The 278,993-nt window shown below is 36.2% G+C and overlaps 5 protein-coding genes across 13 annotated transcripts; 2 read left to right on the top strand and 3 right to left on the bottom strand.

The window, feature by feature from the left end:
* Window positions 1–18,083: 18,083 nt before the first annotated feature.
* On the bottom strand, window positions 18,084–28,483 carry LOC138240823 (leucine-rich single-pass membrane protein 1-like). Its single transcript, XM_069192409.1, has 5 exons — window positions 28,305–28,483; window positions 26,825–26,956; window positions 22,230–22,313; window positions 20,443–20,586; window positions 18,084–20,119 (listed from the first exon to the last, which is right to left on the bottom strand). Exons 2-5 carry the CDS (start codon window positions 26,949–26,951, stop codon window positions 19,983–19,985), a joined length of 492 nt encoding a protein of 163 aa, XP_069048510.1. The 5' UTR covers window positions 26,952–26,956; window positions 28,305–28,483; the 3' UTR covers window positions 18,084–19,982.
* A 5,364-nt stretch (window positions 28,484–33,847) lies between these two features.
* On the bottom strand, window positions 33,848–49,843 carry ifrd1 (interferon-related developmental regulator 1). Of its 2 annotated transcripts, none has more exons than XM_006633451.3 (12): window positions 49,616–49,842; window positions 46,584–46,688; window positions 46,113–46,194; window positions 42,297–42,421; window positions 40,423–40,580; window positions 39,968–40,018; window positions 38,252–38,430; window positions 37,705–37,813; window positions 36,170–36,304; window positions 35,386–35,514; window positions 34,555–34,650; window positions 33,848–34,259 (listed from the first exon to the last, which is right to left on the bottom strand). In XM_006633451.3, exons 1-12 carry the CDS (start codon window positions 49,644–49,646, stop codon window positions 34,170–34,172), a joined length of 1,290 nt encoding a protein of 429 aa, XP_006633514.1. In that variant the 5' UTR covers window positions 49,647–49,842; the 3' UTR covers window positions 33,848–34,169. The 2 variants fall into 2 exon arrangements, with proteins under 2 accessions (XP_006633514.1, XP_015208147.1); XM_015352661.2 differs by having other exon boundaries at window positions 34,169–34,259; window positions 35,330–35,514; window positions 49,616–49,843.
* Window positions 49,844–65,758: 15,915 nt separating this feature from the next.
* Window positions 65,759–75,960, top strand: LOC102685197 (kinesin-like protein klp-3). 6 transcript variants are annotated; one of them, XM_069192402.1, is made up of 15 exons: window positions 65,759–65,861; window positions 66,195–66,410; window positions 67,343–67,486; window positions 67,991–68,110; window positions 68,199–68,264; window positions 68,376–68,510; window positions 68,600–68,713; window positions 68,928–69,091; window positions 70,141–70,798; window positions 71,521–71,663; window positions 72,215–72,275; window positions 73,682–73,890; window positions 74,364–74,550; window positions 75,147–75,242; window positions 75,791–75,960. In XM_069192402.1, the coding sequence occupies exons 2-15, from the start codon at window positions 66,207–66,209 to the stop codon at window positions 75,953–75,955; spliced, it is 2,466 nt and encodes an 821-aa protein (XP_069048503.1). In that variant the 5' UTR covers window positions 65,759–65,861; window positions 66,195–66,206; the 3' UTR covers window positions 75,956–75,960. The 6 variants fall into 6 exon arrangements, with proteins under 6 accessions (XP_069048503.1, XP_069048502.1, XP_069048504.1 ...); XM_069192401.1 differs by having other exon boundaries at window positions 65,838–65,861; window positions 66,095–66,410; XM_069192403.1 differs by lacking the exon at window positions 65,759–65,861 and having other exon boundaries at window positions 65,869–66,410; window positions 68,202–68,264.
* znf277 (zinc finger protein 277) lies at window positions 75,753–121,519 on the bottom strand. 2 transcript variants are annotated; one of them, XM_069192408.1, is made up of 13 exons: window positions 121,447–121,492; window positions 105,544–105,863; window positions 103,671–103,872; window positions 100,555–100,643; window positions 96,465–96,547; window positions 87,967–88,058; window positions 85,180–85,290; window positions 81,342–81,474; window positions 78,207–78,274; window positions 78,030–78,126; window positions 77,616–77,658; window positions 77,040–77,214; window positions 75,753–76,835 (listed from the first exon to the last, which is right to left on the bottom strand). In XM_069192408.1, the coding sequence occupies exons 3-13, from the start codon at window positions 103,796–103,798 to the stop codon at window positions 76,658–76,660; spliced, it is 1,197 nt and encodes a 398-aa protein (XP_069048509.1). In that variant the 5' UTR covers window positions 103,799–103,872; window positions 105,544–105,863; window positions 121,447–121,492; the 3' UTR covers window positions 75,753–76,657. The 2 variants fall into 2 exon arrangements, with proteins under 2 accessions (XP_069048509.1, XP_069048508.1); XM_069192407.1 differs by lacking the exon at window positions 105,544–105,863 and having other exon boundaries at window positions 121,447–121,519.
* A 145-nt stretch (window positions 121,520–121,664) lies between these two features.
* LOC102684801 (dedicator of cytokinesis protein 4) lies at window positions 121,665–278,064 on the top strand. 2 transcript variants are annotated; one of them, XM_006633448.3, is made up of 53 exons: window positions 121,665–121,845; window positions 175,048–175,131; window positions 180,548–180,588; window positions 181,266–181,321; window positions 182,045–182,141; window positions 183,125–183,273; window positions 184,397–184,481; window positions 193,977–194,128; window positions 201,181–201,262; window positions 201,849–201,909; window positions 202,251–202,383; window positions 204,380–204,468; window positions 207,306–207,431; window positions 210,798–210,922; window positions 212,079–212,241; window positions 213,173–213,279; window positions 214,232–214,385; window positions 218,062–218,159; window positions 218,253–218,336; window positions 218,841–218,941; window positions 220,471–220,552; window positions 220,826–220,996; window positions 226,422–226,614; window positions 229,809–229,936; window positions 230,976–231,110; window positions 231,572–231,670; window positions 234,033–234,127; window positions 234,317–234,392; window positions 234,973–235,073; window positions 235,166–235,224; window positions 235,839–235,987; window positions 237,402–237,487; window positions 238,730–238,756; window positions 238,909–239,004; window positions 240,345–240,405; window positions 242,122–242,215; window positions 242,633–242,781; window positions 245,661–245,747; window positions 246,132–246,236; window positions 249,543–249,684; window positions 250,700–250,866; window positions 251,295–251,381; window positions 253,466–253,642; window positions 255,905–255,988; window positions 256,103–256,222; window positions 257,339–257,460; window positions 257,999–258,119; window positions 259,117–259,198; window positions 260,633–260,742; window positions 265,323–265,395; window positions 270,238–270,357; window positions 271,423–271,484; window positions 275,161–278,064. In XM_006633448.3, the coding sequence occupies exons 1-53, from the start codon at window positions 121,809–121,811 to the stop codon at window positions 275,596–275,598; spliced, it is 5,922 nt and encodes a 1,973-aa protein (XP_006633511.2). In that variant the 5' UTR covers window positions 121,665–121,808; the 3' UTR covers window positions 275,599–278,064. The 2 variants fall into 2 exon arrangements, with proteins under 2 accessions (XP_006633511.2, XP_015208125.2); XM_015352639.2 differs by lacking the exon at window positions 238,730–238,756.
* Window positions 278,065–278,993: the final 929 nt, after the last annotated feature.

The following is a 278,993-nucleotide window of genomic DNA, read 5'->3' as shown; positions in this document are numbered from 1 at the left end:
ATATCACTAAATTTGATTATGAATTGATTAACCATCAATATCATTGTGGATGTTTGGTGCAAAGCCACAATCATTTGAGCTCAGTGTAAGTTAAAACAGAATTTTAAAATGTGATTGCTACATGTGCAGTACCCATTTTAAAGTTTAAAGCAAAAGTATCACATTTCCTTCAATTTTATGTATTAAAAATGATTTTCAATTAAAATCAAAATTGAAATTCTATCTCATGTGAATAATTGCCATGAAGACTCTCGTCATGAGTAGTATCATACAGTAGTTTCTATATGCTCCTTTACTGAAGTCTCACTTGTACTGTATGACTATAGAAAATGTATATTTTGTAGTGTATGGTACTATATAGTCTCAGAAGTCTGGTGTCTGCTTCTGTGAAGGACACTTAAATGGTTTAATGAATGAATTTGTTAAACATAGAAGACTGCAGTATATTAGCTGAGACGTATTTAAGATATCATTCAACCTTCGTGTACAGTATATGACCTTACATGGCTTTTCTTTTCTGACTGGATTTTAAAGTTCATCCAGATTTTGAGAGAACAGAGAAGCACCACAAATTCTTTTCAAAGGTTTTTGGTCCAATTTGTTTACTTTTATTGGACACGAGACACTGCCTTTTTAGGTGGGTCACCTGGCAGGGAAATATTGGGTCAGTTCGCTCTGACCACTTTTTCCCCTCAACAAATCCTTGTGAGAATTCCTGAGACACTTGTAATGCTTTGAGCTCATTTGGGGTTGATTTTTTTTCTTGGCAACCTAGTTACAGCGCACATTCCATGCATCGCTGCAGGAAAAAAAGCAGTGCTTCATGGCTATGTTGAAAAAGTCTAAAACTCCCAAATCTACTGTCTCAAACTACTGTCTCTATGGGAAAGGTTCTCTGAAAATGGGAATTAAACATGAAAAACATTCAGAATAACAAATGTTGTTTCAGTGTGTTAAGAAAGCTCCATAGCCAAAATGTTTTTCTTTATTGCTTTCCAGTGTGGAATTAACCTACTGATTCCTCTGTAGCAGCCTGATTCAGCTCCTCATTCTATCCCAGAACGAGGGGTCTCCAATCCCCGTCCAGCAGGTCTTAACAGCTTTTAAATTAATTTCTCGGGCTGGGATCAATTCAGCAGTAGTTGTGTTCAATCAGAGGTCATTTGGAACAAAACTGACTATCCTTCAGCTCTCAAGGCCCTGTGTTCCCTTCATTGAAGCATTGTTTAATTGATCAAGCGCTTCTAATCTTTAACTAAAGGCTGATTTAGGGTGATCCATACTCTGGAACAATAAGATTGGCTCTCTTCAACCCAAGATTGGAGACTCTACTTTAACCATATAATGCTGTAAGTTCTTTTGCTACAACTTTGTTGCACACATCCATTTTAAGGACTGCTACATTTGGTAAAATTGGGGGGGGGACTTTGTGCCCGAGTATATTTCTAAAATCTGCAATCATGAACACAAAAAAATGTACTGTTAAAGTCATGGTGCATTTGATAAGGTCAGTACTAGAACTATCATCCATTTATTTTTTTGTGCATTTAGCCTGCCCGTCCATTGAATTTTAATTAATTTCTAATGGAAACATTTACCCTTGATTTATACTTGGGGAAATTCAAAATATAGGAGTATAATGTTTTTTATTCAGACACATGATTACCTCTTCCCCACTTCCAAACACCTTCCTGTCTATATGACTGAACTTGGACAAAGGAAAAAAAGAATATAATTTTGATTTGGCACATTGCTACATCTTAAAAGTGAGACACATTCTTGTTTTTTGGTTTTACTCCAACAATGGTGATGGGCCTAGCCATATTCATTTTATTTTAATTCTTGGATAACGTTAAATAGGGGCCCGAGTCGCTACTTACAAATTGCGTTTTTAAGGAGTTCTGTTTGACAGCATGAAATATAACAAGATTAGAAAATAAATGTGTTCCTATTATCCAGAGCACCAGGAGTCCCCGGTGGCTTTCCTGGGAGCAATCCACAGCTCTTGTTACAGAAAAATAAACTGTTAATGGAATGGATATATGAACATTCAACTGGGCTGAAGGACTTGTAAAACTATTAATATCAAAGTGCTCTTGAGTTAAGTTGTTAGTTTTACAATACACAAGTACAGTATGTTTGATATAAAATCACGTTCTTTTCATTATATACACTGAATATTGTTGTCACAGTCTCCTCCTTGCAGAGTTTAGAGGCCTAGATAGAATGTAACAATAACAGTGGCACAGCCACAATTGCAAAGATGTGCAATGGTGTTTATTACGAGGAACTGTGTTCCCAAAGTCTACACCCCCAAAAACATAGTGAAAACCACAAATTAACCAGGAAAAAAACAACAACACAAAGCTATAGTACGACAATATATACATTAATGACTATACAAAAAAAATACTAGATTGTTGTAGGCAGCTCCAATTCTACCCCCATTACCCCCACACATTTAGTGCGATTTCTGTGATAAAATGTGATAAAATGAGCAGATTAAGTGTTTGTTCTGAGGATCTGTATTCAAAGACAAGCTGACAAAGTTAATTAGCATCTGTAAATTGTAAATGTATGCATGTGTGATCTGCAATGTACTAGCATTCTGTCCAGGGCCTATTCCTGTCTTGTGCCCTGTGTGTGTTATCTGTCTCTGTTTTATTTCATTGTGGAGGGCTTAAAGTAATCTCTTCAAATTAAATGGACGTTCTGAGAAAGCAATTATGAGGGAAGATGCAGTACAGTATATGACCTAGATTGTAATTGTTTGGTCGTCTGTAAGGATTAAAATAGGCACCTGAGATCAGGTACCATAGAATATCAAAGGGTCAGTCTCTTCGAAGTTTCTGCCAGTTACTGAATATTAATTGGCAAGCAGAGCATGAAATGGATTGGGATTGTCCGGAACCCCATTTGATTCCCTATTCTCGTTACTATAACAATAATGGTTTTGCCATGTCAGGACACTTAATGCGTGAAATCTTGAAAAATCCTACTGCATCCTTTCCAAAATCACCACATTGTCACTCTCTCTTACCTGGATACTGTACTGTATATCTCCTCTATGTGAATTGCTCATCGAACACATCCATTGAATTAAGGCGTAACGGAATCGATAGTCAATTTTTAGCATTCATATGTATGGGGTTAGGGTTAGAGAATGACTGAAACCAGATGACTGTGAACAATGTGAATGTGTTTTTAGTTCAAGGGGAATTAGTTTTTTAACGGAACCTTTGAGATTCTATAACGATTTTTTTTACTTTTCCTGTCACTGGTATGAGGTATTTGGCTCTACAGTAATGCACAAATCACTGTATAAAAAGTTTTCAATTTTGTTCCTAAAACCATTGAAACCCATTTATTTTGTACATTTTAAAGAATTTGATATGCTTCTTTTCTTTGGAACTTGGATACAAATTTAACCCTAACCCTAGGCAGACTTCATTTAATCCCCTATTCTCGTTACTATAACAATAATGGTTTTGCCATGTCAGGAGACTTAATGTGTGAAATCTTGAAAAATCCTACTGCATCCTTTCCAAAATCACCACATTGTCACACTCTCTTACCTAGATACTGTACTGTATATCTCCTCTATGTGAATTGCTCATCGAACACATCCATTGAATTAAGGCGTAGCTGAATCACTAGTCAATTTTTAGCATTCATATGTATGGGGCTAGGGTTAGGGTTAGAGAATGACTGAAACCAGATGACTGTAAACAATGTGAATGTTTTTTTAGTTCAAGGGGAATTAATTTTTTAATGGAACCTTTGAGAATCTGTAACATTTTTATTTTTTTACTTTTCCTGTCACTGGTATGAGGTATTTGGCTCTGCAGTAATGCACAAATCACTGTATAAAAAGTTTTAAATTTTGTTCTTAAAATGGTTGAAACATGCTTTTTTTGGCCAATTTAAAGAACGTGGTATGCTTCTTTTGTTTTGAACATTGATAAAAAATTTAACCCTAACCCTAGGCAGACCCCATTTGATCCCCTGTTCTCGTTACTATAACAATAATGGTTTTGCCATGTCAGGACACTTAATGTGTGAAATCCTGAAAAATCCTCCTTCACCCTTTCCAAAATCACCACATTGTGACACTCTCTTACCTGGATACTGTATTTCTCCTCTATGAGAATTGCTGATAGAGTAATTCTAATTGAGTCAAGGCGTAGCTGAATCGCTAGCAAATTTTCAGCATTCATATATATGGGGTTATTGTTAATTCCATTGAATTAAGGTGTACTTGATGCGTTAGTTGATTTTCATCCATAGTACAGTATGTATGCTTCAGTAAGGAATAGATGAGAGAGTCATAGCACACGAATGACCAGATCTTATTTTGTTGTCTAAATATATCATATGCATTACAGTAAGGTTTTACAGTCATGATAACTTTGAATTATTCATTTTAATTACACTTTATTTTTAGCAGCATCAATAGACTTCTTTATTGCAAATAATTGGAAGCCTTTATCTGGACCCCAGAACACTTTAGGAATGAGCTGCTGGCCCCTTTCACCTGACTAATTGCTGGAAGTCCCTTGTCAGTTGACAATTTAACAACCAAGAAACAGTCTTTCTAGATTATTGGTTTATATGTGCTGTCCAGAGGACAGTTAGCAGAGCTCGTGTATGTGGTTTCAACTGGAAGGAGATGGAGTGACCGATCCAGGAAATATTTGGACAGAGAGTCCTACAAGCAGTTTGGGCAAACAAAGGGATTTAGCCACAATGGCTCTATGATTTACCTTGACCAGGATCTTTCTACTGACTTACAAAAGGAATGGAGCTTTTTTTAGCCATGTGAAATCAGCTTAAGGACAAGCACATTAAATCCGACATTCTTTACATTGTTAGATTTAAGGTCCTTATAGACCTTATGTGATAAAAATATTAGACAAAAGATGTGGTTCCTTTACTATATCCTCAGATGTTCAGTGATTATATGATTAATTGTGTAATTGTATAATTAAAATTCCAAGGGTAGCATTATAGTTATTAAAAAGTTAAAAAAGAATCTCAATACATAATGTATGTTAACATATTTATTATATCTTCCATGTGTTCTTATTTAGCTGGTACTTTACCCAATTTTGTAAATCTGTCACTAAATCCCCTTAAATCTGTTGTGTCTACAGTAATTTTAAATACTTTTGAGCCTTTACTTAATTGTATTTAGCTACAGTGCCTTACACAAGTATTTAGACTAGTATTTAAGTATTTAGAATTTAGTATTTAGTTTGCCTACACATTTTTTAAACTTAAAAGTTCTGTTCAAAACCTCAGTGCTCAAAGTGAAGAGTTCTAAAGGTAAGATACATCACAGTAAAAGTCAGCAAAAACTAAACATAAAATATTGAAATATGTAGAGTGGATACGCATTTAAACACAAGAACAATATTTGCTAGAAGCACTTTTGGCAGCAGTTACAGCTGCAAGTCTTTTTGGATCAGCCCTTTGCAATGTTGGACTGTTGAAAAGTACAAAAATTACAATTTCTAGAATTTCTACTCATTCTTCTTCATAGATCTGCTAAAGCTCTCCGAGTTTCTTGGGTATCACTTACGAACAGCAGTTTTAAAGTCTTTTCATAGATATTTAATAGGATTTATGTCAAAACTTGAGACACTCGAAGACATTCACTGTGGTATTCTTAAACCCCTCTGATGTAGCTCTAGCCTTGCTCTCTAGATCACTGTCCTGCAGAAAGGTGAATTTTTGTCCCAGTTTTAAATCTGAAGCAGGTGTTCTCCTAAGATTTGCTTTATCTATATTTCCATCCATCTTGACAAGTCCCTGATGTTGAGAAACCAAATCATAATATAGTATTGCATCACCTTGATTGACAGGGATGATGTTGTTTGAGTGATATACAATGTTGGTTTTTATATTTATTTTTATTTAAATTTTTCATTTTAATTTGTCTGACCACAAGACTTTTTGCTACATCTGCTTTACCATTTAAATGATTTGCTGAAGACTTAGTTTTTGGGGTGGATTTACCCTTCACCATAAACATCTTTGTGGAGTGACTGGAATATTGTCGGCCCACAGACATTTTCTCTCATCTCAGGCGCTGCTCAGTTTGGAGGGACAGTCTGATCGAGACAGTGTCTAGATGCCTTCCACTTCTTACAGGGTCTTTGAAAAATTTTCTGCCCTTCTCTTGATTTGTGATTTTATGCAGCTTTATCCTTATGTTGTTGAGAACATTTCTTGATTTTCATGGCTGAATCTTTCCTTTAAATCACTGACTGAATTATAAATAAAATAAAAAGTATATATTATATTAAAAGTTGTGATGGACTGAATCTGAAAAATATGATTTCTGAAAATTTTCATTTTTTTAAATGTCTTTTTCCAAACATTCAAGTAAGGAAAATGAAATCAATTCTGCCTCTTTATTATGGTTTTCATACTTGTGGCAGCCCATTTATTTATCTGGCTACAGAGAGGTATCCAGCTGTCCAGAGCAGGAGAAAAATCTCAAGGCAGACAGCCTCATAATGTTCCCTGAGCCTATTAGAGACTAACGATGTTAGAGCTGAGCTCATTTGCATTGTGGGGGTCATCTTGAAAGCTAATAAAATTAAGCAATAAAACAGAAAACACAGCAGAAATATCTCAATGAGAAACTGTTGTAATGAAATATAAAAGCTCAGTATTTGTATGCACTTAGAGGTTGCATTTATTTCAAATATAACTCCATTTCTCTTTCCTCCTTTGAGGGAGAGAATTTGATTGTGTTTTTTAGATTTTATACCTCTCACCACTATAAATAAAATATTTTTACATATTTCTCTACATTTCCTTGAGGACTGATTGCTTTGCATTTGGACAAAGCAGATATTATGCTGGTTTCTAAATACCAGGTGCCCTGAAAGCCATGAAATGAGTGCCTAACTCACTTTACTTTTGTGTCTATTTTGTGAGTACCAGTACTGAGCCAAAAAAGCCCAACTATCGTTTAACATTCTATATAGTACTTCTAGATGGAGTTTTGTGAGTTTTTATGGAGGAAAGTTGAAATTTGAACCAAGAAAACATCATTGTTCCAAAAGAAAACCAAGTACAGTACATCAGTTTTTTAAACATTTCAAATCCTACAGTAATTTTTGTCACTGCTTTGTCTTAACTGCTATAATCTCTGAAAACAAGATACTGATACACATTGTTACTTCTATCTTAAAATGTTTGCTTATCATACTGTACATAATAATGTAATTGAACAAACACAAACACACAGGGTGAACAATATTATATTCTTTAACAGCATATAAGGATAAAAAACAATTAATACATCATGCTTTAGTTTAAATAACGCTTTTACCCAATGAGTACACAGTCATGCTCCTGTTCATTCAGTCTAATTTATTTTTTCAAAGCATGGTGAACCACTTCAAAGACAGAAATACAGTTTTATTTCTGTGGCAACATGAATATCTGAAACCTTGTTTTATGAATGTAAAGCAGGCTGCCATTTGGAAAGAAATTACTTCCCTTTGAGAATTTAATTTTGTGCTATATCTTTAAAATTCCTTAGTGTAGCACTTTAAATCTGCATTACCAGTGGCATATGAACAACACAATCTTTCAACATACACAGAAAAAAAGGTATTCAGGCATTTAAGAGATGGAATTAAATTAAATTCCAGTTTCCTTACCAAAGTTCCCTTCTTTAATGTTCTAAATCATTACCATTTTTTTTACTTTTAATTTGGCTGTTATTACACACCTAATTAATAGGTACAAAGATATGTTTGTTAAAACAGAAATATAATTTCAAATTTTCACTCTGAAAGGCTCCAAGAGTTGTGTAATGCAAGGGAAAAACATTTTAATTGCTTTAACTATGAAACAAAGAAGTGAAAAGCAAATTCAAATGCAAATTGCCAAGTAAACAATCATTTGAATTTTGCTGTGGAACTAATACTAGTTGTCAAATATCTAGGGCTTTTAGCCTGTTTGTTTAGCCTCTGAATTTCAATAGGTTCAATAATAGTATTTATATGTTATGGCTATCATTAACAGATCTTCAATAAGTCAGTTACAAGGTAAATAAAAACAATGTTTCTTGGAAGAATTTAACAATTTCAAAGGAACCAAGAAAAATCCCAGGATTTCACTTCCTGAATAGTAATAGTACACAGGAGCCTGTAGCCCAAGAACATTCCCATGAAAAGCCATATACTGCCCGGGGCTATTCAGACTCACTTGGGCAGGATTTCCTGACCACCTTCAACTCCTTAACCAGTATATTTAAACCCTGTTCTACCACTGGTACACTCCTCTGTCAGGGAGTCCCTTCCCTAGTACCTAGCAGTACTAGCCTATATCTCTGAAGCTTTCTCTACCTGATTCCGCTTGAAGAATTCCAAGTCCCAATCCACCTGTGAATCCCAATCAAAGCCAGCTACTGACAGGAACCAGGCTTTTAACACTGTTATCTAGATCACTGAAACCAACCTACAGTACACTCCAGGGAAGCACCTATACTGTTTATCTTGTTGAACCCCTTGAGCACACCAAGATTTCTTTTTTGGAAACCTTCTGTTTGCTTTAATGATTGGAGCATATACTGTAGAAGCAATATTTATAATTCAGTATATTAATTAATACATACAGTAGATTCTGAGTGTTCCCTTAAGTCCACAGCAGCAAGTCTCAAATCATAGCAAGCTGTGTTGCTCCCCACAGCACTCGAGAAACAAGGTAAGGGCTTTTGACATAAAGCTAATCGAATAGCCCAAGGCCGATGACCTACCAGCTGATAGATGCCCTTAGCAGCTACTTCAATAGAGGCAGTCATATGTTAATTGTGCCACAGCTCTGACAATATGTAGGACCAGTCAACCTTTATAAAGATAGCAAGCAGGCTTAGCAACTGGTGAAAATAATTATCATCACACATTCTTTTGACTTTTTAAGATTCTTTGATGTGTGGAGTGTTATGAAGATTAGAACTGGAGGGTCGTTTTTGAAATAGTGGACATGAGGTTTCATTGTCATCTTTGGTGTAATCCTAGTCTTTCCAGTTTACTCTCAGGGCTAATTCAGGTCTTTGCTAAAACTAGGTCTTAAATTCTATATTTAGATTGAGTTACAAACAATTAAATAATAATGTGACTGTCAAATTCAAAATGTCTTCAAATAATACATCAAAAGGTCATGTAGTTTTAAATTCCTTCTCTGTCTGATTCCCTTTAAAATAATGTGTGTTTCTTTCTCACACACTTCACAGTTTTGTAGTTTATATACAGCCTGTCTGCCTTACATGAGCCTCTCTGTCACATCCTTGTCGGTTACGGAAATAAAAAGCTCCATAAACTTTCAGTAAAGGTTGTGGCTTTGAAAACTATTTGTGACACAGACTACCACAGTTGTGTCTGTGCCTTGAAGTATAACAGATATACTTGATACTGTTAAATGCAAGACGTTATTGGATGTTTTTCCTCCCATAATTTATGGTAACATTTTAGAGGTCTATTATAAGCAGCTACAAACAATCTAACATGTCTCCAATTAACATGTTATTGACAGTTATTAAAGGATAATTTTTATGATAAGAAAATAATTTTCCTTCTAGCAAGATGCTCAAGCTTGACAAATAAAAAAAAGAAATTGTTAACTGGCCATAAAACAGTTAACAGTCTTCCTGGTTCATTCCTCACAAATGAGGGGTTTTTTTTGTCAGTCTGGGCTGTCATTTATTTAACCAGGTGAGTTAATGCCCAATATTAAATATTAAGTATACTAACTAGAATCATTTGAGCATTTGTTATTTTAACTCAAGATAGCAGTTCACTAACAGAATCCAAAGGGTGTGAAGGATTTAGGAGGAATATAGTAATGTCCATAAATTTCACCTCTGAATCTCATTACAGAAAGCATCTAGTGAGTGCAATCCCTACCAGAGAAGGATTTACAAAAGACTAACTTTTCAGGGGTCTGAAAGAATGTTATCGTTGTGTTATCTGGGTGAATGTTATTTATAACAAATATCTTTTCCATATCCGTAAATCCATCTGTTATTTGGTGTGTATTATTCCATTCATTATGGGTATGAATAGGTTTGGAGATCTCTGCATAATATTGTTACAGCTATGGGTGATGAGGAAGTGTTTTTAAGATAAAGTGTGTAGTATTTCCATCTTCAAAGCAGAGGAGATATGTCTTGAAATGTAGGGAGTCCAGAGGCTGTGATCAAAAGCCTAAAATCATAGAGTGATAAAGTTTACCATGGTTTACCTTAGTTAATTAAGTTCTGAGTAAATGATTAAGTGTCATTCAACTGTCCAGAAATACACCATATTGACTAATCTGCTCAGTGAATTCATCATTTTCATAACCCCTATTTATAACAATATATATAATTTAAATGAATGATTTATAAAAATACATTTTAGGATGTGTGCAAACAGTTTTCTCAGATGATTTGAATTGATCATATAGAAAATTGTATGTTTTATATTTTTCTTGTTGTTTATTAAACGATATGAACAGCTGCTGGTAATGTGTAACAGGTGCTAGACATTAGCAATAATTCAGGAATTATGCTTTAGTATAAAATTTAGCTTTCATTTAACAAAAATATCTGCCATTGGAAGGAAAATGAAATTATATATAAACGGTATGGATAATGTATACTTTATAAATATTGTGATACACATTTACATCAAATTATAAAGTATGTGAACAAAACACTCATAATTATAGTGGTCTACTGTGTTTCCATAAAGCTCAACCATTATCTTTGCCCATACAGTCTTAAGCTTGTTTTTGTTTCTCACTAAAAGCTCACTGAATTGTCAAAGTACTGGCAGAAAACGTTTATCAGTTTCATTTATACATTATTCTATGAAACTGCTTAAGATTAGTGTATCCTATCTAATACATGTTGATTCCCATAAACAAGAAGAACAATATCATTTGTAGCTTAGCTTTTTCTGTTGAATTTCTCTAAACAGAAGAAATTGCAAATGTTGTTCTTTCTTGAGAGTGAAAGTGTTCCTGTCTTAAATGTTTATACATTTTTCCTGTTCTGTGCCATTCTAAAGCTTTATCCCTGGGAAGGTTTGATAGCTCTTTGGTCTTCATGGATAAATCTTTGCTTGAAATTCAGTACCTGAGTAAGTTATATGAACCATTATTGCTCACAGACAGAGACCACTCAACTAATTGTCTGACTTATCAATATAATTGTGTTCACCTGAACTAATTTAGGTTTGCCACAGCAAAGAAGGTAAATATGCAATCAACATATTTTAATGTTTTATTTTTTCTTTGCAGATTCTGCTTTTATTTGTTTTATATCTGGCATATAACGTCTTTCACCAATGAAAGTGTTTAGTTTGAGTTTAAAGTTATTCAAGTTTGGATTTAAAAAAATCACTTTAAGATATGTATATATCACTTGTAGTTCAACACATGGGGCATTACTAGAAGTGGGTGAACACATTTGGCCAGGCGCCTCATACTGTATATAGTTTATTTATAAAAACAGTGTGGTTTATAAAGTTCCCTGTACTGTAAGACAATGCAAGAGCTACATAAAAAGTGATACTGAAACACATACTGTATGTCTGTTTTGTATTTCTGTCATATCCAATAAATCCTAATGCATGGCAGGTAACGGTTTACAAACCTAAGCCATTGGGGCTCAAGTCAGGATATCATGTTTTCTCAGCTTTCACATTTTTCGGGTTAATTTCTGCTGTACTCTTCTGGGACTGGAATGAAGCACCAGAGGACACCTGGTGCTGAACTGCAATCTTCATTACTCAGTGTCTCTCTTGTGCTTCTCTCACAATGTTCATCTTGTGAATCCTGCTTCCTTCATTTCATCTATCATGCTCAAATAATGGCTCTAAAAATACTATTGAAACCTCGCTGTTGTTCTACCTTATAAATCTAAATTGCACTGCAAGTTAGATTCAATAGGAAAGTGTACACTACAATGGCCCTTAGACTCTTTACAGTAAGTGTTCAGAATTTAATGTTAATGAACAAAATATATTTTTTGTGAAATTTAAGTTGTTCATTCTTCTTCATAGTTAAATGAAAAGGAAATACCATACCGAACAGCGACAGGTCAGACAAGGATGTGTCACAATAGCAATAATTACCAAAACAATGACATGTAATTGTAGAGCAAGGGAGTGATTTTCTCTGTTAATGGAAAGTAATCAGGAGCAGTTAATTAAAAATTTTAACACAATTAGAATTGTTGTGAATTAGAATGTGTTGTGTTAGTAAGAAACAAATCTATTGGCATACAGTTTTGTTTAGTAATGTGATTTTTTTTAAAAAAAACACCAATTTCTTGTATATAATGTACCTACTGTAATACGGTGTCAGCAAAACTTGTCCCTATATCACGTGGCTATATAATATGATTTTTATTTCACATACTCTCAAAGACCAGTAGTTATATTCATTATCAGAGCTGAAAATGATCTAGTCTGATATGAATGCAGATTTATATTTTGCAGATTGTAAAGGATTTTCTTCATCTGGAGAAGAGAGAAGACATAGAAAGTCAAATAATCTGAAAAAAGTAGAGGTTAAGATAAGGCTACCACCAAAGAACAAGGGTGAGCAGAAACATAATTGAAAGATTATGACATACTGCATACAACATATACAAGATATTGGCATGGAGCTCTTCGACCTCTTCCTCTCCATACCTCCACAGAAAACAACCGGCTCTCCACAGTCCCCATTACGTCTGGTTTTCTCTTCCAGCTCTGAAGTATTGACATGGAACTTTTAAACACAGGTTTGGGAGGAGGCCGTATTTTAATCTCATCCACTTCTGCTGTCCTGAGCAAAAATATCTTACCTCCTGAGCTCACTTTTGCATCTTTTTACATCTTTCTCACACTACCTTCCTAGTTGATTAGATTTAGGATGTTAATTAGAGATGGAATAAGGGAGTCTAAAAAAAAGGATTTAGTCTGAATGTAGGAGTCAAGGTTAGGATTAAAGTTTACATCCGTATTATGGTAAGGCTTGGGAAGGAGAAAAGTGCACAACATAGTTTTGCAGTGTTCAGTCAGTGCTTTTTATTGCTGATCAATTCGGATTTCTTTTCTTCAGGAGTTCTTTAGCTCAAAATGCAGAGAAGGCAGGGCCATGATTCCTAGCAAGAGGCAGCAGGATCCTGATTTAAAAATACACATCAAGTGATGAATGTACATTACATGTACATTACATTACATTACAGCCACAGTACATACAGTATTTACAGATGATTTTGTTACACATTTAGATTGTAGATTACAAAATAATTCATTTCTATAGGGATGTGTGAATATTAAAATATAGTATTCACTTTAGAATAGGAAAGCTTACTGTGCGTGCTGTGCCATACATTATATTTCAGCAAAAATTAAAATTATTTGACAAGATATTATGCTGAAAATTATTTAATTGACAATAAAATGCAGGGCCACTCTAAATTTTCAAAATGTTTTATTGTTGTACTGTGATATAACCTGCTCCTTAATTGCTATGTTGATCCTACTAATTATGAACTAAATAAATAAGGAGCTGGTTGTAATAAAGTTGGGTAATGGGCTGGAGTCTGAATATGTTATACCTTCTTTCTATAGAAAAAAATATCCTTTAATAAAAATCTCATTTCATAGTAGATGTATTGTGATAATTGAAATATCTAAATATCCTTCAGATTCATTCATGATGTAATATATAACATAAATGAATATACTGTATTTACCTGTGTTAGAAAGTGTCTGCAGTATATCTTAAAAATGTTTCTTTAGACTACATACCCTCCCAGTTTAATTTTTTTGGCTATTGTGTTGAAATAAGCAACACAAAAATAATAGAAATGAGGAGCACCACAAACACTTATCTGAAATTACAGGGGCATGATTTCTCATGTAGATTAAACTGCAGTGTGATAGCAGGTTTAAGATAAGAATGATATACTAGAAAATAGGGTTTTATTTCTCCAGTGAACTTTTTCTGCTTGAACAGATTGCAATTAGCTTTCTGTCTCCACCCCCAGTACTGCTGGATTGTTGAAGCATCTGCAGAGATGTGAGAAGAAACAGCAGGTGGGTGAGGCTGTGAACAAAGTACCAGAGATTGTGGGGTCACATGTGACAGTATGGATGTCTTGTCCAAAGATATTTGTAGAGTCACAAAATATGACAGACAGATCAATGCACGTACATTCATAAATACACACCACTAAATGGTAAAGATAGAAGATATTATCTCAAATTCCCTGGAAGCTGTTGGTTTCATTTACAAAATTATAATTATAGGTAGGAGAGAAAAGTTTGTGCATGAGGATATTTCACATCTCAATCATTATGGGCAGTAGCACAATTTTATTAAATGTTTTTTGGAAGAACTTTATGTACAGCAAAGTTTTGGTAGCAGGTTTAATTAGTATACAGTAGAGTGTCAGCCTATGGACTGATAACTGACAGTATAGAGTAGTATAGATATCCCATCTTTATTGCAAACACTGTTATTGTACCCTAAAGCCAGTTACTTTCCCCAGTTACTCCATTTAACCCAGATTTAATAGTTTGAACCGGCAGAGCTGGGGGTAACCTTGAGATGGAATAATATCTCATACAGGAGGGGGAAGACACAGGCTCTCAGTTCACTTAACACTGAGATAATCAATGTGATCTCTGGCCTGAAGAGCCACTGTGCTCACCTTTACCTTAGCTTCTCACAGCAATGCCTGATGTCTGACTGCGCAAAGATACAATTGGTCATAAAGCTCATTAAGCATTCAGCATTAATTAATGAGAAATGCTTATTCAACATTAAGATGTCATGGAACTATTAAACATCTGAAGAAGTGACACTGACAGGTGTCTGAAATTACTACACAGTCAGATGACTCAATTATGACACTATGGAGACAAACAGTTTTTATGTACAGTAACTGTAGGGGGGCAGAATGTGCCATGACACTACCCATTCACCCTCTAGCACACTGAAAGCTCAACAGTACCTGAAATGGGGCTCACCACCCATTGTAGCAGAGACACGTCTCTTCATTTCAGTGATTTCTTGGACAGCTAAGTAGGCCATTAATGCCAAGCCTGTTCTTATCTGTGTTCTGCCAGATTGTGAGCTGCTGTTCGGAGAAACCTGATCACAGCTTGTTGGTGACATGATCAATGTTCAAACCCCTGACCACTGGGTCACAGAGCACTTCCATTGCCCCTAGATATCATATTCTAGCCACTGTAGACTACTGCCCTATTCAAATATTAACATGACATCATGTTACAAAACTAAAGAGGAAGGATAAGTAAATAATTTAATCTTAGCTTTTGTGTGCAAAACCTGTCGCATAATCTTCAAATATAGGTTGTGACCTGAACAAAGGTTCTACTTAAGAATCTAAGATATAATTAATCATTAGAAGCCCAAAGTGCTCTTAAAAACTTCACCCCCAATGGACACACAAATGTTTCCAAAATATTTCATAGTGTCATACTTCATAGGTGTCACCTGACTGCTCCGTGGCTTTCCTTTCAGTAGTGTTGTAAAACTGTTCAGAAACTCAACTGTTTGTGTGTTGATGTAGACAGATGGTTGGAGAGTTGAAGCAAGGAGTACAGTTTACAGCTAATGGAGCACTGTAGCCCACATAAATTATTTACACAGTGAAGAAATTAGCACTCTTTGTATTCTCATTTTAGTTACTTTACATTCTAGAGTAATGGAGGTAATTTGGTGTATAAGTCATATAATGAACATTTTCTACTTTGTGCTTTTTATTTAATACTTTGTGAAAAAGATTATTCATCCTTCCAGCCTTACATATACTGTACATACTGCTACTAATGGTAATGATAAGAAAAAGAAGAAAAACAACAAGAACATATATATGTTGCATAATAAAGATATTTTCTTCAGAATTCCACTTGTTGTTGGCTGATACTCAACATACTGATACTAAGTATAATGTCAATCTAAGAATCAAATTATATATTATAAATTATAATCCAGTGGTTCACAAGAAATAAAAGTGACTTCAGAAATACTTTTATGTGGTATATGTTACCATCCATGAGGATGAGGCATTACAGATCCAAGAGCAAGGAAGTCAGATCCCAGGGGAGTGGCACTCCAGAATGGACCCTGCTTCACAGGAAACAAAATAGGATGGAGAATCAAGGACAGGGTAGGGCTGGTCGGTCTGCTCCTGGAGCCGGGCAGGACAGGGTGAACATTGTCAGGGCAATCAACCGGAAGCACACCAGGGACCGGACTAAGCAGATTTACTCAAGGTGCTGCCTGGGCCGGGCTCGTGCAGAGTCCCAGGGACAGGTCAGGACAAGGGGCAGGCAGGAGGCTGGCAGGCTGAAGCAGAGTCTCAGCGGTGGAGGCCAAGCAGTAGGCAGGCTGGTACTGAAAAGGGGATGGCTGGATTCAGGGAAGGGAGACCTAATGACAGATCGCCAAAAGAGAAACTCAGGAGGGTTTAAATAACCTGGGGCACCTGAAGCTGTGCGGCTTCCCTCTATAGCCAGGTGCTCTGAATATCTTATCTCCTTGGCAATCAGTGCAGGGCAAGCAGGAGGGTAAAGACGCAGCCCGCAGCCACGGTAGCTGCAACCCAGGGAGGACGTAACAGTTCACAAATGTAATTGCAAAACACTCCAGGGACATAAATCAGAAGGACATTTATTCATTCATTATCTCATTGCTTCTTCCAGTTTGGGGATAATGCAATTATGTGGCAAATATTTTGTAGAACTGAAACTTTCTTGGACTAACTGCAAAGGGTTAAGTCTGATGCAAGCTTAGAATAGTGCATCACTCATCAGTGGTGAGCCGGAGCCTATCCCAGCAAGTAACGAGCAGAAGACAGGGTACATCCTGGATGAGATGCCAGTCCATTTCAAGGCACTCAAAGACACGAACACGCGCACTCTAAACCTACCACAATGTCTTTGGACTGTGGGAGGAAAGTGCAGCACCCAGAGAAAACCCAAGCAAACTGAAGGAGAAAATACTGTAAAACCTTCACACAGATATCACCCCAGGTCTGGAACTGAACCCCAGGCCCCAGTGCTGTGAGGAAGCAGTGATTGCCACTGCATCACCATGCAGCAGAAGGATCTCTAGATTAACAGTTGATGATTTGCAAGCATTATGTTTTGACTAATCTGAACCATTTAGTGACAGATACATTATATAGTATGAATAAATACATGGCACTTGTAAAATGCTATTCTTTGTGCTTTGCCTTAATGAAATATGTTTAAACCATTTTGATGTAAAAGTGCATTCATTTCTTAGTATGTTTCAAGATACAGTTTAACAGAAAGACTTTTCACAATCCCAGTCTTTTATAGTGGTAAATTTCTGTCATCTGGTGGTGATTTCTGAAACTGCAACTTTAGAAATTGGGAATCAAGAACAGTGGTAAAAGAAGGTTTTAGTAATCTAAAAAAGACAAACTCAATATTTAACAAATAGTAGAAATAAGAAAAGAGAGTTTCCTATTGGTGACCCATTTAATTTTAACAAAATGTTTCCTATCTTTTTAAATGAACTTGGCCTTTTCAAGCGCTAAAAAGATTATGAGGATTCTTTAGACTTCTTTAGCACTTACCTGAGACATTTTAAGAAGAAGCAATGGTTTGGAAGTTGTGGTATTGTTTGTTTGTTTGTTTGTTTGTTCTCTTAATCTAGTCGATACCCATATTTTGTATAAATTATTTTTATTTTAAATCAATAAATCAACATGATAGTAAAAAAAAATTCTCTTTTCTGATTGTATTCTGACAGATTTTTGTAGCTGTGCTTTCTGATATGAGGAGTTTCCCATTTATTGTGGTAGGGACCTGTATTTTACAGTACTGTATATAAAAATGTAACAGTTTGTAACTTTCCAACAGAAGCACTTATGTTTATGAGAAATCAAATATTCATGCAAATTCATCACTTTTGTGTTTTGATATTGATCACTTCACATTTTACAATTTTAAGAAGTAATCCAGATTAACGGAACCATAAAAGGAAGAAGTAAAACAACAAAAAATCTAGTAGGCAGCAACGCATAATATTATATATTGCCATTACTGTTTATTAAAGAAATCATGTACTATACTTTGGGAGGTTGACACAGTTTTATATACAATATATACTTAGTCTGTTAAACCTCCTCTAGTAAAATAATAATTTACCCTTTAATACTACAGTACGTCTTATCCCCAAACCTTAGAAAATATTGAGTGTTGGGGCTTAGCCAAACAAATTGGCATGACAAAGATTTTTCTAATAGGGAACATGAACTGGGTTTAGACCATCATGAGACAAGTTAGTTTTATCCTATAGATAGACGTGTCGTTGCAGTAGTAATCCAGCTCATTAAGGTAATACAGGTTCAGACACTTGGTGTACAGTACAGTAGCTGAGGAGCCAATGGTACAAAGCTACCACCTGTGGGATAATGACTGTACTCTTCTTTGTCAGAATCGCCAACAAACACTTACAAAATAGTAGGTTCCTAAAGTGAACTGATATTTCTGTTACATACATACAGTATATTTCAGATTCATGATAAGGTATTTAGAGAAAGCACTGGGATTTATACATTCAAAATAAAAGTACTGTACACTTGCTTTGAAAACATAAACAGTTTAAAAGGACATGCAGTTTAGTTTGGAGTGGGTAGCTTATTAATGCTAAAGCAGTTGGTCATCCTAATCTATATTAATGACCTGGACATTAAAATACTAGGAAAAATTTGTGATTTAAAAAATGATATCAAACAAGATGGGAAAGCAAAGGAATTTTAAAAGATTACAGACTGCATCCAGAATGTGACAGCCACTCAAAATGAATTATTTGTGAAAAAGTGAAAGGTATCATAAGGTGCAAACAATTTCGAAAGAGAAAAAATACTTGAAAAGGTTGTTTGTGTAAATCTGTCACATAGTTTCTTCTGGACAATCTAAAGGAAAACAAATGCTAGCAGAAATCTGGGTTATGTAACATGAAATGCTGAATTAAAGACTAAAAGATTAAAATGCATAATGATGACAATGTTCATATTTGCAAATTCACTTCTGAATGCCATATAACAAAAATGTATCTAAAGTTTTGAAAATGTTTGTGAAATGCGGTACCAGAAAAATAATTGCACTGAAAAGTGTGTAAGTGAAAGTGGCATTTGAAAGAACTTTTCATCATTACCTTTGGAAAGAGAAGACCACAGAGACTTGTGTCAAAGTTTGAAAGACCTGGACATGGTCCAGAGGACTAAAACTGGAGATCAATATCTGAAGGAAGCTGGCTGATTGTCCAGCACCAGTTGGTAGTATCTTGAGAATATTTTTGGACCAAGTGCTACTCAGTCAAAAAAGCAAGATAAGAAAAAACAGCTAATGATCAAACAAATTATGCCCTCAATCTCCTCCATGCTCTATCTAGGTAGGTCATTTTAGAAAAACAAAGAACACTTATGTGATTGGGAAATGTCAAAAATACTAATCTGCTTAATATATATCCAAGTTTTTATGTTTGCCATAGTCCTTACTAGTAGCTGGACAAAATGAGCATCTAGCTAATTTTTCTTCTGCAAATGCAGAGTACCATTATTTTACTTTAGCTGGAAAAACTGAATTATTGAGGTTCTGACCTGAGCTGAATTACTTTGTGTAGGATATGTATTGGATGAAGTCAACATCAACCACATTCTCTCCATGCATATGCACTTAATTATGCAGAGCAGCGCATTGTAATCATTACATAATTCCAAAAACTACTCTAGGAGAGGGCAGTGCTTGCATTGTCTGGTTCCTCTTTTAAAGAGAAAAGCAGACATGTCATTGCTATAAATAATGCTTTCTGCAAGATGAATGCACTAGGAAGTGACAATCACCACAGTGGTAACACAAAATGACATGGCAACCTTCCATGTTCTGTCAATTGAGCCATTAGGAGAACTTTCTGAATTAACTCTCCCTTTGATTTTCAGCTGCTGAGATGTTTAAATACTCTGAAATGAGAACTTTCCATCCTTTCATCTCCTTCAGGATTTCTTGGTACAAGTCGTTGCTAGACAGCTCCTCCACCTTCCTCGTGGTTTGTGCTGCAATACAATGACAGCATCCCAAATTTCTAGTTATTAAAGAAAATGTTTGCAAAACCTGGTTTTAGAGAGTAGAATCCTATAAATATATAAGTGCTATAAATATTGGCTGAAAAAAAATCCAATTACAAGTTCAACTTTAAATCATTTACTGTACGAAGTACAAGAAAATTATGTACTGAAAAAAATTGTATTGTGGAATATTGCCCATCTGGAGTCCTTCATTTTGGTTTTACTAAAGATATTCTATTAAATTTGAGAACTAAAGCTGTAGAAAGCAGTAGCTGAGTATTGAGTGACCAGGAGAGGAATTCTTCTCTTACCTGTTAAATAAATTGCGAAGGAAGACAGGACAAGACTTGCTGCCAGCGCCACTGCGAGGATTATGAGAAATATGCACAAGCATCTGGAACAACTGCACCACGTTTCATGGCTTTTTCCTTCTTCCAAGGGAGAATGTCCATCAGCTTTAATGAATTGAAAGATGGTTGACAAGTGTCCTGCTAATGTACTATAGGGACAAAATATGTGCTTACAAAAGCTGTGAATTATAACTGGACTACATTATTCAAAAATACAATTCAAGCCCTGGGTTTTTGTTCATGTCTGTTAAGATGCCCCATTATATTTCATTTATTTCATTTTCATTTAATCTGAACTGCCCAGCCATCACAATTGTATAAGTTGTGACATCCCCCAACTTTTCATCAAGAGGGAGAGCTGTTCCCAGTTGAAGGAGCGGCACAACTTAAATTGACATCACCAAGACCCTGCAAGAGTCTGGGAAACCCAAGAAGTTCAGCAATTCCTAGCCCAGCATTGCACTACAAATTGTGAACTAACACTTTGTGCAGAATTAAGCTCTGAATATATTGAAGGAGAGAAGAAAAAAAGCTGTACACTATTGGAAAGCAAAAATACTTTTTATATAATGGATCTTTGCATAACATTTCTAACTTCAGAAGCAGGATACAAACTTATAAAATAAAAGTGTTGGAACTGAAGTAAGGCTATTAACATTTAATCTGAAACAGAAGATTGTTGTGTTTTTTTTAAATTGTGCAATTTTCAAACTGAATACAAGGATTATCTAATCATCATCAGAAAGCAGCTAATTCCCAATCCAAGGATTAGTGATTTGTTTGTTTTTTTTCCGGTACAATTTCAAACAAATAGATTTTTGTCTGTTGAAATATCCCACTTCATGGATAGACAACAGAACAGCACAAGCCTGATCATTTTACCTTATGCAAAAGGAAATATGCAAGTAAGCTACTGTACCAATGTAGGTCCAGTCAAAAAAGTTTTGTAGTGTGAAGACTCTTCTCCCATGTTACATTTCCTATGCACTAGAATGGCAAGAACTCTCCTTCCGTACTGTCCTAATGACAAATGTGACAGACCTTTCATGAATAACATTGTCCATTCAAATCAATTACATTATGAAGCTTTTTCTTCTACACGGCTTTCATTTTGGGGATAACATAAACTCTTTTGATCACCAGTGCGTAAAGTCATTTTTAGCTCCTGCCCTGTTCTCTTTGATCAAAGATGAAAATCTATAGCCACAAGCTTTCTCCTTAAAAACCAGTATAAGCATTCCATGCACTGGATACTTAAAACTATTTCTCCCAGGATACAGGAAATAGATAACTGTGCTGTTACAGTACAACACAACAGAAAATGTAGTTCTCAGAGTTAAAACAACCCTTCACTTACCTTCATATACAGTATACTCTTGTTTACTGAACACACATACTGTACATGTATGAAACATATTTTGTTATGTTTTAGAAAAAATATGGGCGCTAAGCAGAATAAACTATTAAACCTTTCTGTCATGTGGTAATACTCAAGTAATCGCTTCCCCAAAAGTGTTTTTTTCTGTACTATTTAACATTTTATAAGATTACAATAGCTGAATACATATACAATATACAATACAAAGTATTTTCTTTACAAACCTCAATGCGTAACTACTTAAAATTAAATAGTGATTTTGTTTGCAAGAAAAAAGTACAATTAATATTACCCATAACTATTTCTATAAATTGAAAACTTAAATAAATATATTAATCCATTTGATATGTTCTTGCTGTGCTCTACTCACCTGCTTTGGGCCTTTCTTGGGTATCATTCTGGTTTCCCTTGGTGTCCTGTGTAGCATTATCCTGGGGGCTAAAGGGCAGCTCTGCTAAAATTTGAAAGAGTGGCATCAGAAAAAAAAGTTATAATATAAACTAATATTTTAACAATTCAGACTTTAGAAAAAGATTCAGTTGGGTCTTATCAGAGCTGTTTTTTGTCTGTGAGCACAGGCAACATTTCTGTAGGGAAAGATCAGTGGAAAGACCTCTGCTCTGCACATCAAAATAACAGCACAATTCACCAGTTGTCACACTGTCAACTGGGTAATGACCAGAATAGCCTGTTGTCCAAAGCCTGATATGCTACCAGAACCCAAAGACCTTTGAAGTTGTCACAGATGCAGCACTTCTAGCTCTATCTAATTATACTGCAGTAGATGTGACACAGAAAAAGACATCTGCTCTCACAAAGATCACTGTTCGAACACTGGAAGTTGATAATTGAAAAGACAGGACAAGTGATTGACACAAACATAAATTTTGTTTTACTTCTGTCTTGACAGTGTGGATCCATTTTTAGAACAAACAATGCAACGGGTACTCAGGCCAAGTAACATGTGGCTGTTTCCTAACACATACAGTGCCTTGCGAAAGTATTCGGCCCCCTTGAACTTTTCAACCTTTTGCCACATTTCAGGCTTCAAACATAAAGATATAAATTTTTTATTTTATGTGAAGAATCACCAACAAGTGGGACACAATTGTGAAGTGGAACGAAATCTATTGGATTTTTGAAACTTTTTTAACTAATAAAAAAATGAAAAGTGGGGCGTGCAAAATTATTCGGCCCCTTTACTTTCAGTGCAGCAAACTCACTCCAGAAGTTCAGCGAGGATCTCTGAATGATCCAATGTTGTCCTAAATGACTGATGGTGTTAAATAGAATCCACCTGTGTGTAATCAAGTCTCTGTATAAATGCACCTGCTCTGTGATAGTCTCAAGGTTCTGTTGAAAGCGCAGAGAGCATCATGAAGACCAAGGAACACACCAGGCAGGTCCGTAATACTGTTGTGGAGAAGTTTAAAGCCGGATTTGGATACAAAAAGATTTCCCAAGCTTCAAACATCCCAAGGAGCACTGTGCAAGCGATCATCTTGACATGGAAGGAGTATCAGACCACTGCAAATCTACCAAGACCTGGCCGTCCCTCTAAACTTTCAGCTCAGACAAGGAGAAGACTGATCAGAGATGCAGCCAAGAGGCCCATGATCACTCTGGATGAACTGCAGAGAACTACAGCTGAGGTGGGAGAGTCTGTCCATAGGACAACAATCAGTCTTACACTGCACAAATCTGGCCTTTATGGAAGAGTGGCAAGAAGAAAGCCATTTCTCAAAGATATCCATAAAAAGTCTCGTCTAAAGTTTGCCACAAGCCACCTGGGAGACACCCCAAACATCTGGAAGAAGGTGCTCTGGTCAGATGAAACCAAGATCGAACTTTTTGGCCACAATGCAAAACGATATGTTTGGCGTAAAAGCAACACAGTTCATCACCCTCAACACACCATCCCCACTTTCAAACATGGTGGTGGCAGCATCATGGTTTGGGCCTGCTTTTCTTCAGCAGGGACAGGGAAGATGGTTAAAATTGAGGGGAAGATGGATGCAGCCAAATACAGGACCATTCTGGATGAAAACCTGTTGGAGTCTGCAAAAGACCTGAAACTGGGACGGAGATTTATCTTCCAACAAGACAATGATCCCAAACATACAGCAAAATCTACAAAGGAATGGTTCACAAATAAACGTATCCAGGTGTTTGAATGGCCAAGTCAAAGTCCAGACCTGAATCCAATCGAGAATCTGTGGAAAGAGCTGAAAACTGCTGTTCACAAACGCTCTCCATCCAACCTCACTGAGCTCGAGCTGTTTTGCAAGGAAGAATGGGCAAGAATTTTAGTCTCTCGATGTGCAAAACTGATAGAGACATACCCCAAGCGACTTGCAGCTGTAATCGCAGCAAAAGGTGGCTCTACAAAGTATTAACGCAAGGGGGCCGAATAATTTTGCACGCCCCACTTTTCATTTTTTTATTAGTTAAAAAAGTTTCAAAAATCCAATAGATTTCGTTCCACTTCACAATTGTGTCCCACTTGTTGGTGATTCTTCACATAAAATAAAAAATTTATATCTTTATGTTTGAAGCCTGAAATGTGGCAAAAGGTTGAAAAGTTCAAGGGGGCCGAATACTTTCGCAAGGCACTGTAACACAGACTTTCATTCCCTCAAAAAGCCTATACATTATAAGCCTATATATTATAGGCCCACCCAATTGCCCATATTAAGACTCTGCTAATTGGTCTAGAGTTACTGCCTGTTGGAAATGTTACTGCTGAGTCCACATCCATTGGCAAGTGCACCACCCTGGGAAAAGATCAGATGATTTTCCATGTCCATGTCAGAGCTGGCTCTGCAATAGACAAACATTCTCCAACTCCATACTAGACAGTTCTGTGATATTGTTTTATTCTTTCATGAGCAATACCCTATTTGCAAGAATAAAAAATATATATTTTTTAAACTTCAAGCGTTTACTACAAGTTATCTTTCTCCCAGATAAAGAAGATGCTTATTTCTGGTACAGGGCACACAACAGCCAGAACCTGTCCCAGAAGTAGAGGAGTGTGCCTCATGCACCACCGGTCCATCACAGGGCACACACACAGGACCAATTCAGAAGCATCAATTAATCACCAGGGTGTCTTTGGAAAGCGGGATTGTGAGAGGGCAGTGACTACAGAGAAGATGGAAACCCTTTTCTGAACCATATCACCTGTCCAACTGACCCGCAACATTTGGTAAGGAGACATTTTAAAAAGCAAAAATTTGAAGTCTCAAAGGCTTCAAATGTTTTATCACCATGTGCTGTCTGAAGTCTGAAGTTATGCAAGCTGTGCCAGAGAGCAAAAAAAGGACACTAACGACTGAGTAAGTGAGCAGCTGTGGAACTAAGTTAATGAAAGTATTTATGAAGAGTCTGAGGGAGAGACTTAGTTTTTATGAAATGCCTCAAGGAGAGACTGGAGTTAAGAGTTCCTTGTTTTGAGGCCAGTAAATGGACGATATTGATAGAGAAGGACTTGGATAAGTCTAGTTAGCAGTTAAACAAGGAACGTAGGCTTTTGTTTTGTTTGGGTTTAGTTTCCTGTGCACTGTACTAAAAGAGCACTTTTTTAACCTTACGGCTGTCTTGTGTCTGTTTCACTCTGACCTGTCTATCAATGCTCCTATTTTATGACACTCTACACCAGGATGTCACACAGAACACCTACACAACCCTGAGAAAATGCAAAAACATTAAAACAATACGCAGTAAACAATAAAACTAATTTTTATATGTAGACAGTATCATTTGCTCAAAAAAGATTTTACAGGACATTATTGGGAGGAACCAATAATGGAATAATAGGAACAGTTGTTGCACTATCAAAATTTTCATAATATTTACTGGTATTGTTGGGGCGCGTTGCAGTAGAATATTCAAACTTCGGTCCAATAATCTGCATGAGGCACAAACATCTGAGTCAGACCTGATGGGATTGTGCAGAAATTTGAAAGTCTCAAAAGCTACTGCTCTGACAATGGGGATTGAGACATGTAAAAGTGGGTTATGGACAGTGTTATGACCAAACATACTAAATGTACTGTATGGTCATACATACAGTACATTGTGAATAGAATACTGTATGCACTCAATTTAGAATTGATCAATGCAATTCCTGAGTAGATTTCTTTCTCCTCTCACGACACAAACCAAAATTTAAAAAAATAAAGGTGAATCTCAACACACAAGACAGAAAGAACATGCTCTCTTGTATAGACAGTTGATTGGAAGCCCCACTGCCTCTCCATCTCCCTAATCCCTGGCAGCGAAGTGATGTGTGATGAGATTTATTACAATCTGCTTCTTGTGTGAGGCTCACTTGTGCTCTTCTTAATGTGTGGCAGGTTTTCACCAGCTGAAGTTCAAAGCAATGCATTTGTGAGTGGGTAGGTCCATAGCCAAGTATATGAGCTGAACTGATATTTTCAAGGGCCTCACTTACCTAACATTTCTCTAACAAAATGATCAAATATCTTGGATAGAACCTATTAAAGACCTTTTATCCATAGCAAACTACTCCATTTTCTTAAAGGAAGTATGGTTTTACACCTTCACACATGATCACCACACGGGTTATCTGCAGGATAACATAAATTTCTAACATAAATTGAACAACATGTACCTGTTCATTCTAGATTGAGCATTGGGATATGAACAGATTTGCCTCTAGCCTAGACTACATAAAATCACAAATTACAAAAATATATTGAGGCACTGTATATACAGAATATAGGTGTTATTCTTATGTTAGAAGTATCTATCAATCATAGAGTGATACCTACAACTAAAAAATGTACACTTAAAAGTAAAATATAAACTATACAGATATTGTTACCAATTATTCCAGTATTCAAAAACATGTATTTATATTTTAATCTGTATTTGAAATCTGCAGCACATTCATTTGAAAACTGAACAATATATTTTCAAATGAATCATTTGAATTCTTACCAGATAAAAGCAGTTGTGGATCACTGCAAACATTCAATTTGTTTAAATTATTCAAAGAATCAGCTGCATAAAGTTTTCCTTCTTCATCAAGGATGTCAATTTCTGTCTCTAGGGCTATATCACCCATTGTACCTGAAATTAACACCAAACAAAGGAACTGTAAGAGTTGTTAATAGAATGAGTTATGACACATCTGTGATCTTAACAGGCTTGTTGTTAATCTTTACAAATAATGTCAATTCCTATGCCTAAGTGTGGTATGCAACTTTAAGAACTTTGTTACTGCAATCTGTATATCTTTGAGTAATGTTGGTTAAGAATGCAGTAATCACTGCGCTTTTTGTGATCATTAAAGGGAATTAAAGAAGCTAAGTTTGAAATTATGAAATAATTGAAATGATTACTATTGAACTATTGTGAGCATTTATTACTGTGAATCTACTATAAACAGTGATTTTTGGAAGAAAGGAATTAAAGTTTTATTAGACAGATGTAAAATGTTATCACATCTAATGACTAGGACAAGAATGAAAAGTGAACCACATGCCACGCTATGGCCCTGAGTGTTGCTCAAAGCCTGGACCACTTATTGTTAAGATAATTTTATTATTGTGTTTTAACACATAAGCAGCCTAGGTATTGAATAGTAATTTAACTATGCAGTCCAGAGGCTAAAAAGTATTTTTGTAAAACATAGTTTTATGGTTATACCCATAAAGATATAAATACACACAATTATGCACCCAAGGTTTAAAATCATTTGTTTCAGATTGTCTTTCAACTGTTTAAAATATAAAATGTAACAGTTACTTTTTTATTCTCTAAATGGCTTGAGAAAGACCTATCATACAAAGTAGTTTTGATTATTTAATCCTTGGGCAAAACACAAAAACGTCTATTCTAGTAATGTTCTACACATATGTATGGATGTAGGCCCTACTTAGACAGGTCCGGTGCTCATTTCCAATACATTAAATGCATTTTGATGATGTTTACTGTAATGGTGAAAATGAACAAAATAGTTATAATATTTTGAATTCTATTTTTATTTGTTTCTTAGTTCTGTCCTTGCATGGCCATGAGGACTGTGAACTGAAAGCCTGAGGCATCTGTTTAGAGTTCGTCTTTCAACTAATCTACAGATGCAAGTACTGGAATTCACAAATTAGCAGCATCTCAAAATCCTACAGGGAAAATACCATTTTGAGTTCATTCATAATCATCCTTTGGCAAGACATTTCGCTACAATCTCACAACTCTGAACAAAAAAATCCAGATGGCAGTGAACAGACTCATAAAAAGAATTTCATAAAGAATACAAGAAAAACGAATATCCTAACCCTGACTACAAAAACATCTTAACATGATAAAAATGATTGAAAGAACACAATGTTCACAAGAGCTAGCTGAGGGTTTCTGTGTATTCTGACAGGAGGTTAGTGCAGTTTGAGTCAGTCTCTAAGCTCATGCCAGTACTTACCAGAAATGTATGAGAATGCAATTCTGAGAGCAGTCCAGGAATTGCTTACTTCATTAAGAGAAGGGGGTGGGGAGCCAGTTCATGAAATAGCCATGTTCACTAGGTTAATAAGCCATGAGATTGAGAATCATAGGAGCTAGGTCAGAGCAGCTAGACCCGTGAATCTTTCCTGAGCTTGGTGATCCCTTTAACTCCCCTAAATTTAGCCTAAGACGGCAGCCAACATATCAGGTTTCCAAATACAGAACAGTTTCACTTGAAATGATACAATGAGTAAGCCTTACACAAAAATAGAATTCAGTGAGAGCAATAATACGAAAAATAAATCAGATTGAACACTTAGAAGGGACAAAATCCTAAGAATAACCTTTTTCCATTCAGGTATTTTTAAAATTACCACAATGCTCTGTATTTATGTATATACTGTAGGTGTCTGGTTTCAGCAATCAGAAACTTCAGTATATTGCAATATTTAACATGCACAGGTGTCTGAAAAGTACCTCTTCTCCTTACTGATCTCGATGTATACTTGACTTGTATTAAAAGATCACCTTAACAGGAAATCAATGTATTCAATATTATAGTCCAAATCTGTGTAGTATAATGGGGCTTATTTCAGAACCCACATGCAACAACAGTAGGCCTTAGCCAATCACAACTATACCTCCTGTTAATCATGCTAACTGTGCCACATAACCTTTTGGCATTTTTTATCAGTTTGGTATTGCATATTTACATTACTATAGTATCCTTTTTCTCTTATTGGATCCTCTTCAGGTAAGACTGAGTAGACCTCTTGCTTCTTTAAGCACAAAGTCTTCTTAGTTTAGCCACAGACTGACTGTTCCCCACAATTCACTTGATGGCGTCCACACTAACTGTTTCAGTCTAACTTTCTATATAGCGCTCAGCTCCTTTAAAGTAATAATGCTTTCTCAAAATCCACTCAATGATCTCTTAGTCACTATATTTTAACTAATGTTTCTGTTCCAACTCACTTCTGTTCTGCAAGGTATTCAAAACCCATCTCATCTCTTGCTCTACAGCCATCCTCTGGCTGTCTCAGGACACACATCATCCAGGTGTTGGGACACAGAGCATTTCATAGGTTTCGCTCTGTACCAAGAAGGTAAGCTGCTACCTTGCCAGGCAATGTCTCCCTCCTCCTCCAGTCAGCCCTGCTCCAGTAATGTCACGCCCTCTGCAGCCAGAGGGCGCTCCTACTCTGTCCTGTCCCTAGTTTCCTGCCTGCTGTCCTTCCAGTCCCTCTCTTTCCCTTGGGCTATATATTTCCGGGTCTTGCACTCTGCCCTCCCTCAGTATTGACGTTCGGATGTCCTGAAACCCGCCTAACCACCCAGGTCACCCCACGTCCGCTGCCTGAGGGCATTGGTTTCTATCTGACTCCTGAACTGCTGAGCCCGGGCCTTTTTCCCGTTCTGCCGCTACGCATATGGGTCTTTTTCCACTCCCCTGCTCTCCACCGTTAGTCCCTTTGGACATCCGTGACAAGTAAAGCATTCCTGTTCCTTGGTAGCATTATTCTTCAGCATCAGACTTGGCAAACAAACTCTCAGGAACCTGCAACATACAGTACAGTGGATATAAAAAGTCTACATACCCTTATTGAAATTGCAGGTTTTTGTGATGTAGAGACAGAAATCAAGATAAATCATGCCAGACATTTTTCCCCAATCTTTAATGTGACCTTGCAACCAACAAAATTCAAGAGAAAAACAAATAGAGAATTATTAGGAAAAATAATTTAAATTAAAAAGCCTACAGCACCCTGGTTTTATAAGTCTGCACACACCCCCAGCTAATACTTTGTGGAACTACGTTTTGCATTTATTACAGCAGTAAGTCTTTGTGAATAAGTCTCTATCAACTTTGCACACCTGGGTATAGTGTTACATTATACATTAGGTATGGTGTTCTTTGAATGATGGGCTATGCTGTCTTCGCGCCAAACCTGTCTTTTAGAATTAAGGCCAAAAACTTTAACCTTTGTCTTATCAAACTAAGACATTTTCCCACATGGTTTGGGAAGTTAGATGGACTTGGATGTTCTTTTTTGTGAAAAATGGCTTCCGTCTTGCCACCCTACCCCATAGCCGAATACGGAAGATTGTTGTCACATGCAAGGAGTGACCAGTACCTGCAAGAAATTCCTGCAGCTCCTTTAATGTTGCCTCTTGGTAGCCTCCCTGATCTTGGCAATGTCCCTGTCTCCCCACTTATTGATGATAGTCTTCACAGTGCTGCATGGTACATCCAATGCCTTTGATATTCTTTTATACCCCTCTCCTGATCGGTACCTTTCAACAATAAGATCCCTAGATGTTTTGTCAGCACCTTGCGGACCATGGCTATCACAGCATGATGCAACCCGAAAGTTTCAAGGAAATCCTACAGGAAAAGCTGATTTTTATTTGGGGTTAATCAATCATTTTCATTGATGGCAGGTGTATGCTACTTACCTTACATGATTTTGATGATGAATTTGATTGGTTAACTCTGAACACATTTATAGACCCCATTGTTAAAAGGTGTGCACACTTATGCAACCAGGGTGTAGGTTTTTTCATTTCAATTATTTTTCCTAATATTTATCTGTTTGTTTTTCTTTTGAATTTTGTTGTTTGTAAGGTCACATTAAAGATGGAAAAATGTCTTACAACTTTTCTTGAGTTCTGGCTTCACATCACAAAAACCTGCGATTTCAATAAGGGTGTGTGACAAAGGAGCCTGTCACGAGGTACAGATAGCACAGGAAATACATATTCATACACCTTCTGTTGAGTGGATGCTAGATAAGTTCCTGGGGGTGCACACACAGGGTTTAACTAGTAACTGCTATTACTTAATTTCATATAAATTCACATACTTAAACACAGGTATGAGTGAGTACTGTGGTGTGAATGGAGAGCGCTCTTAAAATGGATGATACTCAGTTTGTTTGGTCTCGGTACTTCCGGGGTGGGTCAGCCTATGGTGGCCTCAGAAGGCCAAACCTAACCCCAGTTCTCAAGGCTTATTTAAGGAGATGGGAAAAACCATGCATTGAATTGGGAAATGGTTTGTTCCAGAGGGGAAGGGGCTTACAAGCTATTTAAGCTGGCTCCTCAGCCTAAGAGGGAGTTGGTTGTTGGTTGTTGGTGGTTGGTATGTCAGGTAGTGTGACTGAAAACAGAAAGAAAGCAATAAGGAGGATTTATCTTCATTTGAAGAAGTAGTTTTGTTTCTTTTTGGGGTTTTGTTTTCTGGTGTGGGGGACTGGGAGCACTGTTAATAAACTGCACTTATTTTACTTGAGTGTTTTTGCGGTGGAGCCATTCTGTTATAAAATGGACCTACTTTGGCCTTCCTCAGGCCATTGTGTGACAGGGTGTGTAGACTTTTTATATTCACTGTACCTCAGTGTAGCAGTCTCTACATCTTAAATCAACTCTTTTCTTCAGGCTGCTCCCCTGCAAACCTGGACATCCAAGGAGCAGCTCATTCCATATGGAACCTATCCTTATTTCTCCCTTTCCTTACAGAGATAGTCATTCACTCCCGGTGCTGTCAATCCACCAATGTCTAATTCAGTGTCCATCTACAGTGCCAAAAGATTTTGTGAACCCCAAACAACAAAGATAAATAAGGAAATGTAATAGTTTTACCATGATAACCTTATTGAAAACCAGCCTTTATGTATACATCCAATAGGGTTTATAGTAACCAATTCCACGTCTCTTGAAATTAAACAATGTATCAATTAAACAAAACTTTGTAGGTTTTATAGATGCATTTTTGAAATTGCAAAATTCACATCAGTACAAAAAAGGTTGATTAGGTGTTCAGAAGTCCCCCCTTCTTTTAAACAAACTGCCCTTATGAAGAAAACTCTCCTTGCTATGCTGTCTTTTGTAAAGTTTTTACCTTGGTATTTGAGACCTGTGGTATTTGGTTTCATGAAGTGTCGTACTGAAGGCAGGAAAAAAGTATGCCTAACTGGGGACGATGAGGATTCCAATATGTTATTCTGATTTATACTATCCACTTCAACATTACCTTTCTGCCCTTTGGATTTTAATTTAAAAAAAAAAATCTCAAACTTAAACTCAAAAGTTTCTTTGCTTAAATATACTGCTGCTCCCAACAAAAATCTTCAATGTCAGCATTTTAGGAGTATGAAAACTACCAGACGTCTGCTTTTTTCTTCTCATGCTCTATAAAAATTACATGTAAATAATAAGCTTATATTTCACTAAACTCATTTACATGTGAGGCATGTGAAAAACAACTCTACTGAACATTTTTAGCTATACTGTAATAAACTTAATGCGGTTCTCAACCATAGCTTTCATAGAACCTACAGAACTGTGTGTGATGGAAAGAGCAGGCAAAAAAAAAAAGCTTTAAAAGGCACAAGTCAGGCAGGAAGCTAAACGCTGTACTCATTTTGCAGTTTGAGAAGTGAAGTGCTTTTGCAAGGGTTCCTTTCTTTGGCGAAGGGAATCTAGAACTCAATTATCACATCACTGGGGGGAAAGCCAGGAAACGCAGATTCTCATCTGTAGCGACAGCACCTCCACATAGAGATGCCTCCTCCTGCCAAGGCGTCTACCTAGACCTGTAGAAAATATTCAATTTATTTTTATATAGCACCTTTCACAACGGGGTTGCCCCGAGGCGCTTAACAATGCAAGTGACCATATATTTTGTCAAATAAATACCAGTCCTGTCCCTCTCCCCTGAGCACTCATAGAATTTGTGTCCCCCCCCCCCCCCACATGTATAGGAGTAGTGATTTCCTACACCCTGTGACAAAGAATAACTTTGTGGAATGCCACCTTTAATGGAGAGAAGGAGCCCCAAGTCTTGCTAAACAGCAGCTCTACAAGATACCAGACCTTAGACCCAATTTTCAGAGATTGTCCCCCTAACACCTCTGTCGTTCCCTAGATCCACTACCAATACGGCACTCTTGGATGATCAGGGACTCAACTACCTCGTCATACAACCGGTCACTCTAACCAAGTGGCTTAGAGAGCCAAAAATCAAATACTTAAGCAAACCTTCAAGACATGAAGTGCTCTTGACCCCCAATGACTTACTGTACTTGAGATCTTGTTTGGTCTTAGGATACACATTCAGAGGATTAAACAATGAGAACATAATTCAGGAAGAAACTTCCAAGTTATAAAAAAACCTTTAGTACTTTTAGCAAGGTGACAATTTAAGTCAGACAAGCCTACAAGAGGGAAAAAGGCTGACCACTTGGGAACTGCCAGTTCACAAAAGGCATGTGCTAATCTCTAAGACCCATTCACAAACAGAAGGGTCTGGGCCACTTAACTTTAGTGTTAATATAATAACATATCAGATACAGGAAAGTAAGTGAGTTAATTACAAACAACTTTGTTTTTATTTGTTTTCCAAAAATAATCAGTTCTCGCAACACTGTTGGAACAAAGTATAAAGCAACATGCAAAGGGCATCATCATAAAAAAAAATAATAACCTTCAGATTAATAAAGAAAATAAACCACTCAAACATCAATCTGCTCATTTGTATTTATTTTATCACCCTGCCCCTAATACAATATAACAAAGCTCAATGTCAAAAACATGATTTAGATTATACTATGCAATTCTTTTACTTTATCTATAGAGTGTGCTAAAGGATACGTCTTTCACACCTGACAACAGGAAAAAGACAGACAAAACAATAATGATTTTAATACTTAATATGCATATATACAGAAAATAGGGAAATAAATACGAAGATAAATTAATTTGATCCTAATCCTACTTATGCTTCCCATTAAACATGGCTTAAGGGGGGGGTAAAAACAGTAACATGGGCCCCGACGGGCATCTATATGAATTCTCCGACATCCACCCTTTTGTCCCGAAACTTGCTCCGGGCCTTGGTCCTAGCTTTAAACGCAGCAGCGTTGTACAAGTGCTGAAAACAGAAAAACAAATAAAAATGTCAAACTTTCATTAACAAGAAGCATTTTTTTCCCCAATACCTTTCTCCAACACTATGTCAATGCATTTACCAAAGACCTAAAAACAACACCACAATCCGGTTTAGGGTTCAAGACAAGGGGATGCCATGCGTCTGCCCCATTAAAACGAGACTGCACTCAGATATTCCTATTCATTTTCATTAAATGTAATAATTACACAAGCGCGTTTGACACAACATTCTGCCTCTAGGAAAGAGATTACCAACAGGTCAGGGCTGATGACATTACCCTCTCGAAGCGGGAGATTTTCATCGCCTTCAGTGCGGCGGAATCAACCACCAAAGGGGCTCCGAGCTCAAAGACATTCCGAATAAACTCATTAGCCTGGGAAGGAGCACAAGGACATGGGTTAATTTTGTCGACTAAATTGAAGAGGAATGTTCAACAACAAGCGGTTTTTCAATTTAGTCAGAGACAAAAATGTTCACTATTATCATCCACAAGAACGAGGATGAGGACTAAATAGCTTTACATTTCTGTTTCAGCAAATGAGGCAAAAATCACTTGTTTGACTAAAATGCAGATGAATATTAATTTTGTTACATGCCTTCTATCTTACAAGTAGTACAGGCACACTATGACTTACAGGAGTAATTCTAGGTAGATTGCAAGGACTAATATTCTAAGATAAATGGCAAGTATCGGGGTATGCCATTCCTCTTTTCATTTTGTCCATCATGAACCCTGATTGTGTTCATTTATGGGGAGCCTGCGCAAACGATGAGAAGATTTCTAATACTGAACGAATTAGATTAAGTAAACCAGAACACCTTGATAAACAGAGATTATTTTCTTGTAGCCACTGCTTATCTGGCTGGAAGCCAAATAAACTCTTAAGCCTATAAAAGGTGCACTAGAAATAATGCAGCAGCATATAGTGAGGAAGTGAGGTGGGGACAATGAACAAAACAGAGGGTAACTTCACACTGAAAAGTTGTGAAAACAATGTCATATACTTTATAGAATCTTAGCATACCACAACAGAAACGTAATACACACATACCTGTTCAGAATAAGAAGTATGCCCTGTGTAAAGACAAAATGGCCACCATTGCCCACCTGCAGGTGATAGTTCATCCCAGATCCTACAAGCTCCCGAAAGGCATCGTAGGTTCTCTTCTTCACCCAGCAGTCGATGTACATGCGCTCAGAGGCAAACCGGATCGTCTCCGTCTGGAAATCGCCCTCCTGCCCACAATAAAATCCAACTGGAATTGTTAACAGGTGGAGTGTTCTAAAACTTCAGATACCTAACAAGGCAGAACGGTTATCACAACCTAAAGTTAAGGTTTGTACATCGTACCATTACAATATACCAGGTCATCGGAAGTGACCCGTGACCAGAATACAAAACTAAAGTCCTAACAGTGAGGCACAATTATAAAACTCACGTATAAAAATCTCACAATTTCCTGCAAACTAAGCTTAAAGTAAAAAGCTCTTTAGTCTTGCTCACCTTCATTTAGACATCTAAAAAAACAAGTTGGTACAGGTGTGCAGATGCAATTAATAAATCTAGCATTCAGCCTCATTTTTTTTTTGAAGAATGTTTGCATTCTAAAAACAAACCATTTTCCCAGATTGTGAAAGAAGCCTTAAGAAGTCTAGTGCCTTGCTCATTTTCAGATGTGAAATATGAATACTAACCATGCACAAAGTGAACCAAAGGCTTCTGGAGTTTGCATTGGATTCTCCCAGGCCCCTGAACACTATACCAAGTCATTGCACAGTTTAGCAATTTCTCCAAAATATTAAGAACTTTAGAGGTACAGTACCAAGGAGCTTTTTGGTCTTAAAGCGGAATTCAGAAAAGGTTAGTTATTACTTTCAGTTCAGCTCTCACCTCCACAGCCTTGAGCACATCTCTGAAGACAGACCTCTGCTTCCTTTTGTCATTTTTGGCTCTGTGCTTGTTACCGTCTGTGGCAAGAGCATTCAGGTTTGCACACAAAGACTCCAAATCTTCATATTCAAACTCCTGAGGGCAGACAAATGAAGCCTCCGATATTAGAAAAAACTAATACTCATACTCGATTTTCATAATACCTGAAGCAAGCATAGGCAATGTGAAAATACTATATCCTTTGCCACTGAAAACTCCTGCGGCCTAAAATAAAAATAATAAAAGTTTTTTCTTTCCCAGTCAAATATACATCATATTTGTAATTTAGTAGTAATTAATAGGTATGTATTTTTCACCAATATCTTTTTCAGATACATTCATTACTCACTATACGAGCACAGCTGGTTTAAAATGTATGCTTGTAGACAAAAACTAAAAGACACTAAATTTCCATGAAAATACACGCAAGTCTCCAATTTGTTACAACTTCTTGTAACTCGGCACAAACCCGTTGAGTTCAGGCACTTTTCTAAAGAATAGTTTGGCTCCGAAAATTGCTGAGTGTATGTAACAACAAGCAGAACTGACCAATACATCTTTTTTTATTGCAGCTATTATGTTTAAATGTACTGTGAAAGAGTTGCTTGAAGAAACCAATTAAAAGGTTTTGTAAAAACATGTTTATTATTTTATTTAATAAATCTTGCACAGGCAATGATGTAATAAAACCCATAACTGTAAAAGTAAGATAGATCGAGATGTCTGGCGATACTGATGCATGTACTATGAATGCAAAGTAATCAAAACAATTCATGAATGTTAAAATGTTATACTATGAATCAATATGCATTCAAAATATTCTACTCTATAACTAGTACAATACCCTTACAATTTGTAAGACTGAACCACCATGTAGTTAATAAAAATAATGATTGGTGACATTAAGACTGTGCATTCACAGTGTGCAGGATGAAATTTAGAAATCAAGTTTGTGAAGTGTAACCAGCTTTCATATTTGGTCCTTAATTAAATAAGTGAAAATGGAAAAAACTTAAGTTTAATATTGGCATTAGTGCAGATGGCAGCAGCCGAGAGGTCAGCAAAATAAAAATGGAAGAATGAAGCTGCATGCTTGAAGCTTGTATTAGGGAAAGTTCACTTGTCTAAAAGTCGCGTGTTTAAGCAAGTAATCATAAGTAAAGTGCTTGTTTAGTGAGGCATGAGTATTTACTTTATAATGTTTGTCTATTGATGAGCACAGATACCACAACAGACATGTATCCAGTAGATCACATTTAAATACTCAAAATGTGAAAGGCATTTATTGAAATAAATTAGTAAAAGTAACTCCTGCGCTACTCAAGTGTAGCAGAGAATCAACATTTTACAGAGGACTTCACAGCATCTTTGAAGACCCGGCTTACAAGCATGCAAGATCAGTTGTGTCAACCCTACAGTCTACTTGGAGAGAACCGTGAAGCACCTGAAGTTTTTTTTTTAATAATTACAATTAAAGACTACTTTAGTTGACTTACGGCATCCAAGTCTCTTGCCAATTCAAAGATAAGGGCAATGGTCTCTCCTGCAGCAATCCTCATATTGACGTCATCACTTTCTAGAAGGCTGGGAAGTCTAGGTAAGTGTCTGGAATTAACAGGATATTATCAGCAACACTTACAAGGGCACATATTACATAAAGGAAAACAAATCTTCACCACAAAAGAAAAAAATATTCATAATGTAGTTTAATCAAGAAATACATATTCTTTTTCCCCTATGCATTTCCTAGTATGGAAAATCTTTAGTTATGCCAAGTTATTTACAACATATTTAGGATTAACACTGACTTGACTTCTTTGAAAAGAGTTCGGATAATGACAAATATTCAAGAAAAAAAAAAGTCACACACACCCTTAGCAAGACAACAGGGAGATAATAAAAATATTATATTAAATGTGCAAAGTAACTGTCACTTCATTGTTCAGAATCTCTCCAGGAGCTTCTGATTACAAACTTGCGATACCATCATAGCTGGAAACAGTACATTGCACAATTATAAATCTTAGGGAAAGAGTGGAATACTTTTTCAGAATTTTCTTCACTTCCGTGTTGGAGCAAATGGTCAGCAGTAGTGCCCACGCCAAAAGTGCACTGATGTGAAGCGCTGTAGTTTGGGCGTTAAAGACTGACTGAGTCCCATCTTCCTTCGTATACGATTTTGCGAAGAGGCTTTCGAAGCATTCCATGGTTGCGTACACATCCTGGTGTACAAAAGCAGAACGAAACAATGACTGTCTGGTGCCTAGCAGCATTTTGAAGGCTCATCTTTGAATAGCCCACCAAAAACTCACTATAAATAAATGCTGTAACAGATTTGCTAATATAGTGCATTAGATCACAGCCAAGCCAAAGGAACAACAGGTGCAGAACTCGTTATGAGAAGCACTGCATCATCAAGAAACAACAGCTGTGCATGGACGCACAGTAAACCCCTCAGTTTAAAAGAGTACTGGGGGGAAGGCGTGTGCATTAAATCACAAACAATGTTCTTTCAGCCCAAAAACACACTATGATATAAAAATGTATATATAAGCTTCATGGACTTTTTCTGGAAATTGCAATTAAAGTCAAAGAAAATTGTGCCTTTTCATCATAAATAAAATACGTTCTGGCTAACAAGCATTTATGCTTCACACCACTATGAGCCAGAAAATAAAGAAAATGAGAATTGAAAAAGGGACCAGAGGTTATCCCATATTAGAACTTATGTATATTTTAATTTTGTAAAAATGGTGATTTGTAATTGCTGAAAACATTTGCACAATCAGTTACCCATAACAATGGTTCACTGCATGTTTCACAAAAGAGAATACAAACTACACATAAAGGAAGAGGAGGACTGCAGAGCAACGCTAAAAATCAATCTGTAATTTCCAAAATGAAAACATTAGTGGAAATCTTATTTTTGGTCAAGCGATTCATGTAAAATATGAAAATGTCGCCAAATGGCTTATAAAAACTTCAAATGTCAAACTCACTATCATGTAGGCTTTACATCTTTGAATTTCAAACTGTTCCTTGACTTACATGAATAACATTTTGTGGGATAACTAAAATCGATGTTGTTAAATAGAACATTTGTTACTTATTACCAATTATATTTGTTTTCTTAGCAAAATGGGTCACTGTGTGCTTTTATTACTTATTTTAGGGCAGCATGCCATGTCTGGAAAAAGCAAAACATTCCCATGCATGAAGATTCATGGAGAAAGATATGAAGAAATAAGGGAAACGGAGTTCATTTTAGGGTGCATTTTTTACCCGTTTTTTAAAATAAAGATGTTCACAAGAAGTTAACTATACACAACTTTTTCCAGTCTGCAACATTAACCATTTAGCAATTCTGAAATTGTTACTGAATTCACCACTATTCTTTTCAAGGATGTTTATGTGAACAAAATTTTGCAGACAAGGTCTTGTGCTATGGAACTGGAACAATGTATTCTATGCATCACTGTGTACGCTAACCAAATGCTTCTCCTGGCTACAGAATTCAAACCTCCACTTCATCCCGAGTTTCACTAAGAAATGGTTTCAGCTCAATCAGATAAAAGGCAAGTAACTAGAAGAAAATGTCCACAGGTCACACCATATTCACCCTCTCATTTACAAAAATATCTTGGTTAAATATTCGGCAACTTTGTCTTCATACTCAATACGAATGGGGAGCGTCTGCCATGACTATTTACAATTTGCTTGGAGTTACTATTCATGATGTAACAAACATTAAAATCTTACCAAGATATCATCTTCAGCAACCAAGCTGCAAACACCCAAACTGGTTGCACACTGAAACAAAAAGGTGGAATATTAACAAAAACATGATAGGTTAGCCATTGACAAAAAACAGGAAAGTACTGTTAAAGCTTAGCTGTTCTAATACAGTATTACGTTGTATGGTATTTGAAGTTTCAAAATTGAGAACTAAAACAACTCAAAACTGAGAAACAGGTTTGGTCTAGAATTACCTTTAGAGCCAACCCTGTGGTTTTCTGTGGAAGGCTATTAGCATTTGACCTTTACAGTAAGAGGAAGGGCCTCAACACGTGTTTTTTTTTATATAAATGAGCCGACTGCAGACAAGAGCATTAAAAACACTTCCCATGAAAAACCAACCAGAAGCCTGCAAGGAAAGTTGCCGCTTTTGTCTAAAATGTACAGAGCTAGTACCAGATGAAAACAAGAACACTCACTGCCTGCCGAGCTTGGATGTTGGCCGTTCTGTCTGCAAGAATATTCATGAAAATGGGTTTCAAAGTCTTAAAAACTTCTTCGCTTTCAATCCCAGATCCCAGCTGAATGCAGAGGAGACAAGCCAAGGTCGCGGCAGCACGCTGTTCGTCACCTTTGCCTTGAGAGAGAAGGAAAAAAAAAAGCTAAGACAATAATGCTCTTATAAAAGAAGGAATGGAACATTTCTCTTAATACAGGATATGCTGCTACAGAAATTCCAAAAGGAGTAGCAGGTCATGAAGGTCAAGTTTAATATGTGACCAACTTGTAAATGCAAAGGTAGTCAACCAGCACCTACAGTAACAGAATTCAACATTTGTGGAGTCTTTTCTTCAATATTTGCATCAAAACTTACGTCCTCACATTATTCAGAAAGACTACAATTACAAATGTCTTAAAAAACATTCCTATATGCAAGCCTACAAAATTTCAATAGTATTCAAAAATTACTTACTACTCCAAAAGCTCACTTAATAAACTATTATATTTCATAAAGTTATCACCTGCACTGGGCAAATTCTAGAGCAATTTCAAGCCTGGAATAAAAGGCTGGTTAATGGCACACATGACAGGAATGAGGTTATGAATTATTACGCCAAAATAATTCAAAAACCAAAAACACCCCCCGGACCATCAACCCGATCAGGAACTCCCGCCGTAACAACCGCATTCCCTTGGTGCTTCCTTACCACCCTAACACACTTCCTATCCCCAGGACCATTAACCAGAATTTTTCCATCCTACAGGATGATCCCTCCATTGGGGCCCTCTTTTCTGATCGCCCTATCATCTCATATCGCCGACCACCTAATCTGCGTAACCTCCTTGTTCACAGCTCCCTTGACCGCCCTCAACAACCATCCACACCAGGCACTTTCCCTTGCAACAGAGCTCGCTGTATCACCTGCAAGTACACAGCCACCACCACACTCATTCAAGGCCCCTCAGGACAATTCCGGATCACCCAGACAGCATCTTGTACCTCCAGCAACCTTATTTACTGTATCTCTTGCAGTAAATGCCCAGCCATCTACATTGGAGAAACAGGAAGGAGACTCGGAGACCGCTTCAGAGAACACGTCAGGGCTGTGAAGATTAAAGATCTCTCCAAGCCCATTGTTTCTCATTTCACCTCTGACGGCCACGACCACACTAATCTCTCCGTCTGTGTTCTCAAAGACGGTTTTCCGAACTCATACATCAGAAAGACCACCGAAACTAAAATTATTCTGCAGTTAGGATCACACATTCTCCCTTCCCTTAACGACAGATTACTGTTCTTTTAAATTTTCTCCATTCATTGGAAGTTTCATTTCACACCTCTCTGCACCCATTCTGACTTCACACCTCTTGATTGGCCTCTCTTTCTGTCCCCTGCTCCCGCCTCTCACTCCTCCTCCCTCCCAACCTTTGTTCTCCCGCTACTTTACCTTTGCCTACTGCCCTGTCTCTCTCACACCTGAAGAAGGCTCCACGGCCGAAACGTTGTGTTCTCTTTCTTCTTTTTTTCAGCATGGAATAAACCTATTACTTGTTCCTATGAATTATTACTACCATTTAAAGTAGCTGCATTAGTTCACACACCAAGAAGCTCAAACAGAAATTTAGCTGCTGCTGCATTACAAAATTGAATGCCTGTATTCAGGAAATTCTATGCAAGACATCCATTCTGGAAGTACAATCACAACATGACAAGGTTTAAAGTGTGCTTTACTGTAAATCTGACCAAACCAATCAGACCCTCAAATCAATTAGCTACTAGCAATCTAACGAGAAAGATGAGTACAATGGCACCAAGGATAAAAAGGGAGAAAAAAGCTTATTAATGCATTACCTTTCTTCAAACACCGCTCAATGCTGTCTGTTATAGTTATTCTTCTTTCCAAAAGAAATTCATACAGCATTTTGGAGGCCATGGCAGTTTTCAGTCCATCAAGTGCACTGTGCCTGGTCTTGGCACTAAAATCAATTAAAAATGAAGAAACAAATTTCACGTTAACTTTGAAATCACAAAAGTACACATTTAGAATGGCTTGCATCATTAAGGAGGCTTCTACTTATCCCCATGTCTTATTGCCACAAATTCTTTTGACAGCTGTTGAGCAGGAGGGTCCTGCAGAGTCCCATCCTGAAGCTTAACAGGTCACCCAGAGTCAGTCATTTCAAGACATGATCAGGTTGAGCACCACAGAGCCAACACTGACTATAGATAATGCAGTTTGACACACTAGGCAGGCTCCCAGATTATACCATGATATGAGGTTCTGTAAACACAGAATTTCTTTTGCAGCGTCTAAAAAACTAAAATCAAGACTGGGCAAACATTTGGCAGCCGACACTCTATGTACACAAGTGAGACTTGCTAAAAATCATCTATAAATATTAAATGGGGAAATCCTGAGGTTCAGGAAACAATTAATAAATTTAACATTTATAATTTCCAAACAATTTGGGAAAGCAATTAAAAGGCAAATGACATTAGCATATATTGGTAAAAGCAAAAACCTCATGTAGAACCATATTCAAGTCTGGTCCTAACCTACTGTACTACAGAAAAGCTTGTTGCTCTGGAATAGATCCAGAGAAGAGCCACCAGTGACTTCCCCAGACTCAAACGAATGTCTTACTGACAGGCCTGATGCGTGAGGACCAGACTCGAGTATTCAGAATCACCAAGGACCAGACAAAGCCAATGGCCTGCTGCAGAATCAACTGTGAAAGACAAACTACAGGACAAGACCTGAAACTAGGGGAGAGGGAACTTGGTTGTGGGAGTCTGGAACAAACCACCCCCCCACTGTTGTTGAAACTCTTCTTCCAAAAAAGGGCTGCAGGAGCTCCTCGGGTCAATTAGCTGCTAAAAAGTAAAACGAGCTCAATGGGCCAAATGACTTTGCAAATGAGAGGAGGCATTTTCTTAAGCAAGTAATTTGTTCAGTTAATGAAACGCATGCACTGGAGGGCTAAAGATTTGTTCCAAATTATCTGCAAATTAAAGTCTCATCTACCATTGATCACAAGTAAAATCTTCCAAGCCTTTAGAACGGGGTTGTCTAATCCTGGCTCTCAATATCCACAGGGTGTACAGCTTTCCATTCCTGGTCTGAACTTAATGCTCTGAACCAGTTCATCAGCTACCGGTTTTTTTGCTTAAATAAGAAAAAAAAACTATAAAAACCACAGAGGCTGGCTTTCCAGATCCAGGATTGGTGATTCAATGATTATTTCTAATATGAGCTGGGAGTCCCGAGGAGTAGGGAGGGGGGATACCCGATCTAAACTACTTTATAGTTTAGATCGGGTATCCCCGATTGCAGCACTGCAACAGAATTCAAGCCCATTTCTACAGCACTTTGTTGATCTTGCCACATGAGTGGAGGACAGCAAAACACACAATCACACAATCTTAAACATAGTATTTTGGTTGATACATTGACCTCCAGCCCATTCAGCCTGCAACTTAATATTCAGGAGGTCTTAGGATGTTACCTACATGTATACACAAAAAAAAATTATCCAGAAAAAAAATGCATACTACTCAAATGTACAGTAGTATGGCATTTTATTTAGCAAATTCTACCGTATATGCAGAAACATTCACAAGGCAATCCACCTCTCTTCAGCAGGTAACCCTGGACGTGGAAGATTAAGTATAGAATCTTTGAAATAAATCTTTTCCCTCTTTTGGCATTTATCAAACTAGACTGGATCAGTAAGTACATTCCCAGACAAACACCCAACGCAAATTCATCTTAAAGTAAGTGTGCTTTTATTTATATTACTAAAAACTAAAATGCTAATTACAAAGTAAATAAAATTTATAAGAAAACACCACTTCAATGGAAAGTCACATGACTTACCACAAGAAATCCCATGATTCCTGTCATGTGGAATGATACCATGCCCAACGGACAAAATAGTGCCTAATCAAAAAACGTCTTCTTTCTTCTTTCCAAACACATCTGTATTGTCCGCAGGTCTTCAGGCCTTCTTGCAATCGCAGATGCATTGAGAGGAGGGCCTTCTATGATAGCCACAAAATATTTCAGATTGCTGAAAACCTACCTGACAACTTGTAGAATATGTGGCTGGTGCTTGTTTAGTTACACGTAAAGCAAATCCACTGAGGATTGGACTCATAAAAATATATTTTGTGGTTGGTAAAAAAAATAAAATGTAACTCTAGAATGTTACCACTTCTTCCCAGACAAATCATGAACTCAGTTGCATTAAAATACCGTCAGCCGGTTAGATTAAATTCTATTTCGGGAAACCTTCAGCAGGAATTATAAATTTCTCCAAAAGCTTTACCAAGCAAATCAAATTTGATTATACAGGAAATCTACCCCAGGTTTTATCACAGTGTTTACATCTTAACTGAGAAGGGCTTTTCAGAAGCATTAGTTTTGTTGTATAAATACAAGCAGCATTTCTTAGAAGTAAGAACGCCAGAAATGCATCGGTATATCACTGACATCTAAGAAGAGAGATTCCATCACAGATACAAATCATTATTTACAGTCATTATCCCACTTTTGAGAATACTGTAAAGGTTTTATAATAAAGAGTATGTTTTCATTGTTCCATTACAACATGCAACTTAAAACTTCAATTATGAAATTGTGCAATTTATTGTCCCCCCCCCTTTTAACCCAGATACTTTTTCCAAAACCTTATTTCTAAATTCAGATGGAAAATCCAACATCCATATCTAAAATTTTAAAAAATGCATGCTAAAAAATATTTCAAGTGTAGTGAATAACCATCAACATAAAATAAAGCTGCATTACAATTTTAAGTCACTCTTTAACAGGAGTAGATTAGATTACAGTCCCTCATGTATTAAGAGGCCAATCAGAGTGGTTGCTTAACACAGGTAGTCTCTTAACCATAATTTCACAACTATACACTATACTCTTTATGTGTGGATTGGAAAATGTCAAAGGAGTTGTTCATTTTTTAAGCAATTTAATACCTTACTGTGATGTTCTTAAGACATCATACAGTTTATTTTCCCCAATTCAGTAACTTTAATTTATTACCCTCAATATCAAAATAATCTCTCATCCCCGAGTTTCTCTTTCAAACATTAAATCCTAGATCCTAGTAACTCTAGCCCTGGGGCCTTCCATTTATTTACCCCAATTTGACCAACTTTAATTCAGTGATCCATTTTTGGTGGTTGTCACTATAATTCATGACTTTAAACTCTCCTATATATATATAAACAGCTGCCAAAATGGTCCTTCAATGCAGGACTGGGTTTGCTTTCAGATCACTTAAGAAAACTGTAGTCACTTCTTAAACAGGTGTTAATAGAACATAAGTTGAACATTTTTTTACTTGTTTCATATCCTGTTAAGAATTTGTTGCAAGATTCTGCTTGGCTTTTTTCCTTCTTACTAACTTGAGCACATTCTGTGAATAGCTCTTCAAAAAAACTCATTCAACCCTGAAACAACTTCCAGAAGCACCCTTTAACTCCTCAAGCAATGTGCACAGCAAGAAAACACTAAGCAGAAATAGATCACAAAGGCAGGACAACCACATAATGTAACAAGTGAAGAGCAAAATGACAGGAAAATTGTGCAACTATTCAGTAAAATACATGAAGTCTAGAAAACCATGTTCCCTACTCCACTTTACTTGCCTTTTATCCAAGGTGCTGTCAATATATCCTTTTAGTTTGTATTCAAAGTCTTCTTGAGCTGCGTCTTCACTAACATCACCAACTGCACAGCAACAAATGACAAAATGCCAACATTAAGGCCACAGCAAGTTGCTACAGAATGTACAACAACTGATTTTAAGGCAAAAACAAAGCTCTGGGCAATAATGTACTTCACCATACATACAGTTCAAGCTCAACATTTATTCCATCTCATTCTACACAAATCCATGAGGACAGGTTTTGATCAAGAGACTGCCCCCCTCAGTCATTTGGGTTAAAGTCTTTAATATCTCTAAGTTCTTATTTAGAGGCTGCTCATTACAACAGAATGTCTGTACTAGTACATATTATTATGCCCAAAGTACCAAAAAAAAAAAAAAAGAGTTTAAATGGCTCTTCTAAACTGAAGTCCAGAAATGCCTGCAATCAGAAGAACTTTGGAAAATTTACCTTCCTCGGCTACACTGGCAGCATCACTAAGGCTGCTGCAGTGGCTCAATGTTTCAATGGAGGCATCCTCGTCACTGAAGGGTTGCACACCTCTGTGCTGTCCTCCTGTTTAACAGGGAGCAAAGACAATGGACAGGAAAAAGATCATTAAAACAGTGTGCCTACAAACCAAGTATCTCAATTTCTAACTGAATTCTCAGTTTGGGGTTAGGCCTAGAATTAATATTCATATACAGTACATTCATTCAATATTAAAACAAACCCAACCCCTTTAATTAGTCTAACTCATTAGTGCTGAACGCCAGTCCTCAGGAGACCAAAATCAGTGGATTTTCCAAGACTCTTTAAATAATCTATACCTAATCCCCTAACCCCCAGCCCCGACTTTCTCTTTAAATTATCTAAATCCTGGATGGAAATCTAGCCTTGCTCTTTTTTGTAACCTTAGCCAGGAGCCCAAACACTAAGGTGCATCACAGCCAAACCAAGCATTACTATAACCAAAAAGCAAATCCAACAAAGATTGAGTACTACACCCAATTTTAACAATAAACATTTATACACGGTCTTCGGCAATTACAACAAATCTTCATCTCGCCAACCACCTTTAAATTCAACCAAACTTTAGCCATAATCCTAAACTAAGGGTTATGTGGTGCCAATGTCACATTATTCTTAACCAAGTCTCTACCTCAGCTCTCTATAGCCGAGAGTTCATTAAGAATAAAATGTGCTTTATAAGACTGTCATTACAAAATAAAGTAGTGTGAAATCAGGGCAGATAAAGCTGTTAAAGAAACACTGAGCCTCTGTGAGATCTGGATACAGGCCAGAACAATAATCCTGCATGAACACAGCTTTTCCCCTCCTAGATGCAGGATTAATGGGATTTATTTTTTAAAATTGATTAAAAGAAAGATTTTTTTAAGAAAGTAAAAATTTAAATCTATGTAAGGCACAACTAGCAAAAACTACTGAAGTTTCTGCGTTTTTCTGTCCACAGTCCGACTTCCTTTTCCTCTCAGAGTAAATGCAGGCTAGCCTAGCCCCTCCTTGTAGCAGGTCATTTTCCACACTTCCCAGTCTGACCAACCACAAAGTGGGACTTTTTAAACAGTTAAGCTAAAGACAAGTAGCTGGAAAATCCACCTTGTTCTTTTTTCTCTTTACAAGGTCAAGGTCGTGGCCATACAGCTGAAAAATTACAGAATTAAGACAAACAAGGCCCCATTACAAAGCTATCAGCAATTGCCAAAACATACCAGAATTAAATCACCAAAATGGTATCATTCTTGGAAACAAACAGGGTTGAGAAATGAATACATAAACACCAGGTCCACTAAACCTGCCACTGAATTACACATTGTTGGAGATCTTCTGCTAACAACTGAAGATATTTATAGATAAATATGAAATAGAGTAATAATTCAATGTATTTTTCTGAATTGGGAATTGAGATATTGGAAACATTCCTTCTTGACTTCTAAGCAGCATACACCTGGAAGGAATTCCCAAGTCGTATTAATGGAAAGATTTTAAGTTGTTTATTTGGCTTACCTAAATTGTTTTTCCATATCTTAGTATTTAAGTTTAAAAATATGAAGGATTTTTTTTAATATTACATTGCCTGTTGCTTGCTTTAGAATACAGTTTCAATGTATTCTGGCTACTTAAATATATTGGTATAATGGGTCACCTTCACAATTTCTTAAACATTTCTTTATGTAATTCCAAGAAGACTATCACGTGACTAAAGGCTGGACTATACATAGTCACTTTTACACAGAAATGAGATTAAACCCATGTGATAAGTTATCATAACTCACAGACCAGGGCACTGAACAGCTGATTTGAAAACTTTAGCAGCAGTACACGTTGTGTAAAAAAACATCTCAAATCCTACACTACATTAATGTAGGTGTTTTTTTTCTATGAAAGGTGAAAGCTTAAAATACATGTACTCATTTTAATACAATCCAAGTCAATTTTCAGTACACTCACACTCATTTTCAGAATCTAGTTATTTAATAAATTTAGAACCTCACAACTATGGTGGTTAAACTTAAGCCTTACCTAATAAGTAAAACATGTAAATAATATTAAAATAGAGGCTCAAAAGAAACGCGAACATATAAATATGAAGACACCCGCACATTTAGATTTTAAAGACAACCGGAACTCAACCAATAAACTCAATTGCAGTTCCAGGAAAATAAAACCCCAAGCGTAACTTTTTGAAAAGTCTAAAAGACAAGAAACAACAGTGTCGTATTTTCCATATAAAGCAAAGCGGAATAGGGATAAAATATTGCAATATTAAACTATCGTATCGCCGTCTGGCTATTGAAACATAAAAATGATCACTGAGAGTTCAAACCTCTTAAATTGTCTAGCTCAGAAGATGACTAAGACGTTGGAGAAATGAGTAAAAATATTGTGACTCAACAGTAAAGCGTCTGTCAATATGTACCGTACAACACGTTGTGTAATGGAAGCTAAACTACATGTGTATGAATGATGTGCAGTAATGCATTCCAAAAAAAAAAATCAAGAGATTCATAATTTTCAAAAAACAAGCATGTCATCCTTTACAATAAAGGAATTCATAGTGAATGGATTAACTGTACTGGGTTTATTAAATACACCTAAAATAAATCAAGTACATAATATTTTACACCACCATTTCCCGGTCATTCGTAATCCGCAACCGGCGCCATAATTTATTATGCCACGTACTCTATGAATGTGGTAATTGATGGCATTTGTATCCTGATTTTCCCACAAAAAAATGGCATTGCGAATTAAGCGAAAAGAAACCCTGCTTACATTTCTAGTATACATTTAATGTTAAATTCCATATTCACATTCTTAACTAGAACAGGCCACAAAAATCTGGGCAATGTAGTTTTTCATCATAGCTAAAATAATAATATATCGAGGAACTCCTTACTACATAGAACTACAACTCCCAACGTTCATTTCGCTCAAGACGGCTAAAGAACCAGTAAAAACAAGCACCATCTCTGGCTTACCTCTGTTATTCCTCTTCTTGGACCGTGGCATTCTTATACAAAAATAATTCAACTTTACAACAAAAATCAGCCAATAGACGACCAGTTTTTACTGTATTGTCTCTCCAGATGAAAATCGCCACACGGCACCGTTGAAAGATAAGAATAAAAAGCAATCCCAGTGAAAGTCTGCAAACGAAAACGACACATCTTCCCTCTAAAACCAGGGCTGAGCAAGACACACTTGGCAACAGGGTTTTATATGGCAGACATAACGCACGTAGGATAAGGAGGGGCTTGACGTGAAGTATGCTATTGAGCTTTTGTAGAGCCAATAGTGTTGCCGGCTCCCTGCTGTAGCTGGCTGTGCATTTGTCTGCTGAAATGTGAAACGTCACCCTCAGACTTGCACACAATTGGAAAGCCAAGAATCCCAGATGATTTACAGCAGAGGTTCTCGGTTCTGTTGCTGGAGTATCACTGTGTCTGAAGGTTTTTGTTCGAACTGGGCCCTTAATCACAAATGTTGTTACCTGTAACTAATTGCTTGCTGTTTAAGACATTTTCTCAGCACTTATCCCTCGATTTAAAAACTACCCTAAAATGCATTCTTTCCAACTTTAGCACAAAGACCTTTGTGTCGTCTCTCCTCATTTTGCTAATTAAGAAATTGCTCCCTTATTTCTAACTAAACAGCCAGTTGATGAATAACAGACACAGGTGGGAATGACACTATCAAAAAATGCCACAGTGAGTCAGTGTTTTTCCTTCTGCATATACAGTATTTCAGCCAGGACACCTGAATTATTATTACATATAATATCTTATTACAAATTATTCATCTCATTTAGATTTTTAAGAGCTGAAAGCACATTTGAGAAAAGAAGACTCAAATACAAATTGAAATTAGCCAGTGATGAAGAAATCATCTGAGGTGAAAAACTAAAGACACAGGGTGAGGATTGAGAAACACTGTACTGGGGTTTATTTGAGTACAGATAAAAAGCCTAAATAATCAAGCACATCAAGTATTAGCAGTGTTTAGCATTGGTGTTTAAGGGTCCAATTAAAACACAAACCAGAAGACACAGGGGTCCTGCTGGACCAGGGCTGAGAGTCAGGGATCTGATTGCATTTTGTCAAAAAAGTCTTATTAAAGTTCATTAATGTGCTAGATTCACACTGCAAAAGATAATTATTGAATGTGATGTTATAACATCCCTAGAAAATGAAACTACTCTGCTAGTCTATCTTTCAAATGACGTTTCAAGCTACTGTACAGTATATGGAAAAGCGCAATATGCGATTTGTAAAATATGTTCATGCAAAAGGTTGTTTCTATAATAACTGTCCCCTCATATACACCCCCATTAAAAAAACAATTTGACTCTCAATTAATCCTTGAATTCATTGAAAACATTCTGTTGATGTACAAAATCTAACAGTACATTTTAATGACAGTATTTTATTTGACAGTATATTATTAAATACTGTTACATAATTCCATTAAATTAGCTAGCAAAATGCTAAACTCCACCCTTATTAGTAAAACATCTGAAAGAAGATTTGCCGTAAAGGTCTATCAGCTGTCAAATGTTTGAGCCATTCTTCGCCTTGGCTTATCTTCTGCATGCACACAGTTGTACAGCCTACTGCTCACAGCAACACCAAAGATCAATGTAATAGCAAAACAGTGCTCAAGCTGTTCCACCCTTCTTATTGAAAGGCACTTTAATTCTCTAAATTCTGTGGATATATTGTATACCATGCTGCATGCATAGCAAGCTATGCACATTGAAGTGTGCTGGAGGTTTTCCCTGTGATTCAATATCCTGTAATGGTTAAAGATATATCAAACTCTATGTAAGGATGGAAGGACATAGCTAGTTATGGCATGTGATTTAATTTCACAGTAACGTCCAACATTCATGAAATGTGATAATGGATTATATTTTGAAAAATAGCTTATTTTCATTATTGTTTGAAAGGGGACAGGTGTAAAGTGTGAATCTGAGATGGAGCAACTGAAGTACAAGCAATTAACGATATATGTTGTATTTGATTATAGCCGTATTATTGGGATTCTACGACCGAGGCGCTACATCCATCACAGTACAGGGCGCTGTTTCTTTCATTCATCTCCCATGGAGTCTCTATCCCTGCCTTTCGGCGCAAGTCTGTAAGTCCGGCGCAGACCTAAAAAATCTTCACTCACTACTGCTCCTGGAGAGCACTACGCTTCCCCCTGCATCCCCGATACTTGCCAGATCAGCACTACTCAATACCCATTCCATAAACAACAAGGCTAATTCTTTATGTGACTTTACCAAAGAAAAAAATGGACTTCCAGTGCTTAACCGAAACCTTGCACGGAAAAAAATGTTGGACTGCTGTTTAACCAACTAGTCCCTCCTGGGTATGGTTTGTTAGACCTTCGGTGTCTCTCAGGCAGAGGTGGGGGCATCATTGTTATTTACAACCTTTTTCACAATTTCTATCCCTCTTCTTTTGAGTGCCTTGTTTTAAATGTCTCTATCCCCCAATCTACTATCATTGCCACAGTTTATAGACCACCCAAACCCAGCGAAGCCATTTTGTGAGTTTGCTGATTTGCTCTCATTTTTCTGCCTTAAGTTTAAAAGGATTCTTATTTTGGGGGACTTTAATATGCACATTGACTCAAGGTCTTCCAATCTGGCTAAAGATTTCCTATCTCTTTTGGAATGTTTTGATCTTACTCAGTTTGTTTGTAGCCCTACACATTAGAAAGGACACACCCTAGCTTTAATCATTGCAAATGACTCTTTTGTCTCCCACTGCTCTTCCCTTGAACTAGGCCTCTCTGACCACTTACTGTAGCTATTCTCTTCACTCTGGAATTACTTGTTTCTAACACTTCCCCCTCACGCTCTGTAAAGTTCCACAACTGGCGATCAATTAATCAGCCAAGGTTTTCAAATTCTGTTCTATCATCCTTATCTTGTTTCTCTCCCTCTGACCCTCTAGAGCAGGGGTTTTCAACCTGTGGAAGCAACTGTCTGGGGGGGGGGGGTCGCTAGATTACAAGACATTTAGGCGCAAACAGGCAAGTAAAATGAAAAAAATAAAACAACTGCAGTGTACATGTTGCTTCTGTCGTCTATTCTCGTTGGCGAAGGCTTCAACAGAGTTGAGATTTAGCATTATACCATCATTATGTCACGACCGCCGTGCCAGCAGAGATCAACTCGTAAGCGAGCTAATCAGCACCAGCAGCGGGTTATTATTAACAAGCGCCGCTGCACAAGTTAACACACCTGCAATTGCTCTACCGTGTGGCAGGCCGGGTTATTTATACCATTCTAACCTGCTTCCCGTTGCTCGGTATTGAGTTAACTTCTCATAATCTCTACCTAGCATTTCCTCTACCTTTTTGCCTTCCTGGAATTTTGGACTACACCTTTTTGCCTTCAGACTACGGATCTCGCCTTGCCCCTCGGATTGTTTGCTATCAGTGTCTATACCGGATTTACTACTGCTCTCTTTTCGACCTCGACTCTGTCGCATGTTTTGGATTGTTCGCCACCAGTGTCTCGACCGGATTTCGACCTACCTTACACCTTCTGACTACGATTCAGCTTCTAGTTTCGGTTTGTTCGCTTACTTACCTACCTAGGACTCCGGCATCTGCATTGGATCCTTTTCACCTCTTCAGAGCAGCATTACAGTTTACAGACTTAAAAATGGACCGGTGGCTTATTGCTAAAGTTAAGAACAGTGGTGAACGTGAAAATGTGTAAAGTGTGTGATAAAATCAGAGAAGACAGTGGTGTTTTTGAGTAGGAATCCACAACCGACCCCATCGATGTCATTGAACCATCCACCTCAAGTGCAGGGCTAAGCTCAGAACTGAAAAACCTGGGTAAAATTAAAGGCCCCGGTGCAACAAAACGACAGAAATGAAATTTGGTGAAAATTTGATGAAAATGAAAGGTACATAAATTATGGATTCACGTGTATCATATTCAATGACGAACCACATCCACAATGTGTTTAATGTTCCGAGGTACTTGCAAATGACAGCTTGAAACCTGTGAAATTTATTAACACCCCCTTATACAAAGATAAGACGGTTGACTTTTTCCACCATAAAGAATCAGTTGGCTATCCAAAAACTAACAATGCCAAAACAGACTACAGTGACAGCCAAAGCCCTGACTGACTCATTTGAAGTGACGTAATTGATTGCCAAAGCTAAAAAGCCTCATACAATTGGCTAGACTCTTATTCGCCTAGCAGCATTGGCTATTTGTCGAACTATGCATGAAGTTAGCCAGCGATATTGAGCAGATTCCACTCTCTGATAATACGATCAGCCGCCGATTCAGTGAGATGGCGAACGACATTAAATTTCAACTGATAGAGAGAATTAAGGGCAGGAAGAAGATTTCATTACAATTGGATGAGACGACAGACATCTCAAATGCTTGTATTCGTTCGCTACTGCTATGAACAAAAAATGTTTGAGGATTTGTTATTTTGCAGTGCAATTGAAGGAACGTGCAAAAGGAGGGATATTTTTGATAAACTCCATAGCAAATTTAATGAAGAGGGTCGAAGCAGGTACTTCGAACTGTCAAGACTTGCAGTTGATATACTTTTGCCTTTTGCCTTGTCATGGTTCTGCAAAACAACATTTTCTGTCCTTACTATTTACAACTAGCAGTGTCTGGAATTGAACCATGAATCCATGTGATGTGCTCTCAGAAACAGGCTTAACCATCACACTGAATAAGGTCAGTTGAAAGCTATGTATCCTCCTTTGAAAGTAAATGAATGAAAGGCGCTGAAATGCATGTACTGTATGTATACACAATGTCAGTTATATTGTGTGAGGAGGGTGTTCAAACTTTGGTACATCGACCATCTACAATCTATGATGGTAGTCTCCCGCAAATATGAGCATAGGTGGCGTCTTTCTATCTTAAATGTACATTATCAGGCTTGGAGAGATTAGAATAGAGTCTGCTAGATCCACATACTTCTCTCACATCATTGAAAATTACCATAACAACCCCAGACATCTTTTCTCCACCATCAAACTGCTAAAGCTAAAGCCAAACTGCCCTACCACATTACCTGCCTCATCACAACTTTGCAACACATTCTTAGATTTCTTTACCTCCAAGATCGACAACATCCGACCACATTCTCTCCACTATGCATATAATTTCCATACCTCCTTCCTCCTTATCCAACTTTTCTGGTTCCCTTCTCTCCAACTTCTCTCTTCTTGACTCAGCATCCCTCAATAAACTAGTTACACACACGAATCCCACCACCATCTATTTAAGATCCCATTCCCACCACTTTATTTCAGTATCGCTAGACTGCATCCTCTGTTATCACTAACTGTGGCTGAAAAGCTGATCAAAACATTTGTGTTCTCCCAAATTGACTACTGGTATACTCTACTTGCTGGGGTATTTAAATCTACATTGAACAAACTGCAGTGTGTCCAAAATTTGACAGCCAGAATCCTAACCAGGTCTAGTGCAAATGATCACATTACTCCTATCCTGGAGTCCTTGCACTGGCTTCCTGTCAAATTGAGTGTGGAATTTAAAAATCCCCATGTTCACCTATAAGGTTAACTATTATCACCCTGCTCCCCACCTCCCCAACCTTTGCTCTTCTAATTCTGGACTCCTTACTGTACCCCAAGACCGTCTACATTCTATGGGTGACTGGGCCTTCTTCTATTATGCCCCCAAGCTCTAGAACTCTCTCCCCAATGAAATCAGAGACATCTTCTCTAAACGTCTTCAAATCCAGACTCAAAACCTTCTTTAGAAAAGCCTTTACTTAACCTGTTCCATTCTTTATCCCTCTGCTCCTACTATACTCAGTACCACCATCCGTGGTATCCTCTGTGTATTGTAATTGTGTTTTATCTTGTGTATTCTTTCTATTTATTGTTGTTGTTTTTCTGTAAAGTGCTTTGAGAAGCCACCTTTAAAGTCACTATATAAAATAAAGGTTATTGTTATTATTATTTATAAATATCAATTATTCAACTGAGGTTTATTTTGTTATGAAAACCTTCCATTAAAAAACATTCCACATGTCACTGCCACTGATAAACCAGAGACACTCGGGAAACATAAATTGATTAATTCTTCATAATGCTTCTAAATTATTAGGCACAACTCTTGCTACAATGTATTATTAATTTGTGGTTGAACATACCATTATATTGATTACTCAACCCAAAGTGCACTGAGTTGTAATATAATTCTCTGTTTCCCAGTCCTCTGTGACTGTGTGGGTGCAGGGTGGTGTGTTATCATTGCACTGGCCCAGTTCTATGTGTAAATCAGGGATATGTAATAATGACAAAGTCGTTACGAGGACTTAACATCTCATCCCATGAATAACATCTCTTATAGGATGATCAAACTGGCCAATGCACTGGAATTTCTGGTCCTGAGGATCTACTGGTCCACCATCCCCACTTGGAGGTGTCTGTTCTCACCTAATTGCTGCGAAAAATCTGCTGAGCCCCTGTAGTTCTTGTTGCAGCAACATACTTTCATCACAATAGTCATAACAATAACTACTGTTGTATACTTGAATATAGTTACCAGAATGGAAATACTATTACTATGAAAAAAATGTTTTATCCTACAACTGAAGTAGATTTAAGTTTACCAGGTAGCATTAAAATTGGACAGAATGCAGTTTTATACTTAACAAAATGGAGAAAAAAAAACAGGATGGCATCCTGATCAGTAGATAACAGCAATTTCTGTAATTTCCATTATATACTGTAATATATTTATATTTGATTATGGGGGCTTATATGAGCCCTTACTATGAATGTGTTTCTCTACACCTGTTTAGGTGTTTGATTAATCTGAGTGCAGTTTTTATATTAATATGCTATTGGTTTCACATTTGTAGTACATTTCATTGGGTATGTTTTATTTCATTTAAATCAAGCACTTGCATAGGTACTGTAACATGTCAAAGAAATGTATGATGTATTGTTGGTCTAATTTAATTATGGATATTGAATAATTCCCCTCCTCTTTTTGCTACTTTCTACTATTACAGTTACAAATAATACCAGTCTTCGGTGTATGTAAAATAATGATTTTGTACCCAAGAAAACTGGAGTGTTAGGTGAAGAATGTGAGAAATACTGTCTCACATGACATGAAACATAACATGAAACGTTATTTATCCCTAACCACTCTCAACTGAATTGCACTAATTTTAAGCAACTGTCCAATTCGATCACATAATTGCACATCAAATTATTTTGGCCCTTTGATGTATTAAAAGCAAAGTCACTTAAGAATTTCAAGGATTTCTTACCAAGCTCACTGTCACATTCATCTCCACAGCACACATCCTACTGTGCTCCTTTCAAGAGATTGCTGTCAATGAAAAGCAGAGAAAGAAAAATGAAGCAGTAACACCATTGGGTTGAAATACAGTAGTGGCATCTTAATCTACTTTTTAGGTCTGGATGGACACAAGGCCTAGCTCACAAAGGCCAACCTAAAGACTAAGGCCCACACATCTCTGAGCAGAGAACAATAAGAATAATTATTGTAAAAGCTTGTGATACTATAGTTCTATTCTGGGAATATTATTTCAAACAAAATAGAAAGAAAAAAAAGCACTGGACAACAAGAAACAAGAGTTACAATTATATTGTAACTGATGTCACGATAGAGCTGATGTCACTTGCCATGTCAGGGACATATTATTGAGTCCAGTTATGTCAGACTACCACTGGAGTGTACCCTGTACAAGTGCAAGAAGTGGCAAATCAGCGTAGAAGATCATCACAAAAGAGTCAGACCCAGATTCAGATTTCCTGGCCCTGTAGCAGATTCTCCTACTCAGGTAGCACAGTGTGGAAGTCCTATGTACTTTACCTGCACATAAACCCCCTAACAAAGCAGAGACACTGTTGGAACATTCAGTAGTATTATTGGATGAGGTTGAGGCTGGACCATCCCTGATGTTTCTTACCTACCCTAGTTTGGTCCATAACCACCTGGGCATTTCATTTCCCATGTTTCTAAATCCCTAATCTTGTTGGCTGATCTTGTTTGGCCAGGGACATAAATTAAACCTGTGACATATATAGAGAATAAATCTGGCTGTATTTCAGTCTACCACTCAAGACCACACCATTTAACCAACTTGTTGTCATCTCAAGACTTTATTGGTCTATTCCACATTCGGAGTAGACAACCTCTATATCGGAACAAGTAATAGGTTTATTCCATGCTGAAAAAAAGAAGAAAGAGAACACAACGTTTCGGCCGTGGAGCCTTCTTCAGGTGTGAGAGAGACAGGGCAGTAGGCAAAGGTAAAGTAGCGGGAGAACAAAGGTTGAGAGGGAGGAGGAGTGAGAGGCGGGAGCAGGGGACAGAAAGAGAGGCCAATCAAGAGGTGTGAAGTCAGAATGGGTGCAGAGAGGTGTGAAACGAAACTTCCAATGAATGGAGAAAATTTAAAAGAACAGTAATCTGTCGTTAAGGGAAGGGAGAATGTGTGATCCTAGTTGCAGAATAATTTTAGTTTCGGTGGTCTTTCTGATGTATGAGTTCGGAAAACCGTCTTTGAGAACACAGACGGAGAGATTAGAGTGGTCGTGGCCGTCAGAGGTGAAATGAGAAACAATGGGCTTGGAGAGATCTTTAATCTTCACAGCCCTGACGTGTTCTCTGAAGCGGTCTCCGAGTCTCCTTCCTGTTTCCCCAATGTAGATGGCTGGGCATTTACTGCAAGAGATACAGTAAATAAGGTTGCTGGAGGTACAAGATGCTGTCTGGGTGATCCGGAATTGTCCTGAGGGGCCTTGAATGAGTGTGGTGGTGGCTGTGTACTTGCAGGTGATACAGCGAGCTCTTTTGCAAGGGAAAGTGCCTGGTGTGGATGGTTGCTGAGGGCGGTCAAGGGAGCTGTGGACAAGGAGGTTACGCAGATTAGGTGGTCGGCGATATGAGATGATAGGGCGATCAGAAAAGAGGGCCCCAATGGAGGGATCATCCTGTAGGATGGAAAAGTTCTGGTTAATGGTCCTGGGGATAGGAAGTGTGTTAGGGTGGTAAGGAAGCACCAAAGGAATGCGGTTGTTACGGCGGGAGTTCCTGATCGGGTTGATGGTCCGGGGGGTGTTTTTGGCTCGGGCAAGGGCCCTGTCAATCACACTGCTGGGGTATCCTCTGTTGATAAAAAATGAGTACATTTCGAGGGCTTGGTTTTCGAAGTCGATGTCGTCGCTGCATAATCGTCGTAACCTAAGGAACTGTGAAAAAGGAAGAGAGTTTTTAGTGTGGTTGGGGTGAAATGAGCTGTACAGGAGGTAGCTGTGTGAATCCGTGGGTTTGTAATAAACTGAAGTGGACAGTCGGGGGTAGTTGATAGACAAGTGGATGTCTAGAAACGGAAGAGTGGTGGAAGAAATGTTAACCGTATATTTGAGGGACGGGTGGAAGTTGGTGAAATGGTGCAGGAAGAATTCAAGCTGATCGTTGGAGCATGTGGCGGCACCGACGCAGTCATCAATATATCGTTTGTAGAGGTCAGGGACATAGGTTAGGTTACGACGATTATGCAGCGACGACATCGACTTCGAAAACCAAGCCCTCGAAATGTACTCATTTTTTATCAACAGAGGATACCCCAGCAGTGTGATTGACAGGGCCCTTGCCCGAGCCAAAAACACCCCCCGGACCATCAACCCGATCAGGAACTCCCGCCGTAACAACCGCATTCCTTTGGTGCTTCCTTACCACCCTAACACACTTCCTATCCCCAGGACCATTAACCAGAACTTTTCCATCCTACAGGATGATCCCTCCATTGGGGCCCTCTTTTCTGATCGCCCTATCATCTCATATCGCCGACCACCTAATCTGCGTAACCTCCTTGTCCACAGCTCCCTTGACCGCCCTCAGCAACCATCCACACCAGGCACTTTCCCTTGCAAAAGAGCTCGCTGTATCACCTGCAAGTACACAGCCACCACCACACTCATTCAAGGCCCCTCAGGACAATTCCGGATCACCCAGACAGCATCTTGTACCTCCAGCAACCTTATTTACTGTATCTCTTGCAGTAAATGCCCAGCCATCTACATTGGGGAAACAGGAAGGAGACTCGGAGACCGCTTCAGAGAACACGTCAGGGCTGTGAAGATTAAAGATCTCTCCAAGCCCATTGTTTCTCATTTCACCTCTGACGGCCACGACCACTCTAATCTCTCCGTCTGTGTTCTCAAAGACGGTTTTCCGAACTCATACATCAGAAAGACCACCGAAACTAAAATTATTCTGCAACTAGGATCACACATTCTCCCTTCCCTTAACGACAGATTACTGTTCTTTTAAATTTTCTCCATTCATTGGAAGTTTCGTTTCACACCTCTCTGCACCCATTCTGACTTCACACCTCTTGATTGGCCTCTCTTTCTGTCCCCTGCTCCCGCCTCTCACTCCTCCTCCCTCTCAACCTTTGTTCTCCCGCTACTTTACCTTTGCCTACTGCCCTGTCTCTCTCACACCTGAAGAAGGCTCCACGGCCGAAACGTTGTGTTCTCTTTCTTCTTTTTTTCAGCATGGAATAAACCTATTACTTGTTCCTTTGCAGCCTACGCATGCTGACGCAGCTACCCACCTGAACTACTAACCTCTATATCGTGCTGACCTCTTTACAGCTTGCCGACAGCTGAAGATGATTTCTTTAATAAAGTATGTAAAGTATTGATCTCAGTGTCTGGAGTGTTTGCACTCTGCCTCTACTGGCCCAATAACACTCCAGATCCCACTGCTCTGTTACAGTCCCCTTGCATTATATACAGTAGGTGCGTAATGTATGTGTGGTCAGCAGGGACTGCTCAAAGTATTTTAATACATTTATCCAGGTATCATTCTGTGCTTGACAGTGGCTGCTCTGAGTTACTGGTGGGAAAAAAAACATATGTAAAGCCAACATATCAACCTTTTCTATGGACTTTTCTGCATATCCCTGTGGAGGCTTAGGAATTTTATAGTTTTGCTTTATTGAGATTTGTTTTTTGCTATGTTGTCATGTCCACTTGGATAAAACAGCACTTTAAAAATATTTACAAACACTGTGAGCAACACATTGAATTTAAACCATGAGAAGCCAAAAGCTAGGGCCAGACTTAAAGGAATGTAAACTAGTTTAAACTATGTGTCCTGCATGACAATTTCAGTGACTGCCAGTGGTATGAGCTTGCTTTTTCTTTAGAGGTGCAGGGAGACCGAGGGAAGAATAAGCTTTTCACACATTTGGTGACTTCTGTGTCTGCAGTTTCACTGAAAAACTACCTCAGTGATGGTAGTCAAAATTTAGAAAAACAACAATAACCAGAGAATAAGAAGCAAGGCTAACACAATAAAGTGTCTCACAGAAGTACTTGGACACTAGTTTTATATTCATACTTTTATACTTGTACAAAAACAGCACATATCATGAGTTCCCTGATATTAATATATATATTATATAATATATATACTTTTTTTCAATACAGTATATAAGTCAATATATTGTTGCAACTTGTATATTATCAACATAAGTGTGTCCCTGGATTCATAAATGACTGGAAACTAGAAGTGCATTTTATTTTGCTGCACTCTTTGCCTGTTGCTTTGTTTTTCAGTTTAACTAAAGACTTGTAAGTTAAAAGTTATACATTTTATTTGCACATCACATGAATTTCAGAATATGTTAGTTATGTTAAAGTTAGTTATCTGGCTACATATACAGGTTATCTTATTTATATCTGACACATTTATATTTAACATATCTATATCTACAGTAGTTAGCATTAGTGCTTCACAGCACTGGTACCCTGGGTTAAAATTCTAGGGGTGCTATCTACATGGAGTGTGTGTGCCCTGTGATGGACAGGCTAATTAGAGACACGTAAATGCTGAATAGCCTAGCGGGGTATTCTGGGGCCGAGTATCCAGCCCTGAGGAACACCAGACTTAAAGTAACCAACTATTTTACCTGATTCCATGCACCTGCCCCCAATCCTGCCCCTCCTTATTTAAGCCTGGTGCTCTCGCTATTCTGGACTCAGCATTGGGAGATGGACGGCCTGGGAGCCCGGCTACCAGCGGGTCCAGGAGTACTCGACGGCATAGGCTTCATCACGGTGTCCTGACCATCTGAGTCCGGAGTGCCTGGCCTCATAATCCTGTTTTTATTCCCTGTCCCTGTACCGGATCCCGTTCTGGTTTTTAACTTTGTCTTGTTTCGTCTGAGAGGGATCACCCAGGTTTGGACCTTGGACTTTGCCCCGGATTTCCCCCCTGGACTCCTTGGACTTGTCTGCCGTGGCCACGCCCACCAAGCACCAGTTCACTGTCGTCACAGCCCCCTGTTTGTCAACCTCCCCGGATCCTTGTCCTCTCCTCCCTGTTGTCCTACTCCATTTACCTCCGGATTACACCATCTGCATAGGGTCCTGAACTACGCAGGAGTGGAGCAAGTGAAGGAGATTGTTTGAGATTTAAGAGGAGCTAGGGTGTTAAGTGTAGTTAAAAGAGAGCTCTTAAACACTTGTACCTTTTTTTGCAGAGTATCAGAGTTAGAAAAGCAAATCAATGAAAACAGAGCAGAGTCGGTAAACCTAGACTGATCAACTGATCACCAATTGCAAAAACTTACAGAGCAATAGGGATGATGACTATGGGACAGGGAATTCTAAATCAAAGAGAACAGCTAGTTGATCAATAAGGCCTAGTTCAAGATAAGATAAGTGAGAAACAAAAGAATCATTTGCAATTACTAAGTCCAAAGTGTGACCTTTGTTGTGAGTTGAACTGAGTACAAGCTGTGTGAGACAAAAGCATTCCAACAAAGTTAGAAACTCCTTAACTGAATTGGAATGCAGTGAATCAATGTGGATTTTAAAACCACCAAGAATAAGGATTTTATTAAATCTGAAGCATAAAAGATTAAATAAATCCAAAAACTCACCTAAAAATAAACTGTAAACTGTAACAAAAATAGTAGAGTGGGAAAGAGAGGCATTTAAAGCGAGAAAAATGAGGTGCAGTAACAAGACTCACACAGACAAATATTAAGAGTAACAACAGGAATGAATTCATTTTGTTTCTGCCATCATTTGTTACATCATCAATTAAGATCAGTAAGCCAATTCCAAGCTACTTTTTCTCCCTACTTTGTGTACTGTCAGTTGTATGTTCTCTGCAGCTATTTCTTATAAATAATTGCTCCTGTTTTTTAATTTGTGTTTTCAATTCCTGGTGATTAGGAGATCAGAGTTTTTATTTGTCCTTTTTTGTCTACCAGATTATGAGCAATAATTGTTTTTCTGTCTCATAACATCTTTAATTTATAGTGAACAGTAAGTAATCCTGTCTTCAAATGCTTCAAATGTTATCAGTTTATAACCTTTTGTCCAGTTCAGATTTCACAAGCTGTTTTTGTCAACCACATAGTTGCATTCTTTTGAATTAGCTTCAAGGCCAAATGTTGGCCATTATTCAGATTATTTTGTTGTCAAGTACAGCTAATGGTAAAAAAAATATTCACATTAATTACTGTTACACAAAGCATATTCCTTAATATGCTGTTGATGTAATTTGTATTAATTTATTTTTAGCATTTTGTTGAGAGGGGCTCTGTGAACTTTGTACACACTTTTCCTGCAGAAGATGCAATATTTTATAAAGTGGACATTTAGAACTGGTTTGAACTGGATTGGAAGAATGCTGGACACAAGGGCTACTACAGTATGTAATTCTATACCATTATATAGGAATGCGTGTTATGAACCTACAGTAAGTAACCAATTGTATTAAAATAAGTTATCTTTAGCAAATAGCGAGGTAGGAAGATGTGCGTGATTTTGGAATACTGCCAATCTTGTAAGCAAAGGGAAGCTGGGTGTTTTGCTCCCATGCGCATGAAATTAAAACTTTTTTTGACTTCTGAGACAGACTCCTGACTGTCTTTTAAGGGGAAGCAGGGAAAATATATATACGTATTATATAGTACTTAGGTTACCTTTACAGTTGTCACTCTCCATGTGTTTTTGGAGAGCTGTGGTCTGGGAGAAACAGTAACTATGTTTCTTCAGTCGTGTGGAAAAGCCATGTGCTATTTGTGACTTTTTGCAGTAAGTCCAGCTGTGATCACAGAATCATGAAAATCAGGCCACACAAAAATAATGCTAAAAATAGTGATTGTTTACTTAGGTGCTCTTGTGCAAGGGTAAAATATTTGCAAAGAGAAATGACATGACTGCAGTTCTTCCAGGGAATTTTTCTATTTGTAGTTTTAAGAATATCAGGTCCGTAACCCACTAACAGCACACAGACAAGGTTATATTCAAATATTAAAATTACCTAAAACAAGACTGACTGCTACACCATGAGTGCCAGGTCACATACCCTGAGGTCAACCTGTGGCTACTCTTGATGGACAGGTAAAAATTAATTAGAATCAGAGATGAGTCATGGTCTGTAACCTGGCACAAAAAGATGGAACAGACAGGACAAAAGGACAACACTGTATCCATAGCAGGGAAGACACAAATACAAAACAAACAACCAATGCATCCAAGAAATTAACAAAATCAATAATAACAATGGTGGAAGTGAATATGAATATGAAAGACCTCTTCGGAGGTCATATGATGAGGATGTGCCACAGCTTTTTGTCACTTTACTTCTCTTTTCTCCAGAAATCAGAGGCATTAAGCAGTCAGAAACACAACCCAGGCAGTCCAAAGGGTCGGAACAGTCAGAGTAGTCAGAACAGAATAGTAATATCTATTATTCAGGGTGCTCTCTGGTCTTTACAGTCCATACTTTTCAGTCCTTATGCAGACAAGTCAATGGTCAGGTATTGGAGGAGGACATCTGCTTTACAATCAATGGCTCCAGGAATAAAGCAGACCATGGTTGGCAAAGTTCATAGGTTTTAGTTATTGCAGGGTCTGTCTCCTATCTCAGGATCTGGGATGCAGGTAGTACCGGAGACTAGTCCCATTTAAAGTGGAACTGCAACACTATTTGTAAATTTCAGGGTTAGAAAGAATCAGCATTGAAGAGTGCACTTCAAACTACAATGAAAGTAAAATGTGTCACACCTGCAATTCACACCACAACATAGACTAAATTTCCAGGTAGGCACAGCACCATGTTCTGGGATTCAGAACGAGGCAACGAAACCTCCAGTGACGTGAAGAGGCCTTATTCCATTGTAAACAAGCTAGCGTGTGAATACATTTCTTTGAATCCATTAAAAATATTGCTCTCGGCCTCAAGACAGTTTTACGCACAAATACTTAACTCTCCAGGCAGATCACGTTGAAAAATGTTTGTGGTGATATATCTGCTGCACAACACATACTTATTCACTGGTACATCACATTCCATTAGTCATTATGCTGACTAGTGAGCAGGAAGGGCCACTTCACATCTCAATTCATGGGTACTTAAATGGCTAAGCACTCAGTCACATTAATCTAAAAGTGAGTCTGCCTTGGCAGTAACATGCTGCTAAAGAACAGGATGGGGAGCTCTTACCTTGACACACCTTGGACATATCTGTCTGCACTTTGCATGGTCTAGTGAAATCTGAACTGTTTAAAACAGGGTTAATGCTATTTCTTAATACCTTTTTGTATATACAATTACAAAGGCATCTTTAAGAATATTAAATATTGAGAACATACCGTACATCTCAGTGTGCATTGTGTGATATTTTTTAATTTTGTATCGAGCAGTATAAGGAAACTAGAAACTACTTTCTTTTCATTTCAGCTAATCTATTTGAACTTACACTTCCCTTGTTAAAAGAGTGATGCATGGAATAGTGTCCCTCCTTATTTATTAAACATTATTTTTTACATTTCAGGAAGACTTTTATGAATTTATTAACCTGAGGTAGATTAAGGAAGTTAAAGCACATTGACTGGCTTATTATGTTTTAGCTCAGTATCGTACTGTTTAATATGTCATCTTAGTATTTAGATATATTCAGTAATTAAGTAATTATCAATGTAATTTAATTAAGATACACGTTTTTTTAACCGCTGAAGCTGACTATTCGCTCTCAATTTTTCCGGCTGTCTGGAAAAAAAGGCATTTTGAATTGCGGGGCAACTGGGAGACTTTGCATCAGATCCGTGCCAACGGCGAGCAATGGACGTTTACGCGTTACCTAGACAACCACACTCCAGGTCCCGCTCGGATAGGTGAGACCGTTGTCACTTATTTTCTGGGAGTATTTTTCTTAAATTATTATTTTGTTGACTACATATTAATTACACACTTAGACCGAGTATATGTGTGTTATAAACAGGGTGTTCTTTATTAGGATAATGATTTTAAAGTCAATATGCTACGGTATTAGGTGAGCATCCAAAAACCAAACTCTAAACTTTTTTTAAAAGATGTCTACACTAAATATCCTCGCTTATATTCATAGAATACTTTGCACCATACAGCCCTCCCGAGGGACCTGAGGTTTGCTGTGTTCAAAGTAACAAAGCAAAACGTGGGCTGACTTAACTAACCCTCATGTACAGTACTAGACAGAAATGGGTTGCGGAGCCTCCATATGCGATGATAAAAGACGAGATGGTGGTATCCAGCCAGCAGAGGGGAGTGAAGATGCAAGAGATGCTGAAATGAAAGGTCGGAAAAGTAAGAAGACCCCACATTCGCACACTGACCGCGCCGTGGGGTCTCAGGACACAGAAAGTGACGACGTGAAAGAAAACGACAAAACCTCAGCACAGCACGTACGTTTGCGACCAGAAACAGAAAAAAAAACACAGACATAGCGCAGGATAAGTCTCCAGGTTGAGCACTTAAGACACCCAGCGCTGGCTTACGGAAAACCCATCACTTAAATCAATCTTTTTCCTCTGTCAAGAAGACAGTGAATCTTTTTTGTCTTTCATTTCATGAATAGGTTTTATTTATTCAATTCAATTCAACTTTATTGTCATTAAACTTACACAGGTGCATAGTATAATGAAAAGTGTTTCTCATTAGTCACTCAGGTGCAGTATATAAATAGGACAGAAGATAAGACAATAGACAGTAACACAATAGCAATGAAAGTAACATGTAATAACATAACATACCTGTAAATAACATGTAATGTTATGTGTAGAACGTACTGAGTGTTTCAACCAACAACATTTGTATTGCTTCTTAATATATTTATGTGGCAGTTATACCTGAAGGTTCTGATCAGGTATATTGGCACATGTTGTAGTAATCTATTAGGCAAAACTGGACAGTTCTAACTATTCCATATTATACTGGATGGCCCACCAAAGAGCCCATTGGTTTCCATTGTTGTCACAAGCTATGCATTTTTCAGGACATTATTAAGTTTCATTTAATTTACTTTAGCATGTATACTTGTGCTGACTAAATGCAATCTTTATTACCCATTACATCTGTTACCCCTAATATAAGGAACTAGTTATAATTGATGAAGGGACAGAGTGTTCAGACTGTACTGTACAGGATATGAAGGGCAAATGTCATGTTTTATTTTGTCAGCTGTTACAATTACTGTTTTCTTACACTCACTATCTGTTATAGTTAAAGTATTCTGATATGCCATCTGTAGGAAATCCATTCTGACATGACAGAATGTGTGTCCAGTGCTTATTGTTAACTGCAGGCTAAATGTACAAAACCCCTTTTTTCTTTACAGGGAAACACTAGTCAACCTGGTGATAACACAAGTAGTAAGGAAAAACAGACAGGTAATGGCTCAGTGAAGCAAGATAAAAAGAATACCGTAAAGGAAGATGAGGCTGTGGAAGAAATTGAAAACATGTTTAAAATGACAATGAATGTAAGTAGATGAAATTAGAATTTGTTATATAATTAAGAAGCAGGGTTTTTCTGAGTGGAAAAAATAAATAAAATTCAAAACATAAAATGCTTGTAAGGTTTTGTACACGGCTGAATGCAATTCTTCTTCAGCATGACTGGTATGATGCGTCAATGTGTGGTTACTTAGGGCTTCATTTCTTTATTCACAAATAGAGATTTTTTTATGAGTAAAACTGCAGTCTTAATATGGATTGCCTCTCTTCCTTGCTACTGGAGACTAGGAATAAAAACCTAGGTCAAATTTTACTTTTCTGTTTGATTTCCTTCACCACACATGGCTAACACTTCATACATTACCTGCAGGGCACTGCAGGCAGCCTACTCTACTGTACATTCAGATGCTTTCAATTGAAAACCCATTCCTGTTGCTTTTTTTCAGATTTTATTACTGCAAACATTTTATTGTTGCTATTGTTGATTTTTTACAGGCTCTTCCTAAATATTTTTATTATTTTTGTTAAAGGAAACAGCTTTTGAAAGTGATGAAGTATCTTTGGCCTTTGAGAGCTTTCTCCATAATAATGGAATCCTTTATACCTGCTTTAACCAATATGGAACGAGGGTCTACTTTGATGAAGCAAAGGTAGGTTTCAATCACAGATATCCCTTTTATTTTGTAACATAGAAGGAGCTTTGTAGAAATCCTTTGTAAATACAAATTTTCTTTTTAGCAGGGGGTTGTACATTTCCCCAGTGAATGGTATGGTCAAGGTAGATTCATTGTTGGGACTAATGAGGTAAGAAGATCTATGTTCTATACAAATATACTTTTTATGGTGTAATGATATTTTCAACCTAATGGACTACTACAAACGTATGGATTACATTTGAATGTACTGTATATCTAGCAGGTGACCATTCATAATCAAGCTCCCTCAGGTGTTAGCCAACATTTAAAATCTGACACAACTTTCATGGAAAATGGTCGTGCCAACAATCTTTACATACAAGGAAAAGGAATGGTCATGACATACATGTTTGAGGTAATTCAATTTAAAACCTGTTTTGCCTTTTTTTTAATCCTTTGTGCAGAAAAATACATTTTCATCTGTGTCATTGTTGATTCTTTCAGGAAAGAGCCAATATTTGTAGATACTTTGATGCACAATCTGGAATGTGGCTTCTATTGCCATTGCAGTGGGAGATGAACATGGATTTTGTCAAAGATAAAGTTCTGCAAGTTATGGTAAAAATCTGAACTTCAAATTTGTTCCATCCAGCACAACGGAACTTACTTATTATATTAGAAAGATTAATTCAAAACCAAAGATCAAGGCAAATATATATAGCTGTAGGATTAAAGTATAACTGTAAATTACATACATTTAAATGACTATATTATCTAAGGAGTATTGATAGTTTTTCAACTTAAATTATGCTATTCTTCTTTCCACTCTAAGAAAGCTCTTCCAGGTCTTGTGGATAAAAAGGAAATCTCTGCAGCCCTTAGACAATGCAACTATGATCCTGATGATGTCATTTCTGTTTATCTCTCAATGTTTGGAGACATTCTTTTACAGCCATCAGATGGAAGGCAAAATTACAATGATTTAAATTCCTTTAGGTAAGCCACAGATTGATAATAGAAACTCAATAGCTCCATATTTTTTCATCATGTAGAGAATGGGAGAATGTACAAAATCCACAAATTTGCAGAATCAAGTCCAGATGCAGTGAGGCAGCAGCACTAACTGCCAAACTACCATGTCACCAACAATATCTGCAGCTGCATTTTATAGAAAGAAACATTGCATTTCAAATTTATTATTGTTGTTTAATAATTATTAAGACAATACATTTGCTGTTTAATAATCTTATGAGATACAAATAAGTAATATTTTTGTATGTAAAGTATAGCATTTATACAATCTTGTAGAAATTACAAGATTTTTACAGAAGTAAAATAATTTAAAAATAAATTTCTGGATACATTTATAGATGTCTCCATAGGCAACTACATATTTACAAAAAAATATGTATTTCAGTAAATAAACTGTTACTGATGGAGTTAAATTAGTATTAAACTATCAGAGTTTACTATAACTGCTCTGTTTCTCCCTCTACATTCCACTTCACTGCATATTTTGTTTTATCTGGTTTGATTAAACAAATCAAAGATCATTTCAATAATTAACTCTTCTTGATGATTTTATGAACAATATTGTTAATAATAATTAATGCTGAATTAATGCATGTTCTCAAGTCAATGAAAGTTTTAATTGGACATGTTTTATAGGAATTTCAGGCCACTGAGCTGATTGTAAAATAGATGTATTATTTCAAAATGCAACATAGCACTACATCTGCAAGAAAACATTAAATATCCCCTAGAAGTTCCCTAAGGCGTATCATGATGGAAGAATTTAAAAAAAAATATTGCTATATACCTTCCTATCTTAACATCATTATCATATTGTAATTGGAAGTCTCAAATTATTTTCTAGCATAGCATTAACTGTACATTTGTACAAAGATGTTACAATGTCCAGAGGAATTTTGTGTATTCAATAATGTGCGTTTTTGTGAAGGGCTTGTGATAATGTGTTTTAGAGTAAAATACACAAAAGTATAGGCCAATGATACAAGAAACATTTTTTCTTATTCTTACCTAAGGAGTCATCTGCATAAGGACATAATCATAGAAGATCTCAGACAAAAATTGCTAGAAAAAGAAAAGGAAGTAGAGAGCTTGTCTCAGGGGAATACTTACCTTTCAAGAGAGACACAATATCTTTCTGAAGCTGTTGAACATTTAAGACAGAGAGTGGCAGAGCTGGAGGCAGACAAAGAGGAAGCATATGAGAACATCAGGGCATTACTGGCAAGGAGATCCATAGTTCCTCCTGCTAAGGTGGCATCCACACCTGCCACAGACTCTGACACACTGGTGCAGGTCAGACAATTTACCAGAGACTTGAACATTTCTAACAAGCAACTAAGATCCACAGTAAAACACCACTTCTCTGAAATGGAACATCAGGTGAAACAAATATTGAAAGCTGCTGTCAGTATAAAGGAGGCTGAAACTGATTTTTCCAAAGAGATTGAGGAGCTTCGTGCTTTCTATCGAAAGGAAGCCCTGGAAAGAAAAGTGCTTTATAATAAGCTGCAGGAGCTGTGTGGGAATATCCAAGTGTTCTGTCGCTGCAGGGGCGACTCACCAGAAAATCTGTGTTTTGAAGTCGCTTCTGATGAAGAGGTTGTTGTAAGCCATAAGGGAACAAAGAAGACGTTCTTCTTTGACAAGGTCTATTCCTCCAACGCTACTCAGGTATTTTGGAATAAACTTGCTTGCAGAATGTTTTTTGGCATGTCATTGTAATTATTTGGAAAACCTGAAAATTAATTCTCAGGTAACTGAAATTCCCAGTAACTGAAATCCACCATTACAAGTGTTATTAAAGAGGAAGATGATGTTGATGGTTGAAAGTTAAATGACAATCATCGTACTCCTCTGTATCAATTTAGACTCTACTATGCACACTGTACATTATCGCTTAAGTTGCACTGTAAAAGAAGAGAACTACATGATAGATTTGTTTAAATGCAACCAAACTATAATTTCTACTCAATTAAGAATCACAATTTACCTCTAAAAGATGAGGTACTGTAGGGTTTTATATGATTTACTATTAATCATATTTTGGGGACCTGGACTGAATCCAATTTACCATTCGACAGCATCACAAGGAGGAAGTACATTTATTTTTTCTGCATGGTAAAGAGTACATTGACATTTGATATTTGAATTTTAATAAATTTGCTCCAGAACAGCAGGACATCACTGGAAATTTCAGTGTTTTGTTAGGTATTATTTGTTAGGTACTGTATACAGACTACTGTAGAACCATAGTGTTTGTATTTGATTACTTTTGGATCAAAGCAACTATTAATGACAATGTTCTTATAACTGTAACACCGTGTAATGCAATCATAGAATAATAGAGACATTTAAGTCTAACACCCTAGCATTTTGTTGATTTTTCTTTGCAGGAAGAATTGTTTAACGGGATTCTTCCAATGATCACATCCTGTGTTGATGGATATAACATCTGTATACTGGCCTATGGTCAGACTGGCTCTGGGAAGACATACACTATGATGGGCACAAAAGATAAACCAGGAGTTAACATTAGGTAATTATAAATCAAACACAATATTACAGTATATTGTTGTGCTATGAATTGTAACTGTCTGTCACTTATAAGAGAACGACCTATATTATTCTCAAATCATGAAATGAGGATTCATAAAAATAAGTAAATATTTACTTTAAGTGTCATTTGACAAAAGCATTTTCAAGGAAAAGTACTGTATGCTTTACCTTTATGGCAATAACCATTAATGAAACAAGTCTCCCTACTGTATATTTCCCTACAGTTCATTTTCTGCAAGTCAAAAATTCTTTATTTAATTACAGTGTGTGTAATATGAATAGAGTTAAAAAAAACAAATGAACACTTATTGTATTACTGTTCATCAGGAACGTTTTTCACCTTCACACCTTTCATTGTTCTTTTGTTATTTATACATAAATAATCTGTTCTAATTGCCAGTATAGCAAAAGCCAAAAAAGTATAGAATGATACAGTAGTGTGACAGGTGTTCAGATTTATCACAGGGTTTCATTAGACCTGTTCTTACTCTACAGAAAACAATACTGACTTAATTAATTTTATATGTGCAGGTCAGTTCGGGAACTTTTACGTTTATGTAAAGAGAGGAAAAACACCACATATGCATTCAAGGTATGTTTTAATAATGAACAATTGAATCTTTCTGGCAGTTGATTTTTTAAGATCATAAGCCTTATATACCTTCCAAAAATCGTGATATATTTTTATTACATTTTTTATTACCAAAGGTAGAAAGGTGTTTCAACTGAACAGTTTTTCTGTGGTTGATTTAAAGTGCTGTATCTTTAATCCTTGCCTGTTTGAGTGGTTATAAAAAATAGCTTTCATTTAACTTCTTTTGTGTTACATTAGTATATTTTGTTCTTAAAACCTTTTTTGGTAATGTAATGTTACAAAACATATGAACAGTGGGTCTTTTTTCTATTAAGATAACATTAATCCTCATTTACAAGATATATTTTGTTTATGTGCACTTGCATAGAATATCAAGCAAGATGTTTTCACAGAAAAAATTAAACACTAAAATATATTTCCAACATAAGGAATTAATTATCCCGAATTAATGATTCAATGAAATCAACCAAGACAAAAAAATTATTATATTATAAATTACTTTCCCCAAAATAAAATTATTGACACCCCTCACCATCCTTCTCACTGTGTGAGTGGACAAGATAGGCTGGAGTCCTCTTCCTGGCCAATTAACCATGGTTCCAGTAGTGCTGATTTTTTTTAATTATTGCAGTTGATATTGGTATTTTTAAGGTTTTACTTACTGTATTTTTTGTCTCATTATTTGCTTTGTGAAGATCAACAATGGTTTGCCTCATGTCTGTTGTTAGTTCTTTGACCTTCTTCATGCTGATGGATGACAAAAGGTCTTTTTGTGCATGTTTCATCATTTTTATACCCTAGAGAAACAGGAAGTCACTAATGTACACACATTAGTTCCTTAAGACAAAACTGAACTCAAACAAGTATAAATATATTATTTTTTTCAGATGTGTTTGGTTGTATTTGAAGGGATCTTGAAGGGTGCCAATAATTTTGGCACCTGTGTTTTTTTATGTAAAACAGTATTAAATGTCTACAATTGGACCTTGAAATGAAAAAAAATGTTTTAGAAAAAAATGACAACTATTTCGCTAACACGAGTATTAAATATCTATAATTATCTATGTGGTTTATTTTATTATGAGTTTTTTCTGTATATTTATCAAGGGGTCCCCATAATTTCAGAGTCCACTGTAAATAAACTTGAAAACTCTGCATCTCTAGACACCAGGGTGGCTGACAACATGTACAATCTAGCCTGTAAAGTACAATATATAGAAACTAACTTCGAGCTGCCCATGAACTTCAATTGGTACATTATAAAGTCAAGGCCAAGCCGTTTATAGCATGGTAAAACGCCGATGTTTAAAATGAGAAATGTATATGTGATGAAAGATTGCATGCAGGAATGGTTTTGGATTGTTTAAGAAATGTTATTAATGCGTATCATACTTTTTTCCCAGATGTCCATGACCGAAATTTACAATGAAAACCTTATTGATCTTTTATCAAATCCCCCAACAAATCATTTGGAAATAAGGACCCTTGGCAAATCCATCATAGTTCCTGACTTGACTCAGATTGATGTGAAAACAGAAGAAGATATTCTGAATGTCATGGAGCTTGGTGAAAAAAACAGAACCATGGCTTCAACCAATTTGAACTTTGAGAGGTATTGAGATAATAGTTTGCCTTGCACTTTTCCCCAAGTCGTAAGTGAAATGAAAATATGTATAGGGTATCCCTAGCAACAAGCAGGCTTCATCAGTTATTTATGACTGCTGTGTATTTCCACTGTGGACATAAAGGGAACAATAACAAAACATCTGATCCTGTCAATCATGATTGTTTAAGTTGTATTGACTTACCCAAAGTAAAAATGACAGAGGCCGATTTCCTAAAGGTTTTGTCTGCTGATTTCATTGGTTAACTTACATTTTTATAGTAGGATTTACTAAGCATATTTAAGATACATTCTTAATTCATTCAAACAAATATGACCAGGACCTACTGTACTATACATTCACCATTCTGTTGATAAATTCTTAAAATGATAGAAAACAGAGTGCACTGTGTAACTTTTTCTTGATATGTAGTATTCTGAAATTGAACTAGTGGTGTTCTGTTTATTATTCTACTGCTCAGCTCCCGATCTCACCTCATTCTGAGACTAAGACTGGCTGGGAATGACAGCGTGTCTGGTGTCACGTCCCATGGCACTCTCACTCTGTGTGACCTGGCTGGATCAGAGCGCATCTCCAGGACTGAAGCAATAGGACAGCGGCTTGTAGAAGCAGCTTTCATAAACAAATCCCTAACTTCTCTGGCACAGGTAACCCCACAGGAATATATGATGTTATGATGCTTGTCCCTACATTTTAATTCTCTTTCTGCATTTCAGTGCTATAAAAAATGATACTTAATTGTGGGTAATGCATAGAAAATATATACACTGTGTACTGTTTTCCCCATTTAAGTATTCCAAATTAAAAAACACCCAATATGAGAGCACATCTTTAAATTTAATTTTGACCTAACTGTGAAGAAGCAGGCACCATTTGTTATTAGAAAACAAAAAAAAAAGTTCTTGCTTTTAAATTTGTGGAGTTATATGCCTCTTCTTAGCAACAGTGAAATTCTTTAACATGCTTAATCTGGATTTTTAGTAAATATACAATTAACCAAACTCTTTAACATACCAATTTGTTGTTTGACATTTAGATTTGTGCAGTGTTGCAAAAACTGTATATCTTTTGTTTTAGGTGAGGGAAGTGTTCAAGACAAATACAATTATGGTACAATTGTAAAATTATTCATAGTACAATAAGAATTTACAGTTGCAACATTACGGTAATATGTAACTTCGATTATAATGTACTGTGATGTACTGTGAACTCTTAGGAAAGTCCATATATTTTTCTTCTTTAGGTTTTCAGTGCTTTAAAATGCAATGCACTTAATGTACCATTTAGAAACTCAAAACTTACACATGTGCTTCAGCCATCCCTCAGTGGAGATGCTAAGGTAATATGCTTTATCTTCTAATTTAATAGCTTTTTCTGAATGTGACTTATGATTTTCATTTTTTTCCTTTTATGATATGCCACAGACAAAAAATTATTTATTGGAATAGCTTTTCATTTAGCAATTAGAAAATTGAAAGAACCAATAATTGTCAATGGCCAAGAGAAAAGGCAAAAAATATCCAGCAGTATCCTGCAGTATCACTGATAAATATTTGAAGTAAAGAGTGATTTTATAGACAAAATATAATAAATTATGAAGAATAAATATAAAAAAGTAAATTTAATTGTTTAGTGACATTAACACTTTCACAGTCTGTGAAGATGATTTTCAGACTTATTGGCACTGAAATATTTAAAAATGACTTAAGAGCATTTGTGTAACTTTTTTAAAGAGAAAACTGACCTAGATTAATCGATATCAATACCTGTCTTTTTATATACAGTGTCTGAAAATGTGCAGAAAAGTGCAGCACACTATTTTTATTCACTTAAAGATTAACAAGAGAAATGAACAAATACTTTCCATTTTATTTTTCATATGATGAGGCCTGTGTGCTCATGAACATCAGTCCTGACATGAAGAATGTGTTGGAGACTCTAAGAACACTTCAGTTTGGCACCTCGATTCAACAGGTTGGCCTTCGCAAAGCCACATGGCAGGTTACTCAATGTGATCCATTGCACCTAACTAATCTACACAGGACAAAGTAATTCTTGTACAATACAAATAAAACTGTGTATTGGATTTTTGTTAGAGTCTGCCTACAATAGTAAAAAAAAAAAAGCATTAATTTCATGTTTTTTTTTTGGTGTTTTCACCTGAACTATATTTAAAGAACTGAATAAAAAATTAAAATATCTGACCGAGCATTTGCTTAAGTGTTTTTAGATTTTGTACTGCATTTGCTAAGATTTAACCCTCCTTACTATGCTGTTTATATCTTGTTTGATGTAGAACTCAAATCAAGGGATGTTATTTTTAAATTGTATAATGCACTAGTTATTGAAGCCAATACCCTGTACTAAATTTATATCATGTATCGAAAACATTTTTTCAAGGTGCAAAAACCAATTACATTCTGCACTCGTATTAGAGGAGAGTGACTAATGCTACAATTGAATATTGTTTTCTCTGACAGCAGAGAATAATGTCTAAATAATATAAATATACTACCGTGTAAATAATTCAAAGCCTCCTTTTCATCATCTATAATATTATGGCCACCATTATCAAGGACTATAGTCATAATGACTCTGATACTAATCAAATCAATTAATGAGTAAATCAAATGAATTATTTAAGGCAAATTCCTTTTCCTTTTAACAGTTACGTGAACAGGTTTTCATATTGTAGGTAATGAACATTATTATTCCCTCATTTTTTCTTGTTAAAGTCCGTCGTATATTGTATTTCTATCTTTTGCCTTTGAGCAGCTGGTTCAACACACTTTTCTGTTTTAGAGCTTGTAAGTTTGAAATGTCTTCCGCAATTACAGGGATATCTTTCCTTTGTTCACATGATTCCGATTCACTTTCGCTGTCAGACAGGGCGCAAAGGAGGGCATCATTTTCATATGTTGGAAAATAATACCTGAAAATGAAAGAAAAAAATCCTCATTTGATTTTGCAGAGAGCAACTGTAATTTTAATTACATATGGCTAAGTTGACTTTGGTTGATCTGACTTTTTAAATCATTTGATCATCCTGTTACAAAATTATAAATGACCAAGTTTGTACTCTTAATACCTCAGTTACATTCAAATAAGTAAGAAATAATAAAACTGCAGTGCTTACTGGGGCTGATCCCACTTATGTTTTTCAGTTAATGCCATAACATGCTTTGCTTCCATTAGATGTTCCAGAACTTGAGTTTTGGAGCTGAATTTATCCTGGCAGCCATAGCACTGACACTGGTGGATCTCACGTCTGATGAAGTTCACTAATTTCACCTGCTCATAAAAATTCAGACCTGAAAAGTAAAGAGAAGAAGTTAGTAAAAAACATGAACCCCACAGCTTTATCTTTACAACATGTTGTGCAACACATTCGTCCACTAATAATATTAATTTCTTAATTTTTTAAGTAGACAGTTCTGGTGTCAGTATTTACAGTTCATCACTGGTGAAAACACTTTTTTAAATTATTTTAATTAAAAACTTGATTAAATGTATTGTTTATACACAATTAATTACATACAATGAAACACTACTGTATCTTTTGTAAAAACATTTTTAAACAATTTATGTTTTCATATTGAAACATTATTTCAATTACTCCAACATCAAGTTATTAGTTCTTATATATAAATATTCCAGGGATATACTTATATTAAATTGTGTATAGGTCAGTTATATAAAAGGTCTTACTAACCAAGTTCTGCCTTTATTTTATGAAGATCAAATCCATGTGTTTCCTAAGACCAAATAAAAAAACATACTATAATGCAAATCTGTTAAAATATGATCCAATAAAGAACAACAATTATTAATAAGGAAATATTTACATAAAAGCAGGTGATGTTTGTTTAAAATATTATGTATAAGAGTACTGCATTAAACTGAATGAATATGGTAGACTAAATAGTATGAAATAATCATTCTTTTTAAATTCTCAGAAAATAAGCCAATGATTCAAAAGCAAAATACAAATTAACTAGTGCAAGATCTTTATATGTCAATAAGACATTAACCAGAACTCTATCCACCAATATATAAATGTACTGTACTTGCATGTTACAACTTAATAACCTAACTGAAATGTTGAAATGTCTTTGATTATACCAACCTCCATGTGACTGTAAATCCTGTCCATTGTTTCTGATTGGTGCTCACAGAAGAGACAAACAGCACAAACAGGGTGATCCTGCCAATCAGACCAATCACTGAAAAGAATAACAACAGTATTACATCAGACAGCACCTTATAAAATCAGAATCAGAATTAAAATTTAAATGGTCCATACTCATCATGATCTTCCATCATCTCACGGTCATCCTCTGACTGAACTTCTTCCCATGTCTTTCCCAGTTCCTATTAGAATATTAAAATGATTAAGAATATAAAAATGCACAAAAAATGTTGTATAAAGCAATAGAAAAACACATTAAAAACACAAAGGTTTAGCTTTTTTCTTGAAACAGTTTGGATTTCTAGGTTTATAAAAACTGCTGTTGTGTTTTTAATATGAAAGGATGACATTTTAACTGTTTTGGACAAATGACAGAATTCAGACAGAAACTGTCACCAAAAAGTACTATGACAAACAGAATGGAATTCTACTGTCAGCAGTAATCCACAGTCACACTGTTTTTGGGAAATATAACCTTGTCATTTTTAGTCTCCTACAAGGTACCATTAAAACAGGAGTCTGAATAGTCTATGAGTAAAATCTAATGTCTTGCTGAACACGATTTCAGACAAGAAATTGTCTGTTGCCAAACTGTGCCAGAAAAATGCGTTTTTGAGTTTCCAAAGAGATTTTAGAAATGATGTAGGCTAACATTCTGGACCGTAACTCTGTAGAGTAACCTACATGTAAACGAAATGGCAATGCGAAACTGTTCAACTGTTTCTTTTCTTGTACACAAAAAAGAAAGAAAATGATGCCATCAGTACAGTACAGATCAGTTAGCTGCAGGATACTGCTAGCTGCTAAGCTAAACTAATACTGAATAATCAAAACATCTTCATAATATACAGAGTTAAGTTGAATACGTTTTAGTTTATCTATGAGAATTATAAGTAGTGAAGATTGTTTGTAATACTGGAGTCTCTCACACATTTTACATTGCTTTTCCTTTTTCATAAAATCTATTTTTTTCACTTTCCAGTCTACTCTTATAAATGTAATGTTGGTCTAATAATACTGTCTGGCCAGTTCCAGAAAGTTTCACTCTGAAAAGCTGCCACAGTTTTCTTGTCTCTACTCAGCTGGAGCTGCTTATCAGAAAGGCCCAAGACAGATCCTCCATCTTATACCCCTCTATCTGTCATTTCCAATCACATTGGTGCCACGAGAGACAAACCAAGATAACTAGTCTACACATCCATATCCAACACATCATAATATAGTTTCCTTCTAACGTACATATTTACAGGCCAAGGTCTTGTACAGTGCCTTGGGAAAGTATTCGGCCCCCTTGAACTTTTCAACCTTTTGCCACATTTCAGGCTTCAAACAAAGATATAATTTTTTTATTTTATGTGAAGAATCACCAACAAGTGGGACACAATTGTGAAGTGGAACGAAATCTATTGGATTTTTGAAACTTTTTTAACTAATAAAAAAAATGAAAAGTGGGGCGTGCAAAATTATTCGGCCCCTTTACTTTCAGTGCAGCAAACTCACTCCAGAAGTTCAGCGAGGATCTCTGAATGATCCAATGTTGTCCTAAATGACTGATGGTGATAAATAGAATCCACCTGTGTGTAATCAAGTCTCTGTATAAATGCACCTGCTCTGTGATAGTCTCAAGGTTCTGTTGAAAGCGCAGAGAGCATCATGAAGACCAAGGAACACACCAGGCAGGTCCGTAATACTGTTGTGGAGAAGTTCAAAGCCGGATTTGGATACAAAAAGATTTCCCAAGCTTCAAACATCCCAAGGAGCACTGTGCAAGCGATCATCTTGAAATGGAAGGAGTATCAGACCACTGCAAATCTACCAAGACCTGGCCGTCCCTCTAAACTTTCAGCTCAGACAAGGAGAAGACTGATCAGAGATGCAGCCAAGAGGCCCATGATCACTCTGGATGAACTGCAGAGAACTACAGCTGAGGTGGGAGAGTCTGTCCATAGGACAACAATCAGTCTTACACTGCACAAATCTGGCCTTTATGGAAGAGTGGCAAGAAGAAAGCCATTTCTCAAAGATATCCATAAAAAGTCTCGTCTAAAGTTTGCCACAAGCCACCTGGGAGACACCCCAAACATGTGGAAGAAGGTGCTCTGGTCAGATGAAACCAAAATCGAACTTTTTGGCCACAATGCAAAACGATATGTTTGGCGTAAAAGCAACACAGCTCATCACCCTCAACACACCATCCCCACTGTCAAACATGGTGGTGGCAGCATCATGGTTTGGGCCTGCTTTTCTTCAGCAGGGACAGGGAAGATGGTTAAAATTGAGGGGAAGATGGATGCAGCCAAATACAGGACCATTCTGGATGAAAACCTGTTGGAGTCCGCAAAAGACCTGAAACTGGGACGGAGATTTATCTTCCAACAAGACAATGATCCCAAACATACAGCAAAATCTACAAAGGAATGGTTCACAAATAAACGTATCCAGGTGTTTGAATGGCCAAGTCAAAGTCCAGACCTGAATCCAATCGAGAATCTGTGGAAAGAGCTGAAAACTGCTGTTCACAAACGCTCTCCATCCAACCTCACTGAGCTCGAGCTGTTTTGCAAGGAAGAATGGGCAAGAATTTCAGTCTCTCGATGTGCAAAACTGATAGAGACATACCCCAAGCGACTTGCAGCTGTAATCGCAGCAAAAGGTGGCTCTACAAAGTATTAACGCAAGGGGGCCGAATAATTTTGCACGCCCCACTTTTCATTTTTTTATTGGTTAAAAAAGTTTCAAAAATCCAATAGATTTCGTTCCACTTCACAATTGTGTCCCACTTGTTGGTGATTCTTCACATAAAATAAAAAAATTTATATCTTTATGTTTGAAGCCTGAAATGTGGCAAAAGGTTGAAAAGTTCAAGGGGGCCGAATACTTTCGCAAGGCACTGTATGTCTAAGCATACTAGGAAACTTCATTTATTTTACCTACGCAATTTCAATATTAGACCAAAGAGAAACATGAATCCTGATTCCTTACTGTCACTTTTGTTCTACTACATGTAAAAGAAAAACTAAAATTCTCCTAAATCTATTAGGTGTTTGTACAAGAACAGAAATGCAATAAGATTAAACCAGTAAGGTAGAAATAAGATGAATACTGTACATGTCAGACTGCTTAATGTAAGAAATAAGGTGAATACTATACGTTAGATTGCATTACTAAAAAAAAAGCAATGGCATAAATGATCTAATGGAATTATATTTTGTGAAGAACAAGTATATACTTTAACCTAAGATTGCATACCAAGTAGTTGATAACGTAGAATCTGTCATACTCCTGGTTCTTAGCATTGATCCTACGGTGCTGTTTTTTCCGCATGTGATCTTTTAGAGTTGTCCTGTCACGGAACGTCCTCTCACAATATAGACACTGCAAGCTGTCAATATAAGGATAGAAACACCATTTGTAAGTTTCACAGAGTGCATCTAAGGTTATCATTCACATTATAAAAGAGGTCATTCTACCAAGCTAGACAGAGTGGGAATGTTGTACTATTGTGCATGATTAAATTATTTTTACATTCAGCAACATTAAGTAAGGCCGTTTGTTAAGGCTCTAGAAAGTAAATTATATAATTTTATTATTTTATAAAAAGAAAGATAATACAAAACATAAGATTCTGTTAGACAAATTATGATTTTAAATTGTATATTCTTCTGAAGATCTAAGAACTTCAGAAAGACATTGTCATTCATCTCACAAAAATGTTTAAGATAAACTGCTAAAGAAATAATCATGCTGGAAATACTTTCTTATGGCTACATTTGAATGTTTTTAGCATATGTATCTTTCTAGCATTGCTAAGCTATTATCAGTTGAGTGTAGTTTTAGCTGCTAAATTTTAGGAAAAAGGCACATTATCTTACAGCGCCCAAGTAAACTGCACTTTCAAACTATCTTCCACTAGAGGGAGCCCTTTTATTAAATCCTAAATCTTGACTGCGTTATGAGAATTAAAAATATGATGGTAATTAATACTGTATATTCAAAACTACCAGAGGTCAACTATTAAGTTTGAATTAAAAGTTTCTAAGTTAGATCATTTTTTAATAAATAAGATAGAGATGAATGTTAGAGTAATTATCTAAACACTAAAGATTAGATACTAAAGGATTTAATTAGTGAACAGCATAATGTTTTCTCCCTATGTAATTTTAGTATAAACTGGCAACTAAATGCTAATCACTGCACTTTGTTTTCACATATTCCTTAAAAACAGACGAAGTGTGAGAAGAAATATAAAACGTGACATTGCTCCTTAAATTTAGATTAATATGTCAAACTTTGTGTGACATGAAAATTAATTGGATCTTGAACTTACATTAGCAAGGATTTGAAGAAGCTCTGGTTACAGGTTATTTTAAATGAGGTCAATAGGTTTGTAATAAAAAGAGTGTTTACTTATCCTAAATAATTAATTAACATTTGTCAATGTTATGTCCTGATGAAGATATGTATGAAAAAACTTAGACAAATGTTAATGAATTAATTATTTTGGAGTAGAGTACCTGTATATGCCCAGTTGATTTTGCCACCTTTACCAATTTTGACTGGACAGCACCTAAATAACTTTTTGGTGGGTGTTCTATTTACCTATCCTAACAGAATAAAATCCAAAAAGATTCTTTGCTTTTGTGATTATATTTGAATTTTTCCTAATTATCAATTTTAGTGTGCACCACTGTGACACTGAATTGGATAAAGAGGTTAGAAAATGGATGGATAGACAGATTAATGTAGTTGTTTATATAAGGCTTGAAATTTTGCAATAGAAGCCTAAATGTTCATTAAGTCTACCGAAGTCTACTGAGAAATTCTTGTTATACTCTATATTCAATAGTAATACAACATAAAAGAGTCATAAGTAGAAAAAAAGAAGTAGAAAAAAGCTCCATATTAATTTTAAATAAAATAAGCTGATATGCAAATAAAGTCAGAATTCCTCAAATGTACCCTACCTCAGAAAGTATTGAAAAGAGGCTATTGAACATTTATCAGCTGGTGCAGGCCTCATTTGTCACCAGTTCCAAAGCCACATGTCAATGTCTCCTAGTTATCACAACAATAAAAGACACTTATGTCTGCCTACTCCTCACACCTGCATAAAGCACATCTACCTGTCGCTGCATGGAAACAACATCAAAAGTACAGGGGGGCGTTTTGGTTTTCTAATCACGTTTTATTACACAAAAGACAATATACAGACAATGGATGTGCCATGCATGAAAATTATGGAAAAAGTGGTAAGGATCAAGAACAGAGAATGGGAATTTTAATTTGATGTGTGATCATAATTGTATTAAATAATTCATGCAACTATGCAGTATGTATCACATTAGAGGAAACTATGGCAGTACTTTCTATTTGATCTGAATTTCCAAAGTGGAAAAAAACCCCAGCACATTCCTTTAATACCACAGATCATTTGGGGTTCATTTCTTTCTGTTCAAAGTTAACTGACCCACTTTCCTAGTATAAATTAAGTTCTAAGTATTGACTTTGTAATGAAGAAAATTTAGTTAAAAATGTTTAGAAACTGTTACCATTTAAAACAGAAATACAAAGACACAAGAAGTGTAAATATTTAGAGAGTTAAAAAGTTAAACATTTAAACATTCTAGGTATATTTTTAACTCCAGATGTATGTATACAGTAAGAAATTCAGCATTGTTTTAGACTTAATATTAAATTGGTTAATAAAAGCTGGAGCACATTGCTATTGCTCAACACTTCATTTTACCTCTAATTTTAAGCCTAACCCTAAGTGAAACCTAAACCTAACTCTAGTGCTACCATTAACTCGATACCAAAATTACAACTTTAAACTTGACCGTCCATAATTTTAGCTGAAACATAACCCTAACTATAGCCTCAACATCTTAAGCCTTAATCCTTGCTTTATCCTTAGCTCTTACCTTACACCAAGACTTGAATTTATTTGTAATGACCATTCTTCACTAGCCTGAAATCTAAACCCTCACACTCACTCTACACTACATTTCATCTAGCTTAAACTCTAAATGTTATCCTAAACCATAGCCTTTAATGTAAACCTTGTTTCAATGTTAGAATGGAATCATAAATTGGAAAGATTGAGGTTTAGGGTTTTGACTAAGACCCCCAAACACACATTCTGCCTGCTATGTGAAGAGTTCACTGATAAACTGGATGTCCCACCACCCATCCAGGAACAGGAAGGAGAAGGGTAATTGGCTACAAAAGGAGGTGACCAGACAATAACAGGAGAAAGCTGGAAGGGAGCAGAAAGAATACAAAAACAAATAGAGATATCAGTGAAGAAGAGCAAATTCAGCAACAACAGCAACACATTTTGCTGGTTGTTTGACTGATTTATTACCTTGTATTATGTAATTTGAGGGAAAAGCCTTACTGGCTATTTGTAGAACAATCTGTGTGTTTAGATAGGACTCTAAAGGCTCTTGTTTTCTTGTCTTGTATTTTACTTTTAAGTATATTTCTATCCTTAAGAAATGTTCTTAGGCTTTCCTTTGGCCTTGATTATACATGCGAAAGCCTTTTCACTAATTTGTAGTCCTGTACTCTACCATGTTGCTTACAAATTCCATGTTGTAAAACCACAAACATGATGCATTAATGATAAAACCCACTTCTTCGCTATTTGGTGCTGCAAGATTGTTCTTCGTATGGATACACTGTATGTCACACAAGCAGGTATAATGACATGAAACTAGCAGCATAGGGTTATCAAACTATCAAGAACATTCTTCCAATTCAATATGTTTGCAATGTTTATTGGTAGTAAATAATTATTTTTTTCATTTTACCTAGTGAATAACATTAATAATCTCCAAGTCTGTGTTTGCAATGTTTGTTAGTGGCAAGAATATTATATTTCATTTTCTGAGATGCAACAGTCTCAGAATAACATTACTTCTTGTCAACCACTAATAAAGAATTTCTAAATCTCTCTATTGACATAACAGATATGGGACAATGTCTTTAGAAGAACTATAATTAATTTGATAAAACAGAAATTCTTAAATGCAGGGGAAAAGACATTAGTGCATAATTTCTTTGAATATCTCATAGAAAAACGTACTTGTCAAGTTTTCTCTGCAGTGTGTCAAGGAACTGTTCACAGAACACAATGTTGTCGGGAAGCCCCATATTGAAGTCATGCTCTTTCGCCATATGGTTAAGAAGAAAAGACCTTGAAAGAAGAAAAATATAGGTATACATGCAGGATAATCAGTGAGTTCAGCTGACTTTCAAACCAAACTTAATCAAATCAACCAACTGCAATTAATGTTAGTTCAAATACAACAACAATACATTTATTTGGATTTGTATAATGCTTTTCATCCCAAAGGATCCTAAAGTGTGCTACATATAGGGAGGGAATCTCATAAAAAAGTAAAGATTATTTCTGGTTCTTTCTTTACAGATACAGAATTCTCAAGTGATGTCATAATGGGGGGTGGTTGATTTAGTACAACAGCCTAACACTTTTCTAATTTAATTTAAATTCAGACCTAATGGGTATTAAAATACACAGGTGGCATAAAATTTTAGATAACTATCAAGTTTAGCTCTAAGGAAAATAAAATAGTTTCCATGCTGATGAACCTAGAACTTCAAAGTTAGACATTCAAAGTTTGCTGAATTCATTGTTTTACTATTCATAAAAAGTTACAGTTACAGAGCCTTCTTCCTCTGCATGGTTTTTACATATGACACACAGATCAGTCCAAATCTATACAAACAAGCTTAATTTACTTTATTGTTAATCGCAAGGACTGCAACAAACATATTACATAATATGTTTCTGTAAATTTGAAATGCAAATGTTTTTGGCTGCAGGCTCATAGGGAGTGCAAATCTCTGGGTGTTTATTAAGCGATTTGGGAGCTAACTAGAGTAGACTCAACTTTCAACATCATAGCAGCCCCTACAGAGGAAGAAAATAATTGAGCTAGACAGAAATTTAGTTTTAGCTCAGTTGGCCTCTAACGCTGGGCAACCGATCAGATTTTGACAGATTTGAATTCCATTGATATTTTGTTGCATCAATAACAGCCCCTACTTACATTTTGTTTAATAACAATTTTTATATCAAAATATAATATCCAAAATTAATAAATGACCTCTTACAATTAAGTATGATTCTTACCCTTCCTCTTCCTTGCTGAGTTCTCCAATCTAAAGCAAGAAGCATAGTTTAAAACTGCCTGTGAGTTAAGGCAGATCGAGCAACTAGAATATTCACTATTTTCACTGATGTAGGCATCACATTATTAAGCTCACATTATTAATTCAAAATTGTGGCACACATAATTCATTTTCTGATGAATTAAACTTTACTGTGGAGTGGCCAAATTGATCGACAATGATCTCTGGGAACTGTTTTCTGACCATAGCAGGGGCACCATCAGTCGTTACAGAAAATATTTTATGTCTATTCCCTTTTCCCCTAAATAAGTAATGAACATTTTAGCTATATCTTCCCCTGAAGTTGTGCCATACATGGATTTTAGGCAGCAGAGCTTTAAGAGTCACGGTGTCTTGCAAGAATTGCTAATTGCAGTTTATTCACACACTCAGAGGACAAACTGCATGGACTTTATGTTGAAGAAATCCATATTCTTCTCTCCAAAAGGGCTGAAATGAGTGAACATTGAACTGTGCTTACGCCTAGCAAACGCCATTTGGTCCATAATGTTTGACTTTACACTTAAGTGTGACAAATATCACACAAAAAGTGTGATAGCCAGTAGCCATATCACCTTGCAACTCACAACTAGCAGCCCACTGAGGCTGAGCCTGGCCAGTACCTGGATGGGAGACCTCCTGAGAAAGCTAAAGTTGCTGCTGGAAGAGGTGTTAGTGCCGCCAGTAAGGGGCGCTCACCCTGCAGCCCGTGTATAGTGATGGGGACAGTATACTGTAAAAAAAGGCACCGTCCTTCAGATGAGATGTAAAACCGAGGTCCTGGCTCTTAGTGGTCATGAAAAATACCATGGTGTTTCTCGAAAAGAGTAGGGGTGTTACTCCGGTTTCTTGGCCAAATTTCCCATTGGCCTTTAACAATAATGGCCTCCTAATATTCCCCATCTGTGAACCAGCTTCATCACTCTCTCAGAGCATACTGTAGCTCAGTGGCTGCTGTTGCATTATCTGGGTGGGTGCTGCACATTGGTGGTGGTGGAGAAAAGTCCCCCATTACCTGTAAAGCACTTTGAGTGGTGTGTCCAGAAATAGGCTAGTGCAGCTAAAAATAACACAGTAAATGAACCAAGTGAATCGTTTTTTATGCCAAAGAGCTTTCTTTCAGTGGAATGTCGTTAAAAACTCAAGCATAGTTTTAAATTGTTTTCCTAACTTAATTTATTTGTGGGTTATTACTTTTATTGCACGTGCCATTAAAAATCCATTTGTGTGCCAATAAAAGCAGGCATGCAGTAGGTTACCAATCCCTGCTCTAAAGCTTAGAAAAACCCTGATAAAAGTCAGAAAACATTCCTGTAATTACTTAAAATTAACGCCTGATCAGTCTTACAAGAGAATGGAGGTTTGCTTACTGATGTTGTGGCCATGGTTCCCAATATTTGTCATCCAGGTGGGCGACAAGTGGTCTACCAAGTGTGATATCCCAGATTCCAGAAAAAAGCCCTGTACTTTAGTCTTAGTCCTGTACAAGTTTGATATCCAATCCCCCCCAGTTAAAGAAAAAAGTGGCATTTCAAATTAATCCACTGCATATCTAGTACTGTATACTAAAACAATTACATAAATGTACATCTTCTCAAATATTTTTTCAGATTCAACAATGTGCAATATCCTGTCCTTCTCATGTCAGACAAGGCTGTAGCAGAAGTACAATACTGACCTATTTCCAGTGAATTCTTCAGTGCAGAACATACAAGTCCGGTGGAAGATGGTTTCATTCCTCTCTTTTTGCTGCTGTTCCAGTATCGCTTCCTGCAAATCCAGCCGTTGTGTAGAATGTGACAAACCATTCCAAAATTACTTCTCACAAATCTGTTTTTTTTATCTGACATGTATGAAACTCATTACCTATTGTTTGTTTGGTAGAGAAGGTTTTGGCTGAAAAACTGATTCTGCTTTCCAAATGTCTATGAATGCCCTTTCCTGTGTTTTAAAAGAATACCCTTTCAATTACGTACATCTCAATGGCTTCCATTTCCTCAAAAGCTCCCCCACCATAAATGAAAATTCCTTCTGCCTGTTGTAAAGAAAAAAGTTGGCAGAGCTTGGGTGTAAACTAGATCAGACCTCTATTAAGAGTTCATTCACACGGCAGTCAACAAGAAACTGTGCCAACCAGTTGCTGTTATGCACACAGAATTACTGAAAATGTATCTGTTTAAACTGCATGAGATTTTTAAAGGGCACTCTTTTGACAAGATGGCCTCAGACCTGTTACAATCCCTTCTTTCACATAAATAAATGAGAGCAAAAGAAGGGTGAACACAAATGTAAGTTTGCCAACAGATTTAACAAAAAACTTAACAATATCTTATAACTATAAAGTTATAGTCCTATAACTTAACTATAAACAGAGAATCATGGCTTTGTGTGATTTTTAAAAATATGATCATCGGGGAGGTCTCTGAGTGTTAAATGATGATAAGGTGGTCTTTCTGTATTTCTGAAATTATGCAGAAAGTGAAAAGGTGTCACTCTTGGACACAATCTTTGGATATGGAATTAAAATCCAAAAGGCAAGCATATACAAATTGAGAACTAAAATGAATTACACATTATAAATGTTTACATTACAATACTTCAATTATTTCCCTAATGGGTGCTTCTTATGCTGGTCACTGTAGAATGCAGTCTTATTTTCTTACTCCACATGCACACTTCACATTCCCTATATTTCCTTGTATCTGTCCATTTCTTAATTGCTTCTAGGCTTACAATTTAAGATGAATCAAGAGTATTGGGTGTCATACACTTCATCAAAGAGCTCAAAATTACAATTTACTCCATTTACATAGATTAGCAAATACATTAAGAAGAAAAGCAGTCCAAACACTTTACCTTGTAAGAATCCACAATTTACATCAATCTGGCTCTAATGATTTCTCAATACCAATGAAATAGCTGTATACCTTTGTTATCAATAATCTATTCAATATTTATACATTACAGACATTTCACTAAGGGGCATTTTAATTTAATGTGTCAATGTGATCCTTTTTTTTTTAAATAAAAAGGGCACTACACTGCAAAACATCTGTAAGTTCCCCATTTTTTAGTGACTAATAACAGTGGCTGAGTGCATATGACTTCATTTACTTCTCCGAGAATCCTCGTCTAAAAATTAGGGGGTTAAAGAGTGCAGTTCCTTGACCAAGGGCATGATAACAGCGCTATCCATATTTTTAGGGGGATGCACTTTTGCAGTTAGAAAGAAAACTGCAAAATATTTTCAATGCAATTTAATGAAGCCATTAACCTTAAAAATAAGCCAAAGGAACTAACCTCTGCTGTGATGAATGAGATGCCTTGTTGTATTCATTACTGACACACCACGTTGTCATAGTCTGTTGCAGTCTGCTTATTCATAACTTGATTTAAACTCATGCCCAGTCTTTTGAATTGCGAATGAAGACATGTCTTATGACAAAAAATGTAACAAGTATATGCATTTCAGTAAGGGACACCAATGTTATTTTTTTCGTACAGCTAAAAAGGAAAAATCTTTCATTTCGAATGCTTCTGTTCTATCAGAAGTTGTTCAAATATTCCCAGTGGACACTGTTAAACAACGTGTAGGGTATGTCTAAATTGGCTTATTAAGTCTAATAAAAGACACAAAAAAGTAATTTAATTTTAATTTAACTTAATCTACCAGTCTTGATAAGCAACTCTTTCCATACCTAAATTAAAAATGTAACAGAGGAAATGGGAGATATAAAGAAATACAACCAGCCTGTCAGAGCTGTGAAAAACAGTAAAAGGCTTGTGCATTTTAAACAGAAGTTTAAGTACTATTGGTGTTTGTTTTAGATATTTATCAACTTACAGTACATTAGCAGTCTATAAATAAAACAATTGAATCACAACAACTATTACACATGGAAGGTCATCTTATGTTGTTTATTGTTTTTTTATTGTTAAGCGTAAAACCAGCATATTTAACTAAGCCAAAAAGTGCTCCTGAAATAAGGAGGTGGGGGGCATGTTGAGGGGGACCTCTTTAATGAAAACCAGGGATTTTCCACTATATTTTATTATTAGAAGTTTCTGTTCATTATTATACTTCTCTTTTTTAAATCTAAGTATGTCACAATTACTACCACAGAGAACAAAAAGAAATGAAACACTTTTCAAACTTCTCCTTTTAGAAATGGTGAAAAGGGCTTTTATGTGAATGGAAGGCAGAAGAAATGAAATGGTAAGAAAGTAGTGTTATAAAAGGCATGTAGAGGTGTCAGTGTTTATGCAATAACCTCGGGATGGGGGGATGGGAAATGTAGGTTGCCTCACTGAGTTGCCTAGCAACCAGTTTTGCCTTAAAGACAAGATTCTCATCCAGATATTTGCAATGACTTTGGTAACAGCAATAATGATTTTCAACTCATTAGGCATCTTGTAAAAACTGCAACACTGTACGTATGTTTGTTTGTGCTTTGTACTATGTAAAATAAGACTCGCTTTGCTGTTCTCCAGATCTTTAAATCATGCAAGAACAATTAAAAATATTCTATAATTGACATATTCCTCAATTGTATTATACATCAATATATCTACAGTGTGTTATTACTTACAACCTTAAATGATAAACCCAATACACTTAAAAATATGCATCAACTTCAATATGCAGAATAATCTGAAGTGGACTACTGCTTCTTTTTACTTTGATATGCAAACCTAATGTTGTGTGCATCGAGTTCATTTTGTAAGAAATGTGAAGCCAAATTCACAGTAGCTTTTCAATATATGATGAATAATATTTGGTAAAGACTATAGTATAGACACAGTTCTCCATATACCTGCAGTATCTCTTTTCTCCAAAAGATGGTGCTCAAGATGGTGCTCTTTATATCATAATAATAAAGACCTTAACACCTCAACTACAAATGCATTGTTTACTTAAAAGCATATAAGAAACCTCTCAGGATGATCCTATTGTTCTGCAAAAAAACACCATGAATAGGAAAAGACTGCACTCAACTAGACAGTCTTAAACAGAGACAGAAACCCTTTTACACCAAAATTCAGTTCTAAATGTTGCTTGGGTATGTGAAGCCTGAACACACATAATGTTCACATGCATGCATGTAATGCCAATTTGACAAATCGTACAATTAATAGCACTTTCATATAGTAACAATTTGAAAGCAAATAGTTCTCTAGTTCTCTTTGGGGGGGGGGCTCTCCTTTAATGCTTCAACAGCTTGTGCTCCCTCTCCTCTGCAGTCTTTCTGAATGATTAAAACACATCAGGAAGATGAGAACGAAACTGTTCTGTGTAAGTGCAGAGAATCAGCATTTCAGAGTGTAGGAGTACCAGCATCCCCAATTCCACTGTACAGTATTAGTTTTACACAGTACTCTCCACTTCAAGACATATGTAACCAAAACCAATCTTGTGAACAAAACCTACTCCAGTAACACAAAAGGATATTCCAATAGATTTCAGTCAGAAATTAAAGAGAGGTTAGGCGTCAGCATTACTCATGCTGGCAGTTAAACTGCTGGCCCCAGCTTGTATAAGCTGATGTCTAGGAACAATACAAAAAAATCTTATTTTTGTGATCTCGGAGAATCACAAGGAACATGAGAAGCCTCAGGCCACAAATGACTTTTTAATTTTTTTAGTACAATTTCTGATGTCATTGACATACTGTGGAGGGGTAACAGGGTCCAACACCCAGGTTCATTCCATATGCTGATAGTAAAACAGATTTGCCTATAAAAGTAACCCCAGAAGGAATTAATTTCTAATCACTTCTGAAAATCAGTTAAAACAAAAACTCTGCTTTAGCCGCTACTGTCTTTAGCCGCGTTATGGCCAATACTGTATTTCAGTTAAATAGTGCGTAAAAGCAAACAATGTTACATCTACTTGCATTGGAAACAATTCAGAAATTAGCATGTCATTAGCACAGATGTGAAAGCCAAGATGTTACTGCCTGATATTAATGCATACAATATAAAAACATAAAAAACAAACAATTAGGAGCCCAAAACACATCCTGAGGACCACCAGGCTCTGTAGCATGCAGATGAGTTTTACATTTTCTAACAGAGACATACTGAAGACCCACAGACAAGAGGCACGCAGGTCCAAGGCCTTAGATGTTGGCTAAATGCTTACAGACCTACATGTTACATAACCCACTTCAAAGGCTGCAAAAAGACCTTTTGTCTTTCAGCAAGGCGGTTTCATTAAGAAGGAAACCCAGAAGTTCTCCAACGAATATTTTCTCTGGAATTGTTCATCAAGTTGGCCTGCCATAGCCTTATTAATCGCATTAGAAAGAAATAAAAAATAGAATAATTTCCCAAAACATTGAGACTGCTTTATTTGCTTTAGAGCAGTTTCGCTTCAGCAGTGTTTAGGTCTCAGAGAAGAATGATTCTTAATAGGGGATTTACTTTGCTTGTGAAAATGGATCTTATGTCTGTTGTATACTCTTAAGAAGTGAGGGAGTTCAAGGGTCAAGACTACAAATATTTTTATAACAAATGTTATAAATTACACTGGTAGTGCCCATTTTAAACATTAGTTAGCAACTGTACAGAGGGATAAAGAGGCAACAAGGAGAAGTCAAGACAGTAGGTAACATCTGTGCACAAATCAGTTTATTTACCGCACATCTTGCTGTTTAATTAAATTTAGATCTAACAATATGCCCATTGTTTTGAATATAATGCATTTCACACCTCTCTTTCCTGCACAGTGCTAAAAAAATATTTTTTAAAATGTAGAAAATCTTGATTCAGGAGAGTATTTCTCTATAATATGACCCAAAGGCTTTTTAGTAAACAGTCTGAACAAAGCAATGCTGAGCTGCCCACTTTTGTGCAAATCAGATCCAACATAAAATTGGCACACATTATAATATGTCTCTGTGACTGTAACTAATAGAAACAAAATTACCTCGGTAAGAATACTTACTGTAATTGGATTTTAATGTTATCATGTTGAAGTAAACTAGATTTCTACCAAAAATGCCTTTTTTTCCCCAACGAGGGCACAATCTTCTCTGCTAATTAGTAATGGTTTCACAGGATTGAAATCTATATCTTTTGTGTATCACTTAATAGTGTATGTGGCGGCAAGCAAGTCAAAATTACAGAATGTTTATTGCCAAAAATTCAGTTGGGACTGTAATGCCAACTGAGTACATTTGAAAGAATTCTTAAATGTGCTTCTTAAATGTTTTTTTCTCTTAAGTCTTAAGATACTGAAATATATACAGTATATACAGTACACACTGTAAGGTAGCATAGAGAGATAGTCAAATCTTTACTGAATACATGACTCACCAGAAGGGTAAAAAAAGAGAAAGACAAAACAGAGCAGCACTCAAATAAGGCCTAGAGTCAAATACACAGCTGGAGCTGCATTAATATAGCGGCGTGCTTACACATGAGACCAAGAGGAAGACGGTGCTTTTCTTTAATACGAAAAGAATCAAAATCTGGAAACATACTACTTCCCTCCCGGTAACTGCAGATGCTCCTAATTTCTCCTGCCGTCTAACTATGAATGAGTTCAGAAGATTGAGGACCAAAGTGACCACTCAGGGATCACCGCACACCAGATGAGAATCTTTCTTTATCCCAGCTGCTAATCAAAACAGCAGTTGGCAGTCATGGCAGGTCAGCCACAAAGCACTTTGTAGGCCAGCTCTCATCTCTTAGCTGCTTAGTGCAGCTGATGGACTGATATATTACCACTGTGCAACAGGCAGGGCGGTAAACCAGATACGTGCCACAAGAAATAGTTATTCTTGTTTCTGGGACAGAGATCCCACTTTTTGATCTTTCTCATTTCTGTGCTGTTATATGAAGCATTAGGGTTTCTAACCTAAAAATGCAATTACAAAACCATAACCAGGCTAAGGGCACTTCCACACTTTCAGTGTAGATTTTCTCCGGTGTAGTCTTTTCAAGTTGAAGTATAAATGAAGCACCATGTACAATGTTCATTTTATCCTTCACAAAGAAACAGGTCTTTCTGTTTCAGCGTTTGATTCGTTTTACTGTTTTAGTTTCGGATTATTCTTTAGTATTTATTGTTTTTCAGGGCATTTTTAAATAAACACATAAGCAGGATACTGCTTCGTTTCTGACATGGTTCCTGTCATTATTTTGTAAGGATGTCTGTGTATTCACAACATAAACAAAGGACGAGCAACATATAGCCCGGGAAACATGTAATTAACCGTTACCCACAGGTTTTTCCCCTTCCTTTTTTTTTGCTTTTTCTTTTAGGAACAGATGGTATCTCCACCCCCACCAATACACAGATTTTTCTGTGTGTTTTGGCTCCCAGGATTCTGATGTAAAAATAGCCATTTGAGATCCTCAAATTGTCCTTCCTGTAGCCATCTGGCTAATTGGAATATCCTTTACAAAGTGAAAATCAATACACAATATTCACTATATAGGAGGAAGACAACTTTTTGAATGTCTTTATACTTAATCGTTCCCAGGACATTGAACTAACTTAAACTTGAGTGTTTTTAATTTCAATGGCGAGAAACTCATATTCAGAAATAAAAATGGCTGTCCATCTTGTTATAGGACAATCACATTTGATCCTCAAGTCAAAAGAACCCATAGTGCCTAGTGAAGTGAGCATTACATGCAGCTTCAATGGTTCCTGAAAGCCATATTATCTTTGTTTACTAAGAAGGGTTCTGCAATTTTCCACTCAGAGTAACAGATGGAGCAACATTTTTGTAAATACTCATGCATGTTCTAAGTGGAAAACAAATTTAATGAAGCCCAATTGCAGTACTTTGTTAGGCCTGTTAAACACAGAGTGCATTTTCTATTCTAAGACTAACAACACCTGAAAATAGTAATTACAAAAATTCCTTGCATTTGTACTGACTTTAGTGAGTTATTAAAAACAATAAATTATCATTCTGCGTCTGATAATTCTTCCAAATGTAAAACAATTTCTTACAAAATGAATGCTTGTATAATCTATTAAAATACGTGTTTGCATTAAAATCCAAAAGTGATTAAGACCATGTCTAATTAAAACCTAATACAGTATAATAAGTTTAGATATCCAATGAGCATAAGGTTTAATATAAAAAGAGTAATGGGAAAGAAGTTTTCAATGTTAAAACATCTAAAATTGTATAGATGATTAAAAGAGTTATGGGTTGTACTCTATGGACTGTACAATAAAACATGAAAAGGTAAGGAATGGAGAAATAAAAGCTATACTGTATGTAGTAGAAAAGAAAGCCACTGTAGAGGAATAACACTATTCCACTTTTCTGCTTCATGCAATACTCTCAGGAATTTGTGAATGAAGAACGTTATTGACTAAAATCACAAAGTACCAATTTTGGAACAGTTATTCAGCTGCTGCAGTAAATCCACTGAAAATGTTATAAGATAACACTGAAAAGAGAGGGAAATGAATAACGAAACGAGTACGCATATGGACTCTGAAAGGATTAGGACTAAATGGGCAGCCATGCTGGTGACACGCCGCTAAATATGCGTGATAGAAGGCTTTATCTGCAGTTGTAAATGAGAAGCTTTCACAGATCAATACTAGCAGTCTTGTTATACATTATTTCCTTTTGAGAAGGTTGATAAATATTCATATAGTTCAACTGTTTATGCAATATTCTATCTGTCTGGACATAGTATTGCCTTTTTGGATCTGCTTTCATCTAAAACAGAAAATGGTAAGCAATGCACTTGCAGCAGCTGAAAGCACTTTTGAAGGACCAGGCTGTCTTCCATGAACTATCAGATTGGCAGCTTTGCATTTTTAATACAGAACTGTATAGAGGCAAGCAAGCTTTTCTTTGCAGCTTTGGCCTGTACAGTACTGGAGAGTTTTGTAAGCATAACCAATCCTGTTAAAATCCCATCATGAATTCTGAATTCCCATTCTGATCCCATAAATCTGTTATTCATGAGAACACAATAAACAAACCAATATGTGCTTTACATGTCTACATACTGTATAAAAGGTACAAATTCAGAATGATTACAAAGTCATTTGAGTTTATTTGTCTAACTTCTCTTATTTCCTAATGATCTTATATCTAATTATTGCCATGCCAAAATAATGCCAGTGACTAGTGTGCTTCAATTTATAAAGTATTACCACTGAACTGTGTTTGTGAGTTGTTGTGAAGTACTTACTAGTCTCTTCTGCTGAAGCTGTTCCCTGAGAACTCTGTCCTCTGGTAAAACATCACACAACAGGAAGTAATCCTCTTGTCTTTCTGCAATTTCACAAGACAAAGGGAAATTTATCTTCCTGCACACAGTAAAGTCATGAGAACAAAGCTCTGCAACGTTTGAAGTTTATCTACAGTGCCAAAAAAAAGTTTGTGAACTCGAAAAATAAATATGCAAATATAATAGTTTTACCATGATAGCCTTCTTGAACCAAAACCAGTCATTATGTAAATATCCAATAGAGTTTATAGTTACCAATTCCATGTCACTTAAAACAAAATGACGCATGAACAATGAGTAATTAGGGTACAGGGGATATGAGAAAGTAAGCAAACCCCTCGTATTGCTTGTTCAAAAAAGGGGATAATTAGAACCAGATGTTTAAATAATTAAGTAGATCTAGGGGGATCAGCTATGAATGCCCCACCTACAGTATATGAAGATCAGAAACGTGAGTTTGGTCTTCACCACACAGGTATGTGGAAACAAGCCACGCCATGATCTAGCAAATCTCTTATGTAAAAAGCAATTTAGGGTTTTCGGTCAGGAAATGCATCATACAACTACAAAACAATTTCTGAGGATTTACCAATCCATTGTCAAACAAGCAAAATCTTTCCAAGAACAAACTGCAAAATCATCAAGGAAGTTCCAAAGAACCCCAGAGTAACATCCAAGGAATTACAGGCCACTCCTGCCTTGGCTAATGTGACTGTGGAAGAATATCAAGAAGAAAACCAGTGCTTTCCAAATATGACATTACTGCCCAATGTTTCATTTGTTACTGTCCATTTTTAGTTTTTGAGAATGCAAGCCTGCCAAAAGAATATTTTGGAACATAAGTCCCATAGAATCAATTAACATCATCACTTTATTAACCCTTTACAATTTCTTGCATTAGGAATTTGTCTTTTCGCATACCCCAGCTTGCTCTCCATGAGACACACAGACACACAGATAGGGATAGAGCATGGGGTCAGAGCGCAGGGCCAGCCAATGTACAGCGCCCCTGGAGCAGTTGGGGTTAAGGGCCTTGCTCAGGGGCCCAACAGAGTAGGATTCCTCTGCCGGCTGTGGGATTTGAACCGGCCACCTTCCAGCCACAGGCGCAGATCCTCAGCCAAAGAGCCACCGCTCCGCCCGTATAGCGTATAATTGATATACGATATACCTGAGTTTAATGTTTGCCTATTGCTATTACTAGATTATTTGGCTGATGTTTATACTGATGCTTATATCCAAAAGCTTATATCCAAAGCGACTTTACATTTACACCCATTTAAAAAGCTGGGTACTTCACTAGAACTATTCAGGTCAAGTATACGACAGCAGTGTCTCACCTGGGATTTGATCCAACAGCCTCCAATTAGAAGTCCAGCAACACCTGACCACTGTGCTAAATGTCTGCACATACATTTGTTCTATTTCTGGCAATATTTATCTTTAGTATTATTAAATATTTAATTATATTGATCTCTGGCCTCAGCTATCAGACAAAGCATTCTTTGACATTCTCCAGAATTTAGCTGATCATTATCAAACCTGGTGGGACATCTCTGTAGTGGTGCTGCACATACAATCAACTCATATGTAGTCTATTTCTAAATCTTGAGTGTACCTTCATAGCCACATGATTCGTCTTTAAATTCGTCTGTAAGTTCCTGAAATCAACATGCTTTTCACATAACAAACCAAATTTAGATTTTACTATCGCTGGATTCTTGTCTTTCCCCTTGTGCTTAATTATTTTAAAAAAGTGTCGCGAGTTAAACTAGGGAAGATTACTGACCAAAAACAGAGGTTACTAAACAGCAATGAGAACTAAGAGGAAGTGAGATCATTTCTTTCCCTCGGAAAGGAAACATTATTAGCAAGCAAACTAATAAAAATGTGTGAAAAAGAGGAGAAAAATGTTAATTAATAGACACCTGACTGTAATTAAATAATCTAAATAGAAATGATAAATTGTTTAAAAAAATAAATTGTACATATTGTATGTGATACTAGAGACACTGGAGTTACTAATTATGACTTTTATCCTTCAATGATGGTTTTGAGGACTCAAGGTGCTAACAAGTACAAATACACATGACCTTGAACAACAAAATGTATTAAGATGACAACTTAATTTTAAACTCAATTAAAAAAAAACATATCTGAGAATGTTTTTCTATACCACTATTAACAACGAAACACCCAAACATTTTACAGTAAACTTTTCAATGTACATGTTTATTATCATCCTTCTTAAACTCAACACTCATGAAACTTTCACCATTATGCCACCTCTATGTCACACGTATTATTAAATCCAGATTAGCACTTTTTTGCTGACAACTGTGGTCGTTTTTTCACCCCTGACAGTCATTATACAGCAGGTGTGGTGGGAGGGCCTGAGTTTCTAAACGGTGTGTTTCAGGGCAAGCTGTTTTTATGACAGATGCACTTAAACCACACAAAAAAAACATCACTGTGGTCACAGTATATTAATACTTAAATGACTAAGCATTCAGATTTTGAACTAGAGATGAAAGCGAGAAACGTTTTAACACAGTAATGACAACAACATATAAAACACAATTCTGAACCATGTGCCATTGAATGTAGGCATAAAAATCAACATGATAAGTGGGCACTGTACACAAGAATTAGCCATGTCTTATTACATTCTATTTGCAGTTTTGAATACCTTCAAGGGAATAACCATTTTAAAACATGTTTTGGAACTGAGAAATGGGTGTTTATTTCCCAGTCCATTGTAGATGAGATTTCTCCTAGTTGTGTAACACTAGCAGCTATTCCTTACCTTTTCCTTCAGCTTATGTATAGCCCTTCTATCCACATAGAAACAGAAGCTAAACTGCATAAATTGGTAGAGTAACTCGGAAAATAACACACTGCTGTGAACTGAGAGCATCCAACCCTGTATCAATAAATAAAAGATTAAAGCACCAGCATCATAATCTGAAAAGTTGTACATTGAGCTTTGCTCTGTTGATACATTCACTGAAACCTCTGGCAAGTTGGATACAAATGTTGGCCAGTCTTGCCTGTAGTTATTGTGCATATTTTAATACTTAACGTCTGTATATTCATGTATGAAGAAAAAGCCATGCAATTTCTGTCACTATTGCATGGGTTTGATGTAAATCTGGGTACCCAAACTCAGCCAAGAAGGGCCATACCTTTAAATCACGAGCATCTTAAGAGCTGGAAAAAGCTGTTAAATTGCCAATATTTCGTTCAGTTGGATCATTGAGAGCTGAGCTGCAGTTGGAACCTGCATACAAAGGAGCCTGCCAGGACAGAAGCTGGGCACCCCTGTTGTGTATATATACTGTGTTCACTTTGACTGAAAACATTTAAACAGACTACCAACTGTTCACCTACAGGTATGGTATTAAAGCTTGATCAAGAAAAAACATCCTCCTCAGATTTGGTATAGAATCATCAATACTTTCAATTAATTTTTCAAATTCAAAACATTTTCTCATATTATAAGGATGTTAATAAGTTTATCTAGTTGACTTGGTTTAATCATTCATTATTCTTCAACAAATAAAGACAGGACATATTCACATGGAAGGACAGACATCAAAAGTGCACACTTTTACATGGAAGCATTGAATCACAATTGAAGGTTCCCTGGGAAAGGGATCATTAAGAATGCTCATGCTTTGAGGTGTGGATTAAAGATCCCTTTTCTTTACTGTCTTATCACATGTTTGAAAAAAACATATCTATTGTTCTTTAAAAGTGTAAGCAGAGGCATACATTCTATTCATAACTGCTGCTTCACAAATAAGGGACCTATGAGATTAAAGAAAGAATCAGCAATGGATGTCAACATGACTTGTAAAACAGCACTGAGAAAACCTAGATTTTATAACTAACACAAACATAATAACAGACTTAGCACTGCAATGATAATAGAAGGTATTATTTCAGAAATGAACAAATAAATCCTCATTCCTCATGGATTTCCTGGATCTCTGGTTTGCAATACAATCTTCCCGACTTTGTTTTCTGTTTATTGTTAATCTGGGCTTACCAACGGGGCCTTCTGAATTTGTCCGGATCACACTGCAGAATTCAGTGATTGGGTGTTCGGCGAATCGTTTTTTCCAGTACAGGATATATCTGAATTACAAATAGAACAAATTTAAGTGTTAATGTTTTGGTTAGATGCAAGAAAAAAATAACCTTCAGTCACAAAAATAAAAGGAAAATTAAATGAAGCAAGCTAACACCATTGTTTGTGTTTCTGATTATTGAAAAACTCTCACAGAAGCCATGCTGCATAGCTGAGCTAACCCCTGCCCTTTCACTGGACAGTGTCAGCTGTGAGATATAGAAACACATTTGTGTCATCAGCACTTTACTTTAGCTACAGAATCTCTGAAAGAAGTGGAAAAAATACAATAGGCTTACAAATTTTTTTTTTCTCTTTGATTGGCATACAGTGTGCACAATTAGAAAAAAAGTAACTATTTTCAGAGAAGTCAAACATTTAATATGAAAGGACCCTAAACTAGATACAAACACCTTTGCCAGGTGCCCACAGTACAGTGTGAAAGAGGAAACAGTTACTGTATCTCCTCAAGGCTTCAAAGATTTTAGTGACTATAGGATTTTACAGAAACATTTTGTTGTAATTAGTCCTAAATAAGACAATATAATCAATACAATAAATACTCATGAGCCTAAATTAAATATTCCTTAAACAAATCTAATTGTTTCATTAGTTGCACAAATTGAATGGTGAACATTTTCTCCACACCTAATTATTTGGAAAGCAGGATGTCAGAGTAGAACAACAGTAGTAACATACCTCCAGTGTTCTGTTTTTACTGTTTGTTTTTTACCTTATTACATTACGTTAAACTTAACTTTAACCAATTCAACTTCCCCACTTAAAACCACTACAAATCTAACACTTCTAAAACAAGAAACACTACTTTTTATTTAACAATGCATCTGCTGTGTTTTGCCTTGTCAATCATACATGCAAAGCTTACAGGTGATGCACATCACTGAGCCTGTATAACTCATATTGGAGACCTGCAGTTTCCTAATTGTTATACATGTATATATGTATGGGGTTGAACACTTATTCTGTAGAATGAGACATACACGTGCATAAAAAGTATTCTTAAGAAATTAAAGTTTAGAATAATCACATCATTTTTTAATCTTAATTATCTGAATAATAGTAGTCAAAAGATGTAACCCTACACCCAGAAGGCAATTAATACGTTTTGCTGAATTTGGATTTAGTGAAGAGACAGTTATTGCTAAGTGCTCAATACAGAGAGGTGTGTTGTGGAAAAATAAATTCTGTAAAGCTGGAACACGGCATGTATGCCATCCCTTCTGGCTAAAATCTAAAGAAGGTATCCATAACTGTCTGCAGGAATGAAGATATATATGGCTCATATAGTACAGATTATTTGAGTGTAGCTAATGCTATTAATCCCAAATCTCTTAAGAGAAAAAACCCCAGCTGATTCATGAACTGGTGTTAGTGTGCTGAAGACAGATATATCACATTCATCACACCGCTTCAGTGTTCAGTTTCCAAACAGCCCCATGCATAGGAAAAGTTGCTGCATGCAAGTTAGAAATTTATTCCTGGGTCTTCCACCCATGACTGTTGCTACCTTCACCTAGCATGTAGGCAGAAGAATAAAACAAGTTCCTCCAAACACATACTACTAAATACTAGGTCTTCAGTGAAGAGATACAGCTTGTCAAGCAAAATCTCTACACGAATTACTGGTCAATTATGGATTGTTAAACATTTTAATGTTCAAAGCCTTCAAAACCAGTGATGAATAACAGGACTTTGTTTTGAATAGTAGAAATTAATTATGTGACTTGTGTCATTTTTAAGTAGTGAACACTGTCTTTTATGTGTGCTGTAAATAGTGTTACAAAATACCCAACATACTATGTTGTACTCTAAAATAATAAAAATAAAGCATCATATAATTGGTAATGCTCTTTGCACTCAGACACCAGAAATGGAAGTACCCATGTAGATATTTCAGTGCTTTCAAGGACACTACAATGAGCATTTGTCAAACCCCATCAGTACAACTGTGGCACAACTGAAGGGCATCTTCCTTAAATCAGGAAGCAATGAAGAGTGATCCTTCTGACTGGCAATATGGAGGTGTCCTGGACAAATAATTATTAAACAGCATCTGAATGTCTTCTGAAAAGCATTACCAAATTACTTTATGCTGGATTTGCACTGGATTTCCATTTTAAAAATGAAATTTTGGTCTGGTTATTGAAAACAGAAACTAAGAGAGGAGACTTTCTGGACCATATACGGTACATACCCAGATAAGACTGATTAAACTTTACTGATGTTTGTCTTTTATATATGTCTTTTACAACAATTTAAATAGAATTAAGCTACTTTAATCATAAAGCCTCTTTAATTGGAGTGCAAAGAGTATTACCAATTATACGATGCTTTATTTTTATTACTTTAGAGTACAACATAGTATGTTGGGTAATTTGTAACACTACACCACACACAAATGGCAAGTTAAGAGCTTAGTGACACTAATTCCAATTTTATTAATCAAAAGTTTGATTCATCTGAAGTACTTGAATGTAACTATAATTTAATATAGCAATATATAAAATATACAGTAAGATATACTTTCACTTAAAATAGCAACCATATTTACAACCATATTAACACTACAGCTATACAACACAATAAGTTACCGAAGACTAATAAGAAGAAAATGACTGCAGTCCCTGCTTAGGAAATTTGTGTTGGATTATTCAGAGATAAGAAAAGTCTTAACACTTAAAGCCTGAGAAACCTTTGGTCTATCCCACTGCTTAATGCTTAATAACGAGGTTTTAGCCCAAAAGCAAAGACAATTGACCATCTGGCAGCTCTAAACAGACAGATGAAAAATGTGATGGCCTCATTGCTAGGGATGCAAAGAAGAACAGAGGTGAGTGATTGGTCTCGTAAAAGATGGTTTATTTATAAAAAATTGGCTCAAATAGTAAAACCTTAAACGTGCATAAAAAACCTAGACAGAGAATTCAATAACCAACATTCACTATATTTACAGCATTGAAGGGAACAGTGTGATGAGTCTTTTAGATCTCACTGCAGGGTAAGTGAACATTTACCTCTGAAAGTCAGCAATAAGTTTGACATCAGAAATGACCAGCTTATGTTCAAGGACCATATGTTTCAGAAGTGCTTCCTTTTCAGCAGGAGAACAAGACTCTGTACATAGGAGGCAGGGTACTGGCATGCTGTTGTCTGGAGGTGCAGTACAGCCTGGCCTTTCTGGCAAAGACAGTGGTTCCAAAATTGAGTCCCGTCCCTCTGGAAAAAAGGGAATGAGAAGAACACAGCAGTGATGTAACTAAACCAACAAACAAACAACAAGTAACCTATCATTTACAAATACATGAAAATATGAAAAAATGCAATACAGTATCAATAAAATGCAGTTTTTGGTGCTACATTTTGCTTTTTAAGTAGATGCACAGCAGACATTCATTAATAAATTTTTACTTTTAAAGATTTGTTAGGCACAATCAAAAGTAAAAAATTTAAATGGAAATTTGCTTTGTTTTAAAATATCCTTTTTTGTCTTTAAACTAAATGGGCTTTCAAAGCAGCAAATGTTCAACTTGTCAAGCACTAGTTTCACTGTTACAAGTCAGTACAAAATTAAAGATGCTCTGGTGCGGAGATGACAATGAATTTAACCTTAACCTAATTCATGGTTAAATAATGTGGGATAACACATTATACCACTGATAATATGTAAAGACATTAATTACACAAGCTTAAAATCCTTACAAGTAGAATGGTTTGTTTTTTTATGTTTTTCCCCACAATATTAAGCAGGTATAGCCTGGATTCTAATACCATGTCTTTAAATCAAAATTTTCTACTTGTATAAATATTAACACATTCCAAAACAAAGATGGCACTTCTTCATTACGGCATTATTCATGCTTCAGAAATTGTGTCTGGAATAAGACTGCAAGCAGCTCCTGTGAGAAGCACTGCTCTGTGGGATGGCAGAGACTTGGCTCTCTTCCTCTGGACTCATCTGCTGCTGACCTGGTTCCATCCACCCTCCTAATCTTTAAGGCTCTCACCTTTTACCGAGGCAGAAACTAATAAAGCTTTTATTTACCTTTTCTTTTCCCATATGTTTTTGCAATAAAGCACTTTCAAAACACAGCTGTTCCTATTTATTTAGTCTTTACACATTAGGACTTCGTAGTTTATGCCCCCCCTGTCTTTTGCACATTGTGAACCTCACAGAACACTCAGCAGGGCAGAAACAAAAGTGTGACTTGGGCTCAAGGCTAATAATAATTTGGGATCCCAGAATGCTGCACACACGGGAGAGGACCCTCTGCACCCACTTTGCACCTGCGGCCCCCCTCCACAGATAAGGTAAGTATCATCACAAAGTAGAAAGGACCTTTGCTTCATGTTTCATAATGGAAAGGGGGGTCAAAACATCCAAGGGTCCCTCACATTTAAAAGTAGGAAGAGTATGCCCCTCCTTTTTTTATCAGATTAAATCTGTGCAGAATAAAATGCATGAAAATTGACAAAGAAATTAAGACCTGTCTAGTCTGTCCCCTGCCTGCCTTGTCCCATTTTTCAGCACAACTCCTAGCCAGTTATCTATCTGCAAGCAACGCAAGTGTAAGCAAGAGCTACTGAGCAATCGGGGCAAATGTTCAATACAGCAAAACTGGGGTTTCATGCCCTGATTACACAATAACACAATTATTAACACAAATTATGCGGTCTAAGAAAGATTTCAGTGACACCGCAGCTGAAAAAATGAAATCTGGCAGTACTAAAACCAAAGCAATTATATGCAGTTTTATTCATTATTTGAGAAGCTCCCCATAAGCCAACATTCACATTTGATTTCAGCAGTTCTGGTGGCAATAAGGGCAAAGGGAGAGAAGAGAGAGAGTGGAAACTCACATGAGAACAACTGTTTGGAAAGACTCTTACTTGGCGTGATGTGAGAAATGAACTACACCTCAGTTTGTGCCACAGAAAGGGTAGGGTCTGTTAGACCAAATGTTCCTCTGCCAGGTGCGCTGGTGCTTGCTGTGGTGAAGTGTCCCAGTCCAAATGGGGTGAGATGTGTGAGAGGGAAAGAGGGGGGGCTCCACAGTTAGGAGTGTCTTCCCAGAATGCTCTCTGACAGCCCTGGCAGAACTTGACAAGTTGAATAGCAGCCGGTGAAAATGTGGTGAGGGATGCCATACCCAGGGGTGTGTTGCAGGGATTGAACAGACAGATGGAAAGGGTCATCTAAGTGGCAAGGCCTGATCATGGGATAAGGGAGAAAAAACAGTAAGGGTGAGAGGGAAAGCCAGGAGTTTGCGTTCCTAAAAAGCTGGTGGTCATGGCTGGGTAAGGGATCTGTGAGCCCAGGTGGAAGACAGACCAGCGGATGAGTAGAGTCTTCCTGGTTAACATCACGGACCAAGAGAACACTCAGAACAGAAAAACAGCCACAGAAAGGCAGACCGGATTAAGAACTCCGCCTGGAGAGGAGCTGAAGAGACAAAGAGACCCATGGGAGACAGAAGGGTCTCTTGTGAAGAAAGAAGACAGACCTGTAGGTGAAAGCTAACATCAGAACATTAAAAGCACAAAGGAAATTGGAGTAAGAAAGTAATTGTGGTGCAGATAATCTCAGCCCCCAACAAGATGTGGGCTGGCCATGGGAGTGATCCCTTTTTTCTAAAAATAGAGAAAAAAGCTATTTTATATTCATATCATTCGGGCTTGCTCTTTTTCTTTTTACTCTATGAGAAGGAATATACAATATACAGTTTAGGCCAATTAGGCTAAGAAACCATTACCAAGACAAAAAATATGGGCTATTTGTTATATAAAATAGAATAAAAGATGCAGTCTTGAGAGGTTTCTATCTAATGAGACAGAAATAAAACTGAAACAAATTACATGTATGTTGAAAAATAACATCTATTGTAAAATTTGCACTTTTTTGCACACCAATAATATCAGAGTCCTAACGTTGATGATGCTGTCAACCAGAAACTATATTTGACACCTGCTTGTTAACACTGCACATTAGTGTTAACAAGGGAACTAAGTATTCCAGAAAAGTTAGCTTCAGTGTACAGTATGGCAGAATAAATGGATTCGGTGCTGTGTCATTGCCAACTCAAGCAGCCACAGGAAATGCAACTGACAGACCCTGAGGAGGACACTGCACGAATTAAATGGAAAAATAGAAAATACACAAGAAATGAGAAGGAATATATACAGTAAAGGCCAACTAGCCTAATACAATGTACAAAAACATTATATCGTATACTGTATATTATAAACTATGAAAAATTAAGCAATTAAGTTACTAGGATGCTTGTTTGAAATCGAATTAAATGTTCAATGTCAAAATATTAAAAATCTCTCAATATTATTTTTATTTATGGAAATCTTGTTTTTTGAGCTGCCCATTTGTCCTAAAAGCACAGTGTCCACCATCACCATATTGCACTTCAGAGGGATGCATGTTCAGAGGGAAAAGTGCTACTTACAGAGCCATATACACTACAGCAGCATCAGGTCATACATTCCAGTAGTGACCAGACTAGCTATGGTTCGGCTCCGAGATCTGACAGGATCAAACTACTAGGTGGTAATGCTGATTATCCCATAGGTAATACAAGAACACAGGTAGTCTGCTGGCCATTACCTGAGGATCCTATCCTGGCATCCTGAAGGGCACTTAGCCTTGGTGATGCCCAGCCATTTATGAGCAGCATTGCATGGAGTTGTGGTCACTACTGCCTGATGACGTGGTCCAGACGTCCACTGGCCATCTAAGGATAACTTGACTCAACCTGTCTTGCTTTGTGTAACGTGTTCAAATTTAATTTTTAATGAGAGAGAGATGCTACCTGATTGGGGACATACTCATACCACTGGTATAAACCCATACATACACCTTTGTTTATTATTGGAAGCATCAGTCCATTTTATATGAAATCTTCATCAAGTTTTGTCCATGCTAAAAATATTTAAAATTTGGATTTGATGAACATTGTGTTTTTCTTCTTTTAGTTATGATATTAATTTCTATTTGTTCCTTTGACATTCATATGCACTTCTAAAGTCATACCTCTGTAATATTTACTCCTTCCTATTTTCCTTCTTTATTTTTACACCCTCTTGTTATAATGTTATCATCATTTTTCTCATTACTATTATCAGTTACTATCCCTTATCATAATTAAAATAATGTTTTATCATATTATTGTCATGATTCCCCATAATATGTAATTTGTCTACTGTTCCAATCTATTTTAATATATTTTCCTTCTAAAGGATAAAACATATCCAACACAGACCAAATCTTTTTGGTCTCATGGGATCCCAAGCTGTTTCTACCTTATCTTTCAGACAAGCAGTCCAAGATTTTACAGGGTGTAACTTACCATAACTATGATTAAAACCAGACATTCTTTAGAACACAGTGCAATGTTAGGGCCTGACTGGAAGAAACCAGAATTAAACCAGAAAACCAGGTCACTTTGGGTAAATGACATTTAATTAATGGTAGTACATTGTTCTAAGAACTAACAAACACTATATTCTAGCATTTGCTGAGTTGAATCTTAACCCTAATTATATTAATATAATTTGTACTCAATAATGTCTAATATTAATCATAATAATATTAATAGCTAATATTACTATATTTTGCAGATTAATGAGAAATGCTAACATTGGTGAAAAGGTAATGCCACCTAAATATTTCATACTGTGGGCTCAAGAATTATTGGCACCCTTTAAAAAACAGAACAAAAAAGCCGCATAAAATAAAAGGCACAGATAATTAGCTATATTTTATGCCCATAAAGGTTTTCAAATGAGTAATACCATTTTTTCTCTCAAAATTATTGGCTCCCTTGTTCCTAGTACTTGATGCAACCTCTTCTGCCATGGGTAACAGTACAAAGCCTTTATCTATAATAAGACTGAAGAATACATTGGATGGGATCTTGGACCATCCTTCCTCTGTGCAGAAATTTTCAAGATCCTTGATTTCCTTAGGTCTATGCTTATGAACTTGCCTCTTCAGTTTAGATCACAGGTAAATTTACACCTCAAAAACTTCTCTACTTTATTGGTGACCCTGAATTGACAGGATATTGCTCAAAAAGATCGACTTCACTCGCTCATGCTTTGTTTTAGAACACACAGAAAAAGGTAAAGACCTCCTTAGACTCAACTGAATTTATGTATTTTTTTCCATGACTATGTTAGGCGGTTACCATTAAGTAGTTAAATTAATTGCTTGTGATGCACACAAATCTTGGAGAGCAAAGGTCTGCCATGCACAACTCAGGAAGAAAAACCCCAGTATTCTTGAGGTGGTGTACAAGTATAATACAACCTTTTAGCAATGGAGATCCCTCTAGGCCTTCCAAAACAGACTTATACAAAAACAGTGAAAGATCCACAACCTCTTCAAATGTTTACAAGTCACTCAGATCAGTGAGAGAAGCAAAGCCTTAAAAAAAAGAAACTTAAGTACTCAGGAAATTATAGATTAATTTAATTAAGATAAAGTGGAGGTGGGTAACATTGAATAAGCCGATTTACTTCTTAAATTTGCTAAAACAAGATAAGGATAACCAAACTTTATGCTCCACCACTATGTTGATGCTGCAAGTAGTCTGGACACTTGGAGTCACAAATCTGTGGTAATTTAATGGTGTAGCATATCTGGATACAAGTGGAAATGATCTGGTGTTGAATCTGCCTAATGCATGTTTTAGACCAGGAATGGACAGATTCCTGGAGAGCTGGTGCGTCTGCGGGTTTTCTAAGTTTCTTCAAAGTACCAGTTCCTCAGAGTTTGGAGAAGTTTATTGCAGATATATTTGGTTCCTTCTAGCTGCCACACAAAGTGCAAACCATATACTGTATGGGAACACGTTACCCAGCCATGTTGTTGAAGGAAACACCATGGCTTCTCTCACATGAACTGCTGGATACGATGAATTACTTACAACCAAACAAACTAGATGGGCCCAATGGCCTCCTTTAGCTTGCACCCATTCTGACATTCATTTAAATGCATTCTGCCAAAACCACTTGCCAGCAGATCTTAAATGATAAGGTACAGAGAAGGCCTAGCGCAGATAGCTCTCTGACAATTGGGGAAATTGTTTTAGGATTTTACAAATTGTAGCCATCAGAGATACAAAAGCCTAATAATATACGTAATATATAAAATTCACACTCACATATGAAGCGATAGCAAACTTTGTTTGTTAACAGCTGTTCTCATCCCCAGAACATTTGTAGACATAGTTCAGGCGGGTAGCTACGTCAGCATGCGGCTCACACCTGAAGAAGGCTTCACAGCCGAAACGTTGTGTTTTCTCTCTTCTCTTTTCAGCATGGAATAAACCTATTACCTGCTCATTTGTAGAGATTACATTACGTAGTGTTTGTCATTCCAAAATATTCAAAAAGTGTTGGTAACCATCATCTGCCAGTAATCACACTACATAGATAACTTTAATTAAGCAGAATCTTTAGAAAAGCCACACCATACAAGCTCACAGCAAAATTTAGCCAGGACCACATGCTTAACACCACTACTCTTTCAAAAGTGCTATGGGATCTTTAAAGACCAGGCATTCAGAACCTCAAATCCAAAGAAAGCACTTCCCACAGCATGTCCCATTCAACATAGTGGGGCATGTGTTTTTGGAAATTCTGGTCCGTAAGAAAAACGGGCTCCCTACTGGTCCATGAACATTACTTACAGAAGCAACCTATTTTGCCTTGGAGATCTCCCCTCCCAGTACTAACAAGATCCAGACTTGCTCAGCTTATGTAATCTGATAAGATCTGGCTAAAAGTTGGTAACATTACTGTCTTTAAACAAGCAAAATAAGTCATTTATCAAACGGAGCATTTGACATGGTAGTTTTAGATTTTCAGAAGCTTTAAGTAAAGTTCCTGCTAAAATATTAATTATTTTAGAGCAGACATTCAGGGCCATACACATACAGCATTTGGATTGAGATCTGGTTAATACAGAGAGCACAATGAGAGGAGAAGGACTGGGCCCAAAACCTATTACACTTCTAAGATCTGACATGATGAGAGAAGAAGTTTATAACACTGCCATCTAAATTAATGATTGGAATGGACCTTTAGAATGAATAAGTCAAGCGTCTGGGCCTGCCTAATCAAGACTTGAGAAAAAAGCTTTCATTCTGGTTCACAAAACAATGGTGAACACTAGCTGGTGCAGAAAAAAATCAGAAAATGTGCATAAAAGACTTCCTCTATGTCTTGTGTCCTGATTCTTTTAGATACAGGATCTTCCATATCTGTATCTTGAATACAAAGGTCTTGCACACTCATCCTTTACCAGCTGCTGTTCCAGTTTTTTTCAGGAAACACAACTACTGCTATTTAGGGAAAACAATGCAGTTTAACAACTGTGAATGACACAATACAATAACCACCTGTTCTTATGCCACTACCAGAAGGGCAATCAATAATTAGTTCAGATGTTCCTAGAAAGTAAGATGCTACAGTTAATTAAGCTAACAATTAAACTTCAAAGTGGCAAAGTGGCAATGCAAATTATTAGTGATTCATCAAATCTCCAGCTCAGTTATTACCATCCTTAGTTCACAAACCTTTGTGCAAAGGAGTGCACCTTGCTCTCACTAAATTGACGTTCCTGTATTTTCCATTTGTGTACTCTGGCCTGTGTCTCACTGTTGAGTCCATTGGGTTCCCTCTGTTAATGTCTTGGAGGCTTTTTAAAAAAATATAATTTTCTATATTAAAGACAAGAAAGGTTAAGGTTTTTTTAGCATGTTAGTGTAGGAGTTTACTTTGAGCCCTGGATTGTATCTGTTTACTCATCTCTGGACTGATTCCACAGCTGCAGTATCTTTTTTACAGTATATCCTGAACAAATCTGTGCTTTTAACTACAGTGCCTTGAAAAAATATTCACCTCCCTGCTAATATAACATTTTAATTAACTGCATGTAACCTATATACTGTAACTATTTATAAATGCTTTTTTTATTCAATACTATAATGATCAGAAAATTATATTTGTGAATCAATGCTATATTTGAAGTAGATTTAAGGTAATTACACTTGCAAAGAAAGTAGAATTTATTGATTGCATAGGTATTCAGCCTTCTCATTATCTGGTGGAAGCACCTTTGGAAGCAATTACAGTTTTTACATAGGTTTCTACTAGTTTTGAAGTGGGAGGGTTAATTTTCCCGGGGGAAAAAAATCTGTCAGTTCTGACAGATCCATTGGGGATAGATGATGGACTACAACTGTCAAACCTCACTCTAAACTTTCAAGAATGACTGTCCAATCAAGGATATTCACTCTCTCCTTGTCAGACCACTTCAATGTGGCTTGGCTTTTACTTTGTGCTTCAGGTCAATGTCTTGCTGGAATGTAAATTTCAAAAGTTTGAGACTTTTTTGTAAAGCTTGAAACAGGTTTTCTTCCATGACTCTCCTATAGTTTGCCTCGTTCATTTTCCTCTCAATACTGACATGCATCTGAGTCCCTGCTGATGAGAAACATCTCTATAAAATGATGCTGCTACGATTGTGCTTGACAAGTGGGAGAGTGCTAAGTGAGGGATGAGCTCTGTTGGGCTTCTTCCGGACATAATTTGCATTTAGACAGAAAAATGTATTTTTGTCTCATTCAACTATAAAACCTTCTGCCACATGTCTACAGTACACATCACATTAGATCTAATATGTGTCATTTTCAGTAAAGACGTCCTTTACTGCCACTTTACCCATATATGCCAGCTTTGTGTATCGACCACGATATTGTCGATACATGAATAGTGACTCCCATCTCAGACACAAAACTTTCCAATCTTTCAGAGTCACTGGATTTCACAGCTTAACTGTGGAATCTATAATTTGGCACACAATAAATCAACTATTATAGGGTCCCAGACCCTATCTATCATAACTGCAGTATAAACAGTGTCGGTATAAACAATGGGAAATTGAGAAAGCTGGGCTAAGGCCGGACCAACACTAGTGTAAATAACCATCCCACTTTGACATGATCTGAACGCAGTTTTGCTTTACCAGATTCTATTATAACCTAATCTTAATGTCAGGAGAGTTGAGCTTCTCCATCCTTACTCTTAGACAAAGGGAAAAGTAAACTGCACTTTTCCCTTACTACCTGTGGGGAGCAATCTCCTTTTGCCTTTCATAACCCTCTGATGAAGTCCAACCATTTTTCCGTGGTCTGAATGTAGCTTTGACCCTAGCCTTCCTCCATGACTAGCAAATTAAAACAACTACACCTGTGCTCATTCCATATTTCTGAACACAGACGGAGCAAATCTTACTCCTGCAGTCTCGTCCGTTTTTACCTGCATTTATTTTCTCTCTTAAATTTGTCTGCACACATACAGCACAGACTGACATACCCCTGAGAGAAACGGCAACTCCTTTACACCTAACCAGTTACCTACTTGCATAACTGCTAGGTTTTCAATAGAGGCCTTGGCGTTATATACTTTAAGTAGTATCTGAGTGGTATTCCATTCAGGGAAAATTACATTTCTTAATGATGATCTTCACTGCACTAAAAGGGATAATTAACCTTCTCCTGATATACTGTATATTGCTCTACTGTTTTTCTGAGCTTCCAACCAAAGCTCATAGTGTTAATGGTTGCTTTATCATATCACAATGTGTGCTGAGGCTTATACAGACAGATGTATTTATTCTAAAGTCATGTTAAACCACTTTGATTTCACTAACTGTCCACTCCATTGCTTTTAGTGACAAAATATTTACATATTTCCAGTATTTTAAACTTAATTTTAGGGAAAAGCAATTACAGTTTGGAAGCATATGCAAAAGTAAATATGCAAAACAAATCCTATTTAAAACTTCTTGTTCTGAAGCCACTGCCACTGTATGTTTGGGGTCACTATCCTGCTGGGACATGAAACTGGTCCCCAGTCTAAGAACGTTTGCTGACTGAAGCAGGTTCTCCTCATGGATTTGCCTGTATTTGACTGCACTCTTTGTTCCCTCTATCCTGACAAGTGTCCCAGTCCCATACTTCTGAAAAGCGTACCCATAAGATGATGCTGCCACAACAATGCTTCTTGTTCGGGATAGTGTTACAAGGATGATAAACTGTGCTCTGTTTGTGCCAGGCATAGAGCTTTGCATTCAGTCCAACAAGTTTAATTTTTGTTTCCTGAGCCCAGAGAACCTTTTGCCATGTGACTTCTTGCAGACTCCAGATGTGCCATTAGCTTCCATCTAGTCACTCACCCATAGGATAAACTGTGTAGTGTTGCAGAGATTCTAGTCCTTTGGACAGGTTTTCCCATTTCACTCATGGAATTATGTAGTTCTGTAAGAGTATTTATTGGGTTATTTGTCTCTTCTCTGACCAAGATCCTTCTTAACCCGTTGATTAGTTTGGGAGGATGGTTTGTGGTGGTTTGAATACTTTCCACTTCCTAATGATGGAGTTTGCTGCACTCCTGGGAAATTTCAACACCGTAAATGCGTTTTTCTACTCCTCCCCAGATCTATGCCTTCTCACAATTCTGTCCCAGAGTGGTCAGACAGCTCATTGATTTTCATGGTAGAGCTTCTGCTCTGACAAGCACTGCCAACTGAAGGACCTAACAGACAATTGTATTTATTCTGAAATCATGTAAACAAAACAAAGTGACCACAGATGGACTCTATTCAAATTTATAAGTGATTTTGTAAGGAAATGAGTTGCTCCTGGGCTCACTTTCGAGTGTCACAGCAAAGCTGGAAAATACTTTTGAAATCAAGTCATTTCAGTGTGTTCTTTTAAACTAAATGGTAAAAACTTTTTGTTCTACTTTGACAGTATAGAGTACTGTGTGTAGCTCAGCCACAAAACAGTCCATATAAATATGTTTCCATTCCATTTGAGCTTGTAACATACTGTAATTGTGAAAAAATCAAAGGTGGGTAAATATTTTCTGTATGTCATAAAATTCTTTTTTATTGCTTTCCCACAGTGTCTAGAACTGTTATTTTTTTTGCCTGCAGCACTCCTCTAATTATATCACCCCACTATAACCAGTTACCCCATAATTTTTATCCTGTTTCCTGTCCAAAAACTAATTTTTTATCCAAATACACACATTACCTTAAAACCCTGCCTGCTGTGAGAGTTAATCATAAAAGACTGACTTTATCGAAAGCCTCCAAAAGACGCGTCAATATTGCAGCTGCATGCTCACAGAGTTACTTTAAGCAGACCTTTTCTAAATCCAAGTTATCTCTTAAAATCATACTGCCATATAAAGATCCTCTACATGAGTTCTATTATTGCTTCCATAACCTTGCATATAACAGGACCTATTTTTCTATAATTGCTTGGTTGCTACATTAGTAATTTTCTCACCAGTGGGAAAGATGTTGTCTATTCCTTCGGTGGTAAACACTTGAGTTAAATATTCCTTTAATATATAAGTCATTTCTCTGTCATCATCTAAAAAAAGGTTTCCATTTTTATCTTTGAGACACCTTATTTTGTCCTTCACTGTTCCTTTGTCATTGTAATACTTCAAAAAACTGTTCTATGCTGGTTTTATTGTTTCCATTACAATATTCATTACTACGCATTTCTTTGACTTTCTAATATCCTTTATAACATGTGTTTGCAGTTTATTATATAAATTAGACTTAACTGATTCTTGTTATTTATTTGTGAAGTCATGGGATGAATCTATTTTGTGTCTCAAACAGTCATCCATTTTGTGCCGATTCAATATGTCTTATTCCATTCTACATCTCGTAGCCTGTCTCCTTCCTTCATAGTCTGATCAAATCATATTCCAGAACTTTGTTTTGGGTTCTACCTCTGCAGTTTAAAATGCATGTCATATTATAATCGCACTTCCGTGTAGGTTGTTCTGTCTCATTTTGTCTCACTACACACTGTTTGAAAAGACTAAATACCAGCGTTCCCTCTGGTAGGTGCTCTTGCAAACTGAGTAAGTTGTTAGCCATGTTTACAATTTCAATTTTAGCTGCTGATGTTTTTTGCAATCTATGCGAGAAAGGTTAACAAAAAACATTCTTGATTTATCCATAAATCCCTGATTTCATCACAAGAGACTGCATTCTAAATCTGATCTTTGGCAATACTCCTAGCACTATGTCCTATAAACTTTTTTTATGAGGTTGACCATATAGATTCTGAGATCATCAGTTTATCTACATTAAGTTCATGTGACGAAGTGCTTTCTTTGATTGTACATTTCTCTCTCCCTCTTTTTTATCTTTCTTGTTTCTTTAGAATGCTGATTTCCTCTTAATAATGTGTTCGGCATCACAGCTCTGTTAGTTGTGTCTCAGTCATTCAATTTACAATATAATATAATAATGATGTGCTTCCTTCTGCTTCGTGTATTTTGTTTCAAAAACTCCAAGCATTTAGGTATGAACATTTAATTACCTGGTCCTTTGACATTTCTCAGTCTCGTGTTATATTGACAGATTAATGTTTGTAGTTGTTTGCTTTTACATAGTGCAGGCAGGATACTTACACCATGCAAAATCTGATCAGGTCCTGCTGTTTAGTTTGTGTTGAAGGTCTCTGAATTTATTTCGAATTGACAGCGTCAACATTTGGCCCAACATGAAGAACAACAGTGGGCTCTTAATCTGTCCTGGATTTCTGTGTATAACATCCACAGCAGAAAACTGCTTATAACTCCCATGGTAACTGTATCTCTCCTGCTCCCAGCAGACAACATTTCCCTTTCCCTTTGGTACTGAAACAGAGGAGGAACACTTGGACATACTCAAGGGATTCTTAGGTCTCATCCAAGAGGCTGGTTTCAAAGTTAACTCAAGCAAAGTGCATTATTTTCAAGACTCTGTGACTTACCTGGGAGTTACATCCTTTCCACAAGGAAACCCACCTTGGATGAGTTTGTAGGGTAGGAAAGAACACAGAAATTTGCTGCAATTAATTCTAAATGGCACCTCCCAGAACCACACTCAGTAGTCTAACATCTTTGAAACTGCATTTTTTTCTTGCATGCAAGAATTAGACTCAGACATTCACATCAATATTCAACGGCATTGACAGGAAAAAACATGCTAGTCATGGTCTTACAAAACTAACCTCACAGGCAAGTATGGTTCTGGCAAAAGTCCAGTGGTTAACATTCAATCATCTCCTTATCCTGTGGTATGTGCTCCAGCATATTTGCCATCTGACATTTTTTATTTCTTTTGATGATGATGAGAAAATATCTCAATACCACTAGTGGCCTAGTATTAAAGATGACAATCAAGCATGGTATAAGAAATGTCTTGTCTGCTTTCAGGCTCACAGAGAAATATAAAATACAACTGCCAACACCTCTGGAAGGCCCCTGAACACTCATTCAAAATGATTTAATTGGACCCTTGGCTAAAACAACCCAGGGTCATCAGTGTCCTGGTTACAACTGACAACTTTTACAAAAGTTGGTTAACGTTTTTTCTCTGCAGATGGGCTAATGTTGCCGATGCAGCAAAAATACAGTCAGCATTCTGGAAAGAAGGGGACACCCCCAAGAACAGGAAAGCCAATTAAAAAAATAACTGATATTCATCACATTAATAGGACTATAAACTTCATAAGCAGCATAGTGTGAAGCCCTGTGTATTAGACAGAAACATGACATTAAACATTCCACTCAATTCTTCAGAATAGTGAAACCGCACCCTGCAAACTTTGCTGAACGTCATGGAAAAAAATGGTTTGAATAGTGCCTTTGCATTTAGTGGTTGTACAATGCACACCACATTCCACTACCAGCCTAATGTGATGCCTTATAGTATGGTGACATGAGACAATGTATTCTGCCTAGTAAGAAAGTATATGTTCTCTTAAAAACAAATATTGTAACTTGACAGCACAATTGCTTACTCTGTCTTGACCAAATGCAAGGCCTTTGTAGTTTGTGGTTCTTTGCTGGTTTATGCACCAGCTCCACAAAACCCTGTATTGGAAAAATCAGTTAGGAAATGGATGGATGGGTGGACACTGTCACCTGACTAGTCTGACAAAGATGATTGGAAGCTTCCTTGAGGCTCCTGGGATCAGAAGCTCATCCTTACTCATACATCCCTCAGCAGGCTGAGAGAATGCTGGTACAGTAGCCTGAGTGAACTCATGGGGAAAAAATGAAGGATCTGGGACTTGCGACTTGTACTGTGACTTTGTGTTGTTTTGAGGCCATTAAGCAGCTTAGTTTCCAGGCTTGGTGTTAGGGAAGGATTTCAGTTTAGTTAAGACCTCCAAAGTGAGTAAGGCTTCTGTTTTGTCTTGTATATATTTCTTCTACTACTGAAAAGCTCCTCCAAGACTCTACCACCCAGTGTGGAGGACAGCGTAACTATAACTCGTGTGGTCTTAGGTGTAGTGCATACAAGTGTGTAAGTCCATATTAGTGGGCATACATACTTGCAACGTGAGTGAGATTTTCTTTGAGAGACAAAAGCTTCAACACAAGTAGCTGAAATACTGGCAGTGGATTGGAAGAGGGATGCCAAGATACCACTCTGGCTAGAGATGGAAGGCAGAAAGCGTCTTCTACCGGGAAATGTTACAGAGCTCCCAGGAAAACAATTTCCAGAAGGAGGTCATTTGCAGAAGATAAGCAGGCCCCGTGAAAGCGTACTGAACCTTCTTTTTGCTGCCTTTTTTAACAACAAGAAGTAAAAAATGGGAGTCGTTAAATTGAGCCATGACAGAGTTCAATGGTTCAATGGTGATATTGCAGGGCCTGTGATAACCTGAAGGGCACAAGCCTGGTTCTGGAAGTTTCCAAGGTTGCAAGACAAGATATTGTGCCCAGCCCAAAGGCAATCAAAAAAGTGGATACAGCTTCCAGCGTAGAGTTTGAGGGGGTGTGGGTGGTGAGGAGCCACTTCACTGTCTAGGAATAATAAGGAATTGCTACTCCCATGAGAGGGAGGAAAGTAGGAGATAATCAAGTGGTGGATTTTGGTCCCCCTACTATACCCAGAAGGCTGTAAGGATGACCTACGAGACCTCATTGTCTGACCAATCTCACAAAGGCAATTGGTCAGCTGAGGGAATAAAACCAGGAAGTGAAGCTGCATCAGTGTGCGGCCTATGCAGCCCAACTGTGAGGAAAAGGAAGGCAGTGCAAGGATGAAGCTGACATCTCAGTGCTTTCCGAGAAATAGAAAAAGGATTCGGGCTATGACTTTATGTTTTGACACATTAAAAACAAGCATCATGGTTGTTCAACTCTATGGTAGTTAGGGAATCAAAGGTGTTCTGTTTAGTTAAAAGCTCTGAAGTGAACAGCATTTTTGTTTCCCATTTTGTCTTCTATATATTTCCTAAAAATAAAATAAAAATAAGTCATGTTACCTTTACTTTCCGACTTATTGCTGCCTTTTAACAACAAAAAGACGGGAGTAGTTAAACTGAGGCCAAACTGTTTGAAAGATCCCACCGAGCCCTGCAAATTGGTGTCACAATACAGAAATAAAATTGGAAACTGCAGTATTTGATACTCTAATTTTAAGGGTCGATAGCATCAGAGAACACAGACTACAGTGTTACATTTCTGATATTTTCCAACCTGTACAGCTCTCCCTGTTTTAACTAGGTCATATGGTTTTCATGTGTGACAAAAATATATAATTTATTCAATAAAGGCAGATAACTTTACTTCTCCACTTCTCATTCCATTGTAACAATCAGCCTGATTCTGATGAAAGTTTCTCCACTACTATTAATATCAATTCAATCAGCTCAGCAACTGATGGCTAGCAGCTGGTTTAGCTTGATCTTGACTATCTACTTATAGTCTTCTTATCTTTGCATTCCCACTTCAAATATGGCCTTCGACAGGAGCAAAGATCATTTAGTTAGCAGACATGAACGAGAATTCAAAATCCTGTTCTTATCCAACAAATAAATATGGACTCTTAAGATCCCATCCAGGGATAAATGCTACTATAACAGAAAACAACAAATAAATAGGTTAAAAGGTGGAAATCAACCTTATGAATAAGGAAATAATATTGTGTAGAATAGTTTCAGTTAGCAACACAAAATACAACACACATATAATGCAAAAAAAAATCCTTATCCTCAAATGAAACATCTGAGGACATAGCTTTGTAGCTATGCTACAGATAATGGCACAACTTGCTGTATTTTTAAAAAATAAAAATGACAAGAGGATTTCTTTCTCTAAATTCAGTCCTATTTAATTTAACATTACTGTGATAAAGCAATAAGCCATTTTAAATTCCCCCTTAACAGATTTTAAGTGATTACAATATTAACAATGCTGTAAGAATCCATCAATGTAATCATGCATATTGATAAAACCTGCTATGATTAATCCTCCTTATAGCAATTAATTTACTGTTGTGATGACATAAACCGGCCAGATTGTAATTGATGAGCAGAAAGAAGAAAGCTGATTTTGCCAGAGCCTTGCGTAACTTGCCATTTCTTCATTAGGCTGCTTTAAAAAGGGGATTCAAGTGGAATTTTTAATGTGTTCCTTTAATGTCAAAATGATCAAAGGAAGACTGAGCTATTTTAATTTAAAAAAGAGGTAGGGCTGCATGCACAAAACACATCTCCACCTTCAGAAATCCCTGCTAAAATCTTGAGTGATGCTATCCACCCATTTGAGATAACCTCTTCCTCCAATACAAGGTCCTGGAACGAAGGGTAGGAACCTAACCTGGTGAACGCTGGGCCAGGCAGGACATATGCTGGTCTATGCACACGCACTGGCATGCATACAAGGGATAATTCAGAGACACCAATTAATCTGCACAGCATGTCTCTGGATTGCTGAAGGAAGCTCCCAATGGAAATCCACACGACCACGCTGAGGAACATGCAAACTCCACACAGAGGGTGTCCTAGGCCAGAATCAGACCCAGGACTCAAGAGCTCTGAGGCGGCTGTGGTAACGTCCAATTCGTGTGCCATCCTTGAGCAACACGAGTGTTGTCCATAACTAAAATTAGGCTGACTGTGTTTCAAACAAGGAAATTGTGGCAATCTGGATTACTACTGTACAACACAAGATGTAGTAAATCATACAGTCAAATCACAACCCTCCTACTCTTTGAAATAGAAGTGACATACAGTCAATATATCATGGCTACGGTTAAACACTGCAGTGAATGAGTATCCCAGTTATTTAGCAAAGAGAGCACTTTGCTACTGCATAACTCACACTCGGGGAGACCCCGTTTGGAATCAAACAATTTTAAGGTAACTGGAGCACAAGTATTAGAGCAATATATGCCCTTAAAATTAACCAACCAATCAGATCTGATGGTGTTCTCAGTAGTAGTGGAAGGGATAAAGGATAACTAGCCTTTAACTTGGATATTCTAGCAAGCTCTTAAATCTTAAAGAAGCAGCTCCTACTGATTGGAAAACTGGAAACTGCAAAGATCAATCAGTTATATGTGTGTGTGTAAAGTTATGGTAAAGATACTAAGACTGGAATTAAATTACCTATATAATATCATACGTAGTCAACTCTAATTTATAAAGTAACCCTAAAATACTCGTAACAAACGGTGACAAACCCACTACCAACATGTTAAAACTCCCAATCTACACAATATAAAAAGCTTATAGCTTCTTTGTCTATATTCTCAAAAAACCTTGGTAATTAAAGTCTTTCAAATATTTTAAGGTGTTTTGTATCCTAAAACGTACAATAACTACTTTTAAATCAATACAAACACATGTACCCAAAAACAGAGATCGCAAAAGCGAATGAAACTGCTGTATAAGATTCACCTACCGGACACATTTCCAACAGTTTTAGAGGCTGCCATGCTTGTTATCCTTCTATCACATGATCCGAACGCGGAACTAAAGCGCTCATCACATACCGATATCTTCTAAGGGCTCTAAGGTGTCGACGGGATTTGAAGTTCTTCACCGCCTATTGACGCAGATTAGAAAACTGACTACAATTCCCACAAGACATCACTGCCCTCTTGCTGTGATAATGCCCTGTAGTTTTGCCTGAGCTCCTGCAATCAGAACAATGCGCAGAGCAGGGCAGAGAGTCTGTAGAGAAGAGTGATATTGCACGCAGTCTTTTTTAATGTTGTGGTGCTGCTTTCGCATTTTTTTTCCAATGCACAGACTGTAACAAAAATGTGGATACCTACAGAACACGAAAAATACGGAGTTGGTAAGCTTGTGTTCTCCTGAAATTATTTTTTTAATTTTTGTTTTTGTATTATGCTCTTATGATTGAGTTTTAAAAAAGTGACAGCAGATTTGATGTATATAGCCCTTTTAAACAGAATCGTAGATACGCTGATGTGGTCCAGGTACGGTTTAAGTTTTTTGTTTGCAGTAAGACAATATATGCTATCTGTGCGCACGTTATGTTTAACATATACGTTGTATATGTATGTAAATATGACGTTTTGATACAGAAGATGAATAGGATATGTGCTATACTTCGCTGTTTGTCATCAAGCTACTGTACCTTCTATAGTAGAGTGCTTTGTTATGAACCCAGTTGTTAACATGTATCTTCACGTTAAAGCTTGTCAACATAAAAAAGTACCGTAAGTCAAAACAATGTATAGTTACGTATGAGTGAAAGCAATCCTTTAGATTGCAATAAAACATTTGTCTCATGAATAATTAAATGACAACGTTTTCCTACGTTCACCACTGTTAAGACGTTCTTTCTAATTTTTTTTACGATTTTTAACTGATTACGTCAAACGTATTGATGCAGAAATTTGTGATAATGAAATGTCAGATCATCAGGAGTATCGGGAATACTGGGTATAGCTAACGTTTATCACAATTTGTGTAAACGTATTAAAATAATTTAACGGAAAATTAAAATTGTACGCTTGGCAGTCCAATTCAAATGTTTTTTTTTAATTTAGTCAAAGAGGTGTTGTCATTAACAGATTTGCGAAGCTCGCTGGTAGTGAATTTCTCAACTGAACTGGAAGGAAAACAAGCGAACGCTAGTTCAACGAAAACCAGAGTCGTTTGCAGAAACAAAAAGCTTATTTTGTGCAGCTAATGTCCTCACGCCTAAGGAATAATAAAGGCTTAAATCGACGACTTAACTCAGAAAAACAAAATCAGTGGCTCACTTGTTCTTCGAAAATCCCAACTAGTGTATACAGATCTTTTCTTGAAAGCTCTGTTTGTTTACTGTACAACAGCACCGTGTCCGGCAGCTTATTTAAATCACTTTATTTTCTTTGAGGTTTTAACCTCAGTGATGTTTTGTTTTCTCAGGGGGTCTGAATCTGTAGCATTTCTCACGTTAATAGCACTAGTACGGTCACAGATGGGCTTCTGAATATCGATCAGTTTCTTCCTTTACAGAACGTCAATGTTTGGCACTGTGTGGCTGACCTCATCTGTGGTGAAAATACTACACACTTCTGTCGCACCTAAAACATTTCAATCAGCATGCTTAAATAACTCAACATATGCGTTTTGCACCCATTGCTCAGTCAATAATGGTTTTTCATGTGATAGGGCAACGTTTATAATGACTTGCTTAAGTGTATATCAACAACACTAGGCTCCAAAGCAATAAATCTATTCAGTTCTTTTTACCATCAGTTCAGAATAAGTATTATCAATATGTAAGACAATATATATTGTTCAACACGGTATTTGATAAATTCTTGTGTCATCCAAAAACATTCCTATAACCCTTGTTTCATTAAGATATGGTAATTAATCTGAACCTGTCTGTAAAACTTGAATTATGTTAAATCTTTTCATACTGCTTGTTTAAAGCACTTATTGATAAAATCGTTTATTGCCATAGTTTATTATGTAAATAAGTCACTGTTTTGTAGTTTAAAAAAATCATTTTCTTCTTTACAATAAATGTATGTGAGCCACACATAGGCCTAAATACACTTGAGGACCAAGATGTGTTGTACTCATTTTTATTTTTGGGTACGGGTTTTGGGTTTACTGATGACTGCTTCTGAAGGTTAATGGTGCTGCTAGGTTCAGTTAATTGTGCCAAAGCTTTTTGAATGCAGCATGGAAGTTATATGGTACATTCAAAGAAGGGACTGGCTTCAGTGTGACATCCATTTATCGTAAAGACCACTCACAACAGCCAGTTTAATTTCAAATAAATTGTACAATTCCAGTTCTCAGAAAGTGAAGGTGATTTGTACACTGTGAAACAAATGATAATGAACGTGGTAACGTGGTTTTAACTGGGCCAACTCATGTATCATTTCCAGCTATTATTAGCTGCTTTAAAATAGGGCTCCAGCATGCTCTATTTTGAAGTGCTTTTTTGTGGCTATATTTTGAAAAACCTTAACCCTAAATAGTATGCATTTTCAGTGAAACTTTGCTTTTAGACAATGTAAAGAATATAAAAATTTCTCATGTTTCTCATGTTTGTAACCTTTCAGCTCTTCTGGTACCTAGAGACCTGATTCCAAAATTTTTACTGGAGCAAGATGAGTGAACTTTTTGAATCTTTTGTTCAACAGCAGTTTGAGGTTACAACAGCAGTATCCCACCTGTGATTTGAACCCACAAGCTTTCCAAACTCCAAAGCCTTGACCACTGTTTCTTTCCATTTTCTTTATTTCTGTCGTTCCCATTCGGTTGTGCCTCTTCCTACAGTGATTTGGCAGCTACTGGAAAGCGCTTCTGTGTTTTCAGCCATCAGATTGTTTATTTTTTCCTCCTTGGTTTGTTTGAGGTCTGTGGACACATTTGTTCATAGTTACATCTTCTAGGATTGTTTATACATATCCTGTTGTTCTTCACATTTTCATCCTTAGTATTATTCCTCCTCCAAACAGAACGTGAAAATAACACAAGAAAAGTTTGTTGCTGAATTGTTTTCAGCATGAAACAAAGAAACATGTTCTAATTTGTTTTGTCCAATACTGTCCCTGCAGTTGTGTAAATGTTTAGCTCATTGGGTTTAATGACTATCTTCCCAGACCCTGTAAAGGCACAAATGGGTTTGTTAAGTGCATTGCAGCTCTTCAGCCTCCCTTCTAAGTAAGCCTAATAAGCCTCACTTAATTAAGATGGTCTTAAAGTGGCTAGGCACTGGAATATCTAGGGTTGGGACTGGTACAGTTGTCTGTTGCAAGCCCAGGTTACTGGGTTGAAGAGAAAGGAAGCCTTGCCCAGTGCAGAGTGTGCCACTTGGGATAAGGGAGGAAATGGTGTACTTGTCAGCATTTTGGTACTTCCTGGAAGGAATCGCACAGACAAAGAGCATTAACACTTCAGCAGAGGTCAAGTGTATTGGACACTCATCCTTGCATTTATTTTGAGTTCTTGCTTAATAGGTTTACACTTAGGAGCTCTACCATGCAACATAGTGGGCACAGTTGGATAATTGACCTTTTATTGCTTGACATGTCCAATTAGTAGAATTGAGAAGAAACTCGGTCTAACCAGAATCACTGTTGTCTAGTGGAAGCATTTTTTTTAGTATAGTTTAGTATAGTATAGTTTAGTATTTTACCTTGAGGGATGATATAATTATTTTGTGCTTTGTTTACTTCAATAAAGGTTTGATGTTTCTTCCTTTTTAGTTGCTGTGTCACTTGTAAGGCAATATTTAATAAAATGTAGATGACATTCATTGTCTAGGCACTAAGCATAACTAAGCATTCTGAAACTCAGGCAATATTAATCAATCCTGAATGTTGACCAGTACTTCATGTTAAACCTATAGTATAACCCAAAACATGAATACATTAGACATAAAAGGTAGGAATTTTACACATTTGTGCACATACTGTATATGGTTGGTAAATAACAGTGTTTTGTTTTAAACCTTGTACATATGGAATATTTAGTACTCTACACTGTATGTTTTACTTTTGTGCTGGAAACTTTTTTTTACTGATATCACTGAAAGTGGTTATGGGCAAAGGCATTGACTGAATTGATAGGCTAATAATAGTTCTGCTTTATAGAAGCCACTTTAATTTTTTAAGCCAGTGGAGCTTTAAAGTTGCAGTATTGAGAATACTGGGTACTGCATGCAATTTAGGCCTATTGAACTACTTGTGTGGGAGCTTGCGTCTGTGCAGTGTGGTAACAATATAGTGACAGTTTGTCACTTTTTCGTCCTTGGTTTTAAAGTCCTGTCTCCGCATTCATTTTCAGTAACATAGCAGAAGTGGGTGTAATGATGTAATGCTGTGATGGCAGCCTTAATATGCTACTCTGGACATTTTAACTTAAAATTACAATCTTCATTTCATAAGGAAGAAGTCGTGGTTAAACCATGTTTGGGGAAAAAAAGGAAGAAGAATGTTTTGATGGTGGAACCTTTTTCTAGTGTGAAGTTTGTTAACCTCTCCTTGTTCCTTTGCAGCTTCCAAACAGGCACAGCAGTCCCCTTGAAACTATTATTTGATACTTTACCCTTTGCAAAGCTTGCTGCACATGAACTTAACTATGAGAAATAAGGATCCGTTCTGCTTACAGAAAAGGCAAGACTTTATTATATAAGAACTTGTACTGTATAATACAGTATGGTAAAATACATTAATACAACAGTGAATAAAGACTAAGTTGTAAAATAAAAAATAATAAATACTCTAAGCATAAGATATAATAAAGCAATGCACCAGTAAAGCTGAATACTCTACCTCTGAGGTTCTTTATTAAAAGGTTTAGAACAGTGCAGCAATGAGCATCGCGACATTAGAGAGGCTGAACTATGACTTAACAGAGCCAATTAACAGCACTTTTAAAGCTTCGTTAGTCAGAAACAGGACTAAGATATAAAGGATGTCTCTTGTACTGAATGAGTTCATAGTTTAGGAATATTTCTTTTCATTTTTCAGCATTAATCAAAATGACGGATGATTCTTCCTTAATGTATTAACATCAAACACATTTTGCAGTATCTGTAGCACAAAAACAGCCTAGTGACTTTTATTACTCTTTAAAATCACATGATTACAAAATACAGCCTCTAGTTGAACTTTTATAGATACTTGAAAATATCTTGGAAGAAAACTATTTTCAAATGTAAAAATGTTGAAGGATATGAGCATTCAGAAAAATGCTGTTAAATACCTCTGAATAAGTTTGTCGCTATATTAAATTGGAAATAATTTATTTTGTTTTGGTCTTATATTGACATACAAATCCTAGTATTATTTGGGCTAGTTCATTAATAGGTTACTATGGTTAGCTTGGCTATGGTTGGACATTTTTGTATACAGTATTATAGCCTGTGTTGAAGTTGAGAAAAATGCTACTGACAGAGAAAAAGGCTTTGCACTGTACACATGGCAGCACAGAGATCGTCTGTGTAAGTCCCTTTTTGAGAGTATCCTGAAAAAACATTGTAATACAAACCTTAAAATAGCATGCGTAGATAATTTTTCTTCATTATTTTATAATAAAAATAATAATGGCAACACCAGAACTTTGATTAGACACTATCAGAGCATTTATTACTAAAAATCATTCAGTAAATCATTTAAAGCAAGGTTGTTTTTGAAATTCTTATGGAAACCTGGTAAATATAGACTTTGCTGATCTGTCCAAACATTGATGGCAGGAAATGTGAGCTACTGCTTTGTTTGAATTGCACTTTCAAACGTTTTTTTTACAACTCCCCATGCACTTATTGTAGCTCTTCTGAATTTACACGTGAACCAATGCCAAAATAAGCTTTTCACACTAATATTATCTTCTTTGTTCTCCTATGCCCGGAAATTGTTTTGTGCACGCCACCTGTTAAATTATTTTGGCAGGTTGATGGCAAACTCGGATGACACACTTTGCATTCAGTACAGTCACCAGACTATTAGCAGACCCTGTATTGTTTAAAGATTTAAAATTTAAGGACAAGGAAGTGCTGAAATAATGCCACTGTATGTGAGGGTTTGGGCATTTAATGCAGAAGAGAGAGAAAAATGTAAGGGAACTTGTAGTTGTGATTTGCTTGTGCAACACTGATTTAAAGACTGCTTTAGGTTTGCCTCCTGAGGCCTTTGCCTGTGGAGAGGAGTGGTGGTCTGTGTCAGAGGGACCTGACGTTTAGGTTGCCACCATGTTTGATGCCCTTGGGATGTGGCGATTTGTTAAGCAGTGCTGTGGGCTATTCTTTCATTATGCTCAGCCTTAATAAAAATTGCCCTGGGCAAATGGAAAAACATCTCTCACACCTCCTGGCTTGTAATTGCTTCTTGATCTACTACAGTGTTCTCATGATGAAGAAATAATGCAGAGAGGAAGGAGGTACACAAGTCAATAAATGGTACTCCCAAGGGAATTAAAGAGCCATTCTGAGAACAAACACAAAAGAGAGCCATTTGCCTTTAGTTTGTCAGGCATACATGGTTTTATGTCTAGAGTATTTGTACCTATTTGAGGCTGAAATATTAATTTCCTTGTGTAAAAAAAAATGTTTTGTGAACTATGGCATCTTTGTAGCTTTCGATATCCCTGCCGAAAACATTGTTAAATAGGTTTAAAGGCCTGTTTAAAATCGTACTGAAATGTGGCGAGATGATCTTCCTTTCTGCACAGTTACAATAATATTGAACAGACTCTTAACATTAACTCTTATACTGCATCTACACGTTGCCTTCAGTGATGCAACTTGAGTAGTCACTGTCTGTATTCAGCCTTTTGTGACACCAGCTGAAGCCTGTTCCATTTAAGCACCCAACAATCGGGGTTCTATTCTTTAAATGGTATTTCCTGTGATGTAGACTTGTTAAGGAAAGTTACAAGGGTTGTTTTAAGTTCTAGATTGTCTTTGCTACAATATTGTATAACTTGCAACAGAGTGGAGTGTTCATTTGTAAAAGCTAATATATTCAAATATGAACTGTAGATGCCACAAAATATAAATGCATTCCTAATACAAGTAATACAGCAAACAAATCTTGTTTTTTTTAAGTTTAATATAGAGAAGTTAAGGGCTTTGCAAGAAGGTACAATAGTAGAAGCATACACTATAAATATAAGATTCTGAGCTGGAGGAAATAATTAAAAAGATGGGTATTTATGTTGACACATCATTTATTTGTTCTATACAATGTAGGGGATGTCTTAAAAAGCCAAACAATGATTAAAAGTAGAACATTTTAAATTAAGTGACTGTGAAAACTGTACAAAGTAATAGTAAGGGTCCAGAAAGAGGGAAAAAGAATACCCTGTATTGATAGGCTGAAGGAACTAAACCTTTTTTATCTTAAACAGAGAAGACTACAAGGGGACCTGATTTAAGTATTTAAAATTCTTGAAGACTCTGACAAATGCAATGTACTAGACTAGTTCAGAATAAACTGAAACACAAACCAGAGGACACAAGTGGGATCTACCCAGAAATGCATTAACAAAAATAAACATCTTTATTAAAATGGTTGTAGAAGTATGATATAAGCTACTCAGTCATGTTTTTGAAGCAGATACCCTGGCTTTCTTCAAGAAATGGGTAGATGAGATACTGTACTTGGATGAATTAGCCAGACAGGCTACATTCAACCTGGCTGATTTACCTGCTCTTGTTTGTAACCATTCTTATGTTTTTTTGTAAATGCTGAAACATTTTACCAGGTCCTTTGTATCTTGGGACTACATATTAATGTAAAGTCTAAGCAAACGTAGCTGTAGTGTCAGTGTTAAGAGTTCAGATATTCTCTAAACTGTTTCTTGATTTCACCAGTACTCTTGTATTTTAGCTTTCTGTTCTAAGTAATTGCATTTGCTGTCTCATATTATATTATGTAATATTTGTGTCACACTGGTGATTTTCTCTACACTCTGTTACCTATGTCGAGAACTATTATTGCTTGGGGGCTGAAGAACTGCATTATTTGGTTCAAACATTTTTTTGTTCAGCAGCTGCAGTGTCCTGAGTTAATCATTGCTTCAGAGACTGCACACCACAGGGTACTGTTTTTAGAAAAGAGGAGATGAAAGCTGGCACAAAATCAAATCAAATCACAGAATTGACTTGCTGTGCAAATATGCTTATTGCATCCCATGTATTTTTTTCTTGACAAATGAAAGCAGCGCAGAGATTCATGTGTAAGAGGTTATCCTAGAAAGACTCTGCTCTGGGGAATAGGGACTAATATCAGCGACAGTGCCAGACACAAGTAGAGATAGACAGCAAAAGTTTTTTTTTTAAGCGCATGGTCTAAGACCTTTCTTGTTGGCTGATATAGAGCTGTTTATTTCAGTCAAGAGGTGTATGTCTCACAGTCTCTGTGTCTCCGTTCTTTTATCTGTTGCTGCACCCCCTCCTCTTCCGTGTGTATCTCGGATGGCCTCTTGTTCATGCTGTTCATTCTACCGTCCTGGGAAATGAGTAAGTGGCGCCTGTAGGTAATGAGGCTTTGGATTTTCTTAGTTTTGATTTAGGGCCTTTTCTTGTTCTATATACTTCATGTATAACTACCATATTATTTAAATATGGGTCCAAGAAATCAGTCTAGGTTTTATATTTGTACTTTATTGGACACATAGTGTTGCTTAGAGTTTTAATAAAGGAGATAGATATCTTCATTGTTCCTTGGGGTAACAAAATGCTGAGTTGAAGCCAAGTGATTTCAAAACCACTAGGTGCTCAGCTATTGGCATATGAGTTAAGTTGTTTAAGAATCTGTGTAAATAGGCATTCAAAAGGACACAATTTTAATTAACTAGGGAGCAGCAAAAGATACAGCCAAGCCCTTCTTGAGTAATGATGATTGTCTGGTTCCTTTTGACAACAACCTGTCTGTGATGGACATTCCTCAGGGACTGAGATGTCTTGCAGCAGACTAAAAACAGGAAATCAGCTCTGTTGGGGCCAGGCGATGTCCTCAAAAGCAGGAGGTTACCACAGCTGCCTAGGACTGTTATGGCCTTCTGAGCCATTTGCATAATCATGTTCCGCTGTTGTGACTATAGAACTTTTAGGAAGAAGCAACCCGCTCATTAGCACGAGGACACAGGCTTGCCATCTGCATGTTTGGCCATTCAAGGGTAACCCTGGTAGCTGAGATAGAAAATTAACATGTTCTCTGGAAGGTGTCCACATTTTGTCAGACTTGATGGACGATATGTAGGAAGGCAAAATGCTACTTTTGAAATCCAGAAGCCAACATGAGCAGTGGAAGTGTAATGATATGGAGAAGAATCTTCTTTAGCACAAGAAAATACTTTTAATGATAATTAAGGGAATATGTGGTACAGAACAACACATTGCTTGCACTAGCTGTTTTTTACCATTCCTGCAACCCAATCTAAAAGTGCCAGTTTTCCAGCATGACAATGCAAGATCACACAGTTCTAGTATTATAATGACAAGACTTGCTCCAACTGACCAGTGGCATCAACAAGACACTAACTCAATTGTAACTCACTGTAACTGTTTTGCCTTTCCCAGCTGGCAGTAGCTGCACTACAACAGTGGTGGAACATTTTGCAGTCTTTCTAGGGATTGATCAGGTTTATGCATTGTGACACCCCCAAGGAATGTGTAATCTCTTAAGTAGGTAGGTTCCAGGAAACCATACAGGTATAAGGCGCAAAACAAATGCTCTTTTTCTATAGTGCAGGGAACTAAAGCAAACCACCAAAAACAAAACAAAATCCTCTTCTTCAACCTCTTAATTAAACTACTTTAAGTTTCCTCACTGAAACACCAGTCAGCTAAGGTGGTTACTTTTTTTCCAAAAAGACAAAACACTGTTACACTGACCATGTACAACACACGATTACTCCCTGTCACATATGGTGTTGCCTTTTGCTCTCACCTCTTTTTCTAGGAAGCTTTACGCTCCTGGTTTTAAAGAATCACTTAACCAAATGTCTTCCAGCAACTGCTGAGGTGACTGAGAGTGGCTTGATATTCCTCATAGCTTTCTGGGGAATGCAGTTCAAGCCAGAGCTGCCATCTTGCCTGAACCTGCCTCTCTCACAGCATCGGTACTGCCAGGATTGTTTTAATGCTGGTCATGCCCAATCCAGATTTATGTTTTCATTTAGACTGTGTCACATTTCATACTTAAAACCTATGATTCTGTGATCTGTTTCTGTTCATATTTTGACTACATTTGGTTTATAACTATTTAAAACATTTGTGTAAAGGTACCAGACCTGAGTCTTTTGTTACTTTTGTGTATTAGTATAGCTTTTATTTGAGTGACTATTTGTGGGAAGCATGTTGTGAATGAAAGCCTTGAGCATCTGCATGAATAAAAACAGCTGTTTTGTGTTGCTATTTGGAAACTGAACATTAAAAGACAAAATGCAGATTGATACGAATGGAAAGGTATTGTTTTCAAAGAACAAATGTCCTACACCCTACAGGATGGGCTTTGCTGCTGCTTGTACTGTAACTGTATTATCAGTAATGTGGAAACAATACCTAAAATAAGATGTAAAATAGGTCCAGCTTAATTTCCGTGAGCTGTGCAAGATTGATGGAACCGGTAAAGCTAAATATTTGTGTGATAAATTAGTAAAATGTAGATAACAAACAAGTTGTTTAGTTTGTATTTTGATTTGTTAATTTTCCATATTCTTGTCAGACTCTTAGCCACATTCCTACTTAAGCCAGTTTGATTCCAATTAACTGCGATCTGTTTCATTTCAGTCCTATAGAGTTCTTGCTGTGCTCTTCATAATGAGGGCTGAGCAGATTTTGAGCTAATTGCAATTGATTTTGCAGTTCTCACTGTAATAATTGAATGCAGGCTTCAGAGAGGGCTTTAGAATATTCACGAACCACTTGCACTTAAAGATATATTATGGTAAGAATTTTAGTTTGTGACTCATGTAGCTTTTCAGACTTGCAGAAACAAATGCATGCAGTTTCCTAGTCTTAAACATCAATGGCATACTTTTCTAAATATAATAGTCTCTGCAATAAGTTCAGACTTTATTGACCATGTTATAAATAGAAAGTGGTGAAGCTGTTGGCCGTTTTCCATAACAATGAAGCACGTTCCTGAAAGGGAAAAGTTTGTAAAAATCTCAAGTATTTTGTATGAAGTATAATAATTACCCTAATTGAAATGTGGTCCAAAAGAAATCACAATACTGTCTGCCTTTTATACCTTAAACAGATTTAAGTAGGAAAGTGACTTTATATCGATTCCAGTTAAATAGGGAAAAATTGCTGAAGTGCTGCTGAAGTTGTTTGTCAAGGGAGTTACCTTCCTCTCTCTTATCGAAGACCTCAAATTACCACTGTGCATCCTTCCACCATTGCTAAGCCAAACATTTGCTTATTATTATTTTGGCTGTTCCTGTTTAGTGCCACAGTATTAAAAAAAAAAAATACTTTCTATCTGTACACTATACCTGCAGTTGTAAGTTCCATTAATCTATTATTATAGATGATGAGTGCAATTTTATACAGAAGAACCTACTCTTTTTAGTATTTTTTAATTTGGCTTTTGAAGATTCAAAGGTTCATTCTCAAGAAGACACATCCACCCTGCCCCAGCCCCCAGTCACTCTGGGACGTGATCTGTTTGTCAAACATTTCCTTTGCCACATATCCTTGTCTGTTTACTTTTCACACTATTCAGTGAAATTTGGTTCGCTAATGTCCTTTTAATATATTTTCCTGTTGTGTCCTTCATTTTAATATTGGTCTGATGATTTTCACATCCTGAAAACAGTCATGAGTTTTTCAGATAAACCCCCCAAAACATTTTTGAGAGTCTTGGGTTGTATCAATTAGAAATGGTTGCAAGCTGTTTGTGTTTGCCGATTTGGCTTTTTAAATGATGTAATCCATTCCTGGGAAAGTTCTTTGGAGCTACTGAGTGAAATGTCTGACTTGATTAATATGCAGTCATGTGCAGTTTTTGCTGTAGTATCTTTTCTTGGTTTCTGCTGTAACTGGAAGTAGAAACCAAAGAAAAGATTTTCATGTTTTCAATCTCTTTTTAATAATGAAAGGTTTGGTTTGAAACATAAATGTTTAAAACACATAAAACATTAATTTAATTCAATGTTACATTCTCTTCATTTATAAAATCCTTTTTATCAGTTGGATCCAAAAAGTCGGTATTGGAGATAATGACTCTAAGGTAATAATTTAAAATTATTCTGTTGGATAAAATAAAAAATGTCCAGGTGCACCAAGTCACCAAAAGCATTTATATTTACATTTCTTATTATTTTAAATGTCAATTAATGAAAATTTATTTTTTGGCTTCATAGTGAGGCTGCTACAGTACAGTGTGTATTTCTACTCATGTCACAATATGACATTTTTTTTCTGTCAGCCTCAACGCAAGAAATATTGATAGTACTGTATAGATCTAGAATAAACAAAGGAACATTCTAGGAAGACACTATTATTTTTCTTTAATAACACTGTTTGTGTGGTGAAAGGTTGGTAGTATTAATATAGAGTTTTAGTTAGAGGTGGAAAATGCAACTCCTGTTGTAGATTTATTTTTCTCTTATTAAGGATTATTCTTGCAAATGATTCTGGTTCCTCATTTCTAAAATGCGTGTAAGTTATATATTTTAGAGATGGCTCAGGTTATGTCTCTAAATCTTTCAAAAAGGCTGCTGTCGTCGTGGTGATTTAGTTACAGTAAGTCTAGTTGGTAAGGGCATGTGATGTGTAATGTCATGGGTCTTCCAAGAGAACAGATGATTTTGGCATTTGAAGTGTATCAGTAATTTTTCAACATGAAAGAAAATGCTCATCTGATATAAAGAAATAATCTGAATTGTTGAAGACAGACTACACCTGTAAACCAACCGGAAGAAGCAGAGATAATGAGGGACATAAGTAACATTGCAACATTCAAAACTAGGGCAGCCTCAGTATTTCTTAGGTCAGTGGTTTTCAAACATTTTGGACCAACATGAGCGTGCGCGCACACACACACACATATAATAAATATTATAAGAATAAACTTTATTTGGTATAGCGCCTTTAAAGGTGGCTTCTCAAAGCGCTTTATAGAATGACAACAGGAACAACAACAACAACAATTAAAAATAAACAATAAAAAAGCACCATTTCAGTGAGAGGGGTGAGCCTGTTTAGTCGAGCGAAGCAGATGTGAATTCATTGGTTGAGCCTTGATACAATTCACAACCGAGTCGAACAGATTTTAAATCCTTAGGCATTTTCTTGACAGCCGAGGCCTCACGATGAATGCTGCAGTGCGTCCACTTGATATCTGGAGCAACCTCTCTAATTCGTGCAACTACACCGCTGCATCAGCTTGTCATCGCTCTAGCACCGTCTGTACAAACTCCAATGCATTTTATCCAGTCGATGGCATTCTCTTCGATAAATTCATTAAGAAGCTAAAATATGTGCTCTCCAGTAGTTCTTGTTAGTAGCGGCTTACAGAACAGAAAGTCCTCATGGCACATACCCTCAAACTCATATCTTAACGTAAATGTTCAAATTGGCCAAATTGAAGGCATCTACAGAGTCATCTAATTGCAGTGAAAAGCATCTGCTCATCTTAACATGCTCTATCAGCATACTTTTGATATCATCCACCATATCAATAATTCTATGAGTGACTGTGTCTTTCGAAGGGGGCAGCAGGTCGAGCTGTTTAGCAGCTTTTCTCCACACTTAATGTGTGTCAGCTCTTTTGCCAATGATAAACAAAGTTCTTCACAAATACTGTGGGGCTTACCTGATTTAGCAATCCGCAAGCTTGCATTTTTCCCCGTTTCTGTTTCAGGAGTCCATCTCAGAAATTAAAAGAAGTTTTTATTTCATGCGCATGGGACAAAACACAGAGACACTCTGTATTTTTTTTCAAATTGACCTAGAACAGACCTTAAATATTTTTCTGTTATCTATCACGCTTTCCTGTACTCACACGATTGCCTACCTCCCTGTTTGCTGAAGATAACTTTTTTTAAAAATACAATTGGTCACGTAAGTTCATAGTACGCATTTCTATGCTTTTAAATACAATTGGCTGTTTTCGTTCATAACACGCATTCTTATACAATGGTATAGATTTACATAGTAGCTCTTGTGTCCACTCAAGTTATTAGCGTGCACTGTATCCTAGTACATAGGCTGTGTATTCGACACAAACTAATTTTATTAAAATAGGAAATATGGAAACCCGTCCCAATTTTTTAGTGCACACAACAAATTTCCAGGGTCATCTGGCATACCACCTGGGGGCATTCTGCTTACCACAAGTGGTATGCTTACCATAGTTTGAGAACCACGTTCTTAGGTAAAACATCTGGTACTGGTTCTCAGAACTGACAATAGGTGCTGTCAAGTGTTACACCGCTGCACAGCAAGCATTTTTGTAGATACCGTGCGTAATGTCACAGGGAATTGAGCACTGAACACATGGGGAGTATATAACTATATAACAAGATTGTAGAAATATTCACTACTTTGATATCTATTGGTCTTCATACATCATAAGTGTTCGCAAACACCACTGTCTATGTTGGAAGAATCTTAGCTAGTCAGAAAATTGTAATCTCATGATTTGTTTTTGCTTTGTAGTAATTTGTGTTTATTATCCTTCATGCAATGTGATGGAGATTTGTGGCTCATACAACTGATCTACAGTAATCTTTATTTATGGCAATAACTGACTACAATATTTAGATGAAAGTTCTGAACGATAACTTGATAGCACGTTGATTTTAGAGGAAACAGAAATAAAGTGGGACTTGTGATGAGATATTACGTGTTTTATTTTGATCTCCACTGAAAGGAATAAGAACAGTGATAACCTCGTATAGAAACCTATAGTACATGAAATGGAGGAGTGTTGATGTTATTGTTAAGGGGTTGCTGTAGTGATACATGAATAACTCTCTGATGCTTCATGTGTTTAAAAACTGCTTACTGGCAATGCTGATTGTTTAAAAATCATGCATTAAGCTTTGAATTTTTTAATCTTTGGAAATTTTAGCGGACATGTGATCTTTTAGGAAAGTGGTTCTCAAAATTATGAGCTGAACGCCTCTATAGGTTGCAATTTTTTTTTAACACTCCAGCAAGGCAGACTAAGTTTAACAAAGCTTAAATTACAATACCTCTTCTCTTAGGTTTAGAATGCACAGATGCCAATTCATATGAAGAGTGTTTCCCTGCTAAAATCTTGATCAGAATGATGGAGGAGTTGTTAATCTGCTCATGTTTAAAATTATCACACAGTTCATTGTGACAGCAAGCACAGAGAATGCAGTCTCATACATATGAGACTACAAAATGATAAAGCTTGGTTGTATTCTATTTCACCTATCATCCACCAAACTCCCCCAAGCTCTTGTTTCAATTTATAAAAATGTCCAGTCTCCCATCACTTTGAGGGTCAATGTTTAAGAGACTGGACAAGATCATTACCTTGCCTGCAAATGGCTACATATCTCAGTCATTCAGGGTTGTGTTGCCTTTGCGTTATCCAGACCGACTGCAAAAGAAGTTGGGTGGTTCTTAACTGGCAACACTTAGCAGCTCAAATTCTGTTTCCTCAGTAGTGCTGGTTACCAACAGGAATGGAATGCTTGAATCAGTTCTGATCTTTGTTTTCCAGAGACCTCACTTCCTCTTCAATGGCAATGCACTGAGACAGTATACTTGTAATAAGATATTGAGATCATTTGGTATTTTTTAAAAAACAATGTCTGCAAGGTAGGCAAAAAGCACAAGCCATGGAAGATCACAATGTGTCGATCTTGCTAAAATTTAAATTTAGTTTCTTAGCTTATTTCATAAACGTGTTGCTACATTTTTCTGCTGGACAACAATGTGACTTCTGTATGCAACAACAAAGCGTTAAGCTTTGCTGTGATTTCTGCACAAAGCATGGGCAGGAACATGCCTTTGTAGACTGTGAAAACCCCTAACCCCAAAGTTCCTGATCCTGATTTCCAGGTAGAAGGGCTTCATGGTATATTCTGTGATCAGTTCATGTTACATGTGGAGCAGTTTCATGAGCTGTGGTTTGTGAGCCTCCCCCACCTCCAGAGAGAATGGATTCCATCCATGCAGATTCAAAAACGTACCTTTTTATTTGTCCACAGTTACGCACAGGCTAGGGTATGGCATAACAGCAGTGTTAATGAGTTCATGCTGCGAGAACTGCTGTTCTGCAGGCATGCAAAATACCTGCATAAGGCCATATAAAGCAGAATACCACAAACTCAAGATAGCTTACGGTTATGCATCTTGTGTGAGTATTGGATTAAACCTTACTTCGATTAAGGTACTTGTATCAGCTATAGTGCATCTAAGTCAGAAACTGACAGTCATTCAAATTGCTTCTTAAAACCTGTTTTAGTCTACCTGCTTTTTAAGTTATGTATGTGTTTATTTGCTTTTAAATACAATATATTGTTAAAGACACTTTATAATATGTTTTTAGCAATCAAAATCTAAAATGGTATGTTGTATAATGACTATTTATACACAATTCCTAATAATTCTGTATACTGTATGTAATTAAAATAAGGTGATTATTCTGTTAGTCTTATATAGTATTGTGACATACAGTATCCGGGGATTGTTGGTCTTCTGGCCAAATGACTGGTAAAACTGTTTTTTTTTACTACCCCAGCGCCATTAATAATTTCTCTTGCAGGGGCTTTTTCTTAACTTTACTAAACACCAAAGTCTGGAATGTTGGTTTCTCCAAGCAAGATTGAATTGTATCTGTTTAAGTAACTATAGCAACCTCCAGTGAGGGAAGTGGTACTTCCACTTTTGTGTGTATTCATAACATTTCCAGGCCATACATTAGTGAATACCATTGAACAGGGGTTTCATGAAATACAGTAGCTGGTAATATTCTCATACATAATTCTATCCAGTGTAAATGTAGCTTCTGTTCCCTGTAGCAACTGTAGCCCTGATCTGAACATTTCTTGCAGCATTTCTTAATATAATACGTGCTCTGGACTGCACAGACATCCTCATTAAAGCACCCACAGGGCCAAAGGGCCTGATTTTTTTAACAGAAAATCTGTTCACAGCATCTATGTACACTTAAAAATATAATTATAGCCTAAAAATATAAAGACTGATTACACAGAAGATTATACTAATTATCAATCAGTTCTTTAAAGTTATTTTTAATCTTTTTAAACTTTAGGTATATGTTGTTTGCGGTTTTTAAATTGAACCTTGCATGTGTTCACGGGAAATGTACTGTAGATAAAATGAAAACATTTAATCTATTTTTAAGATTATCTTTGAAGTGTGTTTGGTATTCTCTGAAATGTCAGAAATGTCAGAGACCTGCAGGGGTGGAGACCACATTTTTATTATAATTTTTTAGTTTCTTGTATGTTTCATTCAAAAATACCATTTGATTCAAATCTGTGTGAAGTTTCCCTTTTCTCCTTAAATTCATGTGGGTTTTTTCAGAGTGCTGTTGTTAACTTTCACCGTCCAAAGGCGTGATGGTTAAGTGATGTCTCTGAACTGTCCCTCTGTATGTGTGTGTGTGTGGTCCTTGCACCCTGTGCTTCTGTGATATGATTCAGTTTACCCTGTCACTTGCCACCAATAAGCGGTTTCCTGATAATGGATGGGTTCTCATGGATGGTGGACTAAAGTTTGATAGTCACATGGAGGTTCGGGGCTGTCAGACAAAAGTTGAGGCCTTTGTGAAGTGGAGAAATTGGGATCTAGATGGAAAGCCAGACAAAGCTGTATGCAGCTTCTTTTTGATCAGATAAATCCATTATATTACATAAAATTAAGTTGCCAGATGAGGGGAAGTGACATGAGGCTCATGTTGTAGCAAAATATACTGTAGACGTGTATCTAGGCTGCCCATGACACAGTCCTACGTGTGTGACATGCACCCTGGTAGGGTACATGAGTGCAGCCACCATCTTACAGTGGTAAACTGGCATATTATGTTGGCTGTTGGAATCTAGGCTGCTCTTTGCTTATAATTACTTATTAATTACTACTACTAGATAGTAGTTATTGGGAACTGTAGCAAAGCTGTGGTTGGAAGCATGGGTGAGTGATCGAGGGCCGGTGTCACTTTATTCAGGACAGCCACATTCTTCAGATTCTCACAAGGAAATCACGGAATTGGCTGCACCTGGTGACTTTAGCTCCCTATAAAAGTGATTCCTGAGGCAGTCTAGGTTGCCTGTCCACAGAGCCTCTCCACAAACCCTCAAGGTTTTATGAAGCAGTGAGCATAGCAGGATAACATTGATAGGAGCCTCGGTCGTTTTCCGGATTGGGACGCTGGTAAGAAGATGAGAGAGCTATTGCCACTCCTATCTGGGAAAAGACAGTTACGGGTTATGGAAATATAAGGATATGGTTCATGTGGAAACCCTCTGGCCATGCTATCCAATAAAAGGGAGCTCTTCCACAGGAACTTGGTATTAATTTATTACTTTATTTTGAAGAAATGCATCAGTTGTATAGATTTAAATATTTCAAGATACCTTAAAATGGAGACTGCACTAAATCCTTAAATATACAGTATTTATAAATGAGTTCTAAATATCTTAAAATAATGTGGTATAAATTATATCTATATTCACTTCCATACAATCTCAGGTTTGCACACATTTTCTTTGGAATTCCTAATATTTTGTACTTTTGTGGCTATTGCTACTTCATTTGGAAAAATGCAAGGAAAGCCCTCAAGAAGATCTTAATAGACATTGCTTTCATAAATACTATCGTATTGTGAAAGGAGTTCTGTTTAATGTTTTTTACTTTTTGTTACATCTTTTTCATGGTGTTATAGTTTTGTCTAGGAGTTTCTTATTTGTAAGTAATGATCACTGACTTAGGTTTTAGTCATTTTTTAATTATAATTTTGTCTTTGATGCAGTCTTATTAGAATTATAAAATGCAACTTTGACAACTTAATTAGAACACATAGCTGGCATGAACTTAAACATCACAAGATGCCGTAAGTTTTGCTTACCAGATGGCAAACGTCATTGTTTTTTTAAACATTGTTCGGGTAATGAATCTACAAAAATTATATGACTTTGGACTGCAGATTGCTTCCTATGAAAGAAGCATTTTAATGAAGACTGTGAATCTACAAACTACAAGCAAGAAACAAAATCTGTATTTAGGAAGAATGCAGTTCTTCTATGTGGTTTGATGTGGCTTTGACCTTCATTCTTTGAGGTATAAGACAAGCATGTTAGAAAGAGGTAAGACCTGTAATTTTCTTTCATAGGAAACCTGGTCAATTATTTGAAAATGTACACAGCTTGTCAATCCATCATAGAGTTTGCAAGTAAGGGAAGTAAATATCTGTGAGAGACTAAATACTTGCATTAAAATTTATCAGGAGTTAGTATATAAGGAATAGGGGATTCGAGAATGAAGGAAGAAGAGGTAGTAAACTTCAGTGTAACGTTGGTTTCTGGTTTTCATTCCATATCGGAACTTTTCTAAACTAATTACATGAGTAGGAATCAGATGAGCTGTGTTCTCCATGACTTAATCAGGGGCTATTTGAAAAGTATCTCTAAAACCTGCAGAAACCTGGCACTTACTGATAAGAATAGAGTTAAATGTGGTACAAGTGAAAAGAGATCTTAATCTGAATGCAGAAGAAAGTAATATGTAGAGGAGGTGTAGATGGCTGAAGAGAGGCAAAGAAAATAATTAGCAAATAGGAGTGTTGGAGAGGGAAGGTTGCTGATGCAAACAAAGTGTTGTAGTTCTGTCTAGACAGACAATGGTTTGGACTAGGAATAGATAGGGTGTATTGTAAAAAAGTGTGGATCCTGGAGAGGCTATTTATAAATCCAAAAAAAGATGGGAACATGATCTGGAAGAAAATAGCACTTATTTCACATATGTAAGACTTATGTTAAGACTGGATGTGAGAGGCCATTACAGTAAGTCCATCAAGGCTGACTGTTAGCTAGTTATATATATATATTTTAGTTATATAGTCATATATTTAGATGAGCTATGATTTTACACAATATTTTGTGTAAAATGCCCTAATAGTGCATTATACAATTGTAACATTTCTCCTGATTACAAATCTACACTTTTAACAATATATCCTATAATTTTCTTTGCCTTTTTAAGTGCTGCCCTACTGTATGTTGTCTATGGGATTTAAGTAATGTCACCATAAAACTCCTCTAAGTCATTGGTGTTATTATATGTATTCTCCTCCTGCTCAGCATTCCCCCCTTTTTGCATTTTGTTTCCTGTGTATTTTTTTTACTACATGTGTACAAAACCCTGCACTTATCTACATTATCATTCATCTTTCAAGTGCTTTCAGAGTCTTGAATTTTATCTTTAGAATTTCATTTGCTGCTTCTGCAATGTCTGTCTTTTCCCATTTATATTGTTTTTCCACGTCTTGTAACATACAAGACGTTGATTGTGTCAACGCAAACATCTGAGTTTTTCATGCATGGGATTTGCAAGCTTTTTCCTATTTGGTATCTTTTATTTCTGGTACATGCATGAAACACTCTGCACTTGTCTACATTTAATCTGACCAGTCTTGTATTCTAATTCTTATTAATTCTTTGCTGCTTCTACAGTGGTTGCTGATCCTCCTGGCTTGGTATCATCTGTAAACTTCACTAGTTTACTAATGAGATCGGAATCTAGATAATTCTTGTAAATGAGCAAGAACTGTGACTCTAATAAAGATCCCTGCTTAGCTAATTACACCAGTACAGTGAATGAATATACAGTATACCCTTATCTGGATTCTCTGATTTGTAGTCATTAACTACAATAGCTCTCAATCCAGATACACACATTACCTTGAATGCCTTCTGCAGCAATTTGAAAATGTTTAATGAGAAACTATACCAGAATCTTATAAGAATGTAAATATAACAAGTTAGTTAGGCAAGATATAACTTTTCTAAAGCCATGTTGACCATACAGGTTTAGACTTGGTGCTCTATTATGACTTGGTTCTGTTTTGTCTCCCTTTTCAACCCAATAGCAGTTACCCAGCCCATAGTTTCTACCCTTGAATTTGTTTTAATAGTCGGTGTGTAAAATACTTGTAATTGAAGTTATATCAGTAGTGTTAACCTACCCTTTCACAAAGGGTATTTGTTTTAATAATCCTGAAATATCCTTTCTACAGTATAATGATTAAATAAATCCTCCCTTTATTGAGAAGATCCCATTTATAAATATGTTTTGGGCTATTGCAATTGTTGAACTGAGCTTTTAGGGCAGGGAATAGAAAAGAGGAACTTCTACATGATCTTAATTATATTAGACAGACATTTTCATGTTTTAGTAATGTAGTCATGTGAAATTGATGGCTGCAGTATAGCTGGGATTTTACTGGGAACTAATAAAGCACTATTGTGTCTAAGCTTATCCTGGGAATACAGGTATGGTTACTGTATAAATTTGTTTCAGTGGTAACCTATGTGTATGTCTTGGAATCATTCATATTCAGCAACTTTAAATACATGTAAGCAGGACAGTATGATGCAGAACTCATTTATGTTAAATGCTTATTTCGCAGCTCTCTTTAGAATTAAAGGCCAAGGCCTAGCTTCAGACAGATACATTTTCTTTAATATGCTTGAGCTATTGTTTACTGTTCCAGCTTTCTGTAATTTATTTTAACTTATTACATTATTCAATACATTGTCTGTAGCTTGAAAACCACCATGATCAGACTGTGACTAGGAGAGTAGAAAAATCTTATACTCTGGGCAGTTCTTTTCTGCCACCTCCTAATGCACTCAGTTAAGAAGAGAGGTACAGTAAGAAGACTACTTTTTCCCCCAACTGACAGCATATCAAAGCCACTATAACTACAGTGGTTCTCATAAGGATCCCCACAGGTTAAATGTGATAGCCGTACTAGCCATCAGAACCAGGTGGAATTTCTTTTAGGGGCATAATTTGTGAAGAAGCATCCTTGATCTGTAAATGAGGACTGTTGGTGCTCTCACTTATTTTATATTGTATCGCCAGGGATTTGTTAAGCATTATAAATGTCTGTGGATGACATACTAATTTACTAAGAATGGTTCTTCTAAGTTTATTGAACACTCATCAATCTTGACTAGTGGTAATATTTTTTGTAGTTTCTATAAAGTCATATTTTTTTACAGAAAAATAGATTCCTAGCTATAGAAAGTTATTGTATTTTAAAACATAGTGATAACAGTGATTATCTCATCTGCATGGTCAGGTTTCAAGATACCAATCTTCTTAGCATACTTCAAGAGTAGAATTAGCATATTTTTTTGGATATGAATATATATTTATAAGAGGAAATTGATATTTCAGCCCATAGCCATCTATGCTTTGATACTTTATGAAACTAAAAAGGAAACGTGCACTAAACAAACATACCTCTGACACTTGATCTTAGTTTTTCCTGGCTTCACACAGTCTGTGTGTGGTCAGGTTGGTTTGTGCTACAGTTCTATTTATATTATGAACAGTATGTAGGCTATATCTTATACAGTATAGATTGCCTTTGTAAATAGGTGTGCATAATCTCAAAACCTTAATAAGCAGACTGAGTTGTATTTTTCTTGAGATATTTTTCATTTATTTTCCCCTTTCGAAATTCGTACACTGAGTAAACTGTGCCAATGTTTAAGTCTATGATAGCAATAAACGTAAAGATTCTGAACAACGTTTTCTACTTATGCAAATCCCTGGTAAGCATCTTCACTGAGCCCAGTTCCTGTTCTGGGCAGATATTCATTATTGGTGTATGAGGGAAAGAGATTAATCTCAAAACACGTCATATTTGCTTCTACTTCCTCAGTTTCTGCATTCACTTTGTCATAAGCACTACAAAGATTAATAGAGAGACATTTAGGCCTATTTAATATGTGAAATCTGAAATGCTTCCTCAGAATGAGAATTCTGAAAGTCAGCATTTCTGTCACTACATATACCTGGGTCGTGTGTGAAATGGTAATTGCTTGCATTTCTGCACTGTAGGGGGCTTCTGATTGTCAGCTGGGAGGTTTCAATGTTCTCTTTTGCAATTGGATTTTCATACTGTTTCTGTTTCCTGTCACTCCTATGGATGTAAATTTCTAATAAGAGGAAATTGCAGTGGACTTAAAATTCCCAGTTCTTTTTTGCTGGTGTATGAATAGAAATGACTTAATCGGGGTGTGAGGTAGATGTGTTTTTTTTAAAGTAAGGAATTTTATCAAGGGTTTTTTTTTCTTTGCATCATGTGAGTCAGTGCCTACAAACGTGTGACAACTGCCTGACACTTTGATGCTTGAACACGTGGCTTTATATGCACTTGGTCGTGATATCTTGGCCGTTTTGACAATGTTTTAGAAAAAAACTAAGTCTATCGTGACTTAATGATTTGAATACCTGGGAATGCAAAAATATACAGATCTCATGAATTGGGTAGTCTTGTAGATACATTTGGGAAGTTCTTTATAAAGCTGCCTGTTCCTCACAGTGAGTCACAGTCTGCTGATCCATGAGACAGAATTCAAATTAGTTGGTGGAACAGGTCAATTCCCAGTCAATAATACATGACAGTTTGTGTTTTTTTTATGATGTGACATTATGCTTTAGGTGCATTGTGAGATAAGGACAGCTAAATGCCATGTTAATGCAAATGTAAAGGATAATATTCTGCTCTCTCCAAATAGTTCTGTAAATATATACGTATAAGTAACCCACTCAGTCATGGATTTAGATTTAACTAGGCCCAGAAATTACAGCCACAACTACCCATGTTTTACAATAGTCTTACTGATGAGTAGTTTGTACTTGTTAAACTTCTTAACATGTCAGGTGTCAAGATTGAAATAAATGAAAATGTGAATAATGCTATATATCTGAAAAGTTGAATTATTCTATTGTTTTTGCATACACAGAAAGTGACATGCAATTTAAGGATCTCTAACTGATATACTGTAATACAGTATATGTAACTGTATATGTATAGTAAGGAACATTTTTTTTATTTCAATTTAATGCCACCTGTCACTTTTGTGTTAGGTGGGAACACAGACATTACCCACAGTATACAGCTTTTTTTTATTAGTGTTTATCACTTGCGTTTAGAACTGTACTTTGATCTGCATGGTGAAATTTGGGTTTGGCTAAAGAAGCTTGTTAATAAAAATGACACTGAAGCACATTTATAAGTAAATGTACTGTAAGTAATAAGTAAAACATACAAAATGACTTAGGACTGTTCTTAGACAATAAGCATATTGACGATTCGTTGTGGTTTATTACAGAGCGTGCTTGCATCATTCACTTATTTATTACATTATAGAGAATATTTCTGTTTTATTCTGAATGTATAATACATTCTACTATAAATTAATATTGACCTTATTTTATTCAAAGGTGCTAGAATAAAATGAGTAAATTTGTACTTGTGCTCCAGGATTGCTCTGCAATTATGTAAGGAAATTCTGGACTGGCTTGGTGTTTATACAATACACCTGTGTGAATGATGTAAGTGAAGGTCTTCTTTCCTTCTAGTGAAAGTCTTGAGTATGAGAACCTTTAGTTTGACGACATTGGAGTTTTACTCCAGGCTGTTGAGGATGTGCATGATGATATCACAGGGTGTAATAAACATAGTAGATGTATTTACAAAATCATATATATTGTATATAACTGAAGAATATAGATATACATTTCAAAGAACTAAATTGCCCTAGTGTTACAACTTAAAGCTGAAATTGGTTTATTTTTGTGCCTTCAGTTTGAATTTGCTTAGATAATATTAGGGAGTACTGTATGGAGAGTTCATCATTTCTAAAACTCAACTCGAAATAAGTATAGATGTTTTGTTTGCTCATGAAAGCTGCTAGGGTGCTGCTCATTTGATTTTTGCTGACATGTCTCATTTGTTTCTATGAGGGAAATTTCACCATGAGGTGGTTTCTTATGTGATGCACTATATTAAAGAAATCCAATTGTTGCACCTCAGTGCAAAAGCTGAAGTGTTTCTTTTTTTTGCTTTCCAGTCTCTCCAACAGGTTTTTCAAACTATATCCCTTGCCTTTTATCTGTTACTGATATCCGTACAGGTGACAAATCCTTGGTGTTTCAATTTGATTTGCTCCTCATTTATAGATAAAAAAACGATGGTGAAATGTCAGCACATTTTTTAGGGGGTTATGGTACCTTTTAACATTACAAAAAATAAGAAGAGAGTGCTCAACTAACACTAGTTAAGTTGCTGCTAACAAATAAACAACAAAAGAAGAAAAATACTATAACACTCTCAAAAAATGATAAACAATAGAACAATTTGAAAAGATCTGACATTTTGATGTAGAACCTGACCTACAGCTCAAATCCAATTATATGATTACAGTATCTTCTGAGATATTACACTTTTTTTGTTTCTCTGTACTTTAATATTACTTCCTCTTACTTCTCTAGATATAAAATGGTGATTTGAATGAATATCATAAGCATGTACAAAAATGCTGTTAGTGCTCCTAAGTATGTATTTATGGGTATTTCAATTCAAAGGGTGCTTAAAAGTTTAACATTTGAGGAAACAAATCTGATCAAGGTTTTTGTCTCTTGTGATTCATGCTTAATCACCTTCGCTGTATGTACTGTTCAGGTTTGAAATGTGAAGTTAGCTGAACTTGTTTTGGAATGTCTAAATCACAAGCCAGTACTCTCTTCATTTCCTGTTTCAGTAATCCTCTTTGCACATGTTGCCATAATCCAGGGTAGTTCCCACAGCCTACTGGCACCAAAAATTCTCAACATGATACCGTGTTGCTGGTTCTTAACAATGAACTGTATTGCTTCTATAAGATCGTACCTACCAGTCTATCACACATATAGAAGATTAGATTAGCAGAAACATAATTGAACTTTATTGCCATATATAACCGGTACATTTACTGGTACAATGGAATTCTTATTTACAGAAAGTCTCTCGATTGTTAAAATAAAGTGTAAAGCACAAAGTACAGACAGTGCATTAAGACAATATACAAACAGTAGGCAAGTAAACAATTTGAATATAAACAATACAGACATGTAAACAATTACTGCAGATGTCCATAAAATTACAATGAGGTAGATGGTGTAGGTGTGGTCCGAGGGGCATGGCCAAATATGTCCGCCAATTGCACTGATTGTGGGTTGAAGCTATTGAGGAATTTGGTGTTAAGAGTCTGTATGCTCTTGTATCTTCTGGGGTGAAGAGCTCATGCCCGGGGTAGTGACTGTCCTCTGTGATGGCCAAAAACCTAAAGCTGGTGACTGTTTCAAGTTCCATTCTATCAATACTGAGTGGGCTGTGAGTGTGCAGTCTGTGTGTCTGTAAGTCCACTATTAGTTCTTTTATTTTACTCACGTTCAAGTCCAGCTTATTGCTATGGCACCACCTCAGCAGCTGTATGACATCATCCCTGTAAGTGGACTCGTCATCATCACTGATCAGTCCTATTATAGTGGTGTCATCCATAAATTGAATGATGCGGTTGTTGTTCTGTCTTGCTGTGCAGTCATGAGTGAATAAGGAGTACAACCTTGGACTCAGACAGCAGCCTTGTGGGGTGCCAGTGCTAGGGGTCAGTAGTTGATGTTTTATTACCTGTCCGCACCAGGTCTCTCAATTAGGAAGTCCAGTAGCCAGTTGCATAGTCCTAATCCCATGAGCTTTGTCACTAGTTGGATGGGTATGATTGAATTGAATGCTGAACTGTAGTCCACAAACAGCATTCTCACATATGAGTTCTTAGTGTCCTGGTGTTCCAAGGCTGTATGCAGAGCTAGGGAGACAGCATCATCCACTGATGTGTTGTTTTGGTAGGTGAACTGCAAGAGGTCCAGGCACCATGATGTAGGAATTGATGTGTGACAACACCAGCTTCTCCAGGCATTTCATCACCACAGATGTTAATGCTACTGGGCGGTAATCGTTTAGGCACGTCACTTATGCCTTTTTGGGGAGTGGAACAATGGTGTGTTTTTTTTAAGCAGGTGGGGACAATGGACTGTGACAGGGAGGAGTTAAAGATGTCCGTTAACACTGTGGTTAGCTGGGATGCATATATCCTGAGGACGTGGGGTGGTATCCCATCAGGCCCTGCAGCCTTACGGATTTTCACCCTTCTCAGAGTTTTCTGCACATATCTTGCCATCTGTAGAGTAGTTAACAGGTCAAGAGTCTCATTATCCTGATGGATTCAAATAAAGACTCTAGGAAGCATCATGTGTACATATAGATTTTCCATGTGACAGATTATTTTGAATTCTTGCCATGTGTGTGACATTTAATTTAGTTTTAACTGGCACAATAAAAGTAACTTCTAACTGTTTTTCTTTGTCATATGCAGAATCTATCCTGAAAAATCCTGGAAAATAAGTTCCTAGGAATTTCTCAAGGATACGCCACACGTGCAGTAGTAGTGGTTATTGATCTGGTGTTTTGACTCTGCTTGCTTTTGGACGTTTGATGACCAAAACATGATAATCTTTGATTCTACAGTATAGACATTTAGTTATTTGACTCCAGACAGGAGACTATTGACTACAGAATTTGTTGTAATTTATTTGATTTGATAATTACCAACCAATTGTTTGAATTCTATTGTAGACATTTTCATTAATCTCTAGTTCTTGATCAGTTTGACACATCACTATTACTCTGAGCAAGTGTTCAACTGCTCATAGAATTTCCTTTTTTAATAGATGAACGCTACACCTGACAAATATACGTCTATATGTTTGTGCAAGAGTGAACATTATGTCCCGTATGATACCCTTAAGCAAACTAAAATTTATCGAAACAACCTTTAAAGACTAATTTTTATTACTAAGAAATATACACTTGATACATTATTTTAACTTGGAGCACATATTTACTAAGTTATCTAATTATATTTCTATCACTTATTGTTGCTGTCAAAAATATTATAAATGCTGCCTAAACATTCTTGTTTTTAATTTAAATATCTATTGAGATCTAGGAAGAAGTAAGTTTTTGCTTGTTAGTTGTATACAGCATCATTTGTTTTCCTCCCGTCTTTATGAGATTTAACATTCTAACAAGAAGCTTTAAATGGTGCAAATAGCTTCAGCTGACCCAATTCAGAAAGCAAAGTGGGGCAGCTTTGTATTTTTCAACTTCATTTACTCCACTTCTGTATTGATTTTCCTGTATAGGTCTCTGCATGAATAAAATTAGCCCAGCATGGCTGCTGAGACTTTTTAGTTGATTTAATATCTCTCAGCACTTTTACTGGTTATAAAATGGAATGCTTTATCAGTGCTTGATAAGAGTTTTTAAATCCAAAGCATTTTAGCATGACTATAACACACTTGCATTATTAAGGTATTTTCTACATTCAAAAAGCCTACAACCAAGTTAATGACTTTCATTAACCATGCTTCTGCATTGTCTTTTAAGTAGAAGTAATGAATCAGTTTTATATTCTTTCAATTTCATTTTTGCTAATAACTCATCAGGAGCTTTTAGTTTATTTATAGGTCTTCATTTCTGCAACTGCAGTAGTGCCAAGTGCCAGACTCTCAGATTGTGTACAGTTCCGATAGCAGTTGTACACTTTCTCAAGTCAAGAATCCAGCCTGATCCTCAAGTGGGGAAATACATTTAGTGCAAATTTATTCCAGCAGCTAAAACATTTTGTATCTGCATAAATATATCTAGGCCTGTATTTTATTTGTTAGTTATATTTTCTAGTTGAAAGGCATTGGTTTCTGTCTGTAACTTTTTAGCAGTCTTCTGATAATGTATATAGTGTCTTTGCCCATCTGATGTTGTCTTATAAAGTGGAAGTTGAGAAGCTTGTCAGTCAGCTGGGTTAAAACTGCCATTTATTGGCCTGCTCCTAAATGGAAGCATTGTTGGATTAGATGTTCCACAAGTTGTTTTTATCTGAAAATGTATTTGTGATATAACTTGTACTAATGGCTCCAACATTTTAATTTTTTTTCTACCTATGACAATTTACAAACAGTTGTTCGGTTTCATTGTACATCCATGACTGTGCAAAACATTGCCATCCAGTAATGCATCTTAGAAGCTTAAATCAAAGACATTATTGTTGTTTATTATTTTTTTCTCAGTTCCAGCTTTCCCAAAGGTTACCTGAGCTCTTGTTGGTTTCATTTCTGTACCTTTAAAAGCCCAATTTCAAACCTGTAAAGAACACCTTAAAAATGCATCACCATAATCAAGATAAATATTAAAAAGGCCCAAATAAGATTCTTATTCTGAAATGAACATATGGGTCACATACCCAATCAAGTCAGGTGTCCCTGCATGAACTAAAGTGAGCAGTATGTGGTCTGGACTCTGTAAGCTGAGAGATGTGTAAGAGAGACAAAAGCCTGGAATAAACTAGCAGTAATTGCTGCACATGTGATGCTCTTTCAATCAGTCTGTGAGGACAGTCAATATTCCTGACATTATTTGGAGAATACTGATGCTGATATAAGGGTATACCCAGCTATTCCCCATCTGAGATTGAAGCAACAAATTAAACTGAAAATGGATTAGATAAAAATTAGAACAGAGCACTACCTAGTAGGTGACTTAAATGTAGATTAATGTCGTTATTATTAGATTATTTCATGCGAATAGCAAAATCAAACTGTTAATACAAAATTAGAAATGTTGAATTTGAAGTCGTCTTAGGTGTTTGACCTACCATTCATTTATCTCTCAAGACGATGTGTGTCACCAATAAAGGCTATTATGAAGGGAAACACCCCCTATGAACATGCAGCCTTAAAGGTATCCAGTTATCCACTGAATTGTCACAGTTTTGTAAATTTAAATTTTGATATAATGATTGTGAAAGGGGAGTTCAAGCACCAATATTTTCAGGTAATTTCACTCATAGGATTGTTTTCAAACTGATTAATAATAATTTTGTTTGACATGATTTTTATATGGACAGCAATTTACAAAGTACATGTAAGAATAACAAACGGTTATAGGTGCAGCAGAAGATAGAAAATGGAATCGACACAGACACTAAGTAAAATTCTTTCTGAAAATACAGTTTTGAGTCTAGACTTAAATGCACTCGGGATAGAATTCCAGGGCTCTGGGGCATCACAAAAGAAGGCCCTCTCCCCCATAGAGTTTAAACGTGCTTGAGGGAAATCTAGAAGCCCAAAGGCTGCAAAGTGAGTAGACAGATATTTACTGAGGTGCCAAGGTGTGAAGTCTTATAGGTGAGCATAAAAGCACATGATAGGAAACCAATGCAAGGACAAATCGCTTGCATGCGACCTGGTCAGGATTCTAGCTGCCAAATTCAGAACATATTGGAGTTTGTTCAGTATGGATTTAGATACCCAAGTGAGCAGGGCATGGCAGTAATCAATTGTAGAAAAAAATGTTGACCAGCCTTTCTGCGAAAGTCAAAGACAGCATAGGATGGAGTTAGGCATTTTTTAAAATGTTTTTACAATATTTTGCGTGAGAGGGTCAAATATTGCCAATAACTTCAGGTTTGATTGAAATTCGAGCACGGTGCTATCCACAGATAGGGTTGGTGATGGGAGATGCCAAGTAGCACAACCTTAGTTTTTGCACAGTTTAAGTGAAGGAGATTTTAAGTCATCCAAGTTTTTAATCAATTAGCAGTTAGATTAATCAGCATTTCAACATTAAACATATGGAGTGAAAATGTGTTGCTTCTATAAAATGTTTTTTCTCTGTTTTATGTTTTTACATTTACATTTTCTTTTGCACTTGTTTGTTTTTTAATGTTTGAAGAGATCACTGGTCCATTACAATGAAAAAGTATTTGTGAAATATGAGAGTTTTTTCTTTCAGGAGGCATGCGGGGTGAACTGTTCAATTAATAAAATGCAATGTGGTCGTACTTTTATATCTGTAATAGAAAAACAGATAAGGTCTTTGTAAGTATACTGTTGTGCAATTGTTGCAGGTAGTTAAAGCCAGACAAATACTGCAGCTTGCCTTCACCTTGCCTGGGGGCAGCTTGGACCCAGACTGTTGGACAGATACATTTCAACACTGCGCTTCCAATATGCTTACCTCTGCCTTGAGCATATTTAACTCTTTTTGCTGTCCTGCACAATATGTAGTGAATGAAATTAAATTCAAAACCACTATATTGTAAATGTCTTACTTATGTGAATTACTGTAGATACCTTTCTACTTAAATTTAGTTTTTAAATTAGTTAGACCAACACTATATATATTATACGAGTGTCATGAACAAACTAAGCTGACCTGGTTATGAAATTCATTCAGAATAAACTTTGATCCTTGGCCTCCCCTGGTTTGTATTGTTGCCTATGTTCTTATGTACTGCTTTTCTGAATGCAAGAATATAATGGAATTCTGTAAATTGAATTCAGAATAAAAAAAATGCCCTTTAATAGACCTAGGTCACAGAAGGGCAATTACTATAGATTCAATGAATTGATGAGTAAATGGGCTGTTCTGTTAGATCTTCTGAATCACCATTAATGTCTTGTGAAATGAGAGATATCTTAGGTCCAAACCTTTTCACAATTTGCATAGTCTCCACTAGTTAAGACTCAGATTGAAGTTTTATAATTATAATTTGGAGCAATGCCAGAAGACAGCAGTATTTAAGTTAAATTAAGTAATTAAAAATTAACTAAAAACTAATTAATTATCTTTTGGGTAACATATAAGCTTCCTTCATCTATATGGATTCAAAATTGACTTTATTTAACTTTCCTATGCAAATATTTACTTGTCCATTGAAAAACTTATTAAAGACAATGAAATTATTTTAAAAGGGGACATGGATAACCATTTTATTTTCCCCTCACCTTGTCTGTTATAGGGTAAAGTTTATTAATATAATAATAATAATAAACTTTATTTTATATAGCACCTTTAAAGGTGGCTTCTCAAAGCGCTTTACAGAATGACAACAACACAACAATAAATAAAAAGAATACACAAGATAAAACACAATTACAATACACAGAGGAGACCATGGATTGTGGTACTAAGTATAGCAGAGAGATAAAGAATGGAACTAGTTAAGTAGCTTGGGGGCATAGCAGGAGAAGGCCCTGTCACCCATAGAATGTAGACAGGCTTGGGGGACAGTTAAGAGACTAGAATTAGAAGAGCGAAAGTTGCGAGGTGGGGAGGAGGGCGATAATAATTCAGACAGGTACTGAGGTGCCAAGACATGTAGAGCCTTATAGGTGAGCATGAGGATTTTAAAGTCTACACAGAATTTGACGGGAAGCCAGTGCAAGGACTCCAGGATAGGAGTAATGTGATCACTTGCACAAGACCTGGTCAGGATTCTGGCTGCCAAAGTTTGGACATACTGCAGTTTGTTCAATGTAAATTAAGATACCCCAGCGAGTAGAACATTGCAGTAGTCGATTCGGGAGAACACAAACGTGTTGATCAGCTTTTTAGCCACAGTTTGTGATAACATAGGACGTAGTCTAGTGATATTTCTGAGGTGAAATAAAGATGTTTTGACAATATGCTGCATATGAGGGATGGATGTTAAGCCAGAATCGAATATCACCCCAAGGTTTTTCAATTTAAACTGAAGCTCAAGTACAGAACCATCCACAGATAGATGGTTAAACTATAGATAACATTGGCATATAATGCATACATATTAACTATTTCTGTTATCTCGGAGATTGGCAGAATATTGTACAGAAGCACCATCATGCTATATTAGTCTATTATGCGCTAGATTTCAACCAGGAAAGGATAGTTAAAGGAGTGAATTTAACAGAGTAGATCTGAAAGCTCTATGTTCACTGCTTGCTGAACCTGTATCTGCTTTTACATACAGTAGGCTAACATTTCATCAGTTTCACCAATTAATGAAGTAGTCTGTGAACTAAGCTTTGAAATTAACTAGAGTATAGCTGTTGTGTGTACTGAACCTGCATGGATCTCTATGTAGCCCACTGTCAGCAGTGCATCAAGGTTTGTGTCATTGACATTTGAGTTCAGTTTTTAGTCATCCACTCGCCTTTGCATGTGTATTTTGGAGACAATTTGCCTTGTCTCCAAAGGCAATTTACAGACACCAACTCAGTGTTGCAGCTTACTTTTGATCCAACAGGGTGGGAATTTTTTTTTCTCCATAGCATTTATTTATTAAACAGAATATACCGTATCATTGTTTTACATGACTTGCAAGTTAAGTGATGTGACTCGCGTGGTCCATTCAAGCCAGGTACCCTTATAGTAAAAGAGTATCGCCTCCAATTAACCCACATTAGTCCTAGATTGAAACAGAAAGTCAGATTAACCCTTTCTGTATTGCTTCGATATGATTTTGTTAAGTGTGTATGCACTGCAGGGAACTTTTTCCCTGGGCAAAATGTTTAAATGAGAATAATACACACTTTTTGTCCATAACCTGCCTTTAAACTCAGCCTTTTGTGAACAATTCTGTTATCTCCTCTTTAAACTAACACTGTGAAATAGTGCTGTTGGTAATCAAATTAAGCAATGATACAATGGCTCTGCTTCAGGAGTTTTGCATTTTCCAATGGGAAATTCTAGAAGGGAATAAATTATGTACAATGAAGTACTCAAAAAGTGCAGTATTTTTAGCAGTCCTTTTGAAAATAAACGAAGTATTATTTCAGTCCTTTCTTCCAGCATGGGGTTTTAGTACTTTAGATTTGCAAGCAACAGGTAAGTTGGGGGGAAAAAAAGAACTTATTGTTTGTTTCTATACTGTTTGTTAGTGTTCTTTTCCTTGTCCAACCAGACTTTTTGAAATTTTATAAATTGCTATCTTTTATACTTGCAAAACTTGACGTGATTGTATAGATATATGAGATATTTGGGAATTTTGCGAAATCTTTTTATCTAAAAGAACACATTTGAAAATTTATACATTATATTGTCTCCTGTAACATTTGGAGAAATACAGCTCCTACATGGACCTGTCTGCTATACTGGGAATCCCTGTACCACTTGACTTAGCATGTTTCTTCCCACTCAACATCGCTTCACACCTCCTCCTCACTGGTAGCAAACTTTTTTACACCTACAAGGGTCATCGTTTGCTTTGTGAATCATGAACCATAACTGCTGTTTTTCCATTAAGTGTTTGGTCAATTAACTCCAAAATTAGCCTAGTAAGTATCATCCTGTTGGTAGTGGATTCAGAATATGGTTTTATCCGTAAACCAGAAAGGTTGATTTACTGCCATTTTGTTCTCTTGCTCATACACAACCTGTAATGCAGATTGCTCCTCAGGAAATATAGTTTGAATTTGATGTCTTTCTAGTGACAGTACAATAAACAAATTGTTTTCTGGTTAAAACATGATGGTAGCCTAGTTCTTTTGTAACAGTGAAGTTTGACAAGTTAACTTCAGCTTTGACTGTACAATTGTAATATTGCAATACAGGAGTTTCTGTGTTAACCAATAGCTGGCTCAGTGCCTTTTTTTCTGTACATTCATACTGTTCTGTCTTGGGGAAACACTATCACGAATGCCTTGACAGCTTTTGGACCTTGTGGATTGCAGCAATTATTTCATACTGGCATTGTGAAACATAATAGGCTGGCTCTTCTTTGGAAACCATCATACTGGTAGCAGCTTTCTTCTTCTTCTTATGATACCAGGAGTCAATGTATTACTGAAAAATTGAGTAATACATTGATTATATGGTAGATACATCTATTATAGTTAACTTCTATATACTGTATGCCGTGCAATTAAAAAAAATGAGTTTGAAGGGAAATATTTTTGTTGTAGCTTATGCTAATGAAATAACTCCATTGAAAGTTTTCCTTTGAAAACGTCTAGGAAGGCAGCATGTTTAATATATTCACATTTTCAGTAGTGGTAGGTGATAGACTTTTGCTTCACAGTAAAACTTCATCTTAGCACTTTTAGTCTTGTGATGCTGTGATACTATCACAGTACCACCAGAAAAGAAACCCAAAGCTCAGCAGTAGTAATAATTGGAGTTTTTAAGTTATAATAATGCCATTCATATAGATCCTTTATACCACATGTTATTGGCAAATCATTAAATGTTTAGTCTTAATGTTGTGTACAACACATGATTGTTGAAAGGAAAGTTAAACTAATAACATACAGTAGATTGTTGGAGTTAACATGCCTTGGTTTGTCTTGGTTGCATTATGTAACTCATTACTCAGAATGATATCATGTATGTGAGGAAGTGCTTTGCAGGTGGACAAGGACATTTTAAATGCAAAATTGTCAGTAGATATTCAAATATAGAGAAATTATGTACAATTCATTATAGACTAGACTCAAGTGTAGAAACAGTTTAAGTAGCACATCTGGATCTGATCTCTAGGCACGTATGTTTTAGTCAGAAGTATTTGCATATCCACATTTCTTGTCTGCAGATGATTTTTGCTAAACATATATTTTATGCTAAACACACATTTTGGAAGTACACCTTGAAACTGCTATGTACTGGTGTTGTTCGTGACATTCAGACAGTAAGAGTAAACTAATTTGTTTTCCACCAATCTTTAGATCTTTAGTGTCTGTTTTTTCCATACCAGCATAATATACAGTATAATACAAAGTCTCGTTTCCGTCATTCTTCTGTAGAAATTGTTTGGTGTGCCTGTGAATGCAGTTATCTCACATTTGTCTGTGTCTTGATAGGAAATAGCAGCTCTTTCAAGGCTTTTCCTGTTCTTGTCTGACTCGTTTGTACTTTCTTCAGGTTTGTCTGTCCCTAAAGGTTGCTTTGTGTGTTTTTTTTTTATTTGCTGCAAAAGCTTTTTCTTGACCTTGTCTTGATTTAAAACAATCTTAAAATACAGTATGGGTCAAGTTAAGTTGCAAGACTGAGAATGCATCTTTGAGAAAACTGTTGGCTTACAATGCCACTTGTCTATCTTCAGCAAGAATACTGTAGACAGCTTGCCATTGTTTTAGGAGAACCCTGCACCATGTCTTATGTTGAATTGTAGTGTGTGGAATATTACATCTTTTAAGATCTAAAGCTGAAAGACATAAGTCTAGGTTCCTTTTTTGTCATCTTAGAAGGCATTGTGAATGCTGCAACTGTTTTGCACAGTTTTTAATAATTTGCTAAAGCATGATCAATTTGAATGACTTGGTTGATAGACAAATCCTTTTTTTTGTTCAAGGTTTGGTGTCCAAAGGTTAGATGCGAAATCATAAAATTGTGGCAGTGTTCTCAGTTGTTGCCAACATGCAGCTCTTATTTATATCTGAGTTTTGGTTACCTGCAATGTTATTAAAAGTTTCCTCAGGGCCTCAGGTGTATGACATGCGTTTATCCCATGTATCAGTGATCTGAAATAAACTGACATGCCAGAGTCCATTGCTCTGCTTGTCCTCAGTAAAGCAATGCGTTTCAAGAGCCCTGCAAATGCTACTCTCTATCTCAGCATAAATTGTTGCAATTTCTTTTATTCTTGAAGAACATGTGACTAGGAAGCTTGTACCTGTAGGTGAATTTGCTAGGGGGGTTTCTAAATCTATTTCAAATTGCAGATTTCATTCACTTCCATTTGGTCTCAGTAATTTAATATAGGCCTACTAACAGGTGATTTTTACATAGCGTATAAGGGATTTTCAAAGCATACAGTACATTTGTTTGTGGTTATACAAAGGAAAAAATGTTCTTATTAGTACCCCAGGGGTTTGTCTTGTGGTGTCTGTGCTTCCACAAGCACTATCATCAATGTGGAGAATAAATCTAAAAAACTGTTCCCACAAAAATAGTGATTTATGACAAACAGATGATGCAGGCATTTCCCCACAATGGAAGTGACTTTTTTAAAAAGTAAGTGACATCTTTTAATTTAACAGTATGACATATATTTGTTTTTCCTATCTGAGCTTCATTTAAGTGTTTCATAAACACTTTCAGAAACATAAATACAGCTATATAAAGAATGGAAGTCCCCATGAATACACACATCTATATACAGTATGTATGAAACACTAAAGGTGTCTGCATGGAAATAGGTTTATCTGTGTACAATTTGGGTTGTTATTAGGAAGGAGGGAACATGATTTTCTATGGTTGCATCTTCTGCAGTACTGTCCATGTGAGTGTGAGTTGCAGGCTGCCAGTTTCTCGCTGTCGTGGGTATTGTTGCTAGGTGACACCTTGCACCATAAGCAAGTGTACAGTATCTACAGTCAGTTTTGTAAGAAAGACAGTCTGTTCTTGTGCTGCACTCTACACATAACTCAGTAGAGTTGCTCATTGAGATGATCTATGGATAAGCAGGTTGTGTTCATGTTTAATCTATATTGGTGTCCTTGCGGTTTCTCTATGTTCAGAAACAAATCTGGGCAGAAATGCTATTTGACTCCCGAAATGCTCTATAATTCCTAAAATTTGCCAAATAATCCTATGTTGTGGCATGCATTTTTTCATTTGTCATTGTTTAATCCTGTAACATAACTGGAAATAAATCTGATGTTAACATATTTAAATAAAGGCAAATATTTTTTTAATTTTAAGCAGTTTTACTACAGTACACCTAATAAAAGGTTCAGATGTCTGACAATTGTTTTAAATGTATTTGATGTATTGCTTCCCTTTTCCTGAATTTCATATATTACTAGATTAAGGGGACTGTAATTAGAATTTGATATATCTTTAGGAAAGCTGAATTTTTACTACTGATAAAGTGTCCAGTTCTACAGTAATTCTTAGGTCTTCATCCCTTCCAAGTAATGCATTATCAAGCAGTAATGCCCCACTTGCTACCCATTAAATTATTATTTTAATAAAGACCTGTATAGGTGAATTCAGCAAAACATATTTCTATCATATTTCCAAACATATACAGTATACTGTAGACAGCATCATGGAAGAAAAGGGACAAAATGTTTTTATTTTGGAGCTAAAATAATTAGCATTGCTTTTGTGTGCTTAAAAATATCCCTATCCCTATCATTTTGATGTCATACTCATTTTAATTTTCAACAGTTAGAGAAGTCGAAGTTACCATATGTTCTGTATGCTCCAATGCTCTTCCGAAAAAAGTGCTATTGAACATCTGTCTTGTCTTCTACAATCATGTTTGAACCTGAGTGGATTACAGTTTTGAATAAAGAATGCCAAAGGCCTCAAATGTAAATGACAGTTGAAGACGGAATTCTTTATTGGAGTTAATAATGAAAGCTCAGGAGAAAGATTACGTTTCCCGTCTGTTCCATCTATTGCTAGGATATGCATACAGCCTTCAGTTCAAACTATTCCAGCATTCATTGAGCTGCACCTCTGCACTCTTCCATGCCACTAATGCAGCAGCGCGTCTCTGCTTGCCATGTAGGGATCTGACTATCTTTATGCTTCTGCTTCTGGACAGGCCCTTAAAACCTTCTGCCTCCATGCAATCATATTGCCAGTGAGTTGCTCAGTATGTATCGAATGGCAGTTTTCTTGTGTGGCAGGCTTTATTGTGGTACAAGGATATAGAATCTATTATCTTGTATGCTCACTTTAGGTGTTGAACATTTAAGCAATTATATTCAGCATTACTATATGTAGGGCTCACTCATTACACTGTGCCATGTCCCTAATCCTGGCTGTTTCCTCTCAGAACCAAGTGGATGAAAGCTAACATATGTGCATTAATAAATGTTTTGTTTTTGTCACTTTTACATCTGTATTGGAGTTTGTATCCTCCTACTCAACCTCAAATAGCCACAACCAGACTAATGCAATCTGTACAACATCCCTTTTGCAGAATAGTCATCATAGACCTCATCCAGGTGGTGCTGCACATCATTGGTGATGGTGGAGGGGAGACCCCATTACCTGTAAAGCGCTTGAGTGGAGTTCCCAGAAAAGCACTATATAAGTGTAAGGAATTATTATTATTAGTGTTAAATAGTGCTAGACAGTGTTCATGTTATTGGTTAGAATTTAGACATTTATAACATTCAGTATTTATTTAATAACAGGATTTACTGGTGTTTATAAGGCAGTCATTTTTATTTTACAGCACTAAGATTCATAATGAGATGTATGGATGCTAGCACAAGCTTCCTGCTGCATACATCTGGCTTTTTGTAGATTTTCAAACCTTGGTGTTAAAGTGTTTTATTACGCTGTAACATGGGTCTTCTGCACCCATTAACCAAATTCTCTCTTCCAGTAAGTTTCCTATTATGGGAAAAGAATGTGAGCTATTCAGGTTTTCAGATGTTTGTTATAGAATTTAAAATCTGTATTTGATCATTTAACAACATGTAATTTACTGCAAATCCTGCCCTGTTTATTGAAATTGCAGTTGGCCTATAAATGAGTGGTTTCAGAGTTTGACAATAAGTATTTACTTTTAATTGTTTTCTGTAAATTTTCATGTTCCAGAACCCGTCTTTATTTAACTTGAACAGGACATAATTAGAATTATAGGGTAATTGAGCCTTGAATATTGGGGATCATTTTCCCTTTTCTTTAGACTGCAGATCACAGAATTAGGAGAGGGACTCCTTAAGACTTATTCTCAAAAAACTTTCTTTAAAAAAGCCTGTTCAGAATCTCAGGAATATTTAAATTCATGCAACAACAAAGTTAAATGGGAAAATAGAAGAATATCTTCTTTGGAAAGTCTATCAACATCTTGGAAATTTCAGATAAAACAGAAGGAAACAGGTTCTTCAGATTAATAACTTCAAAATACTGTGCAGCATGGCTTTGTATATGCAGCCATTACGCATCATGTTAAGAGACTCCAGCAGAGAGGAGAAAATATGAAACTCACAATAAATAAGTATAAGATCAATTTATTGGCCATATGCAATTTCTTGTATTAGGAATTTGTCTTTTCGCATACCCCAGCTCTCCATGAGCCACACAGGGAGAGAAGCTTGGGTCAGAGCGCAGGGTCAGCCATTTATACGGCGCCCCTGGTGCAGTTTGGGTTAAGGGCCTTGCTCAAGGCACAACAGAGTAGGATTCCTCTGCCGGACGCAGGATGCGAACCAGCAACCTTCCAGCCACAAGCGTAGATCCTCTGTAGCCACAGAGCCACCGCACCACATCGCTGTACCTGTAGTATTCCTGTGTGAATGTAAAGTTCTGTGCTGTGGTACAGTATTACAGCTTTGCATTATAAAAATATACAAGGCTATTCCAGCACATTTCACTTAGTTGAAAGTCCACATGCCTGGATGGGTGTTTGTTAGAGCAATGTAAAATGAGTATTTGATTATTAGGCGCAGCTTGCTTGTTTTGCTTGTTTGCTTGTTGCTGTTTGGGAGAGTTTATACATGGAGGTTCCTGTTAATTTGTTTTTCAGGCACAGTCACACAAAAAGTACTTTATTTAAAATGGTTTGCAGACAATTAGTATATGACGTCATGGAGAATGACGTTATGAAGAATTTATTTCTTCTTTGGCCAGATAAATGAGTTTCATTTCTTTGCACAGAATGCTAGTTAATCAATACTGCATCTTGGGACTGCTCTTCACATCAAACACATCAAATAGGGTTATTTGTTAACCCTTCTCAGATATTTCTCTGTAAATAAATGTTAGAATATATCCAGTTATTATATTATTGTTATTACAATTACTATTTACTCTGTTTTTTTGGCATGGCCTCGGAGTCCTCACTTTTTATTATTTAAATATAAAAGAAAACAAAGCTGCCTACTGTATGTAAGGATATACTATATTGAGAGCACAAACGTCAAGCACTAACCATTCTATAGGGTGTGTGAGATTTAAGGACTGATGCTGATGGGTTATTTAGCATTTGTAAGGAAATGCAGTGTATAACTGCTTTTTCATTTGTACAATTATTAAAGCACTAGAGCTGATTTACAGGTATGACTTTTCTGTTTTCTTTTCATAGGTAGTTACAGTTGCCTTCTCGCTTTCAATTGTAATACAAAGAAAACACTTTTTTTTGTGGCAGCTAGAGGCTCACATCCTTTTAATATTTTTGTGACTTTTATGCCAACACTTTCCTGTCCACTATGTCTGATGTTTTTCTTAAGACTGGATGAAAAATCAATCAAATTAAACTCCATTTGTTTAAGCATGCGCTTTTCAGGTTGAAATAGGATTAAATTACTGTAGTTGCATAATGTTCTCTGCCTGCTGTCTCTGCAAGCCACACAGCGCCCCACTGCCTCTGTTTGTCATGCTCTTTTTTATTCCCTGGTGTGAGTTGTTATTATTCAGTGCCCTTTTACATCTTCTTTTGACTTGCTCATGTCCTGTGTTTCCATATAAACCCAGTGAAGATCTTTTGTTAGTGTGAAAGCTCTTAGGCTTGATGTCTGTCCATCATTACTGTAGAGATTATTGCTGCAAGTAAGATGCTGATACTGTTAGGCTTAATTTCAGAAGGCTTTTGCTCTTCTTATTTTGAATCTTTAAAAGGTGCAGAAATAGTTTGGAAAACAACCTGGAAGTAGAAACTGGAATAAAGCACAGAATTCAGTGGGTTTCAAATATCCCAAAATCCTTTTTCTTTGCTCCACTGTTATGCCTCATTGATTCCCCTTTGTCCTAAATGACGGGACCAGGCTTTAACATGAAGGAGGTGAATGTATGGTGTTTTAACTGCTGCACAAATTGAGTCTTAATTATGGCTTAAAAAGTGAGAGGAGGCAGTACACAGTGATTGGCACTGCAAGAGCTAATCTGCCATAGTTGTGCGTCTGTAGTACCGTGTGATACTGTACTCTATCTTGATACAGTAGAAACAAAACCTACATAACGGAAAGATTTACAGATTGCTTTAAAGTATTATAATATAATCATAATAATATAGCATAGAGCATAGTCGCAGGTGTCTTCCTTTAAGTCCACAAAATACAAGGGTCACATTTATTTACACACCTGTAGTGAGTATTTAGTAAATCTTTCTCTGGCAGGGATTACACTGACAAAATTCCATCTGTAGTTTCTATGAGGTTCTGATGCATCCAAAAGGAGGATGTCTTATTATTCTTGAGGCAGAATTGCTTTAGGTCCTTCAGACCTTGGTTTTCTTGTGTGAAAATCTTTCCTGAGGTCTGGAGATTGAAATGGCCAGTCGGGGACATTTATTTCATTACAACCATGTTGCAGTGGTCATGTCACTGCTAACCATTTCTTTGTCCATTTTGATTCATGGTTTGGATCAGTGTCTTGCTATAATGTTTATTTTCAGCCTCGCTTAAGGTTCTTGGCAGAAGGAACTAGGTGTTTGGCCAATATGTACTGGTACATGTTGGAATTTATCATTCTTCCTGTCTTAAGGGCACCCAAGTATCTCAAGTACATTAAAGATCTTCATGGCATTTTTTAATAGTAAGCATGGGTTTTGTTAACATGAACTTCACCGTTTTTTATATCGAGCTTTACAGTTATCAGCATGTTGTGAAAGCTCAGTCTTCATTTCCATAAGAAATGGTTCCAGTTGTCATTAAGGGCCACCTGTTTTGGTGGCTCATCCTCAGAAGATGCTTCTTCCTTACAAGCCAGGCATGTACTGTATGCCACATTCATGCAGATTTGAGTTAATGGTCGCTTTCAGCATTTCGTTTGCTGTTTGTGTCATTTGCTGTCATATGCTGTTTGTGTTGCAGATCTGAAGCTGCTGTTCATGGACTTACTGTTGCCTCCTCAACCACTTGTGTAAAAGTCCATGATGGCAAGATACACTTGCATCCTCTTCCTGGCAGGGTACTAGACATTTACATGTACTGGTATAGTACATTCAAATGTCTTGATTAATTGGCACTACAGTGGAAAATTGTAGATTCAGTCTTTTTTGGATTCTACTTTAGCCACCCCTCCCACCTTGTGTAGGTCAAAGACAGATTGCCTGAAGCTTCAGAATGCCCTCTGACATTCACCATGGTAATGCATGGTACTATTAAACCTCTTTATACAATCCTTTAGTTCTGGAGGTTTCCACTGCACTGACGAAAAGCGCAGAATGTTATTGTATATTTTTTAGTTGGAACACTTACAGGTGTGATTTAATGTAGTCATCATATTTTCTAGAATCCAGTTCTTCATGACACCTATTGCACCATGCTATTACTATTACAGTATGACTTTTTTAGTTTAAGTAAGACACTATCTAACCTGTTACCCATGTTGTTTTTGTTACCATTTGGTGACAGGAGTGAATCTGGAGGGCAATGTATCTTGCATCATGCTGCTCATGTTAATACATGAAACCTTCCCAAGACCCCAGAACTCATAATCGCCAAAATATGCTCAGTGACCATATTTCCTATTTTGCCACACTTCAATCATCAGTGTGATCAGATTGCAAGTCATTGGCATCTCTCTGAACTTGGATACAGTGCCATCATACTATTTTGATCACTGAGTGTAGCAGTATCTCTCATACAGGTGAAAAAAATAGGAGGTTCAAAGAGTATTACAGGAAGGCTGACACTAGGGCATATGAGAGTCATAGTCCAATGAATGAGGGCAATTATACGTTACAATTTAACCTTACAGATTAGAAAAGAATAAACATTTATGCTTATCTGTACCACATCATACTCTAGTTAGTCCTTTTTAAATTGGAGATGCAAAGTTAATGATGATCAATCTAGTATTTAATAATTATTTCTTATTCGTCAGGTTGCATATGTGTGTGTGAATATACTGTATACATACTATACTACTGTTCAAACACTTTAAGAATTTTGCATTTTGCTACTCCAGTACATGAGGAAATTAAAACCTTGTTTTCATTTGCTACTCCAATACATGAGGAAAATAAACCTTGTTTCACAGTTGCATTGTGTGCAATGCAAATGTACCTTATTAAAAATGCTGTTCGACTTCATAACCTTTATACCTTAATATAACCTAAAAATGAATAATACATGTACAAATCTTATTACATTTGGATTGGTGTTACATACATTTTTCCAAGACCTTCCAGAGGTTGTCAAAACTGCTGCCATTATTTAACTGTTTCTTTGTCTATGTAGTCCCATGTTGCTTCGCAAATTGTGACAGCTTGGCTTTGAGGAGTGAACTTCATTTGTTGAACTCCAGCCTCCTCTATCTTTTGAAAATATGTTTTAATTATTCTAGTTGAGTGTTTTTGGGGTCATTTTCTTTCAGCAGAGATGAAGATTGGAACAAGGTTTTCCTTGATGATATACAGTAATATAATAATTTTAATGCCTTAAATTTATATCACTTTGGCATCCATTTGGGTGAAAAGTGCTTTGCACATAGGTGTGTTTTCTTCGAATCCTGTAGCATCCACCTGGGTGCCAGTGCCCCTAACACAACAGATCAGGCAGAGAGGTGAGAAATCGCTTCACCAGTTGACTTGAGGGGGAACTTTAGGAAGGACAGATTGAACAAGCCCACAGCAGATTCAGACAGGACACACGATTAACTCTTTCAAAATGTGTTACAGGATCTTTCATGACAAAGTAGTGATGATATCACATCAGCATTTCCTAAGGACAGCACCTTCTACAGTGCAGTGTCCCCAGTCTGCATGCATGACCAAAACATGAATGAAATCTTATCCATGCTTGATTGTTAGCTTTGAGAATGGCTCTTGATTCATATAAATAACTAAAACTTTGCCTGGTCAGTACAAAGTATACAGTATATTACTATTGTTCCTTAGTCCAATTTCCTTTTTCTTATGCATATTGTATCCTTTTAGTAGTTCAATTGGGTAGCTGCATCAGCATATGTAGGCTGCAAAGGAGCAAGTAATAGGCTTATTCCATGCTAAGAAGAAAGAAAACACAATGTTTCAGCCGTGGAGCCTTCTTCATGTGTGAGAAAGACAGGACAGTAAGCAAAGGTATCCTTTAAGTCTTGTTCCCAGAGGTTTTCTTACTGCAGCATTCCTTTTAAATAATTTTATATGTGACCTCCATTCTTTTGATGGATGGACAGCGACAACAGACCTTTCTGCCAGTTCTGCTGTCAATTCAACTCTTCTTCTTTCTGTTCCTTAAGGATGTTATGTTCAAGTATTGCTCCTGCTTGTCAGACTGTTTTTTAGGGCTTCCAGTCCAGAGTTTGTCAACTACAAAGTACAAGTTTCTCTGTACTTCTTGATTATGCTTCCAGTTTCATACTTTGAAAATTATTATTTTTTATGAAGAAACACAATTCTGATGTGGTGTACAAAAAATATTTACCTTTTTATCTTAGGCTATTAGTTACTACTGATAGAGTAACGAAAATAAGCTTTTTAGCCTTCATGGTGTTTTGGGTTATTTTTTTTAACAGGATGGTTTATATACATTATTACAGCATTTAATATTGGCTTATTACTCATCATTTGCTTTCAGTTGTTGTGATACAGTTTATGAGCAACATGAATTATAGGTTGCTAAAGGAGAAGCTTGGGTTCTTCTCAACCAAACATAGCTGTTTTCATAACATGTCTTATTGTAAGCAAGTCCAGAGAGAAGTTTAGCCATCACCTCTGTCTTAACACCCCAATTTTAATGAACAGTGCAATGGGATCTTTAATGATAGAGTAATCGGGACATTGGTTTACCTATAACACACGTCTTTTACTCTTGCATCTCTGTAATAATCAGTCAATCTTCACCCCTTGCCTCTGTGCCATGTTCCGTGAGATTCTTTATCTCCTGAATTCCAGTTGCAGGAAATTGTAAACGCCTCAGAGTGTCAGAAAATTTTATTTCAAGAATCGCATAAAAAGGCTGGGCATTAGCTGAGTTGCAGTACACACAAAAAGCAAAGAGCAACAGATGAGGATTCAAAATGATCATCACATGTGGAACGCATGCTCTTCAGAGTACAGATTAAGTCTGACCTATATTTGAGTCTTTAATCTGGAAAGGCCCCTAATGTTTTATTTTGCTTTATTTGCAGCATAGCACTTTTTATGTTCATAAAAGCATGTGATTTGCATTTTAAATGTAATATATGAATCACAATTTTTTAAATAATTTGTATAATTAAATTATGGTTTTCAAATCCTATTTTTTTTAGCCTTTTCAATAATTATAAATATATTTTCTGTTTCCTTTGTAAGCCTTTGGTGACTAATAATACATTTACATTAAGATAATCATAAAAAAGAATATAAAAACGGTATGAACAATCGATCATTAAAATACTTTTTGAGAATAATTAAGGATCACAATGATAATGTGTAATATGAAAGACTGATAAAATCAGAAAATTCTGCAGTCAGTTTTAATGGGTTCTATGATTATTTTCCCCCACATGAACTAGTATTTTGCTTTTTTAATGTTCATCAAGTACAAGGAGTTCTGCATTTGAAATGTCCTGTTCAGAGGGACAGAATGGTCACAAAATGAGAGGCCTGAAAGCAAGGCTTGCTTAGTTTCCTAGGATGCATTCGAAGACTGAATAGCTGCAAACAGAAAAGTCAAAGACAAAGAGCATTGCTTGCCAGACCTAGGATCTGCACAGAGCATAGTTAATGCCATGTCTTAACAGCTTTTCAGCTTGAAATTTAAGGTTTCATTACAAATGCACTTCCAATTGAAAACCAAATGGAGGTGATAATTTTCATTGTATATGTTTTTAGCATTGTGATCAGAACCTAAAATCTGTCTCCAGTATTAAAAACATTGAATGAAAAAAGAAAGCTATAAAAGCTGTAAGTGAATGCATTCTATGTTGTCTTATGTGAGTGGATCATAAAGGAAAATGAGAAACAGAAAAAAATAACTAGCTTTAATGGCTTCTCTGGTATAGGAGGCAAAATTTAAATTCCAGTACATACTGTAGAATTAACGGGTAAGTAAATTGTATTTTCACCAAAAGCAAATTTTATAAAACAAGATTGTAACCATTGTTTTTAAAAAAACTTGCACAAGAGAAAATCATACACGATGGTTCTTGTAAAATAGCTGTGTTCATGCTACATTTTCATGGGAATTGGTTTGGAAAGCACGAAAGCAGTAACCTTTATGGATTCTATGTCATAGTACATAATTCCATTAAAAGGCTGTGGTGGAAAAGAAGAATTGAATAGAAGGATTTTTAATGTTTCCCCTGCATCAGCTGCTAATAAAGGCAAAAAATCTACTTAGAATGCAGTGTAATAGAGCAATGTACATGGATGTGTTGTGTAATGTTTTCATACAGCAACGTGTCACTAGTACTAACTATTAACTACTCCATGGAACACTAGAACAGTAACTTCTTTCTTATGTTAGGTTTCTGTTCTAACATAATGTAAAAGGTGGCTTTGAATATCAAACTGTATCTTAGAGAATATAAGCCTGCAGATATACTGATTTCTTGCTACTCGCATGAAAGATTAATAAATAAAACACCATGTTGTATTTTTTTCTTTCAGTGCATGAAAGGAATCAGGTTTTTAATATTTATTTTTGTTTCCAGACCATGTATGCGACATATTCTAAAGGATGTCGATTTTTTTGTAATATGTTAACATAATACAGATTAATATACAGATGTGTGCTCATCCACATACAGTTCCTGTACATGTATATGGGTAATTGAATTTAGTGCCTAATTTAATAGTGAAGTGGAAAGAGCTGACTAGTGTAACACTGATAAATAGAAAGATTATTAATCAAGATCAGTAATGTGGCATCACAGCACTTCTTGGGAGTTTTTGTCTTGTTGTTAGCAGGGGAAGATAAACCATTCCCACAAGCTGCCTTAGATAAAAATGTGTTACATACCCAAAAAAGCCTCCACAGCCGTTGTCTCTTTTCTTCTCTTTTCAGCATGGAATAAACCTTTACTTGTTCATGTGTTAGATATTCAATTACTGTATGCCAGTGGAAAAACACCTACATACCACACTGTCCATACATACAGTGGAAACAAATAATTGTTTAATTATTAGTTCTATTTTCCTTTTTATATGCTAATCATGCTCAACTGTCTTGAAAGTCGGTCTTATTAATTACTGCTGTAGTGCTGAAAGTCATTCCAATTTTTTACTGTTACAGAAGATGTCTGTGCAAATTGGATGTTTCATTTTAAGTCTCTATGCAAAAAAAAAATCGTGATTAATTTTGTAAGAAAAAGGCTTTGGTTTTTTATATATTCTTGCATTGGATTTGCTTTTTCCAAAACACTTCAGCGAGAGGCAGGCCATTTGCCCGTCTAGCTAATTTATCCAAGGACCTCATCCAGTGTTTCTTGAGAGGTGTCAGCTACTACCTCATGGCAGGGTAGTTTAACATGGGTATCTGGCAGTGTGCACAGTAGCCACATTCCTTTTATTTACACATCTCTTTTAATCTGGAAGGATTGTTAGGCACTTTATTTATAGGAGAGGCTGCATTTAATTTACTGAAGTGTGCTTAGCACCCAGGTAATGTACAGTATGGCCACCATTCTGTGTCTGCAACTCTGGACTGTGCAGGTTTGAACTGTGAAGCAAGGGGTGACCCATGTTCCTTAATCAAGCTCCAAACAAGGTTTTGCAAGTTGATAATGTGTTTTATCCAATAGTTATTGGGTTTTTTTTATTTTGATGCCTAGATCTTTTCAAAATATCATTTGAAATGTCAAATGTGAGTGTTTTGTGCTAATGTTTTGGGAGTTTGTTTGCTAATTTCCAAGCAGTCCTGTTGAACTTTAAATTATCAGAGCTGTTGCCAGCTGGAAGTATTAAAAAACTACTTTCTTGTAAGGATCTCTGTTTCTGATAATTAATAATGAGGAAAAATGGGACCATACGCGAATAAACCTACATTGAAACCTTAACCTCTTCACAGATGTTCCAGACACTCATGTCTGTATGGGTTTCAGCACAGATACAACACCTTCAAGTTAAACGTGTGTTGTGATAAAGAACATTTTGAATTGTTTGACACAATGTTGCACATAAGTGATCTCCTTGAAAATCTAAAAATGGTTGAATCCTCTTAATTCAGCCATAAATGTGTAAAACAGTGAAACTGTTTATTTTAAAAGTAATATATTAAGTAGTAAACCGATGAAAGGGGCTGGTTTCTGTTGTATGTACAGTAGTTTATTAGAACAAGAAGATCCTTATAAAAAGGTATTGACATTTAATATTACAACCAGGAACTTAACCTACACCTTTTCACAAATAGCTACTGTACTTCACTTTAATGATTTAACACATTTGGCTAGAACACTTGGGAATTTCCTCATCTGTGTAAAGCCCATGTGTCTGTCCCTCTAAGCAAAGTATGCTGCTTCTTTTGTACGCACATACAAATATCCAAAACGTTACAGTCTGGCTCATGAAATGTCTCCTGTCATCTCGGAGACTTTCTCCATGTCTCTGCAACATACTGTATGCTTTCTTCCATGAGAAGAATAGGCGTACAGAATGTGAATTGAAGCCTCAAATATAAAAATGTAACATTAACATAACAGACAGCATCCCCGTGTTGTCTAGTTACAAGCTTCTACTAATTTCTAATGACATGGCAGGGTTCTGAGCTGTGGATAAGTGTTTTCTGCAGAGACAGCCCTGCACACCCTCTCTTATTTACACAGTCATCTTACAGTATGTTACACATCTTATCTTGCTCAGGTTGAAATTATGGTATAAAGTGTTTTATCACTTGACAAAATAAGTTATTTTCAGGAACTTAAACTGATTTTGTGACCCATCTCTGTCTCTGTGGACATTTCTGTCTTGGTTGTCAACACAATTGAATTGATGTTTGCCAAGGCTCAAAGATATACAGTAGAACTATAAAACACCTGGATTATATTTCTGGTAGTATGACTAAATTCACTTCTAGATTCTGGGCAATGCAGTTAAAAAACCTAATGATTTTTTTTCTGTATATTTAGATAGAGATACTGTTAGCCTGGCACCCTACCTGCACTGACGTCATCAAATATTGATGGGATTTCACGTCAGAGGACATTTACACCGCTGGCACGGATGATAAACATTTTAAATTTGTGTTATTATGAGCCATTTTGACCAATAAACCCAAAGTTCACGTTTTATGGAATGTAAATTGTGAGGTCAAATTTAAAGATATTGGGGCTTTCCTTGCTCAGTTCAATATTCAAGTACTTGACCAAGAAAATATGTTGAATCTTCCCACCTTGCTGGAGGTCTGGCAGCTGGTTAAACTGAATGTGCTTTGGGCATGTATAATCGGGTGGCAACAGTACTAATATGGCTTTGAAAAAGAAGTTACCTCTCATACAGTATGCCTTAGAAGATTATTATCGTTGCTGAAACTGTCATGCTACAGACAGAAGAGGTCAGGTGGCCATATCACGTCACAGATGCTTGCACACAGGCCTCAGCCCTGATGATGAAATTGAATTTGTAACTTCTTAGCTAAAAGTCTTTTGCTAAGTTGGATGGAAAGTCTACCATCTGCAAGAGAACATTTCCTTTATAGGGCCTTGAAGAGATGGAAAAGAACAGAAGCAACCAGGTACTACAGTTCAAGACTGTGTTGTTTTTAGTGGCCTTTATTTGCCGGTTTTAAAGTGAACTTGAGAATTACCCTAATGCTTTCAATTGCTTTCACTGTACTTGTAAGCCCTCTGACCTTAAGGCAATCCATGTTGTTTTCTATTTGTGTGTTTACTATAGACTTGAACATTAGTCTGACCATAAGTGGATGAAGTATAAATGAGTCTCTTCAAAGGTTATGTCTGACACCAACTTTTTTTTAAAGAAATTGAATGCCTGCATAAATGTCAGATGTGAATTGTATTTCAAATAGTGGAATGAGCAGTAATTGAAAACCTTCAGCTGCTGGGTTGTGCAAAGTACAGCAGTATTTCTAGTATCGTTTGTGGATGATTGCTGGTTTAAAAACTTCAGTTAAATAACTTTCATGAAGTACTCCAGTTTGGTAAAAAATTTATAAGCTTTCATAAATTTTGGAATATGCAGCAAGAGTCCAAAACACACTCCTCTAGATGAATTATTCATACTTGCTTGGCAGCATGGTCAATGAGCTCTCCCCACCCATCAACAGCTATGAATCTGCATATTAATGCTTCCATGAATTATGGATGTTTTGTGATACAGCACCACTGTACATTGGCTGTCAATGCAGAAATGAGTGTGATTGTTACAATGATCACGTTAAAGTAAGATATGTGTTTTAAGTCCGTATGTCCTTCAAAGTAAAGTTCTTATATTTCAATTATATACGGTTTTTGACAAGTACTGTGACTTTTCATTTTTGAACAGTGTTAATTACTAATTTAGTGCAATGTTGTTTGTTAAGCTGCATTTATTGCCAGTGATATCTTTCCAAGTTCATTGAGCACTGAACACCTTGCATTCAAGGGAGTAGTAGACGGTATTACTACTTTAACAGTAAGATTTCAAAGTGAGATCTGAGGTAAATTTACTGATTTCAGATAAGGGTACCACTATTTGTCTTTAAACCTAGTGTCTGGGTATTGGCACCAGGATAAATTCACATGGAATCCTTACTAGAAGTTACATATATATATATATCTCAAATGTGTAGCATAGCAGCAGTTTTTATTCCATGGAGCAAAGGGCTTGAAACAGCAGTGCAAACTGGAAAATCTGGCAGGATAATGTTTACTTTGCCCAAGGAGTCCTTTGTTCAGAGAACAGAAGTACTGTATGAGCTCCTGTTTGTGCTGCTATAGTTCTCCTCCTTATGAAGAACAGTGTGACCCGTCATGTATATTACGAAGGCTGTCTAGAATACAAGGTGCTATGAATTTTGCTTTCGGCCCATGTATAAATACCCTGTTCTTTTCCCCAAAAAATATTACTTAACCGTATTTTTTTTATCTCCCCCCATACCAAAAAAGCATATGTACTGTTGTCAAATTAAGTAAAGAAAGAGAGAATCTCATATGTGGATACATTCAGTTGGAAATATGTGGTGCACCTTTATGTCAAGTTAGGCAATATCCAGATATTCAGAATTGAGGAACAAAAAAGCAAATTATTTTAAGTGCCAAAGTCGTGGCAGTGTCGTTTGCAGACAGACAACAGTGGTGATGTGGAAGTCTCAAAAGAATTTGAAGTAAAAATGAACTTTGTTGAATAATCGCTTATACAGCGGCTGTAAATAGGGTGATTTTGAACCTATTATTTTATGCAAAGGAAAAAGTAATAGGTTTATTCCATGCTGAAAAAAAAAACGAACAGAACGTTTCGGCCGTGGAGCCTTCTTCAGGTGACACCTCTTCTTTTTTTCAGCATGGAATAAACCTATTACTTGTTCCTTTGCAGCCTACGCATGCTGACGCAGCTACCCACCTGAACTACTATTATTTTATGTGCTACATAATTAATTATTTTTGTTTTTTTAAATCTTGAAGTCAATTTTGGAAAATTAGCACTGTGACTTATAGTATACAGTACGAAAATGCAATCACAGTAGCTTCACGGGGGGTTGCGGCAAACCGTCTGGTCTTGTCTATCAGGTCATAAAAAGAAATTGCAACAGCTAAGAGCAGGCAAATCCAGTCCAAATTATGTTGCTTGGGGTCAAGTTTGTGGTCTTGGAAACAGAAGAAGTATTTTATTACTAATGCTGCTACTGATCAGATAAATGTATAGATGAATGGTCAGGCTCATGTATTTGTAGCTGATTGTTTCTTTGAATATGTCATGTAATAGAATTAATTGGCAAGGTTAAGTAGGTGAGTGTGGATTGTTGTGTTAAAATTAATTGCGGTTTTGTGTTTTTCTTACCCTTTTAGAATTAAAAAAATGTTTTATCTAGTGCACACTGTTATTGTGTTGTTTTATACATATTCTGACCACTCAAAAACACTGTATACTCTTAAAGTGATGGAGGAGAACAGAAAAAAGATATAATTAATGTTAATGACAGCTGATTAAATTCCACTTGTAAATGTCAGTAATGAAGACCAAAATATTGCATGTTTTAATTTTTATTATTAAGTTTTACTCCATACAAAAACCTGCTTAAAGTTAAACGTGTACATAGTAAAGAAGAGTGTTTTAGTACCAGAGAGGGCTCCTTGGAAAATACCTTCTTAAATGAGGAAAGTCTTAAATGAGAAATAAAAAGGCACTCTGTTGGTCTTCTCCCCAGCAGTAGTGCTATTCGATCCAGCTGGCTTAAACTGGCCTTTTCTAATCAAATAAGATTTCTCTCATCCCCCTTGCAATAAGCTTGGTCCAGATTGCTCATCAAAGACTTGGATTTAGTCTGAGCCATCTCTGATCTATGTAGTAGCCTTTTCATGGTTAAATGCACAGAAAATAACCTATGAAGTAATTTGTGTGCATGGTGAAATATAAGCCTTTTCCAATTTAAAAATTCATCATTTCTTTTTTTCTTTATTTAAATGCAGTTCTCCTAAAATGAAATTTGCAAGACAGAAGATAAAAGAAAAAAGTTTATTTTTTTAATTCTTAAAGCTAAGTAAGTGTGCTCATGAAGACCAAGATTTGATATAAAATAGTATACATTTATAAATTAGGAAAAAGCTCTGGAAATTTTAAATGTGTTCTAACCATTATATTGACCTTTATTATCCTCAAGGTAGATGCATTACAAAGCTCTTTTCTTTTGATTGATTTTCAGCCCTGGCCACTTTTCGAGGGACAGTGCAGCACAGCTTATCACTGGAGATTGGGGACACAGTGCAGATACTGGAGAAATGTGAAGGTAATTTCTTTGTTTTAACAGCTTAAATTTGTGCACCCTTTTGTTTAACATTTTATAATAGATTATTGTACTATTCTGGGATTATTGTTATTTCCATTATTTAACCTACTGTATTCTGGAAGTTAAGGATGCAAGATTTAACAGCACCATTGTGTAGTTTTACTGTTCCCAAGAAAAAAATACATTCCCATACATGTGTTACATTAAAATGGCAGTAGCAGGTATCCTGTGACCTACAAATAGATGGATGGATGTTAGGTGGAGATAAGAGCTGACTTTTTGTGTTCTAATGCCTTTTATGAGATGGGTTTCAGCACTCCTAGCATGGATGCCTCAGTGGCTGATGTCCAGACTTTAAGGGAGTGACCTGATTCAGATTTGTTCAGAGTGTTTACCAGCTAACCAATGAAAACCAAGACTAAACACTTGGATATTATGAGTAAGACAGCAGAAAATGAAAAGTCAGTTTGGAAAGCACCAGTGTTTGTTTTGACTGTGTTGACGTGTAGTTATAATGTAATAAGAATTACTGTGATGCATACAGTATGAAATAGTTTTACAAGACACTGTATGTAACATAACTGCCTAGGCAATACTAAGCAGTGGCACTGAGACTTGAAAGGGGTGCCCAAAATCAAATATTCAGGAGAGGAGGTAGACAGGACATTGGTTTGCTGTGAAATGACGGTGTTCTATGGAAGTATTAACTTGTACAAAAAATTTAGAAATTACAAATGATTTTTTTCTAAATGTTGTGAAAAAGAAACCAAAAATCATGCAACAGTTGAACGTACTTTTGTGGCTTCTCAAGAATGTATTAATAAAAAGATTAATAGAAAATCATTTGGAGTCATAGTTCTAGACCTTTCCCAGCGACTTGGTCGCTGCTCCTCAGACCTTCTGTGAATAGTCTGTAATACAAATTTTTGAAATTCTAATTTTAAGTGCAAAAGTAGTTTTAAAGCCTTTGAAAGGAAATTATGGTTTTAAATAACTTCTAAATGTTAAAGCATTTCTTCATAACTGATTTGCAAAGCACATTTCTTTCCCAAGTGCTTTAAATATATGAGGAGGATGTTTTTGATCTGCAGACAAAGTGCACATCCAACCTGGTTGAGCTTCAGCAGTCAATAAGCACCAGCAGCTGCCCCCTCAACACACACACACACACACAGAGCAAGTCAGGTAGAGAATTTAAACTGCTTCCCTGAATGATGGGGGAACTTTGTCTAGGACAGATGATACAAGTCCTGACTAGAACACTATTAGGACATGGGGTAACACCTCTTCTCCTGTGAACAGTGCCAAGACATCTTTTATGACCGAGCAGTCATGACCTTGTTATATCTCGTACAATCGATGAAACCTCCTACACCACAGTGACCAAGAAGCACAATATAACGAACAGGAATGTTTTTTAAGTTCTGGGCCAGCGGGACGAGTGCCACCTACAGAAACAACCACTCAAAAACCCACCTTGCAAGCAGCTGGCCTGTTGTCCTTGGTGGAATCTCCACTCCAGTACTGAGCACATCTGGCCATGCTAAGCTTCTCAGATCTGACTAGATCAAGCTACATGGGTGACAACTCTTCATAAACGAGGAATAGTCACATGTTTTTGCGTTCAATTTTTTAATTTGACTAAAGTTATGTGGCAGTCATTGTATCACCTTTATCATATAAACAACATTACTATGAAGGTTTATTAGTGTAAGCTATTAATCTTTTACAGTTCTACTATAATGTTGTAAGTTTGGTAAATATTCAATGAAATTATGTGCTGGAAAAAAAGGTTTTACATTCTTACAGTATATTCTTTGAATTATTAAATAAATAAAGAACCAAAAGAAAATAATTAAGCAAAAACTGACCCTGTGTACTATGTACATACTCTTAATTGTAATCAAAATCAGCAAGTATGGCTGACAGCAGATGGACACTAATGCACATGGTAGAGTCCTTCAAGATTTGTTCATAATGTGACAGAGTGCAGTGGATATGATGGGAGGTACGGTCTGCACTTGAACTTAAGTAATGTGCTGTAGGCTGCAGCTGGTGCAGCCTAAAACACATTTTTTTCTATGTATTTTCCTTCTTTTGCATGTTACATTTTTACATGTAAATTAAGGCTCTCAATAAATGAAGTCACTTCTCTGTTTTAAAAGCAAAATACCTGTGTCAAATGTCCTCAGTTTCCTCAATCCGGTGGTGTGGTCTGCCCATAGACTGTAGCAAAAATACAAATGAAAACTAGATGGAGCAGAACTTGAAAAACAAGAATGCAAGTGAACAGCAAGTACATTTAGAAAAAGAAGACATGCTTTTCTTTTATGGCAAAACTATGAGTAAATAGCCTGCCAGATGAATAATGTTGCCTGATATTCATTTTAATAAAGACACCAAACACTTAAAACATGCAGAATTGTGCTGGTGTCCGGCTGCTGTTATTGTATCGCATTGCTTGCTGTCCCATAGTGCTCTTCAGTAACTGTTGTGTGACATTGTGATGGCTGTGCAGTTTCTTCACATCCAGAGCTACTGTGGAAAGTAGCAGTGCAAATCAGCTTACAATGTATTTATTTATATAACTGTTTATTTTTATACTACATTTATGGTCTTAATATTGTCAAGGTCCTGGAACACCATTGAAAGCACTGCTTTCACTGAGTGTTGTTTTCACTTCTTCACTTTACAGTAAGATCAGGGAAAAAAAGCACTTGAGAGGCCTCAGGGGATGATGAGAAGCTCAAGGCTTGGCCAGTTGTGCACTACTGCTTAGTTCATTCTGGCGGGTCATCTAGTGTAGTGACCCAGGGCCACTCCCATGATCCTCGAGCCTGCATCTTTTACCAGTGGAGCCCATAGGAGTGGGGCAGACAGCACAGGGAACACCTCTCATAACAGGACCACCACTGCAGTCTTACTGTTGTAACATTACTCTACATCCTCCACAAACTACTACTTTGTTCATTTTGCAATGATTGTGTTTTCAGTATTGTTTGCATGGGTGGAAATGCGGTCCTGCATTTTAAAAATCTGTAGATTCTGTTTTTAAGAGAGGATTTGGCATCACTGTTGAACTATACATAAAAAGTACTACTAGATTCCAGGTTTAATGAGATTTTAATTAGTATAAAATTATTTTTAACGTTTTATTTTGACAGTAGGAGCTTGTACAGTTACAGTTTTAACATACTATTTCAAAAACAGACCCCGTTATTTTACTTTTTTCTTAGCAATTTTACTTAAAGCTCAGGTGGTTTATGACCAAATTCTGTCATATCTACTGAATTTTAAGCAAAAGATTGCTGTCTACTTATGAAATTCTGCAGAAATCTAGTTCATGCCTTAAGCTAGTGATTGGCTAAAACTTGAATAGATGGCTGACAGGTTTTAATTTGACCTGAAAGGCTTAGCCCTAGGAGATATTGAACCATCTGTTGCATTGTTGTGTGAACATTCAGGTAGCAGATACAATATCTTTCAGTCCCTTTGTGAATGGAAAGCTTCTAAAATAATACCAAGCCATAGAGGAAATGAAATAGCCTCTAGGCATTCTAACAGATTTTGAGAGGGATTTTAGCTGTACTCCTTAGATGGGCCTTTTCCCCACTGGCAGCTTTTCCCCACTATTAAGGTCATTTTTATTGTGTCTGGTTGTTCAGTCAGGCCCACTGTGATTATTATTAGCATTGCTTTCAATTAACCTTCAAATATCTACTTATTTACTAATTGGCCTCATCTTAAATGCCAAGAGCATAATGTTGTACTATGTCCAGCTGTTTCATGCCCAGTGTTCATCTGTTGGTGTTGTTTCTGCTACCAGTGTGGTAGCTAACCGTTGCTGCTCAGGAAATAATAGAACCAACAGTGGCCCCTTTTGAGGGGGAGCAGGATGGATTCGGTCATCACAAGAAAGTTGAATTTTTGGGTGGCAAGGCAATGAAGATAAACTATACAAGAAGTTGCAAGTAGAATGGGCCTGTGAACTGCCTAGCAGCTCGGGTGAAAAAAGGAAAACTGAATTAAATTGTGCAGTTCAAGCTAAAGGCCATAGTTCTGTTTATGGATTGGTCTGTGATTTGATGTATTCATTGGGACAATAATGTTATAATTAATATTTTGAGTTATTTTTATTGTGGGATTTGTTGTTGAGTTTCTACAGATGTTCTAGACTGAAACCCAAAGTAAAATTCAATTTATGCAGGGAGAGACTCTTGGAAATAGTAAAATTATTTGCAAAATTAAATTCTTCTGAACTATATACACACTGTAAACAAACAATACTGTCATATTAATGTATTTTGAAGAAATTGCTTGTTTAATGTGCCAATTGCAGTGTGTAGGTGAATGCTCCTTCAAACGATGAATGAAGTGTTGGAAGTTTCCAAAACATTGGTCACAGCTTGATTTCAAAAGCCACCTCATTTTAATTCAGTAGTGAATCTGCCTTTTTTCTAGGTGGGGTGATTTTAAAGATACTGTACCGTATTTACAACTCTGTAGAATAAAAAGTGCCTTCCATTTTTCCTTCATTTGTAAGGGTTGAAAAAGTGTCAGTTTTTTTTTCTCTTTTATGTCAAAGTAAAAATGTCTGAACCAGAACAAAAGCAAAATGAAAAAAATCTGCATACATTTAATAATGAGAGGGGGTAATAAATCTTTTGGATTGAATGTCTTGCACAGTGTACTCAGTTGACCCTGCTTCCAAATTTTCAGATTTGTGGTATTTCTTTCGATATCAGTGACAGAGTACAGTACATTAAACTTTTGTTCTTTAGGTAGCTGGTCTCTTATCATTCCATTTAATTAGCTAAAATTGCCTACTTTTATCCTCTACTGTGATATTATTAAACTAAACCTTGAAAAACACATATCGGCACAGACATTTATGGTACTTAAATAAAAGGTTTAGTGTCATTTATTTCTAATTAGTGCAGCAAAGCTTGGCCGTTGCAGTGAAACAGCTTCCCTAATGAACAGATGTGGTTTAATATACGATGCACGGAGCTTTCAAAGCCTTGAAATGCTGAAACCACACTCTGCTTCTTGTGGAATACTGATTTACAGAGTCTGGTAACAAATGTTTTGACAGCCATTGTCTTTAGTGATATAACAATTGTTTCAGGACTGCTTCTGTTAAGACCTAATACTAATGGATGTGAGGTGGCTTTCAATAAATAGTTCTTGTATTTGTGTTTCAATATTTGTGTGTATAATTTGTGCAGGTGAAAAAATAACACTTCAAGCCTGTAAAGATCATTTTATTTCTAGTGATTCATGTTTTAAGGAGTTAATTATAAATTAATGAGGTCTTTTCTGTGCCTTCATTGACATCTATAGGCACAACAGTACATAATTAGGACTATCTTATGTTTATGTTCATAATCCTGATATGCACATATTGTTTTTTTAGGCTGGTACAGAGGATTTGCTTTAAAGAATCCAAATGCCAAGGTAAGGTAATTTAAAAGATTCGTGTCAGCATTGAATTTTTGTGTGAAAGTATGGAATGTAATAAATGTTTAATCTGTAGTACGTTATACAGAAAAGTGGGAATTAGGAGGAATGACCTGTTATTTTCAACTCATTATAATTATATGTCTGGCTGTTACAAAAAACTATTTTTTTTTCATCTGTTTATAATTTTTTTCCCCTTACCTGGGATTTGTTGGTATTCGTGTTACTATCGAGCCGTCATGAATGTATTTCGTTCAAAACCTACAGTATGTACAGTCCCGTATGTAACAGAATATGTTTTGAAAGCTGCATGTGCTCCTTTTAATTATTCTTTTTTCCCCCTCGAAGAATAGTGTGATGATTTTCTAGTGGTGTTAGTCAAAGTTACTTTATACAGGACAGTGGTATTGCATATATAATGCATTCTATTAATATAGTAGGCAACATTGTTCACAAATTAAATTATTGTAGTAACAATGTATAAACGCAATAATTTTCTGGTATAATCAAGATCATTTTTTTCTCCAAGGCCCTAATAATAAGCTTCCGCAGTTTTCTCTTTATAATTAAACACAAGTGCAAACTGTTAAATGTCATTGTTTTAAATATGGACAAAACACTCAACAAAAATGAAAAATATTTTTGTTCACTTCTCTTAATGTTTTCTTTCTCAGGGAATTTTTCCATCAAGCTATATTCACCTGAAAAATGCAAGTATTAAGAACAAGGGGTGAGTAATACCAGCTGGGGGTTGATTTACTGTATATGAAGAATTCTTCCTTCAATGTCTTTACATATGCCTTCAGTCTGTGAAGACTTGATTTGACTGACATTCATTGTAGTAGGTTCTAGACCAAATTTGACAGAGTTCAATGTGCAGTAAATGGTACATTTTAGATTTTTTCAAATCTTAGACTCTTAAACTTAATGTCCCCTTTTCAGATGTAATTTTTGAATAATTAGTTTGAGACTTTCTCAGCCGTATCATTTTACAGGCAATCTGGGTGTGTCTTTTCGTTTGACAATATGATCAAAATGGCAAATTTAGAATGGTCTATTTGACTGTCATATGAAAAAACAAGCACATAATAAATGTTAGAATTTGCCTAAGGCATGCAGGTAAAAGGAAATATTAAAAGAAGGTTATTTTTTAACTACCAAAAAGGTAAATTGATGAATACATAATTTTAATGAAAACGTAAAAATAAAACATGAGTTTTATTTCTGTGTAATAGTATTTTATCTGTTCAGATTTTTTAAATCTCTTATGATTTTTCAGTTTTAAAAAATGTTTAAACTGCAGCATATTGTACAGTTTAATTTGTGGCTGGTGAAATTTAAAGGTTTGTTGCAGTTTTAACTTTTATTTCTGTAATGACCGCAGTTAATCCATTGTAAATGCAGAAATTAAGGTAGAAGGTTTAAGGTATGATTCTGTTTGTTTCTACTGTAGACAATTTGAAACAGTCATTCCAACTGAAGACTCTGTTATCACAGAGATGACGTCAACTTTGAGAGACTGGGGCACCATGTGGAAGCAACTCTATGTGGTAAACACTAATTTGTACTTAACCAAGAACCTATTAACATATTACATAATAACTTTATTAGCTTTTTTGAAGAATTACATATTCAATATTTTCTGTATGCCTTATTATGTTTTATGTATTTCTGTATGATTTATTTAAAAAAAATGATCTGACCCACATTGCATTTCATTTAATATAGCTCTGTACCCTGTACTCTCAGCTGGAATGACTGACATGAAATGCCTCTGTTCACATACACAGAGATAAAATGGAGATCCGTTAGATCACATTACTGTTGGTTTTCAAACCTGTATAAGCATTTGTACATGGTACTGCATGACATTTCTGTTGAGGGAGGCTGTCATGGTGGCAAAGAAAGCAAGTTTATGGAGTGATATATGCCTAGTGCTTTATTAGATACATGGCTACATAGACCCTTGAAATTCCCTTTTTGCTGATTTGATTTTCCTGACTGCCTTTTTCTCTTAAAAGGTGCATAGGGTGTAATTCATCAAGCACTACAAACCAAGCACACAATCTCTGAAGTTTAAGATTTGTTTTCCCAAGAAGCTCCTTGCCATGTTCAGCAAAAGTCTGATTTTTTTATATTTAATCACGTGCTTTCTTATTAAAAGCACTTCTTCCATAGAATAGTTGATATGCTGTCCATAAAGTCCCTTACGAGGCCTGTTCTTAAAATATTGAGGAAACTGTACTTATAAAATTACAAAACAATTTATCAGTCAAAGTAACTATAAAATCGAAAATATCCTTTCACGTCTGTTATAGAATCTTTTAATGGGTCTCTTTGTATAATTGCCATTTTTCATAGTTTAGTGAAGCTGCTGTGTTTTAAGAAGCTGGGAGATTGTTTGAATGTTTGATATTTAATTGAATGTACATTTTATTTAAAATTTGTTCATCACCACCAAGTGACATTCGTTTTTTTCAGAGCTTCGCCTAAGATTTATCGCATGAAAGTGAATTTCTGTCTTCATTTGCAGAGGAATGAAGGGGATTTGTTCCACCGGTTGTGGCATGTAATGAATGAGATTTTAGATCTGCGCAGGCAGGTCCTCGTTGGACACCTCACTCACGATCGAATGAAAGACGTTAAGCAGCACATCACTGCACGGCTTGACTGGGGAAACGAGTGAGTAAGAAGCCTGCTGTACTCGCTGTTGAAATAACACTTCCAAAAATATCCTTCCATCCACCGGCAGCTTTAACTCGGCATCATATTAATCTTCATATTGGTGCATCCTTGCATTGCCGCTCATATTTCACTGAAGCTGAGCCTCTGCAGCTTTCTTTTCATGTCAGAAACACTCTCTGCAGAGACCAGGTTACTAAATCTTTGATTTTCTATTCAGGCACCAGTGAGATTTTTTTTAAATATAAAAGGATAATGGGCTTTCATTATTTTATTTTTAAATGAAATCAAATGCTAAATGTTGCAGTCTCTGATGTATTTCTTTGTACTACTTCAGAATTGTTGCCAGGTTGCCAAGCATTGAGTTTAATATGCATATACCTCAAACAGGTGAATAAACATGTTCCTGTCATCGAGCAAAACGAGAGATGGTTTGTACTTAGTAGGTTCCTGCAGGCTGCTTAATTTATTGCTAATTTAATTAATGATTGTCTCATAACAATTTGAGATTGAGATCTTGTTTTTCTGCAGCTAATATAAGAATAGGCATTTACTTGTCTTATGGAATAAACATCAGATATCTTTAGGATTATATGCACAGCACAGGTGTGAAAAATTGGGATTTGACTTGCTTGTTGTAGGATTACCTGTATTCTATTAATGACATGTGCACAATGCTCAGAGACAGACCTTGCATGATGTAGGGGTTAATGTTTGTTAGACAGTATGGTTTCTAGGTTGGTGCATTACTACAGGTATTGTATAGAAAGATAAACAAGGCATTTTTAGCAATTTGTAAATATGCTTGATTTTTTATTTTGTGAGGTTTTTCACCTTCAGTGTTCTGTGAGGGGGGAATGCTGATGAAGGCGATTTTTATTTGGTACTGTATATTAATGAGCAGGAGCCACTTCATTCCTGAAGACTGGCCTTAAAAAATCAGTTTTAGGTACAGTCTAAGTATACTCAGTACTGAATGGTGTTGGTTATGATCCTGCAACAGACTTACGTTTTGTAAACAGTATGTGAAGACTACATTATAGCATTACGGCATGCACATTTTGGGAATATGCTTGATTTTCGATTTTGTGAGGTTTTTCTGATACAGCTTATTTTCTTACAGACAGCTGGGTTTGGATCTTGTCCCAAGGAAGGAGTTTAGCATGGTGGATCCTGACGAAATCAGTGTTACAGAGCTCTATAAACTGGTATGTAGAGTTGGCATTGCCTCTTCTTGTCAGCTTGTAAAATGATTTCTGAATTTCTTATTTCCATGGTAACTGCTGCACTTGCCTAATTTAGAACAAATTCTGAAATTTCTGACTTGTTTGTATAATTGAAACCCTTTTCTTCTTTTCACTAAATAGAGGGCTTGAATTTTGGTCGTTCAAGGAATAAAAACCAAAAAAAAACAAAGCTGCATCACAGGAAAACCGATGACAGTTAAATTGGTTTTGGGGAAAAAAAAGATGTAAGACCCTGAGTTAATATTGCCATCATTCATTGCTTTTTTCTTTAGATAAAAAGATAAAAAGTTTAATATTGATAAGAAAGAGCCTCCTGAGTGATCTGATTGGTGAAGGTGCTTGCCCAAGTCCTGCTATCCTGGATTCAGTGCCGAGTTGGGTTTGTGGGTTCAATCATGAGTGATGTTGCTACAGTAGCTGAGCTCTGCGATCCTGGGTTCAATCCTGAATCACATTGCTAGCTGAGCTCTGCAATCCTGGGTTCAATCCTGAATCACATTGCTAGCTGAACTCTGCGATCCTGGGTTCAATCATGAGTCACGTCAATAGATAACTGTGACTGGGACTGCCCAAGCAGTGGTGCAGGACAGAAGGCTGAATGCTGCTGAGGGTGGGGTGGAATTAATCTGCCGGGGAAATCCCAGTTCTTGTCAGTGGTACAGATCCCCACCAGCCTCCCGGGTGCTTGAAGCTTTGCAGTGCTGCTGATGAGGGATGCGCCTCCTTCACTCCCCATCAACCCCAGGCAGCACCACCCAGTACCGGGGGATGTGTTGAAAGATGACTGGCTGAGAGGTGGTTGGGTCGGAGAAACCAGCCTTTACTTTCTCTTTCTCTGCCATGTGAAGGCAAGGGGATAATGAAAAACACAATACTGGCTATTCCAAATTATTATTTTTTTTTTACATTTATGTAAAAAGTAAAATGTTATGTTACTCAATACATTCATTTCTCTTGTACACCGAAAAAGGTTACGACTAGTTTCAATGGTATGGTGATGGGTTTGTAATATATCAAACAAACAAGCTTTCTTGATGTCTGTTATTCTTTCTCAAAACTCTGTGGATTCATTCTTGTGATAAAAAAGTTATCTCTGTTGTGGTTAAGTCTCTTATAAAGGCCCTTTTGTGAGCTACATTCTGAAATTCAGCTTGGCAATTTCTTTCTGACATATTAGTATTATTAGCATGGTACAAAGTATCAGGGGGTTCTCAGTGCTGACGACCAGCAGAAAGGATCCTGTTATGCTCCAATTATAGAGTATATTTCTTTTTTTTTTAATTCAGTTTAATATGAAGTTGGTCCCAGAGATGTTTTTCTTTTTTGTACACATCCTTTTGCATCATTTATCTAAGGAAATGCTTGTTGGTGAGTTTGTGATTTTGTTTTCCTACTGTGATATTTACGTCCATGCCTAGTTCCAATTTCTTTTAGTTGAAAGTATCCTCTTTTAAACACTGTGCTTTCACCTGTTCGTCAGAAAGAAATTTAAATGAAAAAAAAAACATAAATTCTTGCACATATGGATTTGGTTGGTTTCCACAGAGTTAGGAGGAGGGTTCTACAGTTTTACATTGAAACTTAGTGTGGGAGTATTTTTCAGTAAACATTTGGAGGGTTAAAATAATCACCAGGAACATGTAAATAATATATCAAAAGAATAACTGCTTAATATGAAGAGACTAAAGCTACTGAATCTGAAAATGAGTACTGTAGCAAAAATAATGAGTGGTATTATTTTTATATATAATTTGCTACTGATGGTAACAACCTAAAATAACTACATAATCGTATATTAAAACAGTGTAAAGAAAAACTAGTAAAGACATTTCACAACGAGCACGTAAATATCACATAGAGTTCAGTGAAAGAAAGGTATTTTGTTATAATTTCCTTTTGATTCACTGTCAGCGATTGATTGACATTGCTGTGTGAAAATGTGGCCTAGCGAGGAAACACGTCTTTCAGCATTCATTGAATTGTTAACAACTGATACATTTTAATTTAGCTGGTATTTTTTCAGCTTAATTGTAAAATTCTAAATGCAACCCCATTGTGTTTCATGTTATTTGTATTTGTCCACTTCTAAACCAAGGGGATGCACATTCAACATGTGGACCCAAACTTGTTTTGGGTTGGCTGTCGTGACTTCTTGAGAGTGTGAACTGGTTCAATTAAATACTTTCTTTTTTTACCTGTCCCTCATTCTGTTCATTGTGCTGTCTGTTCCATGCATCTGCCAGTGCTGGGAATGTGTTTAATAACCTCATTTGTTTCATCTGCTTCTCAAACAAGTGTGTTAGATTAACCAGACTCTTGCCATGTGTCACAATCATTTCAAGCGGGGGTTTTATGGTAAGGGTACGGCTTTTCTGTTTGTTGCATTTCATAGATGTTCCTGAAAATATTTTTGTGTGTTTTGACAGTATTTAACATTTGTTTTTAAAGCTGCAACAAGCTCTACTAAATTTGACATCAGCCAAACCAATTTGAAGAATGTCATTGTACGCCTTGATAATGTAACTGGATTTATCCGAGACCAATCATATTTTAAAAATTCAATTTCAAATGCTTTTAACATTTCAGAATGCCATGTGGAACTGAGGAGTAAATCTTGGAGTCCAGATAAATTTCCCTGCTAGAATCATTTTCTGTTCATTGGACTTTATTGTCCTGTAACCTTTGTTACACATGTAGATTTATTAGTACGTGCATATACAGTATACCAGCAGACATTTCGATCAGTTCTTCAGTTTTGTTTTTGTCCAAATCTGTAGTCTGCAGTAGTGCTCCTTTCTCAGTTGACCTGTAGGAATCGACAAACAATTATCTTGGGGTGGTTGAGATTTCTTGGGGAATATTAGTGCACATCAATACCTCTGTCAGTTGGCAACTTGCAGAATGTCGGCACACCAAGCTTTGTTTTCCCTTGAAGTTTTTTGTTTTACAGATGACTCCCTCTCACTAGCCTTTCATTGTGTGTTTTTGTCATTTTAAATGTCAGCCTACTGTTTTGTTTTTGAGTGCGATTCAGTGATAAAGTTTGGGTTTTTAAAAAGCTACATTTTTTGGTAGATACTGTTACACCCAGTTAAATGCTTTTTGTAGTAGTATTTTATGTGTCCATTTTTATTTTTTTTAATTAATTGTGATAGTTTATTTATTAGCACAAATGTAATATATATTTGGTTTCTAATTCCATTCCTGTGGTAATAACCTAATGATTACTTAAATTAGAGGTGTACAGCCTCCTTTGGAGCCTATTCTTAATTGAGTACCACTTCTGATTGACAATACCTGTCCTAAGCCACTAAAACATTCAAACGTATTGAAACATTAAAGCATGCTGATTGTTAAATGTATTTTTTAATGAAAATAGAATTTAATGCTAAAATATGTTACAATAATAAATGAATTGTCTATAAAATGTAAGTGAATTATTAATTAAAATATAAATGAAATGCTATAGCATTGTCTATATCTTTAGAATGAAGAAAAAACGATCATACCTTTATTTCAATATTGTAATTGACCCTGCTTGGCGTCCATTAGGAAGCTTGAGATGTGAGCTTGTATCTTGAGAGGGGAGACCCTAATGGCGTTATTAAGGTGCTCGTTGGTGAGACAGGTTTACAATTTCGATCTGATAGACATAATTAATACATCTACTGATGCTTCTAGGCACATCATCAGTGATGTTCCTGGGTTCGTTAGGTCATACACCCTTCCCCACATAAACCAGCTGCGACTGATCAGACCTCAGCTTGTGTTTTGGTGGCACTAAACTAATCCACATGGATCCACATGTGCATAGAGAGCTCTAAACAGTGATCGAGCTGCAAAACCTCTGCATCTAACCTTGATTGAGATGCACCTTACCTTCCAGCCCCTCCTAGCACAGTCACTGGCTAGCCCCTCACACTTGGTGAGTTTCCTTTCGCAGGCCTCCTCAAATCGATAATGTTCATATTACAAAAAGCAAACCATTAGCAGTTTTGCTCAGAAATGACACTAATGACCACTTCCATTAAGTGGTTTGAAGTAAACATCACGCACAGCTCCAGATGCTGGAAACCAAAAATTTGTCATTGAATTCTTGGCCGAGCCTCATCAAGGAGCCACTGAACTTTGTAATGTTTAATAGCCAGCAGTGACTTCATTTTCTCCCAACATTTAGAACACTGAAGTGAAATAGTACCTTTTCCTCCTCTGCAGTTGCAGTTGCTGTAAAGGTTAAGTTCAGATTTGGAAGCTTTCACTGCACTAATCACATCTGTAATTGTCTTCCGTTTCCTTTACAATTCACAACTCTGACTGTTCAATTTTTTGTCACAACTGTCAGAAATGCAAAGTAAAAGAGCCACACATCGGCTACTTGTGGGGTACTGTCATTTCTGAACTCCATAAAGGCTCTGATTTCCAAGACAGGTAACAGAAAGCAGTGTCAATTAAAAAATCACTATGTTGGATAATGGAGATGATAGCGATGTAACACTATAACAGAAATTGAAGTAGTAATTTTAACATCTGGTATAATAACGAGATTAAACCCCATTACTTTATCTCAAATTTCTAATTGGTGAATGATACTGTGGTAGTTCGAGAAATGAGGGAACTGTGACCTGCTTTGCAATTTGCAAGGAAACGGGCATATTGCCAAGTCAGTGCTGGCACACTACCAGTTGGTATTGATAATTGGCCAATCCGCACATTTTTTTGGACAAAAAATTTAGGTTGTAGCCTAGAAAGCCATAACCAGAATAATCAATACATTTAATAATGTCAATAATTAATGGTGAAGTCTTCAAATTAATGCCATTTGACAAAAGATATCCAGCAGGACAGTGTCATCAACTGATTCATCACAGTGAGTGGGAAAACCACTTGTACTTGCTGTAAATCACTCTAGCTATTTCATCAGATCAGCAGGTAATGCAGATGTCCTTCCACAGTGGTTGCCTCTAACTGTGCTTTGGAAATGGAAGATATAATTTCAGACTTGGTTTTGAAACCTTTAAATATTGAGTTGGACAAATGTTAGCGCTTGTGCATTTCATAATTAAACAATCTGTAAAAGCTGCAGTTTTTGGTTAACATATGAGCAGCCTGAAGAGCTGTTTCTCTGATTTAGTATTTACTAATTTATTACAAGACTGTCTCTCTCTTTCTAATACTACTCTCAGTTAATTTTATTTGGAATTTGCATTAAAACACAGGCTGCTTCCTGAAGGAAACTCTTTTCTTTAAATCCTTGTGCTGTGCTGAAAACTCTGACTTTGCTCTTTTTCCCGGCTGCACCTTTCACACCACAAATTAACCCAAATGCACTTGTCTTTAATAAACATTAACAAAAAACATTGTTCACCCACAAAATGAAACAAACATCACAAAGGGGTAAATATTTTTGCTTGTTTTTGACCTGTGTAACAATAACCGGTTTTTCCCTTAAAATATGAGTTGGCATTCAGGCTGCTGTACTCTCAACATGTTTGACAAACTGTGTGTTTGGATTTTTCCATGTTACTGTAAATCCCAAGATCCCAGGTTAGAGCACATATAGTGTTTGTGTTTTAATTATGTAGTAAAGTATGGGTTGGCATTTATTTATATATATATACTTTTTGATACATCCACCATTTCCTTTAGATGACCTGCACAGCCCTTTTTGCTGTCCAAATTGATGTTAATTCCAGCAGCATGTTCTAGTTGTTACACCCAACTCTGGATTTAAAAAAGATGTTCTTAAATCTTGATTTGTCATGTACTGTATGGCACATGTTTGCATAATAGAGGAAACAGTTAATATTTATTGCCATTGTCATAATCATAATCGATTAATATGTTTAAAAATTAGAAGTAGACTTCTCATTACAAAGAAATCTCTGCAACTTTTAAATTGTAAATATTGTAGCAATGTAAAATTAATTCACACTTTTAAATCCATTTTAAAGATTTTCTTCCTTAATAGTTTGATACCTCTTTAAATTCGTATTTGTATAGAATAAGAATCCCAATGGACAGTGTATTAGAAAATCGATTCTTCAACAATATGGCCAGAAATCTAAAAGTGCTTTTATTAATGGTAATAAATAACCTTTTCAATATACCACAAAATGCATTAAATCATCACATTTTTTTAAATTAAACAGTCAAAAGAGGCAGGTATACCAAACAAATGCTGTAAACTGAAATCAGAGGAGTATAAAAATTAGTTTTTAATATAGGATCTGAAAGTACTGCCTGACTTGCAGAAACTGAAATGTGATGGTATTTGGACCAACAGAACAGAAAGCATGAAATTCTCCTGGTGCCCTGAGCCTCATTTTGGGAAATGGCAGAAGGCAAGAGTACAGAGAGCACAATAGGGATTGTGTAGGGATAAACAGTGCATTGTAGCCAAGGCCCTTAAATGTAAGCAACGGTAAAATGGGAATTTTACACTGAACTCATTCAATCACTGCTGGATCATTAAAGTAAAGAACTTAACACAGGTGATATACAGTATACTCCTGCATTTTAGTTTTTGTAAAGATCCAAGTAGCTGAGTTCTAAAAATGGTGCAGCTGAAGAACATATTTGCCAGGAAGCTCTGCGTTACAATAATCAAGACTGGGAGAGATGTGTGTGGATGTGTGAAGTGTTATGGAGATAAAAAGCAACCTTTACAACACAGTAAACATAATCTTTATGTTTAAAAAGAACTGGTCCAAGAACAGAACCACGTGGGCCAGAAGTGATAAACTGTTTAGAGGAGGAGTAACAACTGATACTAACCAATTGTTCTTTCGGAGATGACTGGATAGACAACAATACCCCCCCCCCCTTCAGTTAGCAAAATCATTTGATCAGCAGTATCAAAGGTAGCACTAAGGTCCAGCAAGATAAAAAATCCTAGTCATCAGTCACTGGCAAATCATTAGTATCATGCATTGATCTGAACTGAACTGAAAAGGTTTATACAATTTAATTGCACATTAGTGAGCTTGTTACTGAACTGCCTGTTCCAGACATTTTGCCAAAAACATGACTTAAGACATTTGGTTGATAATTACTGATAAGGCAGGAGTCAAAATTCTACTTTTTTATAAAGCAGAATATAAACTGCAAGTTTAAGAGCCAAGCGATGAGTTCCAGACTTTAATGATTCATTGATAAAGTGTGTGAGATTGGGATATTTGAACATAGCAGGGAAGTAGATGCATTATCCAAGAAAGTGGTGAATTTCATTTTAGTCATGATTTCAGATAGCTGCTGAGAAGTGACTACAAGAAACCCTGCAAAGTGAGATGCTCTGAACTTGAGTGCATGCAAATTATTCTTGAAAGTGGAATAACAAGATACTTGCGAGTAACAAAAAAAATGGGCTTTTTATTTTTATCATATGGCCTTGTTATTTGTTCAATACTTTCGCAACCTTTTGGGTAAAGATTTGCTTCCTGTTTTGAATGCACTCATGTTAGTTTCCACTTCTGGTTTGTGTTTCACTATTCCTTCTGAAAAACTCCACAGGGATGACTTTGTTAATGCCTTTGATTTACATGGGATTTTTGATGAGTATTTGCAGACAGCTTCAGCTTTTCTTTTATTGTAAAACCTGCAAAATACAACCTATGTATTAACAATACAGGAAGAATATATTGCATCGGTGACTGGAAAACTAAATCTAGCTGGCTGGTAATCTGCAAACTCCCTTCAGATCTCCTTACTGCAGGCTCAAAAAGTAATATCCTTGTACAAAAAGAAAAAACTAAAAGGAAAAAAACATTTTAGATTTTTTATGCAGAAGTGCACCCAAACAAGAATAAAATATATAAAGTAGAACATGTCATTCAAGTACAAATTCTGAAAGTAGAATATTGCAGCTTCCAAATTAGAATATACGTATATTTGTAAGGATATACAGTAAGTCAACTGGAAGTCATTACCATTTTCTAATGGCTTAGTTCTGTTTTGTCATTATTTGTTAAAACTGCAGCGGTTTCCTAAGCCAGACATTGACAAATGCTGAGAACACATTACATTTGCCACATAAGATTAATACCAATATTTTTACCATTTATGCTGGGAAAAAAAAGTACCTACAGTACCACTCCTAACAAAGTTACAAGAGTGAAGAATATAAAGAAATATTTTCAAGAGTTAGAGTATAAATGAAACGATGCTATATCTGTCCTGTGGTGCTCTATAGAGTCAAGAAAATGTTTTAAGGTGTGTAGTGTTCAGACAAAGCCACAAAGGATTTTTCATGAAGCCTTTTCCTTTGTGCTATATTTACTCTTCTGTTCTGAAAAAAAGTATTGTAGCAGAATCAAAATTAAATGTTTAAAATATGTATAGGGAGATTCTTTAGCCTCTTAAAGGATTTCTGTGATACCTTACAGCTTCAACATTTTGCTTTTATTTTCAGAAAAGAGGGTCTAAACATAAGTATAGATCTAAATATTATATGAATATCCCCTGTAGCGTATATGAATAATTCATCATAGATATTTTGTTGAAGTGAAAATGATCGCTATAGACACTGTGCCTTCAGAGGGTCAGGGGGTTAAATGTGGTTTGTTTTCAATTACAGCACTGTTCTCCTAAAGGCTTTATGCCAACAGTTGAGTGGCCTGTAGGCACTAGAATGTATACCACTGTGGGCCAATTGCAGAATACATGAACATTTTTTTAATCCTTTTGTACCTCAAATAACAGACTGTAAAATGCTTGTGTTTTCTTGATGGCTTCTTTAGAGGTGTAAATGTATTTCTTTAATTTCCTTAATTTCTATATTAAATGGGATCATATTCTCCCAAAGGCAAAGCACATGCTGTACATATAGTTACCAGCTCCTTAAATTTGGGCCTCCTACAGACAGCACAGGCAATGACTCCCAATGCTTTAATTTGTGTTATGTTTGTGCTAGTTTGAGCTTTTAAAGCAGCATTTGTGTTGCAAATGGGGGCGGGGGGCTGATGTCACCAACAATGGCACTGGAGAACCAAATTGGTCTTATTTGTTTGTTCTGTGTTTGTGCTGGATTATGCCTTTCAAACATGCATTTGTGCTGTTTTGGATTCTGAAAGGAATTAGGAAGTCTTTTTTGGGGAGTGACATCACTGGCCCCGTACGTTTGCCCCCTGACAAACTGCACAGGGACTCCCAATTCATTTCCAATCCATATTGTTGTTGTGGGTCTAAATGTTGTTTCTCCACCCAAAAATAATTACTTATCTCAGAAATTAAAATGGTACAAGTGCTACTTGTAATGACTCAAAAGCAGCAAAAACTATTGCAAGGGGAGTGCAGTAGGAAGTGCAACAGAGTGGTAGTATTAAATAAAAGTTTGGTTTGTGTGAGTGACTTTTTCCATTTGTTTGCTTTTATTTTTCCGTCACACATGAAGGAAGAATGTGAATTTTTTGTATATATATTCAAACTTTATTCTAAAAAGAGTTGTTCATGTGTTTGTAGATGGAGCACCGACATCGTAAGAAAGAAACCCCGCTTCCTGCGAGCACACATCATTTGTTTGTGCAGATGAAAAGCCTCATGTGTTCTAACCTTGGAGAAGAACTGGAAGTTTTCTTTTCTCTCTATGACAGCAGAGAGAACCGCCCAATAAGGTATTTTTCCTTTAGCTCTGCCATGACGAAACATTATATACTGTATAGTCCCAAAGAAATTCCTTAGTTTTTAAGTGTTCGTAACTGTGCTGCTGGGGTGTCAAACATAAAAATATATTGGCAATTTCAAAATTTAGAACTTAAAAAAAATTAGATCCCCATTACTTTATAGGTAAAACCTAATATATTATTCGCAAGGTCTAAAAGACTGCCCAATATTACTTATTAATACCTTAAGAATGCCACATTATCAAAATTACAACATTGGTATTTTTTTATGATAGTTAGCCATTTAATTTAGTAAAGTAGTTAAGACAAGTTCGGTAAAAATTGTAAATTTAGCATAGCAGCTATTGTGAATGCAATGCAGATGTTTTGTATGCCCCTCTGCTATTTTCTATCACTTTGTTTTAGAGCCAGGAGGATACTTTCCTTATTTACTTGACAAAGTTACTTTTGACAAAATCTTAAAAAATAAGGAGAATGTTCAATAATGAAAATTATGTTTAAACAAGAACACAAGTGTCTACAACTAAATGAAATGCCTTCATTGTAGTGAAAATTTGCCTTCTATATTAAAAAATGGGTACTAATCTGTACTTTTTGCTGCACACATGGGGTGGGTGTATATAGTTGCTGATTTTATTTTCTCCAGGTATTGAACTAAATATCCTGACTTTTTTCATCATAACAGTTCTGTGTACTGCCCAATAATCTCAACTGTAATTTCAAATAACCCCAATTTGCAATGCTTAAAAACATAACATATTCAGAAGGTAATGAGTAAACTAAATTGAAGACACAATGACTGATTATTGCATTTCCAAAGGAGGTATTTTGTTGTAAAATAAATGCTACAGTATGTAATGGATTTCCTAGAATTTTGGTAATTTCTGGTACAGATATATATGTCCCACTTGAATTACATTTAATTCATATCTGGCCCTGCGTTTGACTTCATGAGTTTGACACCACTGCTGTTTGAATGCATACTGCACAATTCCAGTAAACTATGGTTTAAATTGTTGCATTAACAGGTCTGTTTTTAAAATGAAAAGGCCTCTGGAAGTCAAACCTCAATCAACAATAGAGTAGATCAAATGGCATTTGTGGTCATCCCTAGATGTGTACTGTTTAGTAACATATCTGCTTTGACAAATAATGCAGCATTTAGAGCTCCAGCGTGGTGCATCGTGCAAGCCTTGCCAATGTCCCAGTTATCCAGCACCTAACAAGAACATTTCTAAAAGATGAAAGCTGTCATCCACATTTTAGTTGGCAGAGCTCAGTATTTCAGCAACATCGTCTGATTGACTTCAACCCACGACAAAACTGTCTTGCTTGACTGCCTGAGCCAAGAGCATTCATATACCTTCTCCTCTCTTGGCGATGGTGTTGCTCTGAGATGGAGTTAAAGCTGTACTTTAGGATTACATGTTTGAGTCGTTTCTGATGCTCACAAGTAAAGATGATCCAGTAAAGATGCAGATTGAGCTCTATAGTCTAGACACCATGGGTTCAAGCCTGGGATATGTCATTCATTGGTTGTGAATAGAATTCTCCAAGCTCACAGCTGAGACATATCATTCCTTCAGGCTACATTGGGAATATATCTAGTAGAAAAGTGATTGGTAATGTTTTTTTTTACAAACCATATTAAGTAAACATTTTTCTTTGAAATTATATAATGCTTCAATTGAAAAGGGATATTGAACACATGTATACTGTGTTCAACATAAAGGCAAGATGGCACAGTGGGTAAAAGTAGTTAATAAGCTTATACTCTCCCCTGAAAGCCATGAGAAAATCATGTCTCCCTTCCTCTTCAAGTATTAAAGCATCCTATTGTTATTAGTCAGAGGCAGTTACACTGTGTCAAGTGGGTTTGTATTTAGATTTTTGTGGTCTAAACAATTTGCATAATGAAGGTAGTGGGTTTGCATATCCACAGCTGTTATGGGAGAGAAATTAAAGAATTTTTTGAGAGTGTGCAGGGTGGATTGTCAATTAAGTGAACCTCTAGTGTATTTAAAAACCACCAAAATGGGCAAACAGCATGAGCAGCTCTGAAGAGAAGGCCAAGCTTTCACAACTTCAACATATGGTGACTTTCTAGTCACATGCTTTGTGTATGTGACTGTATGTAGTTTTACTTGTCTCTCCCACATGATATGTCAATACTCATTTAATTGTACACCAGCATGTGGGTTTTGCAGATTAATAGTTTTAAAAATTCTCAATACATGAGCTTAGTGAATTAAATTAAAAGATTATATGATGTTTTTGTGGTTCTTGGGAAACTCTTCCCTGAAATAGTTGAAAAATGAAAATCGCTAAATGTGATTTCTTGACTTTTATACGAAGCAGTTCGGTTTGCTGCCTAAATACCATAATACTTAACCTCTTTCGACAGTACTTTTAATTTCAATTGTAATCTTTTTTTGCCATTTAGCGATTTGTAATTGTTAATTGTTGTCATTGCGAGTTTGCTTGCTTACAATTTGTACTCTGGCACCTTTTAATTTACATCAACAATTTCAAATCATTTTGCTCAGATGAAATACATTCAATTCAGTATTCTTTTCCAGACCCATTAGATTTGCAGTTTTTAGTCTTTTAAAATTACTATCAGGAATTTAGGATAATTCAGATGTTTGATTTTTTTATCTGATCATTTCTACCTGGAGTGAAATATTTGTCCATTCAGCAACAGAGTTTTGATAAATGTACTCTTTTTTTTAATAAACCTTAATGAATTTTGTATATTTATTAAATGTTCTTGGCATCATTTTGATTAATTGATCATTCCTGACTGACCATGATAAACTCAAGTACATTTCACAGTTGATGCCTCATCACAGATTACTGTCATCTCATTAGTGAGAGGGTTGATTTGGTACAGGCCATGAGTTAATCTAACCTGTTTAATGTGAAGCCTGAAGATACATGATGAAACCGATATGACCTGCTTCGACAGAACAATAGCTTTGTGAATAAATCAGTGTGGTGGAGATTGGATTGAGTCCAATCCACTGTTGCTTGCTGAACATAGCAAGCAACTTCTAACCTTACAAGATGTTACAGAAAATCGCACCTGTCAGTGACAAGTGAATGAACCTGTGACTGTTATGAGTAAACAATTAAACCCTCAAGTACTGTTTTACTGTTTTGTGCATTACCACTAGGTTCTTAAAGGTCTCTGGAGGTGTACCTCATGTATCCTATGCTTGACTTAGCCAACATGAAAAGGAACAGGAGTCTTGGCTAATTAGAGGTGTTGATTAATTGCCCAAGGCTGATCTAACCACCTTACTTTCTGACCTTGTTTACACCTCATATAGTAACAAGCTTCTACCATCCAATCATAGATCATAAATGTGTGTTTTTGTATGAAAGTTTTGGGAAAGTGAGTGAGAAGTGGGCTAACTAAATGCTAGCTAGTCTGTCCTCCTTTCTTTTATTTCGTTAAAGAAATCTTCAGCTTGATTTCCCACAGTTGTGTGGTTTTTTGAAAAGGGTCAAACACAAGCTACAATCTGGGAGACCACCCGTCACAAAACCTCAACAAGTTTGACATATTTCATTGACACGATCGATTTTGGAGTTCAGATGGATCAGAAACACCTAGTGGTATCGTGACTGCTGAACTAAATGTCCCCCACAGTTCAGTAACTTCTTGCTTCCTCACAGCTCTTGGGTCCTGTGTTCAGTTCCAGAGACTGTGGAGTTGTCATGGTTTTGTAATGTCCATGTGGGATTTTCTATCTCTGGTTGCTTCTTACAGTCCCGAGGCATTAATTGCTAATTCCTTAAGTACTGTGAGTATATGCACTGCGATGGACAAGCCTCATATGGAGTGTGTTGTCCTTCCTTGTTCCCTCTGTCTGATTGCACTCTGACTCATCCAGGCATTTCATTTTAGAAGAAAGGGGTACAAAAAATTTGTGGATGGTTGAACAGCCTCCACATATAAGAAACCACTTAAAAAGATGGTTTTGATCATGTACATTTGAATGCAAATATATCTCTAAAAGATTTAGATAAGACTTGTCTTGCTGTGAGGTATACTTTGCATTCATAGTCCATAAAAAGTACTAGTGGATTAGTGCAGCAATCGTTATATTGTTAAATTTTTCTTTTTGCCTTAGAGAATATTTATTTCTGACTTCTGTTTCATTTCTGTGTTTCAGTCTGGTCAGATATCTTCCTTCCTGACAGGCATGTGGTACATTTGATCTAATATTAGCAGATGAAATCATACATCTTTACCCACACAACTGTGTATTTATTTTTATATATTTTTTACATTTTTCTTTATAAAATAACTTATTCTTATGTAAGATACTTAATTATTTCAATCAATATTTAAATAATATCCTAATTAAATGTGCTTTATTTAAATTTAAATGGATGCATTTAAATCTGTTAATGTTGGACTACATTAGAAGAGCTTGCAAGCATCTTTGCAAGGAAAAAAGACACAACATTGCAACTGAGATGTGGCCATTTGGCTCACCCAGCTCATTTGGTCGCTAATTGCTGATTGATCCAGGGATATAATCCAGTCCTTCACATACTTCGTCTTTAAAATTAGCAAAACCGTGTAGAACAGCAGCATTTGTAAATTGTTACATTGCAAAATTGTTTCTTAAAATGTGCCTAGAAATGTGCAGTTATATGTCTTGATGAGATTCAAATAAACTGATTTTTTAGTTTTTAAGAATGTGTTTAAAAAACAAATGTTTTTAAAATCAGAAATGTTAATTAGCTACTGCATAAAAAGAGTATTTTTCCTGTGCTTTATCTAACTTTCATATAACTACTCTAGAAGCAAAAACCTTTTTACAAGAGACTTCTTTCAATATGCTAGCTTTCCATAAATTATACTACAGTACATACAGTAGACATGGTATTTTATCTGGCCTCATCTAATTACTTACTGTGGGAGGCTGCATAAAGCATTATCACTCTCAAATCCACTCTCATTGTGCTCGTATTTCAGATTAGGGTTTATTGTGGTTTATCTTCTTGGTGGGTGTCCACGTCTCTCATCTATCAGGATACAGAGCTAATTCAGATGGCATATTTCCAGGCATGGCACAAGTTCTCTCCTTTTGGCACAGAGTCAACTAATTATATTTTGACTTTTGTCTGGGCTTCAGTTACACCAGCTGGAGGTTGAACTCTCAGATTCATCACCAAGCCAGTAGAGCCTCTGCCGCCTATATGAACCCTTTTCAACCACTGCAGCTGCTGGAGATTAAAATAAAACGAAAGGCACAACAAAAGCAGGCTGAAAATGTTACCCAGGCAAAATTCATTTGTTCAGTTCTAATATTTGGCTGTCTTCTGTGGAGGTGTCAGTGTTCAATCATGTTGAGTTCTTTGCCCCTCCATGAAAGTAAACATTATCTCATCACATTGTTGGTCAAATTAAACAAGGCACTAATGTATTACCCATGCAACTAGCCTGTGCTTGTCCTGTCTGTGCATCTTGACACAACACTGCACGATAATGTACTTGGATACTTTGGAAGTCTGTTTATCTTCACTGCGGACAGCTCAATAATTACATTATTCATCTTATATTCATGTAACACAACAGATAGTCAAAAGGCTTTGATTTATGTGCAGTTTTGCAGAGGAACGTAGATTAGGACTGCCCTGTGATGCAGTGCTCAAGTAATACTTTGTACATGCTACAGCACTGCTCTTCATTCAAGTTGGGGGGCGGGGGGGGTTTCTGCTCATCAAGCAGGAGATTCATTTCCACTGTTGCATCTCTAGAGAAGCTGAAATAACTCATTTCTATTTGTCTTCGTTACCCTTGAGAGCCTTGCAAATCACACTTTGAAGTTCAATACGTGTAAACTAATTTTTGTATGAATTGAAGAATTAATATTACCGTGACAGGAAATGATGGAAAAGAATCTTAGGCGTAATTAGAACTGCAAACAATAACACATTTTTCCATAAAGTTTGGAGATTATATTTGAAATGTGGATAAATATCAATATGCTAATACACTGCCAGATCATTTAAAAAAATGTCTGAAAGACCCTGATCATCAACAAGCAGCTAAGTACTCGGGTGCAATGAGCCTTTGTGCATAGGGGCTGTGTTAATTGGAGACAAAGATTTCAGCAATGCAGTGTTAATTAGTCTTTGACGTGCTGCACAGCTTAATGCTAAGGTATTTTCTGGAACTGGCTACAGCAGCACTGCTGGATCGTTGTTAAGCAAAAGACTGCCATTGTTCTGATGATGATACTTTACAGGATTTATCTTGCAACTGTGAAAGTCACGTAACTGGATTACCCCTCTGTTCTGCAGTCAGCAGAACAATCGCAACATGGAATGAGCTTCTCTGTACCCTCAAACCACAAACTTCCTTTTATTCAGCTTGGAAGCTTAACACTACAAAATAAGTAGTTTTTGATCATATCTACTAGTGGAAGCATGAAATAAGATACTACCCATATTAATATACTGCACCAAGAAAGATAAACTGGTGAAGTTTTCTTTTTCATAATCTTCCAAGTAGAAATAATGATAGTTGATTGCCATGTAAATAATGGGATTGGGCTTTGTTAAATTATAAGCCATTATATTGGGACTTTTTGTTTTGTCCATTTTCAAAATGTAGTTTAAGCCTCCCTTTGCAAGTGCAAGTAATTTCTAAAAATCTCAGTCTTACACTGTAATAAACTGAATTCAGAATCAGTATTTTTTAGATTAATCCATTGTCTTAAAATGGTATTTTAGTGATAAAGAGAGGTCAAGTGGAGACATCATGGTTGCAGAAGGGTTTTATTTGATTAAAATAAAATAGTTCAACATCAAAGATTCTAAAATAGTTTTTAAGTGTTTTTGTAGCAAAAGTTGAAATCAATATTAACTTACTGTGGTAGTTAACTGAACTGAATAGGTGTTCAAATTTTCTGTCATGGGGTTTTCTCTTCACATCTTGTTGAATAATGAAACAAACTGGAAAGTATCGTGCTGCTGTTCTCTTACAAACATTAATTAGAATTCTGTTCTTTTTCTTGCAGTGAAAGATTCTTTGTGAGGCTGAATAAGAATGGTTTACCAAAATCTCCAGAGAAAACTGAAAGACAGTGTACTCTTTTTGTAGTAAGTGTTTTATCACCGAAATGTAAACATTTGTATGAGCATTCCATTTGGTCCAGAAGTTAGCCATTCATTTTGACTTTTAAATGACTTTCCTCTGACAGATTTTCTGAGGTTGAAATATACAGTATCCCTAACACACAGTGTTTTTATACACACCATATATGGGGATTTTGAATACATTTTAGTGAACAAATTCAGGAAATGACCTTATTAACATATATTAGTTTTTAATTTTCTACCCTTTCAGAAATATCTTCATCTTTCATTAGCCATTAGTGTTTAGGCTTCTATAGAATAATTTTAGGTATGTATGATTAGTTTGCAAAGAATACTGCATATAATGGGCATTATTGCTTAAGTAAGGTGGCAAGAATGATTGAACAGAACCCAGTGCATTCTAGCTCATCTGAGAGTCTGAAGCATTTTACATGGGTATTTACTAGTTACTTTTAGCCTATTTCTTGGTTCTGATCTGACAATCACCACTATCCTACTGTCATTATCCACTTCTGGCTTTGTTTGAATTTGAATTTTGTATTTGTATTTGTATTTGCCAGGAACATTAATTGACTTGATCTTTTTGCAGGATTTGGGGAGCAGTGATATACGAAAAGATGTGTATATTACAGTTCACATTATAAGAATAGGTAAGATCCTGCTGCACTATAAAGATGATTAATTCTGTCAGTGTCGGCCTAAAGCTAGGATGCCCATGGGATTTATTCCCTTTTTGCCTGCTGCATATGATATTGTGTACATATAATTGATCTGTATAGTCAATTATATGAAGTATAATAATCTGTTTACGTCATTCATATGTACAGTATACTCCATTCAATATATTTATTTATTGTTCTCCATTGCTATATATACTAACTAGGCTGCTTTAGCCTCATTTAGGTGGTTCATAAAACATCTCTGTTTCACCGTTCGCACCTCAGTTCTTCTTGAAGATCAAAGCATGTGTCTTGTTCTGGATTTTCTGCAGGGCGAATGGGGGCAGGGGAGAAGAAGAATGTGAGCAATGTGCAGTACAGACGGCCCTTTGGCTGCGCAGTGATCAGCATAGCTGACCTCTTAACTACGGACTCTAAAGATGATCACATTTTGAAAGTTTACACGTAAGTTCATGTGTGGCATCAGTGTGCATGTTGTGGGCCATGTGTTACTGACCACTATGACCTACTGGAATGGATCAGATTCGCTTTAGGTGTGCCAGCTGCTAACCTGGTAACACTAAAAGATAATTTAAATATGGTAAATATTGACCCATTCCCAGCCCTGATCCTGGTCCTGGAGAGTCACAATCCAGGAGGCTTTATGTGTTATCCTCAAATCATCAATTTCTAAACACTTGGATTACTTTCATTTTGTCCGTTTTAAGGAGGTAATTTGTACAATAGAGATAATTAAATAAATAAAATATTGTCACCTTCTTACAGACTACTAGACTACTAGACCCACAGTAGGTCATTCCTAATTTAATTGAATCAGTTGATTTTCTAAATACAGATGCATTCACCTGTCCCAAGTCTTTACAAATTGACCATTCAAGAGTGCCCTATGAAACCTGCTAAATTGTGATTTTCCAGGACTAGGGCTGTTGAATCCCCCTCTGTAGCTTACATTTTACATTATAAATTTGCATTTCTTTTTTTCTGATAAATGTCCGTGTTATAGAGCTAAACATGCTGACGTCAATGCTGCACCACAGCATGTCTGAGAGAATAAAGTGTTGCTCTGTTTTTTAAACACTAGTCTGTTAGCCAGCTCCAATCAACAGGGGACATACTGTACACATGTAGTGTCCACGTTACACAGAAGCGTACCATTTTATTTGTGTCTTTTGTAATTAACATATATATTTAAATATGTGTATGTATACGTATTGTTTGCTGGAGATCACTCATAAAGGAACTGTGAGAACTGGCACTGAAACACAGAATGAAATCCCCTCTTGCTATGTTTGGATAGCCCCCAATTCTATATATAGCTTGGAGATAAAGCTGTCTTTAGCTACATTGTAAAAATAAACAGGTGCAGTTACAATGTATAGAGAAATATAGATTGAATGCCCTCCTGTGTGTCCTGTCACCAGTCTTAACAGTCATTTTTCAAAGGTGTAGAATCATATAAGCAGCTATTGTTTTATTAATAATCTGATTATTTGACAGATTGTGACAGTACTGTATATGTAAGATCTAAGTAATTTCACCCCATTCATGTTTGAGAGGAAATACATGTCTTCAAGCAATTTAGTGTTTTTAATTATATAGAGTATTTTATTTTAGTGTATTGTTGTAGTACTGTAGTTATAATTGATGTTTTCTCTCATGTATGCTTCAGAAAAATGTTTTAGAAGGTTTTTCCTTTATTGAAACTAACTGTCTTTTAAGTCAATGTGCTTTATATCCTGTAATTAGATAATTGTATATAACATAAAATTGGCTTTACTTACTGGAGCTACTGTAGGGAACGCAAGACATTCTGAATTTAGGTCAACATCCGTCAGTAATAACACCTCATGTAACCTCAGGTCTACATACTAATTGTCTTCTAAACAGTTGAATATTTTTACCTTCACAGTTATGTTATATTCACAGTTATGGTTAACATAATATGACCCTAAATGGCACTGTTTTGTACAGAAACCATCTTCAAAGTAAAAAAGTTAACTATTTTAAAACCTTAATTTTTATTAATCTCAAATGAGAAGAGGGATTTATCAAATAGCATCACAGCACATTTTGCACTATGATCAGAAGGCTAAAAGCTTTTGACTTGCATACAGTACATTAATGTCAAAAACTAGCTTTTGTAATATTTTTTCAGGCCCACGTTGTGGCAATTATGAATTGATATTACATCAGTTTGTATGTTTATAGTTTCAAAAGGAGCTCTTGGTTCAATTATAAGATTACATTGTAAATTTTTAAAACTTTAATGATAAGCTGTAAAAATTTGCTTTACATACAGTATGTTCCTGACATGCATCTTTTTCAGTTATAGGCTTGATTCATGATCTTCTGAGGCTGTGTATCCAAATTTACATATTGTTAAATATGACATCCTTGGACTTGCTTTAATCTTTACAATATTTGAAATGTATTTTAACAGGTGCAACACTGAAAGTGAATGGTATCAAATACATGAAAATATAATTAAGAAAGTCAATGCTAGATACAACCTCTCTGGCTCCAATACTGGTAAGTTTTCTTTCCTTACTTTTTTGAAAATTAAAGGCAGGCTATCATGCATATGTTTTGAGAATTTTCCTAGGGTGGACAAAGCTACCTAGTAAGTGATTGCTCTTGCTTAAGAAGTAGGCATTCTTTTTAACCTGCTGTGTGGTAAAGGTATACAAATGTACAGAACCGCACAGCATGTGTGATTATGCAGCACAGTTACTACTTCATAAGCAGATTTAATGTCAAAGGTTTTTGCTTGCTAACAGCACAGATTATTACTGTAGAAAAGTTCACTAAAGTTATGGTGTCGTGAAATCAGAACCTGCCATCTGGTATTCTGTAATATCATCAGCATGAAGTGAAGTTATCTACAGCTTTTTGTGAAATGCTGCAACGAAAGCTGCTTGAAATTACTGTCAACAGTTAAAACAGTTTTTAAGAATTGTACACATTTTATTCATTTTTAAATTCATCATCAGAAAAGAAAGAGACATTTTCTCTCATATTTCTGTATCTCTTTTACTGATATAAATAAAAATAAATGCATTCATGTTGATAGATTTAACATCTGAAATAAGAACAGCTTCCAGTGATCACAAATTATTGTGTTTCAGATGTTTTAAATGGACTTTTTTGTCCTTTACCTTTTTTTAAATGATCTTTTATTAGCAAAAACCAGTGAGTCATAATGATCATGAATCTTTGCAAAATATGAAATTGTATATATATTTTGTATTATATTACTATTCAAATTATGGTAAAATTAATAAATTGTGTATACAATATATTAATAAAGATTAGTAATGCTTAACTTGAATATGACTAACATAATGTCATAACTCCTTCATAAACACTATAACATGATGAAACAACAGACATATACATGATATAAAAAATTATATTGGTTTGTTACAGTAAGTTTTATGTTTAACTTAGAGAGAAACAAAATTTATATTTTAAAATAAGCAGAATAAAAACATGTTTGTTTTAAATTTAATATTTAATTTTTAAATTTTAAAATTTAATGTAGCTGTGATGATAGTAATCACTACTCATATAGTCCAAGAAATATATATAAGTGGAGTGTGATGTCACTTAGAAGGTGTTTTAATCTAATCATTGAATACTTGCATAATATTTTTGGAAAAGTTTTTTTAATTACCAATATAAATAGCAAGTTACTTTCTGCAATTTTATAGTCAAATTAATATTCAAGTAAAATATTTATTGTGCATTACATGGTTTGTCTCCTTCAATATTATGCACCCTGTGATAATTCTTTCATTTCATCTTTGAGTAATGTGCTCCTAAAATTAAATTATAAAATGAAATAGAATGTGTTCAGACCAGTAAAGTATTAAGCTTCATAATCTTGCAGAATAAAAAACATAGATCATTACATTTCAGTTATTAGCATTGGTGGAAATTTTCTCAAGAAAAACTAATTTAGAAAATGAATGGGCTTGATTTGTATTATTCTTTATTTCATTTAAAAGAAGTAGAGTAGATAACTAGATATTTGCAACTGTACAAAGTGCCAAACTTGCAGCTTTTTATTAATTTTGCAATCTCACTCACACAAAGGAAAGGCAGAACAAATTATTGTAGAGATTCAGAAAGTAATTGCTATAAGATGCCTTGAAGTAGTTACAATAATTAAAATAAGCAGTTATAATAGAAATTATCTCCAGATAAAATGTTCTGGAGATAAGTATAAATCTGTAGAGGGAGCTAGGAATCAATTGATAGATTAATACAAAAATATACAATTGAATGAGATGGAGAGAGGAAAATGTTATTTTCAAATAAAAGGCAGTTTGATTGAAAACGATTAATAAAAAATGTCTTTGCTGCAGTGTGCATAATCAAAACAATAAAAAATGTATTTTTGTCTACAGTAGTGCAGACTTTCAAGGTTCAAGTCTTTATCTGTACATAATTACACAGATTAAGTGTTGGCAATATAACCAAATTACTCACACTTTACATGTAAGATGTAAGAATACTATCCAGAATGCATGTTTTCAGTAGAGAAGTCAATTCTGAGGACTGACAGGAGCTTTGTTTTCTCTGTTGATTCTTTGGTTTTAGTAGCTTAAATATTCTGATTGCTAGATTTTGCTGTTTCTTTCTGCGTTCTGTGGGCTTGTGTTTCCTGCTGGACTAGCGTCCGGCTGCGTACCTGAAATTAACCCACACTACAGAGTGCACGTGTCCTTGAACAGTTGGTCTGACCACAGCTGCTGTTCTCACAACCTGAAACAGCTCAAATAATGCGAATTAAAACTAAAAGAGCTGGAAGGGATTGGAAAAGTTGCTTCCATTTTCACAAAACTGTTAATTCACTATTTATTATATAAAACTATAAACTATTTTATATAACTTTAAAGAGCATTGACCACTATATTTTCAGTTATATTTCCAGTGTCTGCATATTGTTTTGCAAAAAACAGCAACCTTGTCTGTCTTGGCACAGACTTACACAACCTCATGTTCAAATACAAAACATGTACAGTATACTGTATTTCTGATTGTACATAGCAATGCTAGAAAAGCACACTTGCCTCACGTTTATCTAATTAATCTTATTAGAACTACTATAAATTATAGTAACTGCTACATTTAAACATTAGAATAAGTCATGGGATTTTGTTTGTTGATTTTTAAAGATCTCACATTTCTGCATTGGATGGACACCCAATCTGAACCACAGAACGTACAAAGTCAGTTAAAGACAGTCCATGAAATTGATATGCAGCAAGCCAATTCTAAAATGAGTTCAAATCTAGTAGCACTTTTAAGACTTGTGAATAGCTTTACTTTGGCTTCAGTATTGTTATATCCTTTTTTTCCAGGTCTTGCAGTTTCTCTTCAGCTGCTTCATGGAGACATTGAGCAGATCAGAAGAGAATACATGGTGCTATTCACCCGTGGTGTGGCCATAACAAAGAAACTGGGCTTCTCAGACATTATAATGCCAGGTGGGAATTAAGTGATCTCTAGACCAGCATCTCAGACACTTCAATATAATAAGAGAGTGCTATCAGGCTTCAATATGAACTTTAAAATGGGGCCTTTCTATTACGGAAAATAAAAATAGGACAATTAGTTAATCAGATAATATTGTGTCTATTTCAGAAATTGATTTCACTAGGAGAATTTAGTTTAGTAAAGTCCAGCAGAATGCTTTCCCTTTCCTTTTCAATATGCTGCTTTGAGTTTTAACTTACAAGGATGTTGAGTATTAACTATGGTAAATAAATGCATAACACTGCCTCAGACATCTTATGATGTTTGTGAACATCCTGCCAAAAATCTTATACATCATTCTCTATGGTTTGGCATTATACTATAATGAACTATAATAATTTCTGATGGAAAGTGATGAAACCCATAATCAGGGTTATAGTGCAGTCAAATAATCCCTTCCTTGCGTTTACCACAATTTAGGTAACACCTGTAGACTTGCAGAGTTTTTCCTTAAATGTTTTGGATTGGTTAAAACGTACAAGAGCAGCATCCAAATACTTATCTGATAGTTATTTTATACCCTTTACATTTTTCATACCCTTTAAAATGTTCTAAGTTTTTTATGTGTGAATTTAATTATATATTGCAATTCTAAGTATTTTGAATAACTTTTGATATTAAATGACATTCACCTTTACCTTTCCCAAGAAATTCAGTACTTGTTTTTATAAAAGTAAAATGAAATAGTTATACTGTAGCTGTTATAGCTAATTTCAGGACAGAAGGTATTTGGCTGCATGAATGAGGTCATCATTTGCATATAATACTGGTAAAAAGTGTATTTTTATTACTGAGATACTGTGAAAAATGTAATTCAAAAGGTGCAAAAGCTATTAATAAATGCATGATCCCAATTCTTCTCATTCCATTTCAAATTGCCATATTCCAAAGACTTACTGTATGGATTTTTATAGTGAAGAAGCAGATAATTAGATGCTATGTACTGTATAAAATAAATGTTAAAATGTGTTACAAGAAAAAGCCATTACATGCAATCTCAGTTTGCTTTTCTTCTGGCTGTTAGAGTGCAGTTGCACCAGTTGTTTCAATGACTGCTCTAACAGTCACCTTCCACCTGTAATGTCTTTTTTACTGGTGGTAAAAGAAGAAGACCAGTCTTCTGGTGAATGCGAAACATGTTGCTTCATTGTTATGCTTGTCAAAAATGCTATTTATAAAAGCCCTTATATCTGCGTGACTGGCTTGTTTCCTGTACAGAGCTTGAGATCTTTCCTTCCTTCTTCAAAGAAAACCAGTGCAAGCATTCTTAACAATTAACTGCAGTGGTTTTCACACCATATATTTATTTTAATTGGCACTGTGTGTTTTTTCTAGAAGCAAACAGAAACTGAAGGGAAATAGAATGCCTGGAGTTCTGTTTTTACTTTTTAATCTTTTTTCCTTTTTGAATCAATACAAAAGTACTGCATTAAGCTTTCTTGCGTAAGACCATCACTGTTATCAGATCACCTTTTGTCCCACTGCTCATGAAACTGAAAGGACAATTATGCAGAAAGTAGTGTTTCATCATGGTAGGCATGCCAGTTCAATATAAAACATGATCCCCAAACTATCTAGACCACAGTTTACTTGTTAGGATGGCAGAATTAAGAAACATTTGAAGCATTTTAGGTAATTGCTTCACATTGTTGAACCCACTGAACAGAGCAATAGCTGATTGCAAAACAAGTTTTTTTATGTTGCTCTGGCAGAATCTCACGGAAGGGATCGTCAAGCTTGTGTTCCTTTGTGGGTCACATTGCATGCAGAGTTGACTTGCGGTCACTTGCCAGTTTAAAGGCATGGAGAACAAGGCAGAGGAAACACCTGCTGACTAGATTAAAGGAAGAGGCTCAGAAAGGTGGAGAATTTTGGCAACTCATTGATCTTCATGATTGTCACAAACTTCCCTTCAAGTCCATGCGGTGCATTAGCAGTTCTAAAACAACTGGAAGTAGTGATTTCAATAACTAAAAACTGTAACTTTCGTAATGTAGTATTTGATGCAAATGTTAAATTAACCAGAAATGTGATCTTTGAGGGTGGCACAGTCTCGCAGTGGTTAGCATTGTAGCACTGGGGTCCTGAGTTCAATTCTGGATGTTGGTACTTACTACCGGCGTGGAGTTTGTATGCTTTCCCTGTGTTCATGTGGGTTTCCTCTTCATGCTCCGTTTTCCACCCAAAGACCACAAATATGTTGATAGGCTAATTGGCATTTGAAAAAATTGACCATAGGTGTGAGATTTTGCATGTCTGTACAGTATATATGCCCTGTGGTGGACTGGCATCCCTTTCATGGAGTACCCTGCCTTGTGTCCATTGCTTGCCAGGGTAGGTTCTGGTCCTCCAACAACCCTGAATTGGAAAGATGGATGTGATCTTTGCTTTTCTGATGTTTATTACTAGCCAAAAACATTTTATGAAAAAGCTTTTTTTTTCTGTCCATTGAGTGCTTAGTGTCTTTGTGCTTCCACCTACTGTATGGTATACCATTTGAATTGCAGCTTACATAAGAACCTAAGAGGTGCAAGGTTCACAAATGTGACTCATCCTTTGTTGAAAGTCTGTATTATGTTAAAAAGATGTGTACAAGGGATGTTTCTTTAAAATAATTGTATTTTTATTTGCTGGTGGTCGACACCAGCACAACACCTAATGTTTTATTTTAGTTTTGGCAACAGAAAAGAACAGTTAACCATTTCAGGAGGATTATGCTGAGACTAGACTATGGCAATCATTGTAAGAATTGCTGGAAACTGTGTCTGCAGTGTTCCTAACATATTGGAATAGTGAAAACAAAAACATGAAAGTGTTTGACTTGAGCCCAAATGATTCTAAATGGCCTCCCAAATCAAAATAAAGCAAAGTAAACTTAAAATACCTTTTTATTTTTATTATTTTATTTTTTTGGTGAATCAGGAAGCAGGAATTTTATCTATGTTCTTGGGTAGCAGAAGACAGAAAATTTGACTACTGATCTTACTGCTGAACAATTAAGCTTTATCATTTATTTTCAGAATTTAAACTTTTAATCACAAAATTTAGTTTCAGAAAAAGTGTCAATGCCACTTTAAAATTTGTATAGACCTTTGTGAAATAATTTCTCTATGTAATTGGTTGTCCATACTGTATTTACATGACCAGTTCAGTTAATCTATAGTTTATTATATACTATAAATGTTTATATATTGTATGTAGTATTTACCTCTTAAATCTAACTAGTTTCTACTATCATTATTTCAGTCAATTACACATTTATACAGTATTCTTCTTCTAAAAGTGCTCATGAACTCACTGCTGTTACACCTTTGCAGGGGAGATGAGGAATGATTTGTATATCACTTTGGAAAAAGGCGAGTTTGAAAAAGGAGGTAAAAGTGTGGCAAGAAATGTTGAGATCACAGTTTATTTGCTTGAAAGTGATGGGCAGATTCTGAAGGTAAGACATGTCTTGTTATTTTCTTAATATTACTGTACCAAAAATAAATACTTGCTAAAAAATGAAAGCAATGCAGTATATTATATATTATGCCAGCAGCCATATCACCCTGCAACTTACAACTGGCAGCCCACTGAAGCTAAGCAGGTGTGAGCCTGGTCAGTACCTGGATGAGAGACCTCCTGGGAAAAACTAAGGTTGCTGCTGGAAGAGGCGTTAGTGGGGCCAGTGGGGGGCGCTAATCCTGCGGCTCATGTGGGTCCTAATGCCCCAGTGTAGTGACTGGGACACTATACTGTAAACAGGCGCCGTCCTTCGGATGAGACGTAAAACCGAGGTCCTGACTCTCTGTGGTCATTAAAAATCCCAGGGTGTTTCTCGAAAAGAGTAGGGGTGTACCCCGGCGTCCTGGCCAATATTTCCCATTGGCCTTTATCAATCATGGCCTCCTAACAATCCCCCTCTATAAATTGGCTTAATTACTCTGCTCTCCTCCCCACTGATCGCTGATGTGTGGTGAGCGTTCTGGCGCACTATGGCTGCCATCGCATCATCCAGGTGGATGCTGCACATTGGTGGTGGTGGAGGGGAGTCCCCATTACCTATAAAGCGCTTTGAGTGGAGTGTCCAGAAAAGCGCTATATAAATGTAAGCAATTATTATTATTATTATTATTATTAAACCTTAATATCTTAGTGGAATGGTTGTCGTTTACAATTTAAACATACAGTATATTACAGTGTACCTGTTCCTTTTATTCTTTGAAAATGGTTGTACGAAAGTATTTTTACATTATTTTTCATTAAAAAAACCCAACAGAAAGTGTCTGTCAGCAATTTTACAGGAGAAACAAAACGCACTGTACTTGAACTTTGTATGCAGAAGTCACGCTGGGATTGTTCATCAGACTGTCAAGTGGTTCTTGATATAGCATGTGGCTATTCAGAGCATACTACGACAAGTTTCCATGACACATTTTGAACTTTTGTGTCGGAGGCAAAAAATACACAGTTTCCTCTGAGAGCATTACCTAAACTACAAAAATAGGTCATAGAACTGCTTTCAGGTCCTTGTCTCTGAGACAAAAGAAGAAAGTTAAACTCCTGTCTTTCACATATGAATCCCCTGCCTGATCTGTTTTCTTCCCCTTATGCAGAACTACGTCTCATCAGGCTCTGGAGAACCAGCAGGTGATGAGTATCACTCATTTGTGCTTTACCACAACAACGGCCCCAGATGGGCCGAGCAGATCAAGCTGCCTATTCCTGTGGACAAGTTTCGGGGTTCGCACGTGCGCTTCGAGTTCAGACACTGCTCCAGTAAGCACAGCGTTTGTTCTCCTACCTCACCTGTATGACATGTCCTCATCCTCACACTATTCATAATTTGCATCATTATTTTGTGTGCACCCACTATACAGTAAATATTAACTCTATCACCTATTATCAATGTGTTATTTGCGCATGCAAACTTTCAAGCACAAGGTGTGACACACTTGATCCATTTCATACAAGAAGCATTTAAACAGAGAAGTGACAGGAGTCATCTTTGGCCACCCAAAAATGACCTGGAAATTCCTGTTGATTTATATCTGCATCGTCCTACAGCTATTGTGGTTAAAATCACTCTAGTGGTGATTTTAGCCTTAAACATTTGTCCACAGGCAGAGTGAAGTCACTTCTCTTTTCAGTTCATTAAAAGTGTTACACAATTGGTAAATCAAAAAAAGTGTCTGTGTGGAGGGGCTGGGTGTCCTCTACATGTTCTGTGATGAGTGCAGGGTGAATCACTGTCTGGGTGTTGTCAATGGGATGTCTGTCTCTTCTTTTTGCATTCTGGAATCCTAGAATGGATAGCTGTACACCCAGGCAAAGAAAGGGATCATGTCTCATTACTAATTTTATAGTTTATGGATAGATGGGTAGAGAGAAATGGGTAGTACTGCATATTTTCAGTCAATCTGTCAGTCAAGATAAAAAAAAATCCCATACAGTGGGTGTATACTGTAGGTTTACTGTCTGCATTTTACTATTGATTATTGTTTTGAAAATGCTCCTTGATAGAATAAAGTAGGATTATTAAGTCACACTTTGTAAAACTAATTTTGGAATGTGTTATTGATAGAATGCATTTAACATTAAACATCTCCTTTAAGGTGAAAATCCTTGCCTTTTTGTTTAGTCTTTCCTTCTTGCAGGCATCTGGTATAAATGATCTAAGAATATGTTCATTCTTTTCTTTTGTGACCAGCAAAAGAGAAGGGTGAGAAGAAGCTGTTTGGGTTTTCCTTTGTTCCGCTGATGCAGGAAGATGGCAGGACCTTGCCAGACGGCACTCATGAACTCATTGTTCACAAGGTAGAAATACAATTCCGCACTGAATCACAGTACTGCACAGGAAAAGTCTTTAGAACGCCAAGGAGAGAGGAGCTGGTTTACAGAAAAAAGGATGACCTCTGGTGGCAGCTGCTAAACTGTTATCATTTTCTGTCCAGCAAAAGTTTGTTTTTTTACACTGCCCCCTTTTTTTCTCACATTGTGCATCACATCTAGCATCCCGCTGATGCTATATTGAAGTTCCATTCCTCTTTATCCCCACTGTAGGATTTTGTTGAGCTTCGTGGGTACATTTCAAATCAGTCTGCCCACAGCAATCTGAAGTGGGGAAGTGAAGTAACTCGATACGGGGTTGAAAATCTCTCCTTTCTAGTCTTGTGAAGAAATTAAATGTGGTGAAATACCAGTGTTAGCCACAAACACAAAAAAGAGAAACATGGCCATGATATAAGAGAGGTAAAGTTTTACACCAGTGAAATGACCTAATTCTTTTAAATTAGGACAGTATATCCAGAGCACACAAGGAAATGACAAATGTAAAAGCCTGAAAACAAGCTAAGGCAACCAGAGATTATGTCCTACAATATTACAGTATGCTGGATTAGAATATTATGTTTTAGACATTGTTACAGTATGTTCACGTCCCATTCTCTTTATTATTTGGTCATGTAAGGATACCTTGTTTGTACTCCAGACATATACTCCAATGACATACGATTTAAATTTTTTCTCATCAGACATGCTTACATGTACTGGGAAAGTCAAAGCATTAAAGAAGTCTTAAAAAACAGTATCGAAAAATGCAACCTTCTGAGATGAAAGTTAGTATTGTTACACTCCAAGTGTGCACAGAATATATGGGTATTTGTTGTTTCTCCCCACAAACTCGTACGTTGTATTTAATGGGTGCTCTTTTTATTAGAGTGTCTTTGCTTTTGCCCCTTAGTAGATGTTTTCTTGTTTTTTTTAACAGTGTGAGGAAAATGCAAACCTCCAAGACTCTGCTCGCTACCTCAAGCTGCCTTTTTTAAAAGGAAATCTCCCAGGAAACAATCAAGCTGTGAAAACCACTAAGGAGTCCTTCTGGATCACATCATTCCTCTGCTCTACTAAACTCACACAAAACGGTAGAATAATTAGCATTGTCTTATCTCATGCTCTTAAAGCAGTTTATACTGTGATTAAGTAAGTCTCTTTTTCCAGCTTGGTAAGGGGTAAATTACACAAGTTACATAATAGGAAACTTAGATGGGAATGCTTTCAATAAGGCCTGTGTTATTTATTTTTCTGTCATTGTTGTCAAGTTTTTTTACATTTCTTGAAACTCTTGAAATTAATAATGCATGCAGGATTTCATTCTCAAACACACTGTTTCACAGAAATGAAAAACACAACTGGAGAAATAAACGTGGGCTTTAGATCATATAGGCTAAGAAGGCTTGTTTATTCTTTTGATGTAAAATGTCCATTACTTTAAATTATTTTCTATGAGCAACATCCATCTCAAATATCTTCATATGGAACATCTTAAGCATTAGCAGACCAAAAATATATTTTTTATATATTTATTTGCATGGATCCTGTGAGTACATAACAAACATTGCTAATGAAGAAACTGCATAGCGAAAGCATTATACTGTAAGTAACCCTTGACAGAAGATGCATGTTCAAAATGTTGGAATAACCATTCACTTAAACACACTCATTTGTGCTTTATCAGTTATATTGGTAAACAATATGAGCTGGCATTACTATTATTTATGGAAACTAGTGAACATAAGTGAAACTGCATACTGTGCAGACAATGAAATTTGTCACTTACAGGTGCAGCGTATTCACAAATATATTTTTTGTAGCTTGTGTGCCGAATTGAACAGAAATGACATGGGTAACTAGACTATGCTGCTTTTTCTGGATGGCCTGTTGTCATCAACAGGGTGTCAGTTGTTAAATTCACAGGCTAGCAGTGTGTGTGGCCATCACTGGAAAAACCATGCAAGCTTTACGTTTGCAACACATTGCAGTTTGCTGGTGCTGTCTGGTGGGATTCTGGCTCATCTCTCTCCTAGAGCTAGGATTGGCTTGTTTACTGGTCTGTCAGCACTAAGTGCCAAACATCATCCCACCTCAATGGGACTCTTCTCTGGCAGGCGGGTACCCAAGGCATAACTGTCGCAGGCTTGTCTTTCCGTTGTTACACAAGCAGCATGAGCATGTGCATGAATGCTGCTGGAGAATGGTCCTGTCAGAATGAGCTTGCAGTAGGGGCAGAAAGTGAAGACTCACACCGTAATCAGTGTAGCATTGGCCCGTCAGGTTGCCATCGATCACTACTAATGAATCTATTCAGAAACTTGACACTTCTGCCAGAATCATCACACTTGGGCCTCCATTTTCCACTGGATTTAGTGTACCATTCTGCTGACATATCCATCCCAGAAGACTTGGCTCCACTGCTAGCAAGCCTTCTTGAGGGATTCCTACAACATTCTGAAAGCATGAAGGCTTCATTGTTCATTTTTGGTCATATTTGTGTCTATCTGTGTTTTTCTATCTAGGTTTTTACTTATTTACACTTTTAATAGGCTCATCATCTCATCTCCAGTGCCCAGTAAACATCCTGATTAATGAATGATGTTGCCATTAAGTCTTTCACTTGACTGTATCATGTTCAGTCAAAAATGATCAATTAATCTACACGACAATACAAATTTCCAATTCAGTATTCAATATCTTAATTTTGTATACTTCCATTTTTCTAAAAATATCATGCGTAAAAAGCTATATATTTTCATACTCAGTGTGCAAAAAAAGGGTCATTCAAAAAGTGTTGTATTTCATAAGTAGTATGTAGAAGCAAGATCATTTATTTTTTGGTGTACTCATACCAATGTATGTTGTCTGATTGTTCTGAAAAACTGAAGTTGCCTTATAGAGAAACTCTTTTGACAGTTCCTTTAACAATTGTTAAAGGTTTACTGCAAGGAATAAGTGTTATGAAAATGGGTACCATGTCAGATGCTTTCTCAAATCAATTATGGCTACTAACGGCTATGTCTGGGTTGATCATTTCAAGGGTGTTTTTTTCTGCCGAATTTAAACTCTTTCGCCCACTATGTCATTGAGGATTAATGACAGTCAGCTTCCACTAACTTACCCACCACATAGTGTATGGTCATTTGAAAAAAGGATTTTGAATGTCCTACACCTTTTACTTTCAGTTAATCTTTGGCTTGTTAAAAAAGTCTTATTTTGTATTTGTATAGTTTTTATTTCAGCAACAGAGAAAAAAATATATTTTTGCGTGAGATGTCACTTTCACTTAAGACATTTTAACTCAAACTTAACTACTTGTGCGATATGAAGAATACTTTTTTACTGCGCAAAACCAGTAATAGAAATGTTATGTGACGATGCTTATAATTATGCTTGTTTTACATAGCTGTATTGCATAGAACATTTTGATGTTCCTGAGGTACAAATACAAGCATTTTCAGTGTTCTGGAGCAGGAGAAGAGACTCACAAGAATTACAGTAACAAAAGGATATTATAAATATTTCACAAAGCAACAATAAAATGGGTACTTTTTTATTACTTGGTTAAAAATCATAACAATAATCATATGGTTAGCATTAATATGAAAAATAAGAGACTTTAAAATTAATTTACTAGTGATAGAAATGAAATTTCTATTCTTTGTTTTATTATTTTCATAAGAAAAAATACTGCAACTTTGGTATAATAATAACTGAAATTTAAAATCTCTCTTTGTGCAACAATTCTTCAAGTTATGAAAAAGTATGAAAGGAGCAATGGGCTGTCTTTTTTTTACTTACACAGCAAGGATTCTGTGTGTGACTGCTATAAATAAATGCACCAGCCATTGAAAAATCACAACAGAGAAATGTCACAGACAAAAGATTTGTTTACCTTCTGTTTTGTATGGAAGAAGAGAAACTTGACATCTAAAGGCCAGCTTGGATTGAATTAATTTAGTTAATTTTCAAAGCCCTAAAAATTAACTTTTCTTGAATAATCTATATTGTAAAAGGGCAGTATTAGAAAGATAGTGAAAAACCAAAATATAAGAAATTTGGTAACAGAATCTTGTTTATATAAGCAGAATTCTAATTCCAGGCCAGTGTACAGCCATAGCTTTGCACTTAAGTACAGTATGTATATAGATATCTTGATCTTGCTTTTGGTATCACATATTGGGCAGAATCTAGAAAAAATGTGTAGGTATAATTTGTAAATGTGTAGGAATCTTGTTTGCAGGAGGTTTGGTGATTTTCTTTTAGGTCAGCTGTAATTTTTATGTATCATACTCAGTGGCTTTAAGGTGAAATAAAAGCATATGGTGAAAAATGCATGTAATTGTGGTGCTCTTTTTCGATGTTAGTATTGCTTACACTTTAGCTCTTCTTAAAACCTGTGTGAACTGTTTTCAAATTATCAAAACATAGATAACTAAAGATAAATAAAAGCTGAAGACTTTTATAAATGGTGATGTTGTTGGCCTTCTGCAGTAGGAATGGGAAGCATGTTCAGATTGTGGAGGAAATCATCACTTGCCTAGATAATACATATAAATATATATTAAAGTATCTGCTTAAATATATTTTCTTAATTCTAAAAAGTTACTTTCAAATGCATTCTGGTTTTAATGATTGCCGTGAATGAACTGTAACAATATGTTCATCCGTGGCAATCGGTAAAATGGCAGACACCATTAAGATTATAAATATCTTTTAGCACAAAAGTAGGAAATGTTCACTCTTGGCGAAATCTTTATCTTGCAGGTGATATGCTTGATCTTCTTAAGTGGAGAGCTCATCCTGAGAGGATCACTGACAGCCTGTCAAAACTAAAGGAGATTGATGGTTCAGAAATAGTCAAGGTAGGTTTTAGTTTTTATTTGCTATATGTATGTGTGCATTTATAGTATAATACAGAAACTTTTTAATTTAATATACTTTCTTTTTTTTAACAGTTTTTACAAGATACACTGGATACACTTTTTGGAATTTTGGATGAAAATTCTCAGAGATACGGGTTGAAGGTTTTTGATTGCTTAGTAAGGTTCTTTTTTTTCCGGGTTTGTTTTTCAAATTGTACTGTCTATAAAATGTAATGAAACATTTATGCATAATGACTCAATATCGATATCAATAGTGGATCATTTCCTGTTATTACTTGTGTGTGTAAAGTAACATGTGTGCCTTAAAAGTCCTACTCTTACCTCTATCTAGCTGGGAAGTCTGGAAAGTACTGAAAAGTATGGGAGAAATTTTTCATTAGGAGATAGACACTACAGTTTGGGATTGTTATAAATCCTCCCCAGTATTTTAATCATTGCTGTTTCATCTACATGTCAATGTTAGAAGGATGTTACACTGTGAGATAAGCATGTTCTTCACTTATAATAATAATGTAGTCTGTATGCAATTTTAGATGCATTTGCGTTGGTTGAATTTACTTATCAATTCAAGTACAAATGGAAAGCTGCACTTGTGTCATTTATTGCCTCAAGTTGACATAAATTTTGCATAAATTTTGTTATGATTGTCCTATTTTTCAGGTTCATATTATCAATCTGCTGCAGGACAGCAAATTTCAACATTTTAAGCCGGTCATGGACACTTATATTGAGAGTCACTTTGCAGGTGCTCTTTCATACAGGTATGGCCAACAGTGTATCACATGTTCCATATAAATCTAATTCAAATAAGAACTTCACAAGTAACCAATAAAGTTATATGCTGTTTTCTCTGTACTGGCTACCCATTACTGGCAGTACACTAAAGCACAAGTTCATGATAACACAAAACAACAATGGAGAAAGCAGTATTACTGCAGTATTTTCCCAGTTTTTAAGTTTGCCCCTCTTCCTTTACAAATGTCCCAGTTAAAACTGAACTGAGTGGCATTAGCTCTGGTTCACCCACGGAGAACATTTCAGAGCACCTTCTTCATTGCCCTTTGTCTGATGCTCGGGGTCGAAAGTAGAAAGAGGAAGGTTGTGGTCTTGGTGATGTGACAGCCAAGCGTACAGTGCTCACAGTCATGAGAGAAATGAAGTGTGAATTCATCACCTGTGACAAAGTCCTTGCCAGTTAGTGTGATTATGATGATGTGTCTAACACGCAGGGAGATAATGAGCCAGCCCTCCAAATAAGTACAGGCTTGTGCACTGTCTGTATCCTGGAATGCATGCTTCCTGCCAGGCCTGCTGTGCCAAGTTTTCTTCTTTTAACTCTTGTCGAAACTGCTCTTCATCCGGCACACTGCAAAATGATTCCCAGTAATCCCATGCTTTTTGTTACCTCTATTTCAATCACAATCATTTACTGTGGAAAAAGAATTTACCAAGAGGAATATTTTCCTCCGTCATTCAAAATGAACAAATGAGAAACAGTTTTGTAAGGTATTCATAATACTTTATACAATATCTCTAATAATCCAAAAATAAAAAAAATCCTCAAAGGATTAGGATTCTCCTGAGGATAAATTGCTCTCCTAGTTTGTTGATACTGTACATATTTGAAGACAATTTGGAATATATGATCTATAAAAAAATAAAGTTGTTCATGCAACTTGAGTTCAGAGTTATCATTGTAATAATTATTAGTCACGTATTGTCTGAGGGAAATGGTGTGAAGCTGCCATTTATTCTGTTAATATTCATGCTATAATATTTGTCTCTGTGTAATTGCTATTCAAAGAAAATGATGACTGAATGACTTTGCCATCCTCAGTCTGGGTCCAACTTTTCTTCATTCACCTACATTGTGTTTCCATTATTATCCAAGGACAAAATATATGCAGCATGCTTCACCATCTGTAAAAAACTGCCAAAGGATAGTGGTTATTTTTAACAAATATGCTCCTCTATCCTGAGAAAGGAACAAAGAAGGAGAGAGATCTGTGTCAGAGCGATAATTATAATGTGAATTAATTTTAGGAAAAGAATGGCATTACCACCATTACCTTGGTCAACCCTCAGACAGGGCATATGGCATTCTTTAGGTTTCTTGAGGAAAGATGGTTTTTAAATTGCCACACAGCCAGGGTACTCAGATTGGTTTGTAGACCTTACAAAAAATACAATCCCAGGATTCAGTGCGTTTTTGTTCAGCTGTTCAGTTATTTTGAAATTTTGCACTTATAGAACTATACTTAAAATGTATTCTTATTATGTTTACTTTCAGGGACCTAATTAAGGTTTTAAAATGGTATGTGGACCGAATAATAGAAGCTGAACATCAAGAACACATACAGCAGGTGCTTAAGGTGAGAAATTAACTCAGATGGTGGGCTGTGTTCATGTACTGTAGTTGCATTTTCACCAACTTTAGCTGTTTATGTAAAAATGAATAAAGGTATGACCCAAAGGACTTCTGTTTTCCTATATTTTTTAAATTGTATATTTATTAATACCTACAGTTTAATCCATAGTAGGTTTGGCATTTTTGCTCATAAGATTGAATCCAACTATCCTTGTTTATCTTGAGATTTTTTTAACATTTGCGAATGCTTCCACGTCTTGACTTCTTCTTCCACTAGGCTACAGAGTACATCTTTAAATACATCATTCAGTCTCGCCGCCTCTTTGCCCTTGCCACGGGTGGTCAGAATGAGGAGGAGTTCCGTTGCTGTATTCATGAGCTCTTCATGTCCATTCGATTCTTTCTGTCCCGAGAAGGCAAGATGACGACACCCATTACTCAGACTCAGGTGGGTTCTTTTTGTTGGATTGTTTGTTATTGAAACAATGTTAGCTACACATTTGGGAGCTGTAGAGAAATATCATTGAACTCAAGTTACACATTAAGACAATCCAGAAAGGCAACAACCAGTGGGGATTAATTGAAGTTCACGTTTATTAATGATACATAAATGCAATGACAGCAAAAGGTAAAAGCACAATTTCCTTACTGTATACAGTATACTGGTTGTCTCATTTTCTGCAAACTCAAGATATGGAATGGGTTGGGCACAATAACATGGTCCTCTCAGTGTCCCTAAATGTGTCTAATACTGCATGTAAATGCTGAGTAATTTAGTCCTGTTGTTCTTTATCTGGATTCTGCTACGTACTTTGTACTCTTAAGGTTAATTAGTTCAAAGAAGCAATGCTCTTCATTATTAATGGTTGGAAGGGTGTGTAGTGCCCATGTACTGGTGTACTTCTAATATATTGCCCCATAATACAGTATTCATAAAAAGTGAGAAAAAATAACCAATCAATTATAACCCAATACGTAGTGTCTTGAGCATTTTTTAAATTATGTTGCTTTAAAGCATGCAGTCAAGACACTTATAAGTAAAATTTTAAACAAAAGTAAAAAACAAAATGTTAGTATGTAGATGATTAATATGAGACAAAAAGTCATGATTATTTAAGTTTCAGTCCCTTTGCTGTGACAAACCAAATTAATTGAGGTGAATACAATTACCTTAATGAGGCACACAATTACAGTAGGTGAGTGGCATCTGTGTGCAGTAATAGTTGTTCACATGATTTCAAAATAAATACACTGATCTCTGTATAGTTACTCAGTCAGATAGTAACTTTTAAGAACAATATTCAACCAGGAACACCATTTAGATTTCAAAAATGTACATGGAGTTATATTAGAACTCGTCATGGTACGCATCATGAGGAGGGTATAAAAGCATTTCGTAGACTCTCATTGCCTCTGAGCATGGTATAGTCAATCACTAAGAAGTGGAAGATACTTGCATGCTGCATGGATCAGCGCAAGAAAGGAAATGGTTCTGTATGAAAAAGTAAGGCCAACAGTGATTGTAGGTAGTTATGACATTCTTGGAATCACAGATATCTGGCTAATGGAAAAGCATGAAGAGGAATGTAATGTTAGTGGATACACTCTGTTCTGAAGAGACAGGAAATATAGAAGAGGGTGAAGCGTGGCAGTATACTGTATATCAAAGGTTCAGGAATACTGTTGATTATATTTCAAGAATGTAAAATGAAAATAATTTATATGCAAAAGAAGTTGTTTTCATGGGAGACTTCAATTTTCCATCACAGACTGGGGAAGACCTTTAGAAATATCGGCAGCAGAAACTGAAATGGTAGAGTTGGTCAATGACTGCTTTCTAATAGTTTGTTGGAACACTACAGTATGAAATTCTTGTTTAGATGTTGTCTTTTGAACCAACCTAGAGAGAGTGAAGCAAACAGATGAGAGAAGAACCATTAGTGTACTATAGTCATAATGTGGTGTACTTTGAAGAATATTTTGAAACCGTACATGTTGAGTCCAAAGCAAAAGTTCACAGTTTATGGAAAGCGTGCTTTGAAGGAATGAGATGCAAGTTAAGAGAAGTAAATTGGGATGTGATATGAAATCAGTGCAAAATGGGCTGCAACAGTTTAAGCAAATTCTGCTTGAAGCACGGAAATAATTTATCCCAAAAGTTAATCAAAATATATAAAACAGCAACCCAAATGATTAAACTAATCTAATTTGTGGAAAAAAAGGGAAAAGAGAGAACTTGATAAAATTATTTAAAGAACACCAGGATTCCATTAAAGAAAAAAAAATACAATGAGTTGCACTAAGAAAGGCCAATAGAGAAAATAAAAAGAAAATTGCAATGAAGGCTGAAATTATATTTCTTCTGAGACATTTCTTGAAAAAATGTTAATGGCTTCAACAGCATGGCTAGGCAGCTTGTTCCTGCAATGCTTCATGTAAAAAAATGTACCTCCTGTTATCAGATTTGAATGCACTTCCCGATAGTGTTCATTATGTTCATTAAGTTTCATTCTCTGTCTTGTTTTGCTGTAAACTAATTCTGTAGGGGTGATTTTGTAATGTTTTTGATCATTTTGAACATGTGAATCAGGTCCCTAGTAGTGTTTCTTGTAGTCTGCTCTTAATTGCAACACTTCCAAAGTATGTATGAGATGCCTTTATAGACATAATTTACAGGCATTCCTTTATAGACAAAATGTCTTTCTATCCGCTCAAACATTTCCATTTACTTTGTCATTAAATCCAGGATTTTTAAGAGATAGATACCTTCCTGTTTCCTCCAGCAAACTAGAATATATCACTTTTTCAATGCTTTGTAAAACCCAGTCCTTCATAGATTTTCTTTCACTGCAAGAGTTTGACTTTTAGATTTCAACCCTCTTGAACCCTTAGTCTTGGATTTTATAGTTTTCTGAACCACAGATCCTGTAAAATTGTAACCAGCAGCATCCAATCTAATGTTTTGTGTGCTGCATCTTTATAAGAAGGCAACCAGTTTAAGGTGAAAGAAATTGCTTTCACTACCAGATTTACAGGCTTTAAAACTGTAGGGAGTACAATAATATTATTCTTTAAATCTTTGTATTTTCTATTTCTACATATATCAAATCACAGAGGGAACTCTGTGTTATTATACAAGCTTATTGCTTCTACCTCTTCAGGAAATACTGATCCTGAGCCATTTCATCTTGAGCGAAAAGCATTATCACTTAAGGGGAGAAAGCTAGAGGCAAAACTTTTGAAAGTTTATCTTTACTTAATGGGTTAGAATTATTCTGCAGAATACACATTACAGTCAGCGCTCTGAACTCACCACACCTCATTAAGCATTTGCTTTAGCTGCACATACAGTACATGCATTTTCCAAGGCCATGGTGCAAGCATTCCCTAAGGCAACTCTATTACATTATAAATATTTAGGACCCATCTGGTACTAAGTGTGGAGTTCTTCTCAACTGAAAGCCTGCAAATGACAATTCTTCATTTTCAACACTAATTTCATACCTTTGGCATAAATTAAGATGTTTTTGTACTGAAATAGGACTAGTTGTAGTATAAAGAGAACCAAAGTGCTGGATGAAAGGCAGCTGAGTTAGGGAACCCACAGGCAGCCGCAAAGAACTGCGTTTATAGGAGCCTGGCTATGTGGGGAATGCACACTCTGAAGACAAGTTGCAGGCTTCTTGCTGACAGGCAAGCTGAGTGCATTAAGCATACAGACAGACATGGTTGTAAAGCCAGCTCGAGATGCAGGGAAACTCTGTATTGAAGGGCGAACCCAGAAGTTGACGTCATATTCCAAGGTTAAATCCAAATCCAAAACCGAGCAGGAGCAAGGAGATAACAAGCCATGGGGAATCTGGTAGAGAGGTTGAGGGCATAAGCTAAGGTCAGAGCTGAGAACCACTACAGAGAAACAAAGCCAAGGGGTGATCTGAGAAATAAGATAAGCTAGTGAACATCAGAAATCTGAACAAAATACGGCTCGGGGTCTAGAATCCGAACTCTAGAACAGAACTTGAAGGGCTAAGGGCTCAGACTTTGTCGGTTCCGAGTATCTTGATAAGCACCTGGAATGGGTGGGGTCATAAACCCATCTCCAGGTGTTTGGTTTCTGAGGCAACGGGTATAGGAAATATGTTAGCCATGAAGTGCTCAGTAGCATGGCCAGCCATAATTTTTCTTGCCAAATTTGAGGTATAAAACACATATAATAATTTTAGCAATAAATTATACATTGGTCTAATAAACATCATAAAAAAACTGAATATTATCTTTATATGTAATTATGTTTTGAAGAAAATGTTAAGTTAAAGGCTGCAGACTGCTTTGGGAATTAATCATAACGCTTGCAGAGAAATGGAAAATTCATAAAGTCAAAAAAATGAAATAAGCCATAAGACAAATGAATTGGGTGAGATTCTACGATGTTGTAATATAAATAACACAATTATTTATGGTTCATAGCCCCTATGCAAACATCCATTTTATAGTAAACCTTTTTATTCATACAGTACTTGCTTTATTTAGGCTGTGCTTTTCAAAGTCAGCATAGTTTTTTATCTTAAAAAGCACAATGTAGACACCACAAAATAAGTCTTATTGAAACTGCTTTTGATCAAACTGGGTGAGACCCCCTCAAAAGGTGGTCATTTTTTGTGTTGTGTGATTTTGCTGCAATCATTGAGTCATTTTGCACTTGAGCCCCACTGGAAAGTGAGGAGGTGCAAACCGTGAGACAAATTATGGCAGTAAAGTGTGAGAGAAGAAAATGCAGATGTAATGAAGTACAGGAACAAGCTGCGGCTGAATGTTGAACCTATTTTTTTGTTTCTTCATTTAGCACATTTTATAATCAATATATACATGTAATTTGTACAGCATTACATGTTTTTTTTCCTGTAATGCTACGTGCTTTACATAGGTCAAAACATAACAGAAAACAGTTACAAAAATGTGCAGATTTTCTCTGCTGCCATCTTAACCAGTGTCTTAAGATGCATTGTTTGTTGTTAGACCCTTTCTAACAGATCAGTGGAATTTCAAAAATAACTCAGTCCACATAAATCTGAATTGAAACAGCAAAACAACTACATCCTCTTTGATGCCTATTCATTTGTTTTCAGTAAAGGTTATTGGTGATTAAAGAAGGAGCCAAGTCCTTTTTTTTACCCCAGAGTTTTTCTGTTAGAATAGAGCTATACAGTATGTGGAAAGGTACTGATTTATTTGTTGTACTTAGCAGGAATCTTTTTTTGTGGCGGAGAGATGGTGTGAAGTAATGCCTTATTCAGTGGTGATGATTTTATAGTTGCCGTAAGTAATATCTGTAATGACTATGATTTCTGAGGCAGGATTAGTATTGAAACATTAATCCAATCACAGATTAAAGCTGCTATTTCCTCTGATGTATTGAAAATTAGGAAGAGTTTGTTAGCCACCTGGAAATATGTTACATTCTGACTGTCATGCAACTGAATTGTGTTAAGAGATTTAGGTTTTGCCTTGATCGTTTGTTTATTACTACAGAAATGAGAAAGCTCTTCTCTTGTTTTTGTTCTTGAATATCAAAAGTACTGTAAGAGAGCAGTGATCAATTGCTGTCTGTGCTCATTTCATTTTGCAGAAATTAAAAACTAAAGACAAAGAGGGTAGTATGAGGAGAATCAAAATATTAAATTGGCAGTGTGTGGTTGTCTTTTAGCATATATGAGTGTCAGAGGTTTTAAATATTCCTTTGCGATCTCTAGTGTGAGGAATGGAAAAAACAACTTTGTGTGGTGTCATAAAAAATTGTGTGCAGCAGTTTGCATTATTGAATGAGGATTTCAAGTTGACATTTGATGTCTTTATGTTCCTCTGTTGCTTTTCAGGCGGTTTTCCTGAAAACCTTTCCTGCTGTGTACGGCGAGCTGCTGAAGATCTTTAGCGTTCGGGAAGTGGCAAACTTTGTGCGAGAAACGCTCGGCAGTTTGCCAGTGATCACACATGCAGATTGTCCCTTGGAAGCTGTTAAACTGCAATGCATTGCAAAAACAGTGGAGAGCCAGCTGTACACCAACCCTGGTATGGAATTCTTAGTGATTGATAGACAATACCCCAAATCAGTCTCTGTGCAGATGCCAGAGAATTGCAGCTCTTTTTCTGTATTGCTTTATGTGATGTATTTACCGGTACATGTGGCACACAAATGTCCATTTCAAATAACAGAAAATCATACTAGGAAATGCTATACAATACATTATTTTCTTGTACTATAGGATCAGTGTTGATATTTGAAATAATTTACCTTTTTTATTTGTCAGTGGTAAAATGATGTTAATCTGCTTTTTACTGCACTTGGTTATGCTTAAACTACATATCAAATTTCAATAATAATAGCAATAATAATAACTGTTTATGTTTCAGAACTCTGAAGAATTGTATTTAATTAGTGGGATGATGTCAGACAGCATAAGATGTGCTCTTGTTTGGTCATGAAAGAGTTATATTTGACATCATATTTGGAACCATTACCATTTTAAGCATTCAACTAATTTGGCATTCTGCTAGAAAGTAATTAGAATTTAGATGACTGATGGCTGAAATTTTAATTACATTATTTTTATATCTGTGCTCATTAATTTTATCACTTTCTGTAGCAGACAGATGTTTATAAAATTTATAATAAGCTTCAGGCATATTCTGTCCACTATAGTCTCATTTCCACTGCCAGTTATACTTTGAGAATAGAAGTAGTCCCTTGAGCTGTTATAAAAGACTTGTGTTCTTTCTCCTTCAGGACTTCATGTGATGTAATAGTCAAAGGTTATTTAAAAGCTGTAAGAATCACATAAGCCAATTTAATGAGGCAGAATTATGTTTGTGTTTGGCATTTAATGGTTTCTTAGGGAGAGGTTTCTCTAAACAAACCTGAAACATGAATGCTTATAAAAGACCATTATTTACTTGTTTCTTTGCAATTGCTTGATTTCTTAAAGTCACAGAACTGGTCAACTATCCATTTAGTTTACTTGTATACAGAAGCAGGTTGTTAATAAGTACATGCATTCATAATGTAACAAAAGGTTATCAAAACCTGGATTGATCATGTATGAAGATATTTTTCAGTCTCTGCGTGTTCTTTGCGATAGTTATAGACTTGTAGGATGTTTCTAATGTTCTAATGATTATTTCAACAGAAATAATCCTTAGGTTTGTTTTTAAAAAGATAATTCTTGCCTATCATTCCTCATACCACCAACACAGAACTGGGAGCATTCATTACAATACACAAACCAAACCGGACTGAGATATGGATGATGTGGGTAGTGAGTACCTGGAAAGGGTGCATGGAGAGGCTCACTCACAAGCTAGATTTGTCTCAGGATCCCTGGGCTGTTGCAAGGCTGCTTTGAATGTTCCTCTTAAACTTCAGTTTCAACCCATTCTGCTCTCCTTCCATCCAAGACCCCAATGGCCAGACCAAATCATGAATAAGCAAATTTGCAGATGTTTTGACCCTACTGTATTCCACAGACACACCCAAAGTATTTTGATACTGCTATGGAAACCCAGATAGATGGTCATGATGGAAACTACCTTCATTTTATTGAAGGTTTAAGCAGAGTGAAAAATAATTCGTAGTAGGAAGCCAAATGTCCAAAGTATCATCAGCTGTTCACCACCTTTAAAAAAGGCAGATCCTTGCACAAACATCTCATGATCAAAATACATTTGAAGCAAAGGTTGAATATGACAGACACAGCAAGTAGGGTTTCCTTAACCGTTAGCTGTTTAACAAGACATGAAGTGTCTGACAGGTGCAGAAATATTCTGTCATGTGATAATTAGCAAGTTTTACAGAGAAATATCAGAGTACAGTACATAACATATCTCTGTCCAAGATAACATAAAACCTTTGCAAACGATACTCTCTTTAAGGTCGTTGGTCTTTCAATAGCAAAGGACAATCTTAATAAATTGTTCCATGTTGATTGTTTTTGTCAACAAGTTGAAAAACTATTATTTGAACCAATGGAAGTTTCTGTTGCTTTTAAAAATACAACAAATAGAGGTATAACTTTTCTGTGATGTTAAGGTTACAGTGTGGCTTTTTATGATGTTTTATCCTATGTCATTATGACTATGAATGCTACTGGCTTAAATATCTGTTTCTTCATTGGCTTATTAATGTAATCTGTACTGTGTATTCCTGGTAACTCTGCCAGAATTCATGTAATGTGTTTCAGGAATTTCTGAAATTAAGTTGAATTTGTTTTTACCCATTTATTACATTTTAATGCAATATTTCCAAACATTTGCTTTACAGTTGTTATTATAGATTCAAATAATAGGTAAATCATACTCCTTCTTGCTTAAATATGTATTTTTTTCCACTGGCCTATTGAAGGTATTTTAAACAAATAAAGCATTTGTATAATCACACACAGCTTCAATTAAATTGCACAGAGCAAAACTATGCAAGTGTTTAATTAAAAAAACACATCCAAACAAAATAATTTGAAGATGAGAACATTCCTCAAATGGCAATTTATCAAAGCAAATATGGGGACTTTGCTTTGTAATTTGCTTCAATACAACAGTTGCCCTTTAACACAAACATAAATTTAATTTGCAAAAGAACAAAGCAAATACTGAATTAAGGTTTGCAGACATGAGAAAAAGTTGACACAAATGCCTGTATCAAAAGCTTGTCAAGAAATTTAAAAAAAACCTCCCACACTATAGTAGAAGCCAAATGAGAATTTTAACTGGCAATGATTTGGATTGCAAAAATGAGATTTCCCAAACAGAATATACATCTGTGCTTAAAATGAATGTTTTCTTGTCATTTTGGTTCATTTAGTCTCAATATTTCACAACAAATACATGATTTATTACACTGTGTTATTATATGCTGGAGGGCAAATGCTTTTTATGTTTCTATTTTAACCATAACATTTTCCGCCATTTCATTGTGGTCTTACCACACTATTGCACTGTCATGTCTGTAAAAGAACACCAGTATACAAATGTTTTAATACATGCTGCTCAATGACAACCACTGACTGATAGCTAAACATCTGTGCCAAGAAATGCAAGCACAGCATTTCTTATTTTTTAATTGACTGCATTTCTGATTTTTCCTCTTATTTTTTTGGTCTATGCACATTTCCTCCTCAGTGGCTTCTGTCTGAACAAATGAAGGGTGCATATTTGCAGATGGTGTACTGCAGTGTATGATTGCATTTTCCTCATCGGCTCAATCTTTCCTTTAGATTCCCGCTGCATCCTGCTGCCAGTGGTCCTGCACCATTTACAGATGCATCTGCAGGAGCAAAAAGACCTCGTCATGTGCGCCCGAATACTTAGCAGCATGTTTTCTCTCATCAAAAAAGACACCACAGTGAGTACAGTCGAATTTCCTCTTGTCATCCCTCCTGAAGATTTTTGAGAAGGAGGACCAGCATGCAAATACCAAAGCCATGTTTGAAAGTCTCCAAATTAGTTTCAAATCACATACATTTTTTGGTGGAATTCATGTCTGCATAAAGAGTGAACCTGAAGAGCTCAGCTTTTACTTCCTGCGCTGAAGCAATTACATTATTGATTCTGAATTGGACATTTCTGATTCTGAACAGTACATTCTTTTTTCTGGTTTTTGCTTTAGGTTAGTTCATGCGACATAATGTACTAATACAATATTCTACTTATCATTTCACAAAAAAAAATGTGACCTCAAGGAAGGGGAGTGGGGAAACCAACCTTGCTCGTTGGCAGAGTGTTGTACAATCACACTCTGAAATTACCTCCTGTGTCTTTGCCTTATCACCAGCTTTTGTATTGTCAGGAACTTTGATTGCTGGAAAAGCTTGTTAACACAGTAAATGACTCTTGAAGTAGAAATAACATTCAACAGTAAGCCATAAGATAAAGATTATTAGGGATAATTAGGCAGTCATAACTGTCTATTTGTGATATATACAATTAAAAACAATGAAACATTGTGGTTTTCAAGCAATTTGTCTTATATAGAAAGTTAAATACAATTTGAGTCTTTCTAAGGGTGTGTACAGCATATTTGATTATATGCTTTATATTTATTATTAGTTTGCTGTGTATAAGACAGGACAATAAAAAAAATCCTAAGTGATCTTCCTTGCCTCCTTTAACCTTAAGATGTAAGGACACAAACAATCAAGCCTAGCAAGGATGTCAGCTACACACCAGCCCATACACAGCAAATAGTAACATCTAACACTTTTAAGACATGCTAAAAACAAACTGGCAGCAGGAAGACAGATTTTTACTATACATAATCAAGCTGTTCGAATGTATTTCTTCTGTCAGAATAAATCTGTAAACATGGAGCATGTATCTCAAACTTTGTTTAACTTAAAAGAAACAGACTATCTCAGCTGTCTTGATTTTCCTTTTGTGTCTAGGAGGTTATAGTCTCTGAAGAAGTAGATCTGATTGTGGAAAGTCTGTTGGGTGTATTGCTCAGAACCATATTAGAAATCACCAACCGGCCACAGCCAGCTGGAACTGCCCTGCGCTTGCAATTTCAGGATGTCACGGTAAGGATTAAGGTCTCAAGGGCTTTCAAGAGGAATCATACTCTATACATGCCCTAAAGATAATAAATGCGAGTTAGAACTTCTAACCCCTCACAAAGTCAGAAAAGGTTTAGAGTGGTTCCCATATAAGGGGCAAGTAACCCGGAGTCTTTGAAGATTTCATGGAAAAGCTGTGTAGATCCTCAGTTTGATCCAGAACTCGTTTAACAGAGAAATAAAAAAGCGAAGAACATTTTCATTACAAAGAGTTTTTTAAATAAACAATCCTTTTCAGTTGTATAAAATAAATTGCTTTTAAATACACACTACAAGAATTGAACCTGTGCTCATCTTAAAGAAAATGAGTGGCTTTCCTGTGAATTGTCTCTTAGGATCCATATATACTCTAGGTGGTTAATTTTTATTTCTGCATTACCTATCATTTCTCAGAGGTTGACAGATTTTTTTTTTCTCTGAATAAGGGTGAGTTTGTGTCTTGTCTGCTGGCTCTACTACGACAAATGACAGATAAACACTATCAACAACTCCTAGAAAGCTTTTCTAACAAAGACGATCTGAGGGTAAGTTGTTCATTTTCTGGGGCCGGTGTATTGGAATCTGATAGACATCATATCGTTATTTTTTGGGGTAGTGTTGTAAAGACAGGCAACACACAGCCCTTTCCATGTCCTTTATTAGAACTGTGGTAAAAAGATGTAAATAAATAAGAGTTAATCACCAAAGATAGCAGGTGAGAGCAATGGTTACATTTACTTTAAGGAAGTTCTACTGTGTAGTACAGTAGGTTCAGTATCCGCTACTTATCATTATCCGCAGGAGTTCGGTGCAAAGAACGATCGCAACTAAGCCAAGTTTACGTATAACCAAAACAATAAGGGTAGACGTTAATCCAACACTGAAAGCAAAAACAAAACTAACCCATGGAGCCTTCTTTACTGTAGGTGTGTTTACCTCCACATCCAAATAATTTGTTCTCCTTTCCTTTACTTTTCAGCATAGAATTAACCCCTACTTTTCCCCTTGTATCCTGCAGGCTGACACAGCTTTCCACTAGTAACTAATCTGAAAGACTCCTTTCATCTCCAATAAATATTCCTCTTGGTAAATACCACTTTTAGATCCCTGGAATCTAGCTTTATTAAGAACATAAGAGAAGTCGGTAATGGCAACAGACCATTGATCAAATAAGTGCTCTTCATTTTGATGTCACAGCTTCAGGCTTAGCTTTGAAAGATCTCAGTAATAACTACCTCTGTGTATTTTGGTAATATATTCAATTTCCTTATATTTTTTATGATTACGTGTTCCAGTATCATTGCATGATTGGCTATTAAAATGTCTCCTATTATATCCCAGTTTTCTGATCCTAAAACTAAAATTGAAATAAATACTAAGGTCAGCTTTTTTTATTCCATTTCCAATTTTGAAAAGCACAGATGTCGAATATTTCTAAGAAATTGCATTCAGTTGTCACTATACAGTATATTAATGGATAAACATTTAATGTGCGTCTTCACTTAATGACTTAATGTAATGTTTCTCTTTGTTCTAAGCAACACGTTTACAAAAAAATAATTTCTCATTGTGTTCATAGGTATGAAAGTATTTACACAGCATGCTATGCCATATTTTCTGTGCTTGTGATTACATTGTTTTTAATGGAGACAAGCTAGCACTGCTGTGTCTCATGAGAAATAAACATAATAAGCATATGGCACTCAAAGGCAGGTTTTTGCAGGGATTTAAATAATTGGCTTATATGAAAGAAAATATGTATGATTGCTATTACTGTAGCAATGATGATGCTGTATTGTTTTTTTCCAGAAAATACACAGCTTGTATTGTTTCAAGCCTAAAACAATGCACTAAGACACAGCATTTACTTAGTGGAATGGGTTTGTCGGCTTTGTTTTCAATTAATGAAGCACGGTGTCTCAATTTCTTTAGTAGTTGGCAACTTTCATTTTTTCCATGTAAAGTGCGAATCATCGTCTTATGCAGAGTGTAGAACTGATACATGCAGCATTATTTACTGCAAAAAGGATAAAATGTTGGCTGAAAATAAGCATCCATGTGCCAAGTAGCAGAGTATGATTTCTTTATTCGTGTCAGTCATTACCCCTTTATTTCTGTAGCCTCTCCACTACTGAACAAATATGTAGCAGAAAACATTATTGGACTTTTGTTATTATACTGCAGCTGTTTACAAATGTAATTACACCATTACAGAATACATAATTGTCATGTCTGCTGCTTAAAGTGGAACTAAGCAGCAGTTGTGAGTCACTAGATTAAACCAAGTGCTGGATGAGAGAGACAAAATGAAATCGGCTGGCAGTATGGTCTGGGTAGGCGGGAAGGGAAACCGGCAGAATGGTGGTGAGCACACAGGCAAGTGCGATATAGGAAAACTCTTTCCAAAGCTGTTCTCCGTTACAAAGATCATAGCTGAGTAGAACACATAGGTAAAGCACAGAGGGGAATTCAATATCAATGTTGAGGCAAGCAAGCTGAATCCATAATTGAAAGAAGTCTGTAGTGTGGAATGATGGAATGATGGTAAAATGCAAAGACGAGGTCAGGATGAAGCTGGGTCAAGACTCCAAGAGAAAACTAAGAAAGGATCGCAAGCTAGAGAGGTAACCTGAGATTCAGAGTTAAAGTCTATACCAGATCCCAAAGTGTATTCAGGGCTTAAAGTTCCTGAGCCTGTGGTGGGTGTGGTTGCAATTGCCCACAGGTGGTATAGGTCCCCTGTCTGATCACATGTTTATAGGAAATGGCACGTACGGTAGGAGAGTAGAGGCTAAGGCAGCTACCATTAAATGAAAAGTTCATTTAATTTTAATACCAATCACATTGGTGCAAACAATATCTTACTTCAAACTCTCTTATCTTCCTCATTTCCTCTCATTTTTTCAGGATTTCCTCTTGCAGATCTTTACAGTGTTTCGGATTCTTATTAGGCCAGAAATGTTCCCTAAAGACTGGACTGTCATGCGGTTGGTCACGAACAAGTAAGGCTTTTCTGAAGTATTATCCTGAGGCTTATGCCTGGGTATCGAGTGAAATAATGGAATTATAAAAGAATAACTAATAACTCTGTGTTGCTGTCTGGTACTAAAAGGCCAAACATTCTTACAGTCTTTTTAAGTCATGCTAAGAATCAATAATTGCAAAAACTTGTTTGTGTTTCTTTTTTTAAGTGTAATCATCACTACCGTGCTGTACCTCTCGGATGCGCTGCGCAAGAATTTTCTGAATGATCATTTTGATTATAAGGTAGGAGTAGCTGGCTGTGCAGCCTGTGCCTTTAGGTCATTAAGCAGTCACAAACATACTGTGTTTAAAATTTTCATTTTACTACCTGGCTTAAGAACAAAGTCCCTGGCTTTATAAGATCTGCACTCAGATCTCTTACTAAGCTCCCTACTAAAACACCTACGGTCAGGTAGTAAGGTTAATATTAATTAATAATGGCTTGTAGAAATTCAGATGTAAAGCATTATAGTCCAGACACGACGTGGCACTAACTCTGGATGTTGGACTAACAATGGGTGTTTTTGAAGTTTCTGAAGGAGAAATAAAGGCTATTTTCTCAGTAGAATGTTGTGTAACCTAACTAAGTAGTTCTGTTTTCTATAGTTTTGTTGTTTTTATCATCTACATTTAAAAAAATAACACTTCAAAATTAAAACAACACTATCTGTGCATGCCTTTTAGATAGGCAATTATCTGATGCCTTTAAAAGACATTAAAATATTTGGTTTTAAAAAATGGCATAGCATCTTCAGCCAGCATGTAGTATAGTATGTCATACAAAATGTGTTATCCTTAAATGCTAAAGAATTGTTTGTTTTAGGTGTGGGATTCCTACTTTTACCTCTCTGTGATTTTTATAAACCAGCCATGTCTCCAGCTTGAGATATTCTCTCCTTCTAAAAAGAAAAAAGTGTTAGAAAAGTAAGTATTTTTGCTACTAATTTATTTAAAAACATTTTACGAACTCTACACAGCTCCTCAAAACTTTCCTTACTTTTTTTCTTGATCATAAGGTACGGAGACATGAGAGTGATGATGGGATGCGAGATCTTTAGCATGTGGCAGAATTTAGGTAAGAAAATAGAAATATTTTCCTATTTGCTGATATAACTTCACAGCAATGTTTCACACATGGAAACATGTTTTCTTCAAACTGAAATTTATTTTTAAAATCGCTCGCTCAAGTTAGTCTAATGACTTCAATAACTATTTTTCTGTTAATATTCTCATGATTGGTTATGTAAAATAATAACTATCTACATCCCCTTGTTACCAAACAACTGATGTAGTTTTATTGTAAATCTGACACAAATAGTGATGGAGGGATCCTGGCAATAGTTTACTAGAAATTGCTTCTGTTATGACACACATGTTAACTGATGGTTAAGAGCAGGATTATGCGATTCAAAGAACCCTGAGAATTGTGTTCAAAGCCAGGCTGCATTTCAGTCAGTGTTTCAGGCACCTGTAGCATCATTAACCCAACCTGACTTGTTTTTGTTTAGTTTTAATGGTAGCAAACTAATGTAGTGGCGGCATTAATCCAGCCCTGTGGTATCTGAATAACTGTTGTTTGGGGGGACTCTTCTTGTTTGTGCTTTAAGGTATGGTACAAGAAAACATTTCAGTCTTGTGCAAAACCAAACAGTGGCTGATTTGATTGTTAAAATGCATCCGTGTTTACAGGGGAGCACAAACTGAATTTTATCCCAGCCATGATTGGTCCTTTTCTGGAAGTAACGCTGGTGCCTCAGCCTGACCTGCGCAATGTGATGATCCCCATATTTCACGACATGATGGATTGGGAGCAGCGAAGGAGTGGCAGTTTTAAACAGGTATGAAGATGACGAGACAGATGCTAACAGTGCTTGGAAACAAAAAAAATTCTCTCCACAAATAATCCTCAACTTTGTAAAGATTTTACTGTATTTGTCTAGTAGTCTCACTTCAAAAAAATGTGAGAAAATGGCAACTGAAAGCTATAAATACTCAACAGACTGTATTTCATTTGCTTTTACTTTGTGCATTTTGCCGACTGGGTGAGAAAGTATACAGATGCTTTATTGAAAATATGCATATATTTGATTACTACATTTAAATTGTTGTTAATGCACCACTTCATATTCCTTTGCCTGAGGTGTTCTCTTGATGCTTTGTGTGAAAGAAGTGGATGTTGTGATTGCATTATTGTAGTTTGGAGTGATTCTGGCCACCTGGTGGCAGAAAGAGGAAGTTGCTCTTAAGGCAACTTTGTGCTTGAAGTGCCACAAGGCTCTGAAAAGCGCCTGCTGTGCCCCCTTCTGGAAAACAGAATTGCTTCCATTCCAGGCTTCTGTGAAGCTGCTTTATATCTTGCCAGTCTAGGGGTGCCAAACCTGTTCTATTAATTTCAAATAGGTGGAAATTTGTTGTTATTTTGTTCGTCATTACCTAATCTGAGAAAAGCACCCGAGCAATCACTAGTACGTATCATGTGAAGAAAAGAGTTATACAAATGAATAAAGCCAAAACCGGCTGGACCTATTAGTCTTTTATCCTTATGTTTTGGCAAGTTAAAATGGCTCATTTATTATCTTAAAAACATTGTATTATACTCATACTATAGCAAGGTTACTAATTTTATTTGTAATTCAATAATTGTTTATATTAATAAGAAAAGCCACCTGGATGTGTGGATTAATATATTATTGGTCACATACCTCACAAATGAAATACCACTGGTACTCTGTTACTGATTCATCTTTGGATCTCTGCTTGTGTGTTATTAGCATTTCTTGCTGAGATTACGCTTTTTTCTGCACACACTCTTTATTGTTGTTAATGTTTTAAAAGCAGTAGGAGGGACTCCTGGCTCCTGGAAGTCAGTCTGGGCAGCCATATGTGGCACCACTGAGTGTGCTTTTATGTGATTTATGTTTCAGAAAACTAGTGGTTCTTAACAACTTTTCACTCTGTAGTGTGTTAATTGTATAAAACAAAAAAAGATACTTTCCTAAAATTGACAGCTGACTGATAAAAGTCAGGCCAGTGGGAGAGTGGCTCATTCCTGCTTTGATTTAGTTTTTACATTGTGACAATATAATGCTGAAGAGGGTTTCTTTCAACACTTAATGCTTGTCTATCTTTTTATACACTCAACATGTTATATGCCTGCACACCTTAGAACTGATCAGATATTCATGGCAACATGAACGCATCCGATACATACATGGTACATTTACATAATATTTTCATTCATCTGGTTACTAGGTGGAAGCCAAGCTGATAGACAAACTGGACAGCTTGATGTCTGAGGGCAAGGGAGATGAAACTTACCGTGAGCTTTTCAATAGCATGTAAGTAACAAAATGCTGCATTTTATCTTTATGAAATATTCCACTTGCTGTTGTGCCTAAAGCTTAGTATTCTATTATTTAACTAGGTTGTTTGTGTCTTTTTTTTGTGCAGTTGATAAGTTTATTGGAGGAATTTATACCCAGTCTCATTCCATTTTACAGCATATGGCTAATAGCAGTTCATCATTCCTGTTACATTTCCAATTATGTATTTTCATTGGTTTCTGCAAAATAGTAGTAATGTACCTGGGGAGAAAAAGTTATATAAACAATGAGTAATTGGAATAGAAAATTAAAATTGAACTGTTGCAGTGCTTCAGGATTTTACAGTGTGATAATTCACTCCTCATTGCATCAGATTTATCACCCAGCATGAATGAATCTGTGTATGAATGTGCGCATCTGCATGCTTATGTGGTTTTATTTATTATGTATATTATACTGTATATGTATGAAATAGATCTGATCACTGATAACAAAAGCCAGCGAGGATTGCTGAACTCCGTTCATAGATTCCAGTTCTTTAAAGAGCATAAATGAATCATAAATGGTTATTTGTAAGTACCTAAGGGTCCTAAATGACAAGTGTCACAACCCTTTCAGATAATCTTTTGAAAACAACTTTGTCCAGCACTGCTGGCACTTTTATGGTAACATGTTTCATAGCATTGTGGTATCACCATTTATAGAAAAACAGGCTGGTATGCTAATTTCATCAAAAGCCTGAGATCTTTTAGCTCATAATTTAATTAAAATTCAATTGGCATGACCAATGAAATGCAGTGTTGCCAAAGCAAAATACAGAAGCAATAACAATTAGTAAAAACATTTACAGATGTTCACAATAAAAAAGCATTATTATTAGACAATATCAGACGTTTTAAAAAAAACTTTTTTATTTAGAAGGCTCACTCTCTGTTCCTCAGCCTGTAACGTCTGTAAAGTGCTATCAAAGGCAATTACCATTTTGTATTTCTTTCTTAATTTTGTCTTTTAATGTGCTTGGAAAAATCATGAAATGCGCGTATTTCTGTCATACACATGCATACATATATCCATTTGTTTGGATCTGCTGTAGCTGTTTTTTAGCATGAGTAAAAGTTTCTGTTGTAGTTTTGAGTCTTTCTTCTTTACTGTTTTCTTTAACCAGTAGTTGTACTAACAATGTACTAACCTGTATGAGTGAGTGCTGACATTTAATAATCTAAAACTAATTTGTTCTACCAATGCTTCCTGGATTAGAATACCTCTTTTTGGCCCATATCCTAGGTAAGATATATTATTCTACACTCGTGTTGCTCAGTAAAACTAATAAGTGCTGCATTTTTTAAAATCATTTCTGATATACAGGCTGAGTGGAAATTTAATTGGTTATTGGAGAAAATTCATAAAAATAAACTGGGATTTCTCATGTATTTTAGTTTGCTGAAGAAGATTGAGAGGGAGACATGGAGAGAGAGTGGTATTTCCTTAATAGCCACAGTCACCAGGTTGATGGAGAGACTCCTAGATTACAGGTAAGATGTGAGCCTTTCTCTTCTCTCTTCCCAACCACTCATACTCATGTCACCTTACATGTTTCTGCACCCATCTCTTCCTGGAATCATTCCTATCATTGTATACTCACCCTCGCAAAGTTTGACTTCCTTTTCTCCATTCTCTTTTCTTGACTCTACCATTCTAGCCCCCTTCCAAGAACCTGTGTCAGTTTTGACCTCTCCCTGTTTTTTCCAGCACCTTTCTCCACACACTCCTACTACTTCTGAACACAATTTGCAAAGTCCACCTCTTCCTTACCAAATCTTTTCTAGAGAATTTCTAGTCCAGTGCTCTTCTGCCCAGACTATTGGGCGTCTTGGTGTTGGCAGGAAAGGTAGCATTCTAGATATCTGCTGTTCTCCTTGGCTTTTCTCTTCCTTGCTTTTCTTATGCCCACTGCATTATTCCACTTCACTCTCTTGCACCCTATTCCTACAAATTCAAAACTAATGCTGTCTTGCAAGCACTTTTCTTCTATTTTCAGTCTCTTATCAGAGTTGAGAGCATCCGAGATACACTTTCTGCTGTAATGCAAGAAATTAGACAAACATTCTTCCCTAAAATAACAAATCTAATCCCAGAATTCACAGTTGTTTATGTGATGTCTGTAAATGTTCAATAATATGCGTAAATGTTCTGTTAATTGTTTCCACTTTGGCAACAGACATGCCAGTAAAAATCTTTGTTTGAATCTCTTTCCCTGCAACCTCACTCAACGTGTCTGCTCCTCCTTTTCCAGTAGATTTTCTGAGCTGCCTTTCCATTCTCTCAGCTCCAGAGCTCCTTCATTCTTCACCCTTATCACCACGTTGCAGAAATAACACTAAAAATTAAGAACTGCTCAATCCCTGAACACCTTTCAGTACCTGATCAAGACTGCTCTCCTGCAGGTTGCAGAGCACCTCCAACCTCTGTTTTCCATCCTTCAATAGCTCTAATGCTGTGTTGCGCTAATATTATTTTAATTCAAACACAAAACATGAAGTAACTTGTTAAATGTGCTTCCTGACTTTAAACAGACTGCATATAGCTGGAGGGTAATTTCAGTAAAATTATGTATTTTGTTTTAATTCTTACCATTTAATTTCTTCATGTATTTTGAATTGCTTGTCCACTTTGCACTGTTGTTCCTCGAATGTACCCTTAATGTAATTTTTTGCACCTCCTTGAAGAAAGGCATCTTCTAAGCTATTAAGATTATTCCCTGTTGCACATTGGCATGTGACCTGAATTTGGAGCTCAAAGTGCTGCCTTTGCAGAATTTTCTTTCCAGTTTCAATTTAATATTTTCATCTTTGTGTTTTCTTCCCACGTACAGGGACTGCATGAAAGTGGGAGAAGTAGATGGCAAAAAGATTGGTTGCACAGTTAGTCTACTGGTCAGTATTGGCTCCCTTTCTTATTATCCTCAATTCTTTTCCTTACTTGTAGAACAATTTTAAGATTCAAACATTAAAAAGGGGATTAAGACAAACCTAGGGTTGGTAAGTGAAAAATCTAAAAAAAACTACAATTTTTACCATGTAAACAATAAAATGGCTTTTAAGACTTTTAAAACTTTTTTAGTTTCTCCTGAAGTACTAATCGTCAAATTGCAGATGACGGGCATTTTGTAATTGCATGTCTTTGGATTAAGAACCTATTAACGGTTAGAAGAAGAATTCATAGGTTTGAAGAAATGAACATAGAACACAGAAATTTTCTGTATAATAATACAGTAAGAGAATACAGAACTTTAGGCTACGCTTGTTTAAAGAAATACCTTTATGTCATTTTAATAAATGAGTTCAAAGGGTATGCAAGATAATTTTTATTTCACAGACACTGATGTTTGAAGAAGAGCCACTTGTATTATTATGTTATACACATATACTATACGATATTAAGGGTTAACCCAGACAACTTTTGTACACTTAGTAGTTAAACATGAACTCTGAATTACAAGTGGAAACTAAAATGTAATTTAGGATGGAGAATCGGAAATGCTTCTTATCATACAGAGTGTGGGTATCTGTACCAGGCTATTGAGACAAGTGTGAAGGCCTCCATTCTGCACTTTTAAGAAATGCCTAAACTTTATTAATATCACTTAGCTACTAAACTAATAAATGAGAATGTGAGTGGCATCCTCTTGTTTATATCCCTTCTTCAGTTTAAGTTACTCCTTATGTTTTCTGTTTAGTTAGCATTATGCTTGGTTATGTCTGTGTGTGTTACAGTAATAAACTGTAACTGAATAGAGGATTACTAAAAACATTTTCTGTGTTTTCTTGGATACTGGTATATGAAATATGTTATTATAAGTATGTAGATGTACTTAACTGGTATATACAGGTACAGTATACTGGTTAAACTGCGCTAAACTGCAGTAAGTGGAGTAAAACGGATTGGTAGATTGAGTGAATAGGAAGATGAGCTTTGTGTGTAAGTCCAAAAGCATTAAAAAAATTCCAACAGTAGCAACAATTCAGCAGATGAGAATTATTTTAAAACAACATTTTACTGGTTGGAGATACATTGCATTCTTTTATTCATGCCTTGTGTTATTTTACAAGCTAAGAGGGTCAAGAGAGATTTACCAGTACAGTATCTGTTTGTTTAGTTAACTGCACTGAGCCCAAAATTGTGTTCAGTATCAAGTGCGGTGTATTCAGGTCAGGATTATTGTGCTTGAATGAATGTCATGCTCTTATGATGTCACATGCAGGGCTCTTGGTGCCCCTTTGAGGCAAGTGAAACATTCTGCCCAGAATAAGATAATTTGTTGTGTAATAATTTATGTATGAATTGGACAAGGGTTAAGTAATCATGTTATTTTTGTGTTTAACGTAGGGCAGTCTTCAGTTGTTTAACAGGCAAATTGTATAACTCTGTGCCTGCCATTAAAAACACACAAATCCAGACAATGTTGCTCGTCACCCATATCTCCAAAGGTCAGGTTTAAACACCATTCCAAATTCCAAATCACAGCCCTTGTGAAACAACAGCACCCAGATTCCAGAGGAATTCATTTTATTTGACCCATTTAAGGTCAGTGTGACATTTGACTTTAACACCTTACCTGGTATTTGAATACTTTTTTTTTTGTTTTCCAGAATTTTTACAAAACAGAACTGAACAAGGAAGAAATGTACATACGCTATATACATAAATTGTATGATCTTCATTTGAAAGCACAGAACTACACAGGTAAAGTTTTTTTAAATAAAAGAAATGGTGATGGCGTTTACTTCTAACAAGTAATCTAAATCTTTATTAATTCATAATGTATGTAGTGTATTTGTTAAGGTTGTTGTACAATAGTCAACTCCAATCTCAGAAATCCAGTGCAAGTGTCAGTTGCATCAGACATTTATTATTAATTGAATTGTTGAATTACATGCACCTAAATGGCTTAAATGTAATAAATACTATTATAGCTTTTTAATTTACCTAAGTACTGTTGAATTAAACATGCAATTAAATTGATTTAATTCAGTTTTAAATTGTATTAAATATGTGTAAGAACTAATCCAAAACTGTGAATATTGAGAACTGCAGGTGGTGTTCACTGTTGTAGGTCATAGGAGGTTTTCTTAACCAAAATGACTGTCTGCTATTTTACAGAGGCTGCCTACACACTGCTGCTGTATGACGAGCTTTTGGAGTGGTCTGACAGGCCTCTCAGAGAGTTTCTGAACTACCCTATGCAAACTGAGTGGCAGAGAAAGGAATATCTACACCTCACCATCATTCAGAATTTTGATAGAGGAAAAGTAAGTCATTTTAGTTTCTCTTTTGCATCTGTTGTATAATCATACAAAAAATGCCCTGAGGTAAACAGCAGTGTCCTTGAGTTAGAGGATGGACTGCAGTGACTGAAAACACAGCAGTTACAATATTCCTCTGCCATTCAACTGTTCTACAGGAAGAAATCTGAAACGCAGGACTATATTGGAAACAGAAGTATTCTTTTAATGAAGAGATGTTACTTCCATCCATTTGCACTCCGCTTTTCCTGGTGAGGATCGGTTGCAGCAAGCCAAGTAGATCAGCCCAGACTTCCCTGTCCCTGGCAACAGATTCCAGGGTTCTCTTCCTGGGGGATCCACAGGTGCTCCCAAGCCAGCCGAGAGATATAATCCTCCAGCGTGTCCGGGGTCAGCCCAGCAGCCCTGCGGAGAAACCTAATTTCTTCCGCTTGTATCTGCAATCTCGTTCTTTTGGTCATTACCCCACAGCTCATGATCATACTGTAGGTGAGGACAGGGACATAGATCGACCAGTAAAACTAGAGCCTTGTCTGCAAAGTCAGCTCAAATGCACCCTGCCCGGGACAGGGTTACCGGGACCTGCTCTTGGAGCCAAGCCCCGGGGTGGCATTCGCCAGCAAGTGCCTGGTGGCAGGGCAGCCCCAATAACCCAGCTGGGCTCAGCCCGAAAAGGCAATGCGGGGCCGTCTGACCACCTGCAAAACGAAGGGTGAGGGTCAGGTGCGATGCCAGGCTAGTGGCATGCAAAAGTGGAAAGGACCTAGGCGAGATGTAACTTGTGTATAATATTTGACTATATTCAATAAAGTATTCAGACCTTTCCTGTGTTGTAAAAGTTTAATTACAGAATGGTGCAAACACAATTTCTAATTCATAATTTATTCAAAACCCAGCAGCATGGTGGCACAGTGGTTAGCATTGCTGCCTCTCATAGGTGGGGCCCTGAGTTACTGTAGGTAATGGATCTGGGATGCTATCTGTGTGGAGTTCGTTTGTTTTCCCCGTGTTCACATCGGTTTCCTCTGGGTGGTTTAGTTCTCTCTCACAATCCAAAGACTATTAGGAGAATTCATTTCTGGAAAAACTGGCCCTGCCGTGCATGTGAGGGTAAGTGTCTGCCCTGTGATGGATTGGGGTCAGCAAAAACAGCAAAAGGCAAAAATGGGTATTCATACCCACGAAATCAATATTTGGTAGAAGCACCTTTGATTACAATTACAGCCACAAGTCTTTTAGGATTTCTACCAACTTTGCACACCAGCTAGTGGCAATTTTTGCCCATACATCTTAAAGGAATTTGCTCAAACTGTTTCATATTGCTTGGGGATCATTTATGGATACATTTTTCAAGTTTTCTAAAGATCTTCAGTGGTATTCATGTTAAGACTTTGACTGTGGCACTCAAGGACATTTACTTTCTTACTCTTAAATATTTATTTGGCTTTGTGTATTGGGTCATTGCTGAAAGGTAATGTTTTGTCCCAGTTTTATGTCTTAAGCAGGTTTTCCTCTATGATATGCCAGAACTTGCTCCATCTGTATTCACATCAGTCTTGATAAATTTCCCAGTCCCTGCTGATTAAAAAGGAGAGCTATAACATAATGCTGCTTGACAAGAGGGATGGTGTTGAGTTTGTGGTGCATTATGCTGGGTTTGCATCAGATGGAAAGCTTAATTTAGACCAAAAATTTCCCATTTTTATCTCGTCTAAGAAAACCTTTGCCACATGTTTGCAGTTTCATGTAAATGCATTGTTACAAACTCCATGTGTAATTTAAAATTGGTTTTCCACTTTGTCAGACAAGCCAGCTGTTTGGAATGACTGGAATATTGTTGACTCATTTTTTTATTGTTGACTCTAATTTTCTCCCATCTCAGCCATTGAACTCAGTAGTCCTTTTAAAGTCAACATTGGCCTCACTTTGGTATCCCTAACCCGTTTCCTCCTTTCTCAGCTGCTTAGTTTGGAGGGACAGCCTGATCTAGGCAGTGTCGGGGTGTGTCCCCCTTGTTTAATGATATTAAGAATCTTTGAATTCTCCTTCTCCCTTCTGATTTGTCTGTGATTAATACAGCTTTATCCCCCAGATGTTTTCAAACCTCCTTAGTCTTCGTGGTTGAATGTCTGCTTGAAATTTACTTCCAGACTGAGGGACTTTACAGAGAGAAGTGTATTTATTCTGAAATCATTTGAGCCACTATTTATGCAAACAATAACCACTCAATTAATAGTGTAGCTTATTAAGGTAATGCACCAAAATTAATTTAGGATTGTCACAGCAATCACAACTTTTCCATTTTGCTTTCATATTAATTTTCTATTTACTTCTTCCTTTTTTTCTTTTGTTTTCTTTTTTGCTTTGAATGTATAAAATAAGTTGTGTGTATATAAGTATGCTAATTCCAAGTATTATGACAAATGTTAAGGGTCTGAATGCTTTTGGAAGTCACTGTATACAAAAAGTACAAATTAAACGTAAACCTCAGTGTTTAACCAGCACTTTGAAGATCATTAAATTCACAAGTAATGATTTTTGCATTTTCCTAAGGATTTTTGTTTAATAGTGCCAATAGAAAATTGCACCGATTCTTTAAAAGCTAAATAGGAACAAGTGTAGCAGTGTTTGGATGTGAAAACAGAGAAAATGCTATTGATTATAACTTAACTTTGAAATAAAGTATGCATCAAAATATGTGCTTCTTTCTGTTGCAAGCACTGATGTACTAAATTTGCCATTATTTATTGCATGCTTTATAGTCTCATTTTCATGCATGTGGTATTGTTAATGCATTACACCTATTTCATTCACTAGTGTGTAAAAAGCCCTTGATATATGTAACCCAATTGTTCATTGTGTTCATAAGTTATGTCTTCTTGCAGTGTTGGGAGAATGGCATCATCCTTTGCAGGGAACTTGCAGATCAGTATGAGACCTACTATGACTACAGGAATCTTAGCAAAATGAGGGTAAGTGGGAATTTTTAACTGTGTGCTTGTGCTCTGTTTTTTTTTCTTATGTGTTAAAATGTTGAAAAGTCTAGTAAAAATTTAATATTCTTGTAAGACATGCGGGTGATATTTGAAGACTGGCAAATCATAAATGATGAATTGCATTCTATTATGATCTTCAAACTATATGTCAAGTCCCTTTGAAAACATATACCGACTATATTATATACATTAAGGTTTCTTTAATAATAAATTGTATGTTTTTGTACTGTAGAAATACACAGTGATATTTTCTCATAACTCAAAGTTACTGTAGTTTTATGGCATTTTATCAAATAAAGCACAAAAGAGTTGTTCACCAAGGACAAACATTTCTAATTTTGTCTTCTCTTTTACTGAAAGATGATGGAGGCTTCACTGTATGACAAAATAATGGATCAGCAGCGTCTGGAGCCTGAGTTTTTCAGAGTTGGGTTCTATGGCAAGAAGTTTCCTTTCTTTTTGCGGGTAAGTCTTCAGTATTTTGTTCTTTACTCTTTATTTGCAAAATATGTTTTTTTATTAACTTGAATACACCCTTTTCCCCAGTGCAGAGAGAATGATGGCAAGATTCTTTTTAAAAAATACTTTATTTACCTTGTACTGTATCTAAAGACTTAATAAAGAATTTTATCATGTTCACGGTTGCCTAGGCCACCCTCAGCAATCATCCACACAAACTGAACTGCAACCAAACTCGCTGCATCACCTGTAAATATATATTCAAGGCCCCTCTGGACAATTCTGGATTACCCAGATGACATCATGTATTTCCAGCAACCTTATTTACTGCATTTCTTGCAGAAAACGCTCAGCTATTTACATTGGTGAGACAGGAAGAAGACTGGGAGGCCATTTTTAGGAACATGCCAGGGCTGTGAGGATCGAAGTTCTCTCCAGTCCCATATTTTCCCATTTAACCTCAAATGACCATGATCATACTGATCTCTCCATCTCCGTCCTCACAGAGGGGTTTCGGAACTCCTGTTGCAGAAAGACATATAAAACCAAAATTATCCTTTATATATGATCACACCTTCCCCCTTTGCTTAATGATGGACTCGTCTCCTTCTGTTTCTGTAAATTTTTATTTACAGGTTTTGACTTCACACCTCTCTTCTAGTTCTCCCAGAGTGTCGATGCCCCTGCCTCCTCTTAACTACCGTGTCTTTTCTTCTCCCATCCTTCATTAACTGCCCTCTTTCCTTCACACCTGAAGAAGGTTTCACAGCCAAAATGTTGTCTCTTTTCTTTTAGCATGTAATAAACCTTTACCTGATCCTTTGCATTTTATAATGATACCTCTTCTGAGGCATAATATTTAACTTATATTTCCAAAACACAACTTGTATAGGTTGTATACAGTACATTTGCAGCAAGCACCAAACTAATCCACTAGATGGCATCTTCAACCATTTTTAGCTCTGATGTTGAAAGCCTTTGAAGTATCAGTTATTGTGCTACCCCTTGGCCAGCATTTGCTTTGTGAAAGCATAAAAAAATGTACCTCTTTATGTATTGTTTATACTGTATATTTTGCAGCCTCCATGCTGTTTTCTGCCTTTCCTGAAATGCATACTGGTCTACATTTGACTAATTCCTTAGTCAACTAAAAATATTATCTGTTTAGCTGATGCCAATATCTGTAATTTTCAGTTGCGTGCAAAGAGTACAATAAGCACACCAATATGTGTATATGTAATACAATCAAACAACATAATAAATATTATATATAACAAATCACTGGCTTTAAAATGTATCAGTGATCCGTGCAGGAAAAAGGACCATACAGTATTAATGTACCCCTTCAAATTGTTCTGACTGTTTTTAGAGATTCTTCTACAGTATGAATTGTCAAGACAATTCTTCTACTAAACAGTATGACTGGGTATACAGTCAGAAGTGTGTAATTAACATTTAGAGTTTTACAGAGCTTTAGTAAATCTTCATTTAGAATATTGTGGTGAGACCTAAAACCTGGGATTCTCCAAGAAATTGCCAGATGAAATTTTATTTTCATGTAGCTATTGAATGACCAAGTAAGATGTTGTGAATAGCTTCCTCTTGTTATTCAGCCTTTTGTAAATTCTTACATTCTTGTGATTCAAATGCAATAATAAAGAATTTATTTTATTTTATTCTAATCAAAAGTGTAGAAGTGCAGGGTGCTAGTAATATAGTAATTGTAATGTAAGTAGAGAAGAAAGGACCATTCAACCTCACAGAGTACAGGGCAATACAGATAAGTGCCCATACAGGGTAAATATGGTGAAGTCAAGTGAACACTACAAGTAGTAGTACTACATATAAGCAGGCTTTCAAGTGTGGGTAGCCACAGTGTAGTTACTGGGAAATAATGACAAAAAAACAAGCAGTCTTGGCAGTGGATTTAAAGACTAAGGTTTAGTACAGTTCTGATCTCTGTAGATAGGTCTTTTCACCAGAGAGGGTCAAGATTAGTGAAGATGAGACCAGTTGGTTATGGATTTTAAAAGCTTTAGGGAGCCATTGAAGTGAATAGAGTAGTGGGATGGCATGAGAGGAACAGAGAATATCAAAGATAGAAGAGAGGACAGGCAAAGAGTTATAGATGAGCTGGCATGGATAACTAAGCAGAAGAAGGGAAGAAGGATAAGAGGGAGCTGCAGTAGTCTATGCAGAACAGAACAAGAGCCCTCACTACACTATACAGCTGCTCTAGGAATCTGAACCAGAGCTCACACTAGGTACCGGGCTCAGCTTAAACTACTGTTGTAGGAATCTGAACCAGAGCCCACACTAGGTACCGGGCTCAGCTTAAACTACTGTTGTAGGAATCAGAACCAGAGCCCACACTAGGTACCGGGCTCAACTTAGACTACTGCTGTAGGAATCGGAACCACAGCCCACACTAGGTAACAGGGAGGTTGCTTATGCTGTATGTAGTACAAGTAAGCAGTGTTTCCACCTGTTTCCTAGGGTTTCTTCTATAAGCAGCCTTTCAAGTGTGGGTAGCCACAGTGCAGTTACTGGGAAGAAATGACAAAAAAACAAGCAGTCTCAACAGTGGATTTTAAGGATAAGGTTTAGTACAGTTCTGATCTCTGTAGATAGGTCTTTTTTCACCAGAGAGTCCCTTAATTACTGCATTGGGAATCAGAAACAGAGCCCACAATAGGAATCCAGCTCTGCCTAGACTACTGCTCTGGGAATTAGAACTAGAGCCTGCATTAGGAGCTGTGTGGGGCATTTTGTTAGGGTGGGCTGTGTCCCATTGCAGTCCAGTGTGGGAAGGGGTCAAGGACGACTCTGAGCTTTCTGACAGTAGCTGAAGGGAAGAGGGAGTGGAGCCAAGTGAAATGGAGATGTGGTGATTGATGCAAGGGGAGGAAAGAGCAGAGTAGACAAGATGGCAGAGAGATATGTGGTGAAGCAGGGTGGTTACTGTGGGATGGAAGGGCAGTTTTCAGTGTTATCAGCATGGAGGTAGGAAGAGAAGCCATTTGTGGGGATCAAAGGACCCAAGATGAGGGTGTAGAGAGAAAAGAATTATACAAGTCAGAAAGTCATTTCAAAGGATTTTACACAAGGGATTCTCTTCATATCTTAGAAATCCACATTGTTCAGTCTTTTAACAGACAGCATACTTGTTACACAGCTGTTTCTTTTTCTGTTTTAATATATTATTATATGATTTTACAGAATCAGCATTGTTTGGAGGTCTTCTGGGCAATATGAAAATATTGCACGTTATTGACATAAGCACTTAAGGCACCTTCTCTCAATCTTTTACAGAACAAAGAGTTTGTTTGCCGTGGACATGACTATGAGAGACTGGAGGCTTTCCAGCAACGCATGCTGAATGAGTTCCCCCATGCAATCGCCATGCAGCATGTAAATCAGCCAGATGAGACCATCTTTCAGGCAGAAGCCCAGTGTATCCAGATCACTACTAGAGCCCCAGTACAATCAAGGGTTTAGCTGGTTACATTCTCAGAACGAAGTAATGTATTGTGACTGGTTTTGAAGTATGCTCTAGTTTCTAAGACAATAACTTTGGGAAGGTGATTTTTCTGGATCAGTTCTTTTGGCTTTACAATATTCCAGGTAATATTTTGACATGCTTCAGAAGGAAAGTAAAAGGCAGTGAAGAGAGCGTATTGCCACAAAAGAGGAAGATTTGTGTTATTAGTAGTGTATATGGTTGCTTGGTACAGTATACTGTATCTACGTGATACTCAATGTGATTTAAACACTTTTTGGCATAAAGCCACTGTTTTTGCATTATTATTGCTAAACTGAAATGATCACCATATCTAGTTCACCTTTTATGCTGTCATTAGCACAGGCAAGAGTCAATCAGAACAGTTGGATCAAATTTATGTGGAAAAAGTTTTGGCAGACACCAATATTGCAGTATAAAGCAATAACTGAATGTGATTATACTGAGTTTTAGAGTTTTAAAAAAAGTATAATAGTACTTAATCCTGTGCAATGAAAGATGTTGTAATGCACAACCCAAAATTAAAAAAGATTTTAATACATTTTAGGCATAAGTCCATTATGGTAATACAAGCAGACTGCCGTGATGGCTGTAGAAAAATAGATGTGCTTTGGGTGCAGAAGTGTTCCCCTGAGTGCATTTACAGCAGACAAGTGTGGTCTAATAGCATTAACATAGTAGTTTGTTATCCTTGTTCACTGTAAATCGTTTAACTTATGTCACAGGGGTCTTACAGCATCCAAGTCATATTTATGTTTTGTGAATATTTAGGGTAGCATGATGTAACATCTGATTTAATGCTCAGCTTCCACTCCTTATGCCTTGATATCTCTGTGTGGAAAGTGAATAACACATTCTGCTGCAGAACAAAGAAGAAGCTGACTTTGAGGAATGTTTTAACACTTGTGAACTATCTCAAAGTCACAGCCCCTTGACTGAATGCGTGCAGATTTGCAGATCTATGCTGTAAGTCCCATCCCAGAGAGCCAAGATGTGCTGCAGAGGGATGGAGTTCCAGACAACATTAAGAGTTTCTATAAAGTCAACCACATCTGGAGATTCAGATATGACAGACCTTTCCATAAAGGCACAAAGGATAAGGAAAATGAATTTAAGGTATGGTACCAAATGCTGTCCCATACAAAATGCTGAATCAAAGCTTGCTACCTTATACTTCACACACACACATTTGTTTAAGTACCTTGTCCCTTCATTATTAAAAGTCAATTAAAAGATTAAATTAATATAAGTTGTTAAATGAAGGAAGTTGTTTTTTTAATCCTGGTTTACATAACTGAAATTCCTCAAAAACAAGAGTAATGTGCAATAAGCAGCAGACTTACATTTACTAGCAATAGCTGTAAAAATCATTTTCTGTGCATATGATGGCATACAGTATCAGGAGCTTTGTATACATATTTAGGTTATTCGATGTCTGCATCTGGAGGCTCCCAATAGCAGTTAAAACACGTGTGAATAGAATGCACAGAGGACACAGCCTGCAGTGTGGGTTTTGATGTGCTTTCCTGTTCTTGTGATTGCAGAGCTTGTGGGTCGAGAGAACCACGCTCACTCTCGTGCAGAGCCTCCCTGGCATCTCACGGTGGTTTGAGGTGGAGAAGCGAGAGCTGGTGAGTGCAGCCTTTAAAGCCACAGGTTTCCTTCCGTGTTCATGCCTTGTGACTGTGTTAACAAGTTTTGCCTTACCTGAGAATGACAGTTCTAAAACAGAGCACCAGCAGGAAAAGTGTTTAGCTCAGCACTTTCCTTTCAATATGGAAAATTGTGTGTGTGCAAAAATGTGCAGCTTGTGCAAATAAAGCTTTTTTTATATTCAGATGTGAAGTATTAAAAATTCAGACACCATACTGGACACAGGATGCAGGATACAGGAAACAACACCACAAGCATGGCAGGTGATAGTGATATGAGCGCAAGACACTGCTAGTAACAGCATGCACAACTAAATGAAAAGAAAAGAGAAAAAATATTTACTAGAGATATTGCTCTATTTCATTTAAAAGTAGAGAAAATAAAATAGAATTGGAGACTGCTTCAGATAAAAAATGTCCACATATAAGCATGCGTCGGTTGTAAACGAACAAGTAAATGTTTATTTCATGCTGGAAAGAGAAAAAAGGAAATACAGCGTTTTCTTTTTGCTGTGGAGGCTCCACATCTGAAATGATGTATTTCTTTTCTTCTTTTTTCAGCATGGAATAAACCTTTATAATATGAGTTATATTTTAAATTTATTCATGGTTAATTTCATGACTTTGGAATCTATCTGTTCATATCTTCCAAACTTTGCTCACTAAAAAAAATTACAACCTAGTAATAAAACCCCATTTTAGATTTGAATTAGCATAACGAACATAAGTGAAACTGACCTGCCTATTAATATGTTCCTATGTTTGCATTACCTTCCTATCCATTGATGCTGAGGGGTACATGATTATTGAAACTGTCCGTTTAATGATGATGCAAAACAAGAATGTGTTGCTCTGATGTTGACAGGAGGCTTCACAGATTTAAAAAAATCAGAAAACCATACATTTTATACAGAAAATATTGATAAATAATGGACACATTTACATTTATGTAGCAATTCTGATTAAAAAACAGTTCACTAAACAGTTAGGTTACAGATGAGGAGAAGAAATATATAGCCTAGGTACTGTACATCTCCATTTCTACACCACAGAACAAGTAAGTTTACATAAATTAGAAGTAAATCACTGCATGTAATTGATAGTCTACTGTGTGCCCTTGGGTGTAAAACCACAATGATCTATTTAAGTCATTAATGGTGGTCACTGCCAGGAATTTGGTGCTTTTTTCCCTGCTCTTTGAACTTTTTGACTACAGTGTCGACTCACATTGTGATAAATTCCTGTAAGGGCCCTTGTGTTTCTGGGTCTTTTTCTACATCTTTTAACCCTGCTGTCTGGTTTGGCTATCTACTGAAGTGTGTTTGCTATTTCATAAGTGCTGATGGTTGGGCCACCTCTTCACACTTGTTTGTACCAACATCACCGCACTTATTTGTACCAGCAGGTCTCTCAACTCAAAACAGCGTCCTTGTTCAGGAATACTAGCGGTAATTGTAGACCTGTTGTGACATTTTAAAAGCATTTTTTTTAAAAGTACATGGGGAAAAAAAATAAAAAAACACTGCCGAACAGAGAAAAAAGTTATACATTAAGTAGAAAATACAATAAAACTAATTTGGAAAGCTTAAAAGATCATTTCTGATACAAATGACTTGGTAAAGCCTTAAAGCAAGTGTTTACATTATTTTTATGTTTGGTTTGTCTTGGTTGGTATTAAGTGGTATCATTGTCATCCTTCATTTAGTTGTTTATATTCTGAGAAAACATACATAGCTGGTCTATTTCATTTTTTAAAGCCTATTGTGCCTCACTCAAGTTTTTATAAAAGGCTGTTTGGCTGTCCGTTTTCATTATGAATAAAGGATTTTCACAGTAAGATCAACAAATTAAAAAACCTGTTTTCTGTAGAGTAAGTGTCAGAAGTGATTTATATTTTCTACATGTTTCTTGGTTTTTGTTGTTTAACAATTAATCAGTCCTTTCCCATAGCTGTGAAAAGTCCAGAATGATTTTACATCAGACTTTACCTGTGTTGAAGAGGCTCTTGTGTTTACAAAAGAATGAATAAAGATCAGTGAAGGAGGCTCGGTTGTGTTTTTCAGATTGAGATGAGCCCTTTGGAAAATGCTATTGAGGTAATAGAGAATAAAAACCTGCAGCTGAGAACACTCATTAGTCAGTGTCAGGCTCGACAAATGCAGAATATCAACCCCCTCACAATGTGCCTGAACGGAGTCATCGATGCTGCTGTCAATGGAGGTCTTGCCAGATACCAAGAGGTAATGCCGTTGCAATAAACTCATAACATTTATGGATATGCTAGTACCACTAACGATTAGAACAAGGGGTAATGGAGGACTGTATATAACCCATTCCAGGATAGACCTTCTGATTATATAAACGGAAGACCAGATCTGGGCTGTTGCCCTAACATTGTAGTTTGTGAGCTCGAGTCTTTAAAAATTGCTTAGCAACTGCACATTCTGTACTGCAAATTGTGATATGTATTTTTATCCAAGATTTTAAGAAAATCAGTCGGAAGCCTGCCACATTTATAGGGGTCACCTCACTGCCTGCTTGCCTCCCACAATTTTTACCAGGTGATTATTCAGTGCCGCTCTGAGAATCACAGTAGGCAGTAAAGTGGATTTCAATGCCACCAGCAAACTGGATTGTTAATCAGATCACTATAATACACATTTAAATGTTCTGTTGATGAAAGTTGCATGAATCCGACTGCATTATTCACAGTAGCATTTTTATCTGTCTTAGGGAATATTATTTTATATAATTTTGCATTTTTAATATTGGAAAAGTCATTGTTCCCTATAGTGATCTTTTGAATTCCAGTAAGTTGACAGTTTTCAGACATTAGTGGCATATGTCGATCATCATGTGCCAGTGAGTAAATATTGATTTTACTTGAACATTGTTTTGTTTCAAGCCAGTAAAATAATTTTTGGATTGTACTGGAGCTAACAGGATTTAGTTCATTTTTGTTTATTACACTTTTTTTGTTTTAGATTAAGAGAAAACAGTTAAGTATAATGTAGGAAAATGTGCTTGCCAGGATAGGCTTTGGTTTTCCACAACACAGTACAGTAATGGATAAAGTGGTTAGAAAATGGGTGAATGGAAAAAAATATTTTTCTTTTTTTTTGTCTCCTATGCTGGTATATTTGAACTGCATCAGTGTAGTCCAATGCACAAACAAGGAATTTAGAGTTATCTTTCTACTTTTGACTTTTTCTATCATTGAATATCCTTCTTATAAATTTAATGTAATCCTGTCAGTTCCTCTCGTATTTTTCTCTGTTAATTTGAAACCCTATTTGGCTCTTACAGTCTTATGTATACTTTTTAAAGATTAGAGATTTTTTAGGAGCTACAGTGACTTTAATTAATCCATTTTGATATGCTTATTTTCAAGTCTTCTGAACATCATTATTAATTTTCTATTTAAATGTTCCTAGTGCTGAAATCTGGTTAATAGTCATTCTTAAAATTAAAGCATTAATACTTCAGTGCACATCAATTAAGCTGTGAGTTCCGAAAACCAAAGTGGAGATATTGCTTTAACAATGCTTTTTTCATTATCACATTTAATCCTTTTCTTCAAAGCTGTTACAGCCTTTTAAATTCTCTGGGGCGGTTTTGAATCTGTTTTGAAAAACAATGTAAGTGGCATAAACCGTACAATTACAGCCAAAAGATTCATACAAGTCATTCCCTAAATCAAAATGAGTCAATGGTTTTAAATTAGTCAGTGAAAACTGCAATGAGCACAGTAGTTCCTCTTTGTTAACCTATTAAAGCATTATTGTTTTTCATTGAATGTCATCTCCTAAAGCCTGCTAAGTGACACAAAGCACTGACCTTGGGAGAAATGTCCGACACTTGAATGGCTTATCCTTAGTGACATTCATTTTGCTTAATTCTTACTATGGAACAATTTAGATATTGGTGGTTATTAAAACAGGAGATTCAGTCCTTCACTATGTTCATAGTTCCTCAGATAAATCCCTTGTATAATACACTGTGCAAAGTATTACATCTTTGGGAACATGAGCCTTGAATACTGAACAATAAATCTTTGTAAAGCCTTCTTCGGGTTTTTTTTTTCAGGAAAAGAAGGCACTATTCAAATGTTTTCTTTGTTGTGCATTCCGCTGTACTTTTTTAAGTTTTAGGATGATAAAAACGTGTTAAGGGGGGTTAACTAGTGATGGCAGAGCAGATTTTATCCAGAGTTGTAGGAGGCTGCATTCTATCATTTTGTCTGGCAGCAAAATAAAAATCCTAAAAATACGAGGAATATTGTATTCTATTATGGTATCACTACAGAAATGAATACATAATTTTGTCTGCATTTTGCGAATATGTAAAGACACATGTAGAAAGTACTGAATTATTTTGTCAGGTGTTACTAACTGTATATGCAGACCTTGACTAAGTGACGCATTAAAGGATACATTACATGTTAAGCAAATCATCTGTTCGGCTCGTAACTGTGCTGCACTACATACTGTAATTTTTCACAGGCATTCTTTGTAAAGGACTACATAATAAATCATCCTGAGGATGGAGAAAAGATTGGCCGGCTCAGAGAGCTCATGTTTGAACAGGTAAGTGCACAAATAACTCCTGTCTACACATCTTCTGATTATAAAAACAGAAGAAATGTATTTGGGAACAGACAATTTTATCTGTGAAAGTCACACCTATTTTTACTTTTTAAGGCACACATACTGGAATATGGGTTGGCTGTGCATGAAAAATTTGTTCCTCAGGACATGCGACCTCTACATAAAAAGTTGGTTGATCAGTTTCATCTGATGAAAACAAGCTTGGGAATACAGGTAACTGATCTCTTCTGCTTATTTTTTTTAATTTATTGAAGTGCAAGGATGCTGTAGGCAAGAAAGAAGGAATTATAAATACCAGAAAACAAATATTTGTGTTGAAGATTTAAAAGACTAATGTGTACAAAATATATAATTGTTCAATGGTGTCAGTCTATTTTTCTCTTTGTAGAATGAGGGTACTGAGACATCATATATGTTAGAAGTAATATTGACAAACAAAAGAAGGACAATGCTCAGGTCTAATGGATTAAATAAAATAGTTGCTAACAATGTATTTTATGGCTTGTAGGAAAGGCAACTGTTAGATTTTTCACTTCCACACCTTTTTAAGTGAGCAACACAATCTGGAACACGTGCACCATTATGTCTCCAAACTTCAGTCAAGTCTGTCTAGGGCAGAACAACATTGCACAACGTTGCAGTCTTCCAGCATGCGTGTGATCCTCATTCAGACAGTAAGCTGCAGTCTGTCTGCTGATGCGGGAGGAATGTCTTCCTGGAATTCCTGTGCTGTAACCAACATTATGCAGAGGGATCAGATGGATGCAATGGTCTTGAGCCAGTGTGATGACACACTATCTACTAGAATGTAGCCTATTTATTCCATAACTGTTTTCTAGTTTCTCAAGACTAGTCTTCTGACTGTTGAAGTAGAGAATTTCAATTTCTAGCCAGCTTCTCTGAAGAGAATGTGCCTTCAGTCATGCCGATAGCAACGAGGTGATCTTTATTATAAAAGCAGGGAATAGTCGTAACTTTTGCTGTTGTTACATTAAATAGTCATGATTTTTTAATTGCTACAGTATGTATTCAGATTTTTCATCAAAACTCATTTTGGAAATTTAAACACACCACAAATACCAAAGATGGAGCACTTGGAGGTTTAATAAAATCACCTGACTTGATAAGTATTTTGTTATTACAAGGATCAATACTACTCAAATCAACAGTCATTTCTTCTCATTGCAATATGTATTTTTTTTTAATGTTCATGGTGAGATATTCATGTAAAATTTACACTTTTATGTTTGATAATTTCGGAAATGAATCAGTGTAAATTTTACATTATATTGAAACTCTTCTAAATGTCTCTTTCCTTTGGCTACTTAGGATTTCCCGGCCTATGTACGTGCAAGCCCTATTCATTTCACCAATGGTAGTCCACGTATATGCAGGAATTCAGTGCCTAACGCCATAAGCCCAGATGGTGCTAGAGTCATAGCAAGGCGCAGGTAAGTTTCAGTACAATATTCTTCAGCCTCATTGACAGGATACATTGACAAAGACAGTTGTAGGATAGTGTCCATTAGTTATTGATGTGTTCTGAAATAATTGTTTAAACATCTAAGAAGGTTTACATAATCTATTTCTTAGTTTTGTTTCTTTTTTATTTACTTGGTGGCTCTATGAAAATATTGTGCTTGTGAATTGATCTGTTGAATTTATATATGTGCTTTGTTGCATATTGTCCCATTCCTCCCAGAAGCATTGGAAGGTGCATTCAGTTCTATCTCCCTGCTTTTCTGGTCAAACAAAAGCAGTGAGATATTGCTTAGGCTTTAGCCTAGAGATTTGTGTGCTTTAATGTTTTAAGTTGTATAAATGGGGGATTTATACAAGATTTATGAGGATAAATGTTCTGCTTCCTAAAATAGTTACAAAAAAATCTAAACCACAGATTTACAGTATGTATGGTTTATTCTTATATTTACATCAATTAAGAGAGACATTCCTTAAGTGGGAAAACCTTTTCTGATTTAATTATTTTAGCCCCCTAAGCTACCCAGCTGTCAACAGATACTCTTCATCGTCACTGTCATCTCAAGCCTCTAATGAAGTCAGTAACATCACTGGACAGTCAGAGAGTTCTGATGAAGTCTTCAACATGCAGGTAAAACTTATAGTAGGAAGGAGGGATTATCAATTTTTTTTGTTTTATACTTATCTGTTTTTCTGTATTTACAATATGCAATTACACTCCCTGGTTTCTACAAGACTTAGCAAATTTGACTTTATGTAAAAACATGCCGTGGGTCCCATAATAGCATTTTCTAGGTAAGGAGAGTTTAAGTTACATGTGTAAAGGGCAAGTACAGTAGTGTAACAAGTTCCTTTGCAGGTGAATAGCACAGAGCGAGTGTGATGTGTCAGCACCACACTTTATTTTTACTTGTGGTGTGGTCTGCATATTATCTTACATTTTTGCACTCAAAATAACCCATACTGCAGTCATGTCAAGGAAGCAGCCATGTAATTTTATTTCTCATGTATTTTATTTTGTGTTTAATTATTGCACAGTACACCGTAGAGTAATGAAATGTACAGTTTTTTAAAATTCATTAAAAGGCATTTCTTATTTTACTTTACTGTATATTTTGAAGTGTATGCTATAACTGGTGTTTCAGATATTTTTTTTATTCATCATTATTTAATTTTTCTCCCAATATATAAATGAAAGAGGTTTCCTCTCTCTACAACATGGACTGCTATCCGCTGCTACATTCTCTCTCTTGCTCTCTGCCCCCCTCCATCATTAGCAGCACACCTGTTAACCATAAAAGGACAACACACCCTGAGTGAGCCTGTAATCCTGCTCTCCTGTCCCTCCTTCCTCACTCTCAAACACAGCTGGGGTGAATAAGTGAGGATCATTGCAGTATCATGAACAGTAGTTCTCTCAAAAGCTAGGGAAGTGTCCCTTTCAACTTTCCTGAGATTCGGGTTACGTAAAGATTCGAGGAACTGATTTAAAAGGCAAATAAAAAGAAAAGAATGGATACAAGTTGGGCTAGTCCAATGTTGACATTTTACAAATATTTTTTGTAACCCCGAGACTGGGTGTACCAAATGACTGTGTCTGCATGTGATATTATTTTTTTGTTTTTTAGCCAAGTCCATCTACCTCAAGCTTAAGTTCGACACATTCTGCCTCTCCGAATGTGACCAGTTCTGCACCGTCTAGTGCTAGAGGTATGAAATCTTTTTTTAATAAGACTCAGCTAATGTAAAAAGTGGAATGGCAATAGTCCCTATGAAGCTTTTTATATACTAAAACGGATACTAAAAAGATACATTGATTACTGTCAGGTGTTCATTGTAGCGGGTGAGAGTCCACATCTCAACACAAATCATGATAAATCACGTACTGTACACAAAAAAATCTAGATATATTTGACAATATACTGCACAGTTTACCATTGGTAATTAGTTAAAGCTCTTCCACAATGATTAAACAAGCAAGACAGACAGAATAGAGGAAGTGGCATCATGCATGAGGGAGAATATCACCAACCTCTAGTCCAATGTGCAATTATGTCACTGTAACTGGCAAATATGATCAGTGTCTTTCATGGGAACATTGTACCAAGCCAATGTCATCTGTAAGCATCATGCTATAACATCTGCTGACCATTCTCCATTTTCACCATTTACTGTACGTGCTTTTAGTGAGCACTGTAAGAATATCCATACCTTAAAAAGGGATATGGATGGTCTGTCATCAATGCATCTTTTTTTAAATACTATTGGAAAACATTTTCTCTGCACAGCAGAAAAACTCCAACAAAGCCACAAAACGTATAAACTGGGCATTTCTCTCAAAGAAGATAGGTACCACACCATTCAGTTGAGTTGTCTGGTTAATGAAAAGAGTCTTCAGTGTCTTAATGTATTAATGGTGGACCAAGCCAATCCTGCTGAATTATGACCAATGACTGATTCAATACAAAAGGGTCACTGATTCACTGATACCATTTCTAGGAATTTGGTGTACACGTTAAATAACCCTTACTTTATATGAATAGTAAAAACATTATTTTATATATGACTGTTGTATATACATTTGGAAATGCAGCATTCTGGGGGACAGAATTGTGTATAATGTTTCTTCCTTTCTCTGTTTTTTACTCTGCCTCTACCCCTCTCTGTCACTTTTTTCTTCCTCTCTCTCTTTCCTGTCTCTATCCTGTCTCTTGAATTCGACGAGCTTTTGGCATAACTGATGAGTTACACTGTTGCCAAAGCAGTAACAATTAACACAACATTTACAACAAAAACAGTTTCGTCTCCATATCCCTCTCTAACTCCTGTCTTTCATCTCTGTCTTCTGTATCACTCCATCTCCCTCCTCTCTCCTCTCCCTCTCCTCCCTTTCTCATTCCTCTCTTCTCTTCACTCCTCCCATTCTGTCCTTCTGTATTCTCTGCCCCCCCCCTCTCCCCCCCCCACCAAGGGTCAATATGGCCATTATTGGTTTGGCCATTTACATCATTGCTAGATCCAATGTCCATTTTTATGCTCAAGAAGGAAGAATGCGCAAAAAAACAGGCCCCTGGACTTGAGAGTGTAGGACTGACATCACAGTGCTCTGTAGGATTACATTTTTCACTGTTACCTTTTGCCCAGGTTCACCATTGCTGTCTGACAAGCACAAGCATTCCAGAGACAACTCCTGCCTTTCTCCCAGAGAGAGGCCCTGCAGTGCCATTTACCCCAACCCTCAGGATCCTACACAGGTGAGCCTGGCAGCAGCAGGTCCGGAATGAATTTCACATCAGTGTGTGAAAGCCACCAACAGCTTTTTTTATAAGAAACCTCAATTTCTCATAAAACCCCTCAGTATTTACCCCCAACCCTCAGGATTCTACACAACAGACAGCACCTTGTGAATGTACTGTATGAAAGCCACAACCAGCTTTTTTTTTATAAGAAATCTCAGTTCATTTCAGTGTCTCAGAGTAAAGACATTGGTGTTATTCATAAAATGATGTTTGTTTCCTTTGAAAGATTAAGACTATATCCAGAATATATATATAGTTCACAGAATGTTCCACTGTGTTATACCTGTACAACATAATGTGTGCAGTAAGAAGAGTTAAATTAGTTGATTTAATAATACAATTTAGATTATTTGTATAGTCTACAGCAGACAGTAGTGTGGCACAGTGGTTTGGGGATAGTAACTGGAAAGTTGTGGATTCAATTCCCAGGTGAGACACTGCTGCTGTACACTTGAGAAAGGTACTGTTCTTCACCTGAATTGTTCCAGTGAAATGCCTTGCTATATAAATGGTGCAAAAATAAGTTGCTTTAGATAAAAACATTAGACAAATAGTATTATTAGTGCTATATTGTTATTAATACATAGAAGACCTTCAAAGTGATACACATTGCATGACACTATGATGTAAAAAAGTCTAAAAGTGCTTAGACTTTTCAATTTTTTTGTATAAATACAAAATAATATTTTGTATAAATTTTGTAAGTTCTTTTTTCTATTTACCATTGGTTATTTCTTTTTTAAAATTCTACCGTAATGAGATTTGCAGTGCCAGCTTTTCCTTCTCATCACTCCAACAGTGGAAATGTGATGGATTTTTAAGGGGCAGGCATGAAAAAGATGAAGTGTGGTAATGCTAATTATACAGACAACTCCATCTGCTGGAAGACTTTTAAATGGTGCAGAGCAATATTCTGATAGCTCAGCCTGTGTTCAATCTGTACTGATAACTCACTAGATGGTCAACCACAAGACATGAACAATTTCAGTGCTAAATTCACATAAATATCCATTGGGAAGTGTTTGTAAAAACCTTGGTAGGGTATTTGTATTTTATTCAAATTAGTCTGTGGTTTAAATCTAAATTAATAGCTGTCTGTATGATCTGATAGTTTTTATTAACGGTGTTGATAAAAATGCTGCACAAATGGCACTTGTATTGCTGATAGGGTACATTTGTTTACACAAGTACCTTTTTCCAGCATTTTAAATTGATTTGACCTGCCTTAATGAAATATGGGACCTGTAAATTTAGATTATTTTTTGGAGGGCCTGTGTTCACATACTGTGTGAATTTTACTGACACCTGTGTGATGGTTATGAATTCAGATTAAGCAGGTTTTATATACTTTATACTGTATCTTTATATGTTCATATTCTTATTTTTTTTTTAGCTCCTATATTAAATTGTAATGTACTTAAGTAACCTTACCACAATGTATATGACAGGTATAAAGACTTCACGTGTGGACATTATCTTGATTTCTATAATGGATAACTGTTGTTGACAATTGGTTTATATGATGTGATCACTGATTTTCCAATTATGCAAACCAAACAAAACCGAAACCTTTAGATACATTTTTTTCAGTTTTAGAAAACATTCTTTCCCTAAAGAGAAATTTGCAAATTACATGTGTAATTGTACTTCTGTAGTGCAGATTAGCCTGAATATCAGCAACATTAGTAATTCCTGTATTTAATGTGTTTAACCCAGATAATATTTAAATACCTATGTAGCCAGAACCAGTGCCTGTGTAGCATAGTGTTCCTTGATAGCATATATTACTGCTATATTCCACTTGACCATACATAATCAGAATATGCACAACTCATAGTATTTTAATGAATAATACAATTGATTGCAAAAGTATCTAGACCCTTACATAGTTTTTAAAATTTTGTTGCTTTAAAGCTTGCAGTTATAACTCTTTGGAGTAACACTATTTCTATATACAGTGCCTTGCGAAAGTATTCGGCCCCCTTGAACTTTTCAACCTTTTGCCACATTTCAGGCTTCAAACATAAAGATATAATTTTTTTATTTTATGTGAAGAATCACCAACAAGTGGGACACAATTGTGAAGTGGAACGAAATCTATTGGATTTTTGAAACTTTTTTAACTAATAAAAAAATAAAAAGTGGGGCGTGCAAAATTATTCGGCCCCCTTGCGTTAATACTTTGTAGAGCCACCTTTTGCTGCGATTACAGCTGCAAGTCGCTTGGGGTATGTCTCTATCAGTTTTGCACATCGAGAGACTGAAATTCTTGCCCATTCTTCCTTGCAAAACAGCTCGAGCTCAGTGAGGTTGGATGGAGAGCGTTTGTGAACAGCAGTTTTCAGCTCTTTCCACAGATTCTCGATTGGATTCAGGTCTGGACTTTGACTTGGCCATTCAAACACCTGGATACGTTTATTTGTGAACCATTCCTTTGTAGATTTTGCTGTATGTTTGGGATCATTGTCTTGTTGGAAGATAAATCTCCGTCCCAGTTTCAGGTCTTTTGCAGACTCCAACAGGTTTTCATCCAGAATGGTCCTGTATTTGGCTGCATCCATCTTCCCCTCAATTTTAACCATCTTCCCTGTCCCTGCTGAAGAAAAGCAGGCCCAAACCATGATGCTGCCACCACCATGTTTGACAGTGGGGATGGTGTGTTGAGGGTGATGAGCTGTGTTGCTTTTACGCCAAACATATCGTTTTGCATTGTGGCCAAAAAGTTCGATTTTGGTTTCATCTGACCAGAGCACCTTCTTCCACATGTTTGGGGTGTCTCCCAGGTGGCTTGTGGCAAACTTTAGACGAGACTTTTTATGGATATCTTTGAGAAATGGCTTTCTTCTTGCCACTCTTCCATAAAGGCCAGATTTGTGCAGTGTAAGACTGATTGTTGTCCTATGGACAGACTCTCCCACCTCAGCTGTAGTTCTCTGCAGTTCATCCAGAGTGATCATGGGCCTCTTGGCTGCATCTCTGATCAGTCTTCTCCTTGTCTGAGCTGAAAGTTTAGAGGGACGGCCAGGTCTTGGTAGATTTGCAGTGGTCTGATACTCCTTCCATTTCAAGATGATCGCTTGCACAGTGCTCCTTGGGATGTTTGAAGCTTGGGAAATCTTTTTGTATCCAAATCCGGCTTTGAACTTCTCCACAACAGTATTACGGACCTGCCTGGTGTGTTCCTTGGTCTTCATGATGCTCTCTGCGCTTTCAACAGAACCTTGAGACTATCACAGAGCAGGTGCATTTATACAGAGACTTGATTACACACAGGTGGATTCTATTTATCACCATCAGTCATTTAGGACAACATTGGATCATTCAGAGATCCTCGCTGAACTTCTGGAGTGAGTTTGCTGCACTGAAAGTAAAGGGGCCGAATAATTTTGCACGCCCCACTTTTCATTTTTTTATTAGTTAAAAAAGTTTCAAAAATCCAATAGATTTCGTTCCACTTCACAATTGTGTCCCACTTGTTGGTGATTCTTCACATAAAATAAAAAATTTATATCTTTATGTTTGAAGCCTGAAATGTGGCAAAAGGTTGAAAAGTTCAAGGGGGCCGAATACTTTCGCAAGGCACTGTACAACCTACTTTACAAATTCAAAGCAAAAAACATAATTAAGTAAATAAGATAATAAATATAAAAGAAAAATGGAAAAGTAATGATTGCATAAGTATTCATGCCCTGTGCTATGAGAAGCCTAAGTAAATTTAGATGCACAATATTACAATATTGAAACTTGAAGACCAAGGAGGCAGAGATCAGGAGAAGTGTATCAAAATATTTCAAAGACCTTTACTATCTCTTATCGTGGTGAAGTTGATCATTAAGAACAGAAAGGCACCCAGATGCTGCCTAGAACAGGATGTTCCTCCAGGAAGGTGAGGAGGAAACTGGTGAAGGATATCAATATGAGCCCAACAGTGACTTTGAAAAAACTACAGTACTATATAAAGTTCAATGGCTAAGATGGGTGAAAATGTCCCTCAGTTACAGCTGGCTTGTATAGGAAGACATCACTGAAAACAAATTTAAAATCCAGCAAGAAGTTTGTAACAAAGCATTTAAATGATGCTGAAAACATTTGGCAAAATTGGTTTAGGTATCAGATGGTACTAAATTGGAACAGTATGGTCTAAATACAAAATGATACATCTAGTGCAAACAACACAGTGCATCACCCAGGCAACAGCATATCTACTGTCAAGGATGGTGGAGGTAGTATTATGAGGCTGCTTTCATTCAGCAGACTTGGAACCATAATTGCTGTCAAAGGTGCTTCCACCAAATGTTGAGTTCACCGATATGAATACTTATGCGATCAAAATATTTAGTTTTTTTCTCTAGTTTTTGATGACAGTTACTGAAACTTAACTTACACTTGGAAGTCTTCAGTTTGAGCATTCAGATTTGAGTAAAAAAAAAAGTGTAATCATTTTCTAATTTCACAAAATGGGACACCATAGGAAGTGTCTGAATACTTCTGAAAGGCACTGTAGCTAATGTAACAGTTCTGTTTCTCTTTTTCAGAGGATGCTTCCACATCAGTCAGGGGATACATCTTTACCCCGAAGCGATCCAAATCTTTCCACACCAGAGAAAGGTGCGTAATTCAGATCATCATTTAGAAACGTGCTTTTGAACATTTACATACTTTGTGTGTAATCACAGATATTGACATTAGTAAATAGGCAATTTTAGAAAAAATGTTTTCTGTTTATCTGCTTGAACTATACAAGGCAATGACAAAATAAGAATACAGCCAGGGTGTTAAGATGCTTCCCTTTGCCTTATGAAGGACAGCAGTTACCTTTGAACATTGTCTGGATGAGATCAGTGATCTTTTTCAATGGGTTTTGGTCTCCTCCAGTTCCGATTCTGTGCAGGATAGGCCTGATAGGACACTGTGGGTCTTTCAGAGGCTGGTCACAGATAGCCCACATATGCACAGTGCTTCCGGTGTCTGGCTAGATCATAGTACGGTCCTGGTACTATGGTTCTCTTTCCAACCTTACACACTATTGTTGGTTTACGGTCAGAATCTTTTTAAAGTTAATCGACAGATGACTAAAGGCATTGAAATGGAAAAGTTTGTTGTGGATAATCCAGATGCATTGGACAAGTGATTCAGACTCTTTTTAGACAAACAGCCATGTTTGTCTTATGGCTAAAATTGCATTCAGAATCACACAACCACAGGTTGTTCTATAGTACATTTCAAGTAGTGAGCAAATAGGTTTGTAAATTGTTTGAGCAGTATTGTTCCTTGGATTAAGAAAACACTAACTTCAAGTCATGCAATTTTATAAAAACTCTAGATGCTTAGTCTTTAATATTTGAAGTGTGATAGAATTTTCAAAATGAATTTAGATAAAGAATCTGAATAAATGGTGATTCAAAAAATCATGATTTTATTTGCAAGTACAGCAAAAGATATGATTGTGCCCTGCCTGAGTAATGAAGATCACCTTTCTGCTGTCTGCATGTCTGAAAGTAGCCTCTGTGTCAGAGTAGCTGGCCAGGGAATGAAATTATCTACTTCAGTCAGCCGACAAGTCTTGTGAAACTAGAAAGCTAGCTCCGTGAGTGAAAGGTATATAGCTAGAGTTCTGGTATGTAGTGGGTCACCATACCAGCTCAGTCCCATCCATCTGATCCAGCATCATAATTGTTTTCAGATAGTGCACCAGCAGAGCTTGCCGGTAGCTTGCCATCTGAATTAAAATCGTATGCATGCTCAAAAACTGTTCAAGCATAACATGGATAGCTGAGAGATGAATGAGATGATGTCTTGTACATCTGAGGTAGGGACAATGAAGGTGGTGGATTGTTTTATTCTGTGAAAAATGGTCAGCTTTCCAGACCTGACTGAAGACATTGTGTCAGGAGATGTTATGATGAGCATTTTGCTGACTGTTGTTTGTTCAAGCCTTCACCTTTAACACACGAAGGCCTTTGGTGCAGATTGAGGGCAACGTTACTGCTCAGCAGTGCATTGATTGCGTCCTAAAGCCTTTCAGTTTTTCCTGTTCATGCAATTCAATCCAGAGGTGTCAGTCTTTCAGCAGGACAATGATAGGACATAGTGATAGAATTACAATAGATAAATAGATTAATAGATTACAATAGATAAATAGATTAATAGATTACAATAGATAAATAGATTACAGTAGACAAAAACTCCCAAGAGACTGACCAGGTCTGTACATAAGTGCTACCATAATTGTGTTAATGCCCAAAAAGGTCATACCTGATATTGATTTTTTTTTAAGGTTTTCAATTTGTCATAATTGCTACTGAAAACATATCATGGTTCTTTGCTCTGTATTTTTGATTGCAGGTGTTGTGGTATGATATCTTGTTAAATATGAACTGATGAGTGGTTTAAACTCATTAAACATCAGTATGTACTGTATACAGTATAAAGTACTGTATATGTTTTAATGTAGATGATATTAGATAATATACTGTCAGTTTCTTTTTTTAAATGAATTACTATTAGCACAGTTTTACGAGTAGTAGTCTTGCATGTTATATATTCTGAAATATTTTCTTCCGAATGCCTAGCAAATAGAAGTTATGTTACACAAATGATGAAATACAAAGAAAAAAACATTTGCTATTCTATATTTTATGCAATTCAATATGCGATCCCTTCATATATAAAGCATACTGTACCTGTAGTTTTGATAATATCAATAAAATAGGGAAGTCCAAAAATGTGTATGGGTTGGTCCCTTAAATGTGGGTTTAGAAAATTCAAAACAGCACAGAAGAAGCCATTGTGTAGTTTAAACCAAACCAGTGTTAGACATGTAGTCACAAACCGATAAACACAGCTACGGTAGCCAAATTAAACTTTATCCATCACATACAGTGCCTTGTAAAAGTACTTCCAGCAGTGTTCTTTTTTAAGAAATATATATTTATATACTCAAAGACTGAATGTCTTATATACTCAAAGACTGAATATGAATATTTCTAAGTAAATGGTAGCACAAACACATAAGAATAAAATGTAATTACAGTATGTTGACCGCATAACTATTCAGACATGAGAACTCAGTATTTGGTGGAAGCAAATTTGACAGTAATTACAGTTGCAAGCCTTTTTGAGTGTTTCTACCACATTTATACACTGGATTGGTGCGATTTTCCACATTCTCCTTGGCAGATTTGTTCAGCCTCTCTCAAGTTTGAGACAATTTTTACATGGCCACTCAAGGACTTTAACTTTCTTATTCTTAAGACATTCACTTTGGGTCTTCTTCCTGATGAAAGGTGAATTGATTTTTATCCCAGTTTGAGATCTGAAACAGGTTCTCCTCTAATATTTGCCAGTCCCTTGCTCCATGTCTTTTCCCATCAGTCTTGACAAGCTTTCCTGTCCTAGCTGATGAGAAGCAGACCTATAACATAATTCTGCCACCACCATGATTGACACTAGGGATAGTGCTGTGTGAGGCAGTATACTGAGCTTACGTCAGATCTATTTTTTTTTTAATTTAGACCAAAAAGTTCCACTTTTGTCTTGTCTGATCAACAACCTTGGAAGTTGAGATATCTATTTTAGTTCCACGTAAACACCCTTTGTGGAGTGACTAGGTTATTGCTGACACTTGGACATTTTGTCCTACAGTATCTCAGCCACTGAAATCTGTAGCTTTTTCAAAGTCAGCACTCAGTCACCACCTCAAAGTGGCATCTCTAACCAGTTTCCTCCTTGTCCAGCTGCTCAGTTTGCAGGGACAGGCTAATCAGAGCAGTGTGTGGGTGCCTCCCACTTGGTTCACCACATTCAAAGAGATAAGGATCTTTAAGATCTGTCTTTATACAACTTTATCCCTGACTTGAAATTTACTACCTGATTGAGGGCTCTTAGAGAGATAAGTGTATTTATTCTGAATTGTTTGCACATTGAGTTTGCTCAATTCCATGTTGCTTGCTAATTCTGTGCACGTACTATAAAATACATTTGCCACTGTAACGGTTAAGATGTTACTTTATGCAGTCAGGACATTTTTCTATTATTAACCAGTTTACATTTTTGTGTTTTACTGTGTGTGCTGTAGGATGTGGAAATAACCAGTATTAATTGCTACTTTAAAACATCATGGCTGGAGGATTAATGCAACAAAATGTGACAAACTGTGCAAGGGATAGTGTTGCAATGTGAATAGTCTTGCAAGGCACTGTATAATGTGGCTGAAAACCAGCAGTGTATCTTTATGTCCATATCCATATCCCCTGAGATTCTTCCCAAGTTGCTTAAATTAAACCAAATAGATACTGCTGGTGGTCAGGTGTTTAAGTGACATGGCTGATGGCAGCTGGCAAGATGGTACTCAGTTACTAGATAGTTGAGAATTCATTTTATTTTTGTTCCTCTGTACTATTGACAAGATGTAAAATGTAGAATACATTGATTCTGACACAGCTACCTGGGCTCAGACAAATAATTTTCAACTTTAACTGCACAGGGAATCTTAATGTTGTAGTAGCTTTGCTACACAGTCAGTATGATAGTCACCAAGGGAAATGGAGGGAAAGAAATGGACCAGCAGTCTTGCATCAGAATCGGTCCACAGCTGTATTTATTCATTCTAAAGGCAAAGAGCCTCTTGAAATCACAAGTATCATCAATTTGATTTAATAAATGCATCAGTAGTTGCTTTTTAAAATTAACTTTATACTAGTGGCACAAACATATTTTGACAGGGATTTGAACATTTTGTAGTGGCTCTTGAAACCAGTTGGTGTACTATCTCCCACTGTGTATAATTACAAAGGAAAGTTTAATCTGTTCTGTTTATAACTAAGGAATGGTGGGTGTTTCTGAAATTGATCTGTCAAAGTTTCTACTTCTAGAAAATAGTCATTTATGTTATGCAATGATTAATAAATCCTTCACACACTTATTTTAGTGTGTTAGTCAAAGAATTATATAAAAATGTGGGAGAACAGTAATCATCTATGAGACCGGTAGAAGTAATTAGAGTTCATTTTGACCAAATGAATAAAGAACTATCTCAGGATTTCTTTCACTATTGATCTTAATTTACAGTATCTTAGTTCTGAGTGGGAAAGCATCTAATTCCAATTATCAGTATCTATGAAATCACAAAAAAGAAATGTTGTCGTTCCATGAGATCTCTAATCTTTTCATTCCAGTTTGATATTCTACATGTATATATTTTAAGTATTTTCATATGTTGTGCATACAGATTCTTTAAATCTTTTATTGTAGCATTGACAGTAAACTGCTATAAAATGAGTTCTTTCCTATCTAAAACTAAGAGTTAAAAATAATAATTTGAGAGTTATGGGTAATAACAGAGTCCTGTGCCCTAAGAGAGAATGTTATTAAAAAATCAATGAAGAATTTCTACCTGTTTTTTAATTAAAATTCACGCTCTTTAATTATGTATTTCTTTGTATATTGAAGTTGTGAACCCCACCCCCAGTAGCTGGAGTCTAGACAGTGGTAAAGAAGCTAACACACAATTTTCAGAAACTGTTGGGAAGTTGGTATCACCACCAGTACCACCTAGGCCTCCATACCCAGGTAAAAAAGAACACCAGAAGCAGTACTGATGTTTTCCTTGTTACATTTACTAAATGATTTTTTTGTCTGTTTCTTCTATATAATCTCTTCTCATTTTTTCACCTTCCATAGTTTGTATAATATTCATCTTACTTCCACACTTTATATAATGTTGACTGATATTAAGTATTGAAATATGCTGTAGGTGTTTGCCTAACATAAACTATGTAGAAACTTGCAAAATATTGTTTCTCTGTTCACAGTCCTAGATTTAAACAAAATATAGAATTTGGTTTTAACTTATCCGTTAAAATGTATATTAGTTGAAATGCTGTTACAGTATATACTGCACTCCATTAAAATGATGTTAAAAGATCATTTGTTTCAGTCCTTTGTCGTAGCAGTGACTTGAATGATAATTATTTAAATGTAGAATATAGAAGTTGATTATTGTTTATAGGGTTTAAAAAGTAAGTCAAAATAGCAATATAAGGCCAGTGAATTATATTGTATATCATTAGATAGAACATAAAAATGTGAAGCTTTAAAAAGAAGTGTTTCTAAAAAAAGACATATATTTTTCTATTTTACATGTATTTTAATATATTTATCCTATATTTAGTTCTTTGTTTATCAGTGTTCCTTATAAAGGGAATATAGCTACTCTTCTTGCTGCCTTGAAGACTAATTAAAATCAACATCATGAAAAATGTATTAATGTACATTAAGGCTGACCATCTGTGTATTCAGCTAGAGCTGTAACCCATATGTGGTTTTCAGTCCTAAGCAGGTGGGATATTTTAAGCACTGTTTGTTTTGCTCCTAGAGCTTGATCACTTCGATTTCCAGTGTGTGTCTTCTACTTTAAATGTACAGTTGGTTAAAATGTGCATTACTTAAAATAGTTGAGTTGTAATCAATATTCATTGTATTACCATAAAGGTCTGATTTTTTTTCTTTGATTTTAAATAGACTGTTGTTCCATGTGACTCAGTTTTGGTTAGCTATGATGTCATCACACATATTTAATTTCAGATTCAATTCAAGTAATATTGCTAGTAATTATTTTTATTCTTTACCAAAAAGGATCCCCTGCAAGGAACATGAGGTCGGTGTCTCCGGTCCCTACCCCCAGATCTCCACAAAAGGTTTGGTATTTTCTCAGCTTTGTGTTCTTTTAATGCTTTCTGTAACATTTACTTAAGAGCAGTGCAGAGAAGTGAGGTTGTAGTAAAAGAAGAGTATAGAATGAAGAGTGCTATAGGCCCATTGACCCACTGTTATCCAGTATGTGTGTTTATTCAGGTACAAGTAGTGGTGGACAAAATCTAGAAAAATGGAAATTCTAAAGTAAAGGCACTTAATATGCATTGGGCCAGTGTGACCTGCATGCACTGTGATTTACATTCTATCAGCACCTGGGATTCTGCAGGAGGTATGTGACACCACTCTTCTATGAGACAGTCAATAGACTCACACCTGGTTGATTGAGGTGGAAAATGCTGTCTCAGGAGTCATGCCGGAATATCCCATCAGTGTTTGATTGAGTTTAAATCTGGCGACTAGGAAATCCATGACATACAGTATAGATAACTTCAGTGTTGTGCTCAATGCTGCAACATGTGATGAAGATGATCCCTCAGTACCTTTAAATAGAGATTAGCACTGGCCTTGCTTTCTAAGAGAATGAGTAAATCTAAATCATACAAGGAGAATGCACCTCATAACGTTATGAAACCACCAGAGCCCTTTGCTGTCAGATGACCAGATCACAGTTCTCAGCTTCTCTGTAGTTCATTGCCTGTGCTCTTTGCAATACAAGAACTGCAAATTCACATTGCCAGGTGTGATGAAAAGTTTGTACACTGCAAGCTGACTTAGGTATCCTGCACATGGGCATTCTCAGAGAACCGTTCTCGATTAAAATCTCGTCAGGTTGAAATTCACACTCAGCTGTAGTTGTAGTTGTAGTTTGTAGTTGCTAGCGTTTTGCCTTGCACTTTGAATTAGTGTGCGTATTGCACAATCCTGGAGTATACGCATTCACCCTCTGTCGCACTGTGCATGGGGATGCTTTTCATCAGCATTGCTTGTGAAACAAGCTGGTCTGTCTTGGCCGTGTGCTCCTGCCAAGCACACACCAACCATATAATTATAGGCAGCCTGACCTTTCCAGGATGTTTACATGACCTGAAGTGTACTAGGATGTTATTTACTTAGCCACACCTGTAGGAGGCCTTACCCGTATTGATGCATGTTCATATGGTAAAATATTTTTAATTTCAGCAGTTTTGATTTATGCAGCATTTTTAGGAACGTATCAGCTGCTTAAGTCAAGAGTTGCCTATATACTGTACATATTTAAGAAATATTGACCATTGAAAACCACTGTGGTTAACCACATTAGGATAAACCACTAGAGAGCAGCAAAGACCCATGAAAATAGTGCTCATAGTAATCAATATGATACATTATCAATTATCACATTATCAATATGATTGTTGTAACCAGGAAAGATGGAAAGTATAGAAACATCATTTGATAAAATTCCATCATTCCACTAAATTACCTAGTTAGGAAAAAAACTTTTCTTCTATGACTCTGAAATGAAATAAACAATTACACGCACATGACAAGAATTATTGCAAGATAGCAGCAGAAATTCCCAAAAAGAACAAATGAACTAAATGTCTGCAGGTAACAATACCAACAAGAGGCTCACAAGAATCAATGGACCTTTGGAAAACATTTTAATATTTCTTAAAGATGTTGATGAAAACCATTTGGAAATGTGCAAAGGCTCCTGATACTGTAAGTGTACAGTGTTCCAACATGAGCAAAACAACTGCTTTTCTTGAAAATGTGGCTGAAAATTGGTAGAAATTCACAACTACATCATGCTATATCTCACAGAGAACAGAACGGTGTGGGAGCAACTAAACTCCAAAAGGCACACAGAACCTGCAAGACATCTGCCTTTACCATTACTTATTTTGGATTAGCCCAGTTTTCAGTTTTTTGACAGTGTTGGTGTGTTGGTATGGCTTCAACTGTACAGTACATGGTTCTCTGTATTGTTTTGTGTCTTATGGAGCAGTTTTGACAAAAGCACCATATTGTGCAGTCCACAAAACATGCTGCAACATATGGCCTTAACATCCTAATTCTCCAGTGCAGACATCTGCCTTTCTATACAAATGTAGCAGTATTTCATTGAATATGCTAAAAGACTAGATCCTGTGTGTTGTATAGCACAGAAATGTTCAGAAATACAGGGCACCTGAATTCTGTGAAGGGTTGACTAGAATCCTGGACATGAATCCAGTTCAGAACTTTATTTACTCCTTGATGCAAGTATTCCACTGTATTAACAACTTATGTGCAAGGAATGGGCAGCAATCATGTATATTGTGATTACAAAACAAGTAATGGCTAAGCACAAGGAGACATGGGGCTGCTGCAGAAGACTAATCCCACTCATATATCACCACTGTTAGGTATGGTAACTAAACAGCTGTTCTTCCAAAATTGAGTGTCTGCTTAATTCAAGTGTAGCAACACGTAAAAAGTACCCATAAGGCATGCAATTTCATTTTCCGTTTGAAGTTCAGTTATTTATCTAGTGTCCTTCTGCCTGCCACTGAGTGCCTGCTTTTGCTGCACATTTTTTAGAAATCTGATCGCTATACTGAAATTATTTTGGGAAGGCTGTGTGTGGTTTTTAAATGTATTTTGGTTTTGGTTTTTAAAACTGTATATGTACATGTACAGTATGTATACATTATATGGCATAATCAACATATGTATATATACCTACATATGAACTTTATAGGGCTCAGCTTCCACACAGTTGTTCCTTGGGTTTTTCAAATCAGTTCAGTGGATTTTTCAAAAAGAAACTTTTACTTGGAACACAGTTTGCAATGATTGTGGACTGGTCTCACTGTGTTTGGATCAAATGCATCTTTGCCTCAGGCCTTTCTCTCCCGTTTCATGGGGAAGAAAGTTATGTTACACATTCAGTTTGTCGAAAGAGCAATTAATTGGCCTCACATGCTGAGAAGGCCACATAGTAGGAAAGAACTGGTGCATTTACAAGCAAAAAGAGTCCTTGGAACATGCCAAAGCACACATGAAATTAGAACGTTGCATTGAGTAATCCCATTGTTTTAATAGCAACTCCAATATTATCTCTTTTCACACAGCCTTTTATGAAGATATTCTATACAGTATCTTTGTTTCTGTTAACCTTCTGTTACAGAATTAACTTAAAATCCTCCTATATCAAACAAACAAATTGCAAAATGTTTTGCTTTCTTCTCATTAAGTCTAGTCATAACAAAATATTTTTTTATATATATTTTGATGTTATTGGAGTTAGATGTGTGTGGAATTTCATTATCCAAAGTTACATTTTTTTAATATGAACATTGATTATTATGTATAATTTAGATGTGCACTTTTATGCTATTAGTAAATGGGACATGGAAAATGACAAATAACATCTTTAGCACTTTCAAATTTATGGACCAAATTGGGTTAATAATACAATTTAATTATATACCCATAGATAGGGAATGATGTCTGTAATACAGCACTCTTGCAATCAGGAAGTAATCAGGCCATTGCATAAGAAATCATTAGCTAAGCCATTGTGTACAGTGAATGAGTCTGATTTTTGAAAGCTTAATAATTTCACTTGTGAAGGAAAATTTCACTAGGAAAGTCATATGGTGCTGCAGTTCCACGCTTTATCTTTATGAGCATGTTGTATGCTGTTGCTGTTAATTATTACTAACATTTCTTGTTATTTCCTAAACGCAGAACTCGGCACAGTCATTCACACCATCTCCCACTGAGTGCCAGTCCTCGGGGTTAGTCTCCAACTCTCCCGTCCTGTCAGGAAGCTACAGCAGCGGGATTTCTTCACTGAGCAGGTGTAGCGTATCGGAAACATCTGGCATTGAAGCCCAGCCAAGTGAGCACATGCTGACAACGTCAACCTCCAGCGGCTCTGATGAACTGACGAGAAGGGAAAACAAAACTCCCCCTCCTTACCACGTGTACGAACGAACAAACTCCAGGCGGCCCGTGCCTCTACCTCACAGTCTCTCCGTCCCCGTCAGCTCAGACCCCCCGGCCCTCCCTCCGAAACCCCACCAGCTCCGCTCCGGCAAACTGGACAGTGAGGCCAGGCGAGTGAGCAACGCTGAGCAGGGCCCCAGGCCCAGGCCTCTGCCTAGGAAAGTATCTCAGCTATAGCAGCCTTTCTTCTGAAACACGGATGCGTTTTGCACTCTTCCACTTTCTGGTTTGGTGAATCCCAAGGTCCTAGAGGAGACGCAGAAGAATATTTGCCAGTTATCATTGGCAGCAAGATGTACAGCAGCATTCAGAATCTGAAACCATAGGGATGGAAACAATATACGCAATTGAGAATACACTTCCTCTAACATTTCATTTTGATAGATATAACATTCTAATGTGTACTGGAGAAAAAAAATAACAGGGTTTTTTTTTGCCTTAAACATTTAAATGGCAGTTGTTCTGACAGCAAGCTGGTTGCAGCCAGCCTTGCAAATCAGTGGAGTCACACAGTTAAATTACAGTCTAATAGACAGCTAAAAGGTGCTAGAAGTTTCTTAAATGTCTTTCAGTATAACATAGTGTCTAACAATCCTCTTGCCTGAAAATTAGCTATAAATTAGCTCTGTGGGGTTTTCCAAGTATTGTGCCAAAGGAACATTTATGCTTTTCTGTAAACTGGAACATTAGAATCTAGAAACTGCGAGTGTTCTACTGAAGTACAATTTACCCTTTACTGTGCTCAGTGAAATGTGCTTTACCATATTGTGTTTGTAAAAGCAAACTTAAACATTGGCTTTCTGATTGCATGAGGCCTGTATAAAGCAATATAAGTACTGTAGTCCTGAAGTGAGGTATATTAGATAAAGCACAAATGGGTATTACAGTTAACTACAAGCAGTGTTTTAACAGGATAGTTACTTAAACAAACAGCCCTGTGATGGAGCAGTCACTTTCAGACCAATGTGGACATTTGCAATTATAAATAATAAAGAAGTATGGTTCGTGGTGTTTTAGTTTTTACAAAATCTAGGCTGCCAAAGCCCATTGCAGAGAGGGCTTTTTATTCCTTAAGACTCAAATTTCATGCATTCTATTTGCGGAGCTTTTTTGAATTTTAAGCAATGTTCAGCAACATGTTTGTATAGTACAACATTTTTCAGACTATTTTTCTTATCAGTTTGACTCAAAATATTCCTGACAGAATGTACTGTAAAATGAAACTCATATTTTGCAGTATAAAGATGGAGATGGGCTCAGAACCCAGTATTAGAAAGCATTTTATTGTGAGCAGAATTTTTTTAAAAATATCAATGAACCATGTATATTGATTGCTTAACTCAGTGACCAGTTTTTCAATTTTAACTACAACATTCTTTATATGTTTTACTTTTTGTATGGTTTAGGTTTTTTTTCTTTTTTGTGAAATTGAGATGAAATATTTACATGAATCAGTACTTGTGAAATTGTAAATTACATAATGAGATTGTTGTAAGTATGCCAAATACTTTATGTATTACAATTCTTGTACATACAATGTGTTTTTAACAAAATGTAGCCATATTGAATTTACAGCTTTGAATGTTGCAAGAACAAAATATAATTCTAAATGTTAAATATTTATATGTTTTAGTGAGTGTAGAAAAATCAAAGAAATACTTTTAACTGTACCTAATGTGTTTACTTGCTTAATAACCCCTTTTAAAAATGTTTCGGACAAGTACAAGTTTTGCATTAAATAACATTTAATTATTGTACTCCTTGCAGAAGGAACTCTTAAAGTATTTTTTTTATAGAGATAGCATTATCAGTTGACATGATCAAACAGATTGTAGAAAATCTGCTTCTTTTCAATGGCTGTAAAAGCTGTCAGGTGTACAATATTGTTAAGCATAGTCAGTGTTATTTTACCACTAAAAGCCATGTTTTTATTTGGTGACTGCACACTTTAGGGATATATGATGTACATGTTTAATTTCTGTTGCACAAATTTGTCTTCAAAAGAAATGCTTAATTGGACATAAAAATCTAATTTAAAAGTACAAAGCAAAAATAAAATTAACCCCTATAATTAAAAGCTTGTAGAAATTGTACGTTATTTCACCGTTACATTGTCAAGGAGAACTGCATGCAAAAGCAACAGATATTTTGACTATAGATGGATAAAAATACAATTCATCCATCCATTAACTAACTGCTTTATTTAGTACAGGGTCGTGAGAGATTCTTTTCCGGCAAACAACAGGTGCAAGGCAGGATACACCTTGGACATCAGTCAACATGGCAAATCATACAGTTTTTAGAAAACACAAAACAAATTATCATTCATCAAAGATAAAGCTTAGTGCATCTTCTTTAGAATATAACGTGGAGAAAAATATGGAAAGACTATTCCAAAGTTGGTTTATAAGGAGGTTTAATGGTCACCAAATGCAGACAGTATGGTCTTTAGGAACTGTAGTATAAAGTATACCAATGTCTGGAATTTTGCAGGATGGATACAGCATCATTCTTCCTCGTGACAGTCCATTAAATTGGCTGAAAACACTCTGGCATTCTTCCAGAATATCAAATGCTCAATGGCAATGTTTTGTTTCTGGTGCTTGTTTCAAACTAATATAATAAATTCCTCTGTGATTTTAAGTTCTGTAAATGTTTTTTCATATATATCTATTTTAATTCAGTTGTAATTACTCAGTAGGATTCCTCTTCAAGGCTTCTTATTTCTGGGTCCCTGCCTAGAATACACTTTATTAACATCTGTAATTGATTTCCATTGACACTTTAGCCATTAGTGGAGCTGCTTTATCAAAGGTGTTGTAACTTACCAGTATGCCTTTCAGTGAATCATTCTGACAGAAATCCATGTTTCTTAAGTTATCTGTAGAGAGGCAGTTGTGCGATGTTTTTTCAGATGACCAGTTCAGATTATCTGCTGAATGTTGTTTCTTTATCTTGTATATTTGGACCTCATAATGTCCTATATATATTAGTCATTCCCTCTTTAGCATATGAATGAGTACTGTACATCTCTCTAGTTCCGGACTCAAAACTGAATCACAGACAAAAAAGTAGTGTAATGGTTAAGACTTTAGCTTTGAATTTAGCTTTGTTTCCTGTGTTTAATTCCTAGCCACTGTCACATTTAATACATTAATTAAAAAGAAAGAGGTATCTCTTGAATCTAATAGATTTTTAGATTCATCACGAATCACCACTACATCATTTTGTCAATTTGGATTTAACAGTGTCATATAGTTGGCAATAACATGGTTTTAGTGTCCAGGAAGTGGATTTTTGGATCATAAAGGTGTTTTTTTTTAGGTTTTTAAAGAGATCAATGCAGGAATGTGCAAGTTTGGGTAAGTTTGCACACAGTAGCAACCGAGCTCTCTGAGTAGCTCTTTAAATAGGTTGAACACACAGAGTCACCTGGTTAACTTTCCTCCGTATAGAGCTCCTAGTTAGTATACACGGATGGTAGAGATGTTTGAGGGAAGAAGCATGGTTGGCTCTCCAAATAGGTAGGTCTACCAACCACTGCATTGCAGATTCTCAACAGCACACAGGCT

This window comes from Lepisosteus oculatus, chromosome 7, assembly GCF_040954835.1.
Source record: "Lepisosteus oculatus isolate fLepOcu1 chromosome 7, fLepOcu1.hap2, whole genome shotgun sequence".
Taxonomy (NCBI): Eukaryota; Metazoa; Chordata; class Actinopteri; order Semionotiformes; family Lepisosteidae; genus Lepisosteus; species Lepisosteus oculatus.
Note: the sequence above shows the minus strand (reverse complement) of the source record. Positions and strands in the feature narration are given on the sequence as shown.

Coding starts and splice junctions, on each gene's coding strand:
- LOC138240823 (XM_069192409.1), bottom strand. CDS start 26,951: ATGGGTGATATAGCCCTAGAGACAGAAATTGACATCCTTGATGAAGAA. Junction 22,314..26,824: donor TCCACAACTGCTTTTATCTG/GTAAGAATTCAA, acceptor TTCAAATTTTAG/CAGAGCTGCCCTTTAGCCCC. Junction 20,587..22,229: donor CCAAGAAAGGCCCAAAGCAG/GTGAGTAGAGCA, acceptor AATTCATTAAAG/CTGATGGACATTCTCCCTTG.
- ifrd1 (XM_006633451.3), bottom strand. CDS start 49,646: ATGCCACGGTCCAAGAAGAGGAATAACAGAG. Junction 46,195..46,583: donor TGCCAGTGTAGCCGAGGAAG/GTAAATTTTCCA, acceptor GTTGCTGTGCAG/TTGGTGATGTTAGTGAAGAC. Junction 40,581..42,296: donor TGAGCGGTGTTTGAAGAAAG/GTAATGCATTAA, acceptor TTCTCTCTCAAG/GCAAAGGTGACGAACAGCGT.
- LOC102685197 (XM_069192402.1), top strand. CDS start 66,207: ATGGGTTGCGGAGCCTCCATATGCGATGATAAAAGACGAGATGGTGGT. Junction 68,111..68,198: donor TCTACTTTGATGAAGCAAAG/GTAGGTTTCAAT, acceptor TTTTCTTTTTAG/CAGGGGGTTGTACATTTCCC. Junction 68,714..68,927: donor ATAAAGTTCTGCAAGTTATG/GTAAAAATCTGA, acceptor TTCCACTCTAAG/AAAGCTCTTCCAGGTCTTGT.
- znf277 (XM_069192407.1), bottom strand. CDS start 121,480: ATGGCAGCCTCTAAAACTGTTGGAAATGTGTCCG. Junction 88,059..96,464: donor AGCTTCAGCAGAAGAGACTA/GTAAGTACTTCA, acceptor CTGGATTTGCAG/GAAGCGATACTGGAACAGCA. Junction 78,127..78,206: donor ATGATGGAAGATCATGATGA/GTATGGACCATT, acceptor TATTCTTTTCAG/TGATTGGTCTGATTGGCAGG.
- LOC102684801 (XM_006633448.3), top strand. CDS start 121,809: ATGTGGATACCTACAGAACACGAAAAATACGGAGTTG. Junction 234,128..234,316: donor ATGCGGTTGGTCACGAACAA/GTAAGGCTTTTC, acceptor TCTTTTTTTAAG/TGTAATCATCACTACCGTGC. Junction 238,757..238,908: donor CTTTTTGGCCCATATCCTAG/GTAAGATATATT, acceptor CATGTATTTTAG/TTTGCTGAAGAAGATTGAGA.